Source organism: Silene latifolia, chromosome 10 (genome assembly GCF_048544455.1).
Source record: "Silene latifolia isolate original U9 population chromosome 10, ASM4854445v1, whole genome shotgun sequence".
NCBI lineage: Eukaryota > Viridiplantae > Streptophyta > Magnoliopsida > Caryophyllales > Caryophyllaceae > Silene > Silene latifolia.
In genome coordinates this window covers 8,662,418-8,931,976 of record NC_133535.1, presented here as the reverse complement: position 1 = coordinate 8,931,976, position 269,559 = coordinate 8,662,418, and the positions used below count along the sequence as shown (strand labels likewise).

Here is a 269,559-nt window from a genome sequence, read left to right as displayed (position 1 = left end):
TTCTAATTTTTTTACCTTATAAAAAAAACCCACTAAAAATAACATAAATTCATAATTAAGTTAAAATACACTTCCTCCCATTCAAAATGTTTTTAGATATTTATTCTTTTGTGAAGAGTATTTTCTTTTATTTGTTCCGTAAGCAAATAAACAACCTATCCCTATGTTCAACCAAGCGCCCGACGAGATTTACTAGTGAGACGCACAAAAGAGGGATTTTTTCCTTGAATTGCAGTTTGAGTTATGTCATACATTTTCAATTTAATACCCATTTTAGGAAATAGATCCTTATATACAACCTTAAAGAGTTAAAGGTTGTATTTGTCATTACTCTTTAATCAAACCTAAAAATTTTGTTAAATGGGAGGGACTAGGGAGTGATAGCAGATTAAACATCTCAACCAAAACCTTAAGGTGATGGTTGAGGTCCAACAAATATATTTATTACCTATTACGCCTGGTTGAGGTCCAACAAATATTTATTACCTATTACACCCCTTCACTCGAATGGCCATTGGGCTCGAAGAGTGGTTAGTCCACAGGATCCCCCATACCATATGCTGAAAGTCCACTCTGTGAGTTAATGGAGACTGCCAAGATTTGAACCCGTGACCTTCGGTTACACTGGCTCTGATACCATATAAGAGAAAGGCTTTTGATTGATTATAAATTTTTTATTATTTTTTTTTTGACGGAAGGTGAATAACTTACATTATTGTAACCAATACAAAGTAAGCTACTCGACTAGGTAGCACCAGACCCTTGACATCTATATCTAGCATTACAAAGCCATACATCGAGATTACATAACTATTATATAAAAGGAAAGCTACTACATTAAGATAAGCAAGATTAGTGATGGTAGAAAGGCATGAGACGGCAGCTTGGTGACGAGCGTTGATATCATCTTCATTAACGCGGAAGACCTCCAAAAACCGTCGATACATACAAACGCCGGAGTGACAATAACAAGGTATACTTACGCTCTTGCGAAAAGAACGTAGAAAGAAATGGTGAAAGGCAAGACGAAGTCTGCCCTCGGTGGAGATAAATCTCCTACACCTTAGAGATCGCACCCATTGGTTATAGGACAAACGGACCGAGAAATCCAACGTGCAATGTGTAACACAAACGCCCAGAGACATAAGCACCTCAACACTAACACCGATGATTAACATTGATATAATCATAAGTATTTATACAATCCTACACCTTGGTGCACAAGCTAATGATAATACAAAGTGATGGGGCATATTCTGCACCGCTGACCAAGTCAACATATCGAGCAAGGTCAAGGGTATCCATAGCAAAGTCAACGACTTAGACAGCCTAGCCGACACAATCCATCTACTGTCACTGGGTCTCGGCCGGACAACTAGCCGGGACGCATATCCGCGTACTCATATCCAAGACCCTCGGCTAGCCTCCTCAGGTCCATCGGCCGAGGGTAAAACGGTCTTTCCACCTAATGAGCCACTTGGCCACTTGGCCACTACGTGACAAAAGGTGAATGCCTATAAATACTCCTCAACCTTCATTGAGGAAAGGATCCACAAATTGACCTAATAACCACTATTCATCTGGTAATATCTTCCTTATCTCTCTACGATACACTCTTAGCCAAGTAACAACGACTTACCTCTCTAAGTTTACTGACTTGAGCGTCGGAGTGAGTACGCTCGGCCAAAGCCGAGCCCTCAGTTTGTTCATCGTTTCAGGAGACCGCAGGAAGGATTCTAGCAAGGACATCATTCTACTAGCTACGAGTGGTATCAAACATCTGCTCTGGATTTATACCCGGAACAATTGGCGCCGTCTGTGGGAAAATAGACACTAAAAGCTAGTCACATTCATTCCCAAAACAACAAAAACAAAAACACAAGAAAAACCCACCCCAAAAGCTAAGATGTCAAAGCAACAAGTAGTCGTGACCGACGAAACCGAGCTACACCAAGATGATACATTTCACCATTCTGGAGTAGTGCAAACCTCCACTGTCGATTGGACAAGAGCGGCAGTCGTTATAAAGAATGAAGCCGACGCCGTCTCATACTGTCGATTGGATAAGAGCGGCGTTCGTTGTGAAAACGACGACGCCTGCTCACACTGTCGATTGGACAAGAGCGGCAGTCGTTATAAAGAATGAAGCCGACGCCGTCTCATATCTGTCGATTGGATAAGAGCGGCGTTCGTTGAAAACGACGACGCCGCTCACACTGTCGATTGGACAAGAGCGGCGATCGTTATAAAGAATGAAGCCGACGCCGTCTCATACTGTCGATTGGATAAGAGCGGCGTTCGTTTTGAAAACGACGACGCCTTTGCTCACACACTGTCGATTGGACAAGAGCGGCGATCGTTATAAAGAATGAAGCGACACCGTCTCATCGTCGATTGGATAAGAGCGGCGTTCGTTGTGAAAACGACGACGCCCGCTCACACATTGTCGATTGGACAAGAGCGGCGATCGTTATAAAGAATGAAGCCGACGCCGTCTCATCTGTCGATTGGATAAGAGCGGCGTTCGTTGTGAAAACGACGACGCCTTCTCACACTGTCGATTGGACAAGAGCGGCGATCGTTATAAAGAATGAAGCCGACGCCGTCTCATCTTGTCGATTGGATAAGAGCGGCGTTCGTTGTGAAAACGACGACGCCGCTCACACTTGTCGATTGGACAAGAGCGGCGATCGTTATAAAGAATGAAGCCGACGCCGTCTCATCTGTCGATTGGATAAGAGCGGCGTTCGTTGTGAAAACGACGACGCCTGCTCACACGGTCGATTGGACAAGAGCGGCGATCGTTATAAAGAATGAAGCCGACGCCTGCGTCTCATCTGTCGATTGGATAAGAGCGGCGTTCGTTGTGAAAACGACGACGCCAGCTCACACTGTCGATTGGACAAGAGCGGCGATCGTTATAAAGAATGAAGCCGACGCCGTCTCATATCTGTCGATTGGATAAGAGCGGCGTTCGTTGTGAAAACGACGACGCCGCTCACACCGTCGATTGACAAGAGCGGCGATCGTTATAAAGAATGAAGCCGACGCCGTCATCATCTGTCGATTGGATAAGAGCGGCGTTCGTTGTGAAAACGACGACGCCTGCTCACACTGTCGATTGGACAAGAGCGGCAGTCGTTATAAAGAATGAAGCCGACGCCGACTCTTACTGTCGTACCGACAAGAGCGGCAGTCTCCATCAGAAAGCAGACACCGCGACAGTCGCGGCAAGCGCATTTGATAAACATATCAAAATACCTTGAAAACGTTAAAATTGAGATAAACACCCTAAACCGCCTCGGCCAAGCTAAGTCGAAAACAAAAGGAGACGCTCAATTAAAGACGTCAGAAGGCAACTCAGGCAAAAACAAGAAAAAACCTCGGCACGCCAAACGCAAAGGAAACAAACTCTTATTATTAATAAACAGCTTACAGGTGGAAAGAATGTAGACAACGGCCGTCCCCATTGGGGTAAGCCAAAACGTGACCTACCAAGGTTGTACAAAATACAAGGAAAGAAAAAAACAAAAATTACAAGCGTCATTTGAAGCACCAAAGGATGGCAGGGAAGAAGGGTTTAGCAATTGACTCCCAAGCAGCTAAAACAGATCTGCTGTAAACTTGTTCTCATCAAGCAGCACTTGGTAGCATGTGAGGAGCTAAGGCAGATCTGCTGTAAACTTGTTCTCATCAAGCGACCCTATGATGTTCTTCGCTTACCATCAGCAGCGGTAGCCACATCTTCTTCATTGGGCAACCCAGCAGCTTTCTTAGCAGCCTCAGCTCTGGCCTCGGCGTCATCAGCCGCCCTCATTCTGTCAGCTTCCTCCTTGGCCGCCTTAGCCTTCTCAGCAAGAGCAGCTCTCTCCGCGGCCGCCTCTTCCTCAATTTTCGCCCTCGCCGCCTCCTGGGCCTTCTCCGCCATGGCTTTCTCCTTAGCCGCCAGCTTATCATCGAGCAGCTCGTTATATCTGACCCACGGAAAGGCATCCTCAAGAGGAAAAAGCTCCTCGATCACTTCCCTGGCGGCTCCTTCAGCCAGATCTCGGAATTCGGCGCACAGATTGGGGAGCATGACGGCCCGGAGCATCTCAATGTCCTCCTCCTTCGCTTGATGACGGCCTCTTTGCCCCGAATCACCCCCCCGCCCGGGCCTTAAACAGCCCTCGGATTCGTTCCTCTGCTGGAGATAGAGGTCAGCACGCCCCTGTACAAAGTTACACTTCTCCAACAACTTCGCAGCTTCGGCTGCAGCCGCCTCGGCCTTGGCTCTCTCAGCCAGGACGTCCTTTTCAGCGTCCTCCCTGAGTTTTCTCTCAGCCAAGAGCGCCTTCTCAGCATCTTCCCTAAGCTTCCGCTCATTGAGGAGATCAAGCTTCGCCGACGCAGCCACCCGCTTAGTGGCATTGCGCTCATGAACAGCTCGAGCCACGGCCTTCTCTTGCTCCATGAGACGAGCACCGGTGATGACGTTCCACCTTGCCAGCTCCCTAATCAACTTCGTGCCTTCCTCCATAAGCTGGGAGACGGAAGCCCTCTGGGATGAAGGGACGGTGGTGACAGTTTGACCACCAGCCCGCGGCTGGGAGGAGGAAGCCTTTTGGGATGAAGGGTTGACGGTGACGCCTTGATCACCGACCGCGAGAGGGCCCCCTACCTGCGCCCAACGAGACCAAGAGCCGATGCGGTTGGTCGCAAGAATTTAATAAAGACATCAGTATCAACCTGTATCGACATATCAGAAAGCCCGGCTGAATTTGAGTCACGAGATAGTTAGTTACCATGCTTGGCCTTCTTGACCGGAGGAGGCAACTCCTCGCCTGCAGTAGGGGCTGTCTGCTTCCTCTTACGGATGAGAGGAGATCCCTCCCCATCAGAGTCCCCCTCAGAAGGAATATCAACAATCTCCACTTTCTTGGGGGGAGGGATAGGAGATGGAGCCGGGGTCAATGGAGTTTTTCGCGTCCGACGCACTACACCGCTAACGATCCTCGCCTGAGCCTCCTCCACGCTCAAGCTCTTGGCCGTTGCTCCATAAGGTCATTCACCGACTTCCTACGGTCGTGGGCTACGACTTTCGGATGCAAGTTAGCAACGGTCCCATCTTTGTGCGGTCCCATTCTCGAAGAAAATCCTCGGACAAGTCTTTTCCAAAGTGGTCTGCGAAAGGAACAAAGCAAGAGTTAGGAGGAAATAAACCAAAATCCAAGGAGCAAGAGCATTAAGAGCGGCGATGGGCCTCACACCGACCCCACTCACCCTGTGCTAGGGCCGGTATGAGGCCCACGTGTGAGCGGCTCATCCTGAAGGATGATCTGCGTCGGGGGAATCCATTTTTTCGGTACCCCACTCTTATCCGTCTCAAAGAGCCTCATTGCCAGCCTCTCATTCAATTGAAGGTAGACACTGCTAGCATCCATTTTGAGCTTCTTCCGGGAAACCCATCTATCATGCTCCGCCTGAGTCTCACACCGCAAGTTAACTCGGTGCTGGAAGAAGCAGGGCAGCGGATAGTCATCCGGCACCTTAACGTACACCCACCGCCCGCCGATCCTTACAAGAAGGAAGTTTGTTGACGGAGACATAACCCGGCTCCATCTCCACACTGTACCATCCGACGCGGCCAGAAAATGGTTTGAGATGGTGAAGCCGGCGGAATAAATTGACCGTTGGAGCCTCCCCTTTGAAGAGACAGAGCCAGACAAAGCCGATTATGGTCCTCATAGCCAACGGGTGCAGTTGTGCAACGGCAACGTTCATGGCTCTAATAATGGCCATAACATACCCATTCAGCGGAAACCGGAGCCCATACTCCAGATGGTGCATATATACGCCGGTGTGGCCCGGTGGAGGGCAACAGACGGCCTGACCCTCCTCGGGGATAACTATTTCGTATCCCCTACCGAAGAAAAAATGGCCCTCGAAAAATTTGTCGCTTTGAACAATCGGCGAGCTTATGAGTCCAAGCACGGTCAAGACGAGGCCTTACAGCGTCGCCGTGATCCATAACGTACTGCCTCCCTTCATTACGACGAGGCTTTTCCACTTCATCACCAAAATCATCACCAAGGTCACCATAGGAATCAGAGTCCTCCCATTCCTCAAGAATTTGAGGATCAACTTCAGAAGAAGGAGACCTAGGGCCCCCCGACGCAGGTATGCTAGGTCCAGCATCAGCAGAAGACATGTTCACAACGAATTACCAACGAAATAAAAGAAAAGTTGTTTGATTACCTTGAAGAAATACACTCGCCGGATCGAAGACCGAAGATTTGAAGAATAGAAAGCCCTTGAAAGTTTAGAAAGATGAAGATTTTGGGAGAAAATTTTCGAAAATTTGAGGAAATGAAAGTAATGGCCAAAATCACGGAATAACTGCCCTATTTATAGGAAAAAGCCCATGAAGAAGGACCAATCAGGGCACAGCCCATGAAGCGTCAACCAATCAGCAAGCAAACACGTGTCAGACATGCAACCATGGAATGTCAATCGTTGCAACAGTTGAATGTCAATCAATACTACAGTTACCAAGCGTATTCAACACGCCCATTCACATCTCTCCGCCTGTTCATCTCCCTCAGAAAATCCCTAAGTTCCCGCTCTCCGCCGGCCACACGATCGACCAAGCCATGAAGCACCGGCCGGGGGCAATCAGAAAGAACCGGCACTCACAGCCCTGGTCTCGGCCGGCATCATCATCCTTTCCCACATCGGATACCCTTTACGCATCCATGTGGAGGGGGGATATAGTAGGCCTACGAATGATCAAGCCGATGCATCAGAAGAAGCCGACGCAAAAATTTTCGCCAAATACTTGCGCAGAACATACGCTCAACATACATCGGAGCCCATGCCACGGCATAGACTACGCTGGGGGCAAATTGATGGGGCATATTCTGCACCGCTGACCAAGTCAACATATCGAGCAAGGTCAAGGGTATCCATAGCAAAGTCAACGACTTAGACAGCCTAGCCGACACAATCCATCGGCCTGTCACCTGGGTCTCGGCCAGACAACTAGCCAGCCGGGACGCATATCCGCGTACTCATATCCAAGACCCTCGGCTAGCCTCCTCAGGTCCATCGGCCGAGGGTAAAACGGTCTTTCCACCTAATGAGCCACTTGGCCACTTGGCCACTACGTGACAAAAGGTGAATGCCTATAAATACTCCTCAACCTTCATTGAGGAAAGGATCCACAAATTGACCTAATAACCACTATTCATCTGGTAATATCTTCCTTATCTCTCTACGATACACTCTTAGCCAAGTAACAACGACTTACCTCTCTAAGTTTACTGACTTGAGCGTCGGAGTGAGTACGCTCGGCCAAAGCCGAGCCCTCAGTTTGTTCATCGTTTCAGGAGACCGCAGGAAGGATTCTAGCAAGGACATCATTCTACTAGCTACGAGTGGTATCAAACATCTGCTCTGGATTTATACCCGGAACACAAAGATACGGAAATATACATTTAAACAGAATAACGGAAGATATAGAAATGATATAATAAAAGATATAATATACAATATATTGACATAGCAAGTGATAGGGCATATTCTGCACCGCTGACCAAGTCAACACACTGAGCAAGGTCAAAGATATCCACAGCAAGTCAACGACTTAGATAGCCTAGCCGATGCATCCCATCGGCCTGCCACCTGGGTCTCGGCGTGACAACCTGCCAGCCGGGACACACATCCGCGTACTCATATCCAAGACCCCTCGGCGGCGAGTCAACATTGTCCGCCGGCCTGCCATAGGTCCCTCGGCCGAGGGGTAGATCAGTCTTTCCACCTGCTAGCCACTTGGCCACTTGGCCACTACGTGACAAAAGGTGAAAGTCTATAAATACTCCTCAACCCTCATTGAGGAAAGCATCTCACAATTATAACCTAAATACACTATTCATCTGGTAATATCTCCCTTATCTCTCTACAATACGCATCTAGCCAAGTAACACATCTTAATCCTTTAAGTTTACTGACTTGAGCGTCAAGATATCTAAGTTTTGAAAATATTCTCAATACGTCCCCGCAAGACGGACGTTCCGGAGGTAAGACCGATCTTGGAGAATAAACGCAGATGACGTGAAGTAGGCAGCGGTTTAGTGAGAGCATCAGCTAGTTGGTCATCGCCAGAAATATGTTGAACGCGGAGATTACCAAGTTGCATTTGTTCGCGAACGAAATGAAAAGCCAACGCCAGGTGTTTCATAGGGAGGGGACGACAGGGTTGGCCGAATAATGAGTAGCGCCTAGATTGTCACAGTAGATAACTGGTTGGGAGCACAAGGAAACAAGCAGCTCATGAAGGAGAGATTGTAACCATAACAGTTCAGCCGTAGTATCAGCAATGACACAAAACTCCGCATCAGTAGAAGAGCGAGTTAAAGCTCGTTGTTTGCGAGAAGACCAGGACACAGGGTTACGTCCCAAGAAAGTGATATAGCCAGTGGTAGAGACATAGATATTTTGTCACCGCCCCAATCCACATCACAATAAGCGTGAAAACGAGGTGGGGAGGGTACGAAACAGTTGTAAACCCTGTGCAAGAGTGCCATGTAAATAGCGTAAAATACGTTTCGCGGCACACCAATGCATATCAGTGGGGTGTTTGCATGAACTGTGCGAGTTTATTAACAGTGAAGGTAATATCGAGCCTAGTGAATGACAGGTATTGTAGACTGCCGATAAGGGCACGATACTCAGTGGGTGATGGCAGTGGTGTAACATCGGTGCGTGTCAAGGACAGGTTGGAGGCCATAGGTGTTGACGCGGGTTTAGAATTTAACATATTAAATTTCACAAGAAGATCATAAGCATATTTTGATTGTGTTAAAATTAATCCATGAGAATTAGGAGTAACCTCAACACCCAAAAAATACAAAAGTGGACTTAAATCCTTTGAAGAAAATTTATTCGACAATTCAATAATAAACTGAGTTACAGTGGAAGGATGAGGAACCAGTTACGATGATAGCGTCTACATAAACTAAGGCATAAATCACAAGACTAAAGGTATCGGAATAGTCAATGCCAGGCCGTTGGTGGAAACCTTTCGCGACTGATCGAGCTTTATCGGTATTATATTTTACACGATAACCCACTTGCACCCGACTACATTGTAGCTAGGATAAGGAGGAACGAGTTGCCAGGTGTTGTTGGTGACAACTGACAAGGGCACGATGTTCAAGTATCATGGCTTCACGCCACAAGGGGTTAAGGAGAGCTTGTTTAGTGGTGGTTGGCAAAGTGGTGGACGACATGGCAACAAGGTTGGCATACTTCGGGTTAGGCTTTGTAATATTATGGGATAACTGGATTTCGACTTGAATAGCAGGTGGGGGTTTAACTGTGGTACGACGAGGAGGAGGCGGGGGTGGGGGAGGTGGAGGTGTAGTGAAAGGTGTGATGGGAGTAGAGGGCAGAGAGGACGTGGCAGGGGAGGACACGCTGATGACAGTGTCAGGGGTAGGTGGTGAAGCAGGCGAAACAGAGGAGGTAGAGGGGCTGGATGCGGGTGGAGAATGGGTTGGAGAGACGGGCTGGGCAGGGTCAAATGAGGTGGCAGGAATGGTGGGGTTTGAAAGAAGAGTCGGACCATCATAAGCACACCAACTTTGAGCATCATGAACAGAAGAGGTGGCAGCGGATTTAACCAGGTGAGGGTGGGGAAAGATATCTTCAACAAATTGAACATGTCGAGAGAAACAATATTTACGTTTGCTATAAAAGAAAGTTTCGGAAAATTATAATTTCGACACAAGAAAATAATATATAAATGAAGAAAAACGTGGTGAAAGTATCGTCTCGTAGACCGTGAAAAGTCAAATGGGTTGTTTGAATTGGATTGGAGGGAGTATTATATTATTATAATGAATAACATTATTATAATATTTATTTTATAATAATAATAATAATAATATATTATTATTATTATTATTATTATTATTATTATTATTATTATTATTATTATTATTATTATTATTATTATTATTATTATTATTATTATTATTATTATTATTATCGTTTTTCTAACCTATGCCTATTAGGCATGGGATAAGAAATCAAAAAAAGGGAAAAATTAAATGTGTTTATTGTAAATAGAAGTAAAAGTGGTGAGATATTGCAATTTTCCAAAAAAATACGTAACATTTAATTCTTTCCTATTTTGATTTCTTATCCTATGTCTAGTGGACATAGGTTAGAAAAACCCTATTATCATTATCATCATCTTTTTATTATTTTATTTCTGTTTAGTTTAATTCAATTTAGTTTAGTTTAATTCAGGTCCATTAAGTTCAGTTCAGATCCATTAAGTTCAGTTCAAAAAAATTCAGTCCAAAAAAACAGTGCCTTACTTCTTCCGTGCCGGTGAGAAGTTATCTTTTTCCGTTTTGGAGTGTATATATTAGTCAATAGTTATGGTCCAAAATCAATAAAACATATTTCTTTGATCTTGGTGCCTAAAGTAATAGATAACTATTGATCGGGACGGCTGGAGTACAGTGACACCATAAAACTCCCATAAGCAATTAAGCACCCATTAACTCAGATATAAATGTGGTGATTAATGGTATACTAAATGGGTTATTATGCTAGCATTGTATTTAAGGATGAAATAGTAACTCCCATAAATAATGTGACCGTTACAAAATTCAATAATATATATTCTTTTTATAGTCATAAATTGTGGGTAAAGGATAGGGTGGGTGAGCTAAATGTGGAATATTAATTACCCCTCTTGTTTATATTCTTCTCTATTTTCTTATTGGTTTATTTACCTTTTCTTCCTTATTTTCTTTTTCGAATGTAATTCAAATTCAGTTGTATGTGGGGTTGTGTGTTTTGTATTGTTAAAATTCACTTTTTTAATCATTATGTATACAATAAAGGGAAGAAAATTCTGAATAGAAGGACAATATTATAGTAGCTTGTGAGGTGCAGTATTAATTGTCTCGTAAAGCAAGTTCAGGAATGATTATTATCTGAGAGGACTAATTGAGTTGCCGAAATTGTATACAAAGGCAAAGTCCAAACAATACGACTTATATTTAAGTAATTTAACAGTCAGTACCAAAATGATACAGTATAATTCGCACCAAAAAAAAATGATACAGTATAATGAAATTCCATTATTAGAAAACAAATTAGGAATGGATATTGTATACGTAGTATTCCCTTTGTCTCGGTCATTTGTTGTCCTTTTCCATTTTAGAGTGTCTCACTCATTTGTTGTCCTTTCTATTTTAAGAATGAAAACTAAAGGAATCTGTGTAGCGATGTAAACAGAATCAGCTTCAGCTGCCTTTCCACGGCTAGCATTCGAACGACCATCTTAGCCTAACCCCTCGCACTCTAACCAATAAGGGAGAAATCCCTCATTAGCCGACTCCTCCTCAACCCGATCGAGGTAATTAGAAGCCTCAGCTGGCACGACAGGCTTAGTGAAAGCATCAGCGGTCATCCGAGGAGATATGTTGAACCCTCGCTCCTAGCCCTCTTCACCCACGGAATTTCAGCAAATTAGAAAAAAGGTGAAAAATGGAGTTTCGTAATTTGATCATTCTCATTCAATTTATTCCACTTGTCATTTAGTTATTGGCCATCTTTTTTTCCTTGCTCTTTGTGCCAAAACCAAAGGACAACAATTGACCGGGACGGATGGAGTATATGTTAGCATAATTATAATGTATATACCGGAGATGTCTTAGTCTAATGGTTAAGACGGACCTATTGTGGACAATAGGTCCCAGGTTCGAATCCCCCTCCGCTATATTGCAATGTGACTTTGTGCGCGCTTTGATTGACAAAAAAAAACTTGTATTATAATGCGACTTTGTGCGCGCTTCAATTGACAAAAATAAATAAATTAGAATGTACAAACAAATTAGGAATGGATATTTTATCAAGTATATAAACTCAATACCCAAAGTACAACATTGTTGTCTTTTGCATCTAAGGAAATGGCCAAGCTCCTCCAGAGCAACATTTTTTTACGTTCTTCATCTACTCTCAAAATGCATCCATTCAACTCCCGTGATACTGTTAGATATCCTTTGACAATAAAGTGTCTCCCACAAAACACCAACTCCGCGGGCAGCCCGCCTAGAGTCGGTTCTTCAACAAAGCACCAACTCCGCGGGCAGCCCGCAGTAAATGTAGTGGCCGACGACACCAATAACTACACCCAAGCCGATCTCCGACTAGACAACGTGCCAAAACACGTGGCAATAATATTGGATGGAAACAGAAGGTGGCTCAAGGCACGTGACAAACCTCTAATAAGCTATGAGCCTTTCTTTGAAGCCAACCTTGTATTTGCAGACCTTTGTATTAAATGGGGGATTCTTTTTTTTGATTAAAGATGGGTAGAAACCCGAGACCTACAGCGAGTAGGGTCTCAAAACAAACAACAACAAGACCTAAGAGAACAAATACAACAAAGGCAAACACCGGAGATACACATAGTAAAAATCACGAAGACTGCATTGTACCATCCATTGCCCCTTCCATGCTCTGGTAACAACCCAATTACGTATCCATTCCTAATGCACGACCAATTGGGTGATTTATATTCGCATCAATTCTCATCACCCCACTAGAATCTCATTGTCGGTAGAGTGTGCAATATCCGTCCTCTGCTCAAATCAAAAGTTCAAATAAGCTGGTCCAATTCGTCCCAAATCTGCTAGCCTGTCGACTTCATGACATACATTGCAGTTCACTCTTCCCAAAACGGTCCTTGGAACAAGAATGCTTCATCGAAACTCGCCCGGGCAGGCCCGAGTACTTGACACCCACCGGAATAATTTTATCGAGTCGCCCGAATCCGAAAACTACCACATCAAACCCAAGCTTACACCAACTAATGACGCTTTCTCTTAAATGGGGGATTCTTACTGCCACTTCCTTCGTCTATTCTCTTAAAAATTTGGAACGAGGCCAAGTGAGTTTTTATATACTTCCTCCATTTTTTCTATTTCCATTTGCTATTTGGAGGTTAAAATTTCCGCACTTTGATAGTAAATATGTTGGAGAATAAAAATAGTACTTCCTCTTTTTTTTTTTATATATTCCCTCCATCCCGGCTATTTGGAAATGTCTTTAAAAGGCTATTTTTTGTTATCCTATAATTGGCTTTCTCTTTTTTTCTTGATTTTGTGCCAAAATCAAAGGTAAATAAATGACCGTAACAAAAGGAGTATATGTCATTATAACATTTCAAAATATCTCCAAATATAAGAATAAATATTAGTATTATATTTATCATATGAAAGGGCTTTTTACTAAAGAATTTAATGGTTATTTTTTATAATTTTTGAACAAATATTGTAAATTTTAAAGTTGAAAGTTTACCTTGAAAAACGTCGTATAAACATTTACACTTATTATCAAAATATATTTCACGAAAAAAATTCGACAAAAAACAAGCATATTTATCTCATTCAAATACGAGATGATTCGTGAAAACATTTTAGATAACCTCACAACTCAAATCACAATAATATCTATTTTCCGTCTAATCGTAGGAAGCAAATGATCTCCTCTTTGGACAACTCGAAATTTTCTTAGAATAAAATAGACAACAATTTATCAGGTTTACCTTGAAAAACAAACATGTTTTTCTCTTGAATATTCGACCAAAAAAATGATTAGATCTATAATGATTCATATCCATAAATATTTGGATAAAAATTACTTGTAAACATTAATTTTTAATATTTCACCTCATATAGATATATAAATTAATGAAATATTAAATAAGAAAAATAATTCAATTTTCATTTTCAATCTAGTAGAACTAATTAGTTTCGAGCCAACGTCTTCGGATCGCATGCGAATTTTCTTAGGAATAGAGAACGCCCAAACCCAGAAAAAAGTCGAGTTGGTTCGGGTTTACCTTGTAAGTAGACCTGGGAAAACCGACCTGGCCCGATTAACTCGACTCGAAAAGGCCGACCCGAGATCCAAAATTTACCAGAACTACAACTCCCAAATTTAACCCGACTGACCTGACACGACCCGAACTTTGTTGACTAGGATCTTACCTGACCCGACTCGAAATGACCAAATCCGAAACCCCGACCCGAAAATGGCGCGAAAAATGTAACTCTAATTGAACAAATAAATGACTAATTTAAAAACACACTTAATATAATTTACGTTAAAATAAAGAATTAATTATCAAAATTAAACTAAAAATAGGTAATAGTATTAAACGTACTTTTTTTTCTCTTAACCATTGACCCGAATATGAGTCTGGCCCAAAATAACCCGACCAACATACCCGAAAAATACACAAAACAACTCAACTCAACTCGACCCGACCCGATCTAACCTGGTAATATGACAACCCGAAATGAACCGAGCCGAATTGGCCCGACCCAAACCCGACTCAATTGACCCATTTGTCAAGTCTAGTTGTAAACTTCATCTGGTCATCTATTCTTATTTCTTTGGTTTTCGGTTTTTATGAGTTTGGTGACTTGGGTAAAGGGTATTTTGGTAAAATTAAGTTCTAGGAATAAAAAATTAAATAAAGCAATAGTTTTTTGGCGAATTTGTCACATTCCCTTAAGTTTTTTTACCAATTTGTCACAAATGAAATGAACACATTGCAATTAACGGCAATAATTATTTTTTTATCCACTATTAAAATTATTGCTAGTGGCTTAATTATTTCTATGTGAACATATCAACAAATTTAAAAAATAGAATAGAATATTCTACTACTATTGCTATCTCTTAATGAACACAAAAACCAATAATTTTATTATACAAAATTTTCACTCCCGACAGTGAAAATTAAGATCAATACGGTACAATTTTATTCACTAGATCTAAGAGTAGAAGATCAAATGAACACAAAACCAATGTAATAATGTATAAAAAATATAATTTTCCAAAAAAAATTTACCTAATACTCGAATAGTTACTCCAACAATGAGAAAACTCAAATGTTTCGAGCATATAATACATAAAAACATATGCAACACTACAAAAATTTTGTACTTTTTCTATGTAATCAAATGGGATTAACGTCATTAAACATAGATCTAGAACTTTAAGCAGCTTAAAACATAAAATGAGCAAAAAAAATCACCTTATATCCATGCTTGCTCCTTTGTTCCAATAATAATCTTATTATTATCAAAAATTACAAAAATTTGATGATGAACGGAATTAAAGTGAAGTTTGATAAGAAAATTAACAAGAAAATGGTTTGTAGGACTGAAAATGGGGACCGAATTCGTTAAATAATGATGGAAATTGTTGAGGATGAGAGTATAGTGAGACGGCGGGAGGATGAGAGTATAGTGAGAGTGAGAGTGAGAGTAAGAGTGAGAGTGAGATGTAATACGATTAGGGTTTTAAGTTGGACCTTATATACTTCGTATAAGATTATAGTGTTGGTGTAGTTAGGGGTGCCTAAAGCAGACCAAAGGTAATTACCGACATAAATAACATTTGAAAGCCAAAAAACAGATAGTAAATTAGCATTTTCATGACGATTATATAAACAGGTTCCAAATAAAAGTTGAGGCAAGTGATGGAGGACATGTTAAGGCACAAGTTATTTGCAATACAAAATAGTCTGCCTATTTAAAATTTTGTTTGTAACACCTAACACTTTGAACATGAAGGAAACTGAAATGAGTCAAAGAAGTTCAAACATTACAATTTTATGCGTTTTGATGGTAGTTAATCTTCTTTTCAACTGAAATGAGTCAAAGAAGTTCAAACAACTTAGATAATCTTCTTTTCATACCAATTTGGCAACCATCCTCCACTTTTTTACCAATTTTGTTATTTGGCCAATGTATAACAATGAATAATAAGTTCAAAAACAGACGGAATAAGTCTCCTAATTTGGAGTTTTGAAGCTTTTTTTTTTAACTTGCGTAATATATTGGAGCCACCTAAAATTCTAAAAAGAAAAACATGAAAATTCCAACTTTATAAATACACACCTCCTGCAAAACCAAAATTACATCACACAAAAACGTTCTTAATCTCTTTATTACGTACTAGTATACACTACAACAAAAAATAGCAAAGAGATCACTAATAAGAAACCTGTTAAATTTTCAAAGTGGTCTCTTAACATAAAAAACCGTTAATTCTATAAAACTGATCTCTTAAAATAAGCTAACAAACCGGGTTGTATATAAACCGGTTTCTTAACTTTTTGGGATTTTTCCATTTTCTTTTTTCTTCTTTTTGTAATTCATTTTACTTAAGCACCCATATGTCGTGGGTTATCACTTACCAATTACCACTACCAGTTAACACCCCAACTACTCGCCTCACCGCACATCGCCACCACCAAACGCAGTCTTAAGAAGTTCGGCGACAGTTCCTTCCAGCCAAATATATCACTTGTTCTATTGTTCCTCAAAATTATCGCAATTAATAGATCCTACAACCAGTTGTATCTAGTTGTATGCTTTAGAACCCGAGCTATATAATAAAGTTTTCGAGTTTTGTTTTAAAGAAGTCGAGCTATACCATAAAATTTCTGAACTCACTCACTCAAACATAAAAAAATTAACTTTAGGAAAGCTCAAGACAATTACACATAAGCTCGATAAGATATAACTTGGTTGTATGATGCTATTGTACCACTTGAGGTATAATGTTATTTGTGAAATTATCGTTTGCATATATTTGTTCCTCGATTTAGGTATTCATTTCTCTTCAATTTCATTTTAATTTTTTAGGGTTTTAATTCCGATTGAATTTTTTAGGAGCAAAAGATAGTTTAGGTATTGATTTGTTCACTTAATTAGTTTAGTCGATGCATAGCCTCATATTCCCGTCTTTCTTTTTCACAAACAAAACTGGTACACCCCAAGGTGATATACTAGGTCGAATGTACCTTTTGTCTAGCAATTCATCCATCTGCTTCTTCAACTTTTCCAACTCTTTAGGTCCCATCCAGTACGGTGCTTTAGATATAGGTCTCGTCCCCGGTTTGAGCTCAACACCGAAATCAATGTCCCTCTTAGGAGGTAATATAACCCCGGTATCTCATCTGGAAAAGCGTCACTAAACTCCCCAACTACTGGCATGTCAGACGATGATGGCTCCTCAACCCGCATATCTCTCACATGACAAAGGATTAAAGGGCACTTCTTCCTCAACCGTGACTTTAAAGTCATTTCCGCGATCAACTTCATCTTAGGTTTTACTATGAACCCCCTATATGACACCTTGACTCCCTTAGGCCCCTTTAAAGACACTCTCTTTTGCCGACAATCTATCTTAGCCTCATACTTGCCCAACGAGTCCATCCCGAAGATGATCTCAAACTCATCCATAGAAAACTCTAACAGGTTGACTGGTAAGTCTACTTCCCATACCATCATGGACACCCCTCTATACAATTTATTAGAACATGACACTGACTCTCCCGAAGGTATAAACACATTACCTTTCACCAATTCATATTCTCCTAGACACAAAAGAGTGGGTTGCCCCCGAATCAAATAGAACAAAAAGATGGCGTGTTATCAACAAGAAAAGTAACGGTGACAACGTGAGTATCATTCTCCGCTTCCTGCTTGCCCATCATAAAAATTTTCCCATTGCTTTTCAGGCCTCCACCCTGAACCGTGGTAGTCGAAATAGTCGGCTTGGCTGCCGAGTTCTGCGTCACACTGTTGTTCTGACGCTGATAGGATATTCCATTATTGCGATTGTAACCGCCATTGTTTTGTTCGGCACACTCCCATGTCGTCAGCGACATGCCATGTGAACCAATACCTTCATCCCATACCAATGAAGCCTTATTAAATTTAAAACTAAAACCTAATTAAGAAAAATATGAAATTAATCAATTTAATTAGTTAACAGTGGATTAAATAAAATGCTTGAATGGAGACTCGAACCCAGGTTTGTTACATTAATGCATTAATTGTCAACTTTACCATCTCTGCCACTTTGATACTATGTACATGCAGTAAACTAAAAAGTATTTCAATGAAAATCTTGTTGGGAGTCCATATAGCCTACTACATATGTGGCTCCGCCCCTGGATGAAGATGTAGGCTCGCATATGGCAAACCATGGAAAGGAAGGCTTGTGCGATTAAGAAGGTGAACAACATGTTTGAATTCACTCAAAAGGCCAAATCTATTGTTCTTGTTTCAATGGAGAATATTCCACTAGTATAAGCCATCCAAGCGGGCCCCATGACTATGCAAAGGACATGATAAAGGTACATGTTAGTAAAATCACCACGATTGCCGGTCCGTTGGCGAGAGCTCTTTAGGTATGTTTTAGGGCGATTAATGATCTCTTTGTCACTACCCTTTATATTGATTTACAAGACTAGTTAAATTAGAGACCTTTAATTAGTCATGAGATTTTCTTATTGAACTGACGACCCTAACCCCTTCTTCTCATATTTTTATACTTGATTTCACCCTTATTTATTTATTTATTTATTTATTTATTCTTTAGTTTAATTAAACAATAACAAACTGAATTGTTACCCGACGAACTTGTGAATTTCATCCCGACTTTCACTAATTACGTAGTTAGAGAAGGCAAGGTATTTTTAATAGGTCCACGCGATAGCCTGTCAGTACTATCGATGCCAATTGTTTCTTATATAGCAATTATTACAAGAGAATAATTATTAGAAGCTTAATCTATAACTACAATAATACATCATAAAGATATATTTCAGACAATACAATAAACTATGACTTAGATGATTATTTCATAATATCATATCCAAATCCATATTTTAGTTCAAAAGTATCATAATATTACTACTACATTGTGAATTTTATTATTATAATGATTTCATATTCCTTACGAAATAATAATCACTTGCCGAAGGTTCTTTCCCTAAGCTGAAATGAGTGTATGGCGTGAGCAAACTCAACCTCATCAAACTCAGGTGCGTAAACGTTGGAGAAGTAGAGCTCCGCTTGTGCCATTTGCCACATTAAGTAGTCGCTGACTCGAAGCCGACCACTTGTACGAATTAGTAGATCAACTGGTGGAGCACGGGAACCTCCCGTCCAAAGCTCGCTTTCTAGTAGCGCTTCGTCTATGGCTTTGGTCTCGATCACCCCATTTTTGACCTTTTCACATATACTCTTCGTTGCTTGTACTATATCTCTTGTTCCTGCGTAGCATACGGCTAACATAAACTCTAAATTTGTACATTCTCTTGTTGCCTCTTCCACTTCTGCTATCTTCCATTGCACTGTTTGTGGCAACAACGTCCTTTCTCCAATCACCTTCAGTTGTATTCCTTTTCTGTGTGTTTCATTTCTTAAAGTTATATTCCCTCCGTCTAGGTCATTTGTGTACATATTACAGTACATTTCAGGATGTCTCATTCAGTTATTTACCCTTCTATATTGGGAATATTTTTAAAGGATAATTTGATCATATACACAGTGGCGGAGCCAGGATTCCCTGTTAGGGGGCGAACTATAAATTCTCTAAGGAAAATTTGACTAAAAACTTCAGATTTTTCAAATTTCAGTGGGAGCGGGTGCCAAATTTCACTTAACAATTACTTCCCTTTTACATACCAGTTTTTTAAAATAACTCCTTTTTTACAATTTTTTTTAAATTACTCCCTTAAGATGTACTTTTATAAAAAAAAAAATGTTCCAAAACTCCAAATTAGATAACTTATTCCGTCTGTTTTTAAATTTATTATACATTGTTATACATTTCAAAGTATAAATTGGTTAAACCACAAACATAATAAGTTTAAAAAATAACGGAATAAGTGACTTAAGTTGGAGTTTAAAGCAGTTTTTGACAAAAATGCATATTTAAGGGACTAATTTAAAAAAAAAATTATAAAATTGAGTTATTTTAGAAAGCTGGTATGTAACGGGCAGTAATTTCTAATTTACTATTATAATTATTGTAATTTGAATTGCATGTAGCTGAGTAATGATATCATATATTTCAGTAACACCTACGAGTAATAATTTTCTTTCAATTTTCAAACGGATGAGCAGTAAGTTATTACCTGATAAATTGTCGTCTATTTTGTTCTAAGAAAATTTCGAGTTGCCCAAACATGATATCATTTGCTTCCTACGATTAGAAGGAAAATAGATATTATTGTGATTTGTGAGGTCATCTAAAATGTTTTCACGAATCATCTCGTATTTGAATGAGATAAATATGCTATAATATTTTTTATCAAATTTAAAATCATGAAAGAACACACCCTCCTTTGATTTTTTATTTTCTTTCTTTGCTTTATTACAGTATTTAAAATTGAACTCTGTCCATATTTTTTTGGTACATTTATATGTTGCTTTTTTTTGTCAATTTTTTTTTTGTGAAACATGTCTTTGATAATAAGTGTAAATGTTTATATGAAAACGTGTCTTTGATAATAAGTGTAAATGTTTATATGACGTTTTTCAAGGTAAACTTTCGACTTTAATATTTACAACAATACTTGTTCAAAAATTAAAAAAATATACCAATAATTTTTTTATCAAAAAGCCCTTTCATATGATAAATATAATACTAATATTTAATCTTATATTTGGAGATATTTTGAAATGTTATAATGACATATATTCCCTCCGTCACAGTCATTTGTTTATTTTTGATTTTGGCACAAAGACCGAGAAAAGAAGGGGAGGCCAATTATAGGATAACAAATCGACCAAATTGAGTGTGGATGATCAAATTGTCCTTCAAAGACATTCCCAAAATAGAAAGGTAAATAATTGGCTGAGACACCTCAAAATAGAATAGGTAAACAAATGACCATGACGGAGGGAATATAAAAAAAAAAGGAGTACGTACTATTTTTATTCTCCAACATATTTACGAGAGTTAAGGGTAAGACAAGAACCTGAACTTTGCAATATTTTTCCGTTAAGGACCTCAACGATTATTTTTTCCTGTTAAGGACCTTAATACTAACACCGTTAAGTTTCGGTTACGTTTCTAACATTTAAATAGATTTTAACAACCAATCTATTTTATGAAAATTTTTAACAGTCAAAATTAATTAAGCTAAGAGCAACACACATAACCATTAATCTTTGTGACATAGCAAAACAACCCAAAATGCAAACTACAAGATATTAAGCTCCTTTTTGCTTCACAAATCAAAACTATCACAAATCAAAACTATCAGACCAATTACCTCCATAAGTTCTCAAGTCATAGCTGAATGCGTGAACCTAACTGCTCAATTGGATAACTTTGTCTTGCAATAATCCTACTGATTGTTGTGATATGATGTTTCTATTGTTTATTGTATGCCTAAACAATATTTGATATAATGCTGAAACAATGTTCGAGTTCTTGTCTTACCCATAACTCTTGCCTTCATTAATTTTGATGGTCAAAACATATAATTATTTTCATAAAATATATTGGTTGTTAAAATCTATTTTTATAAAATATTTTGCGTTATAAAATATACAAGTATTTTCATAAAATATATTTGTTATTAAAATCTATTTTAATGTTAGAAATATAACGAAAGTTTAACGGTGTTAGTGTTAAGGTCCTTAACAAAAAAAAAAAAAAAAATCGTTGAGGTCCTTAACGGAAAAAAATTGTAAAATTCGGATCCTTATCTTACCCTTAACTCATATTTACGATCAAAGTGGGGGAATTTTAACTTCCAAATAGCAAATGAAAATAGAAAAATGGAGGAAGTATATAAAAACTCACTTGGCCTCGTTCCAAGTTTTTAAGAGTATAGACCAAGGAACTGGCAGTAGGAATCCCCCATTTGATACAAAGGTCAACAAATACAAGATTGGCTTCAAAGAAGGGCTCATAGCTTAAGGGTTTGTCACGTGCCTTCAGCCACCTTCTGTTTCCATCCAACATTATTGCTACGTGTTTCGGCATGTTGTCTAGTCGGAGATCGGCTGGGTTGTAGTTATTGGTGTCGTCGGCCGCTACATTTACTGCGGGCTGCCCGCGGAGTTGGTGCTTTGTTGAAGAACCAACTTTAGACGGGCTGCCCGCGGAGTTGGTGTTTTGTGGGAGACACTTTATTGTCAAAGGATATCTAACAGTATCACGGGAGTTGAATGGATGCATTTTGAGAGTAGATGAAGAACGTAAAAAAACGTTGCTCCGGAGGAACTTAGCCATTTCCTTGGATGCAAAAGACAACAATGTTGTAATTTGGGTATTGAGTTTATATATACTTTAATAATCCGTCTCATGGTAGATGTAGACTATCCGTTTAAAGCTGTAAACGGATAGTAGCCCTCTCACAAAATGCGAGTAAGAGGACAAGTGGGAGTGTATATTTCCTACCTACTTACACTATCTGCTCTTATTTTGTGAGAGAGACACTCAGAGGCGGACCCAGGGATTTGTTTTTTGTGTAGCAAGATTAGCGCGTTAACAAAAATAGTGGCTAACTAATTGAACGTCATTAACAATGACTAGATTTAAATCGAGCTCACGCTTTGTTCAAAACTTAAATTCACTCTTAGATTTTGAAATTCGAATCAAGATCGATCAAATATACATTCTTTGTATATTTTTTTTTTTATAATTTAATAACAAATAAATATTTATGTAAAAGAGAAAAAAAGCAATACTTAAAAAAGAGCAAATGCGAGCATTTCATGCTGAGGATGAATTAGTGATCGTATTTGAGAAGAGAATGTGCATTACTATCAAAACAATTTATCTCTCACAATGAATTTGCATTAATTCAATTTCTGACCGACATTTTATTTATATAATCACGTGATAACAAGAATGAAAAGTCGAGAAAATATTCCAAAAAATGAAAATTTTAGTCAAAATATTATTTAAAATATTTCGTAAATTGTTCAAATTAATTGAAATATTACATGACACTAAAATAAGTAAATATATCGTTTTGGAGAGTGAGAACTGTTAATTTAGGAAATTTGGCTGGCTAATTGATATTAGTGTACGGTAGAAAAGGAGATTGATAAAGAAAGATTATTAATTTGGAAACTGAAACGTTTTACAAAACATGAATGAACAATGAAGTAGGTGTATTAAATAGGCTGAATTTGGGGATTAAGAAAGACCCACGCATCTTTTGAGTATAAAGACCATAATTACTGTTGAAAGAATTAATTATTGAGTAGTAAATAATTAATTATGGTGTAGCAAATTAAATTTTTCTCTTACAATTTTTTTTTTTTGGTGTAGCATTTGCTATACCAAGCTTATACTTGGGTCCGCCCATGGAGACACCAACTATTTACAGTTTTAAATGAATAGTGTCCTGTCTAAAGTGAGAATTTGTTTTCTTGAAAATTGAAATACTGTTGTTCACACATGTTTAAGGAATTTCATTTACTGTTTCACTTTGATAATAACGAACATGCTTACTCTAACGATGACGTATGTAAATAGGTATTGGTGGCGGATTCATTAAGTGCAATTTTATGAAACGAAAATTTGAAGAGATATATTAGTTGCTTGTTCCTTCTTATTCGAAGAGATAGATAAGCTTTTCGATTTCGTTATCTAATTTGTTTTTTTTTCCGCTAAATTTTTCAATTGCGTATGATGTAATGCTACGGTAGTTTCCAGTTCATAAACATAATTTTCTCATTAATTATATTTTCAAGAAAAAAAATTCGAAGAACAGACCTAAAAATATAATCCATCAGAGGGTTAATTGGCCTTGACCTACTTTTATTACAAAAATTAACGGGGAGAGTTAACAGAATGGACAAGGGAGTTCCTTAGCTGGAAAATTTAATAGAATAGGTCATTAACTGGAAAAAAAAAAAAAAAAAAATAGTTCGGGTCCTTGTCTTAGCCTTAACTCATTAAATTAGGTACCAGCCATATTAAAATAATGTTCTTAATTAATTAAAGTAAAATTTCACTCGCTTTTTCCCGTTTATTTATTTTCTTTTTATTTATTTTTTTCAAAATAATCGCACTATATTGTGGGTAAGAATTATAACATCCCATAAAATGTTAAAAAAATTGTCTCGCGTTGATAAAATGAGGAGATCATAAGAAGCTTATAAGAGATTTCATCCAACACTAAATAACAAGGGCTTCTCCTTTTGAGCATAAGTGAAGATTTAGCGCTCCCTTTGTGAGTATCCATCTTATTGAGAGTGATGACAGTAAGAACCTCGAGAGAATACTTGAGAATCGGTGATGAGACTTGAAGAGACTTGAGAAAAGGAGAGAGTGAAGCGAACTTCGGGGACGAAGTTCATTTTAAGGGGGGAAGACTGTAATACCCCGTACTTTATAAATATATATTTTATATTGTTTTACGAATTATGTATGAGACGGAATATAACAATAATAACAATAATAACAACAATAACAACAATAATAACAACGACAATAATTTAATAATACTAATATTAATAGTAATAGTAACAACAATATCCTGTATCCGGGGAGGATCCAACCTCCTCGTCACCAAAAAAAAAAAAAAAATAGTAACAACAATAATAGTAATAATAATAATAATAACAACAATAACAACAACAATAACAACAACAATTTAATAATACTAATACTAATAACAATAACAATAACAATAACAATAACAATAACAATAACAATAAAAATAAAATAATAATAATAATAATAATAACAACAACAACAACAACAACAACAACAACAACAACAACAACAACAACAACAACAACAACAATAACAACAATAATATAATAACAATAACAATAACAATAATAACAATAATAACAATATTAATAATAATAATAATAATAATAATAATAATAATAATAATAATAATAATAATAATAATAATAATAATAATAATAATAATAATGGTAATAATAATGGTAAGACCGTCTTACACTAGTTTATATATTAGTTAATTAATATCGGTGACCCGCCTCGACCTTGACCCGCCCTAGGACTCGCCGTTGACCACCATGGCTCAGTTTGACCGAGATCTAGTTGTTGTTGTTGTCCTGTTTTGGTACCGACTTTTAGACGGGTTTTTGACCCACATTCGTGGCCTGACCTAGGGAGATGGTAGGGTGGTTGTGTCGTGGGTTGAGTGGGGGTCATGTAGAGGTGGCAAACAATGACACGACACGAAAACAAGACACGAACCCGACACGAAATTAACGGGTTTGGGTTGAGACTTAATAACCCATTTTGTAAGTGGATCGACACGAACACCACACGATATTTAATTGGGTTGGGTTAGGGTTGACCTCTCTAAACACGAACCCGACACGAATGACCTGTTTACTAAATTAATCCTATTTTTTCTTGATCCTCCATCACATAAATATACTTAAACTTTCAAAATATGGACGTGACATGAAAACACGACACGAACCCGACACGAAATTAACGGGTTAGGGTTGAGGCCTTATGACCCATTTATGTAAGTAGGCCGACACGAACACGACACGAGATTTAATTGGGCCGGGTTTGGGTTGGAGGGATTGTGACCCGTTTACATGTGACACGAACACGAACCCGACACGACCCGATCTGTTTGCCAGGTGGTCATGGTGGAGGTCGTGGGTGGTGGTTAGGGTGCTTGTAGGTGGCGGAAATCAAGGGTAAAAAGGAGGGTGTCGGGTTGTGTTTGTGTGTTTGTTATTGTTGATGTCGGTTGCTTGTGGCGGTTGACTTGGTTGTGGGCTGGTGGTTGGGTCCACCGTGGTCAGGGGATGCCACGGTGATGGTGGTGGCCACGGTGGTGTTTAGAGGAAGTGTGTCGTGTGTGTTGAGTTGGTGTTTATGTCGTGTGTCCCTGGCATCAGTAGTTGTTTGATAGTGTTTCATTTATATCATAGACATGTTTTATATTCACACACTTGTGTTGTGTCACACTTTATTTATTGAAACTGACGTTTGTGTGTCTGTGTAATTGTCACCTGTTTCCAGGGTGGCCTGTGTCGATCCATATGATATTTCCGATCATATAGGGAGCAGGTTAAGTGGAGGTTTTGCTTGTTGACGTGATCGAGATTTGGCCGCGTCTTGGACTTGGAGTCGAGTAGCGTAGCATAGATGACATCGATGGTAGTCGACTTGTAATTTGAATTGTATAGTTCACATTTATTCATTTGTTTACATTTATGTAATCACTAAACTTGTTATTTATTTAAAGAGTTTTTTTATTGTACCTCTGATTTACCGCCTCGGGAATCCGAGATGGTAACATTCCCTAATTACCTTGGCCGGGTAAGAAGAGGGTGTTACACAACGGATATCTATAATCGTAAACGAATCTTTTTTTTTTTGGTGTTGTATGTCCTGGAGTATCCCCTACCGACAGCTGGGACAATCTCCTTCGGGATACCAAAGGCAATTCAATGGGTAGACCCCTCCCAAGTTTGGTCTTTTCATTTGCAAGAGTCGGGAATGGAACCCATAATCACTTGTTTAAGATATGAGAGCCTTTACCACTCAAACCAGCCAACTTTGATATCGTAAACGAATCTATTAGAAAGAGATTTAGTTAGGAATAGATTGATTTTTTTTTTTAGAATAACGTTTTTCACTTAAATAAAACCGTTGCGAATCATAACAGTATATCATTTTTTTTAGTTTTAAGATGTTCTTATTTACCCATGAGATGTCATGTAATTTTTGATGAAATTTTATTATGTCATATCAGCAAGTTATTTATAAAATTAATATATTGTACTCCCTTCAATTTCAATTATTGTTCTTCTTTCTCTTTTCATCCATTTTCCTTATTGTTCCTCTTTCCTTTTTTGGACAACTTTGTGTGTTCCAAAATCAATTTGATATAGAGTCATGTGTATTGTGTGGTCCAAATTGATTCCTTTATTTCTTATGTCAACAAGAAAAGAGAACAATAAATAAAATTGGAGGGAGTATGATAGTAGTTACTTGTTGTTCAGTATAATAAAATAAAAATAGAATTTGAATAATTAAGTACTAGCTAATTTATGATTATGAGTTGTCTACATCGGATGAATATTGTTGAATAATCAATAACTTAACTAATTAAGCGATGAAGGAAAGCTTTATGGCACGTGTGCACCGTTAAAATGGATCGATCAACACATAAATTTTAACGAATTACTTTGTCAATCATTATTATTGTGAGTCTAATATCCTGATTTCTTAGTAAATATTAATTATCATAGCGTAACTAGCTTACCTAATGAGTTATAAGTCATATTCTGATGCCTAGTATAACAAATCGGGTGCATTAAGAACCAATATTAATTGGTCTCGATTGTTACTTAACCTATTTCATGGTACGCTCTAATCAATTTTAGAAGACTACATTAAATTCATTCTCAATCTCCAACGTGGTATATGGCTAGAGGCTAGAGCTGGCAAAAGCTGACCCGGCCCGAGGAACTCGACTCGACCCACCCGACATCCGACCCTATACAACCTGAAAATTGGGTGAACCGAACCGAATTGACTCAACCCGAACCGACCCGATAAGTGATAACAGCCTTATTTTTTCCAACCCGAACCCAACCTGACCCGACCCGTGACCCGATAATTTCTCAACCCGATAGATGACCCGATAATGAAATAGCTTAATAGTTATTTAAATAATTAACACCAAATTGACATTCATCTTAATTATTTTCACTTAAAATTACAATTCATACACATATCCATTATTTAAACATAAAATTACCATCTAAAACTAAATATATAAGATAAAATATATGCTGATAATCTGACCCGATACTGACCTGCTAATGACCCGACCCGACTTGCCACCCGTCGATGACCCGACCCGAAGATGACCCAACATAAACCGAATCGACCTGAACCCGTCACTGACCCGACGCAGCCCGAACCCGTTATGACCCGACCTGTTTTGACCCGACCCGTAACCGACCTGAGTGAGCCGATTGCCAACTCTATATACGGCTAATGTAATCATCAATAATGAATACAACCTTAAATAAACGGGATTCGATAATTCAAAACTAGGCTTTAAACATGATAAAAGTAATCTCTACTTTCAAAATTTTGAAATAGACGATGCATACATTTGTTTTAAATTATAGTGTTATTACATGATTAATTACTGAAATCGTTAATTATCATATAACTCTAGTCATTGCTTGTCACATATATACGCGTACAACTAATCAGTCTAATACTTTGTATAGACTTGTGATATTGAACATATTAACAAAAAAATGTTTATTCTTAATAATAACATATATACTCCCACCATATAATTAAGCTCAGATCAAGAGTCTAATTTGTCTTTTACACATATGTCAATACACTTTTCAATTTTTACAACTTTAACTTTAACTCATGTAAAAGTATTTAATATTATATCAAAACCAATAGAGCCACATGGAGGGAAAACGATCACTAGAGCAAAATTAGTGAGTTGAGTTTATGATGTATTCAAATAATTGGATTAATATGAACTCGAAGCCTAATATTTTCTATTAAACACTGAATAAAAATCAATTATGAATTAACGTAAAATTATAATTATAACTCTTGTAGCAATATCCATACGACCATAGCCAAGTCGATTTGTCTATATGATGCTTCAAAACGTTCAATAGCCTTCCCACATTCATCCAATAAATAAATAGTTTCAAAATATATTTGAAAGCAACAATTGTTATAGTATTAAAATTTAGAATTGAAAAGTTTAAACCCCCTCTAAAAAAACCCTCTCTAAAAACCTAGCCTCCATTATTATTCGGGGGCTTCCATCGATCATCCATCGATGGTAAGCCCCTCAAAAGCTTTCTTAAACAACTAATTTTATGCAGATCTATCTTATTTTCAATAATAGTCTCCCTTTTGGTGAGATCTGTTGTTCCGTCCCTTCTTTCGGGGTTTTTCCATTTTTTCGTGGGATTGTTATCAATATAATAAGCTTTAATCGACGGGAGATTATCGATTTGTTTCGTGGATGAATACATCAAGACGGCTACAATTGTTTCCCTCCATCAAGAAGGATGCAAAGACATCGATTATTCATAGATTCAAGAAATTTATGATTTTGGAGCGGCAGCGCCATTACCAGTATTTAGATAGTTATTTTGAATGTATTTTTTACGTTAGCAATCTTGATTTTCCTTTGTCTATTTGTTATCTTCATTGTAACCTACGCTTAGTTGATTATTAATGAAATGACAATTTCAAAAAAAAAAAAAAAAAAATTTAGAATTAAATAACAACAAGGTCCTATGGTCTAGCGGTTAGGACACTGGACTCTGAATATATTCTCGGTAGGACCTTTTTTTTAACTTTTTTTTTTCCATTTTTCTTCCCTCTTTTTCGTTTCTCCCAAAATTCCTAAAACTATCATCCCATAAATCAACAATGACTGAATCCTCCCATACGTAATCTTACGCTCTCTCCGTCTCAAACTTTAACGTCAGCAACGTTCTAATTCAGTCACCAATCATGCTCCAAAGTTTGTGTAGTAGTATGAAGACAACAAAACTCATATAAACGAACTTATGTATATTTTTTTTCAAACTTTTATAATTTTTGATTTATATTTAAATTTTTTGATGTTAAAATTAAAATCTAACTAGTTTTAATCCCGTGCAAATTGCACGGAATTGCAGTTTCAAGTGTTGTTATTTCTGAATAATGTTTAAAATAACGATTAGCCGTATTTAAGATTTTCGATTTGTAATATACTTTCATATGCAATTACTGAATATGTATATGAGTATATCACCGACGTACAAAAAATATTGTAATATTAACAACACAGTTTATATTCAAAGTATATCAAAACACAATGAACCTATATAAATTTGAAATATCATAACGATGTTACAATATACAATCATAATTAAATGGTAATACAAAAATCTCAAAATTTTCTTCATTATATATGCATTTTTCATTGTCATAACTCACTCATAAATCAGAGTTGTCAACCCATTTTCACTTGTGATGCAACGTATTGTTAAACATGTATAAACAACTAAACACCAATCTTGGAAAATAGCAACTTTATTATCATATACAGCGAAATAACTGTTTTATAAGGCAAGATTATACATTTTAAGGTGAGTTTTGTAGTTTTAATTATTATAGTCATTGCTTCAGGCCCAAACCCCATCATGACCGTCCCCAAAGCCTATCATTACTCGTACTTTTGTGAATGTTAAGTAATCTATATGGTATTTTTCTTTTGCAATTTCAATACCCCATTTTTAATCGTGTCATTATTATTTGGAGCGATTTTTTCAAATAATATTTATGTGCAGCTTTACTCATAAACTCTTGAATAGTTACTTTTTACAGTAATTAAAATTTTCATCAATTAATTTTTATGCTAGAATTTTGTTGTATTTTTTATTTCGTATTTTTGCCATTTTTTTTCTTTTTGTTGCTTTAAATCAACTTTTTAGAATAATTCTTAGTTTTAATATTTTTGGTATGTTGATATTGATATGGTTATCGTTAAAAATATTGACGGTAAGTGAATGTTGATGTTTTTTTTTTGGTGTGGCGTGAATGTTGATGTTATGTATATACAAAATTATAAAGGGATATAACTTTATTTGATTTACTTGATATAGTTTAACTAACATTTTTGGTCATATTGTTCCAAAGATTCTTTAAAGTAACTAATTTTAGAATGTCATTTATCTGATTTACTTGATTTGTTAAAATTAAAAATGAAAATAATACTAATCAACGTACAAAATATTTACTAAGTTGTAAACACGGATGTAAAAGTCAACCAAAACAATTAATTCTCATGTTTTCTCAACATGGCCCACCATTACTGATTCTTTGAGGAAATGAAAAAAAAATGTATATGATGACGTGGGTTAATGAGGATGCTTTAAATGTTCTTGTATTAATAAAGATAAGATTGAAATTATATACTACCTCCATACCACACCAATGATAACATTGAGAATCTTTACACTATTTATGGTCGTAAGGAATCTTCGATATTATTCTTAATCCACAAGACAAAATATAGTCATGTGAGATCTTGTTTGATTTATCGTCATGAATACTATAAGAATATCAAATTTTTATAATTTTTAACAAAGTATAAGTAAAGATATCCACGTTGCAAAATGTGTCTCGACAAGTGTGAAAAAGTCAATGTTACCATTGGTGTGGTATGGAGGGAGTATTATTATTCATGATTTTCATTATAATTTTTTAAAACCAATATTTTTATAAAGGAACTCAGATTCTTTCAAATAAAGCTCGTAATGTATAAGTCTAAGCTCGAATAATTCATTACAAAACTCATATTCTTTTCTATACAACCAATACAACTGGTTATACAGTCTACTTACTGGTACTTAAGGTATGATCTTTGATTCGCTTTGGACATTGGTGACACTTCTTTTTATTTGAGATACAATGTTGTTTGTTCATGATCCAGGAACTCAAATTCACATTTTTCTCGTCTTAAATTAACAACGTATGAAATGATAGTTTGTGATTAAAGCATGTTAGTTAAAGCAAGAGAAATCGCAACCAACTCCTAAAAATCGACTTCCAACGGCGTAGGACTAGGACTAGGATTAATTCCTTGTCCATTTTGGAACACTTCTTTACAAGTTTCAGCTGAAGTCAATGCAACACTTCCTTTCATATTCGCCGTCTTATAATCCTTCACCTTGACCGCTGCAAGACCGTCCATCAATTCATCAGAAGCATCTGAATAAACCCGTAAGCAGTCCTGCAATGCTCTCTTGATCACTGGGATGACTAGTTTCGGGTCATTTAAGAGTTTTTGTATCAATGTGGTAACGGACTTTGCCTTTGATATATCCATTTGGAATGAAATTTCAGCCAACTGTTCCAATGTGGATGTGGAACTTCTTGGGTCTGATCCGAGTACCTTGATACAAAACTCGTACCTTGATACCAAAAACCCTAAACAAAACTTTCTGAGTACTCTCCAGTCTCCATTAACAATCGTCATTCACAGCAAACAACATTCCCTTTTAATTCACCTTCATTATTTTGATCTTAAACAAATTAATCTCTTACATATATCTTCATCATCATATCTTATTTATTGTTAATTATCCATCAACATCAAAGGTATCTTCATCATTATAAAAGGTACGGGTTTTTTCGAAAAAAATTATCAACTTTTTTTCATCAAACCAAAAGATGATGAGTAGTTGCTGGATGAGAAAAAGGTATATTGCAAACCTCATGGTATTTGGGGCAAATTTTATATTTTAATAAAGTTGTTAATAAACTAATTTTTCCGCCAAATTTAGTTTCGCCTTAATCAAACTCCGTTACTCGTAATTTTGCGTGCATAATCCAACAAGGGTACCATCTACACAAATATTGAACCTCAAAAATACCATGGACAAAGTGACAACCCACGACGGGGTACCAAGTCAAAAATAGGAAGATCATACACATACACGAGGTCACTACTACAGATATAGGCTATAACAACAGGTAAAAACCGTTGTAAAAACAAAAAGCGGACGTTGTTAAAGCGGCCGTTGTAAAAGGTATTTACAACGGTTAAGTTATTTACCTAAACCGTTGTCGAAAGTATTAACCACGGTTAAAAGTCGTTGTTGTTGCGTATAAGCCGTTGTGGAAAGTGTTTCAAAAATTTGGTGCGAATAATATAACAACGGTTGTCATATGTATAATCGTTGTTGTAACTTTCCCTCCAAAATTGAAATTTGTAGTAACAACGGGTATATGCTACATACCCGTTGTTGAAATTTTTGGTAACAACGGTTCTTAGTTTAAAACCCGTTGTTGTAACCTTCCCTCCAAAATTTTGAAGACTTTTAACAACGGTTCTTCGTTTAAAACCTGTTGTTGAATATTATGCGCGGTATTTGTGTAAGGTATTCACAACAGGTTTTATTTTAGTAACCGTTTTTATTACGAACTCCTAATGTTTTTAAAAATTAAATTTGTTTCATGCCATTCAAAAACCTGCATATATCAAGAAAGACCATATACCAAAGACCAAAGATAAATCACAAATTTGAGTTCATCAGAACTCAATAGATTCAATTCAACCACAACAGCATCATATATATATATATATATATATATAGGAGTTCAAATGAGTCCACCTAAAATGGTGAGTCCACTAAGTCCTAATCCTAGCCATTGATCAACTAAGATGGATGGTTGAGATTTTAAAATTTTAAGATGAAAACTTTAATGTTTTATAAATGAAACTTTAATTTACGAGTGAAACTTTAATGCTAAAAATTGAAACTTTAATTTTTTTAAACAATTTTTAATATAAAAATTTGAATTTATTTAATTTTACTGATTTTTAAATATAACTTTAATGTTTTACGAGTGAAACTTTAATGCTAAAAATTGAAACTTTAATTTTTTTAAACAATTTTTAATATAAAAATTTGAATTTATTTAATTTTACTGATTTTTAAATATAACTTTAATGTTTTACGAGTGGAACTTTAATGCTAAAAATTGAAACTTTAATTTTTTTAAACAATTTTTAATATAAAAATTTCAATTTATTTAATTTTACTGATTTTCAAATATAACTTTAATGTTTTACGAGTGAAACTTTAATGCTAAAAATTAAAACTTTAATTTTTTTAAACATTTTTTAATTTAAAAATTGAATTTATTTAATTTTACTGATTTTTAAATATAACTTTAATGTTTTACGAGTGAAACTTTAATGCTAAAAATTCAAACTTTAATTTTTTTTTTCCAATTTTTAATATAAAAATTTGAATTTATTTAATTTTATTATTTTATAAATGAAATTTTAATGTTTTACGATTGTAACTTTAATGCTAAAAATTCAAACTTTGGCGAGTATAATAATTAGTAACTTTTGTCCATCTAAGCGTAACTTTAGTCCATATATGCGTAACTTTAATCCACGCCGGTGAAACTTTATAGTAATAACCACCTATAACCACCACCCTCACCTCCTCCAACCACCCGACCCATTACCACGACACCACCACGACCACCAGCCATCACCACCTCGGACCACCAATTTGAGAGAAAAAAAAAAGATGTACACGACATCACCATTGCCGACAACAACCACCACTGCCACGCCGAACCCCATTGCCGCCACCACCAGATGCCGCACCCCACCCCTTCCTCCTCTAAATGTAATACCCGCCCTTTTAGGGATCCTTTGACCAGCGTTGACTGTCCTTGGGAGCGGGAGTAACCTTAGGGAAGTGTGCCAAGACCATCTTGGGGTGCGTTTTAAGAGTGGTACTCGATAGAGTAGAGGCTACTCGATCGAGTAGCTAGGGTACTCGATCGAGTAGGGGGCCACTCGATCGAGTAGGTTGGGTACTCGATCGAGTGCCTGGTTTTCAGCGAGGGTTTTATATCGCGTTTTGTTAAATCCGCAAATCACTTCCGCCACTTTCCTCCTATCCTTCATCGCCTCTTTCCTTCCCCTTCACCTCAAAACCTCCATGGAAGCCTTTGTGAAGATCCTTGTGCCTTAGAAGAGCGTCTCTTGAGTCGGGTAGCGGTCTTTTGCTTTGTCTCTCCCTATAGGTATGTCACAATCATCATCCGTGTCCTTGTCTCTATAGTTAGGGTTTGATTGTTAGTAATAGATATTTGCATGATGGTATTAGGCGTTGCTTGGTTCTTTGGATGTGTTATCTGTCGGCATGGATTGGTTGCGGTCGCTTAAAGGTAGGTTCGCCTACTCGGTTTACGTAGATAGTCTAGTGTGTCGGTCGTTATGTTAGTATTGTGATTGTTTGTGAGTAATTGATTGTCTTGTGTTTGTGATTGTGATTCGGTGATGGTTCTCGAGATGCGTTCTCGGTGAGTGGGGTCACTTGCGGGAGTGACTTCACGCCCTAGTTTCGCCCTTCGTGGAACCCGCCACGGAAGGGGATGTGCACATTAATGGGACGGGGTTATCGCTCGTATGATGAGCGGGGCTTAGGTGGGAACGGCTGCGGTCCCCCACCGGGGCGGGCTGGTCCAGGGTGGACGATCGATGTGAGTTGTTTGGGTTGTGGTGATTGTGGTTGGAGTTGGTAATGGCGTTTGTATTGTTGATTGTAGTTGTCGTTGTCTTGTCTTATCTCGATCGACCTTGTGTGGTTGTTTGTTTGTTATGTGTCCGCCGTGATCCCTTATGGTGAGCAAATCGGTCTTAGCGGTGTTGATGTCGTGGATAGCCGGAGTCGGGCGGGGATGAGTCTTCACGAGATATGATGGTCATAGCGAGTAGTCTTTGAGTTGTACCTTGTATTGTATTTTGGTTTGAATCACTTGTAATATAACTTAATAGTTCTTTTATTGACGATTGGTAACTGCTTTCCTCGGGCAACCGAGATGGTAATGCCCTTATATGCTAAGGAAGGCCTAGTTAAGGCTCCTCTGAATATGGGGGTGTTACAAAGTGGTATCAGAGCGACGATTTTGGAACCTGTAACAAATGAACATAACGAATGTAGAGAGTCTAATAAAATGAACCTGGTGTATGTGTAATGGGAGCCCCGGCTGATGCTAGATTTTGGGTGAGTAGGCGCCCTCATTTCAAAATCTTGGCCCCATGACGCTTAAGCCAGTCACATGGGATGGGAATGTGGAGTCCGTGTGTCTATGTGTGCTATGTATGTTAATTGTGCCGGAGTACCTCCGGTTAAGTTTTGTTAGAATTAATAGCGGTGTGATAGTAATGCTTGGATCGAATATGGTAATTGTTGACGAAGTTATGGAGTTCTTTGAATGATTAGTGAACCTATATGATAGCTATGTGATGCGTGACGAAATTTCTCGTCATGGAGATGCGTGAAAGTGTGAAATCGAATGTGTAATATGAATAGTGAACACGTGGGTAGTTGCCATAGAATTTATGATGACGGGAGTTGTAAGTGAGATTATAGATCCTACCGCGATGATTATAATGATAATTATAGTATAGACGAGTAATAATCCGAACCATGGTATATGGTAAGGTGTATATGCTTTGCTATTTAGTTGAAACTTTTCCGCTGCGTAATATTTGATTTAAGTAAGATAAATTGCTTATGATAGAATGTGAAACCTGGTAGATTAATTTGTTTGAAAAGTATGCATTTATGTAATACGTAAAAGAATGAACTAACATTAATTTAAATGTTTCAATTTGGTAGTAATACATATAAAGTAAACTTAAATGTAATACGACGATGTGGTTATGTCTATGGAAGATTCGGTAGCAGGTAAACCGAGTAGAGTAATGAGTGTAGTGTAAGTGGAATAAACTCCGTTTGATTGACGATATGGTAGGCTTTGTTAATAATAGAAACGCATGAATGAACTTGGTAATGAGTGCCGAATTCCGAACTTAGTCGGAATCGACACGTGGTGTTGTTTTGCAGGAATCTTCAAGTTACTTCGTACTTAGCTATACTTGACCGAGTGCGAGTGCTTACTTGACCGAGTAGACCTCACTCGATCTAGTTAGGAGGCAATAGCGTCGGGATTTGGAAAATTTCCTGCAGATACTCGACGATTTAGCCCCTACTCGATCGAGTAGGGTGGTACTCGATCGAGTACCCCAGGCACTCGATCGAGTAGGTTACTGGGCAGTAATTCCTACGGGTTTTCTTAAAACCCTCCATCTTTCTATTTCTTCTTCTTATTTCTCTATTTTTCGACACACCCACACTTAAACACTCTCAATTCCTTACTTCTCCTCTCAAATCCTCTCTTTCTCTTGGGTTAGTAGTGACTCTTGGGGTTGATTTCCTTGTTTAATTCGTTTCTTTACCTTACTAATCAATCAAGGTATGTTATTCTTCTTAATTTATGTGATTTTTTTTGTTACTTTGAATGTGTTAGAATGATGAGATAATCTGAAGTTTTCGATTCACATGATGTAATAGTTGCTTTAAATAGTTGAAATATGATTCACATGCCTCTTTTCCATGTTTGTTGGTGACTAATTGCTGTAGATTAGATTAGAAATTGCACAAGATGAACCCGAAATTTCTAGGGTTCCCAAAATTGAAAACGATTTTTGGTTGTTTTACAATGGTTAAATGGTAGTATTGAGCCTTAAGTATTGATTATATCATGTTGAAGGGTAGATTTTGATGATTTTACCCTTAGAAAGTTGCCTTAAAACTCCGTCTTAAAAGTGCCTTATGAGAAATTCGTGACTTAGAATTAGAAAATTGATGTTGTAATTGACAATATAAGCATGAATTGAACTTCAATATGATAATAGAAACAACGATTGATGAATACATGCCACAATTTTCACTGCTGTAAAGACCGTCTGAAAATTTTGATTGAGTTGTTTTACATAATAGTGAAGGGTGATATAGATTTGTCATAAATTATTCATTCTCTTGAATTAGTAACATGTAATTAGCAATGTACTAGAACAACCCTTAGAAGCATGATAGGGTATTCAAATTCGCTGAACATATGCGGCCATCATGATAATTACTTTCACCACTATGCCTTATGAGTAGTAATAATATGAACTTGTGTGTTGAAATCGTAGAAACTGCTAATGAACATGTATACTTATTTTCATACTCAAAGTAACAACGTGAAATATGTGCTTCACATGCTGAGAATGGTTGGAAAATTGGTGTGTACCTAGCTGAGCAACTAAGTTTGGTGACATGATTTATGTGCTTCAAATATGGAACTGGTTGATGAATTAGTAAACTTACTAAGTATATAGAACCCAAATTACATGAAGTATATGCTTGCATGTTTATATAAATTGTTTGAACATATGTCTAAAGCAGATGCCGAGACTAAACCTTGGAACCCGTCAGAGTAAACGGGGAAGGGTTGATCCACTTGAGAGGGGGGAGGCTAGTGGACCGGTTGTACCGCAGATTTCGAGTACCCTTCTGTTGTTTTTGTTGACTTTAAGCAAAGGGAGCGTTTTGTAGCTTTACAAAAACGCAAGATGAGACCCACAAAGTGTATAGACACCGGTGTGTTAGAAGAGTTGGAAATAGAGACGGATGTCCGTCATATATTCGAGACCTTGGGTTTTTCTTGGTTTGTATAGGCCGAGGAAGCACACTTACCCCTTCCTTACCCTAGAATTCATGAGTTCCTTTAACTATGACCTAGCGGGTCGATGTTGAGTTTAGATTGATGAATACCGTTTTTGTTGACCATGGATTTGTTTGCCTCTCACCTTGGGTTGGCCAAGCCTCCCAAGGACTCCATCACCGACATTCCAGCTGAGTGCGGCGTCTGCCGCCTAATGCCTTGCTTGACTGGGAAGCAAGCTCCCACCTCGAGCAATATCTTTGATTAATGACGTTCAAAGACATCACCTTGAGAATCTTCCTCCGTTCTCTTTCAAACCTCCTCTATGATAGAAAGGATATCAGTAAGTTGAACAACCATGAGGTCTTACTTCTGATGTCGTACATGAACCCGGAGCGGACCAAGAAAGTGGTCTTCAATGCTCCTTCCATAGTTTGTGCTGCTCTTGCCTTGATGGCTTCTTCTCCTTCTCGATACTTGAGCTGTGGTGCTATTGCCACTCGGTTAGCTGAAAAGCTAACCTCTTTTGAGGCCTCTTCGGCATACGTGCCTCTAGTTACCCCTGTGCCTACCATGGATCGTGAATACTACCTCGACCTGAAATGGTTAAGAACCTTGGCTGACGGTAGCCTAGCATGGAGGGTGTGGGGGATGAGTTGGATGAAGATTCCAGCTCCTGAGCACCTCCCAGCCACGGAGCCCTTGGAGCCGACAGTGGTGACTGTGGACCCAGATGACGAGGAGGAGGAGGATGATGACGGACCCCGCCAGCTGCAGACCTATCTCATTGATGGCACCATCCTCCAGGAGATGCCGGAGCGACGAAGGGCGAGAATGCGGAAGTCCAGAGGGTGGAGAGACCCAGAGTGGTGAGGGGACCCCGTCGAGTGAGGGAGAGGGCCTCGGGGACTAGGCCACAGCCGGAGGCACCACAAGAAGAAGAAGAAGACCAAAGACCGGCAGCCTTTCCGTACTACCCCTATCTCGACACCCGGAGAGACGCGGTCCAGCTACTTGTCGGAGAGAGTGTCATCTACTTTGACACTCCGGAACATGTACGAGATGGCATACACTCGGGGGATAGGGGACCGAGGGACCGCATCCGGTTTGGTGGAGTGGAGTTGGGAACTACTCGGGGTTTTCCATGCCTACGGGGTGGATCGATCGACGTGGGGGCACCTCGGTCCTTCCCTTACGGTGGCTTGACCCCATGGTACGTGGGCCCAGGAGCAGGAGCAGGGGTGGATGCGGGGATCGGGTTAGCAGGAGCAGGTACTTCAGGTGGTGGTGATGATGAGGTGATGTTCGAGCAGCAGCAGCAGCAGCAGGAGGAGTGATACTCCTCGTCCTTGTCTTTGTTGATAGTAGTTGATGTTAGATGGTGATATTGTTGTTAGACTTTGGTAGTTATTTCCTTTTTATTATTGAGACTTAGTCGGATCTGTATGATTGGCCATAAGGCCGGAATTGCTACTCTAACCTTTTGCAGGATTATTGAGAGTCGGGGCATCATCCCGACTCAATTTATGTGACAATCATGTGTTATACGTTGGGTTTACGACGGGTTATGAAAAGAACTTGACCTGCAGGTACCCGACAGAGTACCCCACACTCTATCGAGTAGCTGCAGGAAAGGAGGTAAGGAAACATTCTGATCTCGGGCTACTCGATCGAGTAGCCAACACACTCGATCGAGTAGCATGGTACTCGATCGAGTACCGATACTTACTCGATCGAGTGTCACTGTTACAGGGGGTTTTTGGAAATTAAAAATGTTCAATTGTTTTATAACGACAAGTTTAATGTTTAATGTGGCTATTAGTGCGTAGTAACACCTTCGAACTGTTAAATTCATATGTTGGAAGTCGTGCTTAAAGTTTATAAGCGTATTTGTCACAATTAGTAAGGCGGTAATAAGTTCTTGTTACTTTAATACTGCATACGCCTCCTTACGATCTATTTGTCGCCGTTGTAACTTCGCCTATGCTTGTGCATACCATATTATCGTGCCCTCTGAAAGACAGCTAACTAGTTCGGTGGTTAGTGTATAATTGCCAATTTAACGACTGCGTGCTTAACGAGTAATGTCCGCAATAGATAACGTGTTTAACCCATGTCATGAATCAAATAATAAGTAAAATGCGTGGTAATTTGGGTGGTGAACTTCGGGGACGAAGTTCCTTTTTAGAGGGGAAGAGTAATGTCGCGAAATAAAAAGGTTGTTTTCGAATAGTGTTTTGCTTGTTTATAATATTGTTGGTGGTTGTTTATAAGGCGGTTGGTGTCATGTGTTAAAAAAAAAAAAAAAAAAAAAAAAAAAAAAAAAAAAAAATTGTTGTTGAATTATAACGACTTATTTTCTTTGGTCCTTTAAAGTAAGTGTGATTGTATCTGAATCATGTTGCCAAGTAACATGGTGGCATTAGTTGTACCACATGAAAGTTGATGTGAGACATGTTCTAGATGGATGGTTGGACAGTAATTAGTGTATGTTGGAAGTTCGTGAGCGGCGATTCGCGCTGCGCGTCGGATGTTTTATGTGTATATAAAATAACGGTTGAATGTGATAAAGCTTGCATGATAGTGACAAGAGTCGATAGGTTTATTTGTGGACGGTGATGATGATGACATGGGGGGGAATGGTGTTTACAAGGGGTGATGACCTGATCGGGAAGATTGGTGAGATTGGGTTGGTTCCGTGCCATGAGCGGGAGAGGTGAGTTGAACTTCGGGGACGAAGTTCTTTTTAGGGGGAAGACGTAATACCCGCCCTTTTAGGGATCCTTTGACCAGCGTTGATTGTCCTTGGGAGCGGGAGTAACCTTAGGGAAGTGTGCCAAGACCATCTTGGGGTGCGTTTTAAGAGTGGTACTCGATAGAGTAGAGGCTACTCGATCGAGTAGCTAGGGTACTCGATCGAGTAGGGGGCCACTCGATCGAGTAGGTTGGGTACTCGATCGAGTGCCTGGTTTTCAGCGAGGGTTTTATATCGCGTTTTGTTAAATCCGCAAATCACTTCCGCCACTTTCCTCCTATCCTTCGCCGCCTCTTTCCCTTCCCTTCACCTCAAAACCTCCATGGAAGCCTTTGTGAAGATCCTTGTGCCTTAGAAGAGCGTCTCTTGAGTCGGGTAGCGGTCTTTTGCTTTGTCTCTCCCTATAGGTATGTCACAATCATCATCCGTGTCCTTGTCTCTATAGTTAGGGTTTGATTGTTAGTAATAGATATTTGCATGATGGTATTAGGCATTGCTTCGTTCTTTGGATGTGTTATCGTCGGCATGGATTGGTTGCGGTCGCTTAAAGGTAGGTTCGCCTACTCGGTTTACGTAGATAGTCTAGTGTGTCGGTCGTTATGTTAGTATTGTGATTGTTTGTGAGTAATTGATTGTCTTGTGTTTGTGATTGTGATTTCTTGGTGATGGTTCTCGAGATGTGTTCTCGGTGAGTGGGGTCACTTGCGGGAGTGACTTCACGCCCTAGTTTCGCCCTTCGTGGAACCCGCCACGGAAGGGGATGTGCACATTAATGGGACGGGGTTATCGCTCGTATGATGAGCGGGGCTTAGGTGGGAACGGCTGCGGTCCCCCACTGGCGTGGTGGTCCAAGTGGACGATCGATGTGAGTTGTTTGGGTTGTGGTGACTGTGGTTGGAGTTGGTAATGGCGTTTGTATTGTTGATTGTAGTTGTTGTCTTGTCTTATCTCAGTACTGACCTTGTGTGGTTGTTTGTTTGTTATGTGTCTGCCGTGATCCCTTATGGTGAGCAATCGGTCTTAGCGGTGTTGATGTCGTGGATAGCCGGAGTCGGGCAGGGATGAGTCTTCACGAGATATGATGGTCATAGCGAGTAGTCTTTGAGTTGTACCTTGTATTGTATTTTGGTTTGAATCACTTGTAATATAACTTAATAGTTCTTTTATTGACGATTGGTAACTGCTTTCCTCGGGCAACCGAGATGGTAATGCCCTTATATGCTAAGGAAGGCCTAGTTAAGGCTCCTCTGAATATGGGGGTGTTACACTAAAATCCCGCCTCTCTTCCTTTTCGAATTTCGAATTTCAAAATCCCGCCAACTCTTCTCTCCCCTTCGTCTTTTCTGCAAAAAAGAGTGAAAAAAAACTGAAAAACAATAAATCGACCACACCTAACTCACATCCACGGCCACCACCATTAACCACCGCCCACTACGACACCATTAAACCACAACCAGCAGATTTAAAAAAAAAAAAAAGGGAGGGCGTGGTGGCTGCGGCCGAGAGGAGAAGGGAGAGCCGGCAAAGGAATGGGAAGGAGGAGACGAGGAGGAGCAAATGGCGGCAGGAGGAGCAGAGGGCGGCAGGAGGAGCAGAGGGCGGCGTTTGGTTTGGGAGGCGGGACGGAGAGAGAAAGGGAGGAAGAGAGGGAAAGGGAGGAAGAGAGAGAAGCAGTAGGAAGGGAAATGAAGAGAATTAGGGTTTGGTTGTTTTATATAGGGCTTTTATTTTCAGATTCAATCTCAGCCCTTAATTTTGTTCTAATCTAATGGTTTAGATTAGGACTCATGGGACTCACCTATACTAAGGAACTCACTTGATCCCATTTATATATATATATATATATATAGAGAGAGAGAGAGAGAGAGAGAGGCAAGATCCGGTGAGTCCACCTATATTTTTGAGTCCCGTGAGTCCACTTTATGTATCACACGCTATACATAAGAATATCATGATTTTTTTTTTTTTCAAATTAAACCTCTGAAGCTGCATTACTGGGATACCTACAGCTCCTATGACCTCAGAACCTATGGCCTCAGCTCCTATGATCAAAATCGAATAATGTGGTCTTCTACTTGTTACAACTTTGACCCACACTACCCAGGAAGGCTTATCTGTATATGTTATATCTGCGGCACCAAATCACGGGATAATCCTTCTGTGGTCTACATTACTACTCTACTACTTTCTTCTTCTCTATCTATGTTTCTAGCAAACTCATTTTGACCTTTTTGGTTATTTATCAAGTCTCCCATAAGTATCAATGAAATGTTACATAATGACTCCTTTTCGAATAAATAATGATCATTCTACGTTAAATAGTAACTTCTTTTTTATTATTAAAAAAGTGCGTTCGATTTCTTTTATCAAGCGAACTAGCTAAATAATCGTGACAATCAGCTAAAGATATGGGATACGGACATCGGAATGAAAAGATGGGAAAAATGAGTGGAGACGATGGTAGTCGACTCTTTGCTGGTGTCATATGGGTGCTTGGAGATGTCACCGGCATTGATGGATCGATGGTCATCGTAGACAACGAGCGATCCGACATACAATATTCTCAACCCTTCTTTTTTACTGTTTTTTCGTGATACTTTTTAGTATAACCAGTGATATTATTTTGTATAAGTTGTGATATTATATATCTGGACCCCGCCATCATCGACGACAACCACCCCATGACCAAACGCCACACCTTGTCGACCACCAAAGACCACCACCCCGGCTTAGTACTACACTACCATCCATCAATCCGTCTCACGACCACGACAACCACCCTCACTAACACACCCACCGCCAAATCTGTCACAGACAAGTCCTACCAATGACCTTAAACCACCAGCCACCCATACCATTCCCAAATATCCAAAGACAACCAAAGACATAACATCGACGCCACCGGATCCACCACAATCGATTCACCAAACCACTATATACCAATCGAAGGTCGAAGGTTGAAGAAGGGAGAGATATGGCAGCGAAAATAGAAGAAGCGGGCACACTACAGGAGTAGTGAACGGCAATGATCTCGCCGGCATGGGGGTCGTCGACAAAAAAGGTAGGATGACCGACATTGAAGGTGACATTGAAGATTTGGTGACTGGCGAAAGTGGTCCAGAAGAGTGATATTGTTTAGTATGATCCGTGATATTGTTTAGTATAACTTTTGTGATATTGTAATATCACGGGTTATACTAAACAATATCACAACTTTTTACAAAAAAAAAAAAAAAAAAATTTTTTTTTTTTTTTTTTTGTAAAAAAAAAACGTGATATTTTTGTGTAGAGCGTGTGATACATAAGTGGACTCACGGGACTCAAAAAGATAGGGTGGACTCATGTGATCCTAATTATATATATATATATATATATATATATATATATATATATATATATATATATATATATATATATATATACTTACAAGGAGTTAAATTTACATGAACTAATCAGCATTCCCTAACTTCAACAAAAAATTTACTAATAAGCTGATCTAAACTCTGAATATCATGCATTTCTATTTTCTAAGACCTATTTGCCCAACATGTCCCTTACCTCGTCTATATCTACACTTGAGTACTGCCGAATCTCTTGTGACGGGTTGATTACATACTGCGGAAAAAACAAAGACAAGACATTATTGTAACAACATCAAATACTGCATAGCAACATCATGGTATAGCAGCAAGCAAGACAACATCGCTCTATTAAAAAAAATAATAAACACATTATTAAATTACTAACCTTATCTGGAATAAGGATATATCTTCGCCTAATAATCTCCAACATGAACCGACAAACGTAGTATCCACATTGTATGCTATCCGGCTGGCGAGGGGCCTATTATTACATAAAAACAAACAGACGAGAGAAGGCTCACATCAGAATCTTGAACTTTAGGTATTGTATTAGTATTAAACACAGATTTTTGCACTTAATGTATTGTATTTGAACACGTACCCCTGTTATCGTAATAAAATCAGGGCCATCATCAGAATCTTTCGTGGGTTGATCCTGCTCGTTAGCTCTTCTCTTCTCAAATGCCCTTTTTTTTAAAAAAAAAAAAAAAAAAAAGAGGCAGACACTCATTTTTTTAGGGGCAAAAATGAGCTTTTTGCTATAAATAAAAATCGAAACTTAATGTTATTATAAATAAATCAGTATTATAAACTTACTTATTAATCAAGCGCTTAAAAGTCTCGCTTGGTGGATTATATGGTACCATGTCAGCCTTCTCAGACTTAGTCTTCCTTTTCTTCTTTATCGGGGCAGTTGTCCCATAATATTTCGTTACTCCAACCTGTAACGGGACGCCCCTCAAACGACCTGGATGTTCGGGTCGGCCGATCGCTCTAGCAAGAACGTCATTACGACCACTGGGAGTGAATTTCTCTTCTTCTACCTCTTTCAATACGTTGTCCTATAATATATTAAATAAAATTCAAATTATATTTGTGACTAAAATAATAAAGTTAGTAATGAACTCGTCTTAATAAAATAATGCTTACTATGTTGGCCAACACTTCCTCATCATATTTGTCACGCGACGACCGGGATCCTTTAAGCGTGTGCCCTTCTTTATAAGTTACATGCCGATCCAAGTTGGTCACTCCCTTTGCCACCTACACATTAACATGGTAACATTTATACATGTAAATGTGTATCAATGCAAATCCAAGTGTGATTAAAAAAATAAAGTCTCATAGGGTAATAATGCATGCTACTTACGAGGTTCTCTTTTATCTTTCTGTAACCGCCTCGAGAAACATACCATTTCCCCTTCTTGCATGAAATGTTAGCACGATTTCTTCTGCTAACGACCTTCAAATAATTATATAAAAGCGCAAGTAGATGAGATAATAAAAAGATTATATAAAGGACTCATTAATTAAAAAAATGATAGGTAAATCATTAAAAGGCGAGGATATTTAACCTGAAACTTCTCAGTAGTTCTCATCTCTTTGAAAAGATCTCATTGTTCCTGACTGATGGTGGGACACTTATTGTCTCCCGGTGGGCTCTTACGCATCTCCCCCGTTGCCTTGTCCACATACAACCAATCCCTAGCAACGTCACACCTCCACTGCCTGTGGACATCCGCTGCCTTATGCATAAAATACTTATCATGGCTTTCATCGGGTATAATAAAGGCTTCCTTTACACGAGCCAAGTATAACTCCGCCAATTTTGGATTCAAATTTCTAAAATCATCTAAATGGATAGGCACAAACTGTCTTGTGCAACATCCAATCCAACTGGATAAAAAACCCGCATTTGGACCAGTAGGGAAACCCTTCTCACTCCATGTTATTTCCATCGGTTCTTTAGCGGCTATAGCTGCAAGGCATCTCTGGCACTTCGTAGCACCCCTCTCACCAGGCTTATTATCCCCAGGCTTATTGTTCTTTTGACTTCTTTTCCGTTTTTCACCCATGATAATCCTAAAACCCAAATATGAATGATATAGGAAATGAACAACTTAACAACGTACGTACATGCAGAGTATTATCTAAAACCCTAAACCCTAATAGGAATGAAAATTTAAAACAACAGATTGAGCTTCTAAAATCCTAAACCCTAATAAGAGGAGTGAAGTAGATGATGCGGGATGATAAAGATAACAAAGAAGACGAAAAACAAACAGATACATGAAATAGAAAAAAGATGATCGTCTTAAAACCCTAATGACGAAACACAAAAGTAAAGTGAACATACCTGATGATGATGATGATAAAGAGAACGAGCAGGATCATAAGGGAAGGCAACGAAATCTGGGCGTCGGAAACTGGGCGACGGCCGGCGACGAGAATGTAAAAAGCGAGGAAGAGAGATGAATAAACTCAGGATACCAACGGTTGAAGTGGTGTTGTGTGTGTTTGTGTATGGTATGCTGTATGTGTTTGTAAATTAGTTTTTTATTAAGACAAACTATTGACAACAGGTTCTCAAAGCAAAACCGTTGTTATATGTTAATAACAACGGGTCAATAAAAGTCAACCGTTGTCAAAACTTTATTACAACGGTTAAAATATACCCGTTGTAATATATTTTCACCAAATTTGCGCCAAAATGAAATATGTCAAAAAAATCATTGACAACGGGTAGAGGTACTACACCCGTTGTTGAAAATAATAACAACGGGTAGTGTCACTATAACCGTTGTTGATAGTAATAGCAACGGGTAATTTCAATATAACCGTTGTTGAAAGTACTAACAACGGGTAATTTAAATATAACCGTTGTTATTGTTGAACCTTTTTTTATTTTTTAAATTACTGTAATTCCATTACAGTCCAAACTGTAACAATACATCTTAATAAATGAAGCACCATATCTTCGCAACATTATTCAAACAATTTCAACACCAAACATCTACATCTAATAATAAGATCAAGAAAATAAGACAACACCAAAGATGCATGCATCTTTGCATATCTAAGCTACAGGATTTACCATGCCATGCAAATTTGGGAATTTTTATTTAACAATGACCATTATTGATTTACCAATAAATTAAACCATCAAATTATTGGTTTGAAAATGACTCAAAATGTTGGTCGTCCATATCACAGTGTCCTGATGAACTATCTCAGGATCGGGGACGTTTCTTGGATATCATAGTTTCTTCGTTAACCCAAATACCTTCACCATGGTCATCACGCATATAGATGCTTTCAGTGTCATCATGATCAGTGTCAACATCGTCGAAATAAGATACAGTGGTAGAGTGATCCATTCCCTCAAAAACGACATCCCGATCATCATCACCATTATCGGATGCACTACTCCTTCTACTCCTTATAGACAAGACAATGACCACTTCTTATCCATAGGATCGGTGACATAGAACACTTGTTTAGCTTGGGATGCCATTATGAAAGGATCATCCTTATTATTGCCAACCTTACCCAGATTGACCAACGTAAATCCCATCTTATCCTTTCGGACACAATGGATGTTGTTATCAACCCAGTTACATCGAAACAAAGGCATTGTGAAATCAATGTAATCTAGTACCAATATTTCTTGAATAACACCATAATAAAGGCATTTTCCCCAAATAGGCTTTTTATCTTTTGAAGTAGCAAAGTTCATTACCTCAAATTCAGAACTCACACCACTATTTTGCATTGTGCTCAACTCATCTTGCTCGCGGGTGTAAAAAGTATATCCATTAATGGCAAAACTGTTGTAAAAGGTGACCCTGGCATTTGGACCTAAACCAAGACGTAGTAACCTAGGAGAGATGTCATCACCAGTTTGATCCGTACACTCGAAGACAATATTCCTAAACCACTCTGCAAACGTCTTCGTATGCTCGTTCGCAATCCACTTCTCGGTCTTGTTTGGGTGATCGTATTTGAGCTCATCTTTATGTTGTTGAATATAAGGTTGCACCTTATCTTCGTTGTTTAGCACATACGTGTGTGCTAAATGCAACATTTCACGGGTCACAATTTTTTCAACCCGGCCCCTAATACCTTTTCCGGTCATCCAGTCACTATGACGATTCTTAGGAACGCCAATCAACTCCTCGGGGGAGAAATGAGCGTAACAATATGAAAGAGCTTCGTCTAAAATAGCGCATTCAACAATACAACCTTCCGGACGATACCGATTAGATGTATAGTCCTTGTAGACTTTCATCAATCTTTCGAAAGGGTACTGGTATCTCAAGTACACGGGCCCAAGGTACAAAATCTCTCTAACCAAGTGAATGGTCAGATGAATTATGATAGTGAAGAAAGAGGGTAGAAAATACATTTCCAACTGACAAAGAGAGGTTACAACGAGGTCCTGCAATGAATCCGCGTCATCGGGATCGATGACTTTCTCGCATATGGACTGGAAGAAGAGACAGAATCTAGTTATAGCATATCTTACCTTTTCAGGTAAAATGGAACGAATAGTCACAGGTAGTAATTTTTGCATCAAAGTGTGACAATCATGTGACTTTAACCCGGTGAGTTTTAGGTCTTGCATCGACACTAGGCTTTTGATGTTCGACGAATAACCATGTGGCACTTTAATTCCATTCAACCATGCACATAACTCTTTTTTCTCATTCCGTGAAAGGGTATAAGCTGCTGGCGGTAAAAATGTACTATTACCTCCCTTCTGTGGTGCCAACTCTAGCCTAATACCCATCATTTTCATATCTTCCCTAGATGCGGCGTTATCCTTTGTTTTACCAGGAACATTCAGAAGGGTATTGATAATATTATCACAGACATTTTTCTCAATGTGCATGAAATCGAGGCAATGCCTGACCTCCAGGTCAGGCCAATATGGAAGTTTATCAAAAAATATGGATCTTTTCTTATACCCACGAGTTGACAATTTAGAGCCGCTCTTCTTCCCATAATATATCTCAATATGCTTTACTTTCTGATAAACTTCATGCCTACTCAAAATTCTAGGAGGTTGACGAAGTTCTTGTCTTCCATTGAATGCTTTCTGCATCTTGCGATAACAATGGTCATGATACAAGAACCTCCTATTTCCCATATACACACACTTACGAGAAGACTTCAAGTATTCAGACTCGATATCCTCCCCACACAATGGACAAGCCTCTTTCCCATGAACTGTGTGCCCAGAAAGATCGCCATAAGCCGGATAGTCAGTTATTGTACACAATAACATCGCTCTCAAATTGAAAGTTTCGTTCTTATATGCATCAAATACTTCTATCCCACTATCCCACAACAATCGCAAATCATCTAGAAGAGGTTCCAAATATACATCTATATCATTTCCAGGTTGTTTAGGGCCGGAAATTAACAACGACAACATCAAATACTTTCTTTTCATGCACACATATGGAGGTAAGTTATAAATAGCCAACACTACTGGCCAAGTACTATGTTGGCTACTCATGTTTCCGTGTGGGTTCATTCCATCAGTGGACAGCGCTAGACGTAAGTTTCTAGGTTCATTGCCGAACTCGGGATACTTAGCGTCGAACGATTTCCATTGCATACCATCTGCCGGGTGTCTTAGCTTTCCATCATTTATTCTTCCTGTTTCATGCCAAGTTAACATTTTTGAATCATCGGGATTCGCATAAATCCTTATGACTCTTGGTATCAATGGAAAATACCACAACACCTTAGCCGGGATCCCTTCCTTATCCTTATAACGCCACTCCAAACATTTAGGGCAATTGGTTAAGTTTTGATATAATTTCCGATACAATATGCAATCATTTGGACATGCATGTATTTTCTCATATTTCATACCCACTCCTCTTATTAGTTTTTTCGCCTCATATGTCTTAACAGGTAGAACATTACCATCAGGAAGCAATTCCTTTATCAAGGCTAAAAAATTAGTGAAACACGTGTCACTCACCCCATTTGCCCCCTTGATATTATACAACTTCACCACAGCCGACATTTTTGTGAACTTACAACCAGGATACGAGAGGTGCTTGGACTCACACAACTTCTCATACATGTTGTTAAGGTCATCCCAATTACTAGTGTCATCACCTACATCTTCAAAAGCAATCGACTCATCATCATTCTCTTCATTATCTATAGACCCAACATTCAACTTCTCTACTTCCAACTCTTCCAACTCAAAAAACTCGACAAACTCAGGATCATCAGTTAGCCTTTCGTGTACCTCAACATCATCTTCTTCAGAGCTATTCTCTTCCTCTAATGATTCCCCATGAAAAATCCAACGTGTATAGGATCGACTAAATCTCCACTTTTCTAGGTGTATTTTAACGTACGGAAAAGCTATATAGCTAATATTACCACATCTTTCACAAGGACATGCAATACTAGAAGAACCTTTCATATTGTTCGAAACGAATTCATAAAATTCAGCTAAACCATCCTTGTAGGTGCGGTCACTCATATTTGCATCAATCATCCAAGTTCGAGTCATTATTCTACATTCGTAATAATAAGCAACTAATTCAGAAAATACAATAATAAGCAAACAAATAAACGAAATTCAGGAAAGCAATTAAGCTAAATTATCAACAAATTAGATAATAACCCAAAAAATCCTATATCTATAAGCGTTGCTAAGAAACATATATATACCTAATTGATAAACATGATGAGCGAGAGAAGACGGTGACAACAGTGACGGAGATGAAGACAGAGAGACGATCAGGGAGGAATGGAGGATGATATAGTAGCAGTATTAGCTTGTGTTTATGTTTTGTAGCGTATAGCAGAATAAAGCAATCTGTTGTTTTTAAGATTTTCATAACATTAATAACAACGGTTATTGAGTCTACAACCGTTGTTAAAAAGTATTAACAACGGGTTCTAAACAAACCGTTGTAATTACTTTTTACTAATTTTGCGCCAAATTATTAACAACGGTTAAAATTTAACCGTTGTTATTAGTTTTTATATTAACAACGGTTTTTCAAGTATGACCCGTTGTTAAAACCAATAACAACGGTTAACAACACAGAACCGTTGTAATTAAGTTTGGTAAAATTCGCGGCATCAATTTTACAACGTGTTTTGATGATTTTCGTGAATAAGCGTTGTTAAAGGGCCGTTGTAGTTGCCTGTATTTGTAGTAGTGGGTGTATGGTTTTTCCATACACAACCAACTACATAGTGACACGTAGCAAACTAGAGTTAATTTTCATTAGTTAGTTTAAGGCTAGATTAGTAATTTAACATTTGTAGTTAAATTGTTAACTACATCTAGTTAACTATATTTATGGAAATTTTTTATTTCTTTATTTTATACATTAGATTTATTATTAAATCAAACCTAAAAAAAAGTCTTTGATAAGGCTCGATCCCATAACCTCTTAGTTTGAATGCCATTAATATTACCATTGTGACACATTCATCTTGTTGTCAATTTTGCATATCTTTTGATATATATCTTTGTTAAGACCTGAGTTAAAACAATATGTACATATAATCATTATTGATTGTACTTCTAACTTATATTCAATGTACCTTCAGTATTAGATCAATGTACATACTAGGTTAGTTAAATGAACTTGATAAAAATTAAACTAAATATTTTATGTACCTATCGTATTTATTATTTGTAATTATAATTTATATAATTAATATAAAATTTACATTCATTATAGGTCATATTATTATAACGAAAAATATTTAGTAAACTGAGGCGAATTTTTTTTATTATTATAATATGAAAAATTATTAGGTATTATTACGAAAAATTATTATAACGTTCTAGATGTCATGTGTAAATATATTATTAAATTGTACGTCGAATGTATTTCGCCTTAATTTCCGTCTATAACTCATTAAGTGCATCTTAAATATATAAGAGGTACATATATAAATTTAGATCCAGTAAGAAACAAACACTACAAAAATAACGTGGGAAATTCTGACGTATTTTCCATACCGTCGGATAATTCGGGAAACTGACGTAATACTGACGGATATTCCTTCAGTAAAAAATACTGACAGATATTCCGTCAGAATCCGACACAGGTTACTGGCGCGTTGAAAAAAGCAATGGCGCCATCAGAGCCTGACGTGTTTCTGACGGATTATTCGTCAACTATACAATATTACTTACAGAAATCCCGTCAGATGTCCCCTCCTCAAAACCAGGCAAAACTCCATTATTGATAGAAAAGTCCTAACGGAATATCCGTCAGGAAAGTCAATATTTTGTTGACTTTCCTGACGGAAAATCCGTCAGGAACTTTCAAAACACGGGCTCCTGACGTGTTTTCCGTCAGGAGTTTCCTTTGCCAGAATTGGCCAAAAGCCAATAATTGAGAGGAAAATTTATTTTTAAAATAACGACATATTTGGATTCGACATACAATTTAATGTCTAGATAATATATTTCTTGGTAAAAAATTATAAGTTAGACAGAAATTGAGGCGAAATACATTTGACTAATTTTCATGCACCTAATAATTATTTTCATGTATGTAACACTTTTCACGAACCTAGTACTCGTTTTCATGCATCTAGAGCCCGTTTTAGTGTGATTGTATTTTTGTACACTAAGTATATATATTTTTTTAATATAATAAATAAATTAAGTTTAATTACATCCAATATTATACTTGAATGAACTAAATTAATGATAATGAAATGGGTTATGAAAACTATAAAGAGATAAATAAAATAAAAATTCCCGACAAATACAATATTTCACAATACATTAGATTTGTACTTTAGTTAGTGAATAATAATGATCGCTCTTAAATAATATATTAGTATAATATTTCATATTTATTTAAATATATACACTACTACAAATATAGGCAATAACAAGTTAACAACGCCCCATTAACAATGCATATTAACGCATTATATGTAATACCGTTGTTAATCAGGTTAGTATATTTTGGCGCAATTCTATGAAAAGTAGTAACAACAGTTATTTCTTTAAAACCGTTGTTATTAGTAATCACAACGGGTTTCATTTTAGAACCGTTGTTAATAGTTGAAAAGTTATAACAACGGTTATTTATTTAAAACCCTTGTTATTACTTTTAACAACGGTTTTTTTGCATATAACCGTTGTTATTACTTTTAACAACGGTTTTTTACATATAACCCTTGTTATTACTTTTAACAACGGGTTTTTACATATAACCGTTGTTATTACTTTTAACAACGGTTTTTTACATATAACCCTTGTTATTACCTCCCATTTCATTTTGGCACAAATATTAAGGAAAAACACTAACCTACCATATAATTAAATTTGGACCACACAAATACACTACCACACCATACAATTAAATTTGGATCACACAAACACTTACCAAAAAAGGAAATAGGGAAGTTATTGTGAATAGACGGAAAAAAAAATTAGGAAGTTTATTGTAAATAAGAGGGAGTAGCATTTAATTCTTTCCTATTTTGATTTTTTATCCTATGCCTATTGGACATAGGTTAGAAAAACCCTATTATTATTATCATCATCTTTTTATTATTTTATTTCTGTTTAGTTTAATTCAATTTAGTTTAGTTTAATTCAGGTCCATTAAGTTCAGTTCAAAAAATTTCAGTCCAAAAAAAATAGTGCCTTACTTCTTCTGTGCCGGTGAGAAGTTATCTTTTTCCGTTTTGGAGTGTATATATTAGTCAATAGTTATGGTCCAAAATCAATCTAACATATTTCTTTGATCTTGGTGCCTAAAGTAATAGATAACTATTGATCGGGACGGATGGAGTACAGTGACACCATAAAACTCCCATAAGCACCCATTAACTCAGATATAAATGTGGTGATTAATGGTATACTAAATGGGTTATTATGCTAGCATTGTATTAAGGATGAAATAGTAACTCCCATAAATAATGTGGCCGTTACAAAATTCAATAATATATATTCTTTTTGTAGTCATAACTTGTGGGTAAAGGATAGGGCGGGTGAGCTAAATGTGGAATATTAATTACCCCTCGTGTTTAGGGTTTTCTTCTCTATTTTTTATTGGGTTTATTTACCTTTTTTTTCTTATTTTCTTTTTCGAATGTAGTTCAAATTCAGTTGTATGTGGGGTTGTGTGTTTTGTATTGTTAAAATTCACTTTTTTAATCATTATGTATAAAAAAAGGGAAGAAAATTCTGAATAGAAGGACAATATTATAGTAGCTTGTGAGGTGCAGTATTAATTGTCTCGTAAAGCAAGTTCAGGAATGATTATTATCTGAGAGGACTAATTGAGTTGCCGAAATTGTATACAAAGGCAAAGTCCAAACAATACGACTTATATTTAAGTAATTTAACAGTCAGTACCAAAATGATACAGTATAATTCGCACCAAAAAAAAATGATACAGTATAATGAAATTCCATTATTAGAAAACAAATTAGGAATGGATATTGTATACGTAGTAGTCCCTCTGTCTCGGTTATTTGTTGTCTTTTTCCATTTTAGGGTGTCTCACTCATTTGTTGTCCTTTCTATTTTAAGAATGAAAATAGCGATGTAAACAGAATCAGCTTTAGCTGCCTTTCCACGGCTAGCATTCGAACGACCATCTCAGCCTAACCCCTCGAACTCTAACCAGTAAGGGAGAAATCCCTCATTAGCCGACTCCTCCTCAACCCGATCGAGGTAATTAGAAGCCTCAGCTGGCACGACAGGCTTAGTGAAAGCATCATCGGTCATTCGAGGAGATATGTTGAACCCTCGCTCCTAGCCCTCTTCACCCACGGAATTTCAGCAAATTAGAAAAAAGGTGAAAAATGGAGTTTCGTAATTTGATCATTCTCATTCAATTTGTTCCACTTGTTATTTAGTTATTGGCCATCTTTTTTTTTTCCTTGCTCTTTGTGCCAAAACCAAAGGACAACAATTGACCGGGACGGATGGAGTATATGTTAGCATAATTATAATGTATATACCGGAGATGTCTTAGTCTAATGGTTAAGATTGTCCCAGGTTCGAATCCCCTTCCGCTATATTGCAATGTGACTTTGTGCGCGCTTTGAATGACAAAAAAACTTGTATTATAATGCGACTTTGTGCGCTTTAATTGACAAAAATAAATAAATTATAATGTATATACAAATTAGGAATGGATATTTTATCAAGTATATAAACTCAATACCTAAAGTACAACATTGTTGTCTTTTGCATCTAAGGAAATGGCCAAGCTCCTCCAGAGCAACAATTTTTTACGTTCTTCATCTACTCTCAAAATGTATCCATTCAACTCCTGTGATACTGTTAGATATCCTTTGACAATAAAGTGTCTCCCACAAAACACCAACTCCGCGGGCAGCCCGCCTAGAGTCGGTTCTTCAACAAAGCACCAACTCCGCGGGCAGCCCGCAGTAAATGTAGCGGCCGACAACACCAATAACTACACCCAAGCCGATCTCCGACTAGACAACGTGCCGAAACACGTGGCAATAATATTGGATGGAAACAGAAGGTGGCTCAAGGCACGTGACAAACCTCTAATAAGCTATGAGCCTTTCTTTGAAGCCAACCTTGTATTTGCTGACCTTTGTATTAAATGGGGGATTCTCACTGCCACTTCCTTCGTCTATTCTCTTAAAAACTTGGAACGAGGCCAAGTGAGTTTTTATATACTTCCTCCATTTTTTCTATTTTCATCCTCTATTTACTAAATGAATAGGTGAAATTCCCATTTTTTTCGCTTAAAAATATTTCCTAAAATTGTGATTTGTATTTTTGGCATATACTATAAATATGAATCATATGAATATGATATAAGTTATAAATTGGCATAATTTTTTTAAATGTAAATATTTATAAAATTCAATATTTTACGTTCCCCACAAATTTATCTTCAGTTTTTTATGATAAACAAGTTCGTTTTTTTAAAAAAAAAATACGATAAAAATTCATGGTCATTTTAAGAAGTTGCGGCTAAAAAATTTATTAGTAAAAAATTACCAAATAACATCATTATTTTCTCGGTAAAAGAAAAAAAATTCATAAAAAATACTCAATTCTTGACTTCTTAAGATTTTGGTTTTAGTTTTTCAAATAAAAATATAATGATAAGAAACATGAAAAATAAATTGTCAATGTCAAATCTATAAATAATACTCTAAAAAAAGTCAAGAACTATATTTACCGTGCATATATTGCACGACGTCTATACTTTTTTTTTTACTTCTACTAAAAACCATATATACTAAATAAATAGGAAAAACTCAAAGTTTTCCCGCCTAAAATATTTCCCCTATTTTGATATAATCTCTTATTTTCTTTCTTATTTCACATAGTTCCATATTTAAGATTTGCTTCTAGATTTAAAAATTTCGTTCTCGGTAAGAAAGTTGTAGTTAACAAATATGCTATTAAAAAAGTTATTATAACACTATCATTAAATCTGTATGAAATCTTTTTTTCATTAAAATACATATTTCATGTTATGAATATTATTTAAATTGTTTTTTTTTTCCTCTCAAATCAAAATACAATGATGAAAAAACAATTCTATAAATATTATTCATAACATTATTTATAACATTTCATGTTATGAATATTATTTATAATTGTTAAAAAATAATGAATTGTCAATTTACACTCTATAAATATAGTATACTAAAAGGTAAAATTCTATAAACATCGTGCATGCAATGCATTGCACGGGGCCTATACTAGTTTGCTATTTGGAGGTTAAAATTTCCGCACTTTGATCGTAAATATGTTGGAGAATAAAAATAGTACTCCCTTTTTTTTATATTTCCTCCGTTCCGGCCATTTATTTACCTATTCTAGTTTTTGGTGTCTCACTCAATTGTTTACCTTTCTATTTTGGGTATGCCTTTGAAAGACTATTTGATCATTCACTCAATTTGGTCTATTTGTTATCCTATAATTGAGCTCCTCTTCTATCCTTAATTTTGTACCAAAATCAAAGATAAATAAATGAACGTGACGGAGGGAGTATATGTCATTATAACATTTCAAAATATCTCCAAATATAAGAATAAATATTAGTATTATATCTATCATATGAAAGGGCTTTTTAATAAAGAATTTAATGGTATATTTTTTTATAATTTTTGAACAAATATTGTTGTAAATATTAAGTCGAAAGTTTACCTTGAAAAATGTCGTATAAGTATTTATACTTATTATCAAAATATATTCCACGAAAAAAAATTCTAAAAAACAAGCATATTTATCTCATTCAAATACGAGATGATTCGTGAAAACATTTTAGATAACCTCACAACTCAAGTCACAATAATATTCACATTCCTTCTAATCGTAGGAAGCAAATGATCTCCTCTTTGGACAGCTCGAAATTTTCTTAGAACAAAATAGACAACAATTTATCAGGTAATAACTCATTGCTCATTTGCTTGAAAATTGAAAGAAAATTATTAGGTGTTACTGAAATATATGATATCATGACTCAGCTACATGCAATTCAAATTACAATAACCATAAGAGTAAATTAGAAATTATTCCCGGTTACATACCAGCTTTTTAGAATAACTCCATTTTATATGTTGTCAAAAACTTGCTTTAAACTCCAACTTAAATCACTTACTCCGTCTGTTTATGAACTTATTACGTTTGTGGTTTAGCCAATTTATACTTTGAAATGTATAACAATGCATAATAAGTTCAAAAACAGACGGAATAAGTCACCTAATTTGGAGTTTTGAATTTTTTTTTTCTTCTTTTTTTTTTGATAAAAGTGTATCTTAAGGTAATAATTTAAAAAAAAAAAAATGTAAAAAATGAGTTATTTTAGAAAACTGGTATGTAAAAGTGAATAATTGTTAAGTGAATCGTAATACATGCATGTGAGAGTTGATACTTAAATTCACAACTACCGGGTGATGTCCGATTGGTTGTTAAGTGACATTAACCAACTACTCCCTCCGTGCTGGTTTACTTGTTTACTTTTGGTTTTACACAAAGACCAAAAAGAGGTGAGAATGGACCATTTGTATATATTGTTATTAAGTGATAAGTGAACATTAGGCAGGGACGGAGCTATACATGGGCCAGATGGGCCATGGCCCGGGCAGACTCCAAAAGAATAATACAAAAACAGGTAGGAAGTTAGCAGGTTCTACATACTTGGCACAATAGCTTACTATTTTCTTATTTTGTCTCGCGTGTTATGCACTTAATACTTTATCCCTTATTATATTTTATTAAAATTCCTTTTTGTCAACAATAATTTTTGTAACTAGTAAAGAAATATTTACCTAATACGATTATTTGAATAGCAAGGAACAATTTTTATCTTTGCAAGTGCTCCTTGTATTGTAAATATAGTAAATAATTTTATAATTTTAACCATCTCACCTTAAATAAACTATATAAACTATCTTATAGGAGGTTTATTTGTTTCTAAGTTTGTCTTTCACATAAATTATTGTTAAAATATTTATAAAACACGGAGTAAATTTATCGAAGAAAACAATGTATTCGTATAATTTAAGTATTTAATTATGTGTTTAATATGTAATCTAAAAATATTACACCCTCGTCCGATCCCTATCATTTGTTTATTTGTTTCTAAGTTTGTCTTTCACATAAATTATTGTTAAAATATTTATAAAACACGGAGTAAATTTATCGAAGAAAACAATGTATTCTTATACTTTAAATATTTAATTATGTGTTTAATATGTAATCTAAAAATATTACACCCTCGTTTCTATCATTTGTTTATCCTAATTGGGAGTAACAGACAATGTCAAATAAAGATGCGAGGTCTATGATACATGAGTATAGGTACCGACAAAATGGATCAAAGCGGCCCCGGTCATAATTTTGCCCTAGCTTCGTCCCTGACAATAGGTTATGTGTATGATCAAATTATCCTTTAAAAATATTACTAATATAGAAAGCTAAACAAATGAATGAGACATCCTGAAATGAAATATGTAAATAAATGACCTAGACGGAGGGAATATAACTTAAAGAAATGAAAAACACAGAAAAGGAATACGAATGAAGGTGATTGGAGAAAGGACGTTGCTACCACAAACATTGCAATGGAAGATAACAGAAGTGGAAGAGGCAACAAGAGAATGTACAAATTTAGAGTTTATGTTAGCCGTATGCTACGCAGGAACAAGAGATATAGTACAAGCAACGAAAAGCGTATGTGAAAAGGTAAAAAATGGGGTGATCGAGGTCAAAGCCATAGACGAAGCGCTATTAGAAAGCGAGCTTTCGACGGGAGGTTCTCGTGCACCACAAATCGATCTACTAATTCGTACTGGTGGTCGGCTTCGAGTCAGTGACTACTTAATGTGGCAAATGGCTCAAGCCGAGCTCTACTTTTCCAACGTTTACGCACCTGATTTTGATGAGGTTGAGTTTGCTCACGCCATACACTCATTTCAGCTTAGGGAAAGAACCTTTGGCAACTGATCATTAGTCAAATAAACTAGTTTAAATTCAAATTCTCTTTATTTCTTAATGGATATGATTATATGAAATCTTATCTATATAAATTCAGAAGACAATACTCATTGTACAGCGCGCCACGTCATAAATGCATTTTTTTTTTTTTTTTTTTGGAAAATCCAGGTTATGGTGGGACCTATGAGTGTGCAACGTATTTAATTATTAAGATACCCGTCTTTTCAAACATGCGATAAATTCCGTCTCGCAACAAATTATATAAAATCATCTTATGGAATACTTCTTCGAATTAATATTATGATAAAATTTTATACATTCCGTGTAAAGAAAATGCATAACATTTACGCAGAATTAATTACAAATGCGAGTAAATGTGATTAAATTACATAATTTTTAAAATAACATTACACAATTAAATTACATAATTTCAGGAAGGAATTACAGTAATATACGGGATCGAACATACAACGGAAATGAATTACAAAAATGAATTACATGTATTTTTGTTAATATTATTGTACCACAAAATCATAACATAATTTTTTAAAAGTACAGGGTACAAAACTTTTTTTTCAAAAAACAATAATAACGGCATATGTACTTGGAATATAAAACTCGGCATCTAAACTATCAGCCGCGCACACCGAAATTGGTAGGTGACAATGATAGGTACAATAGAAATGCAAAAACAAATATACATCAAAAAAACATTAATTCTGGCCCAAATACATACCTGTGTAATTTTGCACGGATTTAAAACTAGTTATCTGTATAAAAGTATAATAGAGTAACTACTAGACACGTGGTAGCCTCACATTCACTCTCAATACTGATTTTTCCGTCTACTATCTCAGAGAATCTTTGGATATTCTTCAATAATCCTTGGATATTTCATAATGGAAAACCAACATTACAATATTGACGTCATGCAATTTGATTTTTAGTATCACTAGGCTCTTGATTTTACAATACAAAATAAAACATATTGTTATTGTATGTGGAACTAATTTCACCTTCACAAATTTTATATATTTTTTTTTACTACCACACCCGTTTTTAGTAATAAATAAATTTTGTCACATATAATAACTTTTATATCGAAACATCTACTCACAAATTTTATATTGTTAGCGTTTTGAGTGTATTCACGAACTTGAAGCAAAATTAGCGAGATGAGTTTACGATGTATTCAAATAATTGGATTAATATAAACTCGAAGCCTAATATTTTCTCTTAAATATTGAATAAAAATCAATTATGAATTAACGTAAAATTATAATTATAACTCTTGTAGCAATATCCATACCCAAGTCGATTTGTCTATATGATGCTTCAAAACGTTCAATAGCCTTCCTACATTCATCCAATAAATATAAATAGTTTCAAAATATATTTGAAAACGACCCATTCTTATATTAAAATTTAGACTTAAATACCAACAAGGTCCTATGGTCTAGCGGTTAGGACACTGGACTCTGAATCCAGTAGCCCGAGTTCAATTCTCGGTAGGACCTCTTTTTTAACTTTTTTTTGTTTTTCCATTTTTCTTCCCTCCTTTTCGTTTCTCTCAAAATTCCTAAAACTTTCATCCCATAAATCAACAATGACTGAATCCTCTCATACGTAATCTTACGCTCTCTCCTTCTCAAACTTTAACGTCAGCAACGTTCTAATTCGGTCACCAATCATGCTCCAAAGTTTGTGTAGTGGTATGAAGACAACAAAACTCATATAAACGAATTTATGTATATTTTTTTCAAACTTTTATAATTTTTTATTTATATATATTTAAATTTTTTGATGTTAAAATTAAAATCTAATTGAAATTATATATACGGAGTACTATTCATGATTTTCATTATAATTTTTTAAAACCAATATTTTTATAAAGGACTCAAATTCTTCAAATAAAGCTCGTAATGTATAAGTCTAAGCTCGAATAATTCATTATAAAGCTCATATTCTTTTCTATACAACTGGTTGTATAGTCTACTTACTGGTACTTAATGTATGATCTTTGATTCGCTTTGGACATTGGTGACACTTCTTTTTATTTGAGATACAATGTTTGTTTACATGATCAAGGATCTCAAATTCACATTTTTCTCGTCTTAAATTAACAACGTCTGAAATGATAGTTTGTGATTAAAGCATGTTAGTTAAAGCAAGAGAAATCGCAACCAACTCCTGAAAATCGACTTCCAACGGCGTAGGACTAGGACTAGGATTCATTCCTTGTCCATTTTGGAACACTTCTTTACAAGTTTCAGCTGAAGTCAATGCAGCACTTCCTTTGACATTCGCCGTCTTATAATCCTTAGCCTTGACCGCTGCAAGACCGTCCATCAATTCATCAGAAGCGTCTGAATAAACCTGTAAGCAGTCCTGCAATGCTCTCTTGATCACTGGGATGACTAGTTTCGGGTCATTTAAGAGTTTTTGTATCAATGTGGTAACGGACTTTGCCTTTGATATATCCATTTGGAATGAAATTTCAGCCAACTGTTCCAATGTGGATGTGGAGCTTCTTGGGTCTGACCCGAGTACCTTGACACAAAACTCGTATGTGATTTTCGGGTTGGATTTGGATATCTTTGTACAAGTTTCGGGTAAGAGGTTGATGGCGTTTGTACTTCGCAAAGTTATGAAAAATACAAATGTTAGATAAACTATTAGTTGCCTCATTTTTTGTTTTGATTTTTTTTTTTTTAATGTTCTGTTTATTTTTTTTGAGGATGTCGCAATTTAAATACATGGATTTAGAGTGTGTAGATCGTATCCATAAGATTATTGATTTGATTTTGATTTTTTTCATATGTTTGAGAGAATTGTTTTAGTAGAAAATTAAGCTAGGATGTTGGATATTATGGTCTATGATCGCACTTTGATGAAATCTTAAGCGTTAAGAGAAAATGGATTCTTCATTTTTTTTTAGAAAACGGAGAGGATTCTAATTGATGTTATAGGTATATAATTATTCATTATCGGTATAAGATTATATATTACCTATAGAGTACAATATTGCAATGTTTCTAAGACAAGTTTATGACAAAATTTCATTTCATTTAAATCTATTGACGGTTGAAATTATGTAATAGACATTTCAGATAGTAATTTATTCTCAATCTCCTAGTAAATTATTTACATTTACTTTTTCCAAAAACTTTAAGCTATAACATGAATGTACAAAGTAACGCTTACTTTCCAGTTTCCATCATCTACTTTTTCACGGTTCACTTGCACATGCGTTTTGTAAGGTTTTTTTTTTTTATTGTATCAAGGTAGAAATATTTTTGAAACGAAAATGTACATAATTTATTGAGACATCTATAGATATGAAAAAGGACAATGATAGGGTTTTATCAAGTACACTGTTTCAGTACCACTCTTTCACATGGCACATTACGAACCCCGCTTTATAGAAACAAAGAGTGATACAGAAACTCAGTATTACAATAACGCTATCTCATTTTCCTATAAAAAGATATTAAAATTTAACTCTTTCATTAAAGCAACAAAAACACACATCAATTTAACAAAGCAACACCTAACAACTTAGTAAAACCAATAGAAATAGCAACCAATTTAACAAAATCACTATTCTCAGTCGACAAAACAGAAACCATCCCTTGTTTCTTCTTAAACCCATTTTCACAACTAACCACTTTATCTAATGCACCACTCGCATTTGTCTTAGCCATCAAATAATCCTCTGCTTCAAAATTCCCGAGACCCGAAACCAAGTCGTCACGGGCACCCGAATAAAGCTCTGTACAAGCCTTCAATGCGTCCACTGTAGTCGGGTCGAGCTCAGATTTCGGATCTTTTAAAAGAGTGTCTATTTTGGTTAAAATTGGTTCGACTTCGGATATGTCTAAATTAAATGAAATGGACCCGAGTTGTGTTAGACTTGTTGCATTGGCACTTCCTGGTGCTGTACCAAGTGCTGCTTCACAGAAATCGTAGTATACTTTCGACTCGGCTTGAGAGAGTTTCTTGCACGTTTCCGGTATCAGATTTGCTGAAATTATTGAGTATGTGAATGAAAATTGTATAATGAAGGAAATTAAGATTGATGAGGAAATGATTAATGATTTGTTGTGCTTCATTTTGGAATTTCCGTCCGTGATGAGTTCGTTTTGTTTTTATATGTCACATTTGTATGTGTGTGTATATATACTAGTCCGTATATAAAAAAGGTTGAATGTTGAAATAGTGGAAAAATTGACTCGATTCGAATAATATGATCAGATTTCAGTTCAAATCGAAGAACGTGTTTGAAGCAAAATTGGAATGAACTCGATTTTGACATGTATTATTAGCACTGAGTGATTTTTTCTCCTTAAATGATTTGTTTACAATTACATTTCATATATTGTCCTAAAAAATACGATTTTTGTTTAAGGGTGTGTACATGCACAAATTTTGTAACAATGCACAGGGCAGAGAGTAAAGAAATTTAAAAAAACGTGGACGGCAGGATTCGAACCTGCGCGGGCAAAGCCCACATGATTTCTAGTCATGCCCGATAACCACTCCGGCACGTCCACTTCTTGCCTATTATTTCATGTTAAAAGTATATTATACGCTCAAAACATCACAACACACATCCCCAAAGACTAATACTGCATTGTTGATTTCTTGTGCCATGTATGACTCTTCACAGTTCTTATAAAATCAAGCCCAGCAATGTTAGTGAGGTTACATATTGGACAATGTTGAGTTGGGTCAGATCACGTCGGTTTCATGTCATGCCACGGCAGAATGTTCATTCGGTCAGGATTTATGTGCGTCCGACCGACATGTCAAGTTAGGTATATCGTGTTGGGAACTTGGGATTATGGGACATGGTGGATTCAGCTTGTGCTAATCCCTTTGTCTCCAAGCTCGTTACGATTGATAAAAATAGGAACAAGACAGAACAAAATTTATGATTCGACTATTGTCAATTACACATTTACACAATTGGCTATATTCTCTCAATTGGACACATTTTGCACCGTCTTTTTATCACAATTCTTGCTGCAAAATCCAAAATATCTGCAAAAATTATGTAATGGTTCTTTTAACTATAGTTATTCTCTACAAAGCTTCTATCCTCCGGTTGCTGGAGGGGTTTCCAAGGGATTACATGCATGCAATAATGCTGCCAACAATGTTTCCTTGTTCAATTCTTCCGAACTTTGAGACTTGATAACAAATGTATGAAAAACGGTATCAGTGCCTGCAGCAAGCTTCGATTTCAGAACTTTGATCTCCTTCTCCTTGAATGTCTGGATGATACGTGACACGGGATGAAAATCCATGGGGCAACTCACTCTCAGAAGGACCTCGTCATTGATTACCTGAATTTCAAAGTCCGCAACCAGGGCTTGAGAATTATTGTTGTTCTCTCTCGATTCCAAATCACTAAGCTTTTTCTGCAACTCGGTAATGTACGAGATAGCATCACCGAGCAAAGACGCTTTGTCCATTCTTGAAATGTTGGGGACAACTGCTCGTAATGCATAAAACCGCTGACTAAGCTTCGCCCTACGCTGTCTTTCCGCCAGAAGATGACTGTAGGGTCTGTTGCCTTGTTCTTCTCGGCCATCTGCGGGCCTTTGACTCCTTTTCCGGGACATTGAATTGTCCAGTGAGCCAAATAGCCCGAATTCTCTGACAGACGATACGAAATCAGAATGCTCGGAATCTGCCCCCCTGAAATCAATTTGCATTTGAGCTGGGTTTTGATGATGGGATTGGTTAATACCATTGAAATAATCTTGCAGGCTCGACTCCTGAACGGTAAAATTCTGCGGGCTAAAAATGTCATTTGAAGTCACATGTTTTATACCCGGAATAGTTGACCAACTAGGACTAGAAAGCTTGTTCACATTCGCTTGAGGATCCCAACTTTTATCTTCCATCTTTGTTACAGAAAGTTTCTCCCGGAATTGAGGCCGGCCTATGGAGTTCATATTATGTCCATACATTTCCGGGAATCCATCTACCCTATTGACAAACCTAGGACTCACAAAAGGGTCAATTATCGGATCAGGTGGTGTTGATGATAACGGAGGATGACCAGGGCCGTCTTCTTCGTTCTTTGGCGATAAAAGATGTAGAATTTGAGGTTTAGGTCGAATAAACAGCGGTGTATGCCCAAAAGCCAATTTCAACGCGCTCAATAAATTTGAGTTCTCCGCCATGGATCTCACTGACCCTAATTCCACAACCCCAAATTCAATAGGTATCATTAGAACAGTCTGAATACCAGCAGATCTTGCTAGAAATGCTCGAACACAATAATCAGACCGAGAACTTAACAAATCCGCCTCCCAAACATGCTTTCCCGAGGCAAAACAAGTCCCCGGACCACCTTTACCTCGAGGAAACAAAAAATACATCGACACCAAGAAAAACATCTCCATATCAGTAACCCTATCCAATTTCAAAGCCATATTATCATCATCCAAACCTCCAAACAATCTGTTCAATTTCTGAAGAACCCTCTTTCTAATCTTCTGTTGACCTTCATCCTCAATCCGGTATCTCATAAACCGAGTAGTTTCCGACTCCTCGCCCTCCTTTGGCTCTCTACAGTACCCATCCCCCCAACTCAATACCAATTCCCGGGTCCTAGACCGCGAAATTTGCCAGAAAAAACCGTAATTCCAGCTAAAATTCGCGGTATTTGGACTCTCGACAAGATCTGCTAACTTATTCTGAATCTTTTCACTATTCTCATCACTCACCAAAGAAGTCTCAGCTGTATGAGGGTTTGCTAATAAGTAATCACAAGCTTTTGTACCTAATAATGAGGCTATCATAGCCTTTTCTCCATCATTTAAACTCTCTTTTATTCCTCCCATACCATCACACACTTCAACTTTTACCATATATGTTTCAAGGACAACGTTACCCCAGTGCCTCAATGACTCCTGCAAACTACGGGGCAATCAGGAAAGGGTGGTCCAATGTACACAGCCTTAACCTTGTATTAGCAACACAAAGAGACTATTTCCGAAACCAATATGCCTAATATAACAACTATATAAATCAAATTAAACTACCTCCTTAACCTCGTATTCGCAACACAAAGAGACTGTTTCCGAAACTATATATGCTTAATTTGATACTACCCCACAAAGCTTCCCTACAGTATAATTCAAATCTTTCCCCAAAAAGATTCAATCTTGACCTATTACCACAGTCAAAAACACAAAATACAAGTATTTACCACTTCATTTCCAAATTAAAATAAAACCCAAATCATATAATCATATTTTAACAACTACCCACTTAATTTCAGATCTTATAAAGACAAAAAAACAGCAAAAAAAATTGCATTAAAATAAACAAATTATATAACCACTTTATAAATGCACAATAAAGATATGAAATATTACTTGAAAAACTAAAATAAATAAGGGAATACAGAAATGGAAGAAGAAGGTGATACAAATTTGTTGTGCAGAAACTTGAGTTTGGAGTTTTAGGACTTTTGGGTAATGTGGCGATCCTGGCTGCGATTAAGTATTAAGTACGTAAGCATTAACGTATTGAGACAGGCTTAGGCACATTCTAGCACGTTTTCTTTTTATGTATTTTTATGAATGAGAAAATTGAAATTAAAATAAAAATATTAAATATTAAAATAAAATATAGGTGAAATTTTAAAAAAAAAATGGGTCTTTTTTTGTTAATTTCAATAAATTACCGAGTAGGTTTTGAGTTTCAGCTAAAGTATAATATCATGACTTAGATGTATAGAATAATTTATCTAAGAAATAAACTGGTTTCACAAAATTTTACTTCATATTTGTTTATCCTAATGAAAAATGGTGTGCTTAAATATGAGTAAATGTACTCACATTATGCTTGATAGCGGGGTTTGTCGCACTCCCCCGATCAAACAAATAACTCAACTAATGTAGTAGGGTAGTCGAGGTCGAACCACAAGGAGATCAAGTTTGAGTATTAGTTTTGTCTTAGACTATAAGTTAGCTACGTGAATCATGAAATTGATTGATATTAAACTAATTAACTAAATTAAACTAACTAAGACTACTAAACTAAATAAACAAGTAATGAAATAAAGATTTAAGCAATAAGGAAAGCCTAGGGTCCGATTTATCCACTAATATGCTCATCTACCATCATAAATCCCGTTAATTAATCGTTAGGGTAATAGTCAAGGGGAAAACGCCTCTAATTCGCCTATTAACTCCCTCTCGGGCTCATAATAGGACACTAGTAGTATCGACTCAACTCCCTCCCGGGCTCAACTTGAGTTGGCAACTAGTTTAAGTGAGGTGAACCGACTCCCAAGCTAGCCAACTCCCGTTGACGGTCAAGGGTCAAAAGTCAACAACAATCCAAAATAAAACATTACAAGTCAAATCCTTTAATTAACCCAAACTAATTACCCAACAACTAATCAAAATGGGATTTAATTATGTAAACTTGGCATGTTAGGGATTAATCAAACCCTAGTGAAAATACTACTCACTAAACATACTTAAACTAACACAAGACATATTTATAATTACTTTAAACATGATATTAAACAAAGTAAAGTGATAAAGATTGAAACTTTAACAACTAATCTCAAGACTAAACATGAATAAATTAACACTAATCATGGTAAGAGTAATAAAGACTACAACTTGACTAATTAAAGTGACTAAATTAATTAAAACACAATAATAATAGAAATGACAATGAAAAAGAGAAGGGGGAGAAATAATTCATACCAACTTGAAGGAAATTGCATAAGAAAGCTAGAAAATTGTCTTACAAACCCAAAAGATTGAATCTTGGAGTATAATTAATCTAATCTAAACTAATTTTAGGGAAGAAATTTGGGAGAAAAATAAGACTAGAACCCTAATTAATTTCTGAAAAATGGGGCTCTCTTTCTCTGCCTTCCGTCTCGCCAAAAATGAAGGCCCTCTCTCTTCTGTCACGTGTCCAGCACAACCCCAAAAAAATGACGGCTCTCTTTTCCTTGTTTTCTTCGGTGGGACCAAAATGTAGCTCCTCTAAATTAGAAGCCCAAAGTGGACGTAAATAATGGCCGAAGTGGCCCAATAAGAGACAATCCAAAAAATGCTCTTCCAGTGATATGCAATTGGAATATGAGCAGCATATGGAATCAATCGTGAAGTAATTGGTCATGGACTAGTGGTTGACTTTCCTTATGGTTTGTTTCCGGTTTTGCTCGACTCAACCCGCTTTGTTTACTTGACTCGGTACCTATAAGTATAAAAATACGAGAGCAGTACCAAAATTCCGACATATAATATAAATAGATAACAAGTATGATAAGATTAACTAATATCCTAATTATTTCGAAATGAGTGAATAATTACTAACTAGGGTACTAATTTGACTAAATAAGAAATAAAATGTGAGGTAAAAACGAGTAAAATAGAGTGTTATCAATGCTCTTTATAAATTATACAACTTATATTTAAAATGTATTGAAAGTCATACTCTTACGAATGATATAAATAACTATTTTGTTTAAATAAATAAAGATGATGATTCATCAAGTTTTAGTATAAACATAAAGGAGAATAATCTACTAGTCCATTTTTTTAAGGCGTTTTAGACTTTTAGCCCATCTCACAAGAGGAAACATGGAGACAAGAAATGTCAGTTGACATTTACCAAACAAAAATTAAAATTAAAAGAGTAGGTTTTTTAAAAGGGAAATGATAAATACAGTTCAATGGGTTGTATTTAAGAAGTTAAAAAGCAAATAAGTACTTAATACATGTATTAACTACATTGATTAATGTATAATTTATTCTCTAATTTTTAAATTAATATCAAATTTAAAAGGGTATTAAATCCTTAAATACAACTCATTGGGTAATGTGTTGTATTTATCATTTCCCTTTTTAAAATCGATATACTCCCTCCAAATTCCTATTATTTTCCGTTTCTTTTGGGCACAAAAAATAAGAAATGGGAAGAAAGAATGGAAAGAATTAATATAATAGTGTGGGTAGTTAAGTTTATAGGAAAGAGAAAATAATAAAAAAATAAAGAATGAATAAAGTAGTGGAAGTTGTTGATTTTTTATGAGAGAAAAAATAATAAAGAAAGAATAAAACTTAACAAAAAAAGAAAGAGTGAAGATAACCAAACTAGTATGAAAATAAAAGAGAGAAGATAATAGGAAATTGGATAGAGTATGTTTTAACATTAGAACGTGTCAAATAACATTACACTTGCATAAATGGGATAATTCTTTTGCAAACTTAAATGTCTTCTACTTTTATTTTATCTATCTTATTTAACCTGTTTTAAACTTAAAATAGATATTTCTTTGTCTTAAGCAAACATATTTAGAAATAAAAAAACAAAAGAAAACAAAGTGGACAACAAAGTTAATGAGGTTCATGATCATTATTGCCATATGTGATAACAATGATTCGCTAAGTATCTAACGACCCTCTGAATTATGGACTTATGGTTGTGGGAATAAAATACATAATACACATGTGATTATATACTTTCTCCATTTTATAAATACATTTTATAAAAGACAAAATTTGTACAATTAAAAAATAGAAATACATACTACATACACATAACATATCCAAAATACAAACGTGTTTCGAGATAATAAAATGATATCAGGCCAGGTAAATGTTACTTACTCTTATATGAATATATGATATTGGGAAAAGGCAAAAATAATGAGATTACACGTCCAAAATGATCAATATTAAAAGATCGAAGATATTTTTTTTCTTTGGTAAATATTGAAAGAACAAATGAGAATGCGTCCCTTGGGCATCTAGATACAAACAACACTTATATTGATCGATTACACAATGCCATTTTGCCAATTTATCTAACCTTCATACCAATTTTTTCGAGTCAGGTATAACCAACCTTAACGGTATATACCCGATCTTCCTTAAACCACAAAAACTCACATAACCTTGAACCAGATTCTCGTTAATTTTACAAATCATTTTCCATGCCCAGCTTCGCTCCTAGCCTCCTACTTTAGATACATATGTGAAATAACACAGGGTAAAAAAAAAAATATCTTAACAAAACACGTCCCCTATATTACACTTAAGTGTTATCCAAATATCACAAAATTGTGCTTAGTATTTTGGTACATTTAGTAAATATTCATTCATTATACACGCGGCTTATTCACCTGTTGTAATTATTTATTTATTTTTTAATAATCTTTATTTAATGTAAACACTAGTTCTAAAATGCTTATTAACTTTACAAAGCAACATTGTATTTTTATCGTGTTGTAAATACAACCTATTATAGGATTCTTTTTTTCGTGCCATTGGGAAATTATGCGATTGCTTATATGAGCTGATATTATTATTACAACAACTCACCTATAAGACGGACTCAATAGGAAAATAACCCAACAAAAATCAGCTAGGAGATTGCAAAAAAATTTGGCCGGCCTGACATATAACATACGGTAGCCCAAGCATACTAATGATGTATGGGCTCGACTTATCCCCAATATTACTAAGCCTACCTCCAATAGTCCAAGTTATTATTTGTATCGTTTTAAAGCCCATCTAAACAGTTTTTATTTTTTGGGGGGTAAAGGGAGCCCACAATGACGATTTAATGCTGATAAAGTTTGAACCCAGGTTATGAATATCACCGCTCATATTTTTACCAACTAAACTAGTTGACATCTGCAATTGTAAAACCCATCTAAACAATTTGACACATTGTTAGTCTGCATAGAGATCAGTTCATAAAATGATCAATAATTCTTCTATAAGGAAATTTTACACAAGTATTGGTGTAAAATTACAAGTTAATTGACTTAAATACATCCCTAAAGTAAGCTATTTATTGGTTTTAAACGTAAAAAAGATTTTACATGAAGACTCTTTCTAAAATGATAATGACCCTTTAATAATCGTTGATTTCTTGTAAAACAAGTTTACACAAATATTGTGTAAAACGAGTTTACACAGCTTACACAAATATTGTGTAAAACGAGTACAACAATACAAATCATTATTTGTAATAATAGAAAAATAGTTACAAACTTAAGCTACGAGACAAACTTAAGCCCTAGAGGAGTCATCACAATTCATAATAGGTGGACATCATCACAATTCATAATAGGTGGACATCATTATTTAATTTGTAATTGATCGAACACCATCTGTAATTTATAATAGGTGGACATCATCACAATTCAATGAAAATCATAACAATTACGGTGATGAAACGAATTCATCCATTATTCCTTTGTAGTTGGTTATGATACGAGACATGATCAACCAAGAACACTTAAAAACCGTCAAAATATTCGAAATTTAAAGTTGAAGAATTGCCTAAAAGATATCAAGGGAGATATGTTTTTATGATGAAATTGAAATATTGAATGTTACCTTGCGCCGTGAATAATGGATTAATGGAATGGATTATATTGTTGCGTCTTTAATTGTTAGCAATAATGGTTATAGTGGTCTTATTGATACGCTATCCTTCCAAGTAATAAAACATCAATTAGAACATAAAAGAGTATTGCAATGACGTCCCAAATATCTTCCTTTATAGATCCGATGATTATATACCGACAGGCGACAGGACCATTTCTTACATGTTGCACGCTATTAATATTGTGACCTTGACACATTGTTAATGTAGATAAATTATTGTTCAAGACGGTTGTATCAGTTTTAAATTTAAAACGGGTTAAATAGTATGAGTAAACAAAAATATATTGTGTTAGAGAAAGCAAAAAGATTTGTGGTAAATGCTTAGATGAGATGATATTTTTTATCGTTTTAATATTGAGAAGCATACTTATGTCTTAAGAGAGACTAATTGATTAATATATCCACTATAAAACATAATGTACATCACTTTCATATGAGCATTAGAGATGGATCTTTTTGGGTAAGTTTATTCATCAATCATTGGATTTTATTCATTCAACGTTAGTTTTTTTTGGGAAATAATCTCAAATTGACATTATAAATGATCTTTTTATAGAAAATGTTGGTATGTGACAAATATTGAAAAAAAATTTATAGAAAATATTAGCTCTTAAAGAATTTGTGATGTAAGAAATGAATTGGATAAAGAAAGTAACTTTAAACTATTACTCCGCACCACAATTCTTACATAAAACCGTAACTCAAATAAATCATTCATTCCTCTCTTCCTCATTCACCACCACCCACCACCACCCCACCCGACACCAACTAACCACCCACCAACCCGCCGCCGCCACCCCACCGCCGCCGCCCCACCGCCGCTGACTTTTTTTTTTTTTTTTTTTTTTTTTTTCAACTCTTTTTTTTTTTTTTTTTTTTTTCGTTTTGTGTTAATTTGTATGTTTTGAGTTGTTTTTTCCATTCATTATTTTTTTTTGTCTTTAATTTTATTTTAGTTGTCTTTTATTTTGATAGTTCTCATTTTTTATTCATTTTCTTAAATCTCTTCTTGTTATACGTTTTTTTTAAGATTTCGTGTTTTAAATCTCGTTTTTTTTTTTTGTGAAATACTTTTTTTTCATCTAAGACAAAAATGGACTAAAGTTATACAAAAATGAACCAAAGTTATACAAAAATAGACCAAAGTTATACAAAAAAAGACTAAAGTTATACAAAAATTGGACTAAAGTTATACAAAAATTGGACTAAAGTTATACAAAAATGAACCAAAGTTATACAAAAATGAACCAAAGTTATACAAAAATGGATTAAAGTTATACAAATATGGGCTAAAGTTATACAAATAAGGACGAAAGTTATACAAAAATGAACCAAAGTTATACAAAAATGAACCAAAATTATACAAAAATGAAACAAAGTTATACAAAAAATGAACCAAAGTTATACAAAAATGAACCAAAGTTATACAGAAATGGACTAAAGTTATACAAAAATTGGACTAAAGTTATACAAAAATGAACCAAAGTTATACAAAAATGAACCAAAGTTATACAAAAATGAACCAAAGTTATACAAAAATGGACTAAAGTTGTACAAATATGGAATAAAGTTATACAAATATGGACTAACTTTAGTCAATTTTTGTATAACTTTGGTTCATTTTTGTATAACTTTGGTTCATTTTTGTATAACTTTAGTCCAATTTTTGTATAACTTTAGTCCAATTTTTTGTATAACTTTAGTCCATTTTTTGTATAACTTTGGTGCATTTTTGTATAACTCTGGTCCATTTTTGTATAACTTTGGTTCATTTTTGTATAACTTTGGTTCATTTTTGTATAACTTTAGTCAAATTTTTTGTATAACTTTGGTTCATTTTTGTATAACTTTGGTTCATTTTTGTATAACTTTAGTCCATTGTTGTATGACTTTAGTCCAATTTTTGTATAACTTTAGTCTTTTTTTGTATAACTTTGGTCTATTTTTGTATAACTTCAGTCCTTTTTTGTATAACTCTAGTCCATTTTTGTATAACTTTAGTCCTTATTTGAATAACTTTTGTCCTCATTTGTATAACTTCAATCATTTTTTGTATAATTGTAGTCCAAATTTGTATAACTTTAGTCCAAAATTGTATAACTCTAGTCCTTATTTGTATAACTTTAGTCCTTATTTGTATAACTTCAGTCCAAATTTGTATAATTTTAGTCCAAAATTGTATAACTTTATTCCATAAAAGTACAACTTCAGTCCAAAATTGTATAACTTTAGTCCAAAATTGTATAACTTTAATGCACGCAGTGTATAACTTTAATAGACAAGATGTATAACTTTAATGCACCCAGTGTATAACTTTAATGTTTTAAGTGTATAACTTTAGTCGTAAATAGTATAACTTTTATAAAAACCAAATAAATATGAAAAATCGTAATTAATCAACAAATATTAAATCTGAAAAAAAATTAAATAATAACAAAAACCAAAAAAACTCATAATAACAAAAACAAAAAACCAAATAACAATAATAAAACCAAAAAACCAACAACCCAACCCAACCCGAAATCTGAAATAAACCAAATAACAATAAAAAAAAAACCAAATTTAAATATCGTGTGTATAACTCTAATGCACGCAGTGTATAACTTTAATAGACAAGATGTATAACTTTAGTCCAAAAAATCAAATAACAATAACAACCAAATAAAAAAATAACAACCAAATAAAACCAAATATGTAACACTAACAAAAAAAATACCAACAATAATAAATAACATTAAAATACCAAATCAGAAAAAAAAAAATTAAAAAAAATAGATCTAAAAAAAAAACACCAGAAATAACAAAAACCAAAAAAAACTGGCGTATGAAGAACAAACACGCAATTTCAGAATCAGCATCAATAAAGCTGGCGTATGAAGAATGAATTATTAATTCTGAAGGTTGTCATAACCAATATCAATACGAAAAAAAAATTTGAAATACGAAAAAAAAATAAAAAATGAAAAACCAGAAATTAAATACACGACAACAACTATCCCGACAACAATAATACAACCGACCACCGACACACACCAACAGCCGGCAAAACGACCAACAATCGTCACTCAAAAAACCACCACCACGCAGATCTAAAACAAAAAAAAATAAGGAGAAGAAGAGGAGGAGGAGGGAGGCCGGCGAGGGCCGTCGTGGAGGAGAGACAAAGGTGGCCGGTAGTTGCGGTTGGCGGTTGTTGTTGTCGGTTGGCGTGTCGAGTTTGGTGAGCCGGGCTGGTGGTTGGTTGGCCGGTGGGGAGGCCGGAGAAAGGAGCAGGTTGTTTTCGTGAATGGTGGTGTGGTGGCTGTCGGCTTGTGGTTTTGTGGTTCTTTTGGGTTTTTTTTTTTTTTTGTTTTTAGTTTGGTTTTCTTTTTTTGGGTTTTTGTTTAGAGAGGGTGTGAGGAAAATGAGAGAGAGAGAGTGAATGAGAGAAGTGAGAAAGGATGAGTGAATGAGGAAGTGAGTTGGGAGAATTAGAAGGAGGATGGAGTTATACAAATTAGTATGGAGTTATACAAGATTAGGGAGGGAGATTTGTGGCCCTTGAATGAGATGTAATCCCATCCCTCCATCCCTTTCATCCAAAGGCCCTTATAAGGACTTAGGGACTCAATGGATGTAAGGACCTTAGAAGAACCCCTCTCTCTCTATATATATATATATGTATATATATATATATATATATAAAACTGGGTTGAAACACTGTGAATGCGCCACGTGTCAACCCAGCCTTGAATACACGTATTAATTACAGCTTAAATTAAATACAAACATAATAAATGCTGTATAAATCTCAGGAAAATATTAATGATAGTTTAATAAATTTTATTATAAAATTATATTAAATAATTACGATAATTTGATTCTAAATTTACTAAAAAGTTATTTTGATAAAAATTATAAAATGTAAATAATTACGTTCATTGTGAAAAATGCTTTCAATTGAGTATAATTTTCATTATATTTATTGAAATATTCATTTTGATATGTAGAGATGATTAAAGTGAGTGTCTCACAAATCACAATGTTTTACATTTACGTAAAAAAATATTTTGATAAAGTTATAAAACTTAGACTATTAAACTCATTAAGAAAAATATATTTGGAAGAGTCATTGTATATATTAAAAACACAACTTTAAAAAAACTACTAAGAGATAAGTTTTTATAGTTTGGGAATGAAAAAAATTATATTGGACAAATTGAATATATATGAGATTTTGATAGGTTTCAATAGTGTGATAACAAGTATGTGTACGAGTGTGTATGTACATAGTGATCGCGAGTGCATTTGAATAATCAAAACAAAATTAAGTAATATAGTATTATAAATGACATGAAAAAGCAGAAAACACGTTACATTTTACTTTAATATCTTTAATTAAATATGTATAAGTCAAATATAAAATATTGATTATGACTAACCAAATACTCCGTATTACTTTTAATTTAATATTTTATATGTTATCTTTTAAATATTTTGAAGTTAAACATCAAAAAATAATATTTTAGAAAGTTCAACCAATTATATTTACAGTTAATAAACTCTTAAACATCATTATATATAATTGTTTAAAAAAACAAAAAGTGCAAATTTCTCATAGATATGTTTAACACATATCACATACAAGACACAATCAAAACATTTGAATAAGTTGTGTTTTGAACTCTATATGTTTGATAGATAATAATTGTCACATGTTATACAAAAAAATTTAAAATTACCTAAAATTATGTTCACATCATTTTGAATAAATATTAATTGATTTGAGTCATAAAGTATCGTGAAATGATATAATTTGAGAACTTATTGTTGATTGTTGTATTATTCGAATAATTTTTATTTTTATTAATATGATATTTCACCAGTCACAAATTTATTTATAAAACGTTGATCATGCATAATTAATTATCACTTATTTTGTTTTAATTAAAATTCTTATGTATTTTATTTTAAAACATTGAAGTTAAACCTAAAAATATTAAATTTGAGAAAAAAACTATTTATAAGAGAAAATATTGAAGGTTATATATGAATTATATAATTTTTCTTTAATTATAATCATAAAATATTAAAACAGGCCGCACGAAGCGCGGGATACTATCTAGTATTTTAATAAATTTTCTCTTTCCATTTATTAAAACTTACAGTAATTTTTATGAAAGGATTACAAGCATTAAATTATCATAAGCTTTGATCCGGACCGTTTATAGAAAATAAAGATTCATTTCTTTTCAGAAAATGAAGAGAATCCAAACCGCCTATCAACTACCAAAAAAACAGGTGCATGTTAAGAAGGGCTAGAATATTGGGACGGCACAACAACTTGACCTTTACTTATGAAGCATCTTGTCGTCATAAATTGATTTATAAGTTGAATTTACTACATGATGGAGATCTAAATTTGCTCTTGTCTCATCAGAAAATAAATGTATATTTAAAGAAATTTGGATAATGAAATATTGAAATGTAAATGCTATGTTCCGACATGATATGAGTAGATGTAAGATAAATAAGTGATTTTTTTTTTTTTTAAAGAAAGCACCTCGAGGATATATAGAGGTGGTAATCGGGTTAGTCGGGTCGGGTTTGGGTCGGGTCGCATCGGGTCGGGTTATTTCGGGTCAAATGATGTGTCGAGTCGGGTCGGGTTTGGGTCGGGTCCGGTAACTTAATCGCATTACTATAATTTTTTACCATTAAATTTAGTTTTTAACCTATTATTTGGTTTAATTAATTTATTACTAAGTCAAACATATCAATCTAAACACAAAATCACTTTCATTTTGATCAAAATTAAGCTTAATAATTGTCGGGTCATCAATTTAATCGGGTCAGTATCGGATCGGGTCAATATCGGGTCGGGATCGAGTCACTGATAATCGGGTCGTGTCGGGTTACGGGTCGTCATCGGGTCGGCTCAAGTCGGTTTCGGGTCACAATATTTTCGGGTTCGGGTCGGGTCGGGTTTGCTCAGGTTCGGGTCGGGTCAGACTTGCCAGCTCTGGATATATACATTATCTTAATAAACGATCAGCCAAAGCAACATTGTTCGCAATCAGAGGCAAAGCATCCGACCACACAAAACGACCAACAACTCTAGGAAATAAATGAGCTAAAACATGAGATACACTATTGTTAATTCTACTCGTATATGACTAAACAACAGACGAAAATAAACTAGATAAAGACATAATAAATGAGATATGCTCTCTATCTACCAATATAAATACTCGGATTCCATTTTTGTGAGAGAATTTTCAAAATTTATTGGTTGTCGGGATTTGAAGAGAGGGATTACTAAATGCCTGGGAAGACCATCTCAACTAAAACCTTAAGTGATGGTAGAATAAGTCTTGTCGCCTCCTCACTCGGTTGAATGCTCTTTGGGCTTGAAGAATGATTACTGCACATGTTCCTACATACCATGTGTTGAAACTCACTTGTGTGATATCAGGGACTCCTAGGATTTGAACTTACGACTTCTTGGCCACGATGACTATGATATCATGTTGAGAAAACTATTAACCATGGATTTCAACCAAAACTTTAAGGTCGTGGTTAAGGTCCAATCAATATTTTAATATTCTACTATTCCTGCTAAACTTGAAAAGAATTGAATATCCTATTGAAATACTCCATATGAATAAGCAAATTATCTCTGTATTACCTAAAATAGATATATTCACAAGTCAACAACATATCAACATATTTACAAGTACTCTCTCTAAAAAACAGCTCTCCCTTTTCTCTCTAAAAAAACCCCCCAAAACAAAACCCTAATCTACTTTGAGCCGCCGCCGCCTCCATCCGCTCTCTCGCCTCCCACCTGCCGTCACCCGTTCGCCGGAGATGGGGTCTTCCTTTGGCTCATCTCATCGCCGTTCGTCCTTCCGTCACTGATCCCGCGTCTGCGTCTCTTGGTTTCCTCAGCTAATCATCGGTCTCTTCTTGTTCCGGGGTTGATCTTGGGTGTGTTTGGGTGTTTTCTGTGGTGGTGATCGGTGTCCCGTCTGTTCCCCGACGTTCTCCTTTTCCTTGCTGGTTTCGGGCTTGCTTGCGGCTTCGGGGTGTGTTCCCCGGCCCTGGGGTTTCCCCTGCCACCAGTATGGTGGTTTCCGTTGGTGTTTGGTTCTTTCGGTCTTTGGGTCGTGTCTTCCTCTTCAGGTTGGGTCTTAGTTCACTGTCGTCCCCGCCCTTGAGTCGCCTTGTCCTGTCACCGTCGACGTCGTCTCCACCCCAGGGGTGTTCCCCCCACTCCCCCCACCCTTGGGCTGGCTGTCGCTTTTCTGGGTTGGTCGATGAGTCCTTGTGGCTCATCTGTTGCCTCTCTGTTGCTTGTAAAGGGTGTGTTTTGGGTCTGTTTTGGTGATCCCCCCACCTTTCGGTCCCTCTGCATTCTCCTTTTGTGCCCGTCTGTTTTTTGGGTCTTGTTGGTTGTTTGACGGTGGTCCTGGGAGGCGTCATTTGGTAAAACGGGTCTCGGTATAGTGTCTTTGATTCCTTTTGTGTGGTTTAGGTCTCAGTTTCTTTGAGGGGCTGTTGAGGTCGCATGTAAGCGTTTTTGGTGTTTTGTCGGTTTTGTCTGGGGTACTTTGGTCATCGTTTGGTCTTTGTTTTTCGTTGGCGTTCGCTGGTTGATTTTTGTCTGCCCTGGGTGTTGTGATGATTTCGCTGTGGTCTTGACTGATGCGGGTCAGTGTTGGTGTTGGGTCGTTTTGAGATGAGTGCGGGTTGGACTAAGGTGGGTTGGTCGAGGCGTTGGATTGGATGGCTTTGGTGGTTGTTGACTCTTTTCTCATGCGTTCGTTTTTTTATATGCTTTTGTTGTTAATAATAAAATCCTCTGGGTTATGGGTGTAACACCCCCTCATACCAAGGTGCCTTACCAGGACCACCCTACCATGAAAGTGTGTTACCATCTCGGTTTCCCGAGGTTAGTACATACCAAAAGCGTCTGAACTGAGCACTATTATTAAAGTACTGTGAAAAGTAAAGTTTACAAGATCCAAAACAAAATACTGTTTAACAAAATACAACTCAAGTCTTAACATTAAATGAAAATCCACTAAGACTCAGCCGGTGATGCTATGACTCATGGTGGTAAATCTCCCAAGATAATCCCTAAGCTCTCACTAGCAATACCTGTCAAGCCTGCTCACCATCCCCGAATGGATCACCGCAGATTCCACAACAACAACGGGGTCAGTATTACTCAACTAATAAGACAAACAAAATAAATATCGTCTGATCATCACCCACTTCCCAATCACCCAATCTCACACAGTAACTGACTACACACTAAAGTGTGTAGCCCTGCCAGATTACCCATCGCAACAGGTAATCCTCGCCGCCAGTGGGTGACCGCAGCCGATCCCACCTAGTCCAGCTCCTCAACGAGCGACAACCATCCCTGTCCCTTAATGTGCACATCCCCTCCCGTGGCGGGTTCCACGGAGGGCGAACTAGGGTGTGAAGCCACTCCCGCAAGTGACTCCACCACAATCACAATCACAATCACATGACATCACTGTCAACTCAATCCCCTCACACCAACATCATCACAACGATCTCCATACTCCGATGATCAATAGATAACGATAAACACAACAACATGTCAGACAAAGCACAGTAAACTGAGTAGGGAAACCCTACCTTAGCAATCACAGCAGTAAGCAACACGGACAATCAAAAAGGCTCCTCTACGAAGTCTTCTCCTATACAATGATCATACAACACAATTACATTTTGCACAATTCCCAAAATCCCTTTCCCATATAAATGTACAGTAACCCAAAAAGGTACAATAATTATAAAGATAGAACTTACCAACGGTGTAACAAGAACTTATACGTAAGGACCGCAGCGATTACCCACACAATGACGGTACGAAATGCTCAAAGGAAGGATTAGGGAATGATTTGGATGTGATTAGGGTAACGTAGAAATGATAACGCTTTGAAAACTGATAATAGAAACTGACGCGGAAATATAAAATACCCTAATCATTCCCTAATCAACCGTCGAAATATAACCTCGCCAGACCGGACACTCGGTCGAGTAAGATCACACTCGGCCGAGTGTCCAATACTCGGTCGAGTATTCACTATACTCGGCCGAGTACTCCTCGGCAGAACCAAAATAACATACAGCCCTAGCACTACTCGGCCGAGTAGGCTCTACTCGGTCGAGTAGTCACTAAGGAAAATCCGTAGTGTTACAATGGGTGACTTGTCCCTTAATCTTTGGGGTGGCTTGTAGTGTCATGGCTCTCCTCTCTAATAGGGTTTTGGTTTCTTTGCACTCGATTTTGAGCTTGGGTGTCCTGTCCCATTGGGTTCGTGGTCGAGTTGGGCAATGCTTGTCGTACTTCTTGGTCTGTTGGTCCTACGATCAAAGGGTTCAATCTCGAAGGTGTAGGAGTTTTATCTCCATCGGGGGCGGACTTCGTCGTCTTGCTTTCCCCATTGTCTTTCTACGATCTTTTCGCAAGATCGTAAGTTCGCCTTGCTATTGTCGCTCTGCGGCTCGTATGTATCGGCGGTATTTGGAGGTCTTCCGTGTGTTTAAAGCTCGTTCTATGGCTCGTGGCTCTTTCGCTTGCAATCATCATTATACTCTTCATGCTTTTCTAGCTGTTACCGTTTTTTATGTTTATGTTATCCTTAGGTTTGGCTTGGTAGCACTAGATTTGGTGGTCATGTTTCTGGTGCTACCTAGTCGAATATCTTACACTGTAACTTTTGAAATAATGTAAGGTATTCATTGTTTGCTGTCAAAAAAAAAAAAAAAAAAAGTCAACAACATAGATAAAAATTTCATCAAAACAATCCATTTTACAATATACCTATGTCGACCACTTTTCACAAATAGTAAGGGGTAGTTTATCCCTAGTGATTTGTGTGCACGAACTCACGAAGTTGAACCATATTTAGTACGGAGTACATGATTGTGGATTGATAAACACTATACATCACAATCTGTTCATATTAAAATATTGTACAATTAATTCAACCTCTTTTAATGGTGTAATATTGTCATTCGCCATTATACGACGAAATAAAATTAATTACGAGGCCTCATGTTTTAGGGTTCATAATAATCAAATGATCATAATCATCATGAGTATTTAGATTAATTGAAAAGAATATGAAAACAGAATGTTTTGATGTAACTTGATCTTGGATGATTTTATTTGTTGCATGATCATAGTCACTACTTTGAATTTACACCAAATCTAATTGAAGACGGACAATATCCGTCACAAGCTTGTGACGGATACCGTTTCCTCTCACAAAATACCCATTGAGAGGTGAGTGAAAAGCACATGGGGATGCCCCACCTTATCCCCTCTCCCTTTTTGTGAGAGGTCTTCAGCTTGTGACGGGATTAGCCCGTCACAAGCAAGACGCTTTGAATTTACGCAAATTCTCACTTGTGACGGGTACTATTCCGTCACAAGCTTACGACGGGCCAAATGTGACCATTTGTAACATTTTTACGTGTGGTTACATTTTATCATAAAGTGGTTACATTTGGCCCATCGCAAATTATGACCGTCACAAGAGAGACCTACTTGTTCGAATTTATAAATCATAATGTGCCGGATGATATGGGATTCCTATTGACCACCCTCTGCCCTGACTGCTTTCATTTCTTAGAAAAATAAAGCTCGATGAGTGGTATTATCATGATTATTAGTTGGGATATTCTACGTGTTACCTATATGTTTTTTTATATTCTATGATATATTTTTCTTTTTTAGCTAATTTTTTTTTTACTATTTACTCCGTATAATTCTTAGTCATGAACTCGAAAACAACAATTTGCTTTCTCAAACTAAAGAACTTGTAAAGGTGATCAATTTGAAAAAAAAATCGTTATTTTATGAACTCGTAGCCATGAGATATAGCCGGTCAAAGTTTATTTGGTCAAAGTTATTTTTTTCCAAATCGAAGGTCTCGTAAAGACGATCAATTTAAAAAAAAATAATCGTCGCGTTCCGAATTCGTGACCATGAATTATAGGCCGTCAAAGTTTTTTTAAACTTAAAAAGAGGGGTAGAAAACGAAACAAAAACAGGGGTACCATATAAAATATGTGAAAACCTCGTAAAACTAAGCCGATCCGAACAACCCCGTTCGAATAACCCAACCTTAACCCAACCCTCATCAGAAGTTGACCACAAATCCGAATTGACCTGACACTATCCATCCCAATCTAAGTTCTTTATTATCGGTTCATAATCGGGTTCTAAACTACCCTTATTTATCGTGGATCCACTTTATATGAATGAAAAAAGATGAGGGTATATTGATAATTTCTCATGATACCCTCGAACTTTGACATATTACATATGATACCCCTTATTTTAAGTTTTTACATATGGTACCCTGTGTTTACCTTTTTCAGTCCCACAATACCCTTTGGCAAACTTCCGTCACAACGTTGTTACTCATATGCCTTGTGACGTCTGTTTTTTTTGTTATCTAATACACTAATAATTCATCATCAAATACCTAGATCCCTATTTTGTTTAATAAACTAACATTTAATACATAAATAACAAAACACAAATAACATAACATACTCAATTACTCATCTAATTACTTATAGGAGTAACGACGTTATGACGAAAGTTTACCAAAGGGTATTCTGAGAATGAAAAAAGTAAAACACAGGGTTATCATATGTAGAAACTTAAAATAAGGGGTACCATATGTAATCTGCTAAAGTCTGAGGGTACCATAAGAAATTTCCAATGATAATTTTAAGTGGTATAGAGTATAAGTTGCCTAAAATAAAAACTTTTGAAATCCAACTGAACATCTCGAAAAGAAAAGCGTATGGAATTCAACAAAATAAAAAGAGTAATAATACTCCCTCCGTCCCGATCAATTGTTGTCTTTTAGTTTTGGCACAAAGACCAAGAAAAGAGGAATGAACCAATTACTAAATGACAAGTAGAACAAATTGAGTGAGAATGATCAAATTGTTCATCAAGTTCATTCTTAAAATAGAAAGGACAACAAATGACCGAGACACCCCAATATGGAAAAGGACAACAAATGATCGGGACAGAGGGAGTACATATTCCCTCCTATTCAATATAAACTTCCCTATTTCCTTTTCCGTCTATTCACAATAACTTTCCTATTTCCTTTTTTGGTAAGTGTTTGTGTGATCCAAATTTAATTGTATGGTGGGGTAGTGTATTTGTGTGATCCAAATTTATTTATATGGTGGGGTAGTGTGTTTCTTTAATTTTTGTGTCAAAATAAAAGGGGAATTTATTGTGAATAAGAGAGAGTAGATAATAAAAAAAATGTAATTAAAGTGTTGTTTCGAAGACTGCAAATGTCAAGTAAGAAAATCAAGTGAAATTAAATGAGTACTCAACATTTATTTAACGACTATGTTCTTTTGTAGTTAATTTCAACTTATTTCAGTTCAGTTCAGTTTAGCTTATCTTTTCATAAATTAACTTACTTCAGTTTAGCAGTTCAGTTCAATTCATTTCTATCCAATTCAATACAGTTCAGCTTCATTGAGTTCAATTCAGCTCTTTTAAACCGAAAAAAACAGTAACGTACTCATACTTTCTTCTAGATAGTCCACAAATAGGACTATGTAGTATGGTCCGACTTTTCAAAAGATTAACCCATGTAATTCGGGTTTTTCTCATAGTCTGACTTTTCAAGGTAAGCAAATAAGCAATCATGTGACGTAAAAAAAGTAGACAAAAAAGAGCAAATTGACAAACATTGGCACACTACTACTCCATTTGTGTCTTGATCACATTAAATTTTTCAGTCAGTTTTTCTTAAGATCATTGCTTTTGGTCTGAAATAAAACGGGTAATATGTCATCATTTTACAATAAAATGTTGTTATTTTCTGATAACATGTTACAATTATTGTTCACATCATTTTCAGGGTAAAAAATGACACCTCTAGTCATAACATTTTGTGAATTAATTGGTTACATTTTCTTAAAAAATGGCAACATTTTATCCGTCTGACAAATAAGACCAAAAGTGTCCGTTTGAAACAAGAATTTGTGTAAATTTTTTTTAAAAATTTTTTTTTTTACCATTCGATTTAGTCTAGATTCGAGTCGGGTAGAACCACTAGGTCGGTAAAACTCTTCCTCATGAATTTTAACTTTTAACACTACCGTATTCCTAGAGTTCAAACACAAAACCGCTGATTAAACTAGAATAACCTTTACCAATTGATCCAGGTGCTCATGGAGTCATGGGCATCCATCACATTAAAGGTTGAGGTGGTTCTTTAGGAGGCCTCAATTCCACTACTATACTCGTCAATCAAACCCCCACCTACTCTTCCTTCCTTTCCGCTCTCCTTTATTTTTGACATTTTAGCGTCTTGCGATAAAGATTTACAATTTACAATCTACAATCGTGGACAATTAGTACAAGTCTTTTTTTTTTTTGAAGGGATTAGTACAAGTCTAATACTACAGGATTACCATGTGTATGTGCTTCTCTAATAAGGACTGCTCTACATTTTTCATGCATGCACGTATAATGTATGGTACGTCATAATACTATCAAGATATACACTACTTTACTAATTACTGCACGAGACGGTCTCAAACGGTCCATTTACATACTCTCTTCGCCCCGCTCATTTATTTATCTATTTGGCAATGTTTTTCATGAGTTATTTAATCATCCGCACCATCTAGTTCTTACTTATATGAACATCTCCTCCTTTTTCGTGGTCATTGTATCAAAAATAAAGGTAAATAAATAATCAGAAAAGAGGGAACAAGAAAAATTCGGTTTCTAAATATTAATAAATGAGTAGCTTTTTATACTAAAGAGTAAAGGATCATCGTAAGTCGTAACTTATTTTATGATTTGTGGATACGAATAATTTGGTCAAACCACTTAACTTTCATAATGGTGCAGTATGAGGGTTAGTGGAAATAAATGGTGCATTGTGCATTTAGTAAAGATGACCAAATTTTTGCTTAGAGACAAAAGCAACTAATTTTCCAAGTTTAGACTCAAAAGGTGATTGATTAAGAAAGTTTTTTCACAATAAAATGCATGAAGACATTAGATCAACAACTGTATCCCCTATTCTCTAATACATGCCTACCTTTTCGCCGATAAAAGATTAAACAAGAAGGCTAATGTTATATCACTATGAAGAATACAAATTCTTGTACCATAGCCCACAGGCACAAGTGTAGTAAACTTGTTTAAGTTTATAAAAAAATGGACGAAAAATCTTGATCAATAAGGGCATGACTATCAAGGATGTAAATTTTTTTGGAAATTTCTAGTATTATTAAGGATGTAAAATTAGATCTTCAGTTCTTTGATGAAGTGACAATTAAACATTGCTTTTGTGAAACCAACAAAGTTGCCGACTTTATGGCTTCTATTGGACATTCATGTCCAACTCTTTCGAGGTGGTTTGAAAGGAGTGGAGATCCTCTATGCCATTTGGTGTCCCAATGTATGTACCACTCCAATACACATCAACAAATTAACATAATTATTGCAATATTTTATTTTGCAACAAGTGGTGTGTCAAAAGGTGAGTGGAGTGACACACACAATGGGACACAAAAGTGGGACAAAGGATCCTTATTGGTTTGAAAGCCGGTGGCTTTAACTTACGTCTATCATTCGAAATGATGAGATAAGTTGGTCCTACCTTAGAGGATCAATCTAGTTTTATTACCTTATAAAAAAAACGCAATTCTAGGGGGTAAGGGTTTCAAACTTTACTCATGAGTACTACATGTCAAATGGCGGAGCCAGGATTTGAGTTTAGAAGGGGCGGAAAATTTTAGGAGAGGCGAATGAGTAATAATATAAGGTACACTTGAAAAAATTTCAAAAAATTTAACTTAAAATTTCGAAAATTTCAACCACCGGGGGGGAAGGACCCCGGCTAACACACACACATGACACACCCCTAGCTCTACCACTGTAGTCACTTGATATACTTACAAGTTACAACTGTGAAAAATATGGAAGTTATGGTAGTAAACTAGTTCGATTACAAGAAAAAGGGCAACACAAGGCTGGAAATCTATTATTATAGCACAAGCTGCACAATGATGATTCTAGTTCTGATATATATTTCAAACTCAAATCATGGATACCATAATGCAATTAATAACAATACTTGTTAATTATATACTCTACATTTTTATATTCTAATACCTAACTGCACATTTCCAACATAGTTAAGAAACGATTAAGAAATAGGAGACACTACGACATAATTAAGAAACGATTTAAGAAATAGGAGACGATACTTTTGACGTATAAAGTAAGTCGATTATTGACATCATCTTTACATTCAGCTGAGGGAAACGGAGTCGTACGAGCTTCTGGGATCTGAGTTGTGTCCTTGGACTCTGCTTTCTACGAGTACCAAATTGTCCAAACTCCCTAAATCATTGATCCATCTATCATTTTCACTTTTGCACTACGCGTCAACCACAATGAACCTATTTTCCTCTACCAATTTGCCTTTCTTCTATTTTTTCAATTATCAACTATAAAGTTGTCCCTCATTTTGACCAGAAATAAAGTGAAAAAACGTGCAATTATGGCAAATCCACCTATAAAATACCCATACAAACAGTACTTATATGGAACCTAATCCTTAAATTAGAGGTTTGTATACCATGCAAGGGTATTAGAATATCTTTATTACACCTCATATACGTAACTACTCTCTATTATTAAATTTAAAAGTATACTCCATACAAGCTAGTTGTACGACATACAACAGTCTTACAGAAAACCAACTGCATATATACTTCCTCCATTTAACTCCACTCTACCACTTTACTTTATCACGTTTGCCAACGCGTATTTTACGCGATAAATATCGTTAGTTACGTATTTGCAAAAATTATAAAAGTTAGATATTTTTAACGTACTCGTAAAGACGAATCAAACAAGATCCTACATAAATATATTTTCACTTATATATTGAGAGAAAATTGAAATTGAATGTTTATTTGTGAATAGTGTAGAAAATTGAAAGTGGTAGAGTGGAGTTGAATGGAGGAAGTAGAATACAATGATCTATGAAGCTTTTAGCGAACATTATTCATATGACGTTAAAAACCTTATTTATTTCAATTTTAGAATGTTAGAACATCCGCAAAGGTGAGACTCCCCATATTTTCTCTTTTATTTTCTTATTCGTCCACCCCATCTTCCACTAACTTTTCCATTTAGGCCCAGTTCTTTTGGACTGAAACAAATCGATCGAATCGAATCGAACTTATAGGATCAAGTGAATCGAATCGAACTTATAGGATCGAATCGAATCGAACTTATAGGATCTGAACTGAACTTATAAGATCTGAACTGAACTTATAAGTTCTGAACTTTTCTGAACTGAACTTATAGGAGTCGAACTTAACTTAATTTTATTTTATTTAACTTAACTATTATTATTATTATTATTACTTGCCAAGAGAGAACATTGATTAAAAAAAAATTATAGTCTAAAATATAAGGTAAAATAATAACATTTTTCCGCTTTATATGCATTGGTTTGTTCATACATTATATTACGATTGGATTACGATAACAAATAAATCACATATTATATCTTTTTTTCTAACCATTTATTTCCATATTATCATAATTCTTATCACTTTCATCTTCACTATCACTCTCAACAACGGATCCATTGCCTCGCCAAATGTTTTTGACTATGTTGTTTCGTACCTAATACATGACCTTATTCCGCTTTTTATCAAACATGCCCAAATCTATTGTGACGCTGAAACTATTGATGAGAGGAGTGATTTTTTTTTTTAAATAATAATATATATATCGAATAATTAATGTTAAATGTTTTTGTATCGGTCTTTAAAAATAATACTCCGTATATAGCTTTTCTGAACTAAATTTATAGGATCTGAATTTTTTCGAATCGAACTTATAGGATCTCGAATCGAATCGAACTTATAGGATCTCGAATCGAATCGAACTTATAGGATCGAATCGAATCGAACTTATAGGATTCGAATCGAACTTATAGGATTCGAATCGAATCGAACTTATAGGATCTCGAATCGAATCGAACTTATTGGATCTGAACTTAACTTATAGGATCTGAACTGAACTGAACTTATAGGATCTGAAGTGAACTGAAATTAAGTGACTTTAAGTCCAAAAGAACAGGGCCTTACCCTTCCCATTTCATAACTATATCTATGCAACAATGGGGTTCCCCAATTCACACACAAAAATTTGGGAACCTCCCCAAAAGTAATACAAATTGCCTTACTTTTTTTTGGGGACCTCCCCTAAAAACATTGGAGCCCCAAATATTGGGGAGCTTCGTGCAACAATGAGGAGCCCCATATGAGGAAAGAGAGTGTATATGGAGAGCTCGATTTCCACCTTTGTGGATGCTCTCACAGACTATGCAAATTTCCATATTTCCAATGAAACCAAAGACTCATTACTCTTTGGTTCTGGATTATAATGGAATAAATCAAAATGGCTCACTAAAGTGGTTGCGCTTCTTTCTTTTGTGAAGTAGCGGTCCTTCGATGTAGTTCTCGATGCAATTTTCATCTTGGGTCATTTGGAAACAGCCTCTTTGTGTTGCTAACAGAAGGGTAAGGTTGCGTACATCCAACCCCCCTTTACCCCGCAATTTGCGGGAGCCATTGAGGCACTAGGGTAATGTTGTATAGAATATGCAAATTGCAAATGTATCATGAAGAGTGATACTCATAATTAAGAGTTCAAATCCCGTTAGCATCAAATTCAGCCTGGTGGAGTATTGTGCTCCACGTAGCATTTCTTTGACTACAAACACACTAGTATCAATAATGCTTTATTAATTTATATATTTCCGACTTCCCACGGGCCATTTTGACAATAAAGGAACTTGACTTGAAATTAGAGGTGATCATGGGCCGGGCCGGGCCGGGTTTGGGCCGGGTCCAAACATTAAATTAAGCCCAAGTGTGCGGGTCGGGCCGGGCCGGGCTACAAGTGCGGGCCTATTTTTATCGGCCCAAACCCGGCCAATGCGGGCTTAAACGGGCTTTCGGGCCGATTCGGGCCAATTCGGGCTAAATATTTTCCCTCTTGAAATAAGTTTAGAAATCTACATTATGAAGTTAGATACTTTGTGTATATATATTATCAAAATTTTCGTATAGAATTATGTGATTTTTTTCGAGTATTGTCAATTAAAAAGTAGTAACCTAATGTTGCTTTTATGATCTGCTTGAGGTGACTCATAAAAACTAAATGCACAATTTTTAGTAGTGTAATAATATATTTTATGCGGTGCTCACTCATGTATGTTGTTTTAGTTTTGTAATTGATTTGATATTTGTTGTTCTTTAGACTCAAAAACATTGACTTAGCACGCCGATAATGGTAAACAATTTATCGGCACTAGTGTAACACAAAATCATTAGCTCATTTATTATCATATAAATACTGCTAACGAAAAATACTAAGCCTTATCAAACTAATACATGTAAACAAGTGACTACGGCTTATTTACAATACAACAATTAATTGGTTAATTATTTTTCTAAATGCTTATTAACATTATTAAATTTTACATATTCGTAAATTTTGCATATGTTCGGGCCGGGCCGGGCCAAAATTCGGGCCGTAAAGGCGGCCCAAACCCGGCCCTATTATATTGAATCGGGCCATGGGCTTCGGGCCGTGGGGTTTTCGGGCCTAAAATCGAAGCCCAAGCCCGGAGAAAAATCGGGCTGGGCCGGGTCGGGCTAGCGGGCCTGGGCCATATGATCAGCTCTACTTGAAATAAAACTCCGACAAACAAGATTTTCGTTTCTAAAAAAAGAGAATCCTAGATAAATTACTCCCTCCCAGTCACTATAATGTTCTCACTTTCCCAAACGGATTATTCAACTAATATTCTCATTTTCTTTTTGGTAACTTTTACTCTTATTTTATTCATTCCTCTCTCCTATCACCAAACCCCAGACAACTCTTTTACTCCTACTTCTATTTTATTACTTTCCTTTATGTTTTGGCCCCACAATTCTTTATTTAACTACTAATAATTCATCCCTCTCCCATATCACCAACCCCACACAACTCTTTTACTCCTATTTTAATACTTTTTCTTAAATATTGTGCTCATATCAAATGGGAATAATATAGTGACTGGGAGGAAGTATTACATAAGCAAAAGATAATCACATAATAGATCCATATAAAATTCAAGCAAGGCTCTCCTACTATGTCCTAATTCTCCTTTTATCATTAATTTATAACCAAATAATTAAAAGACCCACCATAAAAGAAGACAAAATACATCCAAAGTCACACACAATAAAATCACATAAAAACCCTCATGTCACAAACACAAACAAATTGCACCAAAAAAAAAACAAACACAAACAAAAGTGTGATCACAGTCTCTCACTTTCCCACCTTCCCCCTTCACCTCTCCTTAATTTCTTGCCTCCTCTAAACCTCAAGTCTCACATAACAAAAACACCCATGGGATCCGAAACCGAACCTAAACCGAAACCCGAAATAAACTTAACCTCATTCCCGAACCTAACAAACCCACAACAATACTCAGGTGCTTTAACTCCACTCCATAGCTTAGCTTCGGTACCGTTCAGTTGGGAAAAAGAACCTGGAAAACCTTTACCATGTCTTACCCTTGCTTTATCTTCATCTCACCATAATGCCATGAAATGCTTAGAGTTACCTCCAAGGCTACTCAGTGAGAACAAAATGACCAAAATACCCTCCCCAAGAACAGTCCTAGAAGGGCCTTATATAGGAAGGTCAAGTCTACAGTCTTCTTCTTTCAGGTTTCTAAGGAAAAAGAGGAAGTCATTTGATGGAGAGTTGAGTTTTTCAGGGAGTGCTGGTAATAGTCCTGAAAGGAGTTTACTTGGTAATAATACTGTGGTAATTAACAGTAACAGTGACAGTAACAAGAAAGATAAGGGATTTTTTGGGTCTTGGAGGAAAAAAGGTGGGGGAAATTACAAGGGTAAAAGTGAAGTTCATGGGGGTAGTTTTGTCTTTCCAAGTATCTCTGATGATGTTACTGCTAGCTGCTGTGATGGTGGTGGTACTGATAACCAGTTGGTACAAGCTAAGTCTCACTTCTGGGTAAGTTTTTCACAAATTCTGCAATCTTAACATTTCTTTTAAAAATAATTATTGTGTGAGACGGTTTCACACTGTGAAACGGTCTGGTTTATTTTTAAATTCATCCTAAAGTTATAAAACAGCTAAAGACTAAAGAAGAAATAACTCCTTTTAAGATCTCAAGCAAATTGGAGTACTTTTTTTTTTTTGCTATATTCAATTTTTGAAATTTTAGTAGAGTCAACTTTGTACTTTTTATTTATGTTTTTCATTCTTTAAAAGCTTCAAAGATGTCAGAAGTATGTCTGACATGCATAATAAAGGATATCTCACATGAATGGCTAATTTTCTGGGAGATAAAGTACATTGCCTAGGAAAAATCTGTCCAAGAAATAAATGATGTGCATATCCTGACAAAGGGGAAGGGAGACTTTTTTTTACTGTGAAATAGTAAAAACAAAAGGTAAATAAAACAAGGGGACAATAAAAATCAGTCTAACAAATAAAGGATGTGCATATTCTGACAATGGGGAAGGGAGACTTTTTTAAAACTGTGAAATAGTAAAAACAAAAGGTAAATAAAACAAGGGAACAGTAAAAATCAGTCTAATAAATATGAGTAATATAAAATTATTTTGTGAGAGTTAATGGACCTTTTCATAAAAGATATAGAGAGGATCCAAACTCCCAACATTTTAGCAAAGAACATAATTTACAAAATGCATTAATCACTCAAGGCACAAATATCATACTAATAAATCATAATAATGATAACATAATCTACCTAACCCCACCTTTGTGAAAGATAATATCTTCTGAATCAGTAGACTTTAGAAGTAAGCAACTTAATATGATTACTATTCAACCCTACCAGATGAAGGACAAGGAAAATGTATCAAGAAACAGAGCTTAAATGGTAAAAACTAGGAATAGCCAGTAAGCCTAAGACTTAAGAGGCACCTAGAAGGCTAGAAGGCCAGAAATTTATAATTGCTAGTTAGTTAGCCTCGCCGATGAATCTAACACTAGCGTCGAAAAAATAGGAAGAGATTCTAGGAGATCGGTATCAGGATCCGGGGGCCGGGGCGGCTTATGGAATAGAACTCATTATACTTACTTGCCATCAATACCTTCTTTGGCTTGTTAATTACAAACAGTAATCTCTCATCAAGAAGAATTAGACTCTGATCCCTGCTCTACGGAACTGGGTATCATCATTAGAAGGAAATCATACTCTTCTCTGAAGAATTAAAACCTAATTAAACATTAAGATCTAGAATAAAATCATTTTTTCAACAATTAACCTTCTAATTGTAGGACATAGGAAATTAGATTTTAACAGAACAGTAAAATTGAGAATGTGTTTGTGATTCACTCACTTGTCAACAAGCCAACATGTAGTGGTTGGGGAACACTAGCCTCCGATCATTCAAGTAACTAGACCTTTCTGAAGGACAACAATTAATTAACGTATCAAACCGAGTAAAGGGACATTGCCGGTTCACTGGTCCTACTAAAACATCAAGAAGCAATAAATAATTAGTTAAGGGTGGATGGATGTAGTATTAGTGTATTACGACCCCTAACTCCCTAAGTCTCAAACATAAGTTCACTACCTTTGTGGCACAATGCCACATATATGTGGTTGCGAAAGCGTCATTAAGCCTTACAATAGCATTTTGTTACACTGTCTTAGCTGGAAAACTTATATTGTAGTGCCTCCATACCAATCATTTGTTTACCTTTAATTAAAATACCCCACACAAAGAATAAAAAAGGTGAACAAATTAATGGGGGCATGGGGCGGAGCCGCGGAGGGAGTAAGTAAATCGCTACCTTAACGGGAAATGAGAAGGCAAAGAATCTGGGGTAACCTACTACAAGTCCAGGGTGTCAAGTAACATGGGTAATAATGTGCTATAAGGGGGTAATGACCTAACACAATTCACAACTGCACAAATTGCAGCCCCTCTAATTAGGGGATAGTGCCCTAACACAGTTCACAACTGCACAAATCGCAGCCCCTCTAATTAGGTTGTAATGTACCATTAGCGGACTTCAACTTTCGAAGTACTTCCGTATTTTACCATTAATGGACTCCGAAGTACTTCCAGATATAAGTGAGCACACTGAGATGCAGAAATTATGAACAAGGACAGAAATTTAAAGTTGTGGTGTTTTATTTTTTTAACAGGCAACCATCTATGGGACCTTCAAGCAAGCTATACCCAGAAGAAGTACAAGATGCAAGAAAGATGCTTTGTAAAGTAATCCCCGTGAATTCCTCATGTTATAAAGTCTCAGTCACTGTCTTCAAAAATCAGAAGTAAAGCTCAGTTGTATTGGTATAATAGTAACTTTTGCCCCACAACTAAAAGTGTCAAGTGCTCAAAAAAAAGACGTGAATATTCAAATTGTGAACATACAAATATCTTTCAGTAGTGTAGAGTGTGATTTCAAAGGTGGGCTTATTGTTTTTGGTTCACAATGTACAGAGTAAAAATGGTTTGAGTACTTGTAAGATAATTTGGTTGAGGTAATCTGTGAACATGACTCTGGTAACTTCGATTTTTATTCTCTCCTTGACCCCCTCGTCCCTTTTTTAGGAAATCGTAACTACTATCAGGTCTCATGGGCTTGGTTTATAGTCATATGGTGGCTTAGCATCAGGTACGCCGTGGTTGGAGATATTATTTGACCCTAGCTCACAGGGGTACGAGAATACCATTATTTCAATACCTCTAAAGGTTCCGTAAATGGTGAGATAAAGGGGAGTTGTATGCAATTTTACCCTTGTATTACCAACAAAAAGACAATTTTCAAATAATCCAAAATAAAAATTATGTTCACAATTGCATTGATTGATGGCTACTAAACAATAGAAAGCACAATCTGCTTAGCAAGCCAGGGGGTGTGCAAGTTAAGTAACCTTTTGTATCGGCAAAAATGGTCCAATTAGTTGGCAGTGGTGTACCTATGAGTTGGTATTGATAAACTCAATACATTCGAACACTGTCACCTACGAGAGAACGAGTTTAAAGTATAATATAGGCAAGAGAGCTCTTTCGGGACACATTTTGTTATCACTTTAAACTTTAGAAGAAACTTCCTAAAAGCGTACTGCATACCTAACTACCAAAGAGTCACACACTATACTGATTTTGAAACAATGCCAGAATGCCTTTGGAAGTCTCTCGTGAATTTGTGTTAACAAGTCGCAATCTTTACTCTATAACTTTCAAAATAAGTAAAAGTCGCTTTGTTATCGAGGCTATTGAGAAAAGAAAAAAAAAAAAGGACTTTAAGGCCCAATTACCATCTTATCTGCAAATATGGGTCTCGTTAACTGGACCTACCTTATCAACAAGTTGATGTGATACGCTCAACTCATTCTAATGTAGTTGTGTGAGGTTGTCCACTAAAAGTCCCAATTTGAAGGTTATAATACATGTTCCTAACAATTTGCAATGACTGGTTGCTAGTTACCTCATAGCATAAGAACTACTTTAAAGCAGGCCTAGGCAGAACACAAAAACTATCAATAACCATAAGTCCATATTAGAACGACTAAAAATACTCAAAAAGCAAAATTCCTTCAAACTTATTCAGCTACACTGTGTTTCACCATCTTATTGTGAGAGACACTTGCTACCTATTCACCATGACATAGAAGAGGAGACAAGGTAGAGTCAAAAATAGACTTACACGTGCACTCAAACCAATATTTATAATTCAATTAAGTGAAGGGTTATTAACCAAGTACAGAGATGGCTTCTCCTAAACCCTTCAATAAACTCTGACCATGAAAGGAAATGCATGAGAAGACCGTAATTTCATGGGGTTGGGGTTGGGGTTGGGATTAGAATCCGAGGAAGAAAGGAAAGCATTGAAGTAACACCCCTCAAAGGCTCTAAGGGTGTGTTTGGATAGCGAAAGTGAAGGGAAAGGGAGGGGAGGGGGAAGGAGGGAAGAGAAAGGGAGGTAAGGGGAGGGGAGGGCAAATGGGGAGTGTATGTTTGGATACAATTTTCTTCCAAATCTTGCCTATTGTGGAGAGATTTTGATTTGCCTTAGAGAAGGTAAAATGGATCCCTTCAAATCTCTTCCCCTCCATTTCCCTCCACCCTTATTTGCTATCCAAATAAGGGATTTTAAATCCCCTACTCTCCCTCCCTTTCTTTTCCTTCCAAATCACTCAATCCAAACACACCCTAAGTCTCTAACCTTGCAAGGACAGGCTACCTTCATGCAGATAGATCCCAGGTAGCCTTATATCGGTCAGCACGAGGAGTCAAAAATGGAAAACAATATGACCACTGTCGCACCAAATTTTAACACTTCATATTAACAGTATGTATAGGTTAACATACTTAACCAACCCCATAACCAGCTCCATAAGCAAGATATAACTTGACTAATACAAATGAGTAACTTTAGAGGGTTTAGAGGAGGCTCCTTTGCAAATGATGCAGGAGTGCCAATTGACTATACTGCATAGATCTTTCAAGATGACGAAAGTCGAACTAATAAAATTAAATCAAAGCATTAAACAGATGACAGGGAGCAGGCAAGAAATAAGTTTCACTATTAAGATTCTGAAAAAATGTTTGGAGAATAATCAACATTCTTCATAACAATCAAACAGGGAAACACAAAATGTGATATTTGTAGCTCACAAAATATCTTATTTCCTAAAAGAGCACGTCTTGCATATATAGAACAGAAGAGGACGATATAAGAAAGATCATGACTCACATCCAATATCCTCTTCAAGCTGTTTTGTTACCCGTGATCCCAGCAACAACCTGCAATAACGGAAGAACCAGAATTTTCATCCAACCACAGATATTTTGAGGGAGTGAACTAGGAAAATAAATGGTCTTTAGAGATCCAGATCCTATTATTTGTAGTAGAGAAAACTTGCTATTTATTTAGTAGTAATGCAGAAAGATAAAAAGAAAGCATCTAAACTGCATGTTGACTTAAAAAGTAGTAACTTAAAAGAATATATTTCTAATAGACAATGTAGGCACCATGTAACTAATTACATATCAAATGAATACTGAACTAGGAACCATATAGGCTAATAGACCAATTCGAAAATGTAGTGTACATACAAAAAAGAGCTCCCAATACAAGATTAACAATTAGAACCAGCAAAGAAGTTATCTATCAGTTGTTCACATCTACAATACAGATTATTACGAAACAACAAGCAGGGGAAACAACGATAAACTAAGTAGCGTATCAACAATTTAAAACTTCCACAAATCCACATAAGGTCGCCGCAAATACATTAGAAGGACATTGGGGATTTCACACTAGATGTAAAACACACAATATTATTTCAGAAAGTAAAGTCAACACTTACATCACTTAAAGGGGGTGGAGGTACTTCCTCAGCTGAGTACATGGAGTCCAACATAGGCCTCACCACGGCTGGTAGGAAAAGGCCTAGAAAATCGAATGGTCATATAAGTTTACACAAAAGATAAAGAAGTACTCCTACTACAATCGTCTCGTTTCTCTGAATAAAATGTATAGATAAAGTCATACAATGTAAAACCTAGTTTAGTTTATCAAAAACAATTATTTTCATATTATCATACAAAACGTTTTGCTAGGTGTATATTGTGTGAATAATATTCGTAAAATTAGACATCGGTTGACCACAAAGTAAGAATAACACAGAGAGTACACTCAACTAGAAATATAAATTGTTCACTGTTCAGAATAATTATTATGACTCTCGCTCCTTCTCCACTTTCTTTTGATAGTAAGACCATGTACTCTAGAAGCTCTCCTAGGCGCTTTCTAAATGCTCTCAATGTGGTCTTAATTGTTAGAAAGCAAAGTATAGTGATGTTTGTCCACAGCATGAGCTCTCCATATGCTCTTCATTTGCTCCCCATGGGAAATGTAACTATCAATCTGCTCTCTTCCGAGAGCAGTCAAGATTACTAGGTGGAGCTCTCGAATTAAAGTCGGTCATAACAAGCGAAAATGTAAGAGTAAACTTGTTTTTATTTTCATTTGTAATGTAAATATAAAAGTGGTGGGACCAATAACGAGAAAATAAATGGGTGTCACGGTTGTCACCTCTATGATGTCTTTTGTGCATAAGCATCACCTCCCTCGGTGTTGTTTTTATTAATAATAGTATATCTAACTCGTCAAAAATATATATGAGTGAATACAAGAATTGTGTAATTGTAACTTGTAAGTGTAAAATTGGTTTTTGCTCTCCTTTTTTGTGACTTTACATGCTCTAATACAAGCAACATGTATAGGATATATGCTGCATGTCTTATTAAAGACTACATCTCGCTGCAGCAATATCCTCATCTAACACTTAAAAGTATCCCAAACATCACAAAACTTTCAGCTATACAAAATACCCCACTTCAATAACATACGGTGTTTCAAACTGATGACTTCAGAATCAAGTAATTAACACAGTCCCACAGTATACATAACACTATTCAATCCCTCCAATACTACTGCTCTGAAAGTACTTTCGAACTCCAACCGCGAATAACACTTCGAAAACAAAAAACAAGGTAGTAAAACTACTAGTAGTAGTAGTCCAATAGTTTTTCATCATTTTGACGACCTACCAGTTCTCGTCCTTGCATAAAATTTCCAGGCATTAGCCAAATTCAGCTAAAAGCAGACGGATTCCACAAATAAACCTAAAATTCCTCCAAAACCAACAACCAATAGCAATCGATTTGCAACCTTAGGCCAATCCAGGGTTGATCTCTACCTCTTCACGAACAATCAAATCCACATCCTCCGACCAACTTTAGGCTGACCTCCATCCCAAATAAAACTGAACAGCCATGGTTCAACCTCAATCAAAAACTAGCTCGACGACTATAACTAGAAACAAAACTCTGAACTAAATCTCGTTGAAACACATTCCTCACGTCTAAGCTCGGTCAATTTACGCAATGTATCTTGCGCTAGACTCAAAAATCACAGTAAACATCCAACAATCTTACGCTTCAACATTACACACCACAACTACATATAGCGTAATCGGAATCGGAATCTCCGTCCAGCAATTAACCTAACTCTATATCCCTAAGAATTCGATCAACAACTCAGCCAAATTAATCTAATTCGTAATCTTAATATCGATCAACGCAACCTAGCTTACAGCTAATCAGACTAATTCGATGATCATTCATAGAATCACAAACTATTTACATACGAAATCACAAGAATTTGATCAAAATATGAAGCAAAATTGAAAATAAGAATGAAATTGATTAAAATTAGGGTTTGAAGAAAAATACCAATGCCGCCGATAATGCAAGAAGCGGCGACGACGGGTTCTTGAACGACGAACATCCTCAGCTTTGCCATCACTCCCATTTTTGCTTCAATTCTTTTTCTTCGCTCTCTCTATTAATCTTCCCTTTTTCTCTTTACCGGAGAGGTGATCAATTACTTTTAGTGGTCGATTAAATTTAAAAGGAACACTAGGATTGGATCAATGGGCCGATCCGGAAACTTAAGATGGGTTAAATAGATACGGGGTAGATGACAACAATTACGGCTAGTCAAACGGGTGGGTAGGCTTGGCCACCGCTTGGGGTGGGCGGGGCGGGGCGGGATAGAGATGCTAGACTTGGACACAACCCGAGTAATGGGTCAGACCGGCCTGGTGGAGGTGGACCCAAAACCGACCTGGGGTAGGTTATAGGGGGCGGGCTTATATCGGGTTAGGGTTTAGGCAGTTAAGGGGCGGGCTGGGTAGGATATGCTCGACCCGGGCACGGCCAGTGTTGGAGGTAGGTCTGGCCGGGCCGGGCAAAAAAAAAGCCCGACTGGCGGGCCGAACGTGAAGGGCCGAGCTCGGGTATGCCCGATTGCGGATATGCCTGTTTTAGCAAAATAGTTTGTCTCAACTCTCAACAATTTAAATGGAGTACAATTTGACTCACTTTATACTTGAGAGTTAAGACATATATGTCCGTTTTAAGAGAGATCAATTGTTTATTTACAAATTCGTAGATGGATCGACGGGGTTAGGACCTACTCCCTCCTATTCACTATATCACATGCAATTGAATTTGGACCACACAAATCAACCCAATAAAGGAAATATGGAAGAAAACCCGAATAATCCGAATAAGGAAATAGGGAAGAATATAGTGAATAGGAGGGAGTATTATTTTGGATTTTGATGTGTATTCGTTTATCGAGTTGGCTAATGGATATTAGGACACGTGTCAGTGTGTTGGATACGGCTATTTTGTGCGAATTTTCTATTTTGTGATCTAACGTGAAGTGTCGAAGTATCGTGTCATGTCAGAGAGTCAATTAGGTTAGGGATGACTTAACTAGTAAAGAAGCAAGGGCAAATTCTTAGAAAACAAAGTTCATGTAGATGGATTTGCTAAAAACCTAACAAGCTCTGCTGTTTGTCGATCGAAACTCGGTGAATCACTTGACCATTGCAGCAAATAAACTTGAACTTGTTGAATAAAGCTGGTGTAAATACACAAGTTATAGGTCGGTCTAACGTAGCTACGTAGGAGACAGTCTCACTCGCTGCTCCCGATTGCAGGTATCTTAAAGGACGTAAACATTTACTGTGGTATCGACTGCCCTTCACTCATAGTGATCGATATCACAAAAAAGTAGTAGACGACGAGCATGCTATAACAATAAAGAAAAGTTTACAAAAAGTTTTCAACATACATATTCACATATTTACAGACATCATTTGTAGTTTGTACATACCATAACAGAGCCAAAGCTAAATTTAAGCAAATTACACTATGATTAGTATGATACATAAACGAAACCTAGTCTTACAACTCTGCTAGTTTAATAATTAGTCAGAACTCGGAACTCAGAATGATAAGCCTAGAAAGAGGGCATCAACCAACCGACTGTCCAGCCCAAAATCAAACCTGCACCAACGAGAGTAAAGCCTACAGCAAAAACAACCGCGTATTTACCAATGTCATTATCTTGCGAACCTCTTCTATGCCGCTTGGCTTTAGACGGCTTCTGCCAGCTTTTGTAGGTTTTGGGGTTTTCTGTCCTGCATGGGAGTGGATGAGGTGACGAGTTTTGGTTTTCGGTTTGTAGAAGGAGATTTTCCAATTGCAGTATTTTGAACCACTGCTTATATGCAAAAAGCTGAGAAGCTTGTCTGAAAAAGAGCTTCAGAATGTGGTCTTTCTCTGTACAGGCTTGTTTGGCCGCATTTTCTGCTTCCCTTGCGCGAGTTTGAGAATGGCAAAGTGCTTCTAGTAGCTTGGCTTTTTCAGGATCATTCACAGGAACCCTTTCTTTGTCCAGAGGGATATGGTTGCTTGATCTGCACAATTTTCGGATTTTTTCAAGCATCGTTGACCAAAAATCAATGATAACTAGGATCATCATGGAAGTCAAAACTCCCTCGATTTTACTCAATTAGCCACATTTTCTATTTTTTTTGGGGAGAATTTTGAATAATGAGGCCAATGGACGGATGGAGTAAAACAGGGGGGCGGGGAGTATGTGTTAGTACTCTTATGATAGAAGTAGAACAAGAGTAAGCCTACTGAAGTTGTTTAGTTTAGATCAACATTCTAACCCTCGAAGTTCAAAACTGTCGCTGATCAGAGTCATCAGTTGGCTTCCTATAATCACACCACCCACAAATTTCCTCCTACCTTATTTGCTACACAAACAAGTGATTTTGTATCCCTCCCTCTCAGTGGCGAAACCAAGATTTTAAGGGGGCAAACGAGTATAATGCAATAAAGCAAACTTGTTAAAATTTCAGAAATTTTAACTAAACTTTTCAAAATTTTGGTCACACTGGCTCTGATACCATGATAGATGAACCATCTTAACCAAAACCTTAAGGTGATAGTTGAGGCCCAACTATTATATTTATTCCTATTACCCTACTCTCATCCTTAGCCCTGGAGGCAAGAGTACTTGCTTTCTACTTCATTTTTTATACAAAAAAACATGGACTAAGAGTTTGACAGTAGCACAAGAAATGGCTTCACATTACGATTCACACGGGGGTGGGGGCATACTTCAAAAGCAACTTTAAAAAATCCATCGCCAATTTGGAGATGGGGGAAGGATACATCGAAAACATATTTAGAATTCATTCTTACCTGAGAGGCTCATCAGCTAAATTTTCATTCGGTGATAATTCTCCTTTGACTGAAGACCGATGTCTTCTCTGCGACCCATCAAAAGACGGACTAGAAATGGCTTCACTTTGAAATTCACACTCTAGAGATGCTGTACAAATGTCATCGTGTACCGTTGACTTTCCCTGTTTACATGTTTCCCCCCTGACTTTCATCTTTTGAGGCGGAGGAAGATCACAGTTCTCAACATGGTGAAGTGATTTATGTGCCACAAATGAAGCCAATTCCTCTCCATCTGTCACACGCCACCAAGGAACCTTATCTCCACCCACCCAAGAAGAATCCGCACTCGAGGAAAGATTACTGGACTGTTTGGAAACTGAACCTCCAACCATCTCCATTTCGATAAGCTCATAATAGTCTGTCATTTTCTTTAAATCAAGGAAATCTTGATCAACTTTATTGTCAACGACATTTAATTCTTCCAATCCCAATTCAGGCTTTTTGTTCACATCCAGAAAAGACTCGACATCCTCATAATGTACAGTATGTATACTATCCTCACACATTGAAGACGGTTCAACTTGTGAAGGACTTCCGATCATATCGATCTTTCTATCAGTAAAGTGGTCAGCGTTCAAGCCTCTTTGATGGACGTAGTTAGGTTGGGTTTGAAGCCACCATTTTGCATCAGGAGGCAAATTAGAATATGGCGTTCCACTGTACGGCATGAAACCTATAGCTGAATGGTTAGGGTGTTCAGCATCATTGACTGGTCCAGAATCAGTTTGTTTGGATGATAAAGTCGAAGATTGGCGAGTGGATAACTTTGGAGCTCTCTTTGCATCTTCCTGGACAAAGTAACGATTAGCTCTTTGCCAAGCGGCTCTTGCTTCTGCTGCCGCCATCAATCATCTTACTGTAATAAAAAATAGCAGATCAAATTATCAACTATCAAGTGGCAAAACACACCAATTTATCTAAATCATAACACTCAAAAACAGCAACGAAAACCTACTTTGACGGGCCATCTGAATCACGCATATGAAATTCAGAATTAGCATTTCATCCTAAGAGCATATAATAAGGAGACACGCTCATAGGCTTAAAACAACAAATTGGATTCAAGAACATTAATGCTTATTAGCGTATACTATTACAGTATTACGTACTTTCTTTGTATCAATAGGTTGTTTACACGGTTACACTTCCCAAAATACTGCTCGCATGTTTGTTTTTCAAAAAGTAAACAACCTATTGGGGCGGCAAGAGTATAAGAAAATATACAGATAACACAACACCAACTTCTATACGTGATGCTTCGATTTAACATAGGGACACCTACACTTAATACTCTAGTTAAGTGACAGAAGCTTAAACGGCAATACATGTGAATTAATCCGAATATTCAACGTAGCAGAGGCCATTTTCTATTATACCATACATCACCTAACAAACAGACAGAACCAAGGAAACAAAACCACACTCTACCAAATCTAAAGATTCTAAACTATAAAAACCCTACAACAAATGATCATATCATTTGTCACTAAGGGAACTGTCACATTCAAGTGATACAATATCCCACCAAACATCAATCATTCAGGTAAAGAAACTCCAAATACTTTCCTAATCGATTTTTCTATTGAAAAGACGGCTTTAGAGATGAAACAAGCTAATCAAACAAAATTCTTCAAATTACAGATTACCTCAGTGACCTAGATCAAACCATCTAACTACTCAAACATACTCTAAATCAGTAATTATCCTGTAACACTGTTGGACAACAGCTTTTTAATACCGAATACAATACAACGCCATCATACGCCGGTCTTACAAGCTAATTTGTGATTCTAAACAGAGGTGTCTACTGAATTCATTTGTAATATATGATCATAAATTCACAAATCAACTTTTCAGGAGTAAAAACCAGCATGCACCCTATCCTCAATTCAGTCAGATGTACGCCACCTTACCCCTACTAATCAAACTCGTGATCATTCATCTGATCTTCCACAATCAACTTTAAAGGGGCAGCCCGGTGCACGATGGCGTCCCCGCTAGGCGAGGGTCCGGGGAAGGGTCCCACCACAAGGGTGTAATTGGGGCAAGCCTTCCCTTGCCATTTTGGCAAGAGGCCGCTCCAAGGACTTGAACCCGTGACCTCCCGGTCACAAAGCAACACCTTAACCGGTGCGCCAAGGCTCCACAATCAACTTTACCAGAGGAAAAACCAGCATGCACCCTATTGTCAGTTCAGATGTACGCGGCCTTACCTCTACTAATCAAACTCCTGATCATTAAACAAAAATATGCCCTCATCTAATCTTCCACAATCAATTTTACCAGAGGAAAAACCAGCATGCACCCTATTGTCAGTTCAGATGTACGCGGCCTTACCCCTACTAATCAAACTCCTGATCATTATAAACAAAAATAACATCAAATCATCAATAACATCAAATCATCAACAAACAACATAAAATAATTAATACCCATCAAACCCATGATAGAAAATTAGAAATAATCACATAATATTCAAATTAAAACAGAATTTAACCATAATTGATCAAATAAACAATAATAAGAATACTAATTGCATGAATTAAAAATAGAAAATTACATGAATTAAAAATGGAAGATTACATGAAGTTAAAAAAAAGATAGAATTGATGACAAACAACAGAAATTATAATAACACGAAGAATTCCTTCCTTTGATTTGAATTTTGATCAGTTTTTTTAGTCGTTGCAGTTATAATGGGTTTCGTATAGTGGATAAATTTTGCGAAATGTTTAATTCAGTGACCAACTGACAAGTATATGATGTCGGTATATATAAACAATCAGTTAAACTTGTTGTTTTCCAGCCGAGACGGGATAAACTGAATTGAATGAAGTTGAGCTGCGCTAAATGAAATGTAATTAAAGCCACACAAAAACATGGCAATCTCTTTTTGCGCGGTCGTAAACTATGACGGAATAAATATAACCATTTATAATGTAAAAAGTAAAAAGTTAACCATTTCTGAATTTTTATTTATCAATTACTCCCTCTATTTTTTTATATATGACTTTCTCACATTTCGAGACTCTCCCTTCTCTCTTCAATATCTCTTAAAATATAATACTAAATATTATGATATGTATACTAATACTCATATGAAAGAGTTTTTCGTAAGGAATTTAATGGTACCATTTTTATATTTTTTGAACAAATATATTTTTGTAAATATTAAAGTCAAAGGCTCACCTCGTAAATGCAAAACGTCATATATAAAAAAATGGAGGGAGTATATTGATTATGGAGTGTATTTTATCGTAAAATTGTTATATTTCTCAACCACAGCGCGTAAGGTGTGAGACGTCATAAATAAGAATTTGTGATAATTAGCAATATTAGAGCAATAGCAATAGTAGTTCTTAGCATTGGGGTTGTCACCAAGAACTTTAATTCAAAAGTTCTTCTATTGCATTTAAAAGTTGTTCTTATTTTTAAGAACCAAGTTCTAAAATAAGAACCAAGTTCTAAAGTATTGGAAAATGTACAACCAATAAATATAACTTTGTAAAATGTGAGAAACCATTTTACATTATTTATTTGATGGTTTTTTTCCATCTAAGAACTTCATATAAAATTCTTCTATTGTGAACAAAAGTTCTTAAAATTGGGGTTGGTGCATTGTGACATGGCATATGAAGAACTTTATATAAAGTTCTACTATTGCTATTGCTCTTATACGACACCGTTTTAAGGAGTAGGGAAGAGTGAGAGTAAAACAAGGGATCGTTGATTGTATGCGGCAAATAAATAAATTGGACGGTGTCGTTTTCTGTGTGGTGGGGTAGAGTAGCGTGGAAATTGGAATTATTGGGGGTAGGAAGTGTTTTTAAAATTGAGTAAATTTTGGCACGTAGTCTTACGATAGACGGATATATCCGTTTGTAGTTAAAGACGGGTCAAATAGTTTGAAAGTGCTGACATTTTTTTGCCTTTATCACCCTACTTGTTGCTTGTTCTATTAGAAATGTGGTATTATATTTGACCCGACTTTAATTATAGACGGATATAAACCCTCTATAATAAGATTTTGTGAAATTTTGGAGTTTTAGATCTCTCCAACTAAGAAGTGACACTAATGATTTAAGGTAGGATTTAATTAATTGGTGTAATTGAGTCGATTTGAGAAACCTGGTTTGTACTTGATTGCGTTTGAGTTTTGAGTTTTAAGTTTTGTTTGATTAGAGTTTTATTTTGTTTATCTTTTAGATTCTTTTATAATTGAATACTTTGTACTCTGTAATTTAAGATAAAAATTAAGATGAGATTACAATATAATAAAAAGAAATTGTAGATAGCAAAAAAATTAATATTTATATAAGTTATAAAATACTAAAATAAAGTTTTACATAATGAGTTTTTAAGCGGAGCTAAATATCGTTATTCGAGAAAGTGGCAATTTGCCCTTTTAACTTTAATCAATGGTAAAATTTAGTCTTAAGCTTCAGCTGTAGCAATAAAACCTCTTAACTTTAGTTAAAAGTGAAATTAAACTCCATTGTTTGATTTCTCATGAAATTCCACCAAAATTCATTTTATAATCTAATTAATCAATTACAGAATTTATTTTTTGTAAATTTGCAACTTTTGTATAATACTCGTATATAATTGTAATAGCGAGTGTTTTTTTTATAATTTTACAATTGTTAGACAATTTATCATGAATGTAAGAATAGTTCATAAAATATTATCATATTTTTATTTTATTTATTATAGATGAATTGAAAAATTATTATTTAGGTGGATAATTAATTTATATAAATTAATAAAGTTAAAATTAATAACTTTATGTGAAATTTATGTGATAAATTAACAAAACGTAAAACGATAAAATTGATATTTAAGTGAAAATTAAAAACCGGGTTTGAATTTTACTTTTTCTTAAAGTTAAGGGATTTGATTAATACAATTAAAACAGTTCATAGACTATACATCTGAGGTAGTACCTCTTATTGTTTATTTTCTTAGTTTTATTGTAAAGTTTTTGAGTTCTACTTTAGTATAAAGTTTTTGAGCACATTTACTAAAACATTACACTAAAAAAATATAATATTGCTCAAAAACTATATTTATAAATGGTAATATGCTCAGAAAAAATGTGTATATGCTCAAAAACTACAAGGTCTGAGGTACTACCTCAGATGCGTAATCATTTTTCTCCAATTAAAACTTAAGGGGTCCGATTTCACTATTGAACAAAGTTAAGGGGCAAATTGTCACTTTCGCGTTACACAATTACTTTACACAAATTCTCATTTGTGACGGTCAATATCTGTTACATGCTTGTGACTGTCAAATAAAACTCATATGGATGGATAAGATACACAAATATTATTATACAACCAGTTGTATAATAAGCATTGTACAACTCTATACATTAATCCGAGCTTATGTGCAATTTTTTTGAGTTTGTAAGAGCTTATCTTTTTTTATGTTTAAGTGTGTGAATTCAAAAACTTTAAAGCATAGCTCAAATTCTTTTAAACAAAACTCGAAAACTTTAATACACAGCTCAAATTCTACACCATACAACTTATACAATTGGTTGTATAATCTACTAATTGGATAAGATAAGCCATTTATAATTCCCTATACACTCTTATTTTTTACTTATCTACCCACTGGGTGATACCTGACATGTCACAAACTGTGACGAATATACCCATCACAAGAGAGACCTTACTTTATTAAGCTCAAATGAAAGTATTACCCTTTTTTTTTACTTGTAAAAAAAAATGGAGCTTTGACCTAATCAATTTTGCAGGCTGTCAAATAGATTTAACTCATTTACACCTATAAATAGAACGCACACTCTTCTCATCCCAATCATTTTATCTTTAATTAAATGGTTTTTTGATAACTACTACCTATTATAATCACTGTTTTGAAAACTACTACCAAAGAAATTTTCGCTTAAAAACTAATACTAATATGATTGATTGATTTTTAAAAACACTATCAGATCACATCCAAGCCCAATAAAATATAATCTCAGCCGTTTATTTTTGATTTTCCATCTTAAGTTACATATTATATCCCTATTTTACCCCTTTCTCATTGTTATATTGACTCACATTCATTGATTATGAAATCTATTAATCTACTTCTTCTCTTCTATTCTCCATTTACTCATTCTCTCTCTTCATTTTTTATTGAATTATTTTCACAAATTTTAATTACTATTGCATCCTATCAAGTAACACTTTTTCTTTTGTTTCAATTAACCCTTAATTTTCAGATTATTGGTGTATGAAATTAGGTTTTATAACTCCACGATTTGTGTAACTAATTCCTAGGCATTGTTGTTGGTAAATGTGTAGCATGCAATGTCAAATGACTCATCTTCTTCATCTTTATCTTCATCTTCTTTTTCTTCTTCTTATAATAACATAATTTGTAATGCAAGTGTGGTTTTGGATTTAAAAGCGGTTAGATGAAAACCAAATTAAATGCGTAGCAATGTCAGATGAAACTAGGTTAGAGTGATTTTGCTCAAAAGTAATTGACAAAAGGTAAGATAGGTTGAATGTTTAATTGGATAGGTAACAACGGGAGAGGGTAAAAGGAAGGGTAAATTGGTCTTTTCAAACGAAATATTGGGTCTGGATGAGATATGGTAGTGGTTTTAAAAAATATCAATCTTATTGGTATTAGTTTTTAAGCGAAAATTTCTTTGGTAGTAGTTCTCAAAACAGTGATTATAGTAGGTAGTAATTATCAAAAAACCCCTTAATTAAATTACCATTCGCTGAATAAAGGTATACAAATGACTACAAGGTAATAGTAGTAAAATCACGGTATAATGTTGATTAGCAGATCACTATCAACTATCAAGTTATCAAGATTTTGAACATTAATATCAGACTTACTCTCGATTTCCTAAAAAGTAAAAAATAAATAAACAAATGAATGAGACGGATTAATTTGTTTAATGTTTATTTATGTCGAAAACAATCCAAACATAGAGCGGGGTTGTTTGGTTGCGTTTTAAAAATCATGGGAATTGGAAAATTTTGGGAAGTGCCTAAACGGAGTCTTGTTTGGTTGCCCAATTTACGGGAAGTAGAACTTTTTATGGAACTCCAATTCCTATATAGTGTAAGAAGTCCCTTACTTAGCCCGTAGGTAAGTGGGAGTTTCCACATGAATTGAAGTTTCACATTCAATCAAACAACATTTACACAATTCACGTGATTTTCAAGTTCTTATGAATTTTTTTTTTTCGGGAATTCTATCTTCCTATGGCGAACCAAACGATCCAAATTGAGAAGTAAAATTAGAGAGGAAAACCCATGTAAAGGGATGTGATATTTAGATTTTTTTTTTCTTGATAAAGTAATAAAACTAGATTGATTCTTTAAGGTAGGACCAACTTATCTTATCCTTTTGAATGATAGAGGTAAGTTGAAGCCACCGTCTTTCAAACCACCTCGAAAGAGTTGGACATGAATTTCCAATAGAAGCTATAAAGTCGGCAACTTTGTTAGCTTCACGAAAGCAATGCTTAATTCACAAATAACATTATACCTCCAGTGTTACAATAACATCATACAACCAAGTTATATCTTATCGAGCTTATGTGTATTTTTTTTGAGCTTTCTTAAAGTTAATTTTTTTTATGTTTAAGTGAGTGAGTTCAGAAATTTTATGGTATAGCTCGACTTCTTTAAAACAAAACTCGAAAACTTTATTATATAGCTCGGGTTCTAGAGCATACAACTGGGTACAACTGGTTGTAGGATCTATTAACTGTGCTTAATTATCACTTCATTAAATAAATAAAGATCTAATTTTACATCCTCGATAATACTAGAAATTTCCCGGAATGGATGTGATATTTAGATGGATATGAGTATATGACTGTAAAAGTAAGCTAATCGGGTGACCCGAATTGTGTATGTCTCACACGTAGCTTTAATCCAACTACCACAACTCTTTTCACCGTATCCCACCAATAAAGTTCACTTGTACCGGAAATGGACGTAAATCTTGGTACACGTAGGGCCTTGTTTTCTATACACTATGCTCATTGTTTTTAGGCCCTGTTTTCTCATATCCGCGGGCTTCCTAAATCAAGGGGTTATTGTTGTTCACAAATTCTTGTGAACATAATATCCGTCACAAGTTTGTGACGGGTCAAATAAAACTCATTTGGGAAGATAAAGAGAAGTCTTTTGTGATTCTCTAGACACTTTTACTTTTGTTTTATCTATCATGTGAGTGATACTTGACCCGTCTTAAGCTTGTGACGGATATACCCGTCACAAGGGAGACTTATTGATTATTGTTTTAAGTGATGTGATTAAGACTCTCTTCTTTTCGGTTGAAAAGAGTTTAACTGAATTAAATGAAATGGAACTGAACGAAACTGAATTGAAATAAGAGTTTAATTTGTGAAAAAATAAACTAAACGGATTAAAGTCGAACTGAACTGAATTGAGTTGAATTGAACTAAAATAAGTTGGAATTAAATCATAAAGAACATGGCATAACTTTCTTGTTTAAAATGATGAATTAAAATGTTGGTCAAGTTATCAATGGACATGGTCGTAAACGGAGCATTAAATTGGGTTGACACTTCGGTATTTTGCCTCTATACAAAAGACAACTATTATTTGAGATGTTTTATACTTTCACAAGGTAGACGATCGATCATGTTTGTAAAAAAATATAAATAAAAAAATCATATTTATTACATAAATAAATTGTTTTTTTTACATAATTGTGCCGACACAAGGTGAAATCGTCTTACTCTATAATTTGTGTTAATACAACTTGTTTTGTAAGACAATTATACTATGAAACTCTTTTATTGCCAACAACACCTACAAATAAACTCTTACGATTATTCTGTTTCTAATTATATTCTACAAGTAATAACTCTGGCTCATGGGTTATTGAACAATTCCACTTTACCGATTTAAACGTACACGAGTCAAGAGTTTCATTTTGCCCCGTTTCACTAATTAAAAATCTATAGTAAATTAAATATGGTCCAAAACTCTCAGTATAAATATTCACATGTCAAATTTTTGTTTTGTTTCGTTGATAGGCTATCGCACACCTATGCAAAAATAATATTTATACCCTAGACACAAATTAATGTAGTACGTAGGGGTCGAACCACAAAAAGACGGGAGTTGTTAATTAGTTGTTATGGAGTGAATTTTATCTTGGTAGATTAACGTTTGTTGATTGGTTGGTTGGATTATGGAAGAAAACAATAATGATAAAGAAATAATCTAGGGAGGTCGGGTCACACATGCAAACTATGCAAATGGTCATGTCAATTTAGGAAGTTGATTACTCGATAAATGTTTAGGCTTAAAGACACCCATCTCTCGATCTTAGCGTCAACCATAGACCGGGTCCTAGAGAAACTCTCGTTTATGACTAGGTCGTCCTACTACACATGCTTAGTCTAATCCGATTCCGTGCCTCTCGACTTATAGAATGAATTAACAAACTTAATCTACGATTACGGCCAATAACCAAAGATTAAACGTTGTGGCGCAAACATGTGATAGAAACAATTTATCAATTCAACTTAGCCTCATTTTAACATTTACAATTTACTTAGTCATGCATGGTTTCCCTTACTCCTTAGACAAATGTAACTACTCAAACATAATGAAAATGTAAAGTACACTAATGATAATTAAAATGATAAACATAATGGAAATGTAAATAGAATTACCTTGAAATGGAAATGGAAATGGAATTGAAGAACAATGCAAATATAAATAACTTCATATGTAAATTGTTTATAACTTGAATTGAAATTGTTTATAACATAATGGAAATGCTAAAAGGAAATCTAATCTAACCTAAACTAAGAACTAAAATGAGAGTATAAAAGTGGTGTAGAAAGTATGTAAGAAGTGTATATGAAGTGTGTTTGAGGTCCCGGATCAACACCCTTTATATAGGAATAAGGGAGTAACGTAAACAATCAAGAGGGGGCTAACCCCGATCGGGGCCACCCCACCCCGATCGGGGTCGTGGGTTTTCTCAATTTTCTCTTAATTCCGTCTTAACTTTGCACTTAATGTTGATGCGGAATCCGATACTTATGTCATAATGCGTCCGTCTAAGGTATCTTAGGCATCCTTTGGCATCCAATGCAAACTCTTATCATGGGCTTTCATTTGGATTTCATTTCTTTACATATCCACCAACTAAGATTGGTCTCCTCTTGCTCGGGTTTTCCAATTTCTTCCCAAAATGCCTCTATACTTCCCGGAACTCCTTTGCATGATCAAGACTTGCTCTCATTAGCCTCGTGAACTTGGGTGAATGCTAATTTGACGGGAAAAAGCTATTAAAAGCTTAATTTCCTACAAAACACAATGAAAAACAAGCAAACACAACTAGAACACGGAATTAGCTCACAAACACTAACATTAGTGCAAATGACATGTAAAATAGAGCTAAAATAGGGGGTTAAAATGTATATAAAATGGACCTATCATTCGTGCACGGATTTGACTAAATGAAAAATAGGTTTAACAATTTCATTAATTTTGTGTTAATTTTCATCCAAGTAATTGTGTTTCATCTTATACAATTCGGGCTTTTTTTATAGCTGCCCGAGTAATAAGACATACTAAAAACTCAAACTTAGCTAATAAGGGGACATATTTGATAAGTCCATTTTATATACACTCTAACCCCATATTTTAGCTCTATTTCACATGCTAATTTGCACTAATCTTAGTGTTATTGAACTAATATTGCAATTTAGTTGTATTAGCATGGTTTGTCATATTTTGTAGGTATTTGAGCTTTTAAGAGCATAATTCTACATATTTTGCACACACTAGAAGTAAGGCTAAATAGAAGAGCATGATGGACCAACCAAGAGATGTTGCATGGATTTGTATGGTAAAAGTTATGGATTAGAATTAAGAAATGCAAAACAAAGCCAAGTGAAAGTCAAGCTCAAAATGCAAAGTCCACAAATGGTACTTAGGATGCTCAACTTAAGATGCTCTTTGGAAGGTCTTAAGGTGCTAATTATCACATTTAATCGGGTGATTAAAGAGGCATTAAGGATTTGCATAGGATTCCTCTAGGCAATTACTCAAGAATTGAAGGAGAATTAAGAGTGTGCTTAGGATGCCATTTTTTGATTCTCTACAAATTTTACTCCCTTATTTCCTATATAAGGGGTGCTAAACTGCTAATCTCACACACTTTTTTCCATACAATTTCCATTATGTTTTAGTTCACAAAAATCCTCTAAATTTCAGATTAGTTTTAGTCATTAAGTTAGGTTTAGATTAGTTTAGTTTTTATTTATGTTGTTTACATTTCCCTTTAAACATTTCAAGTTATAATTCAATTACAAGTTATTTACATTTCATTCATTGTTCTCATTTGCAAGTTCTTCCATCATCAAGGTAATTTCATTTCTTGCATTACTTTTATTATTCATTTATCTCTAGATAATTATGTTCGAGTAATTTTCTTAGTCTAGGAAATTAAGGAAGCCATGCTAAATAACTAATCACAATTGTTAAAATGAGATGTCACGATATTAAAATAGTTTCTATCACATGTTTGCATCGTCACATTTAATCTTTGTTTAAAGGCCTTATTCATTGATTAAGTTTGTTAATTCGTTCTATAAGTCGAGAGACACGGAATTGAATTAGACTAAGCATGTGTAATAGGACGACCTAGTCATAAACGAGAGTTTCTCTAAGACTCGGTCTGTGGTTGACACTAATATCGATAGGTGGGTGTCTCTAAGCCTAAACAATTTATCATTATCAACGCATTTCTAAATTAACATGACTAATTAGTAATTTGCATGTGTGACCCGATTTCCCTAAACGCTTTCTTTATTATTGTTTTCATTTTATTTGCATAACCAACCAACCAACCAACCAACAACCGATAAACCGACCTCGATAGAATTCAATCCATAGCAACTTGTTTAACAAACTCCCATCTCCTTCTGGTTCGACCCCGATTACTACATTTATTTGTGTTTAGGAAATTTATCTTTGCATAGGTGTGCGATAGCCTATCAATATTGTACTACTTTAGGTCGTAAGCCAAATAACCATAACATATCATTTATGCTAATTGCAAATAAAATTTATAATTCAAATCTAAGTTTTAAATATGACTTTATAATTCAACTATACTTTTAAAAATTAAAATTGTAAAAACAAAACATTTAGAAATTTTAATGCTTTACTTTCAAACTTTATTTTTAAAGGTAATTATTAAACTCCAACAATTATGAAAATTGAACTTAATTTAAGACCGCTCACAACCTCCTTTTATCTCCACCTTTATTTTAACCGGATGTGAAAGTTATCTTAGGTTGAGAGGGTCTTAAATAAGAATTAGAGTTTTAACTTCACAACATAATCTTAGGGGTATAAGTGTAAAATATTATATATTGATTAACGAATCAACTTTAATTAAGAATGGAAGCTTGGATGACAAGATGATTTGCATAATTTATATAGATCTAATATACCTCGTTATGTATGAACGAATCTAATTTATCTTGATTAGTAAACATTTATTACGCTGGCAAACCTACATTTAAATTCAAAATGAAGAGTATGCTCTTGGTAAGTTATGACAATTTACACTAATTGAGGTCATATGCGACCCTTTATTTTATTTTATTTTTCAGAAACTATACAAGAAATACATTTACATGAAAAATGTTTTATTGCTACACATAGCCAAAACAATATCTAATAAAGCAAAGCTATGGGCTTGTTCTAGATGAGAACGATTGGTTTACTATTGTTTGTGGATTTGATGGGAGCCACTATGAGTCATTTTACCTGAATCTGTTGGCTCACCGCTATTGTGAATTGGGTTGGAATCACTAGGCGGTATTTTATTTGGACTTGTTGGTTTGCCGTTATTGTGGATTGGGTTGGTGCCACTTGAATGACTCTTTTTTGACCCTTTTAATTTGTTATTTTGGATTGGGTCAGAGCCACTTGGAGTCAATCTATTTGGATTTGGATCCGTTGGCTCACCATTGTGAATTGGGTTGGAGCCACTAGGCGGTATTTTATTTGGACTTGTTGGTTTGTCGCTATTGTGGATTGGGTTAGCGCCACTTGAATGACTCTTTTTTGACCCTTTTAATTTGCTATTTTGGATTGGGTCAGAGCCACCTGGAGTCAATTTATTTGGATTTGGATTCGTTGGCTTACCATTGTGAATTGGGTTGGAGCCACTAGGCGGTATTTTATTTGGACTAGTTGGTTTTTCGTTATCGTGGATTGGGCTGGGGCCACTTGAATGTCTCTTTTTTGACCCTGTTGATTTGCTATTTTGGATTGGGTCAGAGCCACCTTGAGTCAATCTATTTGGATTTGGATCCTTTGGGTCACCATTGTGAACTGAGTTCGAGCCACTAGGCGGTTTTTTATTTGGATTTGTTGGTTTCTTGCCATTGTGGATTGGATTGGCGCCACTTCTCGTTTTTTTCCCTTTTATTTTGCTATTTTGGATTGGATCAGAGCCACCGGGAGTTAATCTATTTGTATTTGGATCTGTTGGCTCAACATTGTGAATTGGGTTGGAGCCACTAGGCGGTATTTTATTTGGATTTGTGGGTTTGTCGTTATTGTGGATTGGGCTAGGGCCACTTGAATGTCTTTTTTTTGAACCTATTGATTTGCGGTTTTGGATTTGTTCAGAGCCACCGGGAGTCACTCTATTTGGATTTGGATCCATTGGCTCACCATTATGAATTGGGTTGGAGCCACTAGGCGGTATTTTATTTAGACTTGCTGGGTTGTCGTTATTGTGGATTGGGCTGGGGCCACTCGAATGTTTCTTTTTTGAACCCGTTGATTTGCTATTTTGGATTGCGTCAGAGCCACCGGGAGTCAATCTATTTGGATCTGTTAATTCGTCATTGTTGTGGATTGGGTTAGAGCCACTAGATTTCAATTTGTTAGGACGAATTGGTTCATCATTATGAATAGGATTGAACGTACTAGGAGGAATTGACTTTGCATTGATGCTTATGAATAATAGGGATAAACATATCATGAACATAAGTTGTGCAATTAAAAACATCTTATAAAAACTCTTTGTATTCATGATTGCAAGTATATGTTTGAGCATTAAATTAATTAAAAGCAAGAAATATATATCTGTTTTTCTTTTCTTTTTGTGTGACATAGAAAGGTTTACGTTAAACCAATATAATAGTTTTTTCTATTATTAACGTAAATGTTAAAATATATAACCTCTTATATTCTACTATAGAAGCATAGGTAAGTTTTTTTTTTAATAATGTCGAAAATTGTATATTAGCAATATTTTCTCTTTAATTTATTCACTTTTCCTCCACATATTAAAATTTTGACATTTCTTACACAAAAAGAGATTATTTGCTCATCTAAATAAAGATTAATAAAAAAATGTATAAATGTGATCGTCATAAAATTTATTCTAAATCTCGAACATTTAAATTTATCGTTGTTGGAAATATTTTACTGCCACATAAAGGGAAAAAATGATGCGAAGACAAAATAAATGGTTATTGGCTCTACCTGGCAAACAACATCAAATTTCTGATAACAAATGACGTTAGCATAACACAACTGATATATTTTAATAGCATACTAGTTTTAAACCCATGTAAAACTGCATACTAATTTTGAATTTATATAATGTGAAATATATTATAATAATATAATATAATGCAGTATTAGATATGTAATAGATTATAGGGTTATTTAATGGGAATACTCTGAACTATTACACCCCTTCTCAAAATACTACATACTTTAAATTAACTACGAATATTACCAACTAATGCACCCCCTCCCGTCTAATAGAATTACACTCTTTTTTACCCGTTGCAGCAGGTAATATGTTCAGTGGAGCCCACCTTTTTGTTTATTAAGGACTTCATCTTCTCCCACTTACATCTACAAAGGATACCTGCAAAAAAAAATCTGGATTTATATCCTCTATCTCTACTCTCTTCTTTATTTAATTTCTCCTTAAAATTTCTTCCTTAAATAGAAGGCTCGCGTTCTTGTTTATCAAATGCGTCAAATGGGAAACAATTTTTTTGGTTGTGTTTCACACTTTTACATGATTTGGTCACCTTTTTGTTTATCACTGGACTTTTGCTCATCGTTGGACTTAATCTTATTTTCTCAAATTAATATCTCAAGTATTCATTCAACAACAGTTTGTATAATTGTATGTGTGTTAGACATTGGGGTGGGTAAGGTACCTTGTACAGACGCATAAACAACCTATGGATTGCAATTAGATTTGTTAAATACAATCCTTAAAATCACTGCCCAAATCTGAATACTTTCAATAAATTGGGATGCTTGATGTCGATGAGGTGGAAGAACATTGCAAATGAAGAACAAGAACTTGGGAAAATTTAAATTTAAGAAAATAAATAAATAACATCTGTAATTAATTAAGGGCGAAATTGATTGACCTCTTTTATTGTGGATTAATTCAGGGTGAAATTGAAAGGAGGTCACCTTCACTCAGATGATTTGTGCAAAAAGATGAATGGCGATGAAGATCAACACTGTCGATGAACATCAACTAGTATAAGGGGGGAAGAAGAAAAAGTAATAAAAGAAGGTAAAGAAGGAGTAAACGTGAATAAAGAATGAAAAACTAAGTTTTAAGCAAGGGCGACCGGTAGAACAGGTAGCCCTTCCACCTGTTCTATTATGTGGGAGAGAGTGCATTAGTTGATAGTATTCGTAGTTAATTCAAAGTTTAGAGTATTTTGAGAAGGGGTGCAATAGTTCAGAGTATTCACATTAAATAACCCTAGATTATATAATTTGTTATTCGAGAAAAAACAATACAAATGGTTGGGTGTTTAAAGGTACTAATAAGCTCCGTTAATATATTATACAAATGTTCCTATTTCATTATTATGATGATCTAATATTCAACGGTGTAAGAGGGGGGGAGAGAGAGAGAGAGAGAGAATTACCCCTAAATAAAAAAACCCAAAATATAACCCTAATCTGATCCACCACATCCAATCACCACCACCTGACACTCTCTCTCCTCTACCGATCGGTCGTCCGCGGAAGATGAGGCGGTCTCTTTGCTCATCTCCGGCGGAATGATTCCTCTGTCTTTGTTTTATTCCACTCCCTATCAGCGGTTCACCTTGGTGCGCGAAATGCGATTCATCCTCGTCTTACCTCGTATGTCGCTAATGTGGCTCTAGCTCAGTCTCTTATGCACCACCATCTTCAGCTACTTTAAGACATAAATCTCTTTTTTTTTTTTCCTACTGTCAGCCTGTTAGCATGAACTTTCCGTTCACAGAAACGGTTTTCGCACGCGTAATCTTTTTATGTTGTTGTCGCTGACACCGCTAGTTTAATTTTACAGAAACAGTTTTCCTTTTTCGTCAACAATGATCTTTCATAACGGAGTTTTAAGCACGTCTTCTACGCTTACTGGGTTTGTCCAGGTGAAGATCATTTCGTTCCCAGTGATAGTGATTGGCGCGCGCGGTCTCGGGCATGGTTGAGGTGCATGCATGAGTGTTTTGCGTCTAGCTCCATCCTTTGGGTTGTTCGGCCTTCCATGGCCTGTTTGTCTTTATGGAATGTTGGAGGTGTATAAATCAGTCTTTTTCCATTTTTGTCTTTTAATTTAATGAATTTGACCGAATGCCGGGTTTTCACATTCTATCTTTATTTGATGCCTCATTTGTGTCGGATTCCCGTCCTTTCGTACCCTTGTCCTGTCACCGTAATCAATGAGTGCAACCTAGGGTTGATCCCCCCATTCCCCCCACTCCTGGTATGGCTGATAGTAGGTTTGTCGCACTCCCCAAATCAAACAAATAACACAACTAATGTAGTAGGGTAGTCGAGGTCGAACCACAAGGAGATCAAGTTTGAGTATTAGTTTTGTCTTAGAGTATAAGCTAGCTACGCGGATCATGAAATAGATTGATATTTTGCTAATCAACTAAACTAAATAAACTAAAATGCAATTGAACTAATTATGGAAAATAAGCAAGAAAATGAAAATGATGTAATTCAAGGAATTAAAAGCCTAGGACCCGATTTTCACCAACAATTCGTAATTCCATATCACGATTCCCTAGGTTGATCATTCGGGTAGACAAGCAAGGGGGAGATGGCTCTAATTCGTCTACTAACTCCCTCTCGGGCTCATAATAGGACACTAGCTCTACCCACCAACCCCCCTCTCGGGTTCGAAGGTCGGAATCCCTAACTTAACACCCAACTACCCCGAAAACATGCATTTTCCCGAGGTAGCCTAGTAGTTGGCTAAGGTCACTAAGCACCCATCGTATTCCGGGTCATCCCACTCCTCCTTTTGGAGGTCGATTTCAAACGCTAGTCTAGAGGTACCCTCCCTTGGTTCTCCCTTTCGGTCTCAACCTAGGTTAGTGATAAGACCAATTTCCGGGTATCCAATTCACAACCTAACCAACTTTCGTTGGTGGACAAGGGTTACGAATCGACACTACCCACAATTGACCCATCACTCGACTGTTCTGTTTTTTTTTTATACTTAACCCGGGTTCACTTCGTTTAGTACCTACAAAATGAAACGTCCAAAAGCAGTACCAATTTCCAAAAAGTAATATAAATTACATTATATAAAACTAGACGACTAATATTTTATTTAATACTAAAATTGGTGAATTAACTTAACTCGGGTTATTAATTAGACTAAATAAGAGATCAAACGTGGGTTAAAAGTGCATAAAATATTGAGTTATCAAATCTCCCCACACTTATCTCTTACTCGTCCTCGAGTAAGCTCTAGAATGATAAAAAATGCTAATCAAATCGGATCCCTAATACTAAAAGTGAATGCACGATATAAGCATCACTTAGTTATTTAAGTAATAATATCCGAATGAGTATTAGCGCACTCAACGCCCTTTCAACTCACGTAATTTTGCTCACGAGGGAAAAGCAAAATTCGCAAGGCAAGTGAGGTCTTGCACAAAATGTTTGACACATCCAACATTTAAGCATATGAATCAACATATAAGATGCATCACAAAAAAGTCAAGCCGCTTTCCTCATCTAAGCGGTCGTTTTGCTTTCAAAACCGAACAAAGAGAGTCATTAGTGGAGGATGTCGTCTCAAGGTCTCACCAAGGTGTATATCCCCAAGTATTAGCTCAAGTAGCCAACATTGACAACACAGAGAGCCTAAGAAACAAATTCCAGGCGGGAAAAGGGAAGTACGTCGCTATACTCCCAAGAATGACACGACACACACAAGATTCGACTCCATATCAAACCCTTGACCAAAGGAGACGCAAGACCGACTCTCACGGGTTTCACTAGTCACTCAATGAAAAACCGGGTGATTTTTGTGACAAAAAGGTACCAAAATCACTCTCCTAACTCAACTTGTGAAGCATGCCCGCATTCTAATATGGTACTCCATCCAATATCCGCAAGAAAAATGTCAAAATGATACACATACAAGAGACAATCGGGTTGTAATGGGGCTCGGGTTCGGTAAAAAGGGATCGGTGCAAGCACCGTTTTATGACATGTGAAGCTATCGGTTAAGTAGTCGTCATATCTAACCAATCCACTAAACTCAACCCATGCAAATAAATTCTTCACAAATTATGGTAAGATTGCCATTTCTACAAATCATTCTTTTGTTTCCGAAACAAGATCAATTGCATGACCATCAACCCTTTATTGAACACAAATACAACATTCTTTTCTTTTTGTTTTTCATTTCATTTTTCTCTTTTCTATTTGATTTTCTTTGTTTCATTTTTCAACACTAGTAACCTTCTTATTTTTGCAAAATAAGCTAAAGTTGAAGCATCGTCACAAACATGTGATATCCAATATTATATACTCCAAAGAGAATCAATTCCAACCCAAATACTCTTCCACAAATGGACTACAACGACGAACTACTCAACATGGGTGAGTTGTTTATGGTTTGTAGTTATTTAGTTGGCAATAGAAATGACAAGGCTAAGGCTTAAAATGAGTTAACAAAAGGGAAAAATAACTCAAGGGTATAACATAGGCTTATTTGGCTATTGTGAGGTTACTTTATTGAACAAAATCGTCTCAATATGCACATCGACATTTCTACGGAATCAAGGAATGAGCTCCATACTTATGCGTTTTGACATGACACACCACGCAAGGAGAACTACTCACAAATACCTAACGGGACCAGTTTGATGGACCGGCCATATGGAGGCTCTATCCTCACATTTGAGTAGATATGTCGGTCTTAAGTCGAGTCTCGGGTCTAATACGGTCTCACAGGGTGGTCGCAACTTGGTTGTTAAGCTAGACTTCCGGGTTTTTGCAAGCAAAAACCCTAAACATGTGTCATCAAGAGGCCAAAGCTATCAAGAGGGGAATGACATGGGCAAAACAATTATCATCATTGACGACATATACCCTCCACATTTAGACTCTCTATGCAACTATTTACAAACAAGATGCAACGTGTATGAAATGCAACTAAACATATGAACAAGCTACGTGAATGCAAGAGTGAACACATATATACGTATCTAGTCTAAATGCATACAATATCTAGTCCTAACAGCACACCAACAACACAAGCATATCCAAAACGGTTCCCAAAGGGAACACCCACATCACATATCCCGTCCTCCTCCATGCTTATATATACAAAAAGAAAAGGAAGGATAAAGGAGAAAGAATTGGAAGAATTTTACCAAGCGTCTTCTCCGATACTCGTGTGTTGCCTATCAAAATTGTTAGGACAAATGCAATATATATAATATAAACAATGCAACTTTTTTGATTTTTTCGATTTTTTTTAATTTTTAGGTATTTTTTGTAATTTTTCCAAATTAACAAGTATATACAAATATAAACAAATATACACAAGGTGGATATTTTCCTCCCCACACTTAAAATTTACATCGTCCTCGATGGAACGAAATGTAGGGAAGAAATAAGAAAAATAAAAGACATATTTTTGTATTTTTAATTAATAGAATTTCCTCTCCACACTTATTTATTTACATAATTTCCAATGGAAATAAATGTGTGGAGGAAATTCGGAAATGAAATACATGTTTTTGGGTTTTTGAAATATAAAATTTCCTCCCCACACTTATTTATTTACTATGTTTCAAAAAGAAACAAATGTGTGGAGGAAATTGAAATTAAATGCATGTTTTTGGTTTTTCAATTTTTTTCAAAGAAAAGAACATGTTTTTGGGTTTTTAGAAAAAATTATCAAAAAGAAAAAGAATGCATAAAAAGCTTGGGTTGCCTCCCAAGAAGCGCGGTTTTGAGGAAACCGCTAAACCTATAAGTGCTCCCAACAACTAACCGGGATCCCACAACCTATGGGCAAGGCCACTTAACTCCTTGCCCAAGTCAATAAAGCTCACATCTTTGAGCTTCCTCCAATCATCAAGGTTGTGATCATTCTCCTCGACATTTTCAAACTCAATTTTATATAATATTTCCTCCTTCATTGGAGGAGAATGATCAAAACCAATAAGTAAGGGACAATCAACAACATATGAGACTTTATTAGTATCCTTGTCCTTTGCTTCTCCCCTCCATTCATCCATTTCAAACACAAATTTTTCCAAAAGGAAGGGGGAAGCATCATAATCATCACATGTATATGGGAGGGGGGTTTCAAGCAACTCACCCATGCAACCATAATCAAGTAAAGGGGCATAAGAAATGAAGTCAAGGTCGTCGGTCGGTATAAGGAACTCATCCTCACCACCAAAATGTGCCTCAAATTTCTCAAAAAGAGGTTCAAATAAATGCACCTCACAATCTCCCTCACCATCAATGCTTGCACTATCCTCCTCAACATACATAACCTCCAACAAAGGGTCAAGAGAAATGAGGTCAATGGAATCAATGGGTTTAAGGGATTCATCATCATCATCATCATGAAGAAAAGCATCAAATTTCTCCAAGATAGGCTCTTCAAATAGATCAACCTCAACATCCCACTTTTCCAATAGGACTTCCTCACCAAGAAATTCATCATCCCACTTGACCTCCAACTCTTCAACCATGATGCTCTCTTCATCACTCTCACTCTTGTATTCCTCAAAGATCGCATCCTCATAATTGGTGGGTGTGTTAAAGGGAGTAGGGGAGGTAGTGTGTATATCCTCGAAAGGGGTGTAAGGCTCATCCTCAAAAATGGGGGTCTCAACTTGCTCCAAAGGTCTCTCCTCCTCAATCTCAAGCCTCTCCTCCAAGATATCCTCACATTCCTCTATCTCCACAACACCCTCACTAACACCACTCAAAGGCTCAAGACCCTCACCCACATCAACAATAGTATTCTCCTCAATAGTCAAAAACAAAGAAAAATTAGGCTTTCGGCTTTCACGATTCAACCAATCAAAAAGGTTATATGCCTTCTCATCCGACTTAGAAGATAAATCACCATCACATAAGGAATCAAGAAAAGATTTAACTTGACTATTCATGCCCTTCTCAATTGTAAGACGCAATTCTTCCTCACTAAAATCATGCTCGTCTAGTGAGTCAAGAAATTGCACAAGTCTATCAATATAAGCCCAAAACTCTTCATTTTCATATTGAGGAAAACCAAGATAGAACAACATTTTCAAAAATAACAACAATAAACGTAGTCTAACAAATCTAAAACTAAACTAATATCAATCCGTTGATCTCCCCGGCAACGGCGCCATTTTGATAGTAGGTTTGTCGCACTCCCCAAATCAAACAAATAACTCAACTAATGTAGTAGGGTAGTCGAGGTCGAACCACAAGGAGATCAAGTTTGAGTATTAGTTTTGTCTTAGATTATAAGCTAGCTACGCGGATCATGAAATAGATTGATATTTTGCTAATCAACTAAACTAAATAAACTAAAATGCAATTGAACTAATTATGGAAAATAAGCAAGAAAATGAAAATGATGTAATTCAAGGAATTAAAAGCCTAGGACCCGATTTTCACCAACAATTCGTAATTCCATATCACGATTCCCTAGGTTGATCATTCGGGTAGACAAGCAAGGGGGAAATGGCTCTAATTCGCCTACTAACTCCCTCTCGGGCTCATAATAGGACACTAGCTCTACCCACCAACCTCCCTCTCGGGTTCGAAGGTCGGAATCCCTAACTTAACACCCAACTACCCCGAAAACATGCATTTTCCCGAGGTAGCCTAGTAGTTGGCTAAGGTCACTAAGCACCCATCGTATTCCGGGTCATCCCACTCCTCCTCTCGGAGGTCGATTTCAAACGCTAGTCTAGAGGTACCCTCCCTTGGTTCTCCCTTTCGGTCTCAACCTAGGTTAGTGATAAGACCAATTTCCGGGTATCCAATTCACAACCTAACCAACTTTCGTTGGTGGACAAGGGTTACGAATCGACACTACCCACAATTGACCCATCACTCGACTGTTCTGTTTTTTTTTTTTTTTTTTTTTTTTTTATACTTGATTCGGGTTCACTTTGTTTAGTACCTACAAAATGAAACGTCCAAAAGCAGTACCAATTTCCAAAAAGTAATATAAATTACATTATATAAAACTAGACGACTAATATTTTATTTAATACTAAAATGGGTGAATTAACTTAACTCGGGTTATTAACTAGACTAAATAAGAGATAAAACGTGGGTTAAAAGTGCGTAAAATATTGAGTTATCAATGGCCTGTCTTTTAATTGTTTCGTTGGTATGTGTCGACGTGCTTGGCTCGTTTGTTGAGTTGGCGTTGTTCCTTATGGTGATGCTTGGGACTGATATGGTGTTCCCCCTTTCCTCCCACCTATCGGCCCATTTCTTGTGTCACTAGTGTTTTGTCTCTGTCGTCCCTTTGTTTGGCCTTGTTGCACGTATGGCGGTGGTCCTGGGAGGCGTCGACGTGTCGTTAGGTGAAATTGGGTGTCTTTTGCGGGGTTCCGATCAATTCTTACTCCATGTTTTTTTGCCTTTTATGGTAAGGGTCTATGACTCTATGTTGGACCTTGTCTTGGTGGTTACTGTCACTTTTGGTGTTCTTTTGACTGTTGGGGTGGTTGAAGTCTTGAGGTTTATGCCTTAAAGCTCTTGTGTTTGTTGCGGTTTTGTTATTTGATTCTCTAGTCTAGTGGGTGCTGGATTTGTGGTGCGTAATTTTGGAATGATTTGGTAAGGGACTGTGGTGGTCCATCTATCGTTCCTTTTTTCCAGTGTTTTCTTTCGATCGCATGTTTATTGTTTTATTCCGACCGCATGTGGATGGTTATTGTTTTCTTTCGACCGCATGTGGTGAGCCTTAATAGGTTGAATTCTTATTGGGGTGAATCATTGGGTCGTGTCGATATGAGCCTGGTGTGGAGCTGGTTGGTCTTGCTGTGGTGGTTTTCCTCTTCAAGAAAGGACTTTGTTGGAATGTAAGGAGATTAAATAACCCTCTTACCCCTATAATTGCAAAGACTAGGGTGCTTCTTTCCAGTAATTATTTTGATTTTCTGTTCTTAGCTGAAACAAAATGTAAAGTAGACTTAGTTGATCCTATGTTTCGTTCTTTTGGGTTTTCTCGGAGTTTTGGTGTGGATGCTCATGAAACCAAAGGAGGCCTCTGGTTTGGTTTTAGACCCGGTGCCCATTTTGAGTGTATTATAGCATGTCAAAACTTCATTATCTTCAAAGTCATGAAATCCAAAGGTAGTTTTTGGTATTTATGTCTTATCTATGGTGAACCGGTCACCCACAAATGAGAAGTTGTTTGGAATGATCTTAGTCAACAGATTCGCTATTTTGAAAATCATTTCCTAATTATAGGGGACTTTAACCAAGTTAATTATCAAGAAGATAAATGAGGGGTAGTAAGGGTTGGATTCCGGGAGCTGCATTTTTTAATAAATGGAAAGTTGAGCATTTTTTTATGGATATTCCGTATAAGGGGCCAAGATTTACTTGGTGTAACAAGAGGGAAGATCACAGTGTAGTGCTGAAACAGCTTGATAAGGGTTATGGATCGTGGGATTGGAATGATATTTTTCCGAATTCTGGTATTACTCATCATCCGATTCAAGTTTCAGATCACGCGCCTATTATATTTAAAACAGATTTAATTTCTTGTAATGGTAAAAGACCTTATCGAATGGAGGCTTGGAACCTGGATTATGAGGAATGTATTCGCTTGGTACATAACGAATGGCCTAACCTTGTCTCAGACCCTGTTACAGTCAGAATGATATGTAAATTATCCAGAGCTAGAAATTGTATGCGTCTTTGGTCTATTTCTAAGAGGAAAGAATGGAATAAGAAATGGAGCGATTTTGATGACATTTTGTTAAAAGGTTTGCATGAAATTGAGACAAAAAGAATGACTCAGATTTTTACTACTGCATTTGCTAGTCAAGTGGAGTACGCTAAGGTCTCGGATAAGTATTGGAAACAGCGGGCCAAAATAAAATGGAACACGGAGGGAGATAGATGCTCCAAGTACTTCTTTAATTGGGTTAAAGGAAGGGCATACATGAATTACATTGCTGGGATTAAAATGGATAATGGGGAGTGGAATTTTGACAGTGAGAACATTAAAGGATTATTTGTCCATTTCTACTCTAGACTCTTTAAAGAAGGAACGAATCAGATCATTTTTTATGAGTACCTCTCTACTGTCAAAAATTTGTTCACTATTAATAAAGGGTTCCTTTCTCCTGATGATAGAGATGCACTTGGCATTCGTTTTACTCCTAAGGAGGTTCGCACGGCCGTGTTTCAACTTGGCCCGTTAAAATCTCCGGGACCTGATGGTATTCCTGCTATTTTCTTCCATAAATGTCGGCACTTTATTAAGCATGATGTTGTTGGGACTGTCTTGGCTATTCTTAATGGTAATTGTTCACCAGAATTCCTGAATAAGACTTTCTTAGTTCCTATCCCTAAATCTAGTGCCCCTGAAACGGTTGATAACTTCCGACCGATTAGTCTGTGCAATGTTATAATGAAAGTCATTACAAGATGTATCACTAATCGATTGAAGAATTTCATGGAAAAACTAGTGGGTGACTTTCAAAACGCATTTGTTCTTGGGAGGAATATTAGTGATAATATACTAATTACTAATGAAAGATTACAAAAAATTTCTTCATCTAGAAATGGTAGAAAGGGTAGGATGGTTTTTAAGCAGACATGAGTAAAACCTATGACCGGTTGGACTGCAACTTTATCAGAGGTACGCTGGTCCTGATGGGATTCCCTCATAGCTAACTTCATTCAGCTGATTGATTATGAAGTGTATCACGACGGTGTCGTATGAAATATTGGTAAATGGAGTTCCTTCAAGACGTATCCACCCGCATTGCGGTCTTCGTCAAGGCGATCCTCTTTCCCCTTATAAATTTGTTTTGTGTACTAAAATTCTCTCTTTAAACATTCTACGTACGGAGAAGGAGGGGTTTATACAAGGAATTAAGGTCAGCAAAAACAGTATCCCTATCTCCTATATGCTCTTTGTGGATGATTCTATCTTCTTTATTTATTGAAGGTAATTCTAAGAGTTGCGTAAGTCCGGACAAAGTTATTAAGGACTACTGTCATGCTTCCGGTCAAGTTATTAATGATAATAAGTCCTCTATAACGTTAAGCCCGAGCTCTAGTCTGTCCTTTGCTCGAAAATGTTTGAAAACCTTCAATATACCGTGTGGCACTAATTTGGGTTCTTACTTGGGTATTCCTACTGATGTCGGACTCTCGGGTGGTAATAAGAGTAAAAGAGAAATTTTTGAGTTTATCATAAACAAGGTTAGGAAGCGATTATCTTCATGGAATTGCATTTTTCTATCGTCGGCGGGTAGATTGACGTTGATTTTTTCGGTCTTGTCCTCCCTCTCTGTTTACTTTCTATCGGTATTTAAAATACCGGTAAGTGTGACAAAAAGATTAGTTGCTATTTTGTCGCATTTTTTTGTGGGCAGGTCATAAGAAATCTCCTTCTATTAGCTGGTGTAGTAGGCTTTTCCTAAGTCAACCCAAAGGGAATGGTGGTCGGGTATTAGACGTACGAAGGAGTTCAATCAAGCACTCCTAGCAAAGATTGGATGGAGAATGATTACTCACCCAAATTCTATTCTCAATAAGTCTATTGGTGCTAAATATGGCTTAAAGTGGCGTGATGGTGATCTGCTTTTTAATGATGGCAAGAGTAATTCTTCGTGGGGATGGAAATGTATCGTTTGGGGCCTTCAACTCATCAAACCTCTTTTAGCGTGGAACTTTTCTCCATTTTCTGATCTTGGTGTTTGGAATACTAAATGGGTTCACGGAACGGTGTCGAAACCACGAGGTGTAGAGCTGCTAATTGATTCACCCAACTTGTGTAATTTGAAAATTAAAGATCTTATTCGTAACAGCAATTGTTGAGACCATAGACTCATGTCTATGTATTTTGATGACGCCTATGTGAATGACATTCTTGCTATTCCGATTCGATGCTCTGATGGCAGTGACAACTTCTATTGGTCGATTTCGTCGTCCGGGAATTACTTAGTTAAGATTGGCTATCACATTGCGCTACAAAATTCCTGGAACACTTCAGCTACCCCGAAGGACCATTCAAGAGTTCATGCTGCGTGTATGGGTGTCTTTCAGAAAATTCTATGGAACCTACCAGGGCCGGAAAGCTGGATCATTCCGATATGGAAACTTCTCACGGAATCGTTGCCCCTTGGGGAAGGATTCTTAAGGAGGGGTTTTGATGGTCCCTTTACTTGCGTGCTTTGTGATTCACAAGAAACGGAATCACCTGACACCTTTTCCGGAACTGCTCATTTGCTAGTAGAGTTTGGGCTGGAAGTCTCCTGGGGATAGGGCACAATCAGGGGATAATTTGAGCCTCCAGTCTTGGGTTTGCAATTGGCTCTCTCTCCTCTTTAAGGCTAATAATAAGCAAGAGGCTTGCCTCTCCTTTTTGTGTACCTTTTGGACTATTTTGGTGGTACAGTGCAATAGATCTTTGATAATACCGAGTGTTCTCCTTTTGGTGCTATCACATTATATCAAGATTCCCTTAACTTAGTTCTTTCTGTTGAAGATGGGAAACCGGGGTCCATAGCTTTCCAAACACCTATGGAGGAAGACTTGACTAAACTTAGGTAATGGAGTACCCTTTCCTTTGATTCAGAGTTCTGTGAGCTGTGCTCTCGGTCTCATAATTATGTGGATGCTGCGTGGTCTAAGTAGCTTGCTGCCGGTTTTGGTGGGTGTATAATTTTTGATAATGATGTTGTTTCTGAATTGTATCAAAGGAAGTGTTGAGAATGCTGAACAAGCGAAAGATTTGGCAATTAGGAAAGCCTTAAAGTGGGCACTCTCTCGCAACATCCTTCATATTAACATTTTCTCTGATTGTCTATAGGTTCTTGCTCAAGTTCTACGGTTCTCTCAACTCAAACATTAGACTAGGAATACTATTGACGATATAACCAATCTAGCGACAAACTTTCATTGTATTTCTTTTGCTTATGTTCCTAGAATCAATCTATATATATAAAAGAGGTTTTTTTCAGGTATTATGAGAGTTTCCAAGTTTTTTAAAACTCTAAAATAAAAAATTATTAGAAATAATATTCTTATTTTAAATCTATTATTGTTTAGATAATTAAAAAAACCTGTTAGAGTCCTATGTTATTTATGAGATAGTTTTTAAGATAAACTATTAAAATATGTGTCTGAAGTCGGAACCAACCAAAACCCTAATTCCTCTTCTGTCTTCAACGCCCTACAACTGTTAAAAATTATCTACAGCTATTAAATATAAATATATACATTCATTGATATAACTATATAACAGAGCCTGCCATCACATCTTTTGTCGTGCTCTTTTCTTAGCATTGTATTTATGTTGGAAAGTATTTTTTTACCTATGTAATTGACTAATTTTAGTTTTCTATTTTCTTTTTTTTTTGGGGAAGGTTAAGTATATTAGAATCAAACTCAAAATTTTTACATCCTGTTTGTATGGCTAAAGCAAAAAGCTATATGAAACTATACAATCAAATCAAAACTATAATAGAGAACTAAATATTCAAAATCCAACTGCTATCTCTCTGATTTAGTTTGCTCATATTGAGACGGTGAAACCTCAGTTTAACATCCTTTAGCAACTGCTGCACAACAACCTCAGGTTTCTTAACAAACTGAGACACTCTAGCCTCATTTCTGCACATCCAGATCTGATATAGAAGAGCAACATAGGCAGCACCAAACACTCTCTTCTGCAGCTTGGTAACATTCCTGGCATTAGAGAACCAGTGAACCACATTTGCAGGCTGCACAGTCATCCTCAACGAAGACAAGAGTAAATTGAAACAATAGAGAAAGTAAGAGCAATCCACAAAAGATGCTGATGATCCTCAGAACAGACACGACAGATTTCACACAAAGGGTCCACAGTCATTCCCATTCTGAGCAATCTGTCCTTAGTAAGTAAACGTTGATGCATAATGGTCCAACAAATAAAAGATGTCTTAGGTAAGTTAAGCTTATTCCAAACCAGATGACACCAAGGGACTACTGAATGAACTCCTCTCACCCAATCATATCCTGCTTTCACTGTATACTGGAGATCAGAATTGAGCCACTTATCATTAGTATAGGCTTGCTTAAATTTTTGTAGAATAAAGGTGATTTTCCTCCAAGACCAGCTGCTGTCAGGAGGAGCTTGATAATCAGACCAGTGCTTACCTTTCATATACACATGATTTACCCACTTTACCCACATATGATCCTTTTTAGAAGCAAGCCATCACACATATTTACCCAACAAAGCAACATTCCAACTACAGCTATCCTTGAGCCCAAGTCCTCCTTCAGTCTTTGGCATACAACAAATATCCCACCCTACATTATGAGCCTTAGTATACTCAGCCTTGCCTCCCCACAAATAGTTTCTACAAAGAGCATTGATCCTATTCATAATACCCTTAGGTATCAAGAATATAGTAGCCCAATATGAATGAAGAGTGGTAAGAACAGACTGAACAAGGGTTAGCCTCCCAGCATAAGACAAGTATTTTATTAGCACTCCAACCTCTGATTCTTGCAACAATCCTCTCAGTTAGCTTCATACCTTCAGATTTAGTCAATTTCTTGGATGAGATAGGAACACCCAAGTACTTAAAAGGTAAGGTACCCCTATGAAACCCCGAGACCTAAATGATATTATCCATATGAGCAGCTAACATACCATTGAAATAAATCTCAGGCTTGTCCTTGTTCAAGTGCAAACCAGTAGCAGCAGAAAAGGTAGCAAAACCTCTGAGCATCCACATGATAGCAGGCTCAGTTCCTTTGCAGAATAATAAGATATATCTGCAAACAGTAAGTGATTAAGTCTAATATGTCCACATAAAGGATGAAATCTAAACCCATCTTGTTGTGCTACCACCCCTAAGATTCGTGACAGATATTCCATACAGAGGGTGAATAGAAGTGGAGACATGGGATCTCCCTGTCTAAGCCCCCTCTTCCCATGAAAGAAGCCAAATAACCCCCCATTAACAGCAAGAGAATATGCAGGAGAGGTAACACAGGCCATAATCAACTGAGTGAATTTTTGAGGAAAGTTCAAAGCCTCAAGCATTTGTTGTAAGAAAGACCATTCAACAGAATCATAGGCCTACCTTAGATCAATTTTGATTAAACAACGAGGAGAAGCAGCTTTCCTATTATATAGTCTAACCAGGTCCTGACAGATTAGAACATTATCCACAATACTCCTCCCTTTCACAAACCCCCCTTGATTTGGACTAATAATCTCAGGTAGAACCTTATTCAATCTGTTGCAAAGGATCTTGGCAATAGCTTTATAGACTGTATTACAACAGGCTATAGGCCTAAATTCAAGCACACTCCCAGGGTGAGAAGTTTTGGGAATCAAAGTAAGAGTAGTAGTGTTCACTTGCTTAAGCAACTGCCCATGTTGAAAGAAATTTTGAATGGCAGCAATGACATCAACCCCCACAATTTCCCAGGCATCTTTAAAAAATTGGCTCGAATAGCCATCAGGTCCTGGAGTCTTAGTGGAAGGAATTGAAAAAATACTATCTCTAATCTCCTCAGGGGTGACAGGAGATAGAAGAATATCAGCATGTGAGGCTTGGATAGTAGGCCCAGTCCTAACAGTAGGAACATGAACAGGATTAGTAGACTGACTTGTGCCAAGTAGATTTTTGTAATAAGATAAGAAAGCTTCCTCAATATCCTCTGGGGTAGAACACAACACCCCCTCCTGGTTCTTAATGGTCATAACCCTATTATGAATATGCCTAGCTCTTAAGTGTGAGTGGAAAAATCTAGTGTTTTCATCCCCAAACTTTATCCACTCCACTTTAGCTTTTTGAGCAAATAGCTATGCTGCATTTTGCTTAACTGATCATAAGAAGCACCTGCTTCCCTTTCAGCAGCCAAAATAGACATATAAGTAGGATTGTCATGCATCTGTTTCTGCAAATCCTCAAGTAACATCTTAGCCACACCCACAGACTTCTCAATATCAGAATACCTATTGCTATTAAGTGCTTTCAAAGGAGTCTTCAGCAGCTTAAGTTTCTGAACCAATTTATACATCATAGTCCCTTCAATGCTAGTGGCCCAAGTAGCCTGGACTACCTCAGCAAACTGTTCATCCATACTCCACATATTAAAATATCTAAAAGGAGGCTTTATATGCTCTCTATCCTGTCTTCTGAAGCACACTGAAGGATTGTGATCAAATAGTCCTTCAGGTAAGAAATGCACATAAGCATCAGGGTACTTAGCCATCCAATCATCATTAATAAGGAATATATCAATCCTAGAGAATCCCCTAACAGAAGGACTCTGCTTGTTGTTCCAGGTAAAAAAGGCCCCTTTTCCAGTTAAATCATGTAACCCACAATAATCAACACACTCCCTAAAAGCAGCAATCTCATTCCAAGTCACCTCTCTTCCAATTCTCTCATTGAAATGCAGAACATTGTTGAAGTCTCCACATACAGCCCAAGGACCAGGATAGTTATCATGAAACGTAGACAGATGATCCCAAAGCTCACCTCTCAAGTCATCCTCATTGAAACCATACACAACACTGAAATAGAAAATGTCTCCAGAACCATTCTCAACAACCTGAGCAGAAATAGCTTGAGAGCCAACAGACAAGATAGTAACACTGAAAAGACCAGGATTCCAAATAAGCCAAACTCTCCCTCCATGGTGAAACACATTGTTATTCACACCCTGCCAATGTGTCCCAAGATTATTCAGAACCTTAGAAAAGTCATGCAACTTCACCTTGCTTTCAACTAAGCCATAAAGACCAACATTATTATTGTTGAGAAATCTCCTAACATCTAATTGTTTATTAATACTATTAATGCCTCTAACATTCCATCAGCCAATTTTATCCATTAGAAATATTAATAGGTGTTGCCACTAAACTCCCACTTACTTTTGATTTCCCTCTATCCCTTGCAGAGACAGCAGCAGCATAAGACTTACTGGGTGACACCATAGCAGACCCACCCTGATGCTCCTGTCTAGTAACTTGCTGCAAGACACTAACAGGAGTGATAAGAGAAGAGTCATGATGAGTGACACCCCCAAATGGTGGAGGGGTTGCTGCAGGACCACTAGGAACCACTGGAGGATTGACCACCTTCTGCACAGGCCTCCAGAGTTTCTGAGGAGGTTTAGCAGGAGGTTTGGGGGGTCTCATGTCGTGCCTAGTAGCTTTAGGAGGCTTGCAAATTTCTTTTGTATGCCCTATTCCCTTACAAGTAGAACATACAGTAGGCTTCCATTCGTACTCTACTTGTATTCTGATCTCATTACCTTTCTCATCCAAAAAACTCAAATCTTCAGGGAAATCCTGGCCAATCTCCACTTCAACAAGCAATCTAGCATAGCCTAATCTAGTCTTAGCTTCAGTAGCAGCATCCCGTTTAAGGAATTTCCCAAGCAAACCAGCAAGTTTCTCCAAACTAGACAGGCTCCAGAACTTGAGAGGCAACCCACAGAGCCTTAACCAGTTAGGCACAGATTGAACCCGTTCTTTCAATAGACTACAAGATTCAGACCAAGGTCTAACAACAAGCGGTTTATTCTCAAACATCGGAAACCCCTGTTGCAGAACCAGAGTTTGAATCTCTATGGAAGGAAACCGCACAATGAAGACACCATTAGGAAAAAAAAGAGATTTTATCAAACTTATGCTCCCCCCAGAGATTATCAACAAAATTGTGGAGGGATTCCCAGGAGGGATTTCCCCCTAACACATAGCAGACCACGGCAGACTCCCAATATTTAATCTCAGAAGAAACATCAGATTCAGTCAATTGTAACAACTTCTTAGGATTAGGCTCAGGAACAGTTTCCTTAGGAGATTGAGACCGCTTACCTGACACAACAGTCCAGCCTGCCTCAATCTCAACCGGAGTCCCCGACGAAGTGGATGGTTCTTCAACATAATTGCTCAGTTCAATAACCGGTATCCCAATAATATCACTCATATCCTTTGTCTTGTGAGCATCACAGGAACGCGGCACTCCATGAATGCCATGAGAAAATTCTGGTGATTCCATATCAAACCCTAATTCCTTACAATTATTGAAAGACAAACGCAGCTTAGCACGAGATCGAATTCTACTATTTTTTTTGTGATTTTAGCGATTTTTTTGTGTTTCTCCTTGCCATTTTGCAATTCAAAACCCTAGAAAACCTAGAGAGAGGTCAGAGCAATATCTCTCTAACATCGCTTTCATTAGTTGAGTAAGTGAGTTTAGTTTTCTATTTTCTATTTATTAGTTTTAATTTATTTTTGATTAATATGTGTCATGTTTCTCAATTTGATTAACCTTTATCTTCATTCTTATGACAGATTAAAGGCATATGATCTACGCATGATTCCATGATTATGAGTATGTTCACAAATTTTAATTGTTAAGGTGATGCCACTTTCATGAAGGAAAATTCATACAAAGTATTATTTAGGATTTTTCATGTTATGTTATCTTGAATTTTCATCATGAGGTTTTTAGACCTATTTTCGCTATACATATTGTATTCATTTTATATATTGTATTCATTTTATTCTTATGTGCTTTTCATAATTTCATTGTGTTGGCAGATACGGCTATGAAACCATCTTAATAGATACACAACTTCGTCATGGAGAATAACTCAAGACGCTAACACCGGTAATGTTAGCAGTAAACCAGCAACTATGACGACATTCTTTTCTTTCTTTGGTACTATAATTATGTTAGTTATTGACCAAACAAAAAATTGTTGATTTCCCTCTTCTTTCTTAACTACTCAATCCAAATAAAGGGCATGGTTTTACGGAACATACTACATAATCAAATAATTATCTTTCTAATATTTTTCGAAATGAAATCCATATAATTTTACATAGTTTATTTTCGCGATACGATTTTTACTTATTTCGGTATATTTTGAGAAATATTTTCCATTTGATACCCTTGACTTAAAAAACCCTAAAACGTTAGTTCTCTCCATTGTTAACCATGAAACCTTTTAGCTTAATCAAATTTCTTCAATTATGGATGACAATTGAATATAAACTAATAGTAAATTTGTTAATTACATGATTATGATCAAATTAAAGCTTTTTTTCATGTTTTTTAGAAGTTTTTATTCAATTTAGAGATTGTGGTTAATTACAAAGTATTATTTTATGGAGGTCGATTTTGGGTGGTAGCATGCCGGCGACGAGGGTGGAAGATGGCAAGGGAATGGCGCGCAGACGGAGGGCGGCGCGGGGAGGAGCGGCGGCTGATCGGAACATGAGTGTTTGTGGGGTAATTACAAAGGATGATATGATGACTGATAGATGTTGCCGGCAATGCCATCATGTCATGCAGTATATTGTGGGATGATGGTTGTCGATGAATCATGCAGTACATTGTGATTGCCTTATTTTTTTTCTTTAATTATTTGGATGTAGTATGCTACATCATAGTCTTTCTACGATCTTTTCGCAAGATCGTAAGTTCACCTTGCTATTGTCGCTATGCGGCTCGTATGTATCGGCGGTATTTGGAGGTCTTCCGTGTGTTTGAAGCTCGTTCTATGGCTCGTGGCTCTTTCGCTTGCAATCATCATTATACCCTTCATGCTCTTCTAGCTGTTACCGTTTTTTATGTTTATGTTATCCTTAGGTTTGGCTTGGTAGCACTAGATTTGGTGGTCATGTTTCTGGTGCTACCTAGTCGAATATCTTACACTGTAACTTTTGAAATAATGTAAGGTATTCATTGCTTGCTGTCAAAAAAAAAAAAAAAATAGACAAAAGTCACAGTAGAAAACAGTAGTGATAGTCGGCGGTGATAATGTGTGGTTGGTGGGTGGAGTCCGGTAGTGGTGGTTGGGGGCAACAACAGGTCGTGAAGAGAAGTGGAATTGAAAGGAGAAGAAATGAAATTTTTAACATGATAAAAGTATCCTAATAACTTTAACATGATAAAATTTCCAAATTTTTAATGTACTACTTCATACTTTAAAATTAGTCTTCGATGGCTACATGTTGATAAGACATACGGAGTACTCCGTAATAATCGTATTACAATTTGAGTTTGATTAGGTGTTAAGCACCACTACAAATCAGACTAACGTGAAAAAAAAGGAGTTATGGTGTACATGAAATAGTTGTTGTTTTGAATTTATGTAGGACTCTTACAAACAACCGACAATAAGATCATTCGAAATATGTTGTTCATCTGCTAATGTTATCTACTATCTAAAATCTACTTCTTCTACTAATTGTAAAACATGGGCTATAACATTGGCCCTGTTTGGTAAACAACAGATTAATTTCAGCATAAGCAGATTGTAAAAGCAGATTATAAATAGCAGATTTTACCAGAAGGTTTGACTAGCGTATTATAATTAGCAGAATTAATTTGAGTGTTTGGTAATTGGCAGATTACGATTAGTAGATTGTTAGTTTTCTTTGTAAAATGGAGAAAAATTTCCTATTTTACAATATGCTAACCAATATGCTGGGGTAAGCCAATTCTTATATCCTACACCCATGTGTAGGATACTCTATACTCCCTCCCACTCCCCCACTCCTCACTCATCCTCAACTTCCTTCTTTTTTTTTCTTTTTTTTTTTTTAAAAAAAAAAACAAAAATTTAACTTCCAATTATAAGAAGTAGTCACCACTATCATATTCAATTTAAGTGTTTTGTGTTTGTAATAATGCATTCACGATATGACACTATCATATTCACTTTAATTTTAGTGAATATGACAATGTTGTATAATGAATATGCGCTTTATAGTGTGATATTCACAATATAACACTATTATATTCACTTTTAGTTTAGTGAATATGACAGTGTAGTTTGATGAATATGTATTATGTAGTGTGATATTCAACTCATGCCTCTATTATATTCACTTTTAGTTTAGTGATATGGTTTTATAGTTTAGTGAATATGACTCTATTTGTTCAAATATGTTGAACAATGACGATCTTGAACGTTTTATTCCATATCAAAACCGCATAATACAAAATAATTTAAAGGAATAAAACTAATTATGTGATATGATATGAATATGTCAGTTACGTGATGTGAATATATGAGAAAAATTAAAATAAATAACAAAATATATCAAATATGATCTCTATTCGTAGAGAAATAAAAATTATGAATAATGATATATTTTTTATAATTTTATAATTTATTAAATTTAATAACTATTTATTATAAAAAAAAGTTTAAAGGAGAGAGTACCATGCACCATACTCCTGGGTGCATGGTATAATTTACCGGGGTAAGCAGCATATTGTAAAACAGCATATTGACCCCAAATATGCTGTTTCAATATGTTGTTTACCAAACACTAAAATTAGCATATTGATTGGTCAAACATGTTAAAACCCTTGAATATGCTAAAAATTGGCCAATATGTCGTTTATCAAACAGCGCCTATACTCTCTAAACTAATTGAAATTAATTTTATAATATGTGATGTTTTGCATTTTTGAGGTAAGTTTTTGACTTTAATATTTATGAAGTTAACATTTGACTTTAATATTTATCAAAATATATTTGTTCAAGAATTATAAAAATGCTACCATTAAAATTGGCCGTAAAAACATGTTTAAGAAAGGACAGGATCGTTGTTATAGTATATATGGTTGAATTAGTTTGCTTTATTCGGATTTCAAAGTAAAACCAACAAATTAAATAAAGTAATTAGATTAAATTTTAAACTCAGAAGTTACTAACGATAACATACATATATTTCTCACATGTAAGAACTAACATTTTTCACAATCTTATTTAAAAAAGAACATTATTTAGTTACCCGTGCAATGCACGGGCACAAAATCTAGTTTGTAATAAAGCCGCCCATAGGATAGCCAAGCGTGCTATTAAAATGTAAATCCCGTTAACCCGATTGAAAAAAAAAAATATTCAACAATGTAAGTATATAACATTTTGTGACAATTGTTATACATATTTTAAGAGCAAATACCCCGTATTAAATTAAATTAGTAATAGTAACATACAATAAATTACTACAGAGTATTTTAAGTTCTTATTTTGCATAAAAGTGTAAATAGAAGGAAGTTCAATATATAATCACTTGTTTTTTTGTCTAAACCATCCGGTAATCCGAACCACATTGGGCCGACTAATCCGGATTTCGGGGCGTGTCCAAGGATTACGGTATTTAAACCCCTCCCAATCGCAGTTGTGGGGGATCGATTGGTATAATCACTTGTAATTAGCCTAAATTACCTCCATAATACGATTTTCTTGTTATTTTATTGTCACAAATAAATTTATGGGTGAAAGAAAGTAAGCCTGACAAACGATTAATAATTTGCTGTTGGTTGCCGCCATGGGGTGCCGTAAGGGGAGGGAGTGCATTGACACCGGGGAAAGGGTTGCCGACGGAAAGTTGTCAATTGAGAGACATATAAAAGAGGGGAGAGATCTTTGAGAGAGGGGAAATAAAGGGGTGAAATGGTAAAATACTACCACAGGGAGCAAAAATTGTACTCTCAAAAATCGATACCTCTTTTTTATTACTGTGTTTCATATTTCTAAAGTACAAATTTACAAAACTTCAACAAATCGAATTCTACTGCCGTGTTTCTCGTGTTAGTATACAATACAATTGTTTCTCACCCGGCACCCCTACAAAATTTACTGTATTCTACACTCCTATGTGCGTAAATATACAAAAAGTCGGGAACTATTCGCAGTTACATGAAATAAACACTTCGTATCTAGGTAGACCTGTCAAACGGGTCGGGCGGGTCGGGTCCCGGGTCGGGTCATACGGGTCGGGTCAGAATACGGGTCGGGTCAAATACGGGTCGGGTCAGATACAGGTCGGGTCATACGGGTCACGGGTCGGGTTAGGGTCAGAATACGGGTCAAGAAATAATTTTTAACGCCTTTTTTAAACGATTTTTTTAATTTAAAAAATATTTTTTAAAAAATTAAATATATTTTAAATTATTATTTTAGTCATATTCATCATATACAATAACTATATTGATATAATTATTAAAATAAAGTTTTTTTAATAATTATTTTATTATTAAATATTATAAAAGTTATATAAAATTGACTTTTTAGTTGAATTTTTAATTTTAAGTAATAAAAAATTAATTTTTTAACTATATTTTCAAATATAATATATAAATAATAATGTTTTTAATAAAATTCATGATTTTCCCTTGACCCAACGGGTCGACCCGTTCGGGTCGGGTCTCGACCCTAAAATAACGGGTCATTTCGGGTTCGGGTCAAACGGGTCGCGGGTCGAGAAAACCGGGTTTGTAACCCTAAGAAAACGGGTCGGGTCGGGTCGGGTTTACGGGTCGGGTCGAGTTTTGACAGGTCTATATCTAGGTATCTACCAGTTCTGAGTGTTTTTTTTTTTTCTAAATAACTCGGGAGCAGCTTCAATTCCGAAATAAAGGTAGCAATTTGCAGTCAGATGAGGGAAATTTCAAGGACCTTCTGAATCCGTGAGCGATTCAAAGATTAAAGAGAGATTCAACAAAACAGCTCTCGAGTCAGGACAGGGATCATGCAAGGTGTCACGGTCCGCTACTTTTGCCGGACCGTGGCGCGCACCCTTGCCCGTCTCAAGGCAAGATGCAAGCACAAGGATCTTCGTACTAGTGAGGGATCGCCCACTAGCACGATACTCGGGTCTCGGGTCGGTGTGTGTCGGGAATCCTAGTCACGATTATCAAGTCCGACACACGAAAGCAATAAAAGTAAGCAATACGATTATTGAAAGCGAGCAACAAGCAACAACAAGCTTTTGGATGAGAAGCGGTTTTTCATTGACTAGCACCTCTCAAAGAGGGAAATTTGATAGTTTGGTCCTGGTAGCAGGATACATTGAATTTACAAGTTTAGTTCAGAATAGCGATATACCTATTTATGGAAACCTATTCTAAAACTACTAAGAAATACTTACTACAAATGTACAAGGAAAATGAAAATACATAAGCATAAAATAAATCTAAGGGTTCAAGTGTGCGGATCGTCACACTGGTGTGTCACGGTCCGCTACTTTTGCCGGACCGTGGCGCGCACCCTTGCCCGTCTCAAGGCAAGATGCAAGCACAAGGATCTTCGTACTAGTGAGGGATCGCCCACTAGCACGATACTCGGGTCTCGGGTCGGTGTGTGTCGGGAATCCTAGTCACGATTATCAAGTCCGACACACGAAAGCAATAAAAGTAAGCAATACGATTATTGAAAGCGAGCAACAAGCAACAACAAGCTTTTGGATGAGAAGCGGTTTTTCATTGACTAGCACCTCTCAAAGAGGGAAATTTGATAGTTTGGTCCTGGTAGCAGGATACATTGAATTTACAAGTTTAGTTCAGAATAGCGATATACCTATTTATGGAAACCTATTCTAAAACTACTAAGAAATACTTACTACAAATGTACAAGGAAAATGAAAATACATAAGCATAAAATAAATCTAAGGGTTCAAGTGTGCGGATCGTCACACTCTCCCCCACCTAATCTGTTGCCGCCCTCGGCGACACAAAAAATCTTGAACGGTGCTTCAGTGAGACATCCTCGGTGAGCTCTGACTGTCCATGCAGTGTTGGGGATTGGCTTGTACAACTCGGCATGAATGTGCGCTTTGTCCCAAACAATGACTGGCCTCTTCGTCCCTTCAAGGATAGGCTGGAGTTCTTTGACATAGAAGCTGCCGAACATCATGTTCTCCAAGTCCACCACGTGCTCCTTGTCCCTCGGGAATGCCCACTTTGCCGCTGCTTGAAAAGTGCTCTCTCGGGCTTTCTCCAAGTACTGGCTCCAACGGACCTTCACTTTGTCTCTCCTCACTTCAAAGACCGCATTCAAGGGAATGTGAGATCTCCGGACGCCGAATCGGCATTTCGGCGCGGCCCCCTGATGGTACGAGGCCTTTTCTCTTGGGTCGACTGACCCGCAAACCAGGACGTCGATTCAAGACATCGACGCGCCCCCCGATGGTACGAGGCCTTATCTCTTGGGTCGACCGACCCGCAAACCAGGACGTCGATTCAAGACATCGACGCGGCCCCCGATGGTACGAGGCCTATTTCTTTGGGCATCTCGGCCCTCATTGTCTACTCCTCGGTGAGGGGGTAGACTCTTCTCTCGTCCCCCAGGCCACTTAGCATCGTAGTTAGCCTGGGTCTTGTTCGCCCTCGGTTCCACCGAACCTTTAGGCATTCTCCAAGGTCGCATCCCTTGTTTCGGCGTCGGTATCACCCTCATAGCCGAAATTCGATGCTGCCCCTTGTCTTCGTCGCCGTCTACCGTATTCACCACGATAGACCCCATTAGTAGCATCGATCCGTCACTTGGTTTCAATACTACCAATGCTTTCTGAAAGAACTGCATCCCGAGTACTAACTTGAAGTCATCCAACGGAACGGTGGTGAAGTCGAGCTCCCCTGCCCACTCACCCACTTGGACCGCGACCTTCTTAGCCACTCCTTGGACGCGTCTCATTTTCCCATTGACCGCTTCAGCATTTGTTAGCATCCCGCAGAACTAGCCCCAACCGATCCGCTTCCTCTTTCGTAACAAAGTTATGGGAGGCTCCCGAGTCGATCAAGGCTCGTGCTTGCTTCCCATTCACCATCATGTCCACGTACATGAGCCCGTTGGATTTCTTGGCGGAGGAATCTTCGTATTTCCCCATCGCGCTGATCCGTTGAAGTGAGCCCATCCGTGGTTGGTCTTCACCATCACTCGAGTCTTCGTTACACTCTTGGTGATAGTCGGCCAACGCCCCATCAAGACGTTCTTGAGCCCCTTTCGGCATCTGCTTGAACATGGCATTGAACTCCGCTTTGTTCGGACAATCAGCCATCTTGTGAGGGCCCTTGCACACAAAACACGCGAACGGTCTCTTCGTTGTGGAAGCAGTGGAGTTTCCCGCCTTCGAAGACGAGCTTGAGGGCGAGTTTGTAGTGCTCACCGATTGGGCTTGACTTCCTTGCGAGCGGAACCGACTGTTCCCAACTGAAATGGCGCTGTTTTGTGGCCTTTGTCCATTATACCCACTTTGTGACGTACCCGCATTCCCCGTTGGTGCCACAACTCTTGGTGCCTCTCGCTCCCCGTGAAAGTCGAGCAGGCGTTCCGCCGCTGATATGGCCGAAGACAGAGTTTTGGGATTCTGCCTCATGACCTCCTGTTGTGCCCACCTCTTCAGTCCGTCAATGAATTCGAATGTCCTATCCGTCTCGGACATTTCGCTAATCTCGAGCATGCACGCTGAGAATTCTCTCACATATTCCCGGATTGATTTGGTGTGCTTGATTTCCTTCAACTTCTTCCGAGCAACAAACTCCGTGTTCTCGGGGTAGAAGTGATCCTTCAAGATCCTCTTGAAGTCGGCCCACGATGTCACCGTAATCGTGCCCGCATCGATTTCCTTGTACCTAGCCCTCCACCACATCTTGGCATCGTCGACTAGATACATGCTTGCCGTGACAACTTCCGCGTCTTCGTCGAGCCCACTTACTCGGAAGTATTGCTCCATATCGAAGATAAAGTTATCCACCGCTTTCGAATCCCTCGCCCCATCGTAGGCACGAGGTGGAGGTGCCTTCACCTTATGGCTCCCCACGATTTCCGTCATTGGCCACCGCTTTCACGAGCGTGGCGCAAGTGTTCTCTAACATCTCGACCTTTCGATGCAGATGATTGATCTCTTCCTCCCGATCGTCGGGGATCGCACCACTGATCACTTGGATGCGGGTGTCCATCCCGTCCACCTTCGTCTCAAGGTCACAAACCGTCTTTTGCAACTCCTCGAGGCTCGCGGCCATTCGCATCACGATGTCCTCGAGTTTGGGAAGCTTGACGTCGATTGCGTCCTCTAAGGCATCCACTCGGTCCTCGATTGTTCCGCCCATTTTCTCGATCTCGATAAACAAATGCGGCTTACGAGACGCCCGTCCGAAGACCAAGGCTCGATACCAAATGTCACGGTCCGCTACTTTTCTTGGGACCGTGGCGCGCACCCTGCCGTCTCAAGGCAAGATGCAAGCACAAGGATCTTCGTACTAGTGAGGGATCGCCCACTAGCACGATACTCGGGTCTCGGGTCGGTGTGTGTCGGGAATCCTAGTCACGATTATCAAGTCCGACACACGAAAGCAATAAAAGTAAGCAATACGATTATTGAAAGCGAGCAACAAGCAACAACAAGCTTTTGGATGAGAAGCGGTTTTTCATTGACTAGCACCTCTCAAAGAGGGAAATTTGATAGTTTGGTCCTGGTAGCAGGATACATTGAATTTACAAGTTTAGTTCAGAATAGCGATATACCTATTTATGGAAACCTATTCTAAAACTACTAAGAAATACTTACTACAAATGTACAAGGAAAATGAAAATACATAAGCATAAAATAAATCTAAGGGTTCAAGTGTGCGGATCGTCACACAAGGCATCTGCTTACACAACCGACTGGTGAAACTCATAAAATATTTTCTTAAAAAGCGATGTTATTGAGTTGGACCAACTTTACAGAGCCATCCCCTCCACAAGTAAGAAAACCATCAGAGATAACTTGAATATCTGTGAGACCAACCTACAAAACAAGCCGAACAGTAGTCGCACGTCCAGAAACGATTCAGTATCCAGATTAGTAGTTCATTAGTCTATAAACAAATGCGCTATTTAGCAAATGTCAACTAGCAGTGAAGTCACTGATGTGGGTACCTATGACCTTGGTTCAAAAACCCATCAGCATCAAAAAAATTCTCAGGGCTTCCTTTTAAACAAAAAAAGAATCAGCTACTATCCTATAGGACGGTCTCATAGCACCCCATGCCGAAAAAAGTACATTTAAATTTATTTTGACAACGGGAGCATTTATCATGTTCATGACAAATTGACAACTATACTGAAGTAAAACTAGCTGATGTAAATATGTACATCAATTAAAAAAATATTGGTTGTTCATATAAAATGCATGGGGGGTTTTTATTAGGCCGTCTATAGCTAGGTCATTCTCATGCACTAGTCATGCTATATATAGTGTGTAGTTGGACATTGTCCTCAATGTACATGTAGAAGTAGGAATAAAAAGGAAATACATGTTTTTGGATTTATGGAAATTGAAGTACAAATGCAAATACAATGATATGAGCGAATGCATGCTCTAGGTAAATGCAATTCTATATGACATACGGAGTATATAACAAATGAATGCAATCTAAACTACACTAGATGATGCATGTTTTCTATTAAATTGGAAGCTAATTTAAATTAGCTTAGGTCACCTATGATCAAACCTCCCCAAACCGATTTAAGCACTATTTCTAGTGTATAAAGGAATAGGTTTGATCATTAGTGACTATGAGACATGTGAGATATATTACAATGCAAATTATACTATATGAACTAACTAATGCAATATGGAATATAATACAAATACAAACCTAAACTATATGATTAATTATAATGTATGTCACTTCATAAATGCAAGGTATATGTAGATATATAACTAAATGCAAGTGCGATGAAATGTAAACTAGAATGCAATCTAATCTAAAATGTAATGCAACTATACATGAGAGGTATAGATAGAAAAGGTTCTTACAATCACGATCTCAATCAAATCCCCCATCATCAGGGCTATCATCATCTCCACTCTCTTCTTCCTCTCCTCCTCTTTGATCATCTTCATTCATGCCTTGGTTGGGAACACAAGGTGCGGTTGCACCCAAGAAGGCCTAGGACCGTTAGGATCAATGAACCCTTGTTGAGCCATATGGTAATATTGAGGGTAAAGAGCCAAATAGTTGTCTTCTTGCCCACGGTGGATCCTAAAATCCATGTTGTTCATCATACCCATCAAGATATCAACGCCCGATGGCGGGGTGTGGAGGGTCTGTAGACATGGGGATATAGGGGTATCTCCGCATAAGAGGGCCGAACACCATGAAGGAATAGTGGGAAGCCAAGGCTTGGACCTTGGGATGGTGGTGGTGCATGGGAAGGAGTAGGAGGCACCTCCTCATGCCTTCTAGGTGATGGAGCTACAATCCTCTCAATGGGGAGGAGGTAGCTCGGCGTAGGTGCAAGGTAGTTTGACCTAGGCTCGGTGGAAGGGAGGTTCCAACAAGGGTGAATGTAGTGCTCCCCTTTGTGTACCAATCAATGCTTCTGACTCATTATACTTCACCATTTGTGAAACCGAAAGATAGCCTTTTCATCGATCAAAGTATCACCGGGTAGAGCTATATATCTCTCATCATCATTGAACCCCGAACATAACACATTGGTCATCCTAGTCACAAGGCCACCAATCACAATTCCCTTGGACTTAGTCGTACCCTTTGCTAGATTTCGAAACAGGACAAGCAACTCAAGTGCAGGGTTAAAGTTGTAGTTTGGTAATCCTTGAACATTCAAATAAGACTCTAGGAAAGTCATGTCAAGTTGACTAACCTTCTCGTGTCACTCCTACCATTGATAGTGCCCGCAATAAATTGATGCCACACTCTAATGATCGGATGATGAATATAGAAAGTATGACACCTCTTAAAACCATTTAATTCCAAACCGGTACTCGCTCTCCATAAGTGTGATTCCGTGAACCCTATGGGTTTCTCAAGGTTGATCTCGAGTATTTCAAGTCCAAAAAGTCCACCAAAAGTAACCAAATGCATCTGATGGGTTTCATTACACAACCGAAATTCCAAACATACCCCATATCTTTCTTCTTCAAAAACTTTAAGACTACACAAAAACTCCAATGTGAGGCTAAGATATGTCACCTCATGCATATTAAACATTGTCTCAAGACCCATTCCTCTAAGGAAGGACTTGGTTTGACTTTTTATACCAAGTTTATCCAAGATGTTACGACAAATGAAACGAGTAGGCTCAAATTCCTTACCTAGTAGCTTCACAAATCGTCTCCTATGCTCATTTTTTATGAAGACTACTTTCGGGAAGTCCTCAAGTTGTTCTATTTCCGGTAGTAGCTCCTCTTCTTGCCTTTGGACTCCGATGGTGCATTAGAACCTCTTCCCTTTCTTCTCTTTGTTCCTTTAGAAGTAGTAGTATTTCCTTTGCCCCGAAAATTCATGGCTGTCGTCTTAGGCACACCAAAAATTACTACCCAAAAGAGTGCTTCAAATCTTCACAAATAAGAGCCAATCAACCTTGAAAATGCCTTATTAGCACAATAGAAGCAATGAATTGAAGCTATAAGGCAATAATCAAACCCGAAACGCAATATGAGGCTTAACTTAGGACCCCCAAATTTTAAAGTGATGAAAATGGGTGATTTTGAGTATGTAGAAGGTTTGAAATGTTGGTTTTTATTGCGTAGAAATGGATTAGAATGAAATTTGGAGTAATTAGAAGGTGATTTGGTAAGGAATTTGAGCCTACTCGTTTCATTTGTCGTAATATCTTGGATAAACTTGGTATAGAATATCAAACCGAGTCCTTCCTTAGAGGAATGAGTCTTGAGACAATGTTTAAATGTATGAGGTGACATATCTTAGCCTCACATTGGAGTTTTTGTGCAGTCTCAAAGTTTTTGAAGGAGAAAGATATGGGGTATGTTTGGAATTTCGGTTGTGTAATAAAACCCATCGGATGCATTTGGGTATTTTTGGTGGAATTTTTGGACTTGAAATACCCGAGACCAACCTTGAGAAATCCATAGGGTTCACGGAATCACACTTGTGGAGAGCGATTACCGGTTTGGAATTAAATGGTTTTAAGAGGTGTCATGCTTTCTATATTCATCATCCGATCATTAGAGTGTGGCATCAATTTATTGCGGGGACTATCAATGGTATGAGTAACACGAGAAGCGTTGGTCAACTTGACATGACTTTCCTAGAATCTTATTTGAATGTGCAAGGATTACCAAACTACAACTTTAACCCCGCACTTGAGTTGCTTGTCCGGTTTCGAGCCCTAGCAAGGGGTACGACTAAGTCCAAGGGAATCAAGGGAATTGTGATTGGTGGCCTTGTGACTAGTATGGCCAATGTGTTATGTCCGGGGTTCAATGATGATGAGTGATATATAGCTCTACCCGGGGATACTTTGATCGATGAAAAGGCTATCTTTTGGTTTCACAAATGGTGAAGTATAATGAGTCAGGAAGCATTGATTGGTACACGAAGGGGAGCATTACATTCACCCTTCCTTGTTGGAATCTCCCTTCCACCAAACCAATGTCAAGCTACCTTGCACCTACGCCGAGCTACCTCCTCCCCATTGAGAGGATTGTGGCTCCACCACCTAGGAGACATGAGGAGGCGCCTGACTCATTCCCATGCACTACCACCATCCCAAGGTCCAAGCCTTGGCTTCCCACTATTCCTTCAAGGTGTTCGGCCTTCTTATGCGGAGATACCCCCATATCCCTATGTCTACCGATCCTACACTCCTCATTCCACACCTCGTCATCGGGCATTGATATCTTGATGGGTATGATGAGCAACATGGATTTTAAGATCCACCGTGGGCAAGAAGACAACTATTTGGCCCTTTATCCTCAATATTACCATATGGCTCAACAAGGGTTCATTGATCCTAACGGTCCTAGGCCTTCTTGGGTGGAACTGCACCTTGTGTTCCCAAACCAAGGCATGAATGAAGATGATCAAAAAGGAGGAGAGGAAGAAGAAGAAGAGAGTGGAGATGATGATAGCCCCCGATGAAGGGGGATTTGATGGAGATCATGTTCATGACAAATTGACAACCATACTGAAGTAAAAACTAGCTGATGTAAATATGTACATCAATTAAAAAAATATTGGTTGTTCATATAAAATCATGCATGGGGTTTTTTATTAGGCCGTCTATAGCTAGTGGCCTAGTGGGTCATTCTCATGCACTAGTCATGCTATAAGACCGTTCTATACAGCAATTTGTCAAAAAGTAAAAACATGGTAGTAGTAATTAGTAATTCAGTATTACCCTTGTGACTCCACCAAAGCTGTGGGAGCTGCGCTGGAGAAAGGTATGCCGCTCGTGAAGTTTCGGCCAATGGTGGACTAAGCGTGCTCTCTTCGCATCCCACAATTTAACATCTCCATCCCTGCCTCCAGTTAAGAAGAAGCTGGTATTCGGAATTGTTGAAATCTTCGTAACGCTCCCTTTGTTAGAAATATTGCCAAGGACATGTCAACTACTTTGGTGCGTCTTGTATGAGATGGTTTCATATGTGAGACCAACCCAAATCCTTATGTATTCTTAATTTAAATTTGAGGTGAATGAGTTTGTCTCACATGTAAAACCATGTCATTTAAGTTTTTGTGCAGGTAGAGGTATATTTCTACAGAATACAGAAACTGAAATATACAATGTTTTACCTGAATGAGCCTTTGGTATATACCATAGCATTCCATGCCGATTTTGATCTCCGGCGTTGGATGAAAGTTGCACATCTATTGCAGCGGTGTCAGCGTCCCTCTCAAGAGTGTTGGAATGCTTGTGTCGTTTGGTCTTTCCGGTAGCTATGTACCGGAAATCGTGAAGTCCAACATCACCACCTTTTCCACCAGTAACAATCAGTGGGGAGATAGATCCGGTTCCCACATCATTGTCAAAAACAGAAATTGAACAGGCACCACCTAAAGAGAGGCCAGAAACATAAAGGGAGGATCATAATAGATTCAAATTCCATGATAACAGATTGACAGTTACTAATAGCTTAACGGTATAAGAAATAAAAGATTACTAACCATCTGCTTGAATACAAACTGAGAGGAGGGGAAGGGAGGGAGGGAGAAATAGGGAAGGAGAGGAGGACATTTTCTTTCCAAGGATTTCTTATGTTGATAGAATTATAATTTAGCTTTTAGTAGGGTTACCAGATTCGTAATATGAGACGTAATTCAATCAAAGATTATTATTCCATGTAATTTGGATTCTTAATTCATGCTAATTATTCGCAGTTTGGTAGTTAACTAAGTGACTCCGCTTACCCAGGCTTCGAGAAAACAGATCCCTCACTCCCTCCATTTCCCTCAAACCCAATTTCATAATCAAACAATAGAGTTTGTCCTGGTTCCTTCCCCTCCAAATCTCTCCACCCAAACAAGGCTTGAAAATTGCCCTAATTAATTTTTATGCAAAACCAATGTTGAATTTCTGGGATTCAGTAACACCCTCGCTCTATCAGAATCCTACTACTGGAGTATTGGACAACAATTAACACCAAACTAAATATGAATTGTGGAGTCCTGAGTTAATTGTGATATGGTATTAGTTGGGAGTACATTTCAAGTTCTATTCATCGTTCACACATAAATGGAAATACCTTCATGGCACATCACCGAAGCTCGGGAGCTAGTTGGGGGAGCAAGCGTGTCCCATATGACTACATTTACACCATTGGAGCTATAGCCAGCTGAAGCTATAATTGAACCGCTAGTTGCAACATAGCAAATATCCCTGTCAACAAGTAGCATCCAAGTAGTGTCAGGGCCTCAGGGGGGGTGCAATCAATCAACCATAGCATATTTTTGTGTGCTAAAGAAAAATGTGCACAGCACATTTTACTGGGTGGATGGGGGTTCAACTTAATATGCAGCACAATAGCAATCATGAACAAAATCACTCCGACATTAACTGTCAAAACGAACCCTGAACAACACATTTTTATAGGCTTAGAGCTTTTCTTCAATTGAGGGTAATTGTCTTGGGGTAATGAAGGCAAAATACAAAGAAAAGTAGGAGATGGTGATGGTGGTGTATAGAAGGAGGAGATGAAGATGAGTTAATAACTACATTTTGGTTAAGTTAACCTGATGAGAACTCCCCTCTACCCAACCAAATAGTTTAAGAAAAAGAAAGAAAAACATATGGTCAGAAACTTGCCAAAGTCCAACCACATATGCCTCTGGGAGGATCGAATTTGCAAGCAGCCTTAATACACAACTACTTGACAATTTCGAATGGCACACACAGCAGCAATGGAAGAAACAATGGAAGGAAAGAATAGCCAAAAACTTGGAACGCTGGCATGTTTGCAAGTACAGATGTTAAACAAAATATACCCTCAAACCTCGATGTACTCTACGTCTAACTAAACATATGATAGAAGTCATAGAACAATCTGAAACAGAAAGGTTAAACGTGTTTTCCTACTTTGGGAAGGAGTTGTTTACATGAGAACGAATTTCATAATTGTAAAAAAGCAGCTATAAAGTTTGTCACTCCACAGCAATGCTAATTATTTCAGTACAAGCACAACACTTTCTGTAAATTATTAAATCAGTAGCACTTACGAGGCATGGCCATTAAAGCAGAGAGATGAATCAGTGGGTCTGACATTGCTTCTTCCTCCCACCTCTAGTTGCCATGTGCATACCGTTCCATCTGATGCACAGTCGGCAAATCTGTGGCCAGAGCAGTCAAACTGCAAAGCTGTAACTGACGCAAGAGCATATGGGGGAGTAACATTAGCAGCAGGAAGCACCCCGTACGTTGCAACGGCTTTCTCTTCACCAAACTACATAAACTTTTACTAAATTAGCAACACAGGAACTTTTCAGTTAATTAAGCAGACAAAATAATTAAAAAAACTGAAGCTTGTAAACAACAAATAGAAACATAGCTACTTTTGTTTCTCTTTTTGGTATCAAAACCCGGCTGATGTTTACCCTCAAAAAAAGTAGATCTGATCACAATTGACTACACAACAGCAATAACGATTCATGAACAGCGGTGACTGAAAGTAACATACCTCCCATAGGTAGATGTGAGTGTTACTGGAACCAGCAAGAAAGTAAGGCCGTGAAGGATGACTAGCCAAAGCCCTTACACTTATGTTATCCAGCGTAGCTGGCGGGTCAATGGATTTGTCAAAGTCATCTTGGATTCCCCAGCCCATGCCAGTGGCGCCAATGCCAGCATAATCTGGAATTCCAAATGCTCCACCGCCAGTCAACTCCTTTCCTAGTCTTGCTTGAGAGCCATCACCTACTATAGCTCCACCTAATCCAAGGTGTGAACCTTTGCTACTCCCAAGCCCAACCCCAGGAGCAACACGAGTGGGAACCGGAGTAGATTTCGTACCAGCCCAGCCTTTCTTGGGCCAATCAGCTTCTTCCCAAACAAAGTCTGATGAAGCTTTTGAAGGTAGTCCATCACCCAAATCAAAGTAAACTATTCCCTGTATAAATTTCAAAAACTTCAGCCATAAAGAGTGACTTAACGGTTAAATAGAAAAGCGAGCTTCTCGCAATAAGAGGAAGATAGAACGATTACCATTACAAGTGAGCTCAAGTGCTCAACCAAAAAAAATACAACTAAACAGATTTCAATTTGATTGAGGCCGAGTGTCACCAATAAAACATGAATTCCAAGCAAAACCAAGTAAGAAAGAGCTAATTGACGACCTAGCCAGTCTAGCCACATGTCCAAATTTTATCGTGTTAAAAAATGAGTAAGCATTTACCTATACATTGACACTTAACAGAACACTGCTATTACATAAGCCATGATAGCACATCAGACCTATGTTGCTCAGGCTCGTTTAGAAGTATCCGACACGGGTGTGTGTCCAAGTGTTGGACTAGGCAATTTTTCTGAAAAATATGCATATTTTGGTTTAAAATGAGGTGTCCCAAGTGTCATACCCTTGTCCAAGTGTTCAGTGTCAGACACGGTACGTGGAGAAATCAGAAGAGTCGGAGTAACATAGCATCAGACTCTTGCTTAACTAGAGGTTGTGTCCCAAAAGAGAGTTGCAGGTTAATGGTTTCACAGTTATGGGCAAACAGTAGGGATGCTGACTAGACGAAACCAAGGAGGAATCGGATCAATTCACGCTTCAGTCCGTATCTTAACAAGATCTGATAAAGCTAAACCGACACGGTTACAAAATGGGAAAAAAGACAAAAAATAAGATTTTTCTGAGTGTACCTTTTTGTTGCTGGCAACTGCAGCCCGCTGTTGCTCAATAGAATTAATACATAGTGCCTGTTCAATGAGACTTATACAGATTACAAATTCCGTATATTTGGGGATATCCAATCACTGAAATAATGCTGACAATGACAGGATAAAGAATAACGGGGTTACCTCCAATAACTCTCCATTTCTTCGATGAATTTCTCTAGGAGTGCGGAAAGGAGCAACTTCATCAGTAAGAGCTGCTCCCTTTACATCAGAATCCAATGGGTAACGACTTTGCTCAGAAACTGAAGGACCTTTATCTCCACCACCACCACCACCACGAGGACTGTTATCAAAAATACCTTCTTGTTTGTAACTTTCCAGCTTTTCATGATTTTGAAGAGCCCCCGTGTGAAAGTGATTCCACCCTCTAGCAGGATTCAAGTGAATTAGTTCTGATAACTTAATTGGTAATTGAGCAAGCAATTCAGATATTGTTTTAGGATCATTGAAGAATTTTGCCAGCATTTCAGTGCTTGACAATACAGTATTTTCATCCGTAGCATTAGAGTAACCAGAATTTTCACCCGATTGCTCAGCAAAAACTCCTAGCTTAGATTGACTAAATTCCTCCAGCCACATTAGAGTACCTATTGAGTTCCCACCCCTTGTCTTATGCCAGAAGAAAACAGCGAGCTGCATTGCAGTGTGAAAGGATATGTGTGTGATGGTGTTTTCCATCACATCAGTAAAGATCATCATGACCCGTCTGACAAGTTCCAGGAAATCATTATCCTCAGGCTCAGTACATACACTAGAAGCCTGGGTCATGTCGGTCATTGGGTTAGAAGTAAGATTACCAAGTTGGCATTTAATGAACTTGGACAGATGTTTCCACAGAGATGCTCCAAGAATCATGAATCTCTCATCTTCTGGGATCTTTATCATTTTATCTCCCCCATCGCCATGCAATACCCCTTGATTAACCAGTTTATTGGCTGTGCTAACACTTGATGACTTGGGATTGAGTGCCTCCATTACCTCACCAAGTATTGCTTTCAAATTTGGCATGTCAACTTCCCTGTTGATTCCATTGGAACACGAGGCCAACATTGGTTGCAAAAGTGCGTCAAGAGCTTTGTCATTACGCTGAAGAATTGCTGAAGTGAAATACAAACAATACTGACAGAAATCAAGAGCCATGATCAACTGCCGAATTAGATCTTCACTTTCACCTTTACAAAGCATCATTAAAGCCGATGTTAGGCTGCGCATTGATGACATAAAACCCTTCGAGTAAAACTCCACAAACTGGAAGTTCTTCGGTGAAGCCAGTAAGTGTAAACTAGCCATACTGCCAGCAGTAACAAATCTAGACAGTGAATAAGACAAATTTTCAGCATCCTTTACAAGATGGTTGAACAACTGAGACGAGCAACTAATGACATGGGTAAGTGAGGGCAGATGAACTTGAGAAGAAGAGCCTTGTAGTAGACGATATCCAATATGCAGTTGCCTACTACTGTCCAAAAAAACAAAAACCTGAAAAATAAAAATGCAAAAAATTAAAGCATTCTTACCAGCAGAAACAATGATTTCAGTAGGATGACCATATATGAAACATACCTTATCAAGTAGTGCATTCCGCAATAAATTAAACTTCTGCTCAAGATAGGCAAGAGAAGAATCCAGCTTTCGTTCGAAGCTTTCAAGATCACCAAGTTGATTCATCTTATCCTCCAAGGAGCAGGTCCTTGCATCAGTTGAGGCTAAACAGGTGCCACACCACCCTGGATGCTCCCTAATTAATTTAGCAATGTACACCATGGCTAGATCTAACTTGCTCTGGTACGCCAAATAGTTGGATACCCCATTAGACAGCCATCTAGAAGAATCATCTGGAGACGGCCGAAATATTCTAGGTAGAATATCGTATTTTTCATGTACAGTTCCATCATCTGGAACTGTAATATTACTAGCAGATGTAGACAGGTACTCCAATGCTTCAAGCTGAATTTGAATCAAAGGAAGTTTTTGAATCAATTGTGACCTCAATCAATAAACTTCAAAAATGAAAAGTAATACGAAGTATTAACAAGACCCCTGTTCATCAATTATATGAAACCAGTATGTATTATTATTAACAAATTATTACCTAACAATCCCCTATCCACTACGGAGTAAAAGACATAAAAGACAAGGTGAAACTGAAATTTTTCTCGCCGAAGACAGGACAACCTAGAATTGGGCCCTATTTTTTTGTACTCTATTCTATAGTTATATTGAGCAACAAATGGTAATCTTTTAGATTGTAATATTTATAAAATTCAAAAATTCACGAAATCACGATCAGCATATATTTGATTTGCCTCTATGTTTTTTATAATAAAAAATTTATGGACTTTTTATGATAAGAAGTTGTGGCTAGAAAATATGCTATTAGTAAAAGTATAAAATAATCGTTCGCTTCAACAACAACAACATCAGAGCCTTAATCCGAAAATGATTTGGGGTCGGCTGACATGAATCATCCTTTAGAACCGTCCATGGGTGATCGCACACCTCAAAATGCGAAAATATAGAAAAGGAAAAGTGAAAAACAAAAGGGGAGTGAAAAATAATACAAAAGTCAAGGTAATTATAGGTTTTAAAATCGAAATCCGGATTTCTTTTGTAAAAACTTAGAATTTAAATCGAGAATAAAGATTAAAACGATTTTGAAAACCGAAGTAAAACTTAAGGGTCCGAAATACCTTAAAAGTGAACCAAGTATAAAATAATCGTTCGCTTCTTGGTAAAAAGTAATATTTACACTAAAATTCACATTTATCGCATTACTCAATTCTCTTGATTACTATTACTGTTTCAACTTTTTTTCCTTGAATCAAAATACAAGGATGAGAAAAGTAAATAACCAATGAGTTGTCAATTCGAAGTCTATAATACACTATATAAAGTAAAAGTCTATATATACCGTGCATGCATTGCACGGGGTCTATACTAGTTGTCTCAATAAGTGATTTCATGGTTAAATTGTGACAACTTACACTTTTAAAGATGCCAGAATCATCCTATCAAACGTCAATTCAAAGTGCATCATATGAAAATAATTACTCCTCTACGCATAAAACCACTAAATAAGAGGTCATGTCATATCATACCATGCATGCCATCGAGAATAGATTAATTTTTCCAAAAAAGGACTACACACAACACATGTACAATGCAGTCATGCAGATGTGGAGTCATTGGCATGCTGAAACTTGAAGCACGTGTCTATTGACGAACAAAAAGTACAATTTATAATACTAGATTAAATCAATGAATCACAACATACTAACACATTCAAGAGACCAGAACTTACAGGAAGGCCACATTTTTTTAAGGCAGAAGCAGTCATCGCCATTGCCCACTGACTTAGAACAGCAGTATTCAGCTCCCCAAGTGCATTTCTCAAGCTATTTTTGGTAGCCAGTAGTAGACAATATTGACCGATGCTAGGGTCAAGCAAAGCAGGATGCTTTGACTTTTCTGGTTTAGTGCCATTAGAGTACCCTTGCAAACCAATAACAGTCAGAACAGACTGGAAGAAATTCCCTAACATCCACTGCAAGAACAGAGTAGAAGAAGAAGTTAAGACCTAGGCAACAGAAGTACAGAACCTAGTAACTCAAAGGGAAGGGACATGGACATAAAGACGTGGAAGAAAGGAGTATCCACTTGCCTCAAGAACACTTGCAAGCCAATAATCTTCTTTCTCAACCGCAGACGGAAGTAAAATTTTTGAAATTAGATGGCGCTCTGATGGCCCACTTTGTCCTTCAACAAGACGACAAATTACAAGAGCAAGCTGGCCATCACCAAGATTCTTTGCACAGACAGTAACTGCAGATATAATATCACCACTAAGCAAAAAGAAAGCAATTGCTAACTCAAATTGATGCCTTCCCATTAATACATAAGCATTTTTTGACGCAGCAGCTTTATTTTTCTCCTCCTACAACAAATTGAAACTATATTCAGAACCAAATTTGCAAAATAAGAACAGTAATAAAGTTACCATACAAGGGCATACATATAAATGGTTCTAGTCACTGGCGTGTGATGATGGTGAGGTAATGCTATGAAATACAATAATTCTTCTAATTTGTAACAAGCAACAAACTACACAAGCTCAAACGCTACAGCGTACCTGGAAATTGCGAGACAAAAATGCAACCAAGGGCTTGTCTTTCTCATCCTTGCTGATCTTAAAGAGGCCAGCCAAGACCTGGTGTCTATTTAATGCTATATATAGCAAAGCACAGTCCTTTGGGTCTCTCTTTTTCAGATATTGGCATCTAGCTAGCTTCTCCATCTGCATTAAAAGAGAGAGCATTAACTATGAATCTGCAACCAAATATGCTACTGAAACATGCAGACATTAAATTATAATCTGTTTGGCCTAAGCAGAACGAAATCAGATATTGGCTTTCATGCTTTTGCAAGAAAGGAAAAGGACTCATAACTAAGTGTACATCACTGAGAAAAAGAGAGAATAAGAAATGAAGAAAGCTTTAGTAGAATGCAGTTCAAGTCTTGATTGTCCCGCCACAGATTTCATCACCCACGCCGTGTTTATTTAAGTTATGTCAGACTACAACTATAGAGATTAGAGTGAACCCACAAGCCACATCCAGCGGGTCACTCAGAAAAAGGTTATTCACGGGTGATTAAAGGACTGACTACAAACAGATGGATCATCCCCGACAATGTCCACAGAATGACAGAAGACATCCACGTTACCATCGCTGCATTGTTTATGTAGCAACGACGAGTAATTTCACAAAAAGAGCACTGAATTCCCACCAACCAGAAATTGGTAAATTTTCTCTTACCCCAGTAGCAACGACAAATGCTTCATCCAGATAGAAGGTTTACAGATCCAAACTACTCGCTATTATTAAGCAAAAACAAAATCTATGCCAACAACCCAACAAGGCGTACACCAACAGAGAACGTAAGTACATCTGAGAGACTTCTTTGAGCATACCTTAGTACGAAGATCTGTAAGATTCGCAAACCAAAAGCCAATACCAATCTTTCGCATCTCTGCCCAGGTTGGTTCAGTTGGTATGATGGTATCAAACAAGTTCATGTGGCAATCAGACTGAAAAGCCCAACCTATAAGTTGAGAGTCAACAACTAACTCTTCTACGGATGGTTTTGTACCGTCTCTTATGTGGAATTCCAGTTGTTGAAGCCTTATCGCACACCAAAACCTTTCATAATAACATGAGAACAGGTAAGAATAAATCATTTCCCCAAAGGAGGTCAGGAAGTGAAAACCCAGAGACTCACTCAAGTACAAGGCTGCAAACAGATACAAGATAAACTTATTACTAATCTAGATTAATGCGTACCTTCTTCCAGGTTCATCAAGGCTTTCAAAAGCAGAGGCAGATTGTGAATTGTTCATCTCACGTAGAAGGTCAACAATCGCAAACATTTTCAGCTTCTGTGAATCTGTCAAAACTTCGTGTGCCCGCAATTTCTCCAATATCTCCTGAAAACCAGAAGACTTAGAGCTTGACAAAGACGCTGTAAACATGTTGGTCATGTCACCAGCTGAAAACTGCATCAGCCCACTTTCTGAATTTGAAGACCAAGTGGTTGTACTTGGGTCTCTGCTCCACTGAAAAACTTGGCTAGTTCTGCCGCTTAACACCTGTCCTTCAAAATAATTTGACAGATTGACCTGGCTAACGCTAGTACTAGACTTTGCAGGCCTTTGCTCAGATGCTGAATTTGAGGCCAAACATTCAATAAGATGGGATACAGCCACATTTGCACGTTTCCAGTTCCCTGCAACGTAAAACATCCATCTAATACATCAATGTAGCAGAAAACAAATCAAAGAAGCCAGTAGAAATTCGTCAAGCACTACTGTAAGTGAGGACTTTGAGCCACAAAAAGTTTGCAATATGTCACATGTGAGGTATGATCTTTTTTCATTGTTTTCAAAAAGAAATTTGTCTCTTCTGAGCAAAAAAAATATAGACGCGGGAGGCAAGAATAAGGTAAGAAAAGCAACTGATCAACAAATGTACTTATTCCTTCATGATGTATCATGCATTCGCCTCTGAATGACGGATAAGCTTAAAAGGAAGCAAGCAGAAGATCAACTACTATCACAGAAAGTAAGGGAAGTATTCTATCAGATTCTATAAGATCTTTGCTTGATTCTCAAAGATACATCTTAAACTGAAGCAGAAATATACACAAACACATGTCAGCATAAAGCCATAAATTTGTATGCCCTTCATGGAAAAGGATTAAGTGTGAATCCTGCAGATACTATTCTAAACAATACTCATGCAAAACAAAGAGCTCCTGTATTTAACATATTTAAATATGACTGTAGACCTTTCTCATTCTGCCTTTACGGCAAGTCGACAATGTACATGAATAAATCACATAGAACACAGTGGGACATCAATTTGCATTCAAACAAAATCAGAAACATATATTTTGAGAAGTAAAACACAGATAGACCTATTTCTAACACACCTGAATAAATGTTCATCAAAAGAGCTTCTGGATGATAGAAAGGCAGAGGACCACAGATACTTTCAGCTACTTCAGTCATTTTTAAAAGGTGATTTGAGTTATCGGAGGTAATAAGAGGTGGTTGGCTTCCACTTTCAACTGGACAGTAGGATTTTTTAGTCAAAGGCGGAAAAAGTACACTCTCGTCACTGATTTTTTCAGAAGGCAACTCTTGACAAACACAAATTTTCCTAGTACATGATTCAGGACAGTCTCTATCCATTTCATTCTGTATAGACAAAGCACTATTCAGAGTAACATGGCCATCAGAGAGATGCTTATTACCCATAGGGAATGACCAGGGGATAAATAGACTGAAGTAATCCACATGAATTACTACAATAGTTCCATTAGGCCCTAAAAGAAAGTCACGTATATTAGTGGAATTACGCACAATGGCAACACAGACCCAGTTTTGTGTTTCTGTAGGAGTCAAAACACTGTAAAATCTTCGGGAATATATGTGCAACTCATTCTGGAAGCAGACCCCTAGAAACAACATATTTTCTATCACAAGCCAATGCAAAGCAATTACTTCTTCAATTAGGTCTATCTTATCTTCCAACTCGAAAGTCCCACCATTCGTGAGATGCTGAGGTTCCCAAATACAAAGCATATGAGCATGATCATTTGAGCATATCGTTGCAATTTTTTGACCCCAATCAGCAGCAGATATAGCACTTACTGAACCTGTAAATGAACTAAGCATACCCACAAGCTCAAAAGGCATACGAACCTCTGGCACTTCAGGCATTTTGATCCTCCAAATTCTTGATTTACCATCAATATGTCCCGTTATGATGTGATATGAACATTTATTTAAGTATAAATTATCTCCTACATCCGACATTGAAGGAGTCGATGAACTTGGAGACACCGCTGAAATACTCGTAACTTCGTCACAACCATTTGGAAAATATGACGAGCAGTGATTCACAACCAAGCAATATCTTTTACCAGCAAAGTCAGTCTTATAGACCCATGTGGAACATTCAGCATCCTTGTCAGTGTCAGATTTGCACCGACAGCTGCCTCCAGATGATTCATAGCAATGCAATGCCACTTTCCATGATTCAGCCCGAAAACTGTTTATCCATATCCCCAAAAGCAAGAAATTATCAAAATTAGAAGAATCTCCATAAGTAGAGTCTAATGGAAATGAGGCAATCTTATCAGGCCCATTCAAGTGGTCATGACCTAGAAAAGGAATAGTGCAAAGCTTATAGCACGTAGTTCCCTGTTCTTTGTTATTGCTAACTTTGATGATATGGACATCTATTCCTCTAATATGTCCAACAAGAAGAATCGGGTCTTCACCCACACATAAAGGTGCCCAGTTCAAGCTCATTTCCTGAGAAGGATTATCATGTAGAATCATTTTTCCAATCAGTTGCCATGGAGGAGTAAATGACGGCAACCCTGAGATGCTATATGAGCTGGTAGTGGTTGACCAAAATATAAGCCCGCCATTAGAATCCAGGGAAACAGCAAGTTGAACTTTACACATAAAAGGATGCACAGCAACTTGCAAAAGTTTACCAGTGTGACCAATAGTATCCAAGGCTCCTCCAGATTGACAATACAATTTATTATCTGTTTCACATATTTGAGTCTGAGAAGGTTTCTCTTCCATTTTTACTAATGATTGATTGTATAACACTGACCAGGCCAACGAGTTGCAAGCAGATAATTGAACCACTGAGCATAGGGCTGGTGGACCACAACGTTGATTTCTCCAGATGACAGCCTTGATAAGTCGAGATCCTTCAGTACAATTCACATGGTCGCTCTTACAAGATATTTTTTTATCGGAATCCAATAATTCCTGTCTCTTCCATAAGGTCACACGTGGAGATCGCATTGTGGCAATGTCATCAAGGCAGTGGACGGCCCAGAAAGTAACTATTTTGCCGGGACCAAGGCCAATCAACCATTCACACTTGCCAACTTCATCATTTTGGTTTTTCTCAGTACAGAAAAGTTGTCCGTCGCCTACACAAACTAAGCCTTCAAGATCCAATGCCCATGTCAAAAAAATATCGGTCCCTAAAGTACCATTCAGTGAATGATTGATCTCGATGACGCCAACAACACAAAAAGATAGCCTTGAGGTGGATGCATCTTGATTATCTTTGGCACCTTTTCGTATTCTACTGCCATCAACCTCACTCCATAATCTCACGGTGCCATCTAAGCAGCTCGTTAACACAACATGTCTTGGTGCATAGAGAGCAGCTCTGTTTGCTTGACTTCCTCCAGAAGGTCTCCACTGAATCGCAAAAACAGGTTGGGGGTGCCGTAACTCAGAAGAAACACATCCAGATTTTCCGTCATAGTGGTACACTGTAACATAATGACTTGTATTGCAAGTCGTAGAACCTAGTCTGTTATCATGAAGTTGGGTAGGATATGCACCTGTAGCTAATGGTCCTTCAAGTGACCAAGTTGTAGAAACTAAAGTCTGAGGGACCTTAGTCTTAAACTTCCATGCTATTTCCCAAGACTTGATGTCCCTTTTCCAAAGAATAACTTCTGCCCCTGCTGATATTATTCCGTCGCCAGAGTTTGTCCAAGCAATTGCATCCACCTTTGCACATTGTGCAAGTAAATCAGTCTGGCTCCAACAAAAAGAACCTGGATATGAGTAAATTAATTTTGACTGAAACTGAAGCAAAAATAGTACCTAAAAGGCTAAAATCAAAATGAACATTCTCTCTACCTCCGATCATGTAGTTTCAGTCATATCACACATTTTTTGCTGCGTTGCCTAAAGTAAAATCAAAATTTAAAAGTCTCTTTTTTTGTTAGAGAAGGTGCAAAAATTATAATTCACCAACTCTATAAAATCGAGTAAAATAAGAGCAGATAATAGAAACCTTTAAGAGGAAACGACCACAAGAAAAGCACATAAAATAGAACGTTATCAAATAGCCAGTGGAAGATCAAACTATTCTTGGTTGGTAAAAATGCCGAGAGCAATGAAGCGTACGGCACAACAATGCAGGCAAAAAAGAAAGAAATGTTATAACAAGATCATCACATTTATTTTCTTGCTGTTTCTAACCCTTCTACTGATACTTCTTTTTTTCTTTTTTCTTTAAATCACTGCCTCACCCAAGACGATAAACACTAGCAAATACAGAGTATGTAAAAATAGCTGTAAAAAAGCGGTAAATATCTAAACACTAATCAATTCACAAACTATATTACCAAAAACACGAAGAAGCTCCAGCATATCTACTCCTTTAAGGGCGATAATTCATCTAACCTTATTAGGTGATCAAAACTAACTGATGTCAACTTCAAAGATGGTCAATTTAACACCACAATTTTATTATATAGAGCTAACTAGCAACTTTTGAAGCATGAGTAATTAATCATACAAGAATTAGCATTAACTATTATCAGCTCACAACTCAGCACATCAATTACGACCACCATTAATTGCACTCATATCCACCATCATAATCCAACACACTCAACAAAATTCGGGTGATTAATCGAACACGCTATACAGATAAATCCGCGATTAATCAAACACACTACACAAAATCATTCAAAACCTCATCATATATCACGATCAAAGTAATTTCATCTCAACTTCAACTCGAATCAAATCAACGCCTTAATGACATGACCTAGGGCTAAAGAGTAACTTCCAAAGCACTATAAGAATTTGCATTTACTATAATTAGCTCATAATTTCCGACGTATTATTAGAATGTGGATTAACTGCACTCGGAATATCATAGTTTTCTTAATCAAAAAAAAAAAAAAAAAAAACTGCACTCAGAATCACCATAATCATCCGACAAAATCATAGCTTAATTCAACAAGCACACCGCGATCAACAATGGCGGCGACGTCTCAATAACTATGAATTACTCACTCATGATTCCTACAAGAACTAATCACGCGCATACAATTAAAATAAAACAGCGATTAATCGAACACACTAAACAAATCATCACCTAAATCAACAAAAAACACTATTAAAAAGGAAAATTACCAGGAGACGAATCATAACGGAAGAGAAAAACACGGCGATCAACGACGGCGGCGAGGTCGCCGGAAGAAGGAACAGCGGCGGACCATGCGACGGCGGAGACGGCGGCGGGAGGAGAGAGAGGAATGACTTGACGGAAAAGAGGTTGAAGAAGAGATTGGTGAGGAGAGAGTGGAGAAGGGAAGTGAGATATTACGAGGAGCGATGATGCGGCGTAGGCGACCCATGAGTATCCGGCGAAATCCGGTAGAAAGTCAGCGACGGTGGATCCGGTGGTGGAGGAGACGGTGGGTGACGGTGGGATGGTGGCGGTGTTGATTAGATGGAGTGGGAGGTGGTGAGTGGCGGTCATGGATTCGTTTGGTTCAATAAGACGGAATGGAATAGAATCGAGTTTTAGTTCATCGGGGAAAGGTTCATAGTAGTATAGTAGACCGTTTTGTGTATACGTTTGTGTTTGTTGTGGTAGTTTTTCCGCATAAGTGGATTATACATCTGATGTAGTACATCAGATGTAGTACATCAGATGTTATAGTTTTTGAGCATTAATATAAATTTTTTGAGTTTTAATCTAAAATATTTGAGTTTTATTTTAAAGTTTTTTAATTTATTTACTAAAACTTGAATCTCAAAAAGTTACATTATAACTCAAAAAAATTACATATAAGCTCAAAAAAAAAATTGATTTTTGACATCATAAAACTAAAATGTAATTTATAAACTCTATAATACTCGAAAAAATATACAAAAACTCAAAAAGTCATTAAATATGATGTAGTACATCCGATGTACAATCCTTTTTCTCGTTTTTCCGTTTAACTCCACTTTACCACTTTCAATTTTTTTACACTATTCATAAATAAACATTCAATTTCAATTTTCTCTCGATACATAAGTGAAAATATATTCATGTGTAATCTTATTTGATTCGTCTTTACGAATACATTAAAAATATCCTTTTATAATTTTTGCAAATATGTAGTTAACGATATTTACCGTGTAAAACACGCGTTGTCAACCGTGATAAAGTAAAGTAAAGTGGTAGAGTGGAGTAGAATGGAGGAAGTATTTTTTAAGGAGTCCTTTGGATTAAGAAGATGGGACGGAATCAAATCGAGTTTTAGTTCATCATGGAAGGTTCATAGGAGACTATTTTTCTATTTGTTTTTGGTTTTTGTTGTAGTAGTAGTAAATTTTTGAAGTAGTTTTGTTTAAGAAGACGGAACGGAATGAAATCGAGTTTAATTAGGAGTATAACTGTAGAAGGTTTATCGGAAGTGGATTATGTTCAGTTAGGAGTATATCTTTGATTCCATATTATTAGGATTAGGATTAGGATTAGGATTAACCATATGAAAATTGGATATATATGCAAATTTCATCAGAATATTTACATCAAAAATACATATTATCACATCAAAAATACGGATTTACGATAAATTTACGAATATAAGATGGTTGTCATGGAGAAAAACAATTTCCCAGGGAGACTAACCCCTTATGTGGTTATTTGCTGGTTATTAGCAGCTTGTGGAGGCCTCATGTTCGGTTATGACATCGGTATCTCGGGAGGAGTTACAGGGATGAATGATTTCTTGATTAAATTTTTCCCGAAAGTGTACGAAAGAAAGCAACATGCCCACGAGAGTAACTACTGCAAATATGATAACCAGTATTTACAGCTTTTCACATCGTCCTTATATCTGTCTGCGCTTGTTTCAAGTTTCTTGGGGTCAAAACTATGCTCGATCAAAGGCAGAAAACTAACCATAATGATATCCTCGTTATGTTTCCTCGCGGGCTGCATATTGTGTACTGCGGCTCAACATCTATGGATGCTAATCATCGGTAGGGTTCTAATGGGGGTGGGTATTGGGTTCGGGAATGAGGCAGTCCCTCTATTTTTGTCGGAGATAGCACCGGTCCAACACATAGGAGCAGTAAACATTCTCTTCCAACTCTTGGTGACGATAGGCATCCTCATAGCTAATCTCGTCAACTTTGCAACTCTAAATTTACACCATATCGGATGGAGAGTGTCTCTTGGTTTGGCTGCGGTTCCAGCCCTGCTCTTGCTTATTGGGTCCGTAGTCATCCCGGAGACCCCCACCAGCCTCATTGAGAGGGACCATTTTGACAGTAAGTGGATTATACATATGATGTAGTACATCAGATTGTATAGTTTTTGAGCATTAAGATAAAGTTTTTGAGTTTTATTATAAAGTTTTTGAGTTTATTTACTTAAATTTTAATCTCAAAAAGTACATTATAACTCAAAAAAATTACATATAAGCTCAAAAAATTTGATTTTTGACATCATAAAACTAAGAGAAAATTGTTGATTACAGCCTTTTAAAAATCACTTTTTGAAAATTACAGCATAAGTTTTTTTTTGAAAATTACATCCAAAATATTACTTTTCTTCTAAAATTGCACCAACTTGAGGTTTTTGGTGAATTTTGATGATGTTTTTATGATGTACCCTTTATTATTTGAGAGCCTACTTTGCATTTCTTACCTCTCCTTAACACAAACCAATTAATCACCCCAAACATCATAAAAACATCATCAAAATTCACCGGAAACCTCAAGTTGGTGCAATTTTAGAAGAAAAGTAATATTTTGGATGTAATTTTCAAAAAAAAACTTATAAGGCTGTAATTTTCAAAAAGTGATTTTTAAAAGGCTGTAATCAACAATTTTCTCTTAAACTAAAATGTAATTTATAAACTCTGTAATACTCAAAAAAAATACACAAAACTCAAAAAGTCATTAACTATGATGTAATACATCTGATGTACAATCCTTTTTCTCCCGTTTTGAAGAGGGTGAACAAGTGCTAAAGAAGGTGAGGGGCGTGGAAAACGTGGAGGCTGAACTACAGGAAATCAAGGAGGCGTGTCTTCAGGCTAAGTTAGTGAAACACCCCTACAAAGAACTGAGGAAGAAACACAGCGTGCCTCCGCTAGTGATCGGAATCATGCTACAAGTATTTCAACAAATGACCGGAATTAATGCAATCATGTTCTATGCTCCAGTATTGTTCCAAACCATGGGTTTTGAAAGCAACGGATCACTTCTGTCAGCGGTCATAATAGGACTTGTTAATGTGTTCAGTACTTTGGTTTCATTGTTTGGAGTCGACAAGTTTGGAAGAAGAGTTCTCTTACTTCAAGCATGTGCCCAAATGTTCCTAAGCCAAATCATAATAGGAATAATCCTTATTACGAAGCTTGCAGACACCGGTACACTAGCCAAGGGACCGGCAATTGTGGTGGTTTTACTAACCTGTACCTTCGTCATGTCGTTTGCATGGTCTTGGGGTCCGCTTGGATGGCTCATACCCAGCGAAATCTTCCCGGTGGAAACTAGAACAGCCGGGTTTGCCTTTTCAGTGAGTTCTAACATGTTGTTCACCTTCTTGGTCGCACAAGCCTTCCTTTCCCTACTTTGCCACATGCGAGCCTACATCTTCATCTTTTTCTCAGCTTGGATTCTTGTTATGGCCTTATTTGTCGTCTTCCTCTTGCCTGAAACCAAAGGCATCCCTATTGATTCTGTCGCTGACCAAGTCTGGAAGAAACACCCGGTTTGGAAGAGGTTCGTGAAAGACGGTGATTCTCCCGAATTTCAAGCTTGAGCAGCTGATACATTAAGATCATTGAGCCATAATTAGTTCAATTTCTTTTTTCTTTTCTTTTCTGTTTTATTCTTTATCCTTTCGTGTTCTGTTCTATTCGTTCAAGTTGTATTCTTTATTTAAGCTCTTACGGATCCAGCACGGTTCTCTTTGTGTAGTATAGCAAATATTTATGCTCTTACGGATCCAGCACGGTTATATCCAACATGGTGAGAACTGAGAACAGGAAAGGGGGATTGCAGCACATATGCATAACGATTTTGAATCCATATAATCAGGGGCGGATCCAGGAATCAAATGTATGGTGGGCTAATATATTTACTAATAAAAAAGGTGAGAATATAAAAACCGGAGAAATTATACGGAATAAGAAAAGAGGGGTAAAACTTAAAAGTTAGAAATTTTGCGAAAAGAGCACATATATAGTAAATTTTGAACCATGGCTATAAAATTATGAGCCATTCTATTAGAATCTAGCCAACCAACTCCGTCAAATATTTTGAATACTCATGCATAATTAAACATATACTCCATCCGTCTTCATTATTTATATACTATTGATCAAATAATACTTATAAAAAAACTAAAAGGTAAATAAATGATTGATACAAAGAGCGTAAAAAATACCGAGTACTTATATAGTGGCAGTCGTAAACAATAAACAAGGAGTACGTAAATAGTGGTAATTGTAAACGGCAATAAAAAAATTTGGGGGAAAAACTGTTAAAGCAGAGACTTGATCCCGCGACATCCTGATTCTAACAAATTTCTAACATCCAATTCATCCACTTGTGCTACTAGGGGTAGTGTATATTCTTATAACTAAAATTTATTTATCAAATTTCACATTGGGCTTGAGCCCACACAGCCCTAGGTGTAGATCCGCCCCTGCATATAATATACAGAACTACAAAACTAATCCCGTCGTCACAAGCTTGTGATCTCTCACAAAAAGGGAGAGGGGACAAGGTGGGGTACCCCATGTGCTTCCCACTCACCTCTCAATGGGCATTTTATGAGAGGAAACGGTATCCGTCACAAGCTTGTGACGGATTGTGACAGATATCGCCGTCACAAATGAGAATTTGACGAACAATTCATGGACTATACAACTAGTTGTATATGTTGTACGGTGCAGAATCTGAGCTTTATGATAAAGTATCCGAGCTTTATGTTAAAGAATATGAGCTTTATTAGAAAGTATTGAATTATCCATTTACACATTAAAAACATGACTTTGAATTAGCTCAGAAAGAATACATATAAGCTCAGATTCTATACCTTGGCTGTACAATGCTTATGGTACAACTAGATGTATAATCTTATTTGTGACGAACATATGTAGCTTAGTCAAGACATGGGTTTTAATTAACAACTGAACACAGTAAATAAAATCACAGCCTAAATGAATAAATACACTAATTTTGTACACGAAAACGGAGAATATAATCAAATCCGCGCGCACAATTACAGCAGCGATAAATCGAACACATTAAACAAAATCATTATTTCGAGATAAAAAAAAAATTATTAATTAAAACAAAAAGGGGAAATTACCAGGAGAAGAATCGTAACAAAAGATAAAAACACGGCGATCAACGACGGCGGCGAGGTTGCCGGAGGAAGGAACAGCGGGGACCAAGCGACGGCGGATATGGCGGCGGGAGGAGAGAGAGGGATGACGGTAGGATGGTGGAGGTGTTGATTAGATGGAGGGGGAGGTGGTCAGGGGCAGTCATCGAGTCTTTTGGTAAATTTGGTTCAACAAGACGGAATGGAATGGAGTCGAGTTAGTTCATCGTTGAAGGTTCATAGTACTATAGTAGACCGTTTTGTTTTGTTTTGTTTTTGTTTTTGTTTTAGACTTGTAGGGGTCGCCTGGTATGGCTGTAATGGGCCTGAAAATGTAAGGGGGAAATATTCTGGCTCATTCTCATAAGTTTGGTATAGAAGTAACTGTTCAGATCCAGTAATAATTACTCCCTGCAAGAGGTAATAGATTACCCACCTCCCACCTCCGTAACAATTACTGGAGGAATATTTTTTTCTCTTTCTTCAGTTCATCAATTCATTTACGCAGGCATATTTTCTTCTCTCTCTTCATTTCAATGTAATTTTTTGTCAAATTTGATGTATTTTTTGATAATTTACACATTAATAATTGCTCTTACCCATTATTTAGAGAATTTTATCATCAATTTGTTAATACTCATGTAAAATCAATTCAAATGAAGCATTAAATTGATACCTACCAATTTAAGTCGTAGGAATTTTTTTTTTTTTTTTTTGGTTTATATATTTAATTTTTATTGAGATTTCATGATGTTAATTTCAATTGAAATTTTTCATGGGTATTTTTTTCTTGTGGAATTTGAGTTGGGCGTTTCAATTGGATTTGTGACGATCTGTTGTTTTTGAAGATTTTATTCGTGTATTTGGGAGCGGTTTGATAAATTTGTGTTCATATGCTTGATTTGAGTTGCAGCTACGACGCGTAGGATATCGTCACGGAAGCGAAAAAAACTATAGTTGTTCTTGTGTGGTTTCTGAATTAAGATATAGCCGATGGATTGTGCATTTTAATTCCACTCCGGCTGTATTGGTTACTTTGGTACCAAACTTAGGGGATATTAGTCTAGTAATTATTCCTTTCACATGCCAAACCATGTATCCATGAAAAAATTCCCCCCAGTAACAACTTCGCCTGTAATCATTCCCTCATTAAAATTTCCCCCTATAAAGTTCCTTGTAGTAGTAGTACGAACTATGGAGTATGATTACGAGTATTTTTTAAGGAGTCGTTTGGTTTAAAAAGACGGGATGGAATTAAATTGAGTTCATTTTATTATTGAAGGTTTTATAGTAGACTGTTTATAACTGATCAAAGCGGTTAATCAAACCGTTTATCACCATTATAGACGTTGCAAATTTAGGTTTAAAGTTTGGCTGAATCAAAACCCGTCCCAACCGAATTAAATTAGTTGTTCGGGGAACCGTACCGTTTTTGAAACCCCCTAGTAGACCGGAGAGAGTATATTGAAATAACGAAAAGAGGGTCAAGCTTGTGAGTTGTGACCGCCACAAGCAAAACGGGCTGAAAAAAGAAAACGAGGAAAAAAAATAGCAAAGCGACCAACGAAAGGAAGTCACCTTTCTGGGTTTCTCACAAAATTCGTAGAAAAAGTTGAGTTTGAATCATTTTCTCAGGTATTTGATTATCTTCTTCTTTTGATTGAAAACAAAAATGTATGCAGTAATCATTATTCATCGATGTAGATTACTTCTGTCAGTTTCTAATTACTTGCATATAAGGTGTTTGACGAAATGCTTCAATGAACTTTGATGATTGCTGCTCGTATTTCGCGATTTATCCCCCCTTTTGAAGTGTTATTGTTGTTTAAATTGACTTTGTGATCAAGTTGAACTAGTTAATAGTTACTCTGTCTCGGCTGCAAGCGTCGGATATGACACGGTGCCGGATACGGTTATTTTCGGTGAATTTTTCAGCTTTTTGGTCTGAAATGAAGGGTTAAATGTTCTGCTGAGTCGGGTACGCGGCACGCGAGCAAATTGAAGTGTCGGAGTAACATAGCTAATTTTATTGCTATTTGTTGATTGTGTAACTTATTTGTTATTAATCAATTGAAATGACTATTTCGAAGTCGTCATGCGCTTGTGTTTGATTGCAGCTTCAGACGGTTTAGGTTATGATACGTTTTTCAACACTGTTACGGTGTAGATGAGAAATCACATACTTGTGAAGAAATTGGAATTATAATTTTGAGGTGAAAATGCGATTTTGGTGAGAAGAGAGATGTCGAAAAGAGAATTTGTATAGTATCTTTAGCTTATGTTGGAAATTAGGAATGTTAATACCTGATTTTACTACTAGGGTCATGTTCTTTATGACTTAATGTCAGTATTTCGATTCAATTTGGTAAGTTTAGTTCAGACAATTTCAGTCTAAAAGGAGCGGGCCTAAATCATGGTAGTCGTCTTTAAAGCTGGAAAGGCAGGGATTGAGAGTGGAAAATGTGATTGGTTTACCTCATCAGATTTTGCTGATTTCTAACTTGGTCTTTGAATGACTAAAATCTGAAATCTAATTGCAAGTGTTTCACACCCACTTGAAAAATTGGATTGTCTATCCGGAAATTAGTTTCCGCAATTGATACCGTGGTATTTATATTAATGAGAAGAAGTTATACAAAAAATAACATTTGAGCTATAGGAGGATATTACCATTGGTTCGTCTGTCTTGATGGCGTTGACCGTTACTCATGCTAGTATTAATTCCTCGATATCTATTTTTTCAGCGGGTCTTGTGTGAGATACTGAGACCTATCCAAGTACTTGTTCATTCTTTGTGAAATTTTATGGCTATTGGTTTGATCTCGTTCACATGTCCGCCTTGAATAAGTTTTTTTGTCTATTTTTTGGGCCATAAGCTCTGCCTTGGTTATAGTAGGAATAAGCTGCCAGCGTACCTATGTGTCTTGATGATTATGATGTTTTCATGTGTAGCACGAGGTGATTTGTCATGGCTGCCGAGGAATCAAAAGATCCATTGAAGGATATAAACTGGAAAAACGTGGGCAGTGAATCAAAAGGAACTCCTTCAGCCAGTAACAGTTTAGGAGAAAATGGCCAACAAATCGTCAGAAAGCGGCTTAGGAAGAAGTTTAGAGAGATACCCGAAAGCTATTTTCTTCCTAGGAGATCCTGGCCCGTTACCATTGCTTTTTATGGATCTTTTATTGTCGCTGGAGTTGGCGCTGGTATGCTTGCGGAAATTTGGATAAACAAGAAAGTTAAAGGTATGGATGCAATCTCTTTACAGGTTTTGCGCGTGTGTCAATTGTTGCTTTGGTTTAAGATGTAATACCAGTGATGGCCGTGCCGTAAATGTTTTCTCGCTTGATTTAGAAGTGGATTAACAACCAGGTATGCAGCTGAATGTTTTCCTTGATTGGAATTTCCCGACAAAAAGCCCATATATTTCAACATAGGTTCTACCAAGTTTTCTTTTTGCAGAAACCACATCATCACTGCTAGAGTGCTAGATGCATGGAATAAATCTTGGTTTGGTACTTGATCAGTCGTTGTGCTATAAATGCGTTGGTAACGACTTAAAAGGCAGATTCAATAGACTTCAAAATCTTAATAAGTGATTAAGTGGTTTACGGTTTGATGGTCATGGCCAATATTTAGTAACATATTAATTGGATTACGAAATGGTTACCAGATTCGTAATACAACCGATTCAAATTCGTAATTCGAATACGCGATTCGCTCAAAATAGAGCATAATTCGATGTAATTCGAATTCGTAATTCGCGATTCATTAGACAATTAAGCGAATCTGGTAACCTAGTTAACTGATGATACACATAGTGTAACTTCTACCAATTAATGATATGTTGATAGGTCTTTTGCTGAATGACAAAAGCACTTGTGTAGATAAACTATATAACTAAGGGGTTATCTTACCTTGATATGAGATGTTAAAAGAACCGCAAGGCGAAAAATTAGCCGTAATGTTTTCTTGGGGTGATATTGAGTTAATGACTGACTGCTTTGCAATGCTTGCAGAGGATGGAGGCGTTATTTGGGAGTTCGACAAGTAAATCAACAGCAAAAGCGAAAAATTGCACCTCTTAGGCAGTTCAGATGTAGGTGAAGGATTGTCCACCTCATTCACTGAAGATCTACAAGTTTTTTGTGTTAGTGATTGATTCAATCTTCTTTTTTCTCCTTTCCTAATAAAATTATCAACTTATTTTGGTCTTTGATGTTCCTTCTAGTTAAACTTATACGGAGTACAACATTATTATCGCTTTACCCGCTCACTTTTTTTTTTTCCCTTTTTTTTTTTTTTCAGTACAACCAAACCTAGTGTTATATATAGGTTGGTCTTACATGTATGACCAAATCAATTTCTTTTTGGATTACGCATTTCATTAAATTGCTAATGAGTTGGTTTCAGTTTCATGCACGAGACCGGTATAACATTAGAGCCTTCGGTTCTCTCATCCTTCAGAAGAGGCCATGGCTCACGAGTCACGACACATTGCCGTTCGCACTAGTTGGCAATTTTTTTGTAAGAAAGTAATCTCTCCTTTATTCGTACAGTGCAGAGTTTCTAATAGGAGGGGTGCTATGGACCTTCTCTCTCCAACCTTCTCTTCTACCTTCTCCCTTTCCCTCTCACAATGGATTAAATTTAGTAGGGAAAATGCACGCGGTGCCCTTGAAGTTTCGAATTTTGCCCAAAATACCCAATTTTTTGTTCCAAAAAACTTTAAGCGGCTATAGCTCGTGTCTACGAGTTCAGAAAGTGATAATTTTTTTTTTCAAATCGATCATCTTTCCGAGAACTACGATTTGAAAAAAAAATTTGTCGTATTTGGATCCCGTGGCTAGGAGTTTTTGTACGTCAAAGTTTGTTTTACCGTACAAACTTTGAGTGACCATATCTCTTGGTCACGAATTCCAAACACGACAATTTTTTTTTTCAAGTCGTAGGTCTCGAAAAGATAATCAATTTGAAAAAAAAAATCGTTACTTTCTGAACTTGTAAACACGAGTTAAAGCCTCTTAAAGATTTCCGGATCAAAAAATTGGGTATTTCGGGCAAAACACCAAAGTTCAAGGGCACCGCGTGCATTTTCCGAATTTAGTATATATCGTGTGGGGTCGAAAAGCAAGTAGATGAAGCAAAAGAAACGATATTTTAATCGGTTGTGAGAGGAGAAGGTAGAAGAGAAGGTAGATAGAAATTCTCTTCTAATAGTGAGTGGCCGCATATTGGTAAATGAGGGAGGGAGTTCCCTACTTATAAACAAAGGACTACTCATTCTATCACCAATTCGGTTTAGAATGAAAATGCTTCAGCTTATGATGTAGACTCTCTCTCCTCCTTATAGATGCGACTCAGGCCCATTTTCATGGTTAACCACATCCACATGGGAACTAAGTGAGATTTCTTACAAAATTCTAGCAGCCAGTGTCTTCAATTTGTTGATCAAGCCGGCAGCCTGAACGCCGGCACTAGCAAAAATCCTGGTATATATGTACATTATTGTACACCATAGTCCATAGCCAATAATCTAATCCTTATTTTACTTAGATTTTGCTTAGTTATTTACGAAATATACTTTCAATATTCTCGTAAACTATCATAAAAAGTCGAGTAACCCTGCAATATGTCAACTATATTAAATATACGAGTAGATAAATAAATTTCACGAAAGTCTTCATTCAAAACATATAGTGAGAAAAGTTTTTGATACGAAGAAGTTCAATACTCCATACACCAGAGATCTCCAAACGTCAAACAAATCAAAAACACATATCTCGTCAAGACGATAATAAAGACTCGCTATTGTTTGACACAACGGATATTATTATTATTCTCATTATTATTATTATTATAGAAGTAAGATTTACTTCTAAAATTTGTTTACGGTGCAATTCCTTTTCTCTGGGGAGTATTTCTTGCAAATGAGGCTCCTGCAGCCGATCCTAAAGCGAGCTTGTTCTTGATCACCCATGATTGCAAACACCATTGCACTGTGTTTGAATACAATCTTTCCAAATAGAGGTGGATAAAAGTAATTTGGATGATGAATGTAGACATAGTCAATGCAAAATCCATATTTCCTGTTTATTCATTTCATCAATAAGATATTAATTAATATTAATAAATATCGAGTAAAAAATGTTGGGTTTTTCTCACTAGTAGCTAGCCCGGTAAGTCAGGGCTAAGACCGACTTATGACTAAGACCTCTCATAGCCCTCATTATATTATCCTTATTTAAGTCGATTGTGAGTGTTTTTTTATGTTAAGACAATCATGAGCAAGGTTACTACACAGCTAAGTCTTTCGTCGATGCCTACTACAAATTGAAGTATAGCTCAACGGATCAAAGGATTTGGTTCAACCAAGTTTGGAAGGGACTCGCACCACCAAGGTATGAAATACTTTTATGGGCAGTAATGTGGAAAAGGGTAAACACAAGAGATAGGATACTCAAGTGGAAAGTGGCCCTCCATGATGGATAAATTGCTTTTAAGGGTTGGTGTGTGGTGCAAATCATGGAAGGAAAATATACCTTATACGTTGGAGGAATGGTTGAACAATTGGAAATCGTTGCGATCATGGAAGGAACAAAGGATTATGGAAAGAAGGGCTCCGGGGATTGGTGCTAGAACCCAATATGCAAGGATTGTGTTTTTTTGGAAAGGATTCATTGTTTTAGTTGTCTTGTTTTTTTTTCGGTTTTCTTGTGAACGTTTTTTGGGGACTCTACTCGCGGTAGGTCGCCGGGTTTTACCCATTCTTAATCAAAAAAAATGAGCAAGAGTTGGTGATGGTATCGCATAAGTTTGTCTTTTGTAAATTATGATACCTTTTCATTAAAGTAAAATACAATTTTTCTATTCTTTTGTTATAGGGTAAATATATATACGGTAATTTAAAAGAATATTTTTGAAAGAAATAAAGTTATACCAAAGAAGCCTTAAGTTTTAGAATTCCAATTTTATACTCCCTCCACTTTCCTATTTTCACCCCATTTCCCTTTTTTGGCAAATTATCTATTTTCACCAAATTTCTCTTCTTTCCTTATTTGGACTACCTTTCTCATTCTTTAATCATTCTTTTCACCCCACTTACATCTCTATTATTACTTTTTCATTCTTTAATCATTCTTTTCACCCCACTTATAACTCTTTTATTACTTTTTCATTCTTTAATAATTTTTCTTAATATGCGTGTAGAAAGAAATGGGGTGAACAAAAAAAAGTGAAGGGAGTACATTTTATGTTGATATTTCAGTAAGGGAGCGCTTAATTAGATGAAGGGATAGAGAAAGAGAATAGGCCAATGGAAATAAGGGAAAAAGAAAGAGATTCCCTTTGATAGTGTTACTTGTTAGTTCATATTCATAGTTAATAGTGTAAGTCTTGCTTGCGACGGGTCGCGGGTTGCGACGGGTAGTTTGTGAGATGAAATGGGTAGAGGGGACAAAGGAGGGTCCCCCCATGTGCTTCCCCACTCAAGGCAAATGGGTAGTTTGTGAGGGGATATGGTATCCGTCTCTTATTTGTGACGGATACCTTCCGTCACAAATAAGAATTTGTGTAGTTAATAAGTGAATAGAAAGAGACTCCAAACTTTCGGCTAAGAACATTACCCAAAACAAATGTATTATTATTATTTATTTATTTTCACGCTCAAAAGTCAAAATTTTATGATCCTCAATGTTGTATTTGACATTACTGTATCATAACTAAGGCTAGGTACTATATGGGTAGAAAAGTAAATTTGATGCAAGAGTTTTTGGAAGATGCAATACCTGACAATATTTTAGTTCGAATTATCACTTTTAGGATAATAACTAGTCACAATTGATATTATTTAAAAACCGGTATCCATCAGTCGCTTTACCGACCACCTTCACCTCCTTTATTGGAGTCGCTCACCCAACGCGACTCACACCAAGTCAAACAACCACCCCAACACTTAAAACAACAACAACAAAAAAAAAAAAAACAGCACAATTTTTTGTGTGGGTGGGGAGAGGGTTTCGGCAATGGAGAAGGAGGTTTCAAGTTGTTTTGTGATGTTTAAAAGCTTGGGTGATGTGCATTCGACTTGATATAGGGATGGTTGCACGAGGCCAAAGTGATAATCGGAAAGGGGCGGCAGTAGCTCCCTTAGTGGCGGTGACGATGAGGGAGGAGGTAGCTGGCGTCGGCGATGGTGGTTGATGGTGGATGTAGGGGTTGGTGAGGTGGATCTTGTAGGTAGTACGGAAAGGGAATGAGGAATCAATTTGGAGGGATTTGGTGTAATACCTTTTTGAATATTGAGTAAGAGTGAGGAAAAAACAAACGACAATAAAGGGAATGAGAGAGTTTCACTCTTTCCCTTTATTGAAGACCCTCAATCAAACGTTCCCTAATTCTTGTATAAAAACGATTTACACATTTTATCTAAATAACACAACCAAATAATTTCTCAATCAACCATGATAAGAGCATAAAGGTCTTTTGCATAAGATTTTATATTTTTTTGGTGTAAAGAGAGTCACAGTACTTAAGAGGGCGATTTTGATGTCGATGAGGTTTGAAACCAGGTCATGAGTAACACCGCTCATGACTTTACCAACAGTAAGAGGATTATACATTTGATGTACTACCTCCAATTCTATAGTTTCTGAGCATTATAATAAAGTTTTTGAGTTTTGTTTTAAAGTTTCTGAGTTTCACTATGAAATTTCTGAGCTTATTCACTTAAATATTAAGCTCTAAAAAATTACAATAAAACTCAAAAATATTACATATAAGTTTAGTTAAATTTGAGTTTTGATGGAAAAATTATTAAAATCTAACTTATAAACTTTATTATGCTCAAAAAAATACATATATGCTCAAAAACAAATAAAGTTTGAGGTAATAAGCTCAAAAAAAATACATATATGCTCAAAAAACAAAAAAGGTTGGAGGTAGTACATCCGATGTATGTTCCTTTTTCTCCTATACCAACCATACTAATTGACAATTGAATATGGTTTTACAATATTTTATTGTAAATGTAAAACTGTTTTTCAGGACACTCACCCACAATGTTTATTGTCGACTCTTAATCAATTTATTACTCCCTTTGTCCCGGTCAATTGTTATCTATTTATATTTTTGGGTGTATTACTTATTTGTTTTCTATTTTCACTTTTAGTAAGATTTACACAAGTGGACAAGTGGTTGTGTGACACTTCTACATGTTGAAGTATAACTTTTAGTAAGATATTTTCACTTTAACTTTTAGTAAGATATTTTCAATTTATTGTTGTTTTATAAATGATAAAATGACAATTCTACATGTTGAAGTATAATTTTGTACTTTAACATACATAGTTCTACATCAAAAATTTGTACAAATTGATAAAGAAAAAAAAGCTGTGTGCACCGTTTTAAATCTTGAAGTAGAATTTCGTGATCTACACGGTAGGTTTCTTTTTAAAACTATTGTATATACGTGTTAGATTCAAAGTTTAAATACATAATAGAATGTTAAAGAGTCGACATTAAATATCTTTATAGGGTGCATAAAAGGATACACCAGGATTCTAAAATCTAAAATTCAATGCTTCTCAATCTCTTGGTAAACTTTTTTTATTTTTTTTAAAAATTTGTATTCTTTTACATTATACTTATGTACTTTATAACGATTACTAAAAAAAAGGCGGGCACAATGTTTTTTAAATCTTGAAGTAGAATTTCGTGCTTTACACGGTAGGTTTTTTTTTTTAAACTACTGTATGTAGATATTAGATTCAAGAATTATCAAGTATGCAAAATTTAACTATGCCACTGAGAATATCAGATAAAATAGACATAAATAAATTTCATATATCAAGTATGCACTAAAATTTAATAATCTCCATAATAAATTTAACGATCGATACTTAAGCATCTCGATCTCAATATAAATTTTAGACATTAACTATATCAACTTTTATATCATATCAATAAATTTATCAAGTATGCAAAATTAAATAATCTCAATAAATACAATAATCGTGCAATTGAGTATATAAAATGGCACAAATTCTTGTTTACAAGCATTAATGAAAATGAAATTATTTTTTTTAAGGATGCAGACATTCGTTACAACGATTATAAGCAAGAATTACTTACAAAATGTAAGAAAAACATAAATAAAATGATGCATTGTAAAATGTGTTACCCGTAAAATAAAAATATTTAGCATCCCAATACTGCCTGTATTTCTCCTCGGGACTGGATAATGCAACAATTTTTTCGGTTCACCCCAAACACAAATAAAAAAAAAATATATGTGAAGATCTAGCCTGCCCCGGCCCTGGCCCGCTCTAGGGTTGGGCTAGACTAGGCCAGGCTAGTGCTAAACAAAATCCTCATTTGGTGTCGTGCCAGTGTTGCACCCACCTAGCTCGCCCCAGCGCACACCTCTACATGTGACGATGGGTTTTTAAATCGTGAAGTATAATTTCGTGCTTTACACGATAGTTTTCTTTTTAAACTACCGTATTTAATCCAGACGTATACTTTTATGCACCTTATACAAGTATTTAATGTCGAATTTTTAGCATTCTATAATGTACCTAAACTTTGAATCTAATATCTACATAAGGTAGTTTAAAAAGAAATCTACCGTGTAAAGTACGAAATCATACTTCACGATTTAAAAACACCAAAATGTTTTTTCAAGAGATTGAGAAGCATTTAATTTTAGATTTAGACTCCTGGTGTATATTATGCACCCTATAAAGATATTTAATGTCGACTCTTTAGCATTCTATTATGTACCTAAACTTTAAATCTAATACGCCTGCACGCTAGTATTAAAAAAAAAAAAAAAAACTACCGTGTAGATCACGCAATCCTACTTCAAAATTTAAAAACAGAGCGCGCGGTTTTTTTCTTTATCAATTTGAAAAAATCTTTGATGTTGAATTATGTATGCTAAAGTTCGAAATCCTACTTCAACATGTAGAATTGTCATTTTATCATTTTATAAAAATCATTTTTAACTCTATTTATTTATTTATGTTCTTCAAATTTAAGATCTAGTATGTTAAATACATAATTTTATGTGTCATATAAATGTATTTTTAGTTTGTGTTTTAATCTTGACTGTAAATTTTGTGCCTTTTAAAAAAAATATCAGATTTAACTGATACATGAATTATACTTTTTGATCTAGTTTTAGAGCAAGAATACATCAATGGTTGTACAAATCCTGTATTTATAATTTAAGGATGGAAAATGAAACAAATCTAGTTTTATAACCTGGCATATCCTCTACCGTTTAGCCGCTGACAATCCGTCATGCAAAATTTAACGATGTCACTATGATATGCCAGATAATTAATTAATGAAGTTGATAGTCAAATGTATTATACCTACAAAATTTGTATATCAAGTATGCATTGGAATTTAATTATCACCATAAATTTAACGATCGAAATTTAAACATATCGATCTCGATATAGATTATAGACATTAACTACATATATCACCTTTTATATGATATCAATAAATTTATCAAGTATACAGAATTTTAAAATCTCAATAAAGCCAATAATCATGCAATTGAGTGTATAAAATGACACAAATTCATGTTTATAACCATTGTAAATGAGAATAATTTACAACGCGCGGGAATGTAAAACCATCCAAAGCAACCCATTTTTTTAGGATGATGGTGCATATCAGACATTCGTTATAACTTACAGCGGTTATAAGCAAGAATTACTGACAAAATGTAAGAAAAACATAAATAAAATGAATGCATTGTAAAATGTGTTACCCATAAAAGAAGTTGTATATATGCTCTTGGTATATAGGTAATCCTCTTGAGAATGTAAAGAAGAGTGATCTATTATCCTCGTTTATATGATCATCATAATGCCATGGTTCAGCATTAGGATTCAATTTTGATGAAAAGCAAATAGGCAAATTAGCATTGGTGTTCATGTTTTCCATGATAAACCTTAATCAAATTATTTGAAATAATAAGCAAATACTTGAGGTTTAATTTGTAACTGTAAGATGATTTAAGCAAGGCTTTATAAATAGGAAAATGTGATGACTATCATTGGGTATTATCGAGATTTAGTACCATCCTCTAACACACAAATTAGTCTTGCTTATAACCGTTGTGGGTGGTATGGATCATCACCCCCAATGTTGGTTTGGATGGTTTACCCTCTCGTTGTAATTATTCTTATTTACAACAGTTGTAAATCGATTAAATGATCGATCGTACATACACTACGAGAAAACGGGTATGTGAGAGGTTGATATCGAGATTCAGTACCACACAGTGACACCTTAACATTGTCCAATTATGCACTAAAAAAATAATAAAATGAAAATGTATTCATTAATTAATATAAATACATATGCATAAAGCCATTTTGCACAAATTTATTGTAATACGTTTTTTTTTTACTAATTACCTTTACTCATTAATAGAGTTGTATTTGGATCCGTTTTAAAACTATATTAGTGTAACACCGTTTTACACTAGACTAACTCAAATTAGTATTTTAAAAGTACATTATAAATTTATGTTTATATATAATATTATTTTTTATCTAAAAACTAGTATGTTAGATTGCATTTTTAAAGAGAAATCAAGAAACTACCTAGTAACGTTTCATTGGTGGCTTTGAAAGGAATCATATCTCATGGGGTTTGGTGCCAATCAAATTTTTCTATGTGTATTGTGTTGCGTATTTGTTTCAATTTTTGTTTATGCTAATGACTTAAATGAGATTTTTTTATCTACTTTATTCTATTGATTTTCTTACAAGTTCAACAACATATATTATTCAAATGTAATTGTTGTTAATATCAATCATTTTGAGATTAAGACTTTGTTGTTGAACACAAATGTTTATTTGTAGTTGATCTTTAATATTATTGGATATACTAGGTTGAAAGTCTGTACATTGTACCGGATAAATACTGGTTACATACTAACTTAATTATTTTGATTATTTGTCTAAAGTGCTTGATAATGCTTTGTTGGCTAGGTTTATTGCCAAAAAACATTAGTATTATAACTTTTTCATATACATTTTTGCCAAAATATCAAATAAGATTGTTATATGAATACTATGATCATATTCTGGATTATGTACCTCGTTTAATTAATGACCGATAGTCAAAATAACTATTTTATGTGCATACAATATTATAACACAAGCCCAACTATATTCGTCTCTAAAGTGCTTGATATCCCAAAAACTTAAATATGACCGTTTTATAAATACAATGACCATATACTTCCTCCATTCAACTCCACTCTACCATCTTTCCTTTTTCATCCATTCAATTCCACTCTACCTATTTCCTAAAAAGGAATGTCAAATGACCATTTTGTCCTCATACCCCATTACTTATTTACAATAGTTGTCACTCATACCCCACTACTTCTACATCAAACTCCACCCTTTTCCACTCATACCCCACTTAATTACATTATACCCCATTATTTATTTACAATATTTTCCACCCAACCCCACTCTTCTTAATATTTGTGCAAAATACAAATAGGTAGAGTGGAGTTGAATGGAGGAAGTACTTGATTATGTACCTCGTTTAACGATAGCTAAAGTAAGTATATTATATACATACAACGGTCTACACAAGTCAAACTATTGAAATGACTACTAGAAGACTTGGTTATATATACGTAAACGAAATAAATTACTATTTTTTTCCGTTGGCTATAAAGAGGAAATGTAAATAAATACATGAAAAAATTTACATTTAAATTTTAATTAACTTCAGTAACACGTTACTTTAACGACTTTAATGAGTATTGTGACGATAATGTCTTGATAATTAACAAACAGAGACTTGTACTGCTTGGGAGGGGGGGATCTTATGTATCTCTTACATTTAAAGTGAATTTAGTACTCCTTCCAATCCATTCAAATTTCAAACAACACATGTTATTATTTTTTTTTTTTTGAGGTGTCAACACATGTTATTATTGCACAATGATTAAGGGAACAATAAAAAAAACATTTGCAAAGATTAGTGAGTGGCATGCATATATGGAAGATTTAGACCCTGTTTGACCAACGACAAAAGCAGATTCATAATAGCAGATAATGTTAGCAAAATAATTCAGTTAGAAGATTTTAGTTGCAGATTTAATTTGACTATCAAATTAAATTGTTAGAATTATGAAAAGGTGTTTGGTAATTAACATATTATATGACAGATTATTTTCATGTATAAATTGAATATATTGTTATAATATGTTGGTAATGCTATTATTAGCAACATATTGAAAGATGTTAGATTTCGACCAACATGAAATCACAATATGCCATTACCAAACACATAAAAGTGGTAGATTGATTAGTCAATTTACTATGTCGGTCGCTCTACTAATTTATTATCACCTTAGAATTTTGATTGAGATAATCTTCTCGTACTTCAATATTACATGTGGGATACTGCGTCAATCTGGTTTTTATTGCAATGTCATTCACAAATCACAATGCTTATCCGCAACACTAACGACCTACGGAGTACTGTTTTACTTTTACAGCTATTCAAAAAATAAAAGTCACTTATTACAAGAAGTAGTATATATAAGGTAAACGTTTCTTTAATTAAATGAGGAATACACAAGATGTTGTGTTTGATTTTACATGCTTAGCGCGATCAGTGGTTCAAAAAGAGATGAGAGACATATTGAACCTAAGTTTTAATTTTGCGTTTCTTAATTAAACTAGCATAGATCCCGCGCAAATGCACGATATTTTAAATTTTCATATATAGAGAACTTAACAATTAGAGCTAATAATAAAATATAAATGAACTTTAAATTTTATTTTTAATTATCTACAATTATTAATGTGTAATACTAAGAATTAAAATAGAGCGAATTTTACATTTTTACTTTGAATAAAATTGATCATGTTAAAACCACTTTTTGTTAAATAAGCTTAGGATAAAAAAAAAAAAGATTGTTAGTTTAATTACAAAAATTTATGCTTATTTTTACGCATTTAAAACCTCTGATGAAGCATATAACTATTTTTGTAATTTTTGTTACAACTATGCAATTTAAACGGAGTAACAAATTTACCGAATAAAAAAGTGAAAAGCACACACTGATTTAATAATATGAGTAAAATATGCATACATTTTAGATATGATATTTAAAACATTTAAGATACATAAATTGGACTAATGAGATAATAATGAATAAAATATATTTGGGCCCAAGTATAAAAGCTGCGGTGTTTGATAAGATATTGTGACACATAAATGCCATATATTTGGTCAAATACATATCTTGATAAAGTTAGGCCCAATTTCTAGCTAAAAGTATTTAGGCGGGAAAATTTTCAGTTTTCTTATTCTTTTAGTATAAGGGGATGAGGAATACACAAAAAGTTGTGTTTGATTTTACTTGGCTCAGTTAGTTGAGTATATATACATACAAGGAATCAAGCATGAATGCATGACCTTAATTCCGATGAGATCCACGATAGTAAAAGGCAAAAAAGAAAATATTAAAAATGCGCATCCGGGGAATCGAACCCCGGTCAGTACCGTGGGAGGGTACTATGATACCACTACACTAGATGCGCTTTTGCTTTTCTTTAGTCACTAAATTTGTAAATACTATTATCGTCCTCGATTTCAAGTACTTTCAAAACAACTTGAATCACCCATCACCTTACCGGACTTGCACTTTCGAAAATGAAAAGTGATGAGATTTTATGAATTATTTTGTTTCAAGGGATTGAAATTTTACGAGTCGTATGTATATATTTCCTCCGTTCCCTTGTTTACCTTTGCTTGAGGATGGTCTTAGTGAAAGAAACTTATAAAGTATTGCCTTATACGATTTCTTATCGCGTGCCCTTAATTAAAACACACATTAGAAAATCCGATTTTGATAACTTGATACTAATAATGATCAATAACATCTTTAAAAATATTTTATGATAATTTAATTATTTAGTTTATTTGTTATTCAGCTAAGAGTACTTTAGACTTGATTTAGTCTGAATCTATTATACCATAAAACAGTCATATAATAAAGTTAGAAAGTTAGGGGCATTCATAAATCTGACTGGATTGAATTGGACCGGTCGGTCTAGTCTAGTCCAGACCGGATGCATATCGGTCTGGTCTCCCGATCCACAAAAATATCTTAGACTAATCGGCGGTGTCGTTCAAAACCCAAAAAAACCAGATTTAAAGGGTTCCGGTCTCTTCCTAACCTATCTGGTTTTCGACTTTGGGTTAGGGGGTTATCCGGCCTGACAAATTCTCATTTAACATGGGTCCGTCTTAAGCTTAAGACGTCTTAATTCTTAAATATGTCCATATGAGAGGAATAAGACAAAAACATATTACATTGAGAAAAACAAAAGATTTGTCCTATATTCAAATGAGATGATATTTGACTCGTTTTATTTGATCCGGCCTGCAATTTTTTTCGGCGCAGAAAGACAAACACTCCGAGTGAAAGTTAATAGCAGTACGAGTTCATTATGGTTAGAGATAGAAGTGGACATGCACGCGAGCCGTTGCCCACATTCCATTTTAGCACGACACGGAATTGGCACGACCCATCACACCATAGGTCGTGAGGCGTATCGTGCCATGGACTCATCTGAGCATGACACGCTTGAGCACGCTCAGAATACAAAGAAATCTGGTTAAATTGGATGAATTGTCAAAGCACATTAAGCACGACACAACACGGCACGACACATACGAACCGTGGGCCGTGCCTGATCAATCAGAATTTTCATCTGACTAACACGAAACGACACGACACAAAGCCCACCTTCATGGGCCTGGGCTATGGGCCTTTTTTTTTCAGCACAGTAAACATGGCCCGACACGACCCACTTCAATCTCTAAATTTATGGTATTCTACCTCTACACCATGTCTCAACTGCCCAAGACGTGGAAATTTGAGTTTGTATTATATTCACATTCCATAAACAAAGTGCACTCCGTATTTTGATCGTGAACAACACCTATAAAAGCAAACCCAAACACAAACCAAAGGGTTCAATTCAACTTCTAAAAAACAACTCCTCTCTTCTTCACAACTCCCGCCTCCTACAAATTCCATCCTAATTCTCAATTTCCGTCTTCCAAAACCCTAATTTTCTCCCTGTTAGTTCTATTTCCTCTTCTTCTTTTTCATCTTTTTTTTTTCCTTCATTGTTGTCGTTCATTGTTGTCTTGTTGATGATTTTTTTTATTTACTTTAGTTGAGTTTATAGTAGTAGTAGTTGTTTTTAAATTGTCCGTCGAACCGTAAAATATCGTCTTTCATTGATTGTTAACCATGAAAGTAATTTGTTCAACTCAATGCTGTTTTTTTTGGTAAGAAATCGTCTTTTTGATGAGTATTTTAATTAAAGGTAATCAGATGATTGGGACGAAGGGAGTATTTGCTGTTTTTTTAGTATGTTGATGTAATTAGGGTTGATGATGTTATTTAATACTTCCTTCATAATTTGGTAGAATCTTCAATATATAACATGAAAGATAGTCACGTGAGATCTTATTTAACTTGTCTTATTGAGTGCATTAAGAATACCAAATTATTTTTATAAGTTTTAATAATACATAACTAAAGATATGAACTCGAGTATGATTGTAGATATTGTTTCATCTATTTTAGGAAGAGGAAAGTAGTTGATTATGTTTATGGAACTAGGGTTGATGCTATTTAGCCCTAATTTTCGGAACATAGCATTGTTTCGCAAGTCTATTTATTGTAGTTTATTTGATCTCTTAAGATATCTCTTGTATAACTCAATTACTTAGATGCACCTCTGATTGTCATTGTGTTTTTAGCATTATTCAGACTCGGTTATAAATCCAAGTCTCTGACCCTCCATGACTCAAAGTTTTGGATACGAAGACCCTGTGCAAAATTGTCTGACTCTCCATGACTCAAAATTTTAGCATTACTCAGTCTCGGTTATAAAACTGTAAATTGACTGAAATCTGAATGAAAGTTAATAGAGTATGTATATTGCATCTTCTTATGTTTGTCATGTATGACTCTGTGTTGTGGCAGGGTGAGGTGATTGGGAAAATAGAAGATGGATCACAAAATAGTTGAAATGGAGCACGGATGGGCGATTATGGAAACGGGGATCACGAAGCTGAAGAGGATCCTAGAAGATTTACCCGAACCACCTTTCAATTCCGAATCCTACATTGAGCAATACACGTACCTACCTACCTATCGGCCTATATATCCTTATTATTCACTGTGATGATCAGTATATATGATGTTTAATTTCTAATTCATAATTTTTGTTGCAGGACAATCTACAACATGTGTACCCAGAAACCACCTCATGATTATTCTCAACAACTTTATGAGAATTACAAGCACACCTTTGTTGATTACTTGCAGAGAACGGTGAGAAAATACTCATACCCTGAACTGATTTGTGGATTACTTGCAATCTGTCCATTTTTTGGATAATGAGGGTTTATACGCAAATTAATTAGGGATTTAGCGTTCATTTGAAACTATTTTGGCTCAATGGTACACGTCGTCAATTTTTTTTCCAGTTTTTTTCCAGTTTTTATTTACTTCGGCCTATGATCTGTAGTAGAATTATAATGAGGGTTTATACGCAAATTAATTAGGGATTTAGCTTTTGGCTCAATGGGTCCACGTTATCACTTTTATTTATTTATTTTCCAGTTTTTATATGAAGTTGCTAAGGTCCTTAGCGGCTTGTAAAAATGGTAGGGATACAAGCCGCTACATAAAAACTGGAAAAAAATAAAATAAAAGTGATGATGTGGACCCATTGGGTGAAAATAGTTTCAAATGAACGCTAATTACCTAATTAATTTGCTAATAAATTCTCGTTATCCAAAAAAAACTCTGTATTTTTGTTAGTCTCAGTTCAGTTACCTTAGTTACCTTTTCTACTGTGCTGGAGTGGCACAGCTGTATCATAGGCCGAAGTGTCCGACATCTGAATACTGTTTTTGGTGGAGTAATACGTAATATGTGTTCATCTTCTTAATAGTTTGTTTTGTGTTATATTAACTAGATTTTGCCAGCATTGAGGCAAAAACACGACGAGTTCATGCTGAAGGAACTGGTTCGAAGATGGTTAAATCATAAAATAATGATCAGGTGGCTGTCCCGGTTTTTCTTCTATCTAGACCGATACTTTATCTCTCGGAGGTCACTTCCTTCATTACGCGATGCTGCAATTAACTGCTTCCGTGATATGGTCTATCAAGAAATGAATGTCAAAGCTATGGATGCTATTCTAGCCCAGGTAAACCTCATTCTCTGAACTCTGAAGTCTGAACTATTCTTCAAAGGAACGCATTGCACGCGTATCAATGTAAATACGTAAAATATTCTTGTAACCGCGCAGATTCTTATGGAAAGGGAAGGCGGACAAATTGATCGAGCATTGTTAAAGAATGCACTTGCCATATTTATCGAGCTTGGACCAGAACATTATCAGAATGAATTCGAGACACCTATGTTGGGGGATAGTGCAGATTACTATTCTCGGAAGGCCGCAAGCTGGATTCAAGAATATACTTGTCCCGAGTACATGTTTAAGGCAATCTCCTATGCACAAATTCTTTTTTTTTTTATTATTACATATCTTCCTATACAACATTATTAGTATAGTATAGTTTCTTAATAATTTTGATTCGGTGATACAGTCCGAGGAAGCTTTGATCAAAGAGAAGGACCGAGTAGCTCATTATCTGCATGCTGATACCGAGGACAAGCTATTAGAGGTATTAATTAGTTAAGAGAATTGAGTAATGATTTGAAATATATTTTAATGAAAAAATTTTTATAGCATAAAGCTATAATAAGTTTCAATTTATAGTATTTTTTTTTCATGTTTTTTTTGTCAGGAAAGTAATAACAACGATTTCTAGTTTTGGTTTTATACATAATATAGGTCAACTCATCATCTAATAATAGTATTCATAAAAGATTTAGCAATTTATAGTTTTTTTTATATAGAATTTATTTTATTTTAATTAAAATATTATAGTTTAGAGTTTAGTGAAAATAATATAATTTCATGAAAAGATTAATTTTAATGAAAATATAATAGTTCCTTATTTAGTGAATGAACATAATTATCATTAGTTTCTTTTTTTTGAGAATATGCTTTTTGGCAGGAAAATGATAGAAATCAACTATTCTTTTAGTAGATAAGAGATTTGTAGTCGTTGTAAACTTGGAATCTTATAAATATATTCTGATCGCGTTGTCAATGGGTTTGGTTATCTTGGTTGCGTACAGAAAGTGCAGCATGAGTTGTTATGGGTTTATGAAACCCAATTACTCGAGAAAGAGGGTTCAGGATGTCGTGCATTGCTGAAAGACGATAAGGTTGATGATCTTTCCAGGATGTACAGGCTTTACAGCAAAGTTCCCAAAGGGTTGGAACCCATTGGAAAAACCGTCAAGGAGGTAACTTTTGCTTCATGTCTTACAGAGTTAGCTATATGCTCATCGCCTCGTCTCACATTCTTTTTAATAATTTCACTTTTCCTTCAGCATATCATTGATGAAGGTACCGCCTTGGTCCAACTTGCTGAAGATGCTGCCCGTAATAAGGCTGAAAAGGCTGAAGGCGGTTCATATGAGCAGGTCTTTGTTAGAAAAGTAATAGAACTTCATGACAAGTACATGGCTTATGTGACTGGGTGCTTTGGCAGTCACACCATCTTTCATAAGGTTTGTCTGCGTAATAAATACTCCTTCCGTCTCAATCATTTGTATATTTATCGTATGTTCTGATTTGAAGTTTATGGTACTTTGCAGTCTTTCAAAGAAGCATTTGAGGTCTTTTTAGGCAAAGGTGTTGCTGGTAACTCATGTGCTGAACTACTGGCAACATTCTGTGATATTATTCTCAAGAAAGGTGGCGGTGAAAAGCTAGACGATGATGCTATTGAGGACTCGCTTGATAAGGTGGTGAAACTTCTTGCTTATGTCAGTGATAAGGATCTGTTTGCCGAATTCCACAGGTCAGTCAGTATTTCAATTTCTCGATTTTTTCTCATAATAAAAAAGTTGATATTTTTTACAATTATCTGATATTATTTTTTTCTTTTGACTAGGAAAAAACTCTCTCGCCGTCTACTTTTTGATAAGAGTAACAATGATGATCATGAAAGAAGTATCTTGTCGAAACTGAAACAGCAGTGTGGTGGTCAATTCACCTCGAAGATGGAAGGGATGGTAACGGATTTGACATTGGCAAGGGAGAATCAAAGTCAGTTTGAAGACTTTCTTCAGGAAAACCCACACACGGTTCGTGGGCTTGATATGAGTGTGACAGTTCTCACAACCGGGTTCTGGCCTAGTTACAAATCATCTGATCTCAGGGTTCCGCAGGAAATGGTAATGACTGCTGTCAGTTCCTCGCAGTTTTATTTACTGCAGGATTAGTTACGAGTAATTAATTATTATTTACTGTAAAAAATCTAGTTATAAATCATCTGATCTCAGAGTTCCGCAGGAAATGGTAATGACTGCTTGGTCACAGTTTTATTTACTGCAGGGTTAGTTACGAGTGATTATTATTTACTGTTAAAAAACATTTTACAGGTGAAGGGGATTGAAACCTTTAAGCAATTTTACGCAACAAAAACGAAGCACAGGAAGCTTACATTTATTTACTCTCTGGGGAGTTGCAACATTAGTGGAAAATTCGGTACAAAAACAATTGAATTGGTGGTTGGAACATATCAGGTAATTTTTTTTTTTACTAAGTTTATTTAATTTAATGTTCCTTTTCAATTTTGTTAAAATTTGATTATATATCTGATTTACGCGTCCTATAGGCTGCCGCGCTGCTACTGTTTAATACAGCAGATCGTCTGGGCTATTTAGAGATTGCAGACCAGCTGAATTTAGCCGATGAGGACTTGACCAGAGTGTTGCACTCTTTATCTTGTGCCAAATATAAGATTCTGGTTAAGGAACCGAGTTCAAGATCTATCTCGAAAACTGATCATTTTTCGTTTAACTCCAGTTTTACTGACAGAATGAGGAGAATTAGGGTATGTGCTTTCGACAAAAAAGTCTCCGGAATGTTTTATGAGATTCTCTTGGTGGATTTGTGAGATAATGAATGCTTTGTTTTGAATGTGCAGATTCCTTTGCCTCCTGTTGATGAAAGGAAGAAGATAGTTGAGGATGTTGACAAAGATAGACGGTTTGCTATTGATGCTTCGATTGTGCGTATAATGAAGAGTAGGAAGGTGTTAGGGTATCAGCAACTGGTCACTGAGTGTGTTGAGCAGCTTAGCCGGATGTTTAAGGTACGACACTTTCTTGCCTATTTCTCGCTAAGTCGTGTGTGTGTGAGACCGTCTCCTGTAAGTATATTGCTGACGGTATTGTTTTTTGAGCACTCTCTAATGGTTGTTCACTTATGTCATTTGCAGCCTGATTTCAAGGTGATAAAGAGGAGAATCGAAGATTTGATAACTCGAGAATACATTGAAAGAGACGCAGAGAATTCCCAGATATTCAAGTACCTGGCTTGATTCAGGAGGATAGTATTTTGCCAGCCTTTTCATGTATAGTGATTAGGTTATATTCATATTGGTAGGGCTTGATGCCATGCTATTTTTTGCGATTCCTAGGATACTCGACTTTTTGGAATCAGCGCGTAGGCTCGTGTTCTGGGCATACAGTACAATATATTATATGATCCGATTTTTTGATAGTTTCCTCCACATTCCTATCTCGACATCTTTGTTTTGTTCAAGGCGTACTTGAAATTCGGCATATTTTGGAACTAATCGCGTGTGTTGAAGCCTATGATTCGCAAAATTTTGACATAATATGGAAACAATTATTTCAGGGTATCTGGAAATGAGGTACATAAACTATTACACCTTTTAACGATGTAATAACTAATTTTTCGTAAAACGAATTAGTAAAAAAGTACACTAAAATGAAACGAGTAAACAAATGATAGTGTAATCTTTTCTGAAATGCCGACTTGCTGGCCAATAAATAAGAGATGATAAAAATAATAAAATGGAAGTATACAAAAAATATCAAAATGCAAAAATCTAGCTCGTCGATCTAACAGAATTTAATACATCAGTAAAACTGCAGGAGGGAAGTGAAGCTTCAGAAAAACGGCAGCCTTTGCTGTACAGAAGAGATCTCATAAAACCTATATATGTCCTTAATCGGATCTCGATAAAAAATAAACCACCTCAGAAGACGGGAAAAAGGTTGTGCAGTGGTCTCGAGAATTTCAATTCAATGCTACTCGCCTCACTGATCACCATTGATACCAAAGATCCTAACCTTGTGCATGTTTGGAAATTTTGCGATAACCAGTATTATTACTGCAATACTGTTGAAGAAAAGCATAGGATGCTGGTAGTCGGTTGTATGCGAGGCTATCAGGTACCTGTTACCATGCTCATTTTCAGTAGTGTCATAAAAACGCTAACTATACCCAAGTAAATAAAAAAAAAATAGCAGAGAAACAAAAGTTTTATATTCGGAAAAATATGGTAGTGTAATATATTACTTTCACATCAAAATCTTTTTTTCTTAAAATACAAAAACAAATCTAGGATCTTGTATTTTGACACAGAAAGTTCAGCATGTCTTTATCAATCTTCAAGCTTATATTGCTGATTGATTAATCTCATATGCAAAATCGTCGCCTAAGTTAGGGGTGTTAACGAGCCGAGCCCGAGCTTGCTCGGCTTGTGCTCAAGAACCAAAACTCGGGCTCGAGCCGATCTCAAGCTTACCCGAGCTTGAAAAAAATGTGTTCGTTATCAAGCTTGCGAGCTCGAGCCAAACTCAAGCTCAAATCGAGCCCATATATAATTGTTAATTTTTTGATTTTTTCTTCCGATATTTTCAATAACAAGGCTCGAAGGTTATATGTAAAAATATTTGGCAAATCAGTGAGATATATTATGTGTGTGATACAAAGATATAATCATGAGAAAATATTTTTAGAAAATATGAGCAATATCTTATCTAATCACACAACTTCGCCGCTCGAGAGCTTTTCGAGTAGAGGCTTGTCTCGTTAAGCTCTCGAGCCGAGCTTTGACCGAGCCGATCTCAAGTTGCTCGCGAGCTGTCTCGTCTGATTATCACCCCTAGCCCAAGTTTTTGCAAAGAAAGCAGTGAGCAAAGTCACATTATAAACAGAAAGCTAAAGCTTTCCTGCCCTAATGGAGTAGTAGTCCAAAACTTCTACCGGCTCAAATTTGGAATCAACCAGATGATGTAAATCAAAAAAGCAGTCAAGAAGATCACACAATCAAAGCCTTTGTTTACCCAGTTGGTCTTGCTTTAGATGGTCCATTTTGGTCTGAAGCAATAAGACGGAATTTTGTAACCATTTTACAGCCAAATGTGACCACTATTAAAAAACAAGTTACCATAAGCTGTAACACTAGCTATAACATTGTGGTTACATTTAACCATAAAATGGTCACATATGCCCGTCTGAAGAAAAGTGACCGTCTGAAACAAGAATTTGTGTTGTTTACCAGGTTAACAGATACGGATAAGTTAGACCATCACAGACTATCCAGTATAGTATTAATTGCATTTTATTAAGGTAGGCTGTAAATGAAGTACTTACAACACCATAGGTACGATAGTCAAGAATTTTCTGTTCCATGTAAGCTGCTTGCCATTGTCAACCTGCTCCCACCAAGTCAAGCGATTGTAAATTCCTTGATCTTCAGAAAATGGGGTTCCTTTCTTCCAGTGGAAGAAATGATAAGTCACCTGAATAGGCGGAAATACAACAATTGGTCAGCAAAAGACAATTAACAAAAAAAAAAAAAACAAGCCCAGAACAGAAATCACGCTAAATTTATTACACAAATCTGCAATAAAAAGTGTATTAAGACTCAACAATAATTTCAGTGTGCGTTGCTTCCTGTAACAATCAGCCAGTCCAGTACCTAAAATTTCTATAGATTCAGTATTTATGGCACTGCTTACTTTTATACGGAGTACAAAATTAATGTGTCTCGAGTACTAACGACTGACAATGTAATTATCAAAAGGCCCTGGCAACTGGAGTCTATATTCATTCGGAACTTCGGCTGTTAGGTTTCAAAAGCTGTCTAGTTCAATTATAGAAAGCATGCAAGAGTTAACGTTGTGACATGACATCCTAAATTTCATAATCAATTACTGATAATCAATTGAAGGGGCTCAGAAAGGTAAAGGATGATAGGGTTTCAATTTTGCCCCTCTTAAATAAGCCAATCCTTCCAAAGTTATGCTCGAAGATAACAAGTAAGGCGACCAATCTCTTCTTACAATTCCGTCTAAAATTAGCGTTCAATACACATTGCAATTCATATTAGGAATTTAGGATTCCTCGCTATGTGGCTTACGATAACTCTATTTTCTCATATTAAACAGATTGTAAATCACATTGGAATCCATACCTTTAGCTAGAGCAGAGCATATGCGAGAAGAATACATCTACAAAAGATGCATCGTCGTATATAAATAATGCCCCCTCCCTCTCTTAGAAGAATGCACATTACGACATTACGTGATCAACACTCCATGTTGAAATCTAATTGTCAGATAACCAGACAGCTAAAGTAGAACCGAACTACCGATGTAACGTGAATTTTAGGCTCTTCATTATTTGTAAATTGTAACTGATAAACCCTCAAGTGAGAACATAACACTAAAATCGTACATTTCCAACCTTCAGAAGCCGTCTACTACACATCTAAAAAACTGCTTCCAGCGGAGCAAAGATTGATGTTGTGCCATTTGAAGTTCCTTTATAATTAACTGATCAAGATTCGGAGGAAATAAACGAGCAATTCATTCTCTCCCGTTTTAGATTATAGGGTCTCAGAAAGGTAAGGGGAAATAGGGTTCCAATATCCTCCCCACCCTCCTAAATAAGCCAAATACTTCCAAAGTTATGCTCAGAGATAACACATAAGGCCATTTATCTGCCCATCTTTCCATATATTCCCCATCCATATGGCCATACCTTTTCCATCTAAAATTAGTGTTATAACGCATTGTAATTCACATGAAGATCGACTCAACACGTAGATTACAAAAACAACTCAGTGCTACCATACTAGACAAATTGTAATTCACATTAGATTCCATATCCTTGGCTAGAGAACTAAATTACAATCAACAACATAATGTACTACAAACAACGTACCCTCTCACCAAAATATCATAAACTCTGGGTTCTACATTATTTGTAACTAGTAGCCGCCCTACATGAGAAAAAATGCACTAAAATCCTACATTTCTCAACTCCAAAAACACAAAAGAGCAGCCTACACCCAACAAGATTGCATCTTTTTCTCACACATGAATCACCAACCCTTAGTAGTTTGAGTTTCGCATAAATCTCTTTTCGCATTGAATACAATAATCATCCCTCAGCCGAAAAAAAAACACTAGATCCTACATTTCCAAACTCGAAAACGCTAAAACAGTAACCTAGATCCTACAAGATCACAACTTTTTCATACATGAAATCACAAACCCAAAATATTTCAAATTTTTGCAAAAATCTATACTAGCATTGAATACAACAATCATCATCCCTCAACCGAAAAAAAAAACACTAAAATCCTAAATTTCCAAGCTCCAAAACAATAAAGAGTAACCTACACCCTGCAAGATCACATCTATTTTACACATGAATCACCAAGCCAAAGTGTTAAAAGTTCACAAAATCTCACTTTAGACGGACACTATCCGTCTAAAGTTGTAGACGGGTCAAATATATCATCACTTTCATAATATGACCCATCTACATCTTTAGACGGATATACCCGTCTACAATTAGACTAATTGTTAAAAGTTTTGCATAAAACCCTTCTAGCATTGAATACAATAAGCCCCCCTCAACCGAAAAAAGCCCTAAAATCCCACATTTCCAAACTCCAAAACACTAAAACACTAACCTACACCCTAAAGATCACATCTTTTTCATACATGAATTATCAACCCAAGTTGTTTCGAGTTTTGCATAAATCTCTACTAATAATCATCCCTCGACCGATCAAAGCACTAAAATCCTACATTTCCAAACTCCAAAAACACCAACACACCAACCTATACCCTACAACATCACATCTTTTTCACACATGAATCACCAACCCAAATTGTTCAACTTCTGCATAAATCTCTTCTAATAATCATCCATCGACCGAAAACCACACTAAAATTCTACATTTTCAAACTCAAAAAACACTAAATTACATCTTCTAACACAAAAATAAGCAATTCACCAACCCAAATTGTTCAATCACTTCTATCATCAAAAACAACAATCATCAACCTAATCAAACACAAACCCATCAATCAATCAATCAACCAATCAATAAAAAAACCCTAAAAACGCAAAATGAACAAAAAAAGGAGAGAAAATTACAGCGAAATGAGCGAGATTAACAACGGTCCAAGCCATGCCAGGAGAACAAGAGAAGAAAGAAAGAACAAGAAGCCATGAAATGAAGAGAAACAATATATATGTAGTCCATACACCTGGGTATGCAAACCACTCTGTATTCCTATTTTGATCTATAGATGGCATCGTTTTCACGTATAAATTCGCCATTTTTGTGAGTAATTTGTTTGTTTCTTGGTGCTTAAAACCCTAATTTTGTATTTTCTGGGAAACCCACGATTCAATTTTGGGTATTTTTTTAATTATTTTGATTGATTAGATTAGATGATGATTGGTTAGATCAGAAATGGGTCTATAATTTTGGGTAGATTGGGTTTGTTTTCTCGAGCATTTTCTTTGATGAGGATGAATTATATTTTGATTTGTTTTTCTTTATTATTGATTTTGAAAACGGTTTTTTCTAACGTGTATTTTCAAAATATTCCAGTAAATACGATATTTAAAAGTGGTTTTACAGTATTTTATTGTAAAAACAGTTTACATCAAAGTTAGGTCAGTTCTTTCTGGCTTAATTTCAACCCTTTTTTTAGTTCAATTCAGCTCTATTCAGTTCAGTTTTGTTCACTTTAAGTCAATTCTCAGTTCTTTCCGCTCCATTCAGTTCTTTCAGCTCCATTCAGTTCAGTTCAGTTGAGATCAACTCCATTCAATTTAGTTCAACTCATTTCAGCTGAAAAAAACAAGACTTTACTCTCTCATGGTATTGACTAAGTTAACACTTCAATTTTTCATGATATTTTCTACGGAGTTTCATATTAACCTTTTTTAAGTTTTTAATGTATCTCGAGAGCACATTTTATACTAAAGAGTAATAGTTTTGCATATTATTACTTTATTGGTTATTTATTACTCTGTATATAATGTTGGATACAAAATTTAATGGATTGTAATCTGGTCTAAAATATTGTTAAAAAACTAGATCGTGTGTTTATTAGTCGGATTGTAATCTGGTCTAAAAAAAAGATAAGTAAATAAACTAGATACCCCAAATGAAATAAACAAAATTCCTCGTCGAGTAAATTGAGTATTTTCAATTTTCCCATTTATCAGGTACAAAAATTTAATAAAGGAGAAAAAATACGCCATACACACAAAAGCGTATTAAGATTACATTGTCATTCCATGATGGTCGATTGGTCGTCTACTTGTAAAGACAGTTATGCAACTCGATCTATTTTCAAAATGGACATATCACATTAATTTTATATTGTAATCCGTATCTCACATTTCTCGTTCTACATCTCTGTTTTTCATGCATTTTTTACATCTCTAATTTATTGAATCAGGGCTTTTATATCAAGTAGGAATGCATGCAGGACGTAAAGATTAGAGAAAGGCCTTGTTTTAGCCCATTTCAGTTCAACTACACTTTATTCAGTTTAATTTAGGCTATTTTTTCACAAATTAACTCTAGATTCAGCTATATCGAGTTCAACTCAATTTCATTAAATTTAATTTAATTCAGCTTTAACTCCGTTTAATTTATTTCATTCAATACCACATTTCTTAACCGAAAAGAACAAGGTCAAAGATGGAGGAAGTGTGGACAACTTTGCTTTGATAAACGAACGTTCTATAGATTCCAGTATAAAGTCATAGATACCATTACTTATTCTTGCTTGTATACTTTATGATGTCACATTTATAACTTGGACTTTTGTATGAAACAATGTCGTGATAAATTTATCATAAAATCTTCGATGTGATAAATTTATCATAAAATCTTCGATTTCAAGCTGAACGTTTCTTTTTCTTGTGAAGTAATAGTCATCCGATGCATTTTCGAGGCAATTTTCATCTCGGATCATTTGAAAACTGTTTTTTTTGTTATTATCATAAGGAGAAGACTGCGTACATCCGACTCTTCATACTCCATAATTTGCAGGAGTTATTAAAACACTGAAGTAATGTTGTTATAGTAGAGATTTACGCTCCTTTTTAATTCTTAACGAGTAATAGGAGATTACAAGTAGTGTGACCGTCCGTCTCCGTCCACACAAATAAATTAACTAAAATTTAAACTAGTAGAACCAAATTACATTGGGTGATGGTAATGGGAATGATAAGATGATAAGTTTGTTTACAAGTTAAACTAGTAGAAAGATAAAAGAGTGTGTTAATTCTGCAAGCTGATACGTGAATTAACATTTCAAATCAAATTTGTGGTTAGGACGAGGTCCAATCTAGGAGACTAATCAAATCTTGTCTCTCTTAGTGATTAATGATAACGATATGCACTAATTTAATCCCTCATTTGTTGTCAATGTTTATGTTAATTACCTATTTTAATTTTAATCTCGAAGTCAATAATTGCGGCTTCTTCTTATTCGAATAATTGTTACATTATAAATATGTTTGATATTGTCTAAATCATAGAAGTAGTAATTCAATTATCTTTCTATTGCTATTTCGAGGATGACATTGATGTATAAATAGATCATTCACATACATATTGGTTTGCTCTCGTCTCTTATGATTTTTGTGTCAAAAGTAAAGATAGATAAATAAAAAGTGAGACGAAATGACGGAAGTAATTGGTTAATAGTAATGGTAAAACAATAGTAGTCGCGACTACTACAGGTCTACAGCAACAATGAATTTCCAGAACTTGAACCCTGTGATCATCCCTAAAAAAATTTCCACTTAGGGAAACGCACTACATGAAAGTGCTAGATTAGGTATCATCTAATCCCATATAATGCTTAGGGCACAAGCAAAAACATGACATAATAAAAGGATAATTTATACTTTCGGTAAGAGCCGTGTAATAAAAAGTGAAAAAAATTCTTAGAATCGGGACCCAATAATACCATCTTCAATTTTATGTGAAATTTGTTATATTTAGCTTCTTAACTTGGACATGAAATATGAGGTCTCAGGTTCTATTCACCCTCCATTCTATTGTAATGTGATTAAAGGTATATTTCGTTAAAAAAATGTGTAAAAAGCACATGTGTATCCGTAATATAACAAAAATAGTGAAAGTTTTAATAATTCATTGAGATTTGAGTGTGATTATACATATAATTACTAGTTTTATTTTTGTGTACTCATTAGTCAGAATTCTTTAAATTTTTTTTTTGAAAGAAAAGAACAATTCATTAATAGAACATCATACGTCACTTACAAAAGAGATGTATAATCGAAAACAAATTTAATGGAAACCAAAGAAAAATAATTTTCTTATAAACTCGGGATCTCAAAACAACATCTGACAATTCAGCTCGTCCTATTATCGCTATCTTCATGTAGCTTTTGAGGGGATCCTTCGCTTGATTTATGAGATAAAATTACATCTGACTGGTTCCAAATATCGTTGCAAATCACTTGTACCCTTTAAAAAAACACACAACGAACTACTCTTAACTATATTACTGATGAGACTAAAACCACGAATAAATGAAAGAATTCTTTAATTTTTCATACTCTACTTTGATGATTCAAGGTTGGTGTTACTTTTTTTGTTTTTATAAACTTTGAAACATCATCAATAAAGCCTTTTTAAATTGGTGGCGATTAAATCACCCAGATCAGTTATTGCTCGAATTAAAACAAGTTGAGTCATCTCGGAGTCTCAACTCTAGATTATACCAGGTTAATAACGGACTCATGTTAGTTTGGATACATAGTACATTCGTACCAAAACCAAACCCTTACCACTATCGATTTATGCCATAACTTTATTTGCTACTTCCCAGTTCCTACGTCCCAGTCATTTATTTACCTTTTATTATGCAGGTCGGAACATTTTTATGATTGGAGCTCCATTTTTTTCTGCCCCATTTTTATGAGCAACTTGGAGTTGGGGGGGGGGGGGGCGCTCTATTGCTCTTATTAGTGTACATTCATCTTCCCACAACTAAGCAATGGTAAGCACACTTAGTCTCGAGGTGCAATAGCCTCTTTGAAGTCTTAGTGTATGACAATGTAACTCCTAAGATATTTATGTCTAGGCCATCATAAGAGCTCATGACTTGGCTAGACGGGCCATGAGTTTACAGTAGAAATCTTTTTTATCGGCTGCCAAAAAAAAAAAATCTAGGCCATCATAGTTAACATAGGTTTAAATTTTATTGGGGAACCTTTGATTAAGCTTTAACCATAAATTCACTTTAGCTGAGATGATCTTTTTACATGGTATCGGTCTATCAAATCCAATGGTTTCATATGCAAATGGAGGAAGAGCTCTTAGAGGATTTGCTCATTACCACTCCAATGTGCTCCCATACTTTATAGAGCAAGGAGTTACTCCGACCGTTTATTGATTTATGACAGAATTCCTTTAGCCTTATGAAATAGACTATCTCTAATTCTAATGGATGTGGCTTAGGCCCTCTTCATGAATTTTATATGGTATCAAATGCTAATGACCTTGAAGTCCCAAGTCCAAGTTGGTAGAGTACCGAAAACTGGGCGCAACCGTCTTCATCAGTTCATCCACATCTATTACTCCGCAAAAATCTCTCAAATACCAATAATGCATACGAGCTTTAGAGTGACAAGAACAAGGTGTATTGACGCCACAAGAGCGGAGATATGAAAGGTGGAATACCTTCGATGGAGGAGAAACTCCCACACCTTGGTGATCGAACTCCAGAGTCTTCTATCCAGCGAGTAGAAGAAGAGCGACAAGGAACTCCACTCAACCAAATTCGTGGCCAAAATCACCACAGAATAATAGAACATCCTCTAGCGAATCCAACCCAAACCCGACGAAAAGAAACAACAAAAGCCTTACAAAGGCCATTATTATTCCATACCTACTTTTTAACAATGTATGTCATAATGTCCATACTCTGCATATATAATTGGAAATCAAGGAATATTCATTTTGAAAATTACCACTAAATATTTTTTTTTTTTTTTGACAGCCGTAAAAAAAGGTTCTTTATACAAAGCAGACCTGTATCTCTAAGTCAGGTGCAAACACTACATTATTATTACAAAAACTTAAACTGTCAAATATTACTCTGTTGTACTCTAGGTTATTTACCAACAAATTATCCCATATTAGGCCATGAAAATGACACACATCAAAAGATCATATGCAGTAAGTTCTGATCCATCAGACAAAAACTTAAATTGGCCACTGACTATGAAAGAGAAACACAGAAATGAATCAAAATTATGCTATTTGATTGATGTTGATGCTCAAACTTAGGTCATCAAAGAATATATACACAGCTAGTGGTTGAAAATTAAAACATAAATCACCCTTTAGATTGGTTGATTTGAGTGAGTATTCATCCGGGCTCGAGTCAGGTTGGATCACAAGGGTGGCAAATATCTCGCTACTGAGAGTTAAAAATGTTTCACCCAAAGAGTCTATGTTACTCCAACTCTTCTAATCTCCTCAAGTATCCGTGTCGGACACTCAACACTCAGACAAGGGTATGACACATCGAGTCATCGACAATCCCAATTGCTGGGTTTGTGCCTTGATTCTGTTAGTCGCCGCTTCGAACGACTATGCGGGGGTCAACTAAAGTACTAGATTAATGCAATTTCATATATATCATGGTGAACCACGTAAATCGGTGCGTTTGTGGACGTAGCTAACACTCCTCACATATCAATAAAACTCTCTTCCTTCTGCCCTGTGGACGTAGCTAACACACCGTTAGTGAACCACGTAAATCTGTGCGTTTGTTTCTTTATTGTTCTTTTATTTGTTCTTTCTTGCTTCTGTTACAACACCATTTAAAGCCAAAATATGCATATTTTTCATGTACGACACTTGGACACGCACCCATGTCGGATACTTCTGAACGAGTTTGAGAAACATAGCAAAGAGCTAAATAGCTTGCCCTATCCCGACTGTTGTAAAACTGTCTTACCCAAGTTTTTATCATACCAAAGTAACAATTCCATAACTATATATTATACCATCATTTCAAGGAATATATAATCAAATGATAAGATTAATGCAATTTCATATATATCATGGTGGTGCATTTCCTAGCAGGCTGTTCTGCTCTCTTATTTAAATCAATCCACTTGAGGAAAGAAAGGTACATAGACCTAAAAATTGTTTTAATTGGATCAAATTAAAAAGATAGTGGGATGACATTTCAGAAATCTGGTAATCTTATCAGATTAATTCCACCTGGTTTAATGGAAACTTAAAATTTCAGACATATTTGCAAAATTATTATGTAAACAACATTACCGATTTACCTCAGTGCCTCAATGGCTCCTGCAAATTGCAGATGCAGAATAAGGGGAAGTCGGATGTACGCAGCCTTACCCTTGTGTTAGCAACACAAAGAGACTGTTTTCGAATGACCCAAGATGATCGAAGGACTAATACTTCATAAAAGAAAAAAGCGCAGCCACTTTACCTACTTATTATGTATATCTTGGAAAAATTGGAGCCCTTGACCTACTTTCACTGCTAAAAAACAAACTTTTTTGTCACTGTCCTTAGCACACCACAAACTGTACCACTAAATGTACTTATATATGACAAGCTAGATACTTCTCATGCATAATCAACCAACAGAAAACATTAATCTCTACAAAACCGAGATAAAACGTAACAACTGGCAACATTTTCACTAAGACGTTAACTGAAAATGATTAATACAGAGGAAAAGTCAGGAGGAAGATTAGAATGGAGGATTAATGTTCCTGATGGGACAACTAAAGTACTAGAGCCTGAAAGAGGGCTGATAGCTAGAGTTGGACACGGGTTTCAGAGTTTAATCATCGGTTTTTTTAAGAAGATAAGGAGGTTTCTGATTGAATCTTGGAAGATAGGTGTTGCTGAACCAAAAAAGTTCATACATTGCCTGAAAGTAGGACTTGCCCTTTGTGTTGTATCACTGTTTTATTATATGAGACCGTTGTATGAAGGTGTCGGAGGGAATGCAATGTGGGCTGTTATGACTGTTGTTGTAGTGTTTGAATATACAGTTGGTAAGTGCTACTAATAATACTCAAAGAGAGACCTAAAATTGTCATAATTTATCTGTTGCTAAAAATATTATGTATTTCAGGTGCAACTATTTGCAAAAGTGTAAACAGAGCTGTTGCGACAACTGTTGCAGGATCACTAGGAGTCGGAATTCATTGGATAGCAAGTCAATGTGGTCAGAAGTATGAGCCTATAGTCCTTGGAGCTTCTGTTTTCATTTTTGGTGAGTAATATCTTCTAGTATCAAGTTTCGAATAACCAGAACTGTCGTACAGTAAGTTATGGTAAGCCGTGGTAAGCTTTCAAGGTTTTGTAGTAAAACACTAAAATTCACCCTGAAATCTTGAAACTCGCCGCGGCTGTCTGTAACACAGTCTTTGATATATGAGAAAATATAAGAATGTGAAGATGATGTACTTACTTGTAATGAACTCTGCAGCATCCGTGGTTACATTTTCACGCTTCATCCCAACAGTGAAGGCTAGGTTTGATTATGGAGCCTTGATATTCATCCTCACCTTCAGCCTCGTCTCAGTATCAGGATACCGCGTAGACAAGTTAGTTGACATGGCTCATCAGAGAGTTACAACCATTGCCATCGGGACGTCTCTATGTATTCTCACAAGCATGTTGATCTGGCCTGCATGGGCAGGGAGTCAGCTTCACCATCAAACTATTAGCAATTTGGAGAAACTTGCCGTATCCTTAGAAGGTATACACCTTTTCCAAAAATAGGGGAATAATTTAGTCAAATGTCGGCTAATTGCCTAGCAACGGTTCTAAATTCGTTTGCATCAATACTGCCCTCGTGGCTCCCGAAAAAACATCACATTTGACATATTCACTTTTCTCTTTTAAATACTCAGGTTATGTGGCTGAGTACTTCAGCAGTGAGGAAACTGACGATGTCGCTGAGGACGATTTAAACAAAAAGCTTCTAGGATACAAGTGTATTCTTAACTCAAAGGCAACTGAAGAAACAATGGTAAGTAAATGAGTGAGATCTACGACCATGAAAAGTCCACATTTTTCATACTCTTATATAAAACCGTCTCACATAAGTAATTCTTTTGCTGTAAATCTTACACGAGAATTTGTGATAGTTTAAAAAATCTTTGTACAGGGGAATTTAGATTAATAACATACAAATTACGACAGCACTTCTATAAAACCGCATCACTTAAGTATATTTTTTACTTACTACAGGCAAATTTGGCAAGATGGGAACCAGCGCATGCTCGCTTCTACTTTGGCTATCCATGGCAACAGTACCTCAAGATTGGTGCAGCTGCGCGCAATTGTGCTTATTGCATTGATAACCTGAACAGCTGCATTGACTCTGAAATGCAGGTCATCTTTACTGTCATAAACTCAGTATTATCAAAAAGATCAGTACAAAAACCGTGTTACTGAAACAAAATTTGCATTATTTTGAGATACAGGCACCTGAGTTCTTGAAACAGCACATCAGGGATTACTGCATGAAAGTGAGCAATTCCTCTTCCAAGGTCCTGAAAGAATTAGCTAAAACAATTAAGTCGAACACAAAATCATCGACTATTGAGTTATTAGTTGATGAGATGAACATTGAAGTGGAAGATCTTCAAAACACGCTAAAATCTCTGTCGTATCAAACTGTTCTACCACAAGAAACAATGGACGAAAATCATGAAAGTCCTGAAAATGCATCTATGTTGGAGGTTTTGTCATTAGGTACACTGGTGACGTTGTTGATAGAAGCTGTAGGAAGAATTGAAGAAATAGCCGAGGTTGTTGACGAACTTGCTAACAAAGCAGAGTTTAAGACACAAAATGAAAAGAAACCCCAACAAAAACAGTCAAGTCAAGGTACAGCAACTGAAATGAATAGTCGAAATCACGAAGAGATGAAGGCCTTAGAAAAGGTCTGAGATCTTAACAGTCCAAGCAAATCATCCGCGGGAATACGTTTTGATGTCAATTCCTAGGATTGGTTTTCGTAAATATGTGAGTTTGCATCCGAGATGAAACTGTAAAATCACCCAGTGATGCAACTACTTGAGGAGTTCTATTGGAGTGTGTAATGATTGAGTAAGAAGAGTCTTCTTAACCAAACATGTCACGGCCTAGTACCTACGAGAAAAGCCGTGAATTAAACAGTTATCACTTTCCTGGCAATCATAAGCCCTTCTAGGGTGTTAGAACGATTATGAAAACGACAGCTGAGAATTAACTGCATGCCATGTATCCATTAATCCACATTATAATTGCAGAATGTCAAGTTTTATGCACTGCAATGAGAAAACAAAAAAAAAAAAGATTTTTAATGCTGTTTAAGACAATAAGATGGATTGAGAAGTTAAAACGGGTTTTTACCACTAGCTGACGCCATGTACGGGACATAGAGAATGTGATTCCGAGATGGAATTTAAAGAGTGAACATGAACTGTCTTATACATTCAGGTTCAAAATATTCACTATAACAGCATGCTTCTCTAACTATAAGCAGTCAAGAAAGCATCCCAAAAAGTCGGTTCTTACAGATGCAAATCAGATGAAACAGCAGCACGTACACAGAAAAGACATTTGTTGAGACCCTGCAATAGGCGATAGGCCCATAGAAGCAAGTAAGACCGACTGGCCACAAGGCACATGGGTTTTCATCCTAAAACTGAATTAATATAGGCGAGACAGCGGACTAACTTGTAAACTAGTGTACTCACTTCTACTGATGTGAGACAATGTTTCACATACACTTGGAAAAACATTGCTCAAGAACATAAAAAGTGCGGAACAGGAACATTACGGAATCAGAGAGTACAAAAATGGCTTCTCATAAGAATATCCTCATTTTGGAATAAGCTAATACTAAACATATGCTTTGAATAGGGAGATTTGCAGCATCTTCAGCCAAAAAAGCACCTCAACAACAACAACAACAACAACATTACCCCAGTGCCTCAATGGCTCCCGCAAATTGCGGGGTAAGGGGGGGTCGGATGTACGCAGCCTTACCCTTGTGTTAGCAACACAAAGAGGCTGTTTCCGAATGACCCAAGATGAAAATTGCGTCGAGAACTACATTGAAGGACCCCTACTTCACAAAAGCAAGAAGGGCAGCCACTTTAGTGAGCCATTTTGATTTATTCCATTATAATCCATAACCAAAGAGTAATAAGTCTTTGGCTCCATAGGAAATATGGAATGAAGCCAAAAAAGCACCTACGACGCTAAAAATACAATCCAAGAACAACAACAACAACATTACCCCAGTGCCTCAATGGCTCATCGCAAATTGCGAGATAAGACTTGTGTCAGGATAATCTCTCCATACAAAAGTGAGCAGATAAGACTAATTAAATTTCAGCACAATCCAACTAGCAACAAGCATGACATTTGCTACAGGAAAAGAACAAGAACACAATTCCAGGATTATAATTTATAATTTATATGTATATAAACATAATTTAGTGCAAACCTCGTCTATTGTGTTCTACTACAAAATTTAGTGCTCGAAAACTATTCACCGGGTCATCAAAGGAAAAGGGGTTAGGATGAGACAGACCAGCAACCTATTTTGCATATCCACTATGATCATCAATCTTATCTAAACTCCGCCTAACAACACTTAGATCAACGAGCAAGGGGTTAATCTAGCAAAACAAACTACAGAAGTCTACTATTCGCTTTTCCAGGGAATGCAGCAATGTTAAAACTCAGAAGCGGAAACTTTGCCATCCCATTTGGTCCTACACAACTCAAATCCGAACTAAACCAGATGGTACAAAACGGAAAAATCTCATCTAAACTTTCTGCATAATATATGAGAGGACAATTTAATAAACCAACCAATTAGCTTTAATTTGCAATACCAATACAAGCAAATAGATAGATAAACCCTAACCTAACTATCAGCATCAAATTAGTCTAGAACAATTGATTTCCCTCAATTTGTTAGTCATCAGAACATGCAAATTATTGCCTAAAACAAGAAATCCTACCTAAAGCGTTAATTTAACATGCAGAATAAATGAATATGAGGAAATCAAAATTACCTAAATCCCTAAATGTGAATAGTCATAATAGCTTATCGCGGTTTGAACCGGAGACCTTCAGTGTGTTAGACTGACGTGATAACCAACTACACCACGACACCTTGTTGTTTATAAGTTGTGTATTTAACATAATTATCTCCTATTAGAAGTTTAAGGAAATAAATTTCTGAAGATAAAATTTCAAGAGTAACATTCGTAAGTACTTCTTCGAGAGTTTTTAATTTGACCTTATGCCATTACTTGTTTATCCCTACTAAAATTTTTGAATTTTTTTTCCAAAATGAGACTTTCTAAGAAACAAATTAACGAAATAGGTAGAGCTTCAAAGTATTTATGCAAAATGGGTCCACGTCATCACCGAACCTAGACTCGTATTCAAGTCGCTCACCCGGTCAGCGACCTTACCCAAAGTGTCGCTTTATGCCCACCCTAACCTCATTATTGTACTTCAAAGCAAATCGCCTAAGGGGCCAGCGACTTGGCTTTTTTTTTTTTTTTTTTTTTTTTTTTTTTTTTTTTTTGACAAAGAACAAAAAGATACTACACAAGAGCTCCCTGAGCAAGATTATGAGCTATCCTATTCACTCCCCTAGGACAAAAACTAAGAGAGCAACAATGAAAATGAGATGCAATAGACTTAATATCAAGGATAATGCCGTTGATAGATGCAATCGGCTTCTCCGCTCCCGCAGCCTGCAAAACCAAGTTAAGACAATCCGTAACAAGTCTAACATGAAGGTACCCCTCGTCCAAGGCCCATTTAAGTGTCAGGATAGCTGCATGTCCTTCGGCATGCAGAGCAGAAGAGGCAAACGAGCGAGCGTGAGCAGTATTCCTTAAGGTCCCATTACCATCTAGTAAACACCACCCCATGCCAGCACTTCTATCATCCCTCCAAGCAGCATCACACTTGACTGTACAAACATTTCCGCACCCAGGTCCACCAACAATCCAATAGGGGAAGGAGTTCCTAATCCTCTTAGCTAACCCAAAATCAGGGGAGGAGTCCAGCAAGGACGCTCTAAGGAGGCTAGCATCCTTACTGCACACAACCTCCTTCATACACTGAATGTCACCAAGAATAGAGAGAAGAACACTCATAGGCCAAGGGCGACGATTCCTGAAGACCATATCATTCCTGCAACACCAAATTCTCCATAGGGTAGCGATTAGGGGGAAAATGAGGGAGTTAGGATCTGGGCCACTTAGGAAATAAGTAACCCAGTTAATGACCCAAACCCTAGCATCAATGTCCACTCCTCCCGTGATTTTAAGACCTAAAGGGCAGTCAAACCATAGAGCCTTTGCAAAGCTACAATCTCTAAACAGGTGAGAAATAGATTCCACACAAGGAGACGAGCTATCACAAAGAGTACATGAGGAGCGCCAATTCATTTTTCGTCTAAGGAATTCAGAACCCACTGGAAGGGCATAAGCCATAAATTTCCATAAGAACACCTTTAGTTTGTTAGAGATAGGCAACTTCCAGAGCTTAGATCTGCAAAAAGCCACAATTGTTGCAGACATTCTAGAAAGATCAGCAGTCGAGGTAGGTCCATTGGTTATGGCCATAGCAGCGGCATAGTATCCCGACTTGACAGTGAAGGCACCATGTTTAGAGAATTTCTAATAGAAGGAGTCATCCGAGGGTTGACACGGGATATAAGTTGCGAGGATTTTCTTTGTAACTCCCTCACCCGGATCGAATCCAAGAGAAGAGAGATCCCATCTCCTATGACTATCATGAAGATCACCAACCAATAACGCAGGATCAATAGGAGCATCACAAAGCTCCCCACAAAGATCATGAAGACTATCACCCTCTATCCATTTGCTCTTCCAAGCATTAAGACGAGAAGAAGATCCAATAGTCCAAGCTATATTATTGTAGATAAGATCGGATCCCCAAACAAGGCTTTTAAGAGCCCAAGACGACGCTTGGGGAGCCTTCCAACGGTTCTGGAATAAAATATCATCTTGAACACCAAGCTTGGGACCAATAACTTTACTGATAAGGCTTCCCGGAACACATAAGATTCTCCAAGCAGATTTGGCAAGAAGAGCTTGGTTAAAGCAACCAATATTACGAAGTCCAAGGCCCCCTTCTCCCACAGGCCTACTAAGGAAATCTTTACTACACCAATGAACAGACTTATTAATTCTAGTTCCACTCCACCAAAAATGCACCATCAAAGACTGAAGTTTTGATGTTACACTTACCGGTATACGAAATACCGATAAAGAGAAAAGAGATAGTGAAGACAGAACAGAACGAAAAGGAGTCAATTTACCAGCCGAAGAGAGAAGAATGTTATTCCAGGAGGATAGCCTTCGCTTAGTCTTATCAACAAGAAATTTAAATAAATCCCTTTTAGAAGACCCAATACTCGTAGGAAGGCCAAGATAATTGCCAAGATCAAGCTTAGGAGCAAAATTAAACTCAGTCAAACACTTCTTAACCGTCATAAGTGAGCAATTTGGACTAAAAAGAATAGATGACTTATCTTTATTAAGACATTGCCCAGATGCAGCACAGTATTCATCGATAATATTCATAAGAAAATCCAAATTCTCATAGTCACCACGGATAAAGAAGAGTGAATCATCCGCAAACAATAAATGGGATTTCCGGCCCGTGCTTGCAAATTTTAATACCCTAAATGAGATAGCTATCTTGGGCATAGAGAATCATTTGAGATAGGACTTCCGTGCAAAGCGCGAAAATATAAGGGGATAAAGGATCACCCTGCCTAATCCCACAGCCGGGCTCAACTCTATCCATAGGAGCACCATTCATCAGAATTTCGTAAGAAACAGATTCAATAGTACTCATAATAAGCTGAACCATAGAGCCCGGTAAATTTAAGTAGGAGAGCACCCCTCTTATGAAATTCCAGTTTAACCTATCATAGGCTTTACTCATATCAGCCTTTAGAGCCATCATACCCATCTTGCCATAACTCCTATGATTTATGACGTGAAGAATTTCTTGGGCAATGACAATATTATCTGCAATGCTTCTATTAGGGACAAAAGCACTCTGAAAAGGACTGACAAGATCATCCATAACCCCTTTTAATCTATTAGCAATACACTTTGTGACAACTTTCATAATAACATTGCAGAGGCTAATCGGCCGAAAATCCCCAACTCTCTCCGGCGGTCATTTTTGGAATAAGGACAATAAAGGTTTTATTGAAATCCTTAAGCACGCATGCAGAATTTAGGATATTGAGAGCTCCTTTAATAACATCATTCTTAACAATAGCCCAATACTTTTGGTAAAAAGCTGCCGGAATACCGTCAGGACCCGGAGATTTTAGAGGTCCCAATTGGAACACAGCCGCACGAACTTCATTATTCGAATAAACACGACCCAATTTGGCCCTCTCCTCCGTACCCACTTTGCGCTTAAGATTATCAAATAAGTAACCATACTTATTTAAGTAATCTTCAAAGCACTCAGGCTCAGAATCAGAATTAAAGATAGTGGAGAAATGTTTATGAAACAAACCACCAATCTCTTTCATATCAAAAGTCCATTCATTAGATTCCTTCTTAATACCTAAGATAAGATTAGCACCAGATCGTCCTTTAACCCAATTGAAGAAGTACTTTGTGCACGTGTCACCCTCACAATTCCATTTCAATTTGGTACGTTGACGCCAATAAGTGCCAGCAGCAAGAGAGAATTCCATAAGTTTTTTGTGGCATGATTCGTAATTAACAGAATCACTACCATTCTCAATATCTAAAAGATAGGACTCAAGATTCTGATCAAATTCACTCCACTTTAGTCCCCATTCGTCCTTTTTGTTATAAGCCCAAACTCTAAAAGCGGTATTTATACGACGAAGTTTTTCCAAAAGAACATGAGAGGCATCACCCTTAACATGTCTTTCCCAGCTTTCTTTAACCAGCCCACTGCATTCGGCATGATCAAAACACCAAGTCTCTAGCCTGTACACCTTCTTCTTAGTGTTCATAACCATATTTGTATCAAGGATTATAGGCGCGTGATCCGATATTTGAATAGGAAAGTGTCTGATAAAAGTATTTGGGAAAAGAGAAAGCCAATCATTGGAAGCAAACCCCTTATCAAGTCTTTCATAAATTCGATGTGGACTATCCCTATTATTGCACCAAGTGAATCTAGGTCCCTTAAAGGGAATATCCATTAGACAATGTAAATTCTTCCAATAAGTGAACAAGCTTGCTCCTCGAATCAATTTGTCACTGCCACCAAACTTATCAGAAGAGAACTCAACTTGGTTGAAATCACCTATAAGCAAAAAGGGTTTGTCGAGCGAATTAAGATGATGGGTAAAATTATCCCACACAGCACCCCTCTTAGAATGATCGGGTTCACCATAAACACAACAAAGATACCACATGCTACCCTTACACTGATTCACCAAGAGGATAATAAGATTACAACTGATAAATACACATTCTAATTTACAACTACTTTTCCAGCCGACCCAAAGCCCCCCTTTTAAGCCATCAGCATCACATCCAACAGACTGAAGGAAACCCATAGGTCGCAGAAGAACATCAATCGAGAGTACATCACACTTAGTTTGTAAAGGAAGACGAAATCTAAATTATTATGAAAAGACCTACAAATTGCTCTAATTTTAGGAATAGCAGGGGCAAACGGGTCCTTAAGACCCCTGCAATTCCAAGACAAACCTTTCATGGGGAACAATGAGGTTGAGACCACCGCATCCTTGCCACCCAACAACATTGCCACACCCCGACTTCACCCTACCAAGCACATCTCATACACAAACCCCGACACCCGAAAACACCCGTAAATTCCCGTAAACTGACTCAAGCAGGAACACCATCCTCAAACCATCCAACCCAACCGAGGCACCCAAACAAAGACCACTCGTGTACAAAAGAGCCACTACTCCCAGACTAGCCAATCCGAAAAGAAGGAGGAAGGATCCGACGACCACCATGACAACCAGCAGAGAAACCAATCCAAAACACCATCAACAATCACCCACACCAAAACGGTCAAACACCCGAGTCTCGAAACTCAAAAGACACAGAAACAATAAGGACCCACATGGAAGCAGCAGGAGAAGGAGCAAGCGATGAAGACCCATCAACAAGACAACAAGGTGTACCATGACACCACAGGGACACCCGAATCACCAGAGGACACCTCCCAAGACCACCGCCAAAACAAACAAATCGACCAAACAAACGGACGACACAGATCAACACAAGGGAAAGAGAAGAGGGAGCGAAGGGTGGGGGGAATGGGGGGATCACCTTATCAGACCCAAAAGACATCCGCTTGGGAGACCAGCAGAATCAACATAAGAGAGAACTTCATCAACAGGACAGACAAACCAGGGATGGGGGAAATGGGGGGATCACCCCTGGAATGAGAACGAAAAGCGGCGGTGACAGGACAAGGTACCGGAAGAAACGGACAAAACACACTTAAACTTTAAACAGGAGCATGGCAAAACCATCTTTTAAGACGGAAACCACACAAAGACTCTCACTTAAAAAAGTCCCATAACTTTAAAAGCAGAGACAAGACCAGACGGAACCGATCATTTTAAACCATCATTTTTACTTAAAAAATTCCATAACTTTAAACCATCATTTTTACTTCATCAACACCACAACCCAACTCCGCCAACAACCGAACAAAGGATCCGACAACAACCACAACAAACCGACCAACAAGGGGGTTAAACACTTCAACCAAAATTGAGCTCGAGACAAGACGTAAACAAGGCAAATCTGCCGCCATAAAAAGAACAGAAAACAAGACCGTCGGAGGAACAACAAGGTGATGAAGAAGCTTCATAAAACGCATAAAAACAGACTGATTCTCAGAAGGGGCCAAAGACAGGCGATAAACCAACGGATCGAACCAAACAATGACCCACAAGAGACGGGTCAACAAATCAACCCGAAAAAGATGGGTCAAAACGTCAAATCAGAAAAGCGGAAGGCCAGAAAACCGGAAATAAACAAAAGAGAATGAAGAACAGGCCGTCAACTTATAGAGAACAGGGCCGACCCGTCCCCGGCGACAAAGCAAAGGCCAAAGAACAGAAAAAGGAATGGGAGAAACGGGAAGATAAAACTGAGAAAAGGGGGTTATGGGGGTATGAGATGCGACGAATCGCCGGAGATAGGCTAAGGGACCAACCTATCTCCGGCGATTAGGTAGGGGAAGCAGTAGGAGGGCAAGTGCGGATGATGGAGGCGGCGGAGCAGCGAGAGCTAGGTTAGGGTTGTTGATTTGGGGATTTTTTTTTTTTTTTTCGCTTTCTCTCTCTTCTCTCTCTCTCTTCGTCCTCAAAATTTTTTTGTAAGTCCAGCAATTTATAAGGCATAGAGGCTGAATTGTCGAGGAAACAAGTCGCTCTCCCCCTGAGAGATTTGACTTCAAGTCGTCGTCTCGGTGAGCGACTTGATTTCTTAACCCAACTTTGCCAAATCTGATCCTACGTGGACCCATTTTGGGTAATAACTTTGAAAGTCGGCCTATTTCGTTAATTTATTTGTTAGAAAGCCCCATTTTAAAAAAAATCAAAATTTTTAGCCTCCTAATGATAAATCCGGACTTCGCCACTTGAAACTGGGAAGAGAAGAAGAAAGACGAGACCTTTTAGCTTCCCGGTTGGGAAGGCCAGAACTTGAAACCGGTCCCGGTCGAATTAGTCTATTTTAAGCCCGTTAGTTTCCTTGAGACAGAGCCCAAAGGTATATGTCTTAACATTAAATCCACTCAAATATCATAGCACTTGATCTTTAAGGCCTTCTTTGGATAACAAAATAGGAGGAAAAGGGAAGGAGGGAGAAGGAGGGAATGGAAGGAGATGGGAAAGTCGGAAAAGGCATAGTTGTTAAGATACAATTTTCCTTCAAATCTTTCCTGTAAAGAGAGTTAATTTGCCTTAGAGAAGGTAAAATGGATTCTCCAAATCTCTCTCACTCCATTTCTCTCCACCCTTATTATTTGTTTTTCAAACAAGAGATTTTAAATCTCTTACTCTCCCTTTCCTTTTCCTCCAAATCCCTCCATTCAAACAAGGCCTAAAAACTGTTGGGAAATTAGCGCCAATCTCCCACGCGCAACGGAAGCAACTAATCGACAAGTAAACCGTAAAAGTAAATAAATGTAAGCAACAATAAGATGAGACAATATTTTAGGGTCTAACCCAGGGCAAAACCTTCCAAACCGGAAGTAAAACCCACTAGCCAAATAGACTAGAATCCACTATAATAATATAGTACCAGTACAAAGTAATCGTCCCGAATTAAATACCAATTCGAAACCCACAATAATATAAGATAACAACCTCTAGCCCTTCAGTAATATTAGTCAATGCCACTAATATCACCCCTCGAGTAACCTCCTAAATTATTGTATAAAAACACCCGTTGTACTCCACCTCACCCTCAAACCCCGACTTTTTAGTCACTTTGTTTGATTACATTTTGTGAGATCCGTTTTTCAAAGGAATTGCATCCTTTATATAGCATGTGAAAGTGACGTTATAACTTAACATCATAAAGTCACTTCACGTTATCACAACAAATGAATTAAACACAATTCATTTGTTTTCTGCACATTCTTACGCAAATGAATTCACATTCATTTAACTCCAACATGTTACATGTGCATTGTAGCATTTTTCATTAAACTTTGTTGTGTAACTTGTGTTTGATTAATTTACCCAACAAAAACTCCGTTATTTTTTTGCTATAGAGTATAGACTATGCTTTTCTCTTTCATACAAAGTACTATTTGGTCATCTTAAGTTAAGACGAATACATCCGTCTCAAATAAGAATTCGTGCCGATCCATTGCCCTCAAGGCCTCAAAGACAAAGCCTATCATCTTTAACAAATACGGAGTAATACCACTAGGGCTAGTTAAACGGAACTTTGCGTTTTTTTTTTTTTTTTTATACAAAAACTTAAAATCGTGTCGAAAATCGTATATGCGGTTTTGGTTTTGCCCAACCCGGATACGATATGGTTTTATAAAAACTATTACGAGGGAATGCAAAGCCCACAGCCCACATCCAACGGATCACTCTCCAACGGCTCTCAAATCTTCCACAAGGCAATATTATCTCTTTGCCACAATTAGTTTATTGTGTGTATATTTCTTTACCATGTTTATAGATAGATTATACATATAAATAAGGTAGCCATGTAATTATGAAGAACAACACATTCAATAATACAGTAATTTACATATCATCTCTCGTCTAATATGGTATCAGCCAAGTTCTTGTTTTCCTGACAACTTCATCTTCTTCGTTCTATTTTTTCGATTTTCGATACTCGAACTCGATTTGCATCATGACGAATCCCAACGACAATCAACTCGTTAATTCCTCCTCGACACAGCAATCATATACGTTTGTCCCTGTTGAAAACCCCAACTCCAATATCACACAAATAGCGTTCACGGGAACCAATTACGACGAATGGTCCCGTGGTCTTACCCTTGCTCTGCTTGCCAAGGGAAAACAGGGGTATGTAGACGGTTCCATCAAGAAGCCGGCTGCCACTGCCTCTGATTTTCCGTCCTGGTTGTCTCAGAATGCCCTCGTCACCGCGTGGATTTACAATTCCCTCGACTCCACTATTCGAAGAACGATTTCATATCGGCCCGAAGCAAAACAAATATGGGACGATATCCGAAATCGATTCTGCCAAAATAATGATGCCCGGATCTTTCGGTTAGAAGGCGAGTTAAGTTCGTGTAGACAAGGCCCAACGGAGTCCCTTATTGATTATTATGGTCGCCTCACAAAACTATGGGACGATATTCAAGCTGCAGATCCCATCCCGCCATGCACCTGTGATCCGTGCACTTGTTCCCTGGTAAGCATCCTCGACACTCGTCGCGATAAGAAACGTGTCCGTAATTTTCTTATAGGTTTGGATGATCGATATGACACTGCTCGCTCTCAATTACTCGGTATTTCTCCCTTACCCACTCTTGATTTTGCTTATAATCGTCTCCTCCAAGAGGAGGGAATGCGTCAATTTTCTGTCAATAAAATCGACCAAAAACCTGAGAACATGGCCTTTGTTGCTCGGCATAATGTCCATTCGCGAACTGCCAGTGGGGTAGGGGATCGTCCTCGACAAATTGACCCAAATAAACCATACTGTATTGCTTGTCGTCGGTCAGGCCATCTGTATCCTGTTTGCTTTCGGGTTACAGGAGAATTTCCCGATTGGTGGGGGGAACGTCCTAGAGATCGTATCTATATAAACGAAGCTGACATGAGTCGTACGGTAGTTCCTGATGTTCAAGGTAGAGCCCATTATGACCGTATTAAAAAGACTACCTCGAATGTCCCACGCGCGCATCTCGTCACTACATATACACCACCTACTGGCCACGGCTCTACTGTGCCGCCCCCTACCCACGGTGCTGCTGCCAGTGGGGAAATAGCACGGGCCCATGTTGTCTCGGTGCCGTCTGTTTCAGCACCTACTACCTCTGCCGGGTTTGAGCAGTTTGATTTCAACAAGCTCACTCCAACTCAACTGGATGAAGTTCATAAAATATGGCAGGCACGACAGCCCGGTCCGTCCTCATCAACTCGTCTCAGTGGTAAACTCTTATCTCTCTCATGGATTATTGACACAGGAGCATCCCGACATATGTCGGGTTGCCTCTCTTATTTTAATAATATTCGAAAAATTAGCCCCGTAACGGTTGGGCTGCCGAATGGTGAAATTACTCACGCAACACAGTGTGGGGATGTTCATTTATCAAGCTCTTTTATTCTACGTAATGTTTTATTTTCCAACAAATTACAATGCAATCTTATTTCAGTTTCTTCCCTTTTACTTGATTCATCGTTAACGATCCAATTTTCTCATCTATTATGTTTTATTCAGGACCGTTTTTCGAAGATGATGATTGGTGCGGGTGAACAAGTCGAGGGGCTATATTATCTGACGGAAGTACGCCACCCCGAAACTCACGTCCTTATCACCACTACTCCCGACACAAATGAACTTTGGCATCGAAGGTTGGGGCATCCCTCCTCCAATATTTCTCGTTTTTTACCTTTTTGCAAAAACGTTACAACTTCTTTTCATAGCAGGGACTGTGATATTTGTTTCCGAGCCAAGCAAACTCGGGAACCATTTCCTTTAAGTTTGAATAATGCTGACACTGTTTTTGATTTAATTCATGTCGATTTATGGGGACCGTACTCCGAACAGGCATCATGTGGGTCACAATATTTTTTAACTATTGTCGACGATTTTTCACGATCCACATGGGTCTATTTGCTTCATCGTAAAAGTGACACACGACAAACTTTATTAAATTTTTTTGCTTTCATCGAACGACAGTTTAATAAGAAAATCAAAACTTTACGGAGTGACAACGGAAACGAGTTTACAAATTTAAACAATTTTTTTCTCGAGAATGGTATCCTCTTTCAAACTTCTAATATCGATACTCCACAACAAAATGCACGGGTCGAAAGAAAACACCGTCATATTTTAAACGTCGCCCGTGCCCTTCTATTTCAAGCCCATTTACCAATAAAATTTTGGGGGGAGAGCATCCTTACCGCCGTTTACCTTATTAATCGGACCCCGAGCACTATCCACCACGGAAAAACCCCATATGAGATTCTTTTTAACAAACCTCCTACGTTGACCCATCTACGCACTTTTGGTTGCCTATGCTATGCCAAGACCATCAATCGGTCCCGCGACAAATTTGCTTCACGAAGCAGAAAATGCCTCTTTATCGGCTACCCTATGGGAAAGAAGGGATGGCGGGTACACGACCTTGACACGGGGACACAATTTTGTTCCCGCGATGTCAAATTCATCGAACATGACTTTCCTTATCAAACCCAAATCACTGATAACATATCCCACAATTCTTCCTCTTTCCTTGACGAAGACACCCCTATGATCACCGTACCCAGTCCCTCCCCTACGGCCCCATCCACCGAGCCTCCACCATCTTCCACCACGACCTCTCCACCCGAAGACACCACCCCCAAACTCACCGAATCCACTCCTCCGGACCCCTCAAACGCCACGACCCAACAACCCGCCCCATCCACCCCGTCCAACATGGGCAAAGGACAGCGCCCGAAAATACCAAATTCCCGTCTTAAGGATTTCGTTCAGCCTAAGAAACGCCCCTTGACACAAGTTCTCACCACATCCACATCATCTTCAGGTACACAATACCCAATTTCTCACTATATTTCTTACGATAAGTTTTCTCCTAACTATAAATGTTTTTTATCGGCAGTGACTAATAACCACGAGCCTAGCACGTTTAAAGAAGCTATGCAGGTACCGCAATGGCGCGATGCCATGAAGAGTGAGATCGATGCTCTCGAAAGAAACTCTACTTGGACTCTCGAAGATCTTCCGCCTAACAAAAAGGCAATCGGGTCCAAGTGGGTCTATAAAATTAAATATCATGCCGATGGCACTATCGAGCGCTACAAAGCTCGCCTAGTGGTCATGGGAAACCGTCAAATCGAAGGCGTAGACTACAATGAGACTTTCGCACCTACTATTAAAATGGTGACGGTTCGTACTCTCCTTACAATAGCCGCTGCCAAACGATGGGACATCCACCAAATGGATGTCCACAATGCTTTTCTCCACGGCGATCTTCATGAAGAGGTCTACATGAAACCCCCGCCCGGGTTCTCCTCCGCGACAAACGGTAAGGTTTGCAGGTTAAGAAAATCTTTATACGGTCTTCGTCAGGCTCCGCGCTGCTGGTATGCCAAACTCGCCTCCGCCTTAAAATCCTATGGCTTCCGACAATGCCCCTACGACCACTCCCTCTTTTCGATCACAAACGACACCACCGAGATTCATGTCTTGGTGTATGTCGATGACCTGGTCATCTGTGGAAACAATGCACCAAAAATTGATCATTTTAAAACCTATTTAAGTAATTGTTTCCACATGAAAGACCTTGGCCCATTAAAATATTTTTTGGGCCTCGAAATAGCCCGAAACACCACCGGTCTATTTATCTCACAAAGAAAATACGCCCTTGACATTTTGGGCGAAACAGGGCTCCTAGGCTCCAAGCCCGCGACCATTCCGATGGAACCCAATCATCGCCTTGGGGTCTCCACCTCACCCGTTCTCCCCGACCCCCAACCATACCGACGTTTAGTTGGTCGACTCGTCTATCTCACCATCACTCGACCCGAACTTATTTACTCCGTTCATACCCTTGCTCAATTTATGAATACCCCACGGCTTGACCATTGGCAAGCCGCTTTACAAGTTGTTCGATATCTTAAAAACAGTCCAGGTCAAGGCCTGCTCTTCCAGACAACGGACAACTTACAATTACATGCATATTGTGACGCGGACTATGCGAGCTGTCCAACAACACGCCGCTCTCTCTCCGCCTACATCGTGTTCCTAGGTGGCTCACCCATCTCATGGAAGACTAAGAAACAAAACACCGTCTCCAAATCCTCCGCCGAAGCAGAATACCGTGCCATTGCTTACACGGTCTGTGAACTTAAGTGGCTCAAAGGTCTCCTACAATTTCTCGGAATCAAGCACGACAAGCCGATTGAACTCTCATGCGACAATCAATCCGCTCTTCACATCGCCCGCAACCCGGTTTTCCATGAACGAACTAAACATATTGAAGTTGATTGCCACTTTGTTAGAGACGAAATTGTTAATGGGACTATTCGACCAAGCTACGTGCACACTAAAGCTCAACTCGCAGATATCTTCACAAAAGCACTTGGTCGAATACCTTTCGATGACTTACTCTCCAAGCTGGGCGTCAGGACTCTCCACGCGCCAGCTTGAGGGGGGGTATTACGAGGGAATGCAAAGCCCACAGCCCACATCCAACGGATCACTCTCCAACGGCTCTCAAATCTTCCACAAGGCAATATTATCTCTTTGCCACAATTAGTTTATTGTGTGTATATTTCTTTACCATGTTTATAGATAGATTATACATATAAATAAGGTAGCCATGTAATTATGAAGAACAACACATTCAATAATACAGTAATTTACATATCATCTCTCGTCTAATAAAAACCGTATCATATATACGGATTTTCGTATCGTATATACGGAAATCCGTATAACTCAAACCATATACCGTATCATATCCGTATAATAGTAAAACTGTATCATATATTTTTGCTCACCCCTATTTGTAGTGGCAATCTGGCAGAGCAAGGGGAGAGCTGAAGGACAAGTGGAGGATGAAAAATTTAAGATTTTTTAAAAATTTTGAACTTTTTTCTAGTTTTCCTCGTATTATTACACGTAATCGTCTCGACTGAAATTTTTCAGCTCGCTGTATTCAAATTGTGACACCGTCACTTTCGTTTGCATGTCCATTTAAGAGCATACGGTGTATTATTTCTCATTAATCATGCAGTTAAGTTTTTCCCATTATATTTCCAACAATAACATTTCCTACTTTCTGAATCTTTTCCATCATCTTTAATTATTTTCAAGAAATTACTAAGTGACTCCTCCGTTAATATTAACATGTCCAGCAACGTCATAGTAAAAAAGTCAACCATGGTGTACCCAGCTTCGGAAACACCAAACCACACCATCACCCTTCCGGGCCTAGACACCGTCTTACGCTTACCTTACTCCCATACCCTTCTTCTATACATCTACAACCCTCCAAAAACAAACCCCTCCAAAAATTTAACAACTAACGTCTTACACTCGAGTCTGAGTAACATTTTAGTACCATATTACCCTTTAGCAGGGCGATTAACTCGTAACCCGAAAAACAACCATCTCGAGATCACGTGCAATGCCACGGGGGTCGGACTCGTCGAGGCGGAAACAATAAATCACACACTTGACGATTTTGGAGAGTTCACACCAAGTCACGCGCTTAGAGAAGTAGCGTTTCCGCCTTCATGCGACTACACGAAGGGGTTATCGACGTTCCCGTTACTATTGGTGCAAGTAACGCGCTTTAGATGTGGTGGGGTTACGCTTGGGTTGATGGTGCATCATAGTGTAATAGATGGGCTTGCTGTGGCCCAGTTTGTCAATTCATGGTCAAAGTTGGATCTTGAGGTTTGGCCTTGCCATGATAGGATTAAGTATTTGGGTCCGCGTCAACCACCACAGGTTAAGTTTCGGCATTTCGAGTATGAGCCACCTGTCGGATTATCGGGTAAATTTCCTTACACGTATTTTTTTATACATAAATGATACTCCCTCCATTCAACTCCACTTTACAAGTATTCTATTTCCGTCCATTCAACTCCACTTTACAGGTTTCCTTATTTGGACATGTAAAAGACCTTTCTATCCTTATTGAAAATCTATATTTACAAAAAATGCCATTCATACCCCACACAAATCCACCATAAAACTTACCTTTATATTTTTTTAATATCTTTAACCCCACCATTCCCTTTCCCTATGTACTTTTAATAGTTTTTTTAATCCGTTTCTTAATACCGCGTAAAAAGCAATGTTGCAAAGTGGAGTTGAATGGAGGGAGTATTTTTTTTATGTTGTCGCACCCTATGACCTGTTATTATAATGTGTATCCATATTCATATATATCTGTTTGTGAAGTATTTCCTCCGTCTCGGTCAATTATTGTCTTTTCGTTTTGGCACAAAGACCAAGGAAAGAGGAGATGACCAATAACTAAATGACAAGTGGAACAAATTGAATGAGAATGATCAAATTACTCATCAAGTTCATTCTTAAAATATAAAGGACAACAAATGACTGAGACACCCTAATAAGGAAAAGGACAACAAATGATCGAGACAGAGGGAGTAATATTTTATAAAATGGGTCCGAAAAACCGAATCGTATTATTTAATAATTGAGTTAACCCTAAGATAAGGACCTAAACTTTCACATTTTTTCCATCAAGGACCTCAACTATTTTTTTATACAGTTAAGGACCTCATGCTTGGCTTCCGTCACCCCAGCCGTTTAGCTTGACATTGTTTCTAGCAAAACACTAAACCCATTGAAAATGGGTCGCCATTTTCCCTTCAACTAGTTTTTTTTTACTCTTTGTTTTCTTTTTTGTTCCCACTAATCACAACAATAAGCATCATAGTTTTAATTGTGTTGTTATTCCTTCTTCTTCAACTAATTCTGATAAATTGCATCAACTTATTTTCACCAAATTAAAATAGTTTTGCAGTCTTGATTTTAACTTATTATTTCCTATTTAAAGTTGGTAGTGTAGAAGCCAGAAGGTGATAGCGTTGATGAAGAGGGAAATTGGCATACATTTTAGACGGAGTTAATCTCGGGTAATTGATCATATACGTAGTAGATTTATTTTTTGAGTAAATTAATCACTTTTAAGTTTTTTGTCAAATAATTTCTCCGTTTTGGCGGCGTAGTCATTGATTATTTGATTCTTGTATTTGACGAACCACTACAACAAACGGGCCCCTTACCGACTGATTATATTGGTCGGTAATATTAAAAATCGGTCTATAAAGTATATTATGGACGTATTTTTTTAGTTTCGTTCCAACCGAAGAAAAAGGGTTGGAGAATTTGTTGGTAAAATTATTTACGAGGGAGAGCATGTGGTCAGTTAATTACTGACCAACAGACATGAAAGGTATACTACACAGACGATCGGTACCCAAAGACTTGAACAGTCGACAATGAAGGCGAAGTAAGTAAATACAAAAGTGGTCGGTATTAGAAACTCGAAAGCATGCGTTGTTGATGAATTTAGATTGAGTGAAGAGCTTTTGAATCAGATATGATTAAACCATTGAGGTTGTCATTGTTCATGAACGAAGAGTTTAGAAAAAACAAAGCAAAGATACAATAATGGTACATGCTTCTGCAGAGGCCAATAATTTCCATATTCATTCTTTTTTGTCGCATATATTGTTGAGATAACGGAAAAGTTAACGGAATCATCGACTCAAGTCCTTAACTGTACAAAATGAAAGTATAGGTCCTCAACGGAAAAAAATGTGAAAGTTTAGGTCCTTATCTTATGGTTAACTCTTTAATAATTCTTCTGTGAAGCCGATTTATGCACCGTGTAAAATGGATTTGTATAATGCAAATGTGAACTGTCATGATGCATTTCAAAGTAAGAACAAGAGTTAGCGGGAGTGTCAAGCACTTTTTTTATTCTAATTATATGAAGTTGGGGGTTTGATTCTTATCCACGACGTATTATTTGAACCATAAAAAAAATGATGTGTTTCATAGTTAGCTCTAGTTTATCGTCTTTATGGGAAAATAACAGTGTGTCAGAGTCTACGGAGTAATTCGTGATGGCTATGTTGATAATAAAATACGGAGTAATTACATACTCCGTATTAAAGTGAGATTTTAGATCATGATCAATAATAAAAGTGGTAGTATACTAGTATAAGAAAATTGTCTCTCCATAATTTAAGATATGTCTCTCGCAATTAAATACTTGCGTAATTGTGTACTCCGTAGCTAGTAAGAAGGTAGGATAGATAAATAATTTTTTTACGAGACCGTCACATCTTACAAGGTCTCACTAAGGTTATTTTATATGACTTTTTTTTTTAAAGGAGCCGCAAAGACGATTTTGACATTGATGCAAGGTTTGAACCCAAATTATGAATATTGTCGTTTATTACTTTACCAATTAAGCTAATTATCATCTGCCAGTTATTTCATATGACCCGTGGACGTTAATTGTGCTTGAAACAGACAAATCAATTCAATGTTCGAACGATGTCACAACATGCAATCTATTCAAATTTTCCAAATCTCAGATAAATGCTCTGAAACAAAACCCAATGCTCAAACAACTGAAACAAAAACCAAGTACATATGCAATATTTGCCGCACATTTGTGGAGGTGCGTAACCAAGGCACGTTGTTTGCCCTATGATCTCGAGGTTCGGTTGTACATCCCGGTTAACGGGCGGGCTAGATTAAAGGAACCAAGTCTTCCACAAGGGTACTTTGGTAATGTTCGTTTCCGTGGAGTGTGCATAGCAAAAGCGGGTGATATTGCATCGCAACCACTATTCTCCACCACAGGTAATGTGTTTTTTTTTTTTTTTCCCTATATGGTACCCTTGTATTTCTCCGAATTCTAAGTGGTACCCCTTCATTTTTTAAAAATATCAGTAGTACCTTTAAATTAATGAAAATATCTTAAAATATCCAAAGTGTTCTAATCCGCCTCCTTTTTTTGGTGTGAAGGGAGTCAATTATGAGAGGGATTTTGATTTTAACGGGATTTGAATTGATTTCATGAAATCATCTAGACCTGGCAAAATCAATCCAATCCGAAAAAGCTGATCCGAGACCTGATATTGACCTGAACTGCAGCACTCGAATATGAGCTGAAACGCGAATTGACCCAACCGACCAAAACATGATTTGACGTGAACATGACTCGTAAATGACCTGATCTGAAACGTCCGAAACCGAAAGTGACAAACATAACTCTAATTAACACAAAAGGACTTGAAATGACTAACTTAAAATCACAATTAATATTATTTACAATTAATATTATTTACGTTAAAATAAAGAATCAATCATCAAAAGTAAACTATAACTAGGTAAAGGCCTTGTTCTTTTCAACTGAAAAAATCTAAATTGAACTTAATGAAGCTGAATTGAACAGAACTGAACTCAAATAAGAGTTAATTTGTGAAGAGCTAAGCTGATCTGAAATTAAGTCCAAAAGAATAGGGTCAAAACTACATTGTTCTCCCTTAATCTTTGACCCGAAAAATGACCCGACCCGCTTGACCCGAAAATGACTTAATTGACCAACATACCCGAATGAGACCTGAAACCCGAAATGATCCAGCCTGACCCGAACTAACTTGATAATGTGACACACCGAAACTAACTTGTCCAGACCCGAATCCAACCCGATTAACCCGTTTGCTAGGTGTAAATGAACATTAACTCTCATAAATTTACCAACTAAGGCAGTTGACATGGGCTCCACTACAGGTATTGTTCAAGATGCTATAACAAGGATGGATAACGAGTACCTAAGATCAGCAATCGATTATTTAGCAGTAAACCCGAGTTTGACTAGTCTTAATCCTAGTTTAACTTGGATTCAACAAGAACGTAGTCCAAATCTTTCGATAAATTCCTGGTTTGGTGTGCCGTTCAGCGAAGCAGATTTCGGGTTGGGTGGACCGACATGGGTACGGCTAGGTGGAGTTGGATATGAAGGCCAAACTGTTATCATGCCAAGTACAAATGGGGATGGTAGTTTATCCGTCTCTATAAATCTCTCTACGGCCCATATGAATATTTTGAAGAATTACATTTATGATTTTGTTGAAATTCTTCCTTCTCTTTAGTTACTTTTTTTTTTTAAAAATGTCTTAATCTAATGATTAAGACAAAAATATTATGTATATTATGTACTTAGGTCTCAAATTTCAACTCCCCCGCTTTTTTATATACTAATCTGCATTGCTTGTAAGCGCATTTGGCATGAGATTTGTCAGTTCGCCTTAGGGAATGAGTAATTTTTATATATGGTATGCATATTTCAATGTTAATTAGTTTTAGGATTATTTCATGGGAATAATCCATCCTATAGATGGCCTGCAAATAACACTCCATCCTATCAATAATTTCAATTAAATCCATCCTATCCCCTTTTCTTCATAGAACAAACTTACCCAATTTTTTGACCGGTTATATTAGGTCAACACTCACCTCCCCCTCCTCGTTATAACCACTCTTCCTTCTTCCCCATTTCCAGATTCTCCTTCACCACCATCACAACTTCCATTCACCCATCACCACCACTCAACAACCTCCAAAATCACCACCGTAAAAAACACCACCATACCTCCGCTGAACTCCGGCAACTCTTCAAAACTAGCGTTGATTCGACATCAGGGATTACGAGGTTGACGAGTAAGGGAAGAGATGGCGTTGGTAGTGATGGTGTCGACGAGTTGCCGGAGAGCAGAGAGCACCGTCACCTTCGACCTGGAGTTCTTATCAGCGCCGTCACTTCTCCTCTAATTCTAAACCCACTTTCAAACACTAAGTTTCAATTTTTTTTCCAATTTCTATTACCAAATTCGACACTTCAATTGCCAATCTTGTCTCGCAAGTTCTCAGTTGATTTTTGGTCCAACCAAATAAACTCCGAAAAATTTGGATTTGCTTTGGAATTATGTGATGATGTGAATCAAATTAAAATTATGTGAATCAAATTTTTCAATTTCTATTACCAAATTCGACACTTCAATTCTTTTTAAAAAATTATGTGAATAAAATTAAAATTTGGAATTGCTTTGGAATCCTTCACAGTTAGGGTCACTGATGTGTTACAGCAGTTTCGATTAGGAGGTAATCCGTATTTAACAGGACAAATCCCTTCTCAGTTGGGTTTACTTACTAATCTGACTACATTTGGAGTTGCTGCAACTGGTTTATCAGGTGTTATTCCCTCAACATTTGGGAACTTGCAGACATTTGCAGTGTATGAAACTGAGATTTTTGGGTCGATTCCACCCGAGCTTGGTTCCTGTTCCGAGCTTACTAATATGTATTTGCATATGAATAAGTTGACTGGTTCAATTCTCGCTTTCGATTAGGCAAGCTTCGAGAAGCTTACCAGTTTGCTTTTATGGGGAAATGTCCTGTCAGGTTCTATTCTGAAAGAGATTTCTAACTGTTCTTCCCTCGTTGTGCTTGATTTATCAGCTAATAGTCTATTAGGGGAAATTCCTGGTGATTTGGGGAAGTTAGTTCAGTTACAGCAACTTCATTTGTCTGATAATTCGCTATCAGGGTCGATTTCGTCGAAGTTGAGTGTACTAGTCTTATCACCCTGCAGCTTGATAAGAATCAACAACATTCCTATCCGTGGACTTTCATAGACTATTAATTCGCTAGTCTTATCAGCCTACAGCGATCAACTCTCCATTGGTGATTTTGGGGAAGTTAATTCGATTTCTCCTATCCATGGACTTTCATTCCTTTATTACAAAAACCCGGCTTTACTATCGACAACATATTAGATTGCTTGAAAGATGAAAATATCATCGGAAAAGGATGTTCTGGAGTTGTCTATAAGGCTGACATGCCTAATGGAGAGTTGATCGCTGTCAAAAAGCTATGGAAAACAAAGAAGGAAGACGAGATAGTGACATTTACAAGGGTGACCTGTTTTTCAGGTTGCCCGTCTTCCGAGAGTGTTATGGGAAGAAAGGGAGATTGGATGGATTTAATTGGAATTACTGAAAGGATGGAGTGTTATTTGCAGGGCACCCATAGGATGGATTATTCCCATGAAATAATCCTTAGTTTTATGGCCCGTGAAATTTACAGGTTCTTTTATAGCTATTTTTCTTTATTTTGTGTCGTAGAAACATGGTGGAGTTGACAAGCTAGTGTTAGTGACGGAGGAGGAGAACAGATCAGAGGAGCTTCATTATTGTGGAAGCCAAAGTTGTGGTTTCTTGGAGTCTCTTAACAAGACAAACAAGAATTACGACCGTCGTCTCAGAATCAGACTCGTCGAGCCTCATCTACACGTTGCGCTTCCCTTTAGTGTCAGCGACTTATCCGGGCTGCTGAAATCAGACGGATAACTAGAGATTTTGAGCCGATCTTTCAGAACTTTATTAAACAGCGTGGTGCGTAACCTGGCAAAACGGGTCGACGGGTCGGGTTCGGGTCCAATTCGGGTCTCTCATTGATTTCGGGTTAATTTGGGTCGGGACAGGTTATTTCGGGTTTTGGGTTTGTTGGTCGGATCTGGGTCGGGTTGTTTCGGGTCAGGTCATTTTTGGATCAATGAATAAGAGAGAAAAAGTCATTTCAAGTCATTTCTGTTCAATTAGAGACTTAGAGTTATATTTTGTCGGGTCATTTTCGGGTTTGGTGGTTTAGAATCGGATTATTTTCGGATCGGATCATTACGGGTCAAGAAAGCTCGGATCATATTCAGGCCGGGTCGGGTCAATTCGGGTTTTCGGGTCACAATCGGGTGATGTAGTTCGGGTCACTTCGGATCTCGGGTCAGTCTTTTCGGATCGGGTCAATCGGACCGGGTTGGTTTTGCCAGATCTAGTGGTGCGGTTGCTCGCCGTATACTATATGCCTTTGGACTACGCAACCCGAGTATGGGTGGACGCTTGTACTGATGCTATTAGTGACCTTGTAGCTTTTGATTTTGCTTTGGGTTTATGAGCATTGGCTTTTTCAAAAATCTAATGAACTTATTTTGCTCTCAAATTTTATTTTCTCAAATCGCAATACTAAAAGTAGAAAAATCGAGAGAAAAAGAAACGTCGTCCGGTACGACCTTCTCAACGGCTCAAAATAAAGTGTATAAATATACGGTTTTCGAGATTCCTGGGTTCCGGAACAAAATTCTCTGGAAATCACCCAAAAGGTAATTCGAGTAAGATAAAGCGACTACACAAAATTTAAGGAGCAAAGGAGGACATTTGGGGTGCCGGTATGCAATAAACCAACATTCGTCGAATCTCGGATCATCGTGAAAAATGAATTAATACTCGTTATTTGGGGCTGAAATCGAATAGGTTTAATTTACTCCTGAAATGACCCCGGACACGTAGTTAAAAAACCGAGAGAAAAAAAACGTGGTCTGGTACGACCTTCCGAACACCTCAAAATGTAGTGTATATAATACACAGTTTTCGAAATTTCAGGGTCCTGGAAAAAATTCTCTGGAAATCACACAGAAAGTTCATAGGATTAGGTAAAGCGGTCACACAAAATTTGAGGAGCAAAGGAGGACATTTGGGAGTGCCGGTATGCAATAAACTAACATTCGTCGAACCTCGGATAATCATGAAAAATGAATTAATACTCGTTATTTGGGGCTGAAATCGAATAGGTTAACTCTTGTAATCACCTCGGACACGTGGTTTAAAAACCGGGAGAAAAAGAAACGTGGTCAGGTACGATCTCCCGAACGGCTCAAAATAAAGTGTAGGTTCTTGATTCCAGGGCCAGAACAAAATCTCCGGAAATCACACAGAGGGCTCCTTGGATTAGGTAAAGCAGCCACACAAAATTTGAGGAACAACGGAGGACATTTGGTGGTTCGGGTATACGATAAACCAGCATTCGTCGAACCTTGGATAATCGTGAAAAAATAAATTAATACCCGTTATCTGGGGCCGAATTCGAATAGGTTTACTCCTGCAATGACCTCGGAAAAGTGGTTGAAAATCCGGGAGAAAAAGAAACATGGTCCGGTACGACCTTCCGAACGGCTCAAAATGAAGTATATAATACACGGTTTTCGAGATTGCAGAACAAAGTTCTCTGGAAATCACACAGAAAGTTCTTCGAATAAGGTAAAGCGGCCACACAAAATTTTAGGAGCAAAGAGGACATTTGGAAGTGCCGGTATGTGATAAACCAGCATTCGTCGAACCTCAGATAGTCGTGAAAAATGGATTAATTCTCGTTATTGGAGGCCGAAATCGTATAAGTTAACTCCTGAAATGACCCGTGAAGCGTGATAGAAAAACCGGGAGAAAAAAAAACGTGGTCCGGTACGACCTTCTGAACTATTCAAAATGAAGTGTATAATACACAGTTTTCGAGATTACAGGGTTCCGGAACAGAATTTTCCGGAAATCACACAAAATGTTCCTTGGATCAGAAAAAGCGGTCACACAAAATTTGAGGAGCAACAGAGGACATTTGAGGCTTCCGGTATGCGATAAACCATCATTCGTCGAACCTCGGATAATCGTGAAAAATGAATTAATACTCGTTATTTAGGAGTGAAATCGAATAGGTTAACTCCTGAAAAGACCTTAGACTCGTGGTAGAAAAATTGGGAGAAAAAGAAATGTGCTCCGGTACGACCTCCTAAACGGTTCAAAATACACGGTGTTTGAGATTTTTCGGTCCCGGAACAAAATTCTCTGGAAATCACACAAAAGGTATCTCGAGTTAGATAAAGCGACCACACAAAATTTGAGTAGTAAAGAGGGACATTTAGGGGATGCCGGTATGAGATAAACCAGCATTCGTCGAACCTCGGATAATAGTGGAAATTTAATTAACACTTGTTATTTAAGGCTGAATTCGAATAGGTTAACTTCTAAAATGACTTCGGACACGTGGTAGAAAATCGGGAGTAAAAGAAGCGCGGTCCGGTACGACCTCCCGAACGGCTCAAAATGAAGTGTATATAATACACGATTTTTGAGAATACAGGGTCCCGGAACAAAATTCAAAGGAAATCACACAAAAGGTTTCTCGTATCAGAGAAAGCGGTCACACAAAATTTGAGGAGCAACGGAGGATATTTGGCAGTGCCGTTATGCGATATACCAGCATTCGTCGAAACTCGGATAATCGTGAAAAATGAATTAATACTCGTTATTTAAAGCAGAATCGAATAGGTTAGCTCCTGAAATGACCTCGATGATGTGGTATTAAAACCGGGAGTAAAAGAAACGTGGTCCGGTACGACCACCCGAACGGCTCAAAATGAAGTATATAAACACACGATTTTCTGATTCCAGGGTCCCGGAATTAAATTCTCCGGAAATCACACAAAAGGTTTCTTGGGTTAGATAAAGCGGCCACACAAAATCTGAGGAGCAACGGAGGATATCTGGGGGTACCTTTATGCGATAAACCGGCATTGGTCGAACCTCGGATAATTGTGAAAAATGGATTAATACGCGTTATTTAAGGCTGGAATCGAAAGGCTAACTCCTGAAATGACCTCGAACACGTGGTATAAAAACCGGGAGAAAAAGAAACGTGGTCCGGTACGACCTCCCGAACGGCTCAAAATGAAGTGTATAGTGCACGGTTTTAGAGATTACAGGGTCCCGGAAATAAATTCTCTAGAAATCATACAAAAGGATTCTCGGTTCAGATAAAACGGCCACACAAAATTTGAGGAGCAGCGGATGATATTTGGGATTGCTGGTATGCGATAAACCAGCATTCGTCAAAATTCGGATAATCGTGAAAAATGGATTAATACTCGTCATTTAAGGCTGGAATCGAATAGGTTAACTCCAGGGATGACCCCGAACACGTGGTATATAAACCGGGAGTAAAATAAACGTGGTCCGGTACGACCTTCCGAACGGCTCAAAATAAAGTGTATAATACACGGTTTTCGAGATTCCAGAGTCCCGGAATAAAATTCTCCGGAAATCACACAGAAGGTTCCGTGGATCAGGCAAAGTGGCCACATAAAATTTGAGGAGCAACGGAGGATATTTGGGAGTGCCGGTATGCGATAAACCGTCATTCGTCGAACCTCGGATAATCGTGAAAAATGGATTAATACTCGTTATTTAAGGCTCAAATCGAATAGATTAACTCTTTAAATGACCTGGAACACGTGCTACAAAAACCAGGAGTAAAAGAAACGTGGTCTGGTATGACTTCGCGAACGGCTCAAAATGTAGTGTATAAAACACGGCTTTCGAGATTACAGGGTTCCGGAACAAAATTCTATGAAAATCACAAAAAAGGTTTCTCTGGTTAGATAAAGCAGCCACACAAAAATTGAGGAGCAACGAAGGATATTTGGGGGTCCCGGTATGCGATATACCAGCATTCATCGAACCTTGGATATTCGTGAAAAATGGATTATTACTCGTTTTGATTAATTAATACTAATTAATTAATATCATAAGTGGGACATGTTTATTTGTGTAATTAACATCTTTATACTAATTAATAGCATAAGTGGGGTATGTTGACTTTAAGGAAAATCATCATATTCTGATATTCTCTAAATTTATACTTCAACCAAAATTATATGATATTTACATTGAAGTTTCTTGGTCGGGTCTATCACACAGCGCTATCGATTTAAAAAACTATATAGTATAATTAATTTGTATAGACTTATTTAATTACATTGAATTCCCTTGGTTTCTGGAATATATGTATAATATTGATTGATTCATTGTTTTGATTTAGAAAATCGATTCATTTTACGTTGATCATACCTCTTAGGGTTTGTCCCTCGTGATAGTCGTTCAAAGCGGCGACTAATAGATTGAATCGATTGGTTTAATTATGTTAGTGATGAAAATCGGAGTCGTCATGACGAAAACGTTTTTTTTTTTCTAAAGTTTCAACATTAATTGCTTGCAGAAGGAGGTTAGACATAAGTTAAGTGAACAATTATAAAATTGCAAAATTAAATTAACTATTGTTGATAATTCGAAGTAATGTGTCGGTGATGTTTAGCAGCACTCAAAAAAAAAATCATGATTATTATAAAAAAAAAGTGTTCTATTTACGATGGTTAACTGTTTACCAATGGCCCGCAAGGATGCACTCTAAATCTCTAATGGTTAAAACTTGGTTTTCAAGGACTCTGGTTCAAGCCTCCCCAATTCAAGAGTAATCTTGTGGAGTATTTATAGCATGAGTCTATGCCTTCTAAACTCATGATAAAACGAAATATGATTTGCAGACTATCACATATATCGAGAATTTACCCAGTGCACATCAATAATAGCGGTTGCGGGTTCCGTTAAAAAAAATGTTCCCCAATGATAAAACGAAACTTGTGCTCACATTTTGCTCGAGGCCTCAAAGACAAAACACTCGTACAATTGTACAACATCATTTCCTACTTTGTGAATCATTCATTCTCCTTTCAATCATTAACATCAACATGGCAAGCAATGTGATAGTAAAAGAGGCAACCATGGTGTACCCAGCTTCGGAAACACCAAACCACACCATCACCCTTCCGAGCCTAGACACCATCCTACGCTTACCTTACTCCCATACCCTTCTTCTCTGCGTCTACGACCCTCCAAAAATCCACCCCTCCAAAAATATGTCATTTAACGTCTTACAGTCGAGTCTGAGTAACATTCTAGTACCCTATTACCCTTTAGCAGGCCGATTGACACGTAACCCGAAAAACAACCATCTCGAGATCACGTGCAACGCCATGGGGGTCTTATTCGTCGAGGCGGAAACAATAAATCATGCACTTGACCATTTTGGAGAGTTCACACCAAGTCACGCGCTTAGGGAAGTGGCGTTTCCACCTCCATTCGACTACACGAAGGGACTCTCGACGTTCCCGTTACTAGTGGTGCAAGTAACGCGCTTTAGATGTGGTGGCGTTACGCTTGGGTTGATGGTGCATCATAGTGTACAAGATGGGTTTGCTGTGGCCCAATTTGTTAATTCATGGTCAAGGTTGGTTCGAGGGTTGGATCTTGAGGTTTGGCCTTGCCATAACAGGGTTAAGTATTTGGGTCCGCGTCAACCATCACAGGTTAAGTTTCGGCATTTCGAGTATGAGCCACCCGTTGGATTACCGGGTAAATTTCTTATTGTCACCTTTTACGGTAAAATGATCATTTTTTTTTTATCTTGCTCTAGCAAGGGCCAGGGGAAGAGTGTTCAAGTGGTGTAGTATAACCTGCCCTGTTATTTTGGGACCCCTAAATTCCCATTGCTATACTAAAAGACCACAAAAAATTTAGTCATTATCTATCAGTTCACGACATAGTATTACCTGTAAGTAAGAATGTCTTTACCTATTGCCTAGAGCTGGCAAAAGCTGATTCGATCCGACCTGCTCGAAACCCGACCCGATACAGCCCGAAAATTGGGTGAACTGAAACCGAACTGACCCGAATCGAACCGAACCGCCCCGATAACCGATAGCAGCCTTATTTTTTCCAACCCGACTCGACTCGACTCGTAGCCCAATATTTTGTCAACCCGATAATGAACTAGCTTAATAATGGTTTGAATAACACCAAATTGACATTTATCTTACTTATTTTCACTTAAAACTACAATTAATATACCTACCCATTATTTAAACATAAAATTAACATCTAAAACTAAATATATAAGATAAAATATATGCTGATAACCTGACCCGACACTGACCTACTAATGACCCGACCCGGCTTGCCATCCGTTGATGACCCGACCCGAAGATGACCTGACATGAATCGAACCGACCCGAATCCGTCATTGACCCCGACAGAACCCGAACCCAATATAACCCGATCCGAGTGACCCGATTGCCTCCTTTACTATTGCCTATGAACCTCATCATCCTCTCAATCATATTAATAACAAAACAATATTTGGTCTGCAAAGACGATTTTTAGCATAAATTATATTTTGGTATTATTTTTAAGAGGCCGAATTTTAAATTTTCACACCGGGCTCTCATAATTTCCCAGACGGCCGTGTTACATATGACTCATGAACATTAAATTGTGGTTGAAACAGATAAATCTGTACCCTGTTCGAACGATACTACAATATGCAATCTATTCAAATTTTCAAAATTTCAGATAAGTATTCTGAAACAAAACCCATCGCTGAAACAACTCAAACAAAAACCAAGTACATATGCAATATTTGCCGCACATTTGTGGAGGTGCGTGACCAAGGCACGTAGTTTACCCTACGATCAAGAGGTTCGGTTATACATCCCGGTTAACGGACGGTCTAGATTAAAGGAACCGAGTCTTCCAAAGGGGTACTTTGGTAATGTTCTTTTCCGTGGAGTGTGCATAGCAAAAGCGGGTGATATTGCATCGCAACCACTGTTTTGCACCACAGGTATTGTTTTTTTTCCTTTGTTTTTCTATATGGTGTTCTTGTATTTCATCGAATTCTACGGTACCCCTCGTTTTTTAAAAATATCTGAAGTACCTTTAAACTTAATGAAAACATCTTAAAATACCCAAAATGTTCTAATCTGTCTCTTTTAAATGTTACATTTTTAATTGATTTTTTGGCAATAATTTATCTTGCCATTAACATAAACATTGTCTACTCAATCCTAAATTTATTTTCTTTTCAAAATTTAACCGTTGAAAAACGTGATTTTTAGTAGTTTAGGTATTTGAGAACATTTTACTAAGTTCAGGGGTATCACTGATGTTTTAAAAACGTAGGAGTATCACGTAGAATTCGAAAAAACACAGGGGTAGCACATAGAAAAACTCTTTCTTTTTATTTGAACTCAAGTTATGAACATCATCTCTCGTGACTTTACCAACTAAGCTAGTTGACATCTACTGCACCACAGGTATTGTTCAAGAGGCTATAGCAAGGATGGATAACGAGTACCTAAGATCAGCAATCGATTATTTAGCAGTAAACCCGGGTTTGTCTAGTCTTAATCCTAGTTTAACTTGGATTCAACAAGAACGTAGTCCAAATCTTTCGATAAATTCCTGGTTCGGTATACCGTTCGAGGAAGCGGATTTCGGCTTGGGTGAACCGACATGGGTACGGCTAGGTGGAGTTGGATATGAAGGCCAAACTCTTATCATGCCAAGTACAAATGGGGATGGTAGCTTATCCGTCTCTATAAATCTCTCTATGGCTCATATGAATATTTTCAAGAATTACATTTATGATTTTGTTGAAATTCTTCCTTCTCTTTAATTACTTTTTTTTTTTTTTTTTTTTTTTGTAAGATTATGTCTCGACCTAATGCAGAGATATTATGTGATTGTCCTTATTGTAATAAGCATTCTTTTTTTTTTTTTTTTTTTTTTTTGTTACTGCTTATGATCTAGCAATAGCGGCTAAATTATGATCTAGCAATAGTGGCTAAATTATGAGCAATTCTATTTAGACTCCTAGAACCGTGACTAAGAGGAGCACACTGGAATGTAATACTCCTAATATCAAGAATAATAGTCTTGCAGTCTCGGGATACTTCGGCAGCTTTATTAATATTAATAAGCATTTGGGTTGCCGTACTTGTGCAAAACAAGGTTCGGAAAAATGGACCGGATTGGATCATTGGTCTGGATAGACCGGTCTCCGACTAGATTTATTTAGGTCCTGTCCGCGGTTCATATCTTATGAAATTTTGGTTTTATGTCCAATACCGATTAATTTCGGTCCGGACCGAATGGAGCGAAACAATACTATTAACTTAATATTTAAGTGGTTATTTATGCTAAATATACTTTAATTATCTATTTTAATTGATTTAATGAAATTAAATTTTAATTATTATATACTTAGAAAATGAAAAATTATAAATTTTGGTCTACGATCCAAGACCGGCCAAAATTCAGTCTGGTCCAAAGCCGAATTTTTTTAAGTTCAGTCTTCAGTTCACCTATTTTTTTTTTTTTTTTAAACTTTGGTTCAATTCGATTTAAACTGATTCAGTTCGAATTTTAGACCGATGTTCCCCTACTAAAAATTACGAGTACCAACTAAATTTTAGTCTATGATCAGAAATGATTCATGCCTGCTTTTTTAGCTCTCTGTCCCATGATTCCCATCTCATGTACGCTGCTTTGTCCTTGTCCCTTGTCGTCACTCTTACCTCGTGAGTAAAATGTAAAGCACACGCACATTTACATCCGAAATAGGGATGTCAGCGGGGCGGGTACAAGTGGGTACCGCCCCGCACCCGCCCCAGTTGGGGCGGAGATGGATAGAGCTTTGGCGGGTGTGGATACGAAAATTGTACCCGCCATGGGTAATGGGGCGGGGAATTTTGCATCTTACCCACCTCATACCCGCCTACCCGCCAATCTTTAAAAAAATTAATATGATTATGACAATTGTTTAAATCTTATTTAATTATAATTAGGGTTTTTCTAAAGTATGCCCTAAGGGCACACATTAATAAGATTAACAACATATTCTCATTAAATATGGTAAAAATGGTGATATACTTGAATATCTCATTTGAATATGTTGTTAATCTTACCATATACGGATTATTAATGTGTACCTCAAGGGCACACATTAGAAAAACCCTTATAATTATAATTAAGATATAATGTTAATGTAGCTATTTCATAAAGATTTTTACTAACTTTTTTTTGGTGTGAAACTAAAATTATAAAGATAAATTCAAACAAAATGGAAATTAATAGTGATTAAATCAACTTTTGCGAAAAAAAAGTTATCGAATAAAATTATGGTGTAGCGGGTTATTGGGTAAACGGGGCGGGCATGGTTTTATATTTCCGCCTGTTGGGGCGGGGATGGTTTTGGAAACTTGTACCTGCCACGGGTGGTGGGGCGGGGATGGGTACAAGTTTTTCTTGGTGGGTACGGGTACGGGGTAGCCTATATCCACCACTGCCCCGCCCCAATGACATCCCTAATCCGAAATACCTCAAACTAATTAACTAAGGATCAATACTCAGGCCCTGTTCTTTTGGACTTAAAGTTACTTAATTTAAGTTCACTTCAGATCCTATAAGTTCAGTTCAGTTCAGATCCTATAAGTTCAGTTCAGATCCAATAAGTCCAGTTCAGTTCAGATGCTATAAGTTCAGTTCAGTTCAGATCCTATAAGTTCAATTCAGTCCAGATCATTTAAGTTCGATTCAGATCATATAAGTTCAGATCCTATAAATTTAGTTCATAAAAGTTATATACGGAGTATTATTTTTAAAAACCGATGCAAAAAACATTTGACATTAATTATTCGATACATATATACATTATTATTTTTAAAACAAAATTATCACTCCTCTCATTATTTTTTATCGTAATGAATCGTAGCGCAATATATGAACAAACCAATATATATAAAGCGGAAAAATGTTATTATCTTACCTTGTGCTTTAAACTATATTTTCTTATCAATGTTCTCTCTTGGCTGCCAACTAATTTCTTGTAAAAAATTTATTTGATTTCAGTAAAAATTTGCGTTTTTATAACAACAACAACAACAATAATAATAATAATAATAAAGTTAAATTAAATTAAGTTAATTTAAATTCGGATCCTATAAATTCAGTTCGGTTCAGATCCTATAAGTTCAGTTCAGATCCTATAAGTTCAGTTCAGTTCAGTTCAGATCCTATAAGTTCAGTTCAGTTCAGATCCTATAAGTTTAGTTTAGATCCTTTAAGTTCAGTTCAGTTCAGTTCAGATCCTATAAGTTCAGTTCAGTTCAGATCAGATCCATTTCAATCCAAGAGAACATGACCTTAATAGTAAGATCGAACAAATTGTAAAAGGCTAATTTTTATTCGAAATACCTCAAACTAACTATGGATCGATTGTAAAATGTAAAGCACACGCACATTTACTTAGACCTAGACTGTCAAAACTCGACCCGACCCAAAAACTCGACCCGCCCAACCCGTTTTTAGGGTTAGAAACCTGGTTTTTTCGACCCGCGATCCGTTTGACTCAAACCCGAAATGACCCGTTATTTTAGTGTCGAGACCCGACCCGAACGAGACGACCCATTGGATCAAAGATAAGTCATGAATTTTATTAAAATATTAATATTTATATATTATATTTGAAAAAATAGTTAAAAAAATATTTTTTTTATCACTTAAAATTACAAACACAACTAAAAAATCAATTTTATATAACTTTTATAATATTTAATAATAAAATAATTACGAAAAAAACTTTATTTTAATAATTATGTCAATATAATTAATGTAAACGTTGAATATGATTAAAATATTAATTTTAAATATGTTTTACTTTTTTTTAAAAAAAAAAAAATTGTAACACCCCGGTTTATGAAGGAGCCTTTAGCAAGACATTCCCTAATAAACCGGATTGTTACCATCCCGGTTTCCCGAGGTAGTGAATAACAAATTAAACTCCAAGGCAAAATTATATAATTACTTTAACTTAATTATTACAAAACCTCTTTTACGTCAAATTACGAAGAACTAACATAAATAAAAGTGAAAGTCTTCTAGATGATGATCTAGCTACTAAGTCTTCGGATCCAGTGTCTCACGCCCACCAAGCTCCCGTTCTATCTCTTAACTTTGTCAAGTCCGCTCGCAATATTTGGGTCATCACGGATGTTCACGAATACACAGGGTCAACCACGAGGTTGAGTAGGAAAAACAATGAAACAACAAAAATATGATATGCATGCTCCTCCGTCACCTCCATCTCCATCTCAACTCATATCTCATATCTCATTTCTCATAACTCATAACCCGGAACGCCCAGCCATACCGATCCCCGGTAGACTATAAATATCGACCGTAGCCGATTTGCCAGCTCGCAGCTGAGGACACCAGGGCAAGTCCTGCAGAACCCGCCTGGGCCTTATCACAACATCGTCATCACCACACCACACCACCACAACATCCTCCATCTCCAATGCATATGAATGCTCAAAAGAAATTAATGCAACACAATATATATAAATCATCGAACCGATAAATCATAAAATCATGCGGTTACCCGATGTTGTGATATCATACTCAATACAATCAATTCAGTCAAACACCTTCCCGTATATGAATCATAACGTAAATCAACAACCATGAATCAAGTCAACACAATTCAACAACAACGATAATAGGTCAAGTGTATTTCCCTACCTCAAAGTGCCAGCAAATCCAATTAAGCAGTTCAAGCAGTCCAGAAAATAAAGCAACGAATCTGATTATCGATCCTTCACGAATCCGTCACCTAAAACAATTATAATATTTATAATTACTAACTACTAAATATAGAAATCTCCCAAAATAGAAGCTTTCCCGAAATACAATCCCGACACCAAACTTATGCCCAACTGATAACTAAAATAACCCGATTAGTATTTGCCCCAACTTCCCAAAATAGAAAGTTACTAAAGTAGAATTTCTTAGAATGGAAACTTTCCCGATATAGTAGCTTTTTCATTTTAACAAACCCGACTCAAACCTGACTTGAATTACTTAACTGGCTCGGGAATTAAATTGAATAACTACTATGATAAATAAAAGATTACACGAATTATGCGATTAAGAAAACCGAATCAATCATTAATAAAAGTAATCTAGTGACGACAATTAATTTGTTCACTAATAATAATATTAACCCTTTATTTTATAAATGACAAAACCCGACTTATGCACTAATATTAAACACGTTTACCAACTATCACAATGGTTATCTTCCCGACTCAAATTACGAACTTGAACCAATGGTTTGTAACCCATTTCAACTCGGCCCCAACTACCCTTACCCATGACCGGATGCAGCCACCAGCAGTGGCCGCTGCCACTGCCACCGTGGTCCCCCAACTGCCCTTGACCCCACTGGCCCTCACCACCGTGGTCGACTCAGGCAGGTGAGTCTGACCACGGTCACCAACACCACCGGACGCAGACAACAACCCCACAAAACCCCCTTGACTCCTTCTGATTTTACCATCAACCACGGCCCAGACACGACTCCCCATGTGACCCACCACCACCGTGGCCTTGCCTGACACACGGAGCTTCTCACTACCCTGGCACCACCTTGTCGACCTCCCCCTAGTCGACGTTGGCACCACCCAAACCTAACCATCTAAAACCCGTTTAACTACCCCTGTCGACAACACCTTCTGCCGCCATTTCCACCGCCTATAACCCACCTAACCACCACCAATAGGGGCGACTCCAACCACCCATTACCATTACCCCGACACCAACCACCCTTATCCCCTCCCTAAGACACGAAACAACAACCAATCAACTCGCCAGAAATGCGAAACCAGAGGAAAGGGTTGAACTCTTACCTTTTCCGCCACCACAACAGCCACCAGGGCCACCCACGGTCGTCGACAAACACCCTAAAGCCTTCCTTGATGCGCCGTCAACACCCATGCTCTCTCTCTCTCTCGTTTTGCGTGAAGGTTGAGGTTTCAGCTGATGATGTGAGGGAGGCGGGCTGAAGGAGTGTGCAAAAAGGGAGGCGGGTTGAGGGAGGGTACTATTAGGGTTTAGGGTTAATTAGGGTTAGGGTACTATTTAGGGTTTAGGGTTAATTGGGCTGGACATGTTAATTGGACTGAACCTGATATTGGGCCAACTCAAATGGGTCAGCTCACATTTCGAATTCCATATAAACCCGTCTCAATTAACTTACGATAGCTTAACGTAATTATCGACTCAACAATTAACCCGATATAATTAGTAATATAAAATGTATAATAATTAATATATATGAATATCCGTTTAATTGATTATATAAAAAATACGGGGTATTACAGTCTTCCCCCCCTTAAAATGAACTTCGTCCCGAAGTTCGCTCCCGTACTCAAACCTCAGAAGGGTATTGTATATCGTACATACGGACGTCACACATTTCCTATACCGTTAACACACACTTTTGACACATCGGTTAAACATAATGAGACACGGAATGTTACATTTCGCCCTCCTAAAAATAAACTTCGTCCGAAGTTTTAGCTCAAATCTTTACTTAACCCAACTAACTATAACTACTAACTACCCGAGAACACTAATGTATAACAACTAAATATTCACCGAGAACACCGTCATCTTCCATCTAAATTCCGATCTCAAACTCAAGTAACTCGATAACCATGGTCTCTTTGGACCGTAAACGTAACTCGGCACAAAGGCCCCACAACTCATAACTCAATACCGGTAGTTTAACTATACTCTTCTTTTACACCTCAACCAACTAATGAAGTAAGAATAAAACATATAGAACTCATTTGCATAGGTACCCCACAACGAAACATCTACTTGATCAAAACTACCATCTACAAACAAGTGCAATATAAACATTAAGATTTTACAATCCTACCCGACTAGAAACATGGTTACGTCCTCGTAACCTCTTTTCAATTTTCATATACCTATGTAACAAAATCATTATCAACCACATGTGACAGGAAAGAATACATGATAAGAGATTGCGCATCAACATTAAGGTCGAAACAAGGTTTTATTAAGGAATTAACTGATTGTCAACAAGTAACATTTATTACTAGCTCATGCTTAACTTAAAAACACAACATCAAACTAAAAGAACAACAAGAAAGGAACCAAGGTTTACACAGTTTCATAACTAAACAAATTTGATGATCAATTATAGACTATGAACGAGCGAGAGCAAAATCAACAAAACAATTTAAGAACTTCTCACATTTGTAAACATATCACGAAATAAATCTACCACTACTATCTATCACAATCACAGGATCTTATTGACATGTCCATACAACCATTTACTCACTCGTTGGTTTAGGTCACGAATTAGGTCGATGAATTTAAGCAATTAACAACATACTCATAATTCATATTTTAAATTATAAAAATTGTTTGCACGATATCAATTCTGAAAACATATTTCCCAATAAAAGTAACTACATATGATCTATGACAACGACAACATTACTTCCATATCACACCTATGTTTCACATTTTAGCAACCATATCATTCAATTGTGTCCACCACTTAGTATACTCATTTTCAAAGAAAACAAAAGATATCGTATAAATAACTTAAACATATACATTTGCCATCATATACTTGTAGAACACTAGCTATGATTAAAGATTTGCAACTTGAACAACTTTCCGATTTGCACGATTTGAATAATTAGGCAACCCGTAGGCTCAATTAAATGTAACTATAACGACTATCATTTAAACCAATGCATATCATGTGAATCATCAAAGGGTTATCCTATTATAATGGTCAACATAGTTATCATAAAATCTTTATTATAATATAATTCATAGTAACGACTCGAGAATATAGATATGTCAAATGTCGTGCTACAATTGTAAGAATCACTTTAGCATTTTATGACAATATAATAACGAACATATTCAATAAGGAATAACAACACTGTTTATTACCATGTTATAGGTTTTAGGTTCAACTGAAATAATTTAATGCAATGAAAGTAATATGTATGACTATAGGCACACAGACTCATATAAAAGACATTAGTACTCAGATGACATCCTACATGTGTGAACATTTAGACATAATCCTTACTACTATCCATGTGTAAACATTTAAACATAATTATTGTAAATATTCATGCGAGTATATTAGAACAATCAAATTAACATTTAACGCCATCAACTTTACCAAGATATGACAATATAGTTTTATATTTATATATATCCGACCACTATGCAACTATGATGAACACACCAGAGATATTACAACATGCCAAACGTATGTAAAATATGCAAACAATTGGACTCGTATAAAATATTTCACCCTTGATTAAGAATCAATTTAAGCTATTCAATTTTACTCATACTATCATGCCAATAATGTTATCAACTAAACTTTAATTTTATCACTGGTTAAGATACATAACTACTGAACATGCCTGCTACTATCATCATATAAGGACATTATAAATTCACATTACTAAAGCTCATGAATTAATCAAACAACTGTATGAAAACTCAACCTAGAACACACATTTTACAAGTCATGATTCACGTTGTAACTTTCAAAGATCACGAATAAATAACCGTTCGATTAAAACTTGATTCCTATCATTTTTATAAAACACGGAGAGTTAAAACACAGGGGAAAAAGAATTAGGTCTAAAGCACAAGAATTCCATTTTTAAAGAATTTCACAACTTAGTTGGTCCAAACAAACATGTGACAGCAATTGGTCCAAAACTTGGGTCAGTTTGCAAAACTTACCGTTTAATATAGAGACATCGAGAATTTCCGTGGTTTATCAATTTGAAAACATATGCGAATATTCGGATCGATGGAGTTGGAATTATGCAAAGATTATTAGTATAATTTAAATGAGGATTTTTACAAAATTGTTGGTCAAAACATCACCGTACAGGAACTTCCTGACCACAGCCCACTAAAATATTTATTACTCCTAATTTGTATATCCTATAAGCATGAAACCAACGCCAAAGGAACACTAACTCACGAGGCTATCTCCCATAAATTTTTCATCCATAGGCAATAAACAGAAAAGAAATGGCAATAAGGTCAATTAAAGAGTAAAATCAAGCAAAACGAGTTTCAGCACTAAGTCATTCATTTTCTATGTTCCAAACTCTTACAACCATACTATCGATACTAACTCATCCTAACTTAAACCTCACACTGTACTTACGTGAACATCTATCCCATAGAATCCCTTCGCATCTCGATCTACTCCGTACATCTAATCACGATTGTTATGACTATAAACATGCAATTCGATAGTGTTTCTAATTACTATCACAATACTATACTAGTATGGCTTCGGGATCACATAACCGCATATTACTAGACATAATAGTACTATCAGCACATCATTCAACATCCACCTAGATAAATATCATCAACTCGCAATTATTTTCACGCTCACGACTACCACAACACTTCATTGATTATTAACCTGAATTCGAAAATTTATTTCTCATCTCCACAACATCATATGATCACGTCATCATTCATACAAAATATTTACCGTAGCGTTGTCCTGCAGAATGGTTAGAATATATGGGTCTCAAGGTATACATCAACTCGATTATGCAATAATCAATGTATCAATCAGTTAACACTTAGGCAACGATATATGAATTTCATGTTCAACCTCAAGCAACTTTTCTACCTTTTCTCTCATATACACTCAGGGTTTCCTGGTCAACAGAGAGAGCCATTGGTTCGGTGTGAGGGGGCCCTTAACTCATACCTTACCTTAGTGTGCTCCTAACAGTTCTATCCCGGGGTTCATTTTAATTAGACACATCCTAGGTTCATTGGGCTCATTGGTTTAGGCTTGAGGATCGTTCGCTCTGATACCACTTTGTAACACCCCGGTTTATGAAGGAGCCTTTAGCAAGACATTCCCTAATAAACCGGACTGTTACCATCCCGGTTTCCCGAGGTAGTGAATAACAAATTAAACTCCAAGGCAAAATTATATAATTACTTTAACTTAATTATTACAAAACCTCTTTTACGTCAAATTACGAAGAACTAACATAAATAAAAGTGAAAGTCTTCTAGATGATGATCTAGCTACTAAGTCTTCTGATCCAGTGTCTCACGCCCACCAAGCTCCCGTTCTATCTCTTAAACTTCAAGTCCGCTCGCCAATATTTGGGTCATCACAGGTGTTCACGAATACACAGGGTCAACCACGAGGTTGAGTAGGGAAAACAATGAAACAACAAAAATATGATATGCATGCTCCTCCGTCACCTCCATCTCCATCTCAACTCATATCTCATATCTCATTTCTCAAAACTCATAACCCGGAACGCCCAGCCATACCGATCCCCGGTAGACTATAAATATCGACCGTAGCCGATTTTGCATTTCGCTTGTTGAGGACACCAGGGCAAGTCCCAGAACCCGCCCGGGCCTTATCACAACATCGTCATCACCACACCACACCACCACAACATCCTCCATCTCCAATGCATATGAATGCTCAAAAGAAATTAATGCAACACAATATATATAAATCATCGAATCGATAAATCATAAAATCATGCCGGTTACCCGATGTTGTGATATCATACTCAATACAATCAATTCAGTCAAACACCTTCCCGTATATGAATCATAACGTAAATCAACAACCATGAATCAAGTCAACACAATTCAACAACAACGATAATAGGTCAAGTGTATTTCCCTACCTCAAAGTGCCAGCAAATCCAATTAAGCAGTTCAAGCAGTCCAGAAAATAAAGCAACGAATCTGATTATCGATCCTTCACGAATCCGTCACCTAAAACAATTATAATATTTATAATTACTAACTACTAAATATAGAAATCTCCCAAAATAGAAGCTTTCCCGAAATACAATCCCGACACCAAACTTATGCCCAACTGATAACTAAAATAACCCGATTAGTATTTGCCCCAACTTCCCAAAATAGAAAGTTACTAAAGTAGAATTTCTTAGAATGGAAACTTTCCCGATATAGTAGCTTTTTCATTTTAACAAACCCGACTCAAACCTGACTTGAATTACTTAAGCGCTCGGGAATTAAATTGAATAACTACTATGATAAATAAAAGATTACACGAATTATGCGATTAAGAAAACCGAATCAATCATTAATAAAAGTAATCTAGTGACGACAATTAATTTGTTCACTAATAATAATATTAACCCTTTATTTTATAAATGACAAAACCCGACTTATGCACTAATATTAAACACGTTTACCAACTATCACAATGGTTATCTTCCCGACTCAAATTACGAACTTGAACCAATGGTTTGTAACCCATTTCAACTCGGCCCCAACTACCCTTACCCATGACCGGATGCAGCCACCGGCAGCAGTGGCCGCTGCCACTGCCACCGTGGTCCCCCAACTGCCCTTGACCCCACTGGCCCTCACCACCGTGGTCGACTCAGGCAGGTGAGTCTGACCACGGTCACCAACACCACCGGACGCAGACAACAACCCCACAAAACCCCCTTGACTCCTTCTGATTTTACCATCAACCACGGCCCAGACACGACTCCCCATGTGACCCACCACCACCGTGGCCTTGCCTGACACACGGAGCTTCTCACTACCCTGGCACCACCTTGTCGACCTCCCCCTAGTCGACGTTGGCACCACCCAAACCTAACCATCTAAAACCCGTTTAACTACCCCCGTCGCCGACAACACCTCCCCGCCGCCATTTCCACCGCCTATAACCCACCTAACCACCACCAATAGGGGCGACTCCAACCACCCATTACCATTACCCCGACACCAACCACCCTTATCCCCTCCCTAAGACACGAAACAACAACCAATCAACTCGCCAGAAATGCGAAACCAGAGGAAAGGGTTGAACTCTTACCTTTTCCGCCACCACAACAGCCACCAGGGCCACCCACGGTCGTCGACAAACACCCTAAAGCCTTCCTTGATGCGCCGTCAACACCCATGCTCTCTCTCTCTCTCGTTTTGCGTGAAGGTTGAGGTTTCAGCTGATGATGTGAGGGAGGCGGGCTGAAGGAGTGTGCAAAAAGGGAGGCGGGTTGAGGGAGGGTACTATTAGGGTTTAGGGTTAATTAGGGTTAGGGTACTATTTAGGGTTTAGGGTTAATTGGGCTGGACATGTTAATTGGACTGAACCTGATATTGGGCCAACTCAAATGGGTCAGCTCACATTTCGAATTCCATATAAACCCGTCTCAATTAACTTACGATAGCTTAACGTAATTATCGACTCAACAATTAACCCGATATAATTAGTAATATAAAATGTATAATAATTAATATATATGAATATCCGTTTAATTGATTATATAAAAAATACGGGGTATTACAGTCTTCCCCCCTTAAAATGAACTTCGTCCCGAAGTTCGCTCCCGTACTCAAACCTCAGAAGGGTATTGTATATCGTACATACGGACGTCACACATTTCCTATACCGTTAACACACACTTTTGACACATCAGTTAAACATAACAGACACGTAATGTTACATTCTGCCCTCCTAAAAATAAACTTCGTCCCGAAGTTTTAGCTCGTCTTTACTTAACCCAACTAACTATAACTACTAACTACCTGAGAACACTAATGTATAACAACTAAATATTCACCTGAGAACACCGTCATCTTCCATCTAAATTCCGATCTCAAACTCAAGTAACTCGATAACCATGGTCTCACTGGACCGTAAACGTAACTCGGCACAAAGGCCCCACAACTCATAACTCAATACCAGTAGTTTAACTATACTCTTCTTTTACACCTCAACCAACTAACAGAAGTAAGAATAAAACATATAGAACTCATTTGCATAGGTACCCCACAACGAAACATCTACTTGATCAAAACTACCATCTACAAACAAGTGCAATATAAACATTAAGATTTTACAATCCTACCCGACTAGAAACATGGTTACGTCCTCGTAACCTCTTTTCAATTTTCATATACCTATGTAACAAAATCATTATCAACCACATGTGACAGGAAAGAATACATGATAAGAGATTGCGCATCAACATTAAGGTCGAAACAAGGTTTTATTAAGGAATTAACTGATTGTCAACAAGTAACATTTATTACTAGCTCATGCTTAACTTAAAAACACAACATCAAACTAAAAGAACAACAAGAAAGGAACCAAGGTTTACACAGTTTCATAACTAAACAAATTTGATGATCAATTATAGACTATGAACGAGCGAGAGCAAAATCAACAAAACAATTTAAGAACTTCTCACATTTGTAAACATATCACAGAAATAAATCTACCACTACTATCTATCACAATCACAGGATCTTATTGACATGTCCATACAACCATTTACTCACTCACTGGTTTAGGTCACGAATTAGGTCGATGAATTTAAGCAATTAACAACATACTCATAATTCATATTTTAAATTATAAAAATTGTTTGCACGATATCAATTCTGAAAACATATTTCCCAATAAAAGTAACTACATATGATCTATGACAACGACAACATTACTTCCATATCACACCTATGTTTCACATTTTAGCAACCATATCATTCAATTGTGTCCAGCCACTTAGTATACTCATTTTCAGCAAAACAAAAGATATCGTATAAATAACTTAAACATATACATTTGCCATCATATACTTGTAGAACACTAGCTATGATTAAAGATTTGCAACTTGAACAACTTCTCTGATTTGCACGATTTGAATAATTAGGCAACCCGTAGGCTCAATTAAATGTAACTATAACGACTATCATTTAAACCAATGCATATCATGTGAATCATCAAAGGGTTATCCTATTATAATGGTCAACATAGTTATCATAAAATCTTTATTATAATATAATTCATAGTAACGACTCGAGAATATAGATATGTCAAATGTCGTGCTACAATTGTAAGAATCACTTTAGCATTTTATGACAATATAATAACGAACATATTCAATAAGGAATAACAACACTGTTTATTACCATGTTATAGGTTTTAGGTTCAACTGAAATAATTTAATGCAATGAAAGAAATATGTATGACTATAGGCACACAGACTCATATAAAAGACATTAGTACTCAGATGACATCCTACATGTGTGAACATTTAGACATAATCCTTACTACTATCCATGTGTAAACATTTAAACATAATTATTGTAAATATTCATGCGAGTATATTAGAACAATCAAATTAACATTTAACGCCATCAACTTTACCAAGATATGACAATATAGTTTTATATTTATATATATCCGACCACTATGCAACTATGATGAACACACCAGAGATATTACAACATGCCAAACGTATGTAAAATATGCAAACAACTGGACTCGTATAAAATATTTCACCCTTGATTAAGAATCAATTTAAGCTATTCAATTTTACTCATACTATCATGCCAATAATGTTATCAACTAAACTTTAATTTTATCACTGGTTAAGATACATAACTACTGAACATGCCTGCTACTATCATCATATAAGGACATTATAAATTCACATTACTAAAGCTCATGAATTAATCAAACAACTGTATGAAAACTCAACCTAGAACACACATTTTACAAGTCATGATTCACGTTGTAACTTTCAAAGATCACGAATAAATAACCGTTCGATTAAAACTTGATTCCTATCATTTTTATAAAACACGGAGAGTTAAAACACAGGGGAAAAAGAATTAGGTCTAAAGCACAAGAATTCCATTTTTAAAGAATTTCACAACTTAGTTGGTCCAAACAAACATGTAAAGACAATTGGTCCAAAACTTGGGTGGTTTGCAAAACTTACCGTTTAATATAGAGACATCGAGAATTTCCGTGGTTTATCAATTTGAAAACATATGCGAATATTCGGATCGATGGAGTTGGAATTATGCAAAGATTATTAGTATAATTTAAATGAGGATTTTTACAAAATTGTTGGTCAAAACATCACCGTACAGGAACTTCCTGACCACAGCCCACTAAAATATTTATTACTCCTAATTTGTATATCCTATAAGCATGAAACCAACGCCAAAGGAACACTAACTCACGAGGCTATCTCCCATAAATTTTTCATCCATAGGCAATAAACAGAAAAGAAATGGCAATAAGGTCAATTAAAGAGTAAAATCAAGCAAAACGAGTTTCAGCACTAAGTCATTCATTTTCTATGTTCCAAACTCTTACAACCATACTATCGATACTAACTCATCCTAACTTAAACCTCACACTGTACTTACGTGAACATCTATCCCATAGAATCCCTTCGCATCTCGATCTACTCCGTACATCTAATCACGATTGTTATGACTATAAACATGCAATTCGATAGTGTTTCTAATTACTATCACAATACTATACTAGTATGGCTTCGGGATCACATAACCGCATATTACTAGACATAATAGTACTATCAGCACATCATTCAACATCCACCTAGATAAATATCATCAACTCGCAATTATTTTCACGCTCACGACTACCACAACACTTCATTGATTATTAACCTGAATTCGAAAATTTATTTCTCATCTCCACAACATCATATGATCACGTCATCATTCATACAAAATATTTACCGTAGCGTTGTCTGAGAATGGTTAGAATATATGGGTCTCAAGGTATACATCAACTCGATTATGCAATAATCAATGTATCAATCAGTTAACACTTAGGCAACGATATATGAATTTCATGTTCAACCTCAAGCAACTTTTCTACCTTTTCTCTCATATACACTCAGGGTTTCCTGGTCAACAGAGAGAGCCATTGGTTCGGTGTGAGGGGGCCCCTAACTCATACCTTACCTTAGTGTGCTCCTAACAGTTCTATCCCGGGGTTCATTTTAATTAGACACATCCTAGGTTCATTGGGCTCATTGGTTTAGGCTTGAGGATCGTTCGCTCTGATACCACTTTGTAACACCCCGGTTTATGAAGGAGCCTTTAGCAAGACATTCCCTAATAAACCGGACTGTTACCATCCCGGTTTCCCGAGGTAGTGAATAACAAATTAAACTCCAAGGCAAAATTATATAATTACTTTAACTTAATTATTACAAAACCTCTTTTACGTCAAATTACGAAGAACTAACATAAATAAAAGTGAAAGTCTTCTAGATGATGATCTAGCTACTAAGTCTTCTGATCCAGTGTCTCACGCCCACCAAGCTCCCGTTCTATCTCTTAAACCTGTCAAGTCTGCTCGCCAATATTTGGGTCATCACAGGTGTTCACGAATACACAGGGTCAACCACGAGGTTGAGTAGGGAAAACAATGAAACAACAAAAATATGATATGCATGCTCCTCCGTCACCTCCATCTCCATCTCAACTCATATCTCATATCTCATTTCTCAAAACTCATAACCCGGAACGCCCAGCCATACCGATCCCCGGTAGACTATAAATATCGACCGTAGCCGATTTGCCAGCTCGCAGTTGAGGACACCAGGGCAAGTCCTGCAGAACCCGCCTGGGCCTTATCACAACATCGTCATCACCACACCACACCACCACAACATCCTCCATCTCCAATGCATATGAATGCTCAAAAGAAATTAATGCAACACAATATATATAAATCATCGAACCGATAAATCATAAAATCATGCCGGTTACCCGATGTTGTGATATCATACTCAATACAATCAATTGATCAAACACCTTCCCGTATATGAATCATAACGTAAATCAACAACCATGAATCAAGTCAACACAATTCAACAACAACGATAATAGGTCAAGTGTATTTCCCTACCTCAAAGTGCCAAAAATCCATCCAATTAAGCGATTCAAGCGGTCGAGAAAATAAAGCAACGAATCGATTATCGATCCTTCACGAATCCGTCACCTAAAACAATTATAATATTTATAATTACTAACTACTAAATATAGAAATCTCCCAAAATAGAAGCTTTCCCGAAATACAATCCCGACACCAAACTTATGCCCAATCGATAACTAAAATAACCCGATTAGTATTTGCCCCAACTTCCCAAAATAGAAAGTTACTAAAGTAGAATTTCTTAGAATGGAAACTTTCCGATATAGTAGCTTTTTCATTTTAACAAACCCGACTCAAACTCGACTTGAATTACTTAATCGCTCGGGAATTAAATTGAATAACTACTATGATAAATAAAAGATTACACGAATTATGCGATTAAGAAAACCGAATCAATCATTAATAAAAGTAATCTAGTGACGACAATTAATTTGTTCACTAATAATAATATTAACCCTTTATTTTATAAATGACAAAACCCGACTTATGCACTAATATTAAACACGTTTACCAACTATCACAATGGTTATCTTCCCGACTCAAATTACGAACTTGAACCAATGGTTTGTAACCCATTTCAACTCGGCCCCAACTACCCTTACCCATGACCGGATCGGCCACCGGCGGTGGCGGCCGCCCATCGCCACCGTGGTCCCCCAACCGCCCTTGACCCCACTGGCCCTCACCACCGTGGTCGACTCAGGCAGGTGAGTCTGACCACGGTCACCAACACCACCGGACGCAGACAACAACCCCACAAAACCCCCTTGACTCCTTCTGATTTTACCATCAACCACGGCCCAGACACGACTCCCCATGTGACCCACCACCACCGTGGCCTTGCACGACACACGGAGCTTCTCACTACCCCCGGCACCACCTTGTCGACGTCCCCCTAGTCGACGTTGGCACCACCCAAACCTAACCATCTAAAACCCGTTTAACTACCCCTGTCGACAACACCTCCTGCCGCCATTTCCACCGCCTATAACCCACCTAACCACCACCAATAGGGGCGACTCCAACCACCCATTACCATTACCCCGACACCAACCACCCTTATCCCCTCCCTAAGACACGAAACAACAACCAATCAACTCGCCAGAAATGCGAAACCAGAGGAAAGGGTTGAACTCTTACCTTTTCCGCCACCACAACAGCCACCAGGGCCACCCACGGTCGTCGACAAACACCCTAAAGCCTTCCTTGATGCGCCGTCAACACCCATGCTCTCTCTCTCTCTCGTTTTGCGTGAAGGTTGAGGTTTCAGCTGATGATGTGAGGGAGGCGGGCTGAGGGAGTGTGCAAAAAGGGAGGCGGGTTGAGGGAGGGTACTATTAGGGTTTAGGGTTAATTAGGGTTAGGGTACTATTTAGGGTTTAGGGTTAATTGGGCTGGACATGTTAATTGGACTGAACCTGATATTGGGCCAACTCAAATGGGTCAGCTCACATTTCGAATTCCATATAAACCCGTCTCTATTAACTTACGATAGCTTAACGTAATTATCGACTCAACAATTAACCCGATATAATTAGTAATATAAAATGTATAATAATTAATATATATGAATATCCGTTTAATTGATTATATAAAAAATACTGGGTATTACAAAAATTAATTGAAAAAATCGTTTAAAAAAGACGTTAAAAATTATTTCTTGACCCGTATTCTGACCCTAACCCGACCCGTGACTCATATTTGACCCGACCCGTATTCTGACACGACGCATGACCCAACCCGTCTGACCCGTTTGACAGGTCTACGTAGACCTATCAAACGAGTTAAGCGTATTGGGGTCCAGTCGAGTCAGTTCGACAGAATCAATTTCGAATTTGCAAGAGTTCAGGACAGTTCGGGTCATGCCGAGTCATTTCAGGTCGGGTATTTACCGAGTCTACTATTTTCAAATTATTACTTATGGATAATAATCAGTATACAACAACACAACAATACAAAATTTGCATCGGGTCGGGTCTTGAATTTGGATGTCGCCGTGTCGGGTCGAGTCAATTTTATGAAGGTGTACTATACTTCTACACTGTATAAAATAGCTTAGCGACAAAGCAGAGTTGGTTAAGATGCCTTTGAAAAAACAACACAAGTGATCAAACAAGTGTTTGTTCATTCCTCCACTTTCGCAAATTCCCTCTTTCCTCCCCAAAAATTCCTCAATTTCTCCTTTCATTCTCAATTTCTCAATTTTCTCTCTCCTAGGGTTTTGTTCTTCACCCACCATCCAATTCAATCAATTTTTCTCCCCCAAATTTCAATCTACCTCTTGCCCATCACTTTTTTCCCCTTTTCCTTATCTGGGTTGTTCCCAAAATCCATTCTTGGGGATTGATTTTTGATGGGCAATTGAGTAATTAATTATAATGGGGGAGAAGCTAGATTTATGTTTTTTAGTGTCAATTTTAAACTACTTTCATTGATCACTGTCTTAAATTTTGATAAATCACAATAATTCTTACAAAATTTTCATCTTTTTATAATTGTGGATATGAATTTTGGTATAGAGGAGGATACATTGTTGTTTTCGGGTTTTGTTTCGAATGTCGTTGTGGATTTTGTTGGATTAGAATGGTCGCATTCGAATTTTGTTCAAGAAATGATGTGGGATTGGGTGTTTTAGCTTAGGAAAAGTGATTTAAAAAAAAAAGAAGAAGAAAACGGATTTCTCTATATTTTTCGTTTGTTTTCGTCTTTTCGTTTGTGTTTTTTATTGTTTTGCAGGAATGCTGACTGATACAGATTCAGTAGTTGAATCAGATGGTAATCAAAAATTGGAGCCTTGTGAATTTGATTATGTTGAGAAAGATCCTAGTGGTCGATACGTTCGGGTAATTTTTGTAATGATTTGATCAATTTGAGTATTCCAAGTTGATTTTTGTGTTGATTTCCATTGGATTACTATTGGTTTGCTTCGTAATTGTTAACTAATGAAACTGGTGTAAATGCAGTGTAGTTTGCTGTGAAGTAGTTGTTCATGAGCTAGGACTTAAGTCGCTAAAGCATGAAAATATCATTACGCTCACATTGAAATACACACCCATCGTCTCAAATTATGGAATTTCGTTTGTTAATTGTTTGAACCAAAATGATGGTGAATTGGTGATGAACCGATTGTCTCAAATTATGGAATTTCGTTTGTTAATTGTTTGAACCAAAATGATGGTGCTGAGTTGTGAGAGGTTATAGAAGTGTGAATTTTTTTTTTTGTCGAACTTCTATGAAATGTATTAGAACAATTGATCGGGCCATAAGTTAGCACTTAAGACGGTAGGAGTGATGTTTTGTGTTGAAACACTTTCTGAAAGACCGTCCTTTCACGAAGATGATCCTTTGTTATGCAATGTAACAAGCATAGCATATATGTACATTTTCTCCAATATTTTAGTTGCTACTCAAGATGGGTTAATCTACTTGCTGCTGCTAATGTGGTATCGTTTGTACCCAGTTCTTGAGTTCCTTCTCTTATCATTAAAGACTCGCTTTGATTGAGGATACTCATTATAGGATAATGATGGTCATGTGGGGGTGGAACTATTTCTTCCTTTTGTGGATAATAAATTACGTTAGGAGAGAGTTGTGTAAACTTAGCCGGCTGTTCTGTACTCATGTGTCATACGTGCTGGCTTCTGAAGTGCGTTTTTTTTGTTTAAGTGTATATGTTCAGTTAGAGTCGGTCAACTTTTTCAATTGTTATTTTAATTTAGTTTTCTTCCTCGTCCCTCTCAGTTTGACGAAGTCCTAGGGAGAGGAGCATTCAAGACAGTGTATGATTTCATACTTTCAGCTCCTATGTTTCACTTAGATTTTACGTTTTATTTTTGTGTGATAAAAGGCGCCTTCTCTCTTCTAAAAAGTAAGGTTGTGCAAAAGGCAATTTGTTGCATATATTCGCAGGGTGTACAAGATGTGATAAAAGGCGTGCCAAATTTGAAGAAGACGTCCTTTGTGATTATATTGCTTTTTTTTTTTTTTTTTTTTTTTTTTTTTTTGTAAAAAAAACTTCTGCTGACTTAAGCATCATTGTAATGTGTAGTTATAAGGCATTTGACGAGGTAGATGGAATAGAGGTTGCTTGGAATCGAGTGAGGATCGATGATGTTTTGCAGTCACCGGAAGGTCTCGAGAAGCTCTATTGTGAAGTTCACCTCCTCAAATCGCTAAAGCATGAAAATATCATTAAGTTATATGATTCATGGGTGGATGACAAGAAGAAAACAGTGAACATGATAACAGAGCTCTTCACATCCGGCAACTTGAGGGAGTAAGTTGATAAACTGAATTATCTATAGTTCATTTTCTTTACTATGTTAGGGGTTGTCATATTTACTTGTGTTTATGTTATAGATATAGTTCATTTTCTTTACTATGTTAGGGTTTGTCATATTTACTTGTGTTTATGTTATAGATATCGAAAGAAGCACAAAAATGTGGACATGAAGGCAGTGAAAAATTGGGCAAGGCAGATACTCCGAGGCTTAGACTATCTCCATAGTCACAACCCACCTGTTATTCACCGCGATTTGAAATGTGATAATATCTTTATAAATGGGAATCATGGAGAGGTTAAGATAGGAGATTTGGGATTAGCCACCGTTATGTTGCAGCCTACTGCAAGAAGTGTCATTGGTGAGGCTAAGTTTGAAGAGTAATTGAATTTGTCACATATTTTAATAAAACTCAAATTCAAATGTTGTCGTGTTTCGTGTTAATTTGATAGGGACACCTGAATTCATGGCTCCAGAGTTATACGAAGAGGAATACAATGAACTTGTCGACATTTATTCTTTTGGAATGTGCATGTTGGAGATGGTAACTTTTGAGTACCCTTACAACGAGTGCAAAAATCCTGCCCAAATTTACAAGAAGGTTACTTCTGTAAGTTTTTCAACTTTTCACTCCTAACCTCTTAACACTAAATTTATGAAGAAATGCCCTCTTACTCTTCCGAAATAACTTTTTTTTTTTACTTTTCTCATTAACATAATTGTCCGATTTCTAAATTTTGTCATATTTGTTTTGAGGCACGTATACTATCCTATATTTGTGCCCTAAGTAATATACTCTGTAGCGCATAAAACCTCCTAAGATAGATTAAGAGGGAGTAGTTATCAACCTATCTTACGCAATTTTTGTACATAATGTGTAGGGCATAAAACCTGCTTCCCTTTGCAAGGTGAAAGATCCTGAAGTTAAGGAGTTTATTGAGAAGTGTTTGGTTACTGCTTCGGAAAGATTGCCTGCAAAAGAATTACTTAAGGACCCGTTTCTTCAACTTGGAAACCTAAAGGAGCCTATCCGTGATCCCATTCAGATATTCAGTCAATCATCGAAGGCTACAAGTTATTCATCTTCTATTCCTCATTCCATGGATCTTGACGTTGATCCTAAATTGCTTTGTGGGAAAAGTTCAATTGACAGTAGCTGTATGTGCCAAACTGATCAAGTTTTGGAGTTCACAAGGACACACCAGAACAATGAGTTTAAGTTAAGAGGGAAAAAAGAAGACGACAACTCAATATCCTTCAAGTTGAGGATAGCTTATCCATCAGGTAATTAACGTGCAATATTTCATAAGGCTGTGTTAAGCTTCACTACTACCATACACACATAGAATGTTATATCCGTTTAATGTTATGTTTGTGCGTAGTAGTATCAAATTCAGTATCGTCCGGTGGCAATCATTTTACTCCTCCCTTATTTGTGTAAAGTTTTCATACTAACTCATTACATGTTAAATGAATTTCAGGGGATGCAAAGAATATACATTTTGGCTTCTTTGTAGACTCGGACACGGCACTAGCGGTTGCAGCTGAGATGGTTGAGCAACTAGAATTAGCTGATCATGATGTGGCATTTATAGCTGAATTTATTGACTATTTAATACAGCAAATTATACCAAATGATAGTCCTTCTTCGATTCATTCTTCCGTGGTCGATAACACAAAAGGTTCAGTGGTTTCTCCATGGGATTCAATGGTAGCTCAACACACTAGTGTCTCCATGTCAAAATCTCTAAATCATTGCTCGCAAAATGGTGACAAGTGCTCATCTAAGGAATTATCCCATTTATCTTTTAATCAAGATCAACAAAACGTTGATTACGGCAATGATGAAAATTCCAAACTCTCAAACGCCACCAAATACGAGATTGACACTACTGAACTCTACTTTGGTGAAGAAGAGTACAAATTTCCTTGTCAAGTTGGCAGTTTCGACGGATGCTTCCCCTTGTCCGAGGTAACTAAAAAATTTGAAGACTTGGCTTCACTCGAGCATTGCGGGACCTCCGGGTACATGAGCTTGGCAAGTAGCTCCTCCTCACTAGGCTTGAATGAGGAAGACCGGGAAGTTGACATTGAGCTAAAAATAGAGCTTGCTGAAATCGACTCATTATATCAACATTGGTTTGAGGAACTTGCTAAGATGCGGGAAGACGCCTTAGAGGCAGCCAAAAAGAGATGGATGATGAAGAAAAAGATGGTCGCCGCTTCGGTATGAGCAATTTTTATTTTATTGTGGCACTTATCTTGTTAACACTCCAAATGAATTTTGTAACTGTTTTTTCTCTTCTTCTTTTATGGCCTTAATGCGGGTGTTTGAGAGGCCCTTGTGTTAGAGATCATTGAGGCTCCCTTTACAGAACCCTATTTTTTTCATGTGGTTCTATTTGGTGACTTGGTAGATAATTTCTGTTTTAAATGTTTGGAAGAACTGTACATATTCGCCGGGTTTAATCAATTTTCCATGATATTTTCCAGTTTTTGCATACAGAAATCTATCAAACTTTATGTGCTTTTTATATTACATATTTTCTCAGTAGTATGAAATAGATAATTTCTGTTTTAAATGATCGGGAGAACTTTACATAATCCCGGGGTTTAATCAATTTTCCTTATATTTTCCATTTTTTGTATACTGAAATTCATCAAACTTTCTGTGTTTTTATATTAGGGATTTTCTTAGGAATATGAAATTTATATTATGAAGCAGTTGCATTTTTAAAAAAACATCCAAGTATTTTCACCACTTTGTAGCCAAATTGTTACTTAAAAGTTCAATTTATCCTCTTAAGTTTTGCAGTTAGATCTTACTAGGAACTGTACATTTTCGTATCATTTTTTTCCTCTTTCGATATTGTTAGGAGTTCGTTAAACCGTTTGCGCTTTTTGTATTGTAAAAAAGTAACCATCGATTGTTATCCAAATTCCAAAACAGCGAATGTTTTCGACCTCTTTGTAGCAAAGTTGTCCTCCAAGAGACCAAGGGTTCAAGTTACCCAAGGAGTGCTTTTGTAGTTTATTTGATCGTGTACTGAAATTTCACCATTTGTTCACAATAGAGTTTGAACCATACAACAAAAGAACTATTTTTTTTTTTTTTTTTTTTTTTAAAGAACAAAAAACAAAAGAACTATAGTACCTCCAATTATATGGAACTCCTTGTGAGTCGCATTCTAAAGTACATATCATTCAATAGATTATTCATTATTTACATTTGATTAAAATAGACCTAAAAAAAGAATAAAAGTGTAAACAACTTGTTGGGCAGGAGGGAGAAATAAGAAAATATTATATTTTGGATATTTGAGGTATTTATTTTATATACTTGGTAATTACTCCCTCCATTTTTTAATATATGATGTTTTACTTTTTCGAGGCGAGCCACTCTTTCATATGAGTATACATATCACTATATTTAAGCATATAATTTGAGAAATATTGAAGATAGAAGTGTGTCTCGAAATGTGAGAAAGTCATATATAGAAAAATAGAGGGAGTATATGTATAGGTTTATGAATTATGATCCGATTCCATTTCGTAACTCGTAAAAGAAATGTACATGTCGATTTCGACTTAACCTAACAAAGAACCTCTATATCTAGGTAGCGTAGACTTTTACCAACTACAATATAGCTATGTCATTTATTTGGTTAACTTCCTACATTTTCTTGATGTAACTACTTGTTGAATTGTTCAACACATATCACTTGTTTATTATGCTACGGCATTTTCTTGATGAGCTGAGCATGATTTTACCTTCCTTTTTCTTGACGAAAATATCAACTCATTAATAACCTGATAAGTAGATTATACATCCGATGTACTACCACCAGTCCATCAGTTGTATAATTTTTGAACATTATAATAAAATTTTTAAGTTTTATTTTCAAAATTATGAGTTTTATATACTATAAAGTTTATGAGTTTCATTCACTTAAACATTGTTAAGTTCAAAAAATCACATTATAACTCAAAAACATTATATATAAGCTCAATTAAATTTGAATTTTGACGAAAAAAATTAAAATCTAACTTATAAACTTTAATAAGCTTAGAAAAGATAAACATAAACTCAAAAACAAATAAGACCTGAGATAGTACATCCGATGTATGTTTCTTTTTCTCTCATTGAATTGTTAAAATAATTTCGCGTGTCTATCATTTAATTCAAATGAATAACTTATATTAAAAAGTCATAAATAGAGGATAAAAGATTACGCGTATTTGTTTTATGGCTGTAAATTATGCCTTCTAAACTTCAGGTTTGTCATCTTAAAAAAAGTGGTTGATCTGATATGCATAGTTTGGAGGTTATCACATATGCTTAGGGAGTTAGGAGCTAGCGTTTTAGTCAATCCGCACCCGCTAAAAAGATTATACTCGCTTCTATTCATTTTAACTCTCCCCCTTTCTTTTTTCATCTATTCATATAACTCTTCCTCTTTCCTTATTTAGTAAAGTTTTATACTTATTTTAATCACCTTATCCCACAACAATACCCCACAATACTCTTGCTTTATCTTATTTTAATCACCTTATCCCACAACAATACTTATTTTAATCATCTTAACCCCACAATAATACCTTCGCTCTCTTTAATTACCTTACACCACCACAATATTTTACAATAAAATAACTTTCCTCTTAATTTGCGTGCCCTTTTAAAAGGAAAGGGTTAAAATGAATAGGAGAGAGTATTACATTTAATAGATAGCCAAATAGGAGGAAATCTAGTTGGTCACTCAATCACATAAAGCCATCTTTTAAAAATTCTTCAAATTGTTTATATAACACCCAACTTATAGTATATATCTAGTGATTATATATTTACATGTCATCTCTCTCAACCACCATAACATCAATTATTGGTGCCATAATTATAATGTCATGCTTCACAATGAGGAACAAAGCAAGAAAATAATCCATTTCATGTGATCCCTCCAAAAAAAATTAGTCTACTGGTTAGATTTATTTTTTTATTTTTTTCAAATTTCATAGTTCATGGACTTCTTGATATATACTCTCTCATTCAACGGTTTTTTACGTTTTTATTCTTCTGTAAAGGTATTTTAATGACATGTAAAGAATCTGTTGAATGAAAGAGTGTTATCGTTAATTCGTTATACATGTCAATTATTGTAATAGTTTTAGGTTTTTTTTGTTTAGGGTGGTTTGTGTAGCATAAATTAGGTGGTGGAGTATGTCTATAATGGCAAATCATGAAGGTTGTTCAAGGATTTATTGCTGCTTTATTTGTAGAAATTTTGTTGCAAGACATGATGACATAGTTTCCAAATCATTCCAGGTAATTTTTTAGCATTTAATTTTTTTGTAGTAGAATCCTCTCATACAATATAGTCTTAGTCTAGTGGTTAAGACGGAGGTATTGTGGACAATAGGTCCCAGGTTCGAATCCCCCCTCCCCCTTTATTGTAATGCGACTAAGTGCGCGCTTCGATTCAGTGAGGATCCTCTGTCCCATTCCGTGTCCCACTCCATACACATTTTGACACATCAACACATTACCAATGAATGGGACACAAAAGTGGGACAGAGGATTTTCAATGGCTTCGATTGACAAAAAAAAAAAACAATATACACTTATCAATGATTATCAATGATTCTTGGTGCTATGAGGCTCTTTGTATCCGATACATGATTCGACTTTGTACATATATTGAAAACGTAAACGTCTTCTAAAACAGTGGACTGGTGGCACACCCCCATTATATTTATTCCTACTAATACAACAATTTTTTTATGACTATTATCCCATCATGAATAACATGTTATAGGCACATAGTTTTCCTTTGTTAAAAGGAAGTCACAAAGGTGAATACAGGATATAAACTCATGTAATGAATATCATTTCTCATAAACATTAGAACCGTATTTGTTAAGCTAGCTAACATCTGTTATTATAGGCACATAGCGGAAGAGCGTATTTGTTTTCGCATGCCATGAACATTAGAACCGGGCCAAAGGAGGACAGACATCTTCTAACTGGGCTTCATACTGTTGCTGATGTCTACTGCGATGACTGTGGTGAGCCCATTGGTTGGAAATACTTTAAGGCCCATGAACCATCCCAAAAGTATAAGGAATCCAAAGTTGTACTTGAAAAATTTAAGATTGTTAGGGAGGATGCTTAATTAATTAAGGGTTATTTAATAATAATACTCTGAACTTTGGGGGTAATTCTCAAAATACTACAAACTATATTTTAACTACCAATAAAACGAACAATTACAACATTTCTCTTATATTAGAATTGGTTAACCGGCTACCTACTAAGAAGGTGAACAATTTTTTTTATTCCTTTTAACCCTTTTTTTCTCTGTTAACCCTTCTTCTTCTTTTACACCTCTTTTAGCCCTTCTTTTTCTTTTCCCTTACCTCATAAACTACTAATCGCCATTAAACCTTTACCTCTTCTCCAAGCTTTTGTTCTTCCCACAATCTTCGTTCCAACAGTAGCAGGATCTTTGATGTAGGCGATAGTGAAGAGGAAGAACAACTTTTCGATTAACGAATTTGGTAATGGTTGTGCTAAGATCCCAGAAGCCCAACAATCTCTACAATCTTCACTCTTGCAATTAATATACTCCCGAGTTTCGATTTTATTGATTTAGGTATCCAAGACCAAGAATTAAACTTTTTGATTCATTTCTTTACTTTAATTTCATCTATAGGATGTAGGTGTAAAGCTCAGATTCTGTACAATTCATAGATTGTTGTTTTCCTATTGTTTAATAGGTTTAAGTTGTTTGTAGGAGTATATTATAGTATTCTGAGTAATTTATTCTTAAATACTTAGAGCTTTGGGGTTGCTAGTATTTAGGAGCTTTGGATTTGAGTAATTGATTCTCTTGTAATTGATTCGTTCTTCAGTGTATTCTTAAATCTTAAATAATGGATTGTGATTTGGGTTTGTGTCTTCTTTTGATTCTCTTCTTAGGTATGCCCTTCATTCTATTCTTCTAATGTAAGATCGTTACCATGACGATTTAATTGTTCTATTAACATTGCCTGGATTTGTACATTTTTTGTTGATGATGTCTATGATTGTTTTGCGATGGTCGCCAGTTTGATATGAGTATACATTTACAATTCTTCGTTTTGCTTCAGTTTGATGATTTTGATTTTGATGTTGTTGTAATGTGGTTCATAAATGAGTTTTGTATTGGATTGTCAGATCGGATTTTTTGTCATATATTATGATAGCAATATACATGAATTTGAGGAAAGATGGAAGAGAGATTAAATTTGAAAAAAAAAAAGCACAGTTGATTAGTTGAATACAGGTTAAATGAGGAAGAAGAAGACTCATAAAAGTAAAAAGAGTGGGCCCGCTTATGCTTATACTTACCTGCTACACCAAGTCATAAAAACACCAATTCTAATATGAGAGAAGAGGTATAATTGTTGGTTTTATTAGTAGTTAAAATAAAGTTTGGAGTATTTTGAGAAGCACCCGTATAGTTCAGAGTATTCTCATTAAATAACCCATTAATTAATCAATTAATTGTAAATTAATGTTGGTTGTTTAGTGTTGACTTGTTAATTCTAGTTTTTATTCTTTGTCAATTGTATATAGATGAATTGACTATATGTGTGTATATTTATGTGCATTTTATAGTACAATGAATTAATGTTAAAAAAAAAATTGGCCTATATTTAGACATATTACAATAAAGGGAATTGGGGATTCGAACTTGGAACTTATTATTTCCAATACCTCCGTCTTAACCACTAAACTAAGACATTTTCGATAATGAAACAATGTTGCTACTATTAAGCAGGGAAGTGCAATGAAAGGATTTTCATGAGCAGATTTATAATCACTCAATGTGTTGATAAAGATTAGGTCTTTTGAAAGACGGACTCTTAATAAATTTATTAAGAGACCAATTACAAACTGATGGAAAATGATACAAATAAAATAGGTACATATGCTCTAAAATGAGTACCTAATAAAAATAGTTACAATATATTTTCTGGTGTTGACCAGGAATATCCTCTACCGCCAGTTAGGACAATCTCTTTCAAAGTTCTAAAGGCAATTTAATGGATTGAACTCACCCGAGTTTAGCATTTTCATTCGGAAGGGTTAGGAATTGAATCCCATGTACCAAATATAAGAGACATTTTGAGTCACGACCAATAATAAAAGGGGTACGATAAATACGTAAAGGGTACGAGAAAAAGTTTTAGAGGTTAATAATATTAGAGCAGGTGTAATGAAAGAACATTATATAAAATTTGTTATGTACTCCCACCGACTTGATTATTTATGTTGTTCCGAATAGTTTAGGCCAATTCTTTTGGACCGAATTGTTTGAATTGAATTGAACTTAATGGAGCTGAACCGTGCTAGTATGCCATAAACTAGCATTCGTTGAACCTCAGATAATCGTCAAAAATGTATTAATACTCGTTATCCGAGGCTGAAATCGATTAGGTTAACTCCTGAAATAACATCGGACGCATGATAGAAAAATCGAGAGAAAAAGAAACAGGGTCCGGTACGACTTCCCGAACGGCTGAAATTGAAGTGTATAACACACGGTTTTTCGGGATTACAGGGTCCCGGAACAAAATTCTCCGGAAATCACACTGAAAGTTCCTCGGGTCAGATAAAGCAGCCACGCAAAATATGAGTAGCAACGGAAGACATTTGGAGATGCCGGTATGCCATAAACCGGCATTCGTCGAAACTCGGATAATCGTGAAAAACGTATTAATACTCGTTAACCGAGGCTGAAATCGAATAGGTTAACTCCTGAAACGACCTCGAACGCGTGACAGAAAAACCGGGAGAAAAAAAACAGGGTCCGGTACGACTTCCCGAACGACTGAAATTGAAGTGTATAATACACTGTTTTTCGGGATTCCAGGGTCCCGGAACAAAATTATACGGCAATCACATAGAAAACTCCTAGGGTCAAATAAAGCTGCAACGCAAAATTTTGCGTAGCAACGAAAGACATTTGGAGGTGCCGGTATGCCATAAACCAGCATTCATCGAACCGCGGATAATCGTGAAAAATGAATTAATATTCATTATCCGACGCTGAAATCGAGTAGGTTTAACTCTATAAATGACCTGGAACGTGTGATAGAAAATCCGGGAGAAAAAAAAGAAACAGGGTCTGGTACGACCTCCCGAACGGTAGAAATTGAAGTGTATAATACACGGTTTTTCAGGATTCCAGGGTCCCGGAACAAAATTCTCCGAAAATCACACAAATAGTTCCTCGGGACAGATAAAGCGGCCACGCAAAATATGAGTAGCAACGGAAGACATTTGGGAGTGCCGGTATGCCATAAACCGGCATTCGTCGAAACTCGGATAATCGTGAAAAAATGTATTAATACTCGTTATCCGAGGCTGAAATCGAATAGGTTTAAATCTTTAAATGACCTGGAACGCGTGATAGAAAATCCGGGAGAAAAAAAAGAAACAGGGTTCGGTACGACCTCCCGAACGGCAGAAATTGAAGTGTATAATACACGGTTTTTCAGGATTCCAGAGTCCCGGAACAAAATTTTCCATAAATCACACAGAAAGTTCCTCGGGTCAGATAGAGCGGCCACGCGAAATTTGAGTAGCAACGGAAGACAATTTGGAGTACCGGTATGCCACAAACCGGCATTCGTCGAAACTCGGATAATCGTGAAAAATGTATTAATACTCGTTATCCGAGGCTGAAATCGAATAGGTTAACTCTCGAAACAACCTCGAACGGGTGACAGAAAAACCGGGAGAAAAAAAAACAGGGTCCGGTACGACCTCCCGAACAGCTGAAATTGAAGTGTATAATACACGGTTTTACAGGATTCCAGTGTCCCGGAACAAAATTCTCAGGAAATCAGACAGAAAGTTCCTCGTGTCAGATAAAGAGGCCACGCAAAATTTGAGTAGCAACGGAAGACATTTGGAGGTGCCGGTATGCCATAAACCGACATTCGTCGAAACTCGGAAAATCGTGAAAAAATGTATTAATACTCGTTATCTGAGGCTGAAATCGAATAGGTTTAACTCTTTAAATGACCTGGAACACGTGATAGAAAATCCGGGAGAAAAAAAAAAGAAACAGGGTTCGGTACGACCTCCCGAACAGGAGAAATTGAAGTGTATAATACACGGTTTTTCGGGATTCCAGGGTACCGTAACAAAATTCTCCGGAAATCACACAGAAAGTTCCTCGGGTCAGATAAAGCGGCCACGCAAAATATGAGTAGCAACAGAAGACATTTGGGAGTGCCGGTATGCCTTAAACCGACATTCGTCGAAACTCGGATAATCGTGAAAAATGTATTAATACTCGTTATCCGAGGCTGAAATCGAATAGGTTAACTCCTGAAATGACCTCGAACGCGTGACTGAAAAACCGGGAGAAAAAAACAGGGTCCGGTACGACCTCCCGAACAGCTGAAATTGAAGTGTATAATACACGGTTTTTCGGGATTCCAGTGTCCCGGAACAAAATTCTCCGGAAATCAGACAGAAAGTTCCTCATGTCAGATAAAGCGGCCACGCAAAATTTGAGTAGCAACGGAAGACATTTGGGGGTGCCGGTATGCCATAAACCAGCATTCATCGAACCGCGGATAATCGTGAAAAATGAATTAATATTCGTTATCCGACGATGAAATCGAATAGGTTAACTCCTGAAATGATCTCGAACGCGTGATAGAAAATCGAGAGAAAAAGAAACAGGGTCCGGTACGATTTCCCGAACTGCTGAAATTGAAGTATATAAATACACGGATTTTCGGGATTCGAGGGTCCCTGAAAAAAATTCTCCGGAAATCACACAGAAAGTTCTTCGGGTCAGATAAAGCGGTCACACAAAATTTGAGTAGCAACGGAACACATTTGGGGGTGCCGGTATGCCATAAACCAACATTCGTCGAACCTCGGATAATCGTGAAAATTGTATTAATACTTGTTATCCGAGGCTAAAAGCGAATAGGTTAACTCCTGAAATGACCTCGAACGCGTGATAGAAAAACCAGGAGAAAAGGAAACAGGGTCCGGTATGATCTCCCGAACGGCTAAAATTGAAGTGTATAATACACGGTTTTTCTGTATTCGAGGGTCCGGAACAAAATTCTCCGGAAATTACATAGAAAGTTTCACGGGTCAGATAAAGCGGCGACGCATACTTTGACTAGCAACGGAAGACATTTGGGAGTGCCGGTATGCCATAAACCGGCATTCGTCGAACCTCGGATAATTGTGAAAAATTTATTAATACTCGTTATCCGAGGCTGAAATCGAATAGGTTTAACTCTTTAAATGACCTGTAACGCGTGATTGAAAATCCGGAAGAAAAAGAAACAGAGTCCGGTACGACCTCCCGAACGGCTGAAATTGAAGTGTATAATACACGGTTTTTTGGGATTCAAGGGTCCCGGAACAAAATTCTCCGGAAATCATACAAAAAGTTCATCGGGTCAGATAAAGCGGCCACGAAAAATTAGAGTAGCAAAAGAAGACATTTGGGGGTGCCGGTATGCCATAAACCGGCATTTGTTGAAACTCGGACAATGGTGAAAAATGTATTAATATTCGTTATCCGAGGCTGAAATCGAATAGGTTAGCTCCTAAAAAGACCTCTGACGCATGATAGAAAAACCGGGAGAAAAAGAAACAGGGTTCGGTACGAGCTCCGGGACGGTTGAAATTGTAGTGTAATACACGGTTTTTCGGGATTCCAGGGTCCCGGAACAAAATTCTCCGCAAATCACACAGAAAGTTCCTCGGGTCAGATAAAACGGCCACACAAAATTTGACAAGCAACGGAAGACATTTGGGGGTGCCGGTATGCCATAAACCGGTATTCGTCGAATCTCGGATAATCGTGAAAAATGTATTAATACTCGTTATCCGAGGCTGAAATCGGATAGGTTAACTCCTGAAATGACCTCGAACGCGTGATAGAAAACCGGGAGAAAAAGAAGCAGGGTCCGGTACGATCTCCCGAACGGCTGAAATTGAAATGTAATACACGGTTTTTCAGGATTACAGTGTCCCGGAACAAAATTCTCCGAAAATCACACAGAAAGTTTATCGGGTCTGATAAAACGGCCACGCAAAATTTGAGGAAAAACGGAAGACATTTGGGGGTGCCGGTATGACATAAACCAGCATTCGTGGAACCTCGGATAATCGTGAAAAATGTAATAATACTCGTTATCCGAGGCTGAAATCGAATAGGTTTAACTCTTTAAATGACCTGTAACGCGTGATTGAAAATCCGGAAGAAAAAAAAAACAGGATCCGGTACGACCTCCCGAACGGCTGAAATTGAAGTGTATATATAATACACGGTTTTTCGGGATTCCAGGGTCACTGAACAAAATTCTCCGGAAATCACACAGAAAGTTTCTCGGGTCAGATAAAGCGACCACGCAAAATTTGAGTAGCAACGGAAGACATTTGGGGTTGCCGGTATGCCATAAACCAGCATTCCTCGAACCTCGGATAATCGTGAAAAATGTATTAATACTTGTTATCCGAGGCTGAAATTGAATAGGTTAACTCATGAAATGACCTCGGACGCGTGACAGAAAAACCGGGAGAAAAAGAAACAGGGTGCGGTACGACCTTCCGAACGGCTGAAATTGAAGTGTATTCCGAATTCCAGGGTCCCGGAACAAAATTCTCCGGAAATCACACACAAAGTTCCTCGGATCAGATAAAGCGTCCACACAAAATTTGAGTAGCAACAGAAGACATTTGGGGGTGCCGGTATGCCATAAACCGGCATTCGTCGAACCTCGGATAATCGTGTAAAATGTATTAATACTTGTTATCCGAGGCTGAAATCGAAAAGGTTAACTCCTGAAATGACCTCGAACCTGTGATAGAAAATCGAGAGAAAAAGGAACAGGGTCCGGTACGATCTCCCGAACGGCTGAAATTGAAGTGTATAAATACACGGTTTTTCAGAATTCGAGGGTCTCGGAATAAAATTCTCCGGAAATCACACATAAAGTACTTCGGGTCAGATAAAGCGGCCACACAAAATGTAAGTAGCAACGGAAAGCATTTGGGGGTGCCGGTATGCCATCAACCAACATTTGTCGAACCTCGGATAATCGTGAAAAATGTATTAATACTCGTTATCCGAGGCTAAAAGCGAATAGGTTAACTCCTGAAATGACCTCGGACGCATGATAGAAAACCTGGAGAAAAGGAAACAGGGTCCGGCATGACCTCCCGAACGGCTGAAATTGAAGTGTTATACTTCAATTTCAGCCGTTCGGAAGGTAGTACCGGACTCGTTTCTTTTTCTCCCTGTTTTTCAATCACGCGTCCGAGCTCATTTCAGGAATCAACCTGTTCGATTTCAGGAATCAACCTGTTCGATTTCAGCCTCAAATAACGAGCTTTAACACATTTTTCACGATAATCCGAGTTTCGGCGAATGCTTGTTTGTGGCACACCGGAACCCCAAATATCTTCCGTTGGTGCTCAAACTTTGCGTGGCCACTTTATCTTACCCGAGGAACTTTCTATGTGATTTCCGGAAGATTTTGTTCCGGTACTCCGGAATCCCGAAAAACCGTGTATTATACACTTCAATTTCAGCCGTTCGGAAGGTCGTACCAGACCCTGTTTCTTTTTCTCCCTGTTTTTCAATCACGCGTCCGGGCTCATTTCAGGAATCAACCTGTTCTATTCCAAGAATCAACCTGTTCGATTTCAGCCTCAAATAACGAGCTTTAACACATATTTCACGATAATCAGGAGTTTTCGGCGAATCTTTGGTTCAGGCACGCGGCACCCCAAATGTCTTCCGTTGGTCCTCAAACTTTGCGGGGCCGCTTTATCTGAACCGAAAAACTTTCTATGTGATTTCCTAAGAATTTTGTTCCGGGACCCCGTAATCCCGAA

The 269,559-nt window shown here is 36.8% G+C and overlaps 22 protein-coding genes, 4 long non-coding RNA genes and 3 other non-coding genes across 36 annotated transcripts; 13 read left to right on the top strand and 16 right to left on the bottom strand.

Moving 5' to 3' along the window:
- Window positions 1-18,615: 18,615 nt before the first annotated feature.
- On the bottom strand, window positions 18,616-22,125 carry LOC141607058 (uncharacterized). The gene is made up of 3 exons (XM_074426425.1): window positions 21,694-22,125; window positions 20,015-20,082; window positions 18,616-19,281 (listed from the first exon to the last, which is right to left on the bottom strand). Exons 1-3 carry the CDS (start codon window positions 22,123-22,125, stop codon window positions 18,843-18,845), a joined length of 939 nt encoding a protein of 312 aa, XP_074282526.1. The 3' UTR covers window positions 18,616-18,842.
- Window positions 22,126-31,441: 9,316 nt separating this feature from the next.
- LOC141606990 (putative invertase inhibitor) lies at window positions 31,442-31,885 on the bottom strand. Its single transcript, XM_074426368.1, has one exon. The coding sequence runs from the start codon at window positions 31,883-31,885 to the stop codon at window positions 31,442-31,444; it is 444 nt and encodes a 147-aa protein (XP_074282469.1).
- A 23,399-nt stretch (window positions 31,886-55,284) lies between these two features.
- On the top strand, window positions 55,285-59,530 carry LOC141606989 (uncharacterized). Its single transcript, XM_074426367.1, has 3 exons — window positions 55,285-55,719; window positions 57,396-57,463; window positions 59,086-59,530. The coding sequence occupies exons 1-3, from the start codon at window positions 55,285-55,287 to the stop codon at window positions 59,522-59,524; spliced, it is 942 nt and encodes a 313-aa protein (XP_074282468.1). The 3' UTR covers window positions 59,525-59,530.
- Window positions 59,531-60,960: 1,430 nt separating this feature from the next.
- On the top strand, window positions 60,961-61,032 carry TRNAQ-CUG (transfer RNA glutamine (anticodon CUG)). Its single transcript has one exon. It is a non-coding gene; the product is annotated as a tRNA-Gln (tRNA).
- Window positions 61,033-61,663: 631 nt separating this feature from the next.
- On the bottom strand, window positions 61,664-62,203 carry LOC141606988 (putative invertase inhibitor). The gene has a single exon (XM_074426366.1). The coding sequence runs from the start codon at window positions 62,201-62,203 to the stop codon at window positions 61,664-61,666; it is 540 nt and encodes a 179-aa protein (XP_074282467.1).
- An 842-nt stretch (window positions 62,204-63,045) lies between these two features.
- LOC141606987 (putative invertase inhibitor) lies at window positions 63,046-63,627 on the bottom strand. Its single transcript, XM_074426365.1, has one exon. It carries the CDS (start codon window positions 63,625-63,627, stop codon window positions 63,046-63,048), a length of 582 nt encoding a protein of 193 aa, XP_074282466.1.
- Window positions 63,628-63,986: 359 nt separating this feature from the next.
- TRNAS-AGA (transfer RNA serine (anticodon AGA)) lies at window positions 63,987-64,068 on the bottom strand. Its single transcript has one exon. It is a non-coding gene; the product is annotated as a tRNA-Ser (tRNA).
- Window positions 64,069-64,437: 369 nt separating this feature from the next.
- Window positions 64,438-68,479, bottom strand: LOC141604970 (transcription factor MTB1-like). 2 transcript variants are annotated; one of them, XM_074423567.1, is made up of 2 exons: window positions 68,257-68,479; window positions 64,438-66,701 (listed from the first exon to the last, which is right to left on the bottom strand). In XM_074423567.1, the coding sequence occupies exon 2, from the start codon at window positions 66,397-66,399 to the stop codon at window positions 64,612-64,614; it is 1,788 nt and encodes a 595-aa protein (XP_074279668.1). In that variant the 5' UTR covers window positions 66,400-66,701; window positions 68,257-68,479; the 3' UTR covers window positions 64,438-64,611. The 2 variants fall into 2 exon arrangements, with proteins under 2 accessions (XP_074279668.1, XP_074279667.1); XM_074423566.1 differs by having other exon boundaries at window positions 64,438-66,448.
- A 22,836-nt stretch (window positions 68,480-91,315) lies between these two features.
- LOC141604966 (uncharacterized protein At4g00950-like) lies at window positions 91,316-94,666 on the top strand. The gene is made up of 2 exons (XM_074423558.1): window positions 91,316-92,113; window positions 94,287-94,666. The coding sequence occupies exons 1-2, from the start codon at window positions 91,484-91,486 to the stop codon at window positions 94,356-94,358; spliced, it is 702 nt and encodes a 233-aa protein (XP_074279659.1). The 5' UTR covers window positions 91,316-91,483; the 3' UTR covers window positions 94,359-94,666.
- A 1,992-nt stretch (window positions 94,667-96,658) lies between these two features.
- On the bottom strand, window positions 96,659-99,558 carry LOC141604967 (uncharacterized). The gene is made up of 3 exons (XM_074423559.1): window positions 99,394-99,558; window positions 97,464-97,546; window positions 96,659-96,897 (listed from the first exon to the last, which is right to left on the bottom strand). The coding sequence occupies exons 1-3, from the start codon at window positions 99,470-99,472 to the stop codon at window positions 96,862-96,864; spliced, it is 198 nt and encodes a 65-aa protein (XP_074279660.1). The 5' UTR covers window positions 99,473-99,558; the 3' UTR covers window positions 96,659-96,861.
- Window positions 99,559-100,745: 1,187 nt separating this feature from the next.
- Window positions 100,746-105,035, bottom strand: LOC141604969 (uncharacterized). 4 transcript variants are annotated; one of them, XM_074423562.1, is made up of 3 exons: window positions 104,831-105,035; window positions 102,229-103,126; window positions 100,746-101,432 (listed from the first exon to the last, which is right to left on the bottom strand). In XM_074423562.1, exons 2-3 carry the CDS (start codon window positions 103,113-103,115, stop codon window positions 100,973-100,975), a joined length of 1,347 nt encoding a protein of 448 aa, XP_074279663.1. In that variant the 5' UTR covers window positions 103,116-103,126; window positions 104,831-105,035; the 3' UTR covers window positions 100,746-100,972. The 4 variants fall into 4 exon arrangements, with proteins under 4 accessions (XP_074279663.1, XP_074279665.1, XP_074279666.1 ...); XM_074423564.1 differs by having other exon boundaries at window positions 104,854-105,035; XM_074423565.1 differs by lacking the exon at window positions 104,831-105,035 and adding an exon at window positions 104,184-104,689.
- A 9,781-nt stretch (window positions 105,036-114,816) lies between these two features.
- On the bottom strand, window positions 114,817-116,377 carry LOC141604968 (uncharacterized). 2 transcript variants are annotated; one of them, XM_074423561.1, is made up of 2 exons: window positions 115,779-116,377; window positions 114,817-115,424 (listed from the first exon to the last, which is right to left on the bottom strand). In XM_074423561.1, exons 1-2 carry the CDS (start codon window positions 116,359-116,361, stop codon window positions 115,039-115,041), a joined length of 969 nt encoding a protein of 322 aa, XP_074279662.1. In that variant the 5' UTR covers window positions 116,362-116,377; the 3' UTR covers window positions 114,817-115,038. The 2 variants fall into 2 exon arrangements, with proteins under 2 accessions (XP_074279662.1, XP_074279661.1); XM_074423560.1 differs by having other exon boundaries at window positions 115,605-116,373.
- Window positions 116,378-126,096: 9,719 nt separating this feature from the next.
- On the top strand, window positions 126,097-127,425 carry LOC141606986 (uncharacterized). Its single transcript, XM_074426364.1, has one exon. The coding sequence runs from the start codon at window positions 126,097-126,099 to the stop codon at window positions 127,423-127,425; it is 1,329 nt and encodes a 442-aa protein (XP_074282465.1).
- Window positions 127,426-132,605: 5,180 nt separating this feature from the next.
- LOC141606985 (uncharacterized) lies at window positions 132,606-134,848 on the bottom strand. Its single transcript, XM_074426363.1, has 3 exons — window positions 134,552-134,848; window positions 133,717-134,388; window positions 132,606-133,505 (listed from the first exon to the last, which is right to left on the bottom strand). The coding sequence occupies exons 1-3, from the start codon at window positions 134,846-134,848 to the stop codon at window positions 132,606-132,608; spliced, it is 1,869 nt and encodes a 622-aa protein (XP_074282464.1).
- A 4,426-nt stretch (window positions 134,849-139,274) lies between these two features.
- On the top strand, window positions 139,275-144,372 carry LOC141604965 (uncharacterized). Its single transcript, XR_012526254.1, has 3 exons — window positions 139,275-139,541; window positions 140,169-140,356; window positions 144,244-144,372. It is a non-coding gene; the product is annotated as an uncharacterized LOC141604965 (long non-coding RNA).
- Window positions 143,995-163,715, bottom strand: LOC141604964 (uncharacterized). 2 transcript variants are annotated; one of them, XM_074423556.1, is made up of 16 exons: window positions 163,276-163,715; window positions 159,228-161,900; window positions 158,081-158,522; window positions 157,711-157,939; window positions 156,871-157,035; window positions 156,403-156,675; window positions 156,043-156,285; window positions 154,305-154,688; window positions 152,865-154,220; window positions 152,706-152,762; window positions 151,525-151,953; window positions 151,067-151,290; window positions 150,097-150,230; window positions 149,147-149,407; window positions 148,752-148,930; window positions 143,995-144,387 (listed from the first exon to the last, which is right to left on the bottom strand). In XM_074423556.1, exons 1-16 carry the CDS (start codon window positions 163,622-163,624, stop codon window positions 144,289-144,291), a joined length of 7,497 nt encoding a protein of 2,498 aa, XP_074279657.1. In that variant the 5' UTR covers window positions 163,625-163,715; the 3' UTR covers window positions 143,995-144,288. The 2 variants fall into 2 exon arrangements, with proteins under 2 accessions (XP_074279657.1, XP_074279658.1); XM_074423557.1 differs by having other exon boundaries at window positions 159,228-161,880; window positions 163,276-163,696.
- Window positions 163,716-164,424: 709 nt separating this feature from the next.
- On the bottom strand, window positions 164,425-168,686 carry LOC141604963 (uncharacterized). Its single transcript, XR_012526252.1, has 3 exons — window positions 168,470-168,686; window positions 165,985-166,916; window positions 164,425-165,596 (listed from the first exon to the last, which is right to left on the bottom strand). It is a non-coding gene; the product is annotated as an uncharacterized LOC141604963 (long non-coding RNA).
- On the top strand, window positions 164,727-167,117 carry LOC141604960 (sugar transport protein 8-like). The gene is made up of 2 exons (XM_074423554.1): window positions 164,727-165,411; window positions 166,098-167,117. Exons 1-2 carry the CDS (start codon window positions 164,727-164,729, stop codon window positions 166,910-166,912), a joined length of 1,500 nt encoding a protein of 499 aa, XP_074279655.1. The 3' UTR covers window positions 166,913-167,117.
- Window positions 168,687-169,992: 1,306 nt separating the features above from the next.
- On the top strand, window positions 169,993-172,759 carry LOC141604962 (uncharacterized). The gene is made up of 3 exons (XM_074423555.1): window positions 169,993-170,119; window positions 171,437-171,729; window positions 172,504-172,759. Exons 2-3 carry the CDS (start codon window positions 171,453-171,455, stop codon window positions 172,536-172,538), a joined length of 312 nt encoding a protein of 103 aa, XP_074279656.1. The 5' UTR covers window positions 169,993-170,119; window positions 171,437-171,452; the 3' UTR covers window positions 172,539-172,759.
- Window positions 172,760-184,012: 11,253 nt separating this feature from the next.
- On the bottom strand, window positions 184,013-184,083 carry TRNAG-CCC (transfer RNA glycine (anticodon CCC)). The gene has a single exon. It is a non-coding gene; the product is annotated as a tRNA-Gly (tRNA).
- A 1,437-nt stretch (window positions 184,084-185,520) lies between these two features.
- Window positions 185,521-191,299, top strand: LOC141604958 (cullin-1-like). Its single transcript, XM_074423552.1, has 14 exons — window positions 185,521-185,632; window positions 186,549-186,704; window positions 186,800-186,899; window positions 187,549-187,782; window positions 187,885-188,079; window positions 188,186-188,263; window positions 188,784-188,954; window positions 189,042-189,221; window positions 189,309-189,514; window positions 189,608-189,890; window positions 190,098-190,241; window positions 190,334-190,552; window positions 190,646-190,813; window positions 190,940-191,299. Exons 2-14 carry the CDS (start codon window positions 186,574-186,576, stop codon window positions 191,039-191,041), a joined length of 2,211 nt encoding a protein of 736 aa, XP_074279653.1. The 5' UTR covers window positions 185,521-185,632; window positions 186,549-186,573; the 3' UTR covers window positions 191,042-191,299.
- A 190-nt stretch (window positions 191,300-191,489) lies between these two features.
- LOC141604959 (uncharacterized) lies at window positions 191,490-196,370 on the bottom strand. Its single transcript, XM_074423553.1, has 3 exons — window positions 195,931-196,370; window positions 193,129-193,277; window positions 191,490-191,925 (listed from the first exon to the last, which is right to left on the bottom strand). The coding sequence occupies exons 1-3, from the start codon at window positions 196,114-196,116 to the stop codon at window positions 191,787-191,789; spliced, it is 474 nt and encodes a 157-aa protein (XP_074279654.1). The 5' UTR covers window positions 196,117-196,370; the 3' UTR covers window positions 191,490-191,786.
- A 6,171-nt stretch (window positions 196,371-202,541) lies between these two features.
- On the top strand, window positions 202,542-204,936 carry LOC141606984 (aluminum-activated malate transporter 10-like). Its single transcript, XM_074426361.1, has 6 exons — window positions 202,542-202,884; window positions 202,965-203,105; window positions 203,322-203,594; window positions 203,749-203,867; window positions 204,089-204,232; window positions 204,325-204,936. Exons 1-6 carry the CDS (start codon window positions 202,542-202,544, stop codon window positions 204,790-204,792), a joined length of 1,488 nt encoding a protein of 495 aa, XP_074282462.1. The 3' UTR covers window positions 204,793-204,936.
- A 2,520-nt stretch (window positions 204,937-207,456) lies between these two features.
- LOC141606983 (uncharacterized) lies at window positions 207,457-208,488 on the bottom strand. The gene has a single exon (XM_074426360.1). The coding sequence runs from the start codon at window positions 208,486-208,488 to the stop codon at window positions 207,457-207,459; it is 1,032 nt and encodes a 343-aa protein (XP_074282461.1).
- A 1,084-nt stretch (window positions 208,489-209,572) lies between these two features.
- LOC141606981 (secreted RxLR effector protein 78-like) lies at window positions 209,573-210,028 on the bottom strand. Its single transcript, XM_074426359.1, has one exon. The coding sequence runs from the start codon at window positions 210,026-210,028 to the stop codon at window positions 209,573-209,575; it is 456 nt and encodes a 151-aa protein (XP_074282460.1).
- Window positions 210,029-223,541: 13,513 nt separating this feature from the next.
- On the top strand, window positions 223,542-225,468 carry LOC141604957 (uncharacterized). Its single transcript, XR_012526251.1, has 2 exons — window positions 223,542-223,974; window positions 224,908-225,468. It is a non-coding gene; the product is annotated as an uncharacterized LOC141604957 (long non-coding RNA).
- Window positions 225,469-232,488: 7,020 nt separating this feature from the next.
- On the top strand, window positions 232,489-235,615 carry LOC141604956 (anthranilate N-benzoyltransferase protein 1-like). 2 transcript variants are annotated; one of them, XM_074423551.1, is made up of 3 exons: window positions 232,489-233,246; window positions 234,243-234,513; window positions 234,986-235,615. In XM_074423551.1, exons 1-3 carry the CDS (start codon window positions 233,082-233,084, stop codon window positions 235,345-235,347), a joined length of 798 nt encoding a protein of 265 aa, XP_074279652.1. In that variant the 5' UTR covers window positions 232,489-233,081; the 3' UTR covers window positions 235,348-235,615. The 2 variants fall into 2 exon arrangements, with proteins under 2 accessions (XP_074279652.1, XP_074279651.1); XM_074423550.1 differs by having other exon boundaries at window positions 234,178-234,513.
- Window positions 235,616-253,366: 17,751 nt separating this feature from the next.
- On the top strand, window positions 253,367-258,136 carry LOC141604955 (serine/threonine-protein kinase WNK8-like). The gene is made up of 7 exons (XM_074423549.1): window positions 253,367-254,198; window positions 255,097-255,134; window positions 255,404-255,631; window positions 255,776-255,996; window positions 256,088-256,245; window positions 256,517-256,919; window positions 257,117-258,136. Exons 1-7 carry the CDS (start codon window positions 254,094-254,096, stop codon window positions 257,866-257,868), a joined length of 1,905 nt encoding a protein of 634 aa, XP_074279650.1. The 5' UTR covers window positions 253,367-254,093; the 3' UTR covers window positions 257,869-258,136.
- A 2,277-nt stretch (window positions 258,137-260,413) lies between these two features.
- LOC141604954 (uncharacterized) lies at window positions 260,414-261,686 on the top strand. Its single transcript, XR_012526250.1, has 3 exons — window positions 260,414-260,611; window positions 260,817-260,955; window positions 261,575-261,686. It is a non-coding gene; the product is annotated as an uncharacterized LOC141604954 (long non-coding RNA).
- Window positions 261,687-269,559: the final 7,873 nt, after the last annotated feature.

What these genes read in the sequence shown, in the direction of transcription:
- LOC141604968 (XM_074423560.1), bottom strand. Translation starts at nt 116,361, where the DNA reads ATGAATACAAAGAGTTTTTATAAGATGTTTTTAATTGCACAACTTATG. An exon ending in TCCAAATAGATTGACTCAAG is followed by an intron (nt 115,425 to 115,604) that starts GTGGCTCTGACC and finishes AATTGACTCCAG; the next exon opens with GTGGCTCTGACCCAATCCAA.
- LOC141604966 (XM_074423558.1), top strand. Translation starts at nt 91,484, where the DNA reads ATGGGATCCGAAACCGAACCTAAACCGAAACCCGAAATAAACTTAACC. An exon ending in AAGCTAAGTCTCACTTCTGG is followed by an intron (nt 92,114 to 94,286) that starts GTAAGTTTTTCA and finishes TTTTTTTAACAG; the next exon opens with GCAACCATCTATGGGACCTT.
- LOC141606989 (XM_074426367.1), top strand. Translation starts at nt 55,285, where the DNA reads ATGGCCAAGCTCCTCCAGAGCAACAATTTTTTACGTTCTTCATCTACT. An exon ending in AAAACTTGGAACGAGGCCAA is followed by an intron (nt 55,720 to 57,395) that starts GTGAGTTTTTAT and finishes TTCTAATCGTAG; the next exon opens with GAAGCAAATGATCTCCTCTT. An exon ending in AATAGACAACAATTTATCAG is followed by an intron (nt 57,464 to 59,085) that starts GTAATAACTCAT and finishes TGAAAAACACAG; the next exon opens with AAAAGGAATACGAATGAAGG.
- LOC141604969 (XM_074423562.1), bottom strand. Translation starts at nt 103,115, where the DNA reads ATGGCGGCAGCAGAAGCAAGAGCCGCTTGGCAAAGAGCTAATCGTTAC. An exon ending in TTAGCTGATGAGCCTCTCAG is followed by an intron (nt 101,433 to 102,228) that starts GTAAGAATGAAT and finishes AAAATTGTGCAG; the next exon opens with ATCAAGCAACCATATCCCTC.
- LOC141606983 (XM_074426360.1), bottom strand. Translation starts at nt 208,488, where the DNA reads ATGGCCATAACCAATGGACCTACCTCGACTGCTGATCTTTCTAGAATG.
- LOC141604958 (XM_074423552.1), top strand. Translation starts at nt 186,574, where the DNA reads ATGGATCACAAAATAGTTGAAATGGAGCACGGATGGGCGATTATGGAA. An exon ending in CCGAGGACAAGCTATTAGAG is followed by an intron (nt 188,264 to 188,783) that starts GTATTAATTAGT and finishes GGTTGCGTACAG; the next exon opens with AAAGTGCAGCATGAGTTGTT. An exon ending in TCAGGGTTCCGCAGGAAATG is followed by an intron (nt 189,891 to 190,097) that starts GTAATGACTGCT and finishes AACATTTTACAG; the next exon opens with GTGAAGGGGATTGAAACCTT.
- LOC141604962 (XM_074423555.1), top strand. Translation starts at nt 171,453, where the DNA reads ATGGCTGCCGAGGAATCAAAAGATCCATTGAAGGATATAAACTGGAAA. An exon ending in GATAAACAAGAAAGTTAAAG is followed by an intron (nt 171,730 to 172,503) that starts GTATGGATGCAA and finishes CAATGCTTGCAG; the next exon opens with AGGATGGAGGCGTTATTTGG.
- LOC141604964 (XM_074423556.1), bottom strand. Translation starts at nt 163,624, where the DNA reads ATGACCGCCACTCACCACCTCCCACTCCATCTAATCAACACCGCCACC. An exon ending in TAAAAAAATGTGGCCTTCCT is followed by an intron (nt 154,689 to 156,042) that starts GTAAGTTCTGGT and finishes ATTCAAATTCAG; the next exon opens with CTTGAAGCATTGGAGTACCT. An exon ending in GAAATGGAGAGTTATTGGAG is followed by an intron (nt 152,763 to 152,864) that starts GTAACCCCGTTA and finishes CTCATTGAACAG; the next exon opens with GCACTATGTATTAATTCTAT.
- LOC141604960 (XM_074423554.1), top strand. Translation starts at nt 164,727, where the DNA reads ATGGTTGTCATGGAGAAAAACAATTTCCCAGGGAGACTAACCCCTTAT. An exon ending in TGAGAGGGACCATTTTGACA is followed by an intron (nt 165,412 to 166,097) that starts GTAAGTGGATTA and finishes CCCGTTTTGAAG; the next exon opens with AGGGTGAACAAGTGCTAAAG.
- LOC141604955 (XM_074423549.1), top strand. Translation starts at nt 254,094, where the DNA reads ATGCTGACTGATACAGATTCAGTAGTTGAATCAGATGGTAATCAAAAA. An exon ending in ACATCCGGCAACTTGAGGGA is followed by an intron (nt 255,632 to 255,775) that starts GTAAGTTGATAA and finishes TTTATGTTATAG; the next exon opens with ATATCGAAAGAAGCACAAAA. An exon ending in TTTACAAGAAGGTTACTTCT is followed by an intron (nt 256,246 to 256,516) that starts GTAAGTTTTTCA and finishes CATAATGTGTAG; the next exon opens with GGCATAAAACCTGCTTCCCT.
- LOC141604967 (XM_074423559.1), bottom strand. Translation starts at nt 99,472, where the DNA reads ATGGGAGTGATGGCAAAGCTGAGGATGTTCGTCGTTCAAGAACCCGTC. An exon ending in TTGCATTATCGGCGGCATTG is followed by an intron (nt 97,547 to 99,393) that starts GTATTTTTCTTC and finishes TCGATTTTCTAG; the next exon opens with GCCTTTTCCTACCAGCCGTG. An exon ending in CTCCACCCCCTTTAAGTGAT is followed by an intron (nt 96,898 to 97,463) that starts GTAAGTGTTGAC and finishes CCGTTATTGCAG; the next exon opens with GTTGTTGCTGGGATCACGGG.
- LOC141606990 (XM_074426368.1), bottom strand. Translation starts at nt 31,885, where the DNA reads ATGACGATTGTTAATGGAGACTGGAGAGTACTCAGAAAGTTTTGTTTA.
- LOC141604956 (XM_074423550.1), top strand. Translation starts at nt 232,583, where the DNA reads ATGGCAAGCAATGTGATAGTAAAAGAGGCAACCATGGTGTACCCAGCT. An exon ending in GCCACCCGTTGGATTACCGG is followed by an intron (nt 233,247 to 234,177) that starts GTAAATTTCTTA and finishes TGGTTGAAACAG; the next exon opens with ATAAATCTGTACCCTGTTCG. An exon ending in ACCACTGTTTTGCACCACAG is followed by an intron (nt 234,514 to 234,985) that starts GTATTGTTTTTT and finishes ACTGCACCACAG; the next exon opens with GTATTGTTCAAGAGGCTATA.
- LOC141604959 (XM_074423553.1), bottom strand. Translation starts at nt 196,116, where the DNA reads ATGGCGAATTTATACGTGAAAACGATGCCATCTATAGATCAAAATAGG. An exon ending in TTAATCTCGCTCATTTCGCT is followed by an intron (nt 193,278 to 195,930) that starts GTAATTTTCTCT and finishes CCGCCTATTCAG; the next exon opens with GTGACTTATCATTTCTTCCA. An exon ending in ACTATCGTACCTATGGTGTT is followed by an intron (nt 191,926 to 193,128) that starts GTAAGTACTTCA and finishes GCATGGTAACAG; the next exon opens with GTACCTGATAGCCTCGCATA.
- LOC141607058 (XM_074426425.1), bottom strand. Translation starts at nt 22,125, where the DNA reads ATGGCTAAGTTCCTCCGGAGCAACGTTTTTTTACGTTCTTCATCTACT. An exon ending in AAAACTTGGAACGAGGCCAA is followed by an intron (nt 20,083 to 21,693) that starts GTGAGTTTTTAT and finishes TTCTAATCGTAG; the next exon opens with GAAGCAAATGATATCATGTT. An exon ending in AATAGACGACAATTTATCAG is followed by an intron (nt 19,282 to 20,014) that starts GTAATAACTTAC and finishes TGAAACACACAG; the next exon opens with AAAAGGAATACAACTGAAGG.
- LOC141606985 (XM_074426363.1), bottom strand. Translation starts at nt 134,848, where the DNA reads ATGGAATCACCAGAATTTTCTCATGGCATTCATGGAGTGCCGCGTTCC. An exon ending in AATATTGGGAGTCTGCCGTG is followed by an intron (nt 134,389 to 134,551) that starts GTCTGCTATGTG and finishes GTTCTGCAACAG; the next exon opens with GGGTTTCCGATGTTTGAGAA. An exon ending in GGGATAGAGGGAAATCAAAA is followed by an intron (nt 133,506 to 133,716) that starts GTAAGTGGGAGT and finishes ACACATTGGCAG; the next exon opens with GGTGTGAATAACAATGTGTT.
- LOC141606986 (XM_074426364.1), top strand. Translation starts at nt 126,097, where the DNA reads ATGAGGGGTAGTAAGGGTTGGATTCCGGGAGCTGCATTTTTTAATAAA.
- LOC141606981 (XM_074426359.1), bottom strand. Translation starts at nt 210,028, where the DNA reads ATGAAAGTTGTCACAAAGTGTATTGCTAATAGATTAAAAGGGGTTATG.
- LOC141604970 (XM_074423566.1), bottom strand. Translation starts at nt 68,276, where the DNA reads ATGCAATTTCCTTCAAGTTG. An exon ending in ATGCAATTTCCTTCAAGTTG is followed by an intron (nt 66,449 to 68,256) that starts GTATGAATTATT and finishes ATTGCCCCGTAG; the next exon opens with TTTGCAGGAGTCATTGAGGC.
- LOC141606988 (XM_074426366.1), bottom strand. Translation starts at nt 62,203, where the DNA reads ATGAGGCAACTAATAGTTTATCTAACATTTGTATTTTTCATAACTTTG.
- LOC141606987 (XM_074426365.1), bottom strand. Translation starts at nt 63,627, where the DNA reads ATGAAGCACAACAAATCATTAATCATTTCCTCATCAATCTTAATTTCC.
- LOC141606984 (XM_074426361.1), top strand. Translation starts at nt 202,542, where the DNA reads ATGATTAATACAGAGGAAAAGTCAGGAGGAAGATTAGAATGGAGGATT. An exon ending in AGTGTTTGAATATACAGTTG is followed by an intron (nt 202,885 to 202,964) that starts GTAAGTGCTACT and finishes TATGTATTTCAG; the next exon opens with GTGCAACTATTTGCAAAAGT. An exon ending in AGGCAACTGAAGAAACAATG is followed by an intron (nt 203,868 to 204,088) that starts GTAAGTAAATGA and finishes TACTTACTACAG; the next exon opens with GCAAATTTGGCAAGATGGGA.